Source organism: Talpa occidentalis, unplaced genomic scaffold (genome assembly GCF_014898055.3).
Source record: "Talpa occidentalis isolate TD23 unplaced genomic scaffold, MPIMG_talOcc4v2.1 talOcc4.9, whole genome shotgun sequence".
NCBI lineage: Eukaryota > Metazoa > Chordata > Mammalia > Eulipotyphla > Talpidae > Talpa > Talpa occidentalis.
In genome coordinates, this window is record NW_023605305.1 from 18,699,076 (window position 1) to 18,964,753 (window position 265,678).

General features: G+C 48.0%; 15 protein-coding genes and 2 non-coding genes across 31 annotated transcripts; 12 read left to right on the forward strand and 5 right to left on the reverse strand.

The window, feature by feature from the left end:
* Positions 1-386: 386 nt before the first annotated feature.
* Positions 387-46,557, forward strand: KPNA6 (karyopherin subunit alpha 6). 4 transcript variants are annotated; one of them, XM_037501483.2, is made up of 14 exons: positions 387-471; positions 29,013-29,146; positions 30,086-30,178; positions 30,574-30,673; positions 32,323-32,417; positions 33,082-33,213; positions 34,970-35,058; positions 35,818-35,917; positions 36,258-36,421; positions 36,603-36,681; positions 38,873-38,998; positions 39,246-39,373; positions 40,649-40,827; positions 41,461-46,557. In XM_037501483.2, the coding sequence occupies exons 1-14, from the start codon at positions 468-470 to the stop codon at positions 41,646-41,648; spliced, it is 1,611 nt and encodes a 536-aa protein (XP_037357380.1). In that variant the 5' UTR covers positions 387-467; the 3' UTR covers positions 41,649-46,557. The 4 variants fall into 4 exon arrangements, with proteins under 4 accessions (XP_037357380.1, XP_037357381.1, XP_037357378.1 ...); XM_037501484.2 differs by lacking the exon at positions 387-471 and adding an exon at positions 15,493-15,604 and having other exon boundaries at positions 41,461-42,108; XM_037501481.2 differs by lacking the exon at positions 387-471 and adding an exon at positions 18,193-18,420 and having other exon boundaries at positions 41,461-42,131.
* Positions 46,558-50,079: 3,522 nt separating this feature from the next.
* On the forward strand, positions 50,080-66,292 carry TXLNA (taxilin alpha). Of its 2 annotated transcripts, none has more exons than XM_037498683.2 (11): positions 50,080-50,195; positions 50,758-50,970; positions 51,559-51,897; positions 53,844-53,935; positions 57,200-57,370; positions 58,808-59,002; positions 60,580-60,699; positions 60,932-61,006; positions 61,502-61,594; positions 61,969-62,064; positions 62,770-66,292. In XM_037498683.2, the coding sequence occupies exons 2-11, from the start codon at positions 50,790-50,792 to the stop codon at positions 63,094-63,096; spliced, it is 1,689 nt and encodes a 562-aa protein (XP_037354580.1). In that variant the 5' UTR covers positions 50,080-50,195; positions 50,758-50,789; the 3' UTR covers positions 63,097-66,292. The 2 variants fall into 2 exon arrangements, with proteins under 2 accessions (XP_037354580.1, XP_037354581.1); XM_037498684.2 differs by lacking the exon at positions 50,080-50,195 and adding an exon at positions 50,202-50,263.
* A 2,494-nt stretch (positions 66,293-68,786) lies between these two features.
* CCDC28B (coiled-coil domain containing 28B) lies at positions 68,787-73,381 on the forward strand. 5 transcript variants are annotated; one of them, XM_037500413.2, is made up of 7 exons: positions 68,787-68,955; positions 69,539-69,628; positions 70,719-70,974; positions 71,985-72,151; positions 72,274-72,464; positions 72,676-72,698; positions 73,204-73,381. In XM_037500413.2, exons 3-7 carry the CDS (start codon positions 70,811-70,813, stop codon positions 73,256-73,258), a joined length of 600 nt encoding a protein of 199 aa, XP_037356310.1. In that variant the 5' UTR covers positions 68,787-68,955; positions 69,539-69,628; positions 70,719-70,810; the 3' UTR covers positions 73,259-73,381. The 5 variants fall into 5 exon arrangements, with proteins under 5 accessions (XP_037356310.1, XP_054547455.1, XP_037356313.1 ...); XM_054691480.1 differs by having other exon boundaries at positions 70,767-70,974; XM_037500416.2 differs by lacking the exon at positions 68,787-68,955 and adding an exon at positions 69,137-69,278 and having other exon boundaries at positions 70,767-70,974.
* Positions 73,382-73,666: 285 nt separating this feature from the next.
* IQCC (IQ motif containing C) lies at positions 73,667-76,207 on the forward strand. 2 transcript variants are annotated; one of them, XM_037498489.2, is made up of 5 exons: positions 73,667-73,714; positions 74,064-74,207; positions 74,433-74,661; positions 74,859-74,977; positions 75,302-76,206. In XM_037498489.2, the coding sequence occupies exons 1-5, from the start codon at positions 73,673-73,675 to the stop codon at positions 76,079-76,081; spliced, it is 1,314 nt and encodes a 437-aa protein (XP_037354386.1). In that variant the 5' UTR covers positions 73,667-73,672; the 3' UTR covers positions 76,082-76,206. The 2 variants fall into 2 exon arrangements, with proteins under 2 accessions (XP_037354386.1, XP_054547180.1); XM_054691205.1 differs by lacking the exon at positions 73,667-73,714 and having other exon boundaries at positions 73,728-74,207; positions 75,302-76,207.
* Positions 76,208-76,309: 102 nt separating this feature from the next.
* DCDC2B (doublecortin domain containing 2B) lies at positions 76,310-81,061 on the forward strand. Its single transcript, XM_037499762.2, has 10 exons — positions 76,310-76,847; positions 77,694-77,745; positions 78,167-78,243; positions 78,457-78,588; positions 78,872-79,018; positions 79,118-79,192; positions 79,489-79,511; positions 79,577-79,894; positions 80,287-80,387; positions 80,679-81,061. Exons 1-10 carry the CDS (start codon positions 76,582-76,584, stop codon positions 80,772-80,774), a joined length of 1,287 nt encoding a protein of 428 aa, XP_037355659.1. The 5' UTR covers positions 76,310-76,581; the 3' UTR covers positions 80,775-81,061.
* TMEM234 (transmembrane protein 234) lies at positions 81,041-86,282 on the reverse strand. The gene is made up of 5 exons (XM_037498490.2): positions 86,238-86,282; positions 85,789-85,940; positions 85,040-85,106; positions 82,051-82,143; positions 81,041-81,800 (listed from the first exon to the last, which is right to left on the reverse strand). The coding sequence occupies exons 1-5, from the start codon at positions 86,251-86,253 to the stop codon at positions 81,715-81,717; spliced, it is 414 nt and encodes a 137-aa protein (XP_037354387.1). The 5' UTR covers positions 86,254-86,282; the 3' UTR covers positions 81,041-81,714.
* Positions 86,283-86,321: 39 nt separating this feature from the next.
* On the forward strand, positions 86,322-95,864 carry EIF3I (eukaryotic translation initiation factor 3 subunit I). The gene is made up of 11 exons (XM_037498491.2): positions 86,322-86,374; positions 86,454-86,546; positions 87,976-88,063; positions 88,715-88,780; positions 89,724-89,873; positions 89,955-90,082; positions 93,443-93,553; positions 93,955-94,044; positions 94,350-94,423; positions 95,472-95,564; positions 95,695-95,864. The coding sequence occupies exons 1-11, from the start codon at positions 86,372-86,374 to the stop codon at positions 95,774-95,776; spliced, it is 978 nt and encodes a 325-aa protein (XP_037354388.1). The 5' UTR covers positions 86,322-86,371; the 3' UTR covers positions 95,777-95,864.
* Positions 95,865-97,222: 1,358 nt separating this feature from the next.
* On the reverse strand, positions 97,223-97,329 carry LOC119237406 (U6 spliceosomal RNA). The gene has a single exon (XR_005123331.1). It is a non-coding gene; the product is annotated as a U6 spliceosomal RNA (small nuclear RNA).
* A 5,094-nt stretch (positions 97,330-102,423) lies between these two features.
* FAM167B (family with sequence similarity 167 member B) lies at positions 102,424-104,882 on the forward strand. The gene is made up of 3 exons (XM_037499988.2): positions 102,424-102,463; positions 103,399-103,693; positions 104,417-104,882. Exons 2-3 carry the CDS (start codon positions 103,436-103,438, stop codon positions 104,621-104,623), a joined length of 465 nt encoding a protein of 154 aa, XP_037355885.1. The 5' UTR covers positions 102,424-102,463; positions 103,399-103,435; the 3' UTR covers positions 104,624-104,882.
* A 1,683-nt stretch (positions 104,883-106,565) lies between these two features.
* On the forward strand, positions 106,566-130,772 carry LCK (LCK proto-oncogene, Src family tyrosine kinase). Its single transcript, XM_037498421.2, has 13 exons — positions 106,566-106,674; positions 120,038-120,147; positions 120,448-120,529; positions 120,760-120,850; positions 121,048-121,146; positions 121,566-121,669; positions 121,823-121,972; positions 122,272-122,424; positions 122,563-122,742; positions 125,673-125,749; positions 125,836-125,989; positions 126,074-126,205; positions 129,857-130,772. The coding sequence occupies exons 2-13, from the start codon at positions 120,043-120,045 to the stop codon at positions 130,057-130,059; spliced, it is 1,530 nt and encodes a 509-aa protein (XP_037354318.1). The 5' UTR covers positions 106,566-106,674; positions 120,038-120,042; the 3' UTR covers positions 130,060-130,772.
* LOC119237331 (small nucleolar RNA Z195/SNORD33/SNORD32 family) lies at positions 109,282-109,365 on the forward strand. Its single transcript, XR_005123270.1, has one exon. It is a non-coding gene; the product is annotated as a small nucleolar RNA Z195/SNORD33/SNORD32 family (small nucleolar RNA).
* Positions 130,773-134,477: 3,705 nt separating the features above from the next.
* HDAC1 (histone deacetylase 1) lies at positions 134,478-164,389 on the forward strand. Its single transcript, XM_037501449.2, has 14 exons — positions 134,478-134,609; positions 141,811-141,923; positions 150,576-150,693; positions 155,972-156,046; positions 157,490-157,628; positions 158,087-158,228; positions 159,880-159,972; positions 161,388-161,496; positions 161,578-161,718; positions 162,208-162,316; positions 162,411-162,541; positions 162,780-162,932; positions 163,432-163,477; positions 163,750-164,389. The coding sequence occupies exons 1-14, from the start codon at positions 134,561-134,563 to the stop codon at positions 163,775-163,777; spliced, it is 1,446 nt and encodes a 481-aa protein (XP_037357346.1). The 5' UTR covers positions 134,478-134,560; the 3' UTR covers positions 163,778-164,389.
* Positions 164,390-164,545: 156 nt separating this feature from the next.
* MARCKSL1 (MARCKS like 1) lies at positions 164,546-166,914 on the reverse strand. Its single transcript, XM_037501450.1, has 2 exons — positions 166,630-166,914; positions 164,546-165,810 (listed from the first exon to the last, which is right to left on the reverse strand). The coding sequence occupies exons 1-2, from the start codon at positions 166,714-166,716 to the stop codon at positions 165,304-165,306; spliced, it is 594 nt and encodes a 197-aa protein (XP_037357347.1). The 5' UTR covers positions 166,717-166,914; the 3' UTR covers positions 164,546-165,303.
* Positions 166,915-183,391: 16,477 nt separating this feature from the next.
* Positions 183,392-184,366, reverse strand: FAM229A (family with sequence similarity 229 member A). Its single transcript, XM_037500946.1, has 3 exons — positions 184,048-184,366; positions 183,822-183,968; positions 183,392-183,656 (listed from the first exon to the last, which is right to left on the reverse strand). The coding sequence occupies exons 1-3, from the start codon at positions 184,182-184,184 to the stop codon at positions 183,554-183,556; spliced, it is 387 nt and encodes a 128-aa protein (XP_037356843.1). The 5' UTR covers positions 184,185-184,366; the 3' UTR covers positions 183,392-183,553.
* TSSK3 (testis specific serine kinase 3) lies at positions 184,265-186,378 on the forward strand. The gene is made up of 2 exons (XM_037500945.2): positions 184,265-184,934; positions 185,669-186,378. The coding sequence occupies exons 1-2, from the start codon at positions 184,790-184,792 to the stop codon at positions 186,328-186,330; spliced, it is 807 nt and encodes a 268-aa protein (XP_037356842.1). The 5' UTR covers positions 184,265-184,789; the 3' UTR covers positions 186,331-186,378.
* Positions 186,379-186,434: 56 nt separating this feature from the next.
* Positions 186,435-240,015, forward strand: ZBTB8B (zinc finger and BTB domain containing 8B). 6 transcript variants are annotated; one of them, XM_054691494.1, is made up of 8 exons: positions 186,435-187,531; positions 200,877-201,072; positions 208,128-208,253; positions 217,856-218,322; positions 221,482-221,546; positions 223,899-224,967; positions 234,567-234,745; positions 238,304-240,015. In XM_054691494.1, exons 6-8 carry the CDS (start codon positions 223,977-223,979, stop codon positions 238,613-238,615), a joined length of 1,482 nt encoding a protein of 493 aa, XP_054547469.1. In that variant the 5' UTR covers positions 186,435-187,531; positions 200,877-201,072; positions 208,128-208,253; positions 217,856-218,322; positions 221,482-221,546; positions 223,899-223,976; the 3' UTR covers positions 238,616-240,015. The 6 variants fall into 6 exon arrangements, with proteins under 6 accessions (XP_054547469.1, XP_054547470.1, XP_054547471.1 ...); XM_054691495.1 differs by having other exon boundaries at positions 223,937-224,967; XM_054691496.1 differs by lacking the exon at positions 221,482-221,546 and having other exon boundaries at positions 223,937-224,967.
* BSDC1 (BSD domain containing 1) lies at positions 186,915-209,182 on the reverse strand. The gene is made up of 11 exons (XM_037500944.2): positions 209,144-209,182; positions 208,797-208,857; positions 203,244-203,360; positions 200,861-201,028; positions 198,847-198,901; positions 196,887-197,002; positions 196,448-196,516; positions 196,215-196,293; positions 194,798-195,277; positions 189,836-189,939; positions 186,915-188,426 (listed from the first exon to the last, which is right to left on the reverse strand). The coding sequence occupies exons 1-11, from the start codon at positions 209,152-209,154 to the stop codon at positions 188,394-188,396; spliced, it is 1,293 nt and encodes a 430-aa protein (XP_037356841.1). The 5' UTR covers positions 209,155-209,182; the 3' UTR covers positions 186,915-188,393.
* Positions 240,016-265,678: the final 25,663 nt, after the last annotated feature.

Consider the following 265,678-nt stretch of genomic DNA (forward strand, 5'->3'; position numbering starts at 1 on the left):
CTGGCCCACTGCTCCCCTCAGCAGTGTATTTCTGTTGATCTGCCTGCTCTGTTCCCCACTGTCTCTGGTGAATCCTCTCACCCCTCCAAAAACCCTGGCCTGTACCCCAGTTCTTTTATGTACAAATAAATAAATCTTTTAAAAAATAAAAAAATAAAAATATGAAAAAGCTGAGAACTTCCACCCACACAACTTTCTTTAATAGCTATCCCCCCACTCCAGTCTCTCTCCACCCACTCCTTCCAAATTTCATCCCGATTCCCTGCCTTTAATAGCTGCGTTCTCTTTAAGCGCGATCCTCCGTGTAAACTAAGCAGAGGGGCTGAGAGCGCGTTTCTTCCCGGATTGAACGTGAGGTTGTTTGTCCGTTTGGGGCTGCCGTCCTGCAGGTCCGCCATATTGTCTGCTTAAGCTGCCGCTGAAGCTGCCGCCGCTGCCGCCGCCAAATAGGAGCGAGCGGAGCCGCGATGGGTGAGTAAGGAAACCGGGCAATCCGAGACTCGAAGTACAGCGGTGTTGGGGTTTAGGGTCTGGCGAGCGCTTGTCTCAGGTTTGCGGAGGATGCCTGAGCCCCCTCCAAATAGGTTTGGGGGGAGAAGCCAGGCCGGGAGTGCCCCCCAGGCCAGTTGGGGCCCGCCGAGGGGAGCAGTCCTCGGGGCTGATTCCGGGAGCACCGTGGCTCGCTGGAAGCCCCCACGTGGAGGCCTCGGGCCGGGGCCCACATATTCCCGGGGCCGTGAGGAGGCCGACGTTCCAGCCGGCGCCAGGACGGGCCGGGGGCCGGGCTCCCGGCCGCAGGCCCCGGCGGAGCAGAGGGGCCCTCTCCCGGCGTGTGCTTGACCCACACGCGTCTGGCTGGATGCGGCGCCTCCCCGGGGCTCAGGGAAATGCTACCCACGTCGCAGGTCGGGTCCTCGGATGAGGGGGACGCCCGGCGAGCCAGCTGCAGCCCTGTAACCAGGGGCAGCCAGGCCCGAGGCCGCCTGGGCCGCCGAAGGCCGAGAGAACTTCCTTAGCTGAGGCGGAAATGGGGCGGTTCGGTTGGGCTCAGAGTGACAGCCTTCGTGGTGGTAGCAAACCGGGGCCAAGACCTCATGGCCACACGTAGGTCGGGGCTTCACGCTTCTGGACTCGGTATCGTTAGAGAAAAGGAACGACCTGTTGCTGTTTTTGAAGGAACTCCTGCCAGCGAGGCCTGCACTCAGAGAATGTGCTAGCACAGTCGCTAGATTTACCATCAGTGGGGTGTCGTCTCTAGCAATAAGAACTGTTAAATTTGCTAAGCTGTTCCTAGGCGCAGGCATTAGTCTGCTTGCTGTACACGTCCTGTTTTACTTAATATGCGCAATTTATGTGAGATTGAGTCTGGTGTCATCCCTATTTTACAGATAAGGAAACTGAGGCTTAGAGAGGTAAAGTAACTTACCCAAGGTCACACAGTTAGTGGCTAAACCAGGGTGATCACTCCAGAGCCCCCGTTTATAGCTGCTGCTATAGCCCGGCCCTCTAGTGGTTGGGCTGGGAGAAGAGGGACGAATGCTTGTAACCCTAGGCAAACTTATAAAGGTGTTGTGTATTTTGTTTTGCTTTATTTGCTAGTGGGCCTCCTCCTTTAAAATCTTTAGTATAAATGAAACTGAAAGACTCGAAAGTGAATTACTAATCCCAGCGAGAGAGAGAGAGAGAGAAAGAGAGAGAGAGAGCGTGTGTGTGTGTTTGTGTGTGTGTGTGTGTGTGTTTGGGAGGGGCTAGGTGAGATTCAGGGAATTTTGTAAGATCCCTGATCCTGAGGAAACAAAGTCCCTTGAGCTGCAAGGCAACGACTTTGGAATCAGGCCTTTCATTTCTTAGCTCTCCTCCAAAGAAGTCACTTAAATATCAGGTGCAGTAATGCATATGAAAAATATCTAGCACAGGTCACAATAAATGTTATTTTCCTTCCTTTATGAACCTTTCCTCTAAAAGGGGAAAGGAGCAGTATTATCAAGGTACTTGAGGACTAACAGATTTCAGTATTTGGGCCTCGTAAGGGCTCTGTAAATATCCAAACACCTTCGATGATGTTAGTTCCTTCCCCTTATGCACTCTTACTTTCATTGGCCTCCAGTGAGTGATCAGATTGATAGGCCTGTCTTTGTAACTACAACTTTATGTACCAATGAAAAAATTTTAGGGACTTTCATGTTATTGACTTTGTGTTGGCTTTCAATTTCAGGAATATTGTTGCCTCAGAGGGAAAGAGCTAATATTAGGTTTACTAAGCTTAATGAAATTAATTTAGTAGCAATTTACTCAATTTTTACACATTGGAAAACTACCTCAGAGACCTGTAACACAGCTGTTGTGTTGCATAAGCACCAAAGCCAGAAATAAGATACTTGCCCACTTTGCTGCTTATAAACCTCTTTAAAAATATTATATATTTTTAAGTAAAGTTAGTCCATTTCTGGTAGACTTTGAGATGAACATGCTTTGGTGGAGCAACAAAACCTCACCAGGATCCTGAAGGGTACTTTTAGTCAAGTCAAGCACTCTCACGTTTTCTGTCCAGCTCCATTTCAGGTACCTCTGCCCTGTCCCACCTTTTCTTTGGGCTCAGAGGTTCCAGCTATTAGAGTTTGGTTTTGGTTTTTGTTTGTTAATTTTTTAAAAGGATTTATTTTTTATTTATTTATGCATACAAGAATGGAGTGCAGGCCAGAGGTGCAGGATGGGATGAGAGGATTCGCCAGAGACGGAGTGGGGAGCAGAGCAGGTGGATCTACTGAAATACACTGCTGAAGGGGAGCAGCGGGCAAGACAGGAGAGATCTGCCGCACCATGTGGGTCAGCTCCCTGGCTGGGAATTGAACTCATGCCACAGTGGCTGGCTGTCGATAGCTTGATAGCATTGAGATTTTAACCCCTGTGCCACCAGGGAGGCCCCTGTTAATTTATTTTTGCTCATCTTTATAACTTGACAAACTAGTGGAAGGGTACATTTAATTTTAACATTCGAGCCAAGTTAGTTTGGGTTATCTCCATTTACAAATGAGTAAACTGAGACTTACTCATTTGTCTAATGAGTCTAATTCTTTCCAATTTTTTTTTTAAAAATTTATTTTATTTTATTTTTTATAGAGGCATGTTTTATTTATTTGTTTGTTTGTTTGTTTTGTTTATACAAGCACTGGGTACAGTCAGAAGCGCGGGAGGGTGAGAGAATTCACCAGAGCCAGAGCGGGGAGCAGAGCAGGCAGAAGGACCGAAGTACACTGCTGAGGGGAGCAGCGGGCGGCAGGAGAGGTCTGCGCGCCATGTGGGACCCTCCTCCGGTGGCTGGGGAGCAGCTGGGGATCGAACCGGTGCCGCAGAGGCCGCGGGCAGCTTCGCAACCCAGCGCTCAACCGCTGCGCCACCGGGGAGGCCCTCTTTCCAATTTTTAAAAGCTTTGAAGGTGACTACTTCAAAACTAGGCCCTTTGGATGCTGGGGACACTAACACAGCCTGCGTTCACACCTTAAGGTGTAATTTACCTTGAGTTCTGAATATATAATAGATGACGTCTCCTGTACCAAACCTCATCAGATCTTTGGAGTGATTTTACTGCCATTAAAGTGCCCTGTTTCAGGGGGTTTAGGGGGAGATGCTTACAGTTCTGAAAGTTGCTTATTTTGACCCTCAGCAGAACTACAACCCCTCAAAACTAAGTCCTGGTAGACAGTGTTTTATCGCCATTCCTTGCTAACCAGGAATCTGAGTCATGTCTGTCCTGTCTGCCCAAAAGTTTTGATTAATGTAAACTTTAAGCCACTCTTAATTTTGTCTCTCTGAGTAGTGATTGATTTAGGCATAGGCATGTGATGCAGTTCTGGCTAATTAGATGTGAAGGGAAACCTGGGGCACTTCTGGAAAAGTCTTTTTTAAAAGGGATTTGTCAGGTTTTGTTTTGTTATTTTTTAACAGCTTATATTTTAAGCCAGGTATCACTAAAGTGTGACAGCCAACAAATATGCAAAATTTGCTTGGGCTAGGCACTCGCTTAGTACCATAATAGCAACTCATTTAATTCTCAGATTCTCAGGCTCTGTTGAGGAAACTGTAGTACAGAGCGGTTCAATAACTTTCACAAAATCATAGCTAGTAAGTAGAGGAAGTATGGTTCCAACCAAAATATGGGCCTTTGAGGATATGTTTGGCCCCTAGAAAGCAGAGAGTCCTTGTGTGGCCTCGAAATCACCATTTGCAATGTTGGGATCATGAGACAGAATTTATAAATAAGAGCAGGCGGTTCTGCGGGTGAGGGTAGAGAAGATGGAAAGAACCTGATCTCTTCGTGGATGGTCTTGAGCCACTGAATTAGCCAACTTGGAACTGTTCTCTCTCTGGACTACTGAAGGCCACTGGAGTTGGCTTTTAGATACAAGTAACAATACCTTTCTAATTTATCACTCTTCCTAGTCAGGCATTTAGCCTATCTCTTCTTTTTAGTTTCCCTCCATCCTTGCCCCGTCCACCCCACAGTGCTTTCAGAGAAAGCCCTAAACCATCAACCACCACCTGAGTGTCCCTCAAGCATCATTGCCTTATTGCCTCTTCCTGACCTGCTTCTCCTGCGTTCTGTTAACGGTGGTGTCATTGGCCCATACTCTAGGGCACGGACCCTCATTCTTCTTCGGTTCCTTGATCTTTTCTTGCCTTTCTATATTGGCAATTTTTTAAAAAAGATTTATTTATGCATACAAGAACTGGGGTACGGACCAGAGGTGCTTAGGGTGAGAGGATTCACCGGAGACAGTGGGGAGCAGAACAGGCAGATGTACTGAAATACACTGCTGAGGAGAGTGGTGGGCGACACAGGAGAAGTCTGCTGCGCCATGTGGGTCACCTCCCTGACTGGGGATTGAACTTGTGTGGGTGGCTGTGGATTGCTTCATAGTGCTGTGACTTAATCCCATGTGCCACCAGGGAGACCGTTAAAAATCTTTATGTCAAAAAATACTGTAAATTGTGTAAGTGTTACTCAGAAGCCTTCCCCATCTCTCCCCTACCAGTACCAGTTTTGCTGTAGTCAAATACCCATCTGATCTTAGTTTAGGATCTACTCCTTAGTTATCTCCTTGCTGTTCACAGGATAAAATTATAACCCTAGGGTGTGACATTCAAGGCTTTCCTATTGACTTTACTAATTTTATTCCATTAAGGTACATCCCACAGTCTACTCACATCCCATAGTCTACTCAGACTGCTTTCCTTGTACTTCAGCACTCCTGAAAGAGAAAGTGACAGAAGCAATCCTTTCCCCACCCTTCTTTTCCTAGGGAAATTTTGTGTTATTTGATTCTTTAATAGAGTTCTTCAATCAGTTACTTATACTGAGGCTCATTTTCCTCGTCTCTAAAATAGGGATGACAGTGTCTACCTCATAAGATTGTTGGGATTAATTGAGCCAATGCATGTAAAGCATTTTAGCATGGTATTTAGCACACAGTGAGTATTCAGTAAATAATAACAAATTAGTATTAGTCACTTACTGAACAAATAAAATGCTTACTGGGTATGGGCCTATGCTAAATATAAAGATTAATCAGTTGTCTTTAAGAAGGCAGAAACATATTATGAGTACTTGTCAGGAAGACTTTTAGGGGAGGCAGCAGTTCTTAATTTCAGCAAAGATTTATTGAGTGTCTATTGTGTGTTAGGGTATGGTTCTAAGTTCTTAAAGTTCAATGGTGAACCCCAATGCCGTGGGGGTCTAGTATCACCTTCTGCATAATTTTCCATCCTGATTCCACAATCCCCTTATCCCTTGAAGTTGGAAATCCAGATTTTCATGAGATGTTAATGGATTAATATTAATGGATGGATTTGTAAACATTACAGGTTAACTTTTTAAAATCTAAAAACATCAATCAAAGCCAGGATATTTGTTTTACTAGAGGTCTTGAGCATTTTGTATTAATTTTTCTAAATTCTATGTATTTTTTCAAACATTTTAAAGGGCTGAAGATAAGCATTCTTCAACATGCTTATCTTGACATGATCATGGCAGCATTATATACTTGGAATAAAGTGCACAAGAGATTGTGCATATAAAATATATTGAATTTAACATTATGTACTTGATCAGTTACTTTTACAAAAACTATTTTGATGACATGGGTGCAAATTGGAGTGCACTAAGAAATGAGAGAAGAGAGGCAAATGGAGAATGTTTGGGGTAGAGAAGAGAACAGGTTAATGGGAATCTTATAAAATCCAGGCAAGAGATCGTGAAGACCTGAATTAGGGCAATGGCAGCAGGAATGGAGAAAAACGAGGTCCAGAAATAATTAGGAAATAAAGTCAGCCATTTTTAGTGATTGGATGTGGGGGGGGAAAATACCATACGGTGTTTTTCTTTTTCTTTCTGGCTTATTTCGCTGAGCATGATCCCTTCCAGCGCCATCCATGTTGCTGCAAATTGCATGAGTTTATCTGTTTTGATTGCTGAGTAATATTCCATGGTGTATATGTACCACATCTTCTTGATCCAGTCATCTATTTTTAGGCATTTGGGTTGTTTTCAAAGCTTAGCTATTGTAAATAGTGCTGCTCTAAACATAGGGGTGCAGGTTCCCTTTGGAATTAATGTTTCTGTGTCCTTTGGGTAAATACCTAGGAGTGGAATTGCGGGATCATATGGAAGCTTTATCTTTAGTAGGTTGAGGAATCTCTACACAGCTTTCCATAGCGGTTGGACCAGTTTGCACTCCCACCAGCAGTGCGGGAGAGTTCCTTTTTCTCCACATCCTCGCCAACATTTGTTGTTGCTCGGTTTTTTAATATGTGCAAACCTTACTCTTTTTTTACTCATTTTAAAAGACAGGTTTATCAGGAAAAGGAGAAAAAGGGACGGCTTGTATTGTCATAAGTGTGCAGGAGAACTGCATCTTGCCAGTGCAGACCCTAATTTTTAAATTGAAAGTTATATTTAAAAGCTATTTGCAGGCCTCCCCGGTGGCGCAGCCGTTGAGCACTGGGTTGCAAAGCTGGCTTTACAGCGCTGGTTCGAACCCTGGCTGCCGGGCGAGGGTCCCACATGGCACACAGACCTCTCCTGCCGCCTGCTGCTCCCCTTGGCAGTGTACTTTGTCACTCTGCCTGTACTACTCTCCACTCTGGCTCTGGTAAATTCTCTCACCCTCCCGCACCTCTGACTGTACCCAGTGCTTGTATAAATAAATCTTTAAAAAAAATAAAAAAAAAAGCTATTTGAACTTAACTAAGTTTTTTTTTTTTTTTTGAAACTTTTTTTTTTTTATTTATACAAGCACTGGGTACAGTCAGAAGCGCGGGAGGGTGAGAGAATTCACCAGAGCCAGAGCGGGGAGCAGAGCAGGCAGAAGGACCGAAGTACACTGCTGAGGGGAGCAGCGGGCGGCAGGAGAGGTCTGCGCGCCATGTGGGACCCTCCTCCGGTGACCGGGGAGCAGCCGGGAGCAGCCGGGGATCGAACCGGCGCTGCAGAGGCTGCGGGCAGCTTCGCAACCCAGCGCTCAACCGCTGCGCCACCAGGGAGGCCCTGAACTTAACTAAGTTTTATAGCTATATTTGCTTTGCAACTTTTAATGTAATTCATTTACTTATGTAAATTATAATGTATTAAGTTGCATATGCAAATAAGTATTTATAAATACATATGCAATATAGTCAGAAATAATGTAAAACTTTCCCAGCAACGGTATGATAGAAAAAGTCAGTTTCTTAAAATGATTTTTAGTGAACTTTTCAACTTTTGCTTGATAGGAGAAAACAGCTAGCTGCTAGATATTCAGATATTGTTGGCGTTTTTCTTTCTTAAGCATTTGTCATAATTAATCATGACAAATTTTAATTGTAAACTTAATAAAATGTAAACTTTTTATTTAATTAACCATAGCCCATGTCACACACAAAAACACAAGGGATCAAACATAACATTCACAAGGGACAACAGGCGTGTGCCTATCACCTCTTGTCTTATGATTTAAGGTCCAACAGCTAGTCAAGAGCAAGTTCCCAGTTATAGCCATTTCTTCGCCATAGTTTTGTAGCACAAATCTAGCTTACGTTTTGTTTATTTTCCATGAAGTCAGTATCACTGTTACTCATGTGATGGTTGAGAAAACAATGAGAAAAAATAATAAGGAATAAGACTTTATAGAGAAGATTGAGCTTTGGGGGGGTCACATATAATTGTGATATCTAAGTCCCTCCTTGACCCTGTGACCAGTTTTCCCATTTTGGCGGCAGTATTGACAATGCATTGACATTGACAATGCATGCCCTGTAAGAAACCATTTATGCCAGATATGTCAGAAATGTAATAGTGTAGATTTTAGAAGGCATCATCGTACATGTAACTTGGCTTATACCTCCAGCAGCCTTGGAAAAGAGCCCTGTATAGTGAAATATTAATAATTTTTAAAAGATTTATTTATTTTTAAAGAAGATTTATTTATTTATACAAGCACTGGGTACAGTCAGAAGCGCGGGAGGGTGAGAGAATTCACTAGAGCCAGAGCGGAGAGCAGAACAGGCAGACTGACGAAATACACTGCTGAGGGGAGCAGTGGGCGAGAGAGGATAGGTCTGCTGCTCCACGTGGGTAGCTTTCTGGCAGGCCAGGGGTCGAACTCGTGCTGCAGTGGCTAGCAATAGCTTGATAGCACTGTCTTTAACCCCTGCGCCACCAGGGATGCCCCTTCCTTTTTTTTTTTAAGATTCCACATGTAAGTGAGATCATATGATATTTGTCTTTCTCTCTTTGACTTATTTCACTTAGGTTAATGCCCTCAAAATCCATCCATATTGTCACAGAAGGTAAGATTTCCTGCTTGCCATTTGTGACTGAGAACATTGCACTGTGGCACACATGCACATTTTCTTCATCCATTCATCATCCATCAACAGACACTTGGGACCTAGGTTATTTGCATGCCCTGGCTATTGTAAATAATGTTGTAATGAACATGGGATGTGTATCTTTTCAAGTCAGTGTTTCATTTTCTGGGGATAAATACCCAGAAGTGAAATTTCTGGATCATATGGTAGTTCTATTTTTAAATTTTTGAAGAAACTCCATACTGCTTTCCATGGTGACTGCACCAATTTACATCTCTGGCAGAGGTGCACAAGGGTTCCTTTTTTTCCACATCCTCACCAGTACTTGTTATTTCATTTTTATAATAGCCATTCTAGCAAGTCTGGGGTGATAGTGATGAATTTAATTTTTTTTTATTTTAAAACATTTGAAATGCTTATGGGGCATGAGTGGAAGGGAACCCTTTGGGTATTGGATATGGAGTCATGATCATTTAAATCTTCTGAAAAGATAGTAAGTAATTATCTAATGAGACATGACTGGAATTGCTCGTCTTGGGGTGAGGTAAATGGTAGGGAAAACTTTTTTAAAGTGTTGACTCATTTGTTCTTTTATTCTAGTTTGGAGTGAATACAGATGGAATAGAAGGGAAAAGATTAAGAGAAAGGTGCTCGTGTGCTAGGAGAAAGGAAAAGGAGAAACCACCTGTTAATAGAGAGCAAGAAAATATAGCTGTCTTCTTTTACCCTAACTTCCTGGAAATTACCCACAGAGGGAACTGAGGTCTTTTAGAGTATTAGCTAGGAAGCATTTAGGTCTTAAACGCTTTACCTTGTTAATCCTGCAGGGCTATAGAGTATGTTATCCTTATTTTATAAATGATGGAAGTAGAGATTCAAAGTAAGTGAATAATTTGTTCCTGGTTGGGTTTGGAACCCAGCCTACCTAACTCCCAGATCGTGCTCTTTCCCGTTACATCATCTTGGAAGGAGTTGATAGGGTTTGAGTGGCGACACTGGATGTCTTCTCTTCTGGCAGTCTGGCACTTCTCTATATCGTCCTAGTCCCATCACGCATGAGACCTCAAAAGATTGTGTCCCCAATTAGCTCCTTGTTGGATTAATATATACAGGTCAGAGAAATTCCTGTTATTAATTTGTCAGAAAGGCTGTTGGAAAAGTGCCTTCCCATATTATTGTAAGTTAAAACGAGGAGCTAGTCAGAAGAACTATGTAATACATCCTACAGAAAATGTAGAATCTTCCCTGTCCAAACAGTGGGGAATATCAGGAATAGTGCTGCAGAATCGAATCCAAGTAGCCAGCAGCTTGTTGTGGTATTTTGCTATGTGGACCTCTTTTTTTTTTTTTTTTTCTTTTTTCTTTTTTTTTCCTTTTCCTTTTTTTTCCTTTTTTTTCTATACCTGTCTAACCAGCTGGTGTTGTTCCCCAAACCAACCTTGGGCTTGCTGATCTCCTAATCTTTGCTCCTGATGAACTGTTCTCCCTCCCCAAGTCTAGTATCTTCAGAAACATAATCCATCTAGCCTTCAGAGATGGAACTTCTGTTCAGTAAGAGAGCTCTCACTCACATCCTCTGAACTTATTGTACACTTATTCATTATCTTTCATATTCTTGATGCCATGAGGTAGAAATTTTACAGAGTACCTAGCACCACATATTAAACAGTGAATAATAAACCACTAGTCTATTCGATTCAATGTGGAGATCAACATTTGAAATACAGGGGCCTCCCTGGTGGCCTAAGGGTTAAGTCTCAGCTTTATCACTGCTATGGCCTGAGTTAGATCCTTGGCCAGGGAGCTGACCCACATATGGCGCAGCGGACCTCTCCTGTCTCACTCACTGCTCCCCTTAACAGTGTATTTCAGTAAATCCACCAATTCTGCTCCCCATTCTGTCTCTGGTGAATCGTCTCATTCCCCGCACCTCTGGCCTACACCCCAATTCCTCTACACAAATAAAATGTATTAAAATTTTTTGATATATGTATGTATATATGTATGTATGTATATTCCCCCCACCCCATGATATTTGAACTGTGTGAATTCTAAGGCGATATTCTGTGAGTATTTGGGAATTGACTTAAAATAGAACTTGAGCTCTTTGGTTTCCCTACTCTAAGTGATTCATTTTAGTTCCTTGTATCTATTAGTAGTAGCACCCTAGGAAGGTGAGATTCTGCACAATCTATAATGGATAGTAGGAAATTTCCTTTTGGAAAAACTAGTCTGTAGCTATCCTAGTCCTTGCCTGTGTCTCTCACCACCCCTTCCCTAGGTGTGGGAATTGTATTTACATATAGACTCAAGGGCCAAGAGGACTAGTAAATCCTAGGAGAGAATTAGAATTAGAGAACTGGCGCTGTCAATCATCTAGCTGATTCAGTACCTCAATGTACCATACTTCATTTAGACCCTGAGTCATGTATATCAAAGAATTTTCCCTGCATGGATGTCTAGTCAAACCATCTAGCATATAGATTCAACTTGTGTTTCCTACAGTGATCTCTGTTCGGTCCAGTCCTGTGAGGATCTGCTTGAGTATGAGCAATCTTATGGCCCCATTATGGACTGACCCACTTGTTCAGTAGAGCAGTCTCTCCCATTGTCTTGGTGACTGATAGTTCTGACAGGCTTGCCAGTAACACCCTGCGAGCCTCATGCTGTCAGACCTGTTCCATACTATTTTCTTGTTTACAGTACTTCCTGGTCATGAAACTCTGAGAGGAATTTCAGAAGTTTGAAAAGCCATTACCACACCTAATCCTACCTTTCTAGGACAGCATTTTACTATTTATAAAGTACTTTCATATATATTCTCATTTGATCTTCCCTAACTTTTAGGTAAACAAGGTAAGGTTAGGAAAATTGAGATAGCAGTAAGTGATGCCATGGTTATACAATCAAGTTGCAAGACCAGAAATCAGATCATCTGACTTGGTAGCTCCTTTCACTGGCACCACACTGTTTTCACTGTGCCTGTTGGTGTTCCATCCGGCACAGCTGCCTCTCTCAGCCTAGATATTTCCTTCTAATACAAACCCGTGAAGATATTCTGTATATTCACATAATGTAGAGCTTTTAAAAAAGATTCGCAAGCCCTATACCAGACTTATATAGCATTTATTTCACCTCATCCTGTTTGCTTTCTATCATTAACACAGCTGCTACCACCACCAATTACTCCCTCCTACACACACAGACACACATATCTACATATATATGAAGTGGGGGAGGGACCTTCAAAGGCAAAAGCAAAGAATTAATTCAAATGGCTGTTTTTGTTTTTTCTTTGAAGTGGCAAATTTCTGTCAAGTGACTACCTACCTGCCTGCCAGTACCTAAAGTTTCTGTTTGCATCATATCACCTGATGTTTGTGTTATCTGTTTCTGACAAGAAGAGGGATTGAGTCAGGAAATGGTTAGGGTAGTAGAACCCAAAAAGAAACATAGACTCTGCCCCTTCCAGAAATAACAAAGGAATCCCCTTGTGGCTAGTAAATGCTGTAAAGTATATGAAATGGAAAAAACGTGGGCTTCAGGGCCTCCCTGATCACCTACGGGTTAAGTCTCAGTGCTGTCACTGCTGTGACCTGAGTTTGATCCCTGGCCAGGGAGCTAACCCACTTGGCACAGCAGACCTCTCCTATCTCACCCACTGCTCCCCTCGCAATCTATTTCACTACATCTGCCTGTTCCCCACTCTGTCTCTGGTGAATCCTCTCATACACCCGCACCACTGACCTATACCCCAAGAATTGGCATATACCCCAATTCTTCTATGCAAAAAAAAAAAAAATACAGTATTTTTGAACAACTGAACAATTGATAATATAAAATCTGTATTTCTAGTTTCTCTTGAAAATAAGATCTAGCAAGTCTAACAATAGCAACAAAAAATGTTAGGGATAGAAGAAAAATGTAAGTGAAAACAGTCTTTAAATACTTGGAAGGATATTGCTTCAGGGACTGGTGTAAATTTTCCCCGTACACGGGTATAGGTCTCATTCAGAATGTTGAAAACCTAATTCCTGGAACTGTGTGAAATGAAATAGGCAGTTTTTGGAGTAATGTTTCTTATCATTGGTAGTGTTCAGACAGATACAGGTATAGGTCAGGGGAGTGAGGAGTAATTCAGAGTATCACAGAGACTATACAGACTAATAATCTAAGTCTCTTCTGATTCAGCCTGTGGATAAAGTGTCAGGTTATTTTTTTTTTTTTAGGATTTATTTATTTATACACACAAGAGCTGGGGTGCAGGCCAGAGATGCTGTGGGTGAGAGGATCCACTAGAGACAGAGTGGGGAGCAGAACAGGCAGATGTACTGAAATACACTGCTGAGGGGAGCAGCGGGTGAGTCAGGAGAGGTCTGCTGCACCATGTGGATCACCTCCCTGGCTAGGGATTGAACTCCTGCTGCAGTTGCTGCGGATAGCTTCATAGTGCTGCGTCTCAACCCCTTGAGCCACCAAGGAGGCCCCAAGTAACAAGTTATATGGAACAAACAGAGTGGTATTCTCTTAGATTTTTATTCCTCCCTTATTGATTTTATTTTGAATGAAGATATGGGAGATATCTACTGCTGCCACCCTTTCTGGTTCTAGAATCAAAGCCTAAAGGGTGGACTCTAAAATCACAGCCATTTATTCATTCTTGAAGGTAAGTTTCAGAAATGCTTGGCTTTCCAAGTGTACTTGAGTGTTCTCTTCATAGATAAAAATGATTTAAGTACTTACATTACTTTATTTTAGCTGCCAGGTAGCTGACATTTCAAAAATGCAACTCAGTCTTAATCAAATATAATTTCTTTGGGTTCTGCTTATCTGTATTCCCCATTCCCCATTTTCTATATTCTATTCCAATTATTTTATTCCAAATTTTTGTTTTTGTATTTCTGTTTTGTTAAATTTATCATAAGCCACTTCAGATCTTTTGGAAAATTGAGTTTAAGGCCTCCCCAGTGGCGCAGCGGTTGAGCGCTGGGTTGCGAAGCTGCCCGCAGCCTCTGCAGCGCCGGTTCATTCCCCGGCTGCTCCCCGGCCACCGGAGGAGGGTCCCACATGGCGCGCAGACCTCTCCTGCCGCCCACTGCTCCCCTCAGCAGTGTACTTCGTCACTCTGCCTGCTCTGCTCCCCGCTCTGGCTCTGGTGAATCCTCTCACCCTCCCGCGTTTCTGACTGTACCCAGTGCTTGTATAAATAAATAAATAAATATTTAAAAAAAAAAAAATAAAATAAAATAAAATCTTGGATGGAAGATCTGAGAGCATATATGTGCTGTAGACACAAAGCTTGAATGAGATGTAAGATTTTGAGTTAAAACTGTTATTGGAGGTTGTCATAGGAACCAATTTGGGGTAACTGATGTCAAAGATAAAACTGGGCACTAACTGGGGCCTCCTGGTGGCATCGTGGTTAAATCTCAGCGCTATTACCACTATGCCTGAGTTCAGTTCCCAGCAAACCCACATACGGCATGGCAGACCTCTCCTGTCTCACCTGCTGCTCCCCTTTGCAGTATACTTCAGTAAATCTACCTGTTCTGCTCCCCACTCTGTTTCGGGTGAGTCCTCTCATCCCCTGCACCTCTGGCCTACACCCCAGTTCTATGCAAAACTGAGAGAAAAAAATTCACACACACAAAAAAACTAACAAAACAAAACTGGGCATTGGTTAAAGAAGTAAGGATAAACTTTTTTTTTTTTTAAAGATTTATTTATGCATACAAGAGCTGGGGTGTAGACCAGAGGTGCGGGAGGGTGAGAGGATTCACCAGAGACAGAGTGGGGAGCAGAACAGGCAGATTGATTGAAATACATTGCTGAGGGGAGCAGCGGGTGAGACAGGAGAGGTCTGCTTGCACCATGTGGGTAACTCCCTGGCTGGGGATCGAACTTATGCTGCAGTGGCTGTGGATAGCTTCATAGTGCTGAGACTTAACCCCTTGTACCACTATGGAGGCCTCAATAAGGACAGATTTTAATCAATAATATATTGTTCCAATTGGAATTTGTTGAGTGGGGGCTCAGTAGAGTCAGAGAAGGGAAAGATTATAAAATGTGTAGAGTGGAGTGGTCCATGTAATACCCCTCTGGTATTTATTGAAGTTAAGCACCCACAGAGCCTGGGAGACAGAGATCCTTTTTTCAGGTGTTGACTGGAATAAGCAGCCATGAAATTTTCTCCAGTAGACACTTTAAGAAGCTGTTAGAAACTATATTAGTGTTTTTGTTCAAGTCTTATAGGCCTAGGTTGAAAAAGAGTTCAGCGACATCGGGGTAGAGTGTGGATAAGTAGAGAATCTTTGGTACAGATGAAAATTAGTTTACCAACCTGTCGTCTTTGGGAAGTAGTTTCATGGCTGACTGTAAGAGCAAATGAATGGCAGTGGCACTAACTCTGAACTAGGAAAAATAAGAGAAGAAACTGACTTAAGGAGAAAGTAAGTGAGGTGGAGATAGCTGGTAAGCATTTCTGAATACACTTTGAGGCAAGAGTTTGTGACTGATCAGGAGGCTATTCAGGATCTCTGGCAGTGGAGAAAGCCTCTTTAAGGAAATCATTTAAACAGTTTGTTAAAAATTTCCACCTTATTTCATTTCTTTAATAGTTGATATCTGATTGTCCTTTTTATAATGCAGAGTGAGAACTTTCCATGTCTGATACATGTCCAGGTTCCATTGCCAAGAATGTGTTGTCCGAAATGCCTGTTTAGTTTTTAAAGATGGGACTACACCCTTTGCTTGGTTTTAGGTATGTATGGAATGTTATGATAGGATATAATAGTGGTCAGACAAATGGAAATGGTGGGGAGACAAAACTATACTAATGTGAAATAAACACGGCATTTTAATGAAGTTTAAAAAAATGTGATGTAAGAAGGCCCTTATTATAAGAAACATACTGAAGTTATTAGCGTGAAGTGCTGAGTCATGGCATGCAGTTCTCACATGTTCAGTTAAAGAAATGTATGTGTATATACATATACACATTGAGAGTAAAACAAATATGGTATCTTAGTAAAGAATTTATAATTGGGCCTCCCTGGTTGCGCAGGTGGTTGAGCGCAGTGCTCTGAAGCTGTCCGCAGTCTCTGCAGTGCGGGTTTGATCCCGGCTGGCCAGGGAGATACCCACATGACGTGGCAGACCTCTCCTGTCTTGCCCGCTGCTCCCCTTAGCAGTGTATTTCATCAGTCTGCCTGTTCTTTTCCCCGCTCTGTCTCTGGTGAATCTTCTCACCCTCCCACACATCTGGCCTGTACCCTGGTTCTTGTATAAATTAAAAAAAAAAAAAAATCTTTAAAAAAAAAAAAAGAGGGCCTCCCCTGGTGGCGCAGGCAGTTGAGCGCGGCTCTGTGAAACTGTCCGCAGCCTCCACAACACCGGTTCGGTCCTGGCCGGCCAGCAAGGGTCCCACATGGCGAGGCGGACTTCTCTTGTCTAGCCAGCTGCTCCCCTCAGCAGTGTATTTTGTCAGTCTGCCTGTTCTGTTCCCCGCTCTGGCTCTGGTGAATCTTCTTACCCTCCCGCACATCTCGCCCGTACCCCAGTTCTTGTAAAAATAAAAAACAAATCTTTAAAAAAATTTATATTTGCTGAGTGTAGTATTTCAAACTTGTATTGTTTGATTAATTGATAATAGAAAGAGGTGCAGAAAAAGTAGTTTGGTTGTGGGGGGAAGCAAATATTGTTTAAAAATGAACAATGATGTAAAAAATAAAAAAAATTAATATTAAAAAAAGTAGTTTGGTTATTCATGAGAACAAAGAAATGGGACAGTGGGGGATGAATGTGGGGGATGAATAGATGACAGTGACTTGTGGGGGATGAATAGAAAGATGCACTTACAACTGTCTGACTGATTCTCAGTATGAAGAATTACAAGTGGTGAGATTCCCTGGGTTGTCCCTACAGTGCTTATGTTAGCTAGCAGATTGAAAATCAGCAATACCAAAATTTTGCCATCAATTCTATATGCATTCACAGTAATTATCTAATATGTGGACCAGCAAGAAGACAGGCAAAATTTAAACTAGTCTATGTTATTTTCTTATGGTATATTTAATAAGAAATTGCGCCTAGTAAGTTTTGGAAGAGTAGTCTTCATTAGTCTCTGTATCTGTCACTTGTGTATTGTGTGCTGTCTTCCCACCTTCGAATCTCAGCATCATGGCAGACTCTGCTTTGGAAGAATTTTTATTCCAATAATTTTGATGGAATAGGTGTGCACTAGAGTTTTGTGATTTGCTTGTTGGTTTGTGGTAGAGGGAGAGAATTAACTACAAAAGAAAAACTTGTGTTCCTAAAGTCAGATATGGTGGGTGAAGGGGGGAACATATATCTTCAGTAACAGTTTTCAGATGTTCCTTGTTCATATGCACTTATTAGAGAGTTGGCTGCTAATAATAATGAAGTTAAAATCACTAACTAAATAGGTCAAGATAGAACCTGTCTAAGGGTGGGAGCAAAATTTAAATAGTATTATATATGTTGGGAGGGATGGAAAGCAGTTCTCAGAGGTTGGTTAAAAGAAAAGATCTGGGCCTCCCTGGTGGCGCAGGGGTAAAGTCTCAGTACTGTCAAGCTGTTACCAGCCACTGTGGCCTGAGTTTGATCCCCAGCCAGGGAGCTGACCCACATGGCGCAGCAGACATCTCCTGTCTCGCCCGCTGCTCCCCTCTGCAGTGCATTTCAGTCGATCTGCCTATTCTGCTCCCCACTCTGTCTCTGGTGAATCCTCTCACCGCCACGCCTCTGGCCTGCACCCCAGTTCTTCTGTGCAAAAATAAAAATGAATCTTAAAAAAAAAAAAAAAGAAAAGATCTGACTTTACTAAATTGCCATGGGGAAGCTGGTGGGCTTGGTTTCCCTCTAGCTGTCAACACCTCATCTGTGGGTACTTTCCCAAATCAGGTGAAAATTGTGGAAGTTGCTCCCCAAGATGGACTACAATGTAAAAATATCGTACCTACTACAGTGAATATCAAGCTGATGATAGACATGCTTTCCAGAGCAGGACTCCTATTTTAGAAGCCACAGCTTCGTGTCTCCCAAGTGGATTCCTCAGATGGCTGGCAACACTGAAGTCTTGAAGGGCATCCAGAAGTTTCCTGGCATCAACTACCAAGTCCTGACCCCAAATTTTCAAAGGCTTTCAGGGAACAGTTGCTGCTGAAGCCAAAGAAGTGACCGTCTTTGGAGCTGCATCAGAGTTCTTCACCGAGAACATCAACTGTTCTTTGGATGAGAGTTTGTAGTGGTTTGACAAAATATTGAAGGCAGCTCAGGCAGCCAGTATCCCTGTATGGGGTGTGTCTCCTGGGTGCAAGGATATCTCTGTGAAGGGAAGATCTTCCCAGCTAAAGTAGCTGAGGGCTCTAAGAAGATGTATTCAGGGGGCTGCTACGAAACCTCTCTGGGGACACCATCAGTGTTGGCATCCCTGGTGCCATGAAGGACCTGCTGTCTGCTGTCATGCAGGAGGTGCTGGTGACTGCCCTGTCTGTCCAATGCCATGCCGTTTATGGTCAGGACTTGGCCAACACCTTGATGGCCCTGCAGATAGGAGTAAGTGTGGTGAATGCTTCTATAGCAGAGCTTGGAGGCTGTCCATATGCACGGGGTACATTAGGAAACTTGGCCACAGGGGACCTTGTCTCCTTGGCTTGGATATTCACACAGGTGTGAAAATCCAGAAGCACCAAGAAGCTGTGACCTTTGTCAAGCACCCAACAGAAAAACTAGCCTCAAAGTGATTCAAGCCACCTGTAAACTGTGAGGCCCTGTGTGTACCCAAAGCCCTGGGAGTTGTGTGGGAGTAAGGGCAGGCATGCATGGATGGACACGTGGAAATGGGGGTGAAATGAACAGAATCAGGTATTTCACCTGCATGTACGTTTCTCCTGGCAGAAAGGGGGTGAGGGACAGCAGCTGCATGGCCTCAAGTCCTCCCTGCCAGATCTGGGTAGAAGTGAAGAGGCTTCAGAGGCTGGATTTCTTATATTATTGAAGGAAAAGATCTTAAGTTGGGAGTCAATGGTTTATTTTTTTTTTTATCTCTCTTCCCAGAGAAATAATTTGAAATGACTGACTACTCTATAGTGTTTTAGGGCTCATCTCCTTTGAAGATTGCCATTACCTTGAAAATAAGACTAATTCCCTTCTTTCTTTTTTTTTTTTAAGATTTATTTATGCATATAAGAACTGGGGTACAAGAGGTATGGGGGGATGAGAGAATTCACCAGAGACAGAGTGGGGAACAGAACAGGCAGATTGAAATACACTGCTGAGGGGAGCAGCGGGTGAGACTGGAGAGGTCTGCTGCACCATATGGGTAGCTCCCTGGCCGGGGATCGAACTTGTGCTACAGTGGCTGTGGATAGCTTCATAGGTTGCATCTTAACCCCTGTGCCACAAGGGAGACCCAAGTTCCCTTGTTTGTTAAATAGAACTCTTTTGAGTTCTTCTAAGAAGATACCTTTAAGAGATTGCTTGTTAATTTCTTCAGACATTGATCATGAACATAGACTTTGATTTGCAAAGTCCTAGAGCCACCAACACTGTCTGGGATGCTTTAAGCACTTGTAAGCTTGAAAGCTGTAATATCTCATCCATACACAGCATAGCTGGCTCTATATAGCGTAACTTTATCAGAGACAATGGCATAATTAAAAATTTTTATGAGCCTCAAAATTTTAAACATACCACTGATAAAAATATTGTAGTCTTGCTACTCACTAAGTGTATTTCCTGTGATTCAGGTGCTTCATCTATCAGTTAGATGCATTCACTTGCTATAACTGAGTCCCACAAACTGGGTGGTTTAAGCAAAAGAAATTTGTTTTCTCACAGTCCTAAAGGCGTTCAAGATCAAGGCGTTGGCAAATTTGGCTTCTTCTGAGACCTCTACTTAGTTTATAGATGGTTGTCTTCTTGTACATATGGGCCTGGTTCTTCTTTTGTGTGCCTCTGTTTCTTTTTTTTTAAAAGATTTATTTATTTATTTATGCAAGCACTGGGTACAGTCAGAAGTGCAGGAAGGTGAGAGAATTCACCAGAGCCAGAGTGGGGAGCAGAGCAGGCAGAAGGACCGAAGTACACTGCTGAGGGGAGCAGCAGGCGGCAGGAGAGGTCTGCATGCCATGTGGGACCCTCCTCCAGTGGCCGGGGAGCAGCCGGGGATTGAACCAGAGCTGCAGAGGCTGCGGGCAGCTTCGCAACCCAGCGCTCAACCACTGCGCCACCGGGGAGGCCCTGCCTCTGTTTCTTAATCTCATTAGGACACTGATCATATTGGATTAGGGCTTTACCCCAGTATCTTCTTTAATATTAGTTACCTCTTTAAAAACGCATCTTCAGAGACCTCCCTAGTGGCACAAGGGGCTAAATCTCAGCACTATGAAGCTACTACAGCTCGAGCAGCAGACCTCTCCTGCCTCTCCCACTGCTTCCCTCAGCAGTATATTTCAGTAGATCCGCTTGCTGTGCTCCCCACTCTGTCTCTGGTGAATCCTCTCACCACCCCTGCACCTCTGGCCTGCCCACCAGCCCTTATATGCATAAATAAATAAAATCTTTTTAAAAAAGACTTATCTCCAAATATATTCATATTTTGAGGTATAGAGAAAGAACTTCAAAATATGAATGGTGAGGGTACACAATTCAGGCCTTAACAGGGGCCATACCTATTTTATATTATTATTGCTAGTCCCTTGGTTCTAAAAACCAATTGTTAATTGAGCTGCAGCAACTAAGGGAATATCATGAAAAAAAGCCCTTTTGTCTACTGGTCCCTGAAGTAGAGTCCTGCCCTCCTTTGGTTGCTGATTCCAGATGTGCTTCTGTACTTATTCCTTCTCCCAATCTAACCTTCCCTGCCTGGCTTCTCCAGTGAAGTCACAAGCAAATATTTGTGATAGTTTGTTGTAACCATGGTTACTAAAGAAGCACAGCTTGATTCTCTTTCCAGCTTCACTGTCAGCTCTGCTCCAAGGAGGGAACAGTCCCTCTTGGAGAGCCTAGGCTCAATCATGAAAAACCATATGTCAGGAAATGGGGGACAGCATCCATAATGCTGCCTTTAGGAATCTGTCCCTTGTCTGTTACTCGCCATGCATGGGGGTAATCAGGGATCCCCAAAGGAAAGTCACCACAGCCCCTGGAATTTTTTTTTTTAAACAATAAATTCACTTGGATTTTACCGGGTGGTGAAGACTTGTGCATTCTAAGACCCTGCTGCCGCTGTTAGTTTTTGAGTCTACTTTCCGGAATGACAAGAGGTACCTTTTCTGAAATGTCTTTTCTTCATTATCTCTAGTTCCAGAATTCAGTTCACCAACCTTTCTTTTTCTCTTTCTTTCATAGTTTCTTAATAGACTACCCCCCCCATATTTGTATGCTTCCTTATCAGTTTTCACTCCCCCCTACCCCCTGTGCCCTAGGTGATCTTGAAGAGCCAACCCAAATCTTTTTTTTTAAGATTTATTTATTTATGCCAGGGGTTATCGGCATTTCAGGCAGACTGACTGAAATACACTACTGAAGGGAGTAGCAAGCAAGACAGGAGAGGTCTGCTGCACCATGTGGGTAGCCCCCTGGCCGGGGATGAACTCTTGCTGCAGTGGTTGCGGATAGCTTTACAGTGCTGTGCTTAAATCCCTTGTACCACCAGGGAGACCCTTAGCCCAAATCTTATCTGTGGAAGAATTCTTTTTAAACTCTTATCCCAGCATTCCAACCATTTCAAAAAGAGGGCAATGTTTGTTAATTGTCCCCTTCTGTGTGCCTATTATTTTATTTCCTTTTTGTAATAATTTTATTTATTTATTTATTTTTTTTTTTTTGAGGCATGTTTTTATTTATTTATTTATTTGTTTGTTTGTTTTGTTTATACATGCACTGGGTACAGTCAGAAGCACGGGAGGGTGAGAGAATTCACCAGAGCTAGAGCCGGAAGCAGAGCAGGCAGAAGGACCGAAGTACACTGCTGAGGGGAGCAGCGGGCGGCAGGAGAGGTCTGCGCGCCATGTGGGACCCTCCTCCGGTGGCCGGGGAGCAGCCGGGGATCGAACCGGCGCCACAGAGGCCGCGGGCAGCTTCGCAACCCAGCACTCAACCGCTGCACCACCGGGGAGGCCCAATTTTATTTATTTTATAGATCTGTTATTTATTTATTTATTTTTTGAGGACTATTTTTTTTAAAGATTTATTTTTATTTATTTATACAAGCACCGGGTACAGTGAGAAGCACGGGAGGGTGAGAGAATTCATCAGAGCCAGAGCGGGGAGCAGAACAGGCAGACCGACGAAACACACTGCTGAGGGGCGCAGCGGGCGGCAGGAGAGGTCTGTGCGCCATGTGGGACCCTCCTCCGGTGGCCCGGGAGCAGCCGGGGATCAAACCAATTATAGATTTATTTATGCATATAAGAGCTGGGGTACAGGCTAGAGATGCGGGGTGTGAGAGGATTCACCAGAGCAGTGGGGAACAGAAAAGGCAGATTGACCAAAGTGTACTGCTGAGGGGAGCAGCGCAGGAGTCAGGAGAGGTCTGCTGCGCCATGTGGGTAGTTCCCTGGCTGGCCGGGGATCGAACTCGTGCTGCTAAGGCTGCAGATTGCTTCATAGTGCTGTGCTTAACCCCTTGCGCCACCAGGGAGGCCCTGTAATAATTTTAGTTGCTGCTTCACATCAGAAATTTAGATGAGAAATGACTATAAAAACAGGGAGTTGGTCTGACTTCCTCTACTTATACTGCAACACAGTCAGCTTTGCTTTTACCAGTTTTTTTAAATACTGAGTTTTTTGGCTGTTGGGTTTTTGTTTCGTGTTTGATTATTTTAAAATGTAAATATTGAATAAGGTATGATAAAGTCACTGCAGCCACAGGAGGATACAAGAATGAGGTTTGAAAGGAAGAAGTTTATTATTTGTTACATTCACAGGTCTCAAAGAGCGAGTTAACACACACTGCTCAAGTTTAGGCTAGAGCCATTCATTCTGAGGGAAAGTCAACGCAGCAGAGTAAATAAACAGTTTAGGATTAGATAGTTTGAATAATTCCAGAGGCCTTAGGACTGTAGTTGCCTATTAACTGACCATGGAATGATTAAAGCAGAGGAATATCACCTGCTGTGGTCTACAAACCAGGTAGAGAAAATGGGGCTCTGAATCACTTAGTTCGCATATCAAAGGCATGCTCTTAGCAAGTTATCTTTAGGTGTTAGCCATTGTAGAGGCAGTTTCTCCCTATGTCTGTTAAGCCCATAAGTGCCAGAACATCTGGAACATAAAAAATAAAGTCTAGTAATATAGTGAACATAAAATATAGTCAGTATGTTAATATGTGGTGAATGAATACAAATAGATAAAAACAAAATCTAAGAAGCAGTTCAGACATAGATTCTATGCCACTTAATTGGAGGTTTACTACAATTTAAGAAAAGTTTGTGGTAAAATATAAAATTCACCTTTTTAGCCATTTTTAAGTATATGATTAAGGGCCTCCCTGGTGGCGCAAGGGGTTAAGCACCGCACTATGGAGCAGTCCAGAGCCTCTGCGGCACGAGTTCGATCCCCGGCCAGCCAAGGAGAAACCCACATGGAGAGGCAGACCCCTCCTGCCTCGCCTGCTGCTCCCCTCTGTTTCCCCTGCCTGTTCTGTTTCCCAATCTGTCTCTGGTGGGTCCTCTCACCCCCCAGCATCTCTGGCCTGTACCCCAGCTTTTGTATGCATAAATAAATAAATCTTTAAAAAAATATATGATTAAGTGGCATTGATTGCATTTACAATGTTGTGCAACCAACACCCTTACCCACTTCCAAACTTTTCATTACCCCAAATAGAAATTCTGTTCCCATTAAGCGATAATTCCCCCAATCCCTAAAAACCTCTCATTTACTCTTGACCCTTAAATAACTGGAGGATTGGTATGCCAGCCCCTTTTTCTCTTTTTCAAAATCCACAAATACCCTGACTCCCCAAAAACTTAACAAATAGCCTGCTGTTGACCATAATCCTTAAAATAATATATAGTTAGGGCCTCCCCGGTGGCGCTGGTTGAGCGCTGGGTTGCAAAGCTGCCCGCAGCCTCTGAAGCGCCGGTTTGATCCCTGGCTGCTGGGTGAGGGTCCCACATGGCGTGCAGACCTCTCCTGTCGCCCGCTGCTCCCCTCAGCAGTGTACTTTGTCAGTCTGCCTGTTCTGCTCTCTGCTCTGGCTCTGGTGAATTCTCTCACCCTTCCATACCTCTGACTGTACCCAGCGCTTATCTAAATAAATAAATAAATCTTAAACAAAAAAATGGTTGATTAACACATATTTTGTATATTATACACTGTATATTACATACAGAGTGTATTATATTGTATATTATATACTGTATTCTACAATAAACTAGAGAAAAGAAAATGATGGGGAGAAACATGAGAAAATACATTTATAGTACTGCACTGCACTGCACTTACTGAAATCCCACATATTAGTATATACATGCATTTTGTTTCATTTTGTTCAAGAGTCATCCTTACACTAAGTATGAGTATGTGGTAATTTAGTGTTTCATTTTTCCCACTACCCCACTATGTTTAATGTTTTGAGGAACTGTTTTTCAGAGGCTGCACAACTTTACATGCCCACCAGCAGTGCACTGGTTCTAGTTTGTCCACATCTTGCCAACACTTGTGGATTATTTTTTGTTTTGTTTTTATTAAGCATTCTAGTAGGTATAAAGTGGTATCTCTTGTGGTTTTGATTTGCATTTGCCAAGACTGTTGAGCAGCTTCATATGTGCATGTTTGTCATCATGTTTCTTCTTTGGAGAAATGTCTCTTCAAATTCTTTGCCTGTTTTTAAAGTTGAGTTGTTTATGGAGCTGTAAAAATTCTCTACATATTCTGGATATTAAACTCTTATCAGAAATTAATTTGGAAATAATTTCTCCCATTCTGTAAGTTGTCTTTTCACCTTCTTATTGTGCTTCTGATGTTACAGCTAAAAATCCATTATCAAATCTAAGATCATAGAAATTTACCCGTTTCTAAGAGTTTATTGGCCTTAACTTGTATATTTAAATTGTTGGATAAGTTTGAGTTAAATTTCGTATGTGGTGTAGGGTAGCTTCATTCTTTTGGACCCAGAAATCTAGTCTTCTGGCACATTTGTTGAAGAGAGTATTCTTATCCCATGAATGGACTTAAGAACCCTGTCAAAAAATCTGTTGGCTGGTCATAGATATGTGAATTTATTTCTGGACTCCCCATTCTATTCCATTGATCTATATGTTTATCCTTGTGCCAGTACCACTTGCATTGATTACTGTAGCTTTGAATCAAGTTATGAAATCAGGAAGTATGCATCCTCCAACTGTATTATTTAAGTTTTTTGTTTCCACAAATTGACAGGAATGGGATAGTAAGAAAGGAAGGCTATTTAGTAAACTATGCTAGGACAGTTGATTATTCACAGGGAATTATGGACATATAATAAAGTCCACGTAGATGAAATACTTGCATGTAAAAGGCAATCTCTAAAACTTCTAGAAGACGAGAGGTTATCTTTCTGACCTTGGGAACATGAAAGGATTTATTAAACAAAACAGTGAGGAAAAGCTAAGTATAAAAGAACAATTTAACTACATTATAATTAAGAACTTGTTAAAGAATGGGCCTCCCTGGTGGCAAAAGGGGTTAAGCACTGCACTGTGAAGCAATCCACAGCCTCTGCGGCATGAGTTCAATACCTGGCCGGCCAGGGAGCAACCCACATAGCGCAGCAGACCTCTCCTGTCTCTACTGCTGTTCCCCTCAGCAGTGTATTTCACTCAGTCTGCCTGTTCTGCTCCCCGCTCTGTCTCTGGTGAATCCTCTCACCCCCCCGCGTCTCTGGCCTATATCCCGGCTCTTGTATGCATAAATAAATAAATCTTTCTTAAAAAGAAAAAAAAAAAGAACTTGTTAAAGAGCTCCAGAAAGTGAAAATTGAACAGTATACGAAGATTCCCTTTCTCCAAATCAATAAGAAAAGGAAAAATAATTCAACTGAAAAATACTCAAACATTTTTCACAGGAGAAACATATGGATGGCTAATCAACATGAAATCTAACCTCTTTAGTAATCTGTGTAATACATCATTATCTCAATGAAATGCCTTATTTTACTTAGTAATTGACACAAATGAGAATTGCAAGCAGTAGGACTGAACATCAATAGGAACCTATCATATATTGCTAAACTAGTGTAAGTTGGCATTACGTTAGAAGACAAAATGGTGCTAAGTGTTCAAGTTTAACATTTACCTGCCTAAAACTCAGTAATTATTCTCTAGAGCGGCTCTTCTCTAAGGTATGATCTGTAGACTGTTGCAGAATCTCTGGAAAGTCAAGACTAAGCTATTACTGACTCAAAATGGAATAAAGACATAATAATAAGACCTAAAAACATGAAACTTGTAGAAGAAAGCATAGGAAAATAGACCTTGGGTCTTTGCAATGATTTTTGAGATATGACCCCCAAAATACAACATCAAAGCAAAAATAAACAAGTGGGACTACATCGAACTAGAAAATCTGAACTAGAAAACTTAAAAGCTGCACAGCAAAAGAAACAGTCAAATGAAAAGGTAACCTAATGAAATGGTTTAAAAAAAAGAAAAAAAAAGAGCCTCCCTAGTGGCACAAGGGGTTAAGCACCACACTATGAAGCAATCCGCAGCCTCTGCAGCACGAGTTCAATACCCGGCCAGCCAAGGAGCAACAAACATGGCGCAGCAGACCTCTCCTGTCTCACCTACTGCTCCCCTCAGCAGTGTATTTCAGTCAGCCTGCCTTTTCTGTTCCCCACTCTGTCTCTGGTGAATCCTCTAACCCCCCGCGTCCCTGGCCTGTACCTTAGCTCTTGTATGCATAAATAAATAAATCTTTTTTTTTTTTTTAAAAAAAGCACTTGCAAACCATATATCTGATAAAAGGTTAGTAACCAAAATATATAAAGAACTCATAAAACTCAGTAACAAAAGAAAGATAATCAAAAACAGGCAAAGGGTGGGCCTCCCCAGTGGCGCAGCGGTTGAGCGCTGGGTTGCGAAGCTGCCCGCGGCCTCTGCGGCGCCGGTTCAATCCCCGGCTGCTCCCCGGCCACCAGAGGAGGGTCCCACATGGTGCACAGACCTCTCCTTCCACCCGCTGCTCCCCTCAGCAGTGTACTTCGGTCCTTCTGCCTGCTCTGCTCCCCGCTCTGGCTCTGGTGAATTCTCTCACCCTCCTGTGCTTCTGACTGTACCCAGTGCATGTATAAACAAAACAAACAAACAAATATAATAAATAAATAAATAAAAACATGCCTCTATTAAAAAAAAAAAAAAAACAGGCAAAGGGTGTGAATCGACATTTTTAAAAATATTTATGCATATAAGAGCTGGGGTTCAGGCCAGAGGTGTGGGGGGGGTGAGAGGATTCACCAGAGACAGAGTGGGGAACAGAACAGGCAGACTGACTGAAGTAGACTGCTGAGGGGAGCAGCGGGCAAGGCCGGAGAGGTCTGCTGTGCCATGTGGGATGGTCGCTGGCTGGCGGGGGCCGGGAATCAAACTCATGCTGCAGAGGCTGCAAACAGCTTCATAGGTTTTGTCTTAACACCTTGCGCCACCAGGGAGGCCCTGAATCAACATTGTTTCCCAACGCAAACACAAATGGCCAACAGGTCCATGAAATGGTGCTCAGCATCACCAATCATCAGGGTAATGCAAATCAAACCCACGAGATAGCATCTCATACCTGTTAGAAAGACTATTATCAAAAAGACAAGACATAAGTATTGGTGAAAATTTGGAGAAAGGGAACTCTTGTATATGAAGTGTCCATCAGATGAATGGAGAAAGAAAATATGGTGTATGTTTAAACAATGGAATTATTCAGTCACACACACACAAAAGGAAGGAACTCTGCCATTTACGACCACATGAAGGAACATTAAGGACTTTATGCTAAGTGAAATATTTAGGGGTAGTGTGTGTGTATGTGTATTTATATATGTGATTAATAAAAATAGAAGCAAAGATAATGGCAACTCAGGATAGCAGTTTTTCTTTTGGTTGGTGTTGGAGTGGGCTTGGGGAGCTTGGGATGTGGGGAAGAGCCAGCAAGTAGATTCAGGCATATTGATAACATCTTAGTTCTTAGATTTGGTGGTGGGTTTTTTGTGTTGTTTTGCTTGGTAACTTAATATAGGTTTCATCTTTTTGTATATATCAAATGTTATGTAATTTTTTTAATTTAAAAAATAGATGCTGACTATATGGAGCATTAAAGAAAGATAGATGGTATTCCACTGAACTGAATATACTATAATGTATTTCACCTACCTAGATTAAATATATTTGATATATTGGAAAAAGCATACAGCAGGTATCATTTGTCATGGAAATGATCATAATTTGTGAGCGTTCACCATATGTTAAGCATAATTGTGAGTATTTCATATATATTAACCTATTTGATAATATCTCTATGAAATTGGAACTCTTGTATCTCCATTTTATTTATTTATTTTTTAAAGATTTATTTATACAAGCACTGGGTACAGTCAGAAGCGCTGGAGGATGAGAGAGTTCACCAGAGCCAGAGCAGAGAGCAGGACAGGCAGACAGACGAAATACACTGCTGAGGGGAGCAGTGGGCGGCAGGAGAGGTCTGCGCGCTGTGTGGGACCCTCACCCTGTGGCCAGGGATCGAACCAGCACCGCAGAGGCTGCGGGCAGCTTGGCAACCCAGCGCTCAACCGTTGCACCACCGGGGAGGCCCTGTGTCTCCATTTTAGAAATGAGTTCCTGAGGCACAGAAGTTAAAGTAACTTTTTGGATGTTGTATAACTAATGAATGGAAGCATTTGAAACCCACATAATCTGGTTCTGGAGTCCACATTTGACTACTATGCTTATATTAATTGCTATAAAGCACCCTTAACAAGTTTTTATGATTAATGGAGGTTGTGTGTGTTGCATTTGTTGAGATCACTTGCACTTATTGAGATTATTAGGCCTCCTTTCTGGAGGTCTGATCCCCTCCAAGTATGGGAGGATGGGTAGAGACACAGGCCCAGTGAAAAAGAAATGCTGTCTTCTTAAGAGCCTTTGCCAATGTATTTGTATTTTCCCTTCTTCTAGAGACCATGGCGAGCCCAGGGAAAGACAATTATCGAATGAAAAGCTATAAGAATAATGCCCTAAACCCTGAAGAAATGAGACGAAGAAGAGAAGAGGAGGGCATTCAGCTCCGGAAACAGAAACGGGAGCAACAAGTGGGTTAACGGGAGCAACAAGTGGAATGTTCTGAAACATATTGTTCAGGGAAACAATCCAGCTATGATGGTTGGCCTCCATCTTACACCTTCCCCTTCCCCTTCGGAAAGTAGCTTAACTTTGTGGGCCACTCATCCAGCTTTCTTTGTTGTAAAGAAATGTTGAAAACTTTGAGAGAGAACCAACCCTTTATTCCTTTTTCATTATTTAGGATAAATTAGACATCATCTTTGTCTTTAACATGGCATTTTAGATCTAGGCCCTTGTTGCTTCATCTCTTCTTCACCCTATATTCAGTGTTAAGCCTGGCTTTCAAGGCCCAATTCCAAGCCTGACCCTTTAATAAGAGTTTCATCTGCTGCCATATTTGTTTCTTGAGCCCATTCATTGTAAGTCTCCATAGGAGACTATATTAAAGTCTGAGTCTATATTAAAGTCTCTTCACCTGTGCTCTACCACACATCTAATTGGCGCCCTGCCCAGATCTAGACACAGTCACATAACCTGCTTCTGCCCACCCTCTTGCTTTACCATTATTCCTTTCCTCCAAAACCTTTTATACCCACCACCTTGCATACACAGGGGCATAGATAGCTTTAAAGACCATTTTGCTTATAAAAATGCTCTTTAAAAAAATGTAAACAATTAGAAAGTAACAAAGTAAAGCCCTTAAGTATCTTTCTATGTTAGTATATTAAACGTGGCATTTTCTCACCAATGCTGGCATTTCCTTGACAGTTACATTGGGTCATTGTTTATTTTCTTTGTTTCAGTGAGTGGTCTTAACCACTATCCTTTTTTTTTTTTTTTTTTGTGGGACCCTCGCCGGTGGCCGGGGGTCGAACTAGCGCTGCAGAGGCTGCAGGCAGCCTCGCAACCCAGCGCTCAACCGCTGCGCCACCAGGGGAGGCCCTTAACCACTATCTCTTTATTTTCAGCTTTTTAAACGGAGAAATGTGGAGTTGATTAATGAAGAAGCTGCCATGTTCGATAGTCTCCTCATGGATTCCTATGTGAGCTCTACCACTGGGGTAAGGCCCTTGCCTGTGCTTCGACTAAGCTTGGGAAGTACCACTTCTACAGAACAGAAATTAGACAGTCCATATCCTCTGGAAACTCGCTGCTGAGACTATGCAGGTTCTTTCTTCCATGGGCCCTCTTGTAGCTAGTCAGCATAAGGAATCAGCAAGGAGATACCTAAGGAAATACCTAAGGGGAAGCATTTGGTTGGTTGTCGCAGGTCAGGAATCACTTTCAGATGCCCTGTCGTGTTGTAGCCATGCATTAAACACCTTCTTCTGAGCCTGTTTGTTATCCCATCTTCTTGCCCTCCAGTCTGTAGAAAGCAGGATGTCAAGCAAGGTGATGTGCTCATACCTCACTCTGGTGTTGGTTTGCAAAGGTTTGAACCTGTTTTATGTTCTAGGAGAGTGTAATCACAAGAGAGATGGTGGAGATGCTCTTTTCTGATGATTCTGACCTGCAATTAGCAACCACACAGAAATTCCGGAAACTGCTCTCCAAAGGTACAAGGCCTAGTCCTCCCCCAGAGAGTTCCTACATGAGTTAGCCTCTTGAGTCTTCTCACTGACATCATTAACTACTCCCCTTCACTCGTTCTGCTCTAGCCCTGTTGGCCTTGATGTTCCTTGGATAAACCAGACATATTTTTTCTTTGTCTATTGGAGATCTGTTCCCTCTGCCTTGCAGATACTATGTGACAACCTCCTCACTTCTCTGATCAAGTCCTGCCTTCTCAATAAAACTTTCCCTAGCGGGGCCACCCTGGTGGCACAGGAGTTAAAGTCTCAGTGCTATAAATCTATCGACAGCCACTGTGGCATGAGTTCAGTCCCCAGCCAGGGAGCCAACCCTCATGGCGCAGCCTGCTGTTCCCCTCAGCAGTGTATTTCAGTAGACCCAATTGTTCTGCTCCTCACTCTGTCTCTGGTATACACACACACACACACACACACACACACCTGCACCTCTGGCCTACACCCCAGTTCTTATATGCATAAATAAATTTTTAAAAATAATAATAAATCTTCAGGGCCTCCCCTGTGGTGCAGCAGTTGAGCGCTGGGTTGTGAAGCTGCCCGCAGCCTCTGCAGCGCCGGTTTGTTCCCTGGCCACCGGGTGAGGGTCCCACATGGCGCACAGAACTCCCCTGCTGCCCGCTGCTCCCCTCAGCAGTGTGCTTCGGTCCTTCTGCCTGCACTGCTCCCCACTCTGGCTATGGTGAATTCTCTCACCCTCATGCGCTTGTGACTGTACCCAGTGCTTGTATAAATAAATAAAAAAAAAATGAATCTTAAAAAAAAAAAGAATACTGATCTTTAAAAAATAAGTAAATAAATAAAAATAAATCTTAAAAAAACCTCTTTAAAAAAATAATAATAATAATAAATCTTCAACGAAAAAAAATCTTACCCTAACACCTTATCTAAAATTGCAAGCCATACCCCAGCCCTCAGCATTTTTAATCTCTTTATATTGTACATTTTTAATCTCTTTACATTGTTTGTTCTTATTTTACCTATTTTGTTTTTCCCATTACACTCACTTCCTTCTGACATAATGGAATGTTTCTCACTAGGGTATAAGTTCTATAAGGGCAGAGACTTTTGGTTTTATTCACTGTTGTGTTCTCAGTTCATACAGCTGTGACACATTGTGCATGCTCTATAAATATTTGATGTATGATAGGAATAATGTCCCCTCCCCTTTTTGTCACAATAGTTAACATTTATTGAGCATTTTGAACATTACAGTGTGTCAGGCATTGTTATAAGCTCACTGGTCATTGTCTCAGAAAATACTTCTTGCCTTGGTATATTAAGCAGTCCTTCCAAGAAAAAAATTATGATCTTCGAGGGGAAATGTTTAGACTAGAGTTACTCATCCCTTGTCTCCCTTCCTTTATGACTTGCTTAGGTTCAGTGAATCAAAGGTTAGCACCCTCAAGATAGTATGGCTTTATTCTTTAGATCCTAACTATAGTGTAATGGTCAAAGATGATCAGCTGTTGTTAAAACCACCTCACCAGAAGGGAGTAGGAATGTTTATAAGCATGGTCAGGAGTATCTAGGGAAGAAGGTAGGCTGATCCCAGTGAATGAATCCGTCAAAGCCTCTCTGACTTTTCCTCTCCTTTCTCTTTTTTCCTCTCTCAGAGCCTAGTCCTCCAATTGATGAAGTCATCAACACTCCAGGAGTCGTGGATCGGTTTGTGGAGTTTCTGAAGAGGAATGAGAATTGTACATTACAGGTGAGCCTGGGGTGGACGGGTACCAGGTGAAGGACCTCCTTCCAAGAAATTGCAGTAGGATATTTCTGCAGGTACATCTCTCAGGAATAGGCAAGTAATAACAGGAAACATTTAAGGAAAGCTACCAGTTGCCTTGGAGGTCTTCGTCTCAAATAAGGGAACCAAAATCTTTTTCCTAAAGCAATCTCAAGGGAAAAATACCAGAATGTGACATATTGCTCAGTCAATTATAAATCAGAGATCTAGTCTATGTCTAATACCTGTGTGACCTGAAGTAAATCATTTAACCTTCCTGGATCTCTCTTCTCAGAAATGTGATGAGTAAATCCACTGTAATTTACTAGAAACTAAACTGAAAAGGGACTTTAGGGTGGTCCATTCAGAAATGAAGAAAGGGAAGCTCAGGACTTGCCAGAGAACTCACAGGTGCTGTGTAGTACAGGACTGGGCCTGCGGCCTTTGAAGCCCGATTCTGTCTTCCCATTGTGTTACATCACTGCTGGTTCCTCTTCCTTCCATCTTAATCAGGGAGAAGAAAAGACTTGTATTTGTTGGTTGGTTGGTTTTCAGGCAGGGGGACGAAACTTACTGTTATGAGCCAGCTGGTAGGCATGGTATTTCTGGCTAGAATCAACACTTAATCATGGTTTAATCTCACTTTCAGTTTGAAGCTGCCTGGGCACTAACAAACATTGCCTCTGGAACCTCCCAGCAGACCAAAATTGTCATTGAAGCAGGGGCTGTCCCCATTTTTATAGAGCTGCTTAACTCAGATTTTGAAGATGTACAGGAACAGGTAATGCTTCAATTTGGCTTAATTTTCTGTGGTACCATAAAGATTATTTCACCTTTGTCCCCAGTTCCTGGTAAAGATCTTGAAAACCTTGCAATTTTCTCAGTCTTTTTTTTTTTTCTTAAGAAGCCAAGTCAATAAATAAGTTTATTTTACTTATTTATTTTTGCATAGAAGAACTGGGGTGTAGGCCAGAGTGCAAGGGGTGAGAGGAGTCACCAGAGACAGAGTAAGGAGCACAACAGGTGGATTTTACTGAAATACACTGCTAAGGGGAGCAGTGGGCAGGACAGGAGAGGTCTGCTGCACCATGTGGATTAGCTCCCTGGCTGGGGGTTGAACTCAGGCCACAGCAGTGATCGTCTTGAGACTTAACCCCTAGGCCACCAGGGAGACCCTCAGTCTTTCATAATGGGCCCTTTTGAAATACACTGCAATGATATAATGAAATGATTTGCGATAGGGCCTTAGATAGCCTAAGGATGAGGGCCTGGTCATCAGAAAGACCAAACATAAGATTACAGGGTGGGAACTCTCAACCTCAACCTTCCACCTCAGCCTCCCAAAGGATATTAGGGGGCTAGAGATGATTCCAGCAGCTTCTGGGTTGGGGAATACATTGATGCGGTATGTCTGGAAAGGACATGGAAGTTCTGCACCACCCCATTCCTCACCCCATCATACCTTGCCCTATACCTCTCTTTCATTTAGCTCTTCCTGAGTTGCATCTATTATAATAAGCTGGTAAAATTGTAAGTAAATTTTCCTGATTATAATTGTTCTATTAAATTTTGGGACCTGTGGGGCTTCCCTGGTGGCGCAAGGGGTTAAGATGCAGCCAATGAAGTAGTCCGTGGCCACTGCAGCATGAGTTTGATCCCTGGCTAGGGAGCTACCCACATGGCCCTGCAGACCTCTCCTGCCTCGCCCGCTGTGCCCCTCAGCAGTGTATTTCAGCCATTTCGCCTGTTCTGTTCCCCACTCTATCTCTGGTGAATCCTCTCACCCCCCTGCACCTCTGGCCTGTACCCCAGTTTTTGTATGCATAAATAAATAAATCTTTACAAAATAATTAAAAAAAATAAATTATGGGACCTGTGGAGGGGACTGAAAGAACCTGTACTTTTATAGCCAGTTGGTGGTTCCTGGGACTTGCAGTCGGTATCTGAAGTAATCTTTCGCAGGTCTAAAGTGGGCCCTTTTTATCTTGTAAGATCTGCACTAACTCTTAGGAGTTGAGTTGAGTCAGAATTAAATAGAATTGTTGGGCACACACAATTGGTGTCAAAGAACTGGTTGTTAGTGTGAGAGATAGTATTTTTTAGTACCTACAGATCATAGAGCAAAGACATCTTCCATTTCTTCCACTGTATTTTTGTTGCTGGATAGAAGTAGAGAGGTAATGGGATTTTTTTCTCCACTACTACTTATGAGGTCAGTACTATGAAGCCACAGAATGCACTTTCTCCCTTTTTTGAGAGGTGGGAGGAGGGGAGTCTTGGTTTAGCTTCTGTGGCTACAGAATATATATGGGCTTGTCTTCCCCACTGAACCAGAAACTCAGAGGAAAGGGCCCCATAAAGCAGGTACTTTATAAGGATGCCAATAAGAAGGGTACTTGAGTGTGTTGAATGTGTCTCAGGCCTTGTTTTGGTTTTAGTCCTGGTTATTGGTGAGTGCTCACTCTGCAGTTGTGAGCAGAAACTATTCACAGAGGCTACTAGGCTCTGTGGGTAACAGTTTAATCATCCCTTTTCAGGCAGTCTGGGCACTGGGAAACATAGCTGGAGACAGCTCCGTTTGCCGAGATTACGTCTTGAATTGTTCCATCCTTAATCCTTTGTTAACGTGAGTAATTATAATCATCTGTACCAGGATCACCTGCATCTGCCTCTGTAAGATAGCCTTGTGGCAGTTCTCTTGGGGGCAGCTTACCTTAAGATGATGAGTAAATACAAAAATGCTAAACTTGCATTCTGATTCCCAAAGTAAAAGATAGATATCTTTTGACAGTAAGAAGATTGTGCCACTGGCCTGTACTGAAAGAATCTTGTGTTTCTTCTCTTCATCGTATTGTAAAATCTCATGTTGGTCATCTGTACATCATTGTTGAGCCAGAGAAGTAAGGGATAGCTTTCTGGAACCATCTAGAAAAATCCAATCTTCTCTACAGAATCCATTGATTTGCTAGGGGTTTACACATGGGCACATTAAACTCCCTTGTAAACCACAGATAAAGACTCTATGAAAGATCATCTGGAGCCTTCTCCCTGCCCGCAGATAGAACTACAGCTAGACCAAAACAGGTGGATGAACTGATCTTCATTGACCAGAATCTCATAGGCTACCACTTGGTTTCTTGCACCCTTCACAGAAAATCAATTCCTACTGCCATGGTGTTAATTAGCCACAGATTAACTTAATCTCTGGAAGTTTTCGGGTGGCCTGCTGGCCCAGAAATACTCATTCAACTTGGGTCTAGATGGGAGGGAATAATGAGGCTGCTACAATCTTTGTGGTCTGACTAGATTTCTCCTGGGGCTCTTTGGCAGCAGCCCTATACCAAGGGAGTCTCAGCTTAGGATCTGGTTTTGTTGTTTCCTTCAGACTCCTTACCAAGTCCACACGACTGACAATGACACGGAATGCAGTCTGGGCCCTGTCAAACCTCTGCCGAGGGAAGAACCCGCCCCCAGAATTTGCAAAGGTGAGAGAACTGAGTGATAAGAGAACTGAGTGTAGGCAAGTTGCTTATATGCAGGCATTTTTATATGGGGGTTTAAGTCTTTGGGAGAACCTCCGAGTCTCGGTCCATGGGAAGCTGAAAGAGGTGATTGTCACTGAAGTAGGTGAATTCATGTGCCTGGGTGGTAATGTGAAAAGGTAGGCCTAAGCATTTACTGTAGTAGAACCCACCAGGGCTTAGAATAACTTGGAGGGGTGGAGCAGCAATGTTAGAACTAGTGAGAACTAGTTAGAACTCCACTAGTGGTGGAGCTGCTGTCATCCTGTCCCCTTTTAAATCCCTCTCACTTTGCTCCCTACAGGTCTCCCCTTGTTTGCCTGTGCTGTCTCGCCTACTCTTCAGCAGCGACTCAGACCTGCTGGCAGATGCTTGCTGGGCCCTTTCTTATCTCTCCGATGGCCCCAATGAAAAGATACAGGCGGTCATAGACTCTGGAGTCTGCCGGAGATTGGTAGAGCTTCTAATGTGAGTGGTCTGGGTTAGAAAGGGCATAGATTCTGAAACTACTTAATGTTCAGAAAACTGCAGTCAGCTGCCCTATCCAAAGGTTTGGAGCCAAGGGAATGCTGCCAGCCTTGGTGGTCAGCGGGCTAATATGGTATAGGTATACTAGGCTCTCTACTGATCAGATCTACCTCCTCTGTAGGCACAATGATTACAAAGTGGCTTCTCCTGCCCTGAGAGCCGTAGGTAACATCGTCACCGGAGATGACATCCAGACCCAGGTAAGGAGGAGAAAACTCTACAGACAAAAACCCTTCCCTATCAAGGCTTTCTTCCTGCTGGCAGGCAGCATGGTGCAGGAAAGAAAACGTGGGCTTAAATCAGAAATTCCAGCTCTGCCTCTTTATAATATGATCGTAGGCAATTTGGTTTTCTTTCATTTCTTCTATAATTGGATGTAAATCATCATTCATTGGGTACTTTAGATCGTATACCTTGATTTACTCCTTGGGAGATCGTAAGATGATTGCTAATGATTTTGGGGTCTTGGTCTCTTTAAGAGCCTCATCCTAGCCTCTTAACATCTATAGGCTCCATGGACACTAGCTCCTATTAATCTCATGTTAATAACATCTCTAGTGAGGGCACAGCAAATAGGGTTCCTCTTTTCAAAGGCTGGAGATCTGGGTATTTTTTGGGTCTTGAGTAATTGGCATAATTCTGTAAGATTCTTGACAAATTTTTTACAAGTAATTTCACTCAAAACACACACACTTTCTGGGGCAGTGTGTGTGTATGCACACACGTGCAAGCGTACTCACGTGCACACACAGGTATAAACATTTATAACATAAAATTTACCGTCATAACCAATGTTTAAGTGTACAGTTGTGTGGCATCAAGTATATTCACATTCTTATTCAGCCATTACCACCTTCCAGATCCAGAACTTTCTCATCTCATATTGAAACTCTGCCCATTAAATTATAAATCCCCATTTCTCCTTCCCCTCCGCCCCCAACAGCCACATATTATTTTCTCTCTGTTTCTTAAGAATGAGTTTAACCTGGGCCTCCCCGGTGGTGCAGCAGTTGAGTGCTGGGTTGCGAAGCTGCCCACAGCCTCTGCAGCGCCGGTTCAATCCCTGGCCACTGGGCAAGGGTCCCACATGGCGTAGACCTCTCCTGCCGCCCGCTGCTCCCCTCAGTGTACTTCATCAGTCTGCCTGCTCTGCTCTCCACTCTGGCTCTGGTGAATTCTCTCACCCTCCTGCTCTTCTGACTGTACCCAGTGCTTGTATAAATAAATAAATAAATCTTTAAAAAAAAAAAAAGAATGAGTTTAACCACTTTAGGTACCTTGTATGTGGAATCATATATATTTGGCCTTTGTACCAGTTCATTTTGTTTTGCATAATATCTTCAAGTTTCATCCAAATTGTAGCGCGTGTCAGACCTTCGTTCCATTTTTATGGCTGAATAATAATCCACTATATATGTAGAACACATTGTTTATCTGTTCTTATGTTGATGGACACCATTCATGTTTTCATCTTTTGACTATTGTGAATAATGCCACAGTGAACAGTGGTCCTCCAGTATCAGGAGACCCTGCTTTCAACTCTTTGGATTATATACACAGAAGTGTGCTTACTGGATCATTACTGTTTTCCCTCCTGGTAATTTTATGTTTAGTATTTTAAGGAACCATTGTACCATTTTGCATAATGGTGTATATTCTGTTTTGTTTTTTCCTTTACAGTAGCCACCCTAAAAGTATAAAGTGTTATCTCAACATAATTTTGTATTTCCTTAATCGTTGATGTTTGACATCTTTTTGTGAACTTATTATCCAGCTGTATATCTTTCTTGGAGAAATCTACTCAAGTCCCACTTTTTATTTATTTATTTATTTATTTATTTTTAAGCACGTAGTTTTGTTTTTGTTTTTAAAGGTTTATTTATGCATACAAGAGCTGGGGTGCAGGCCAGAGATGCAGGGCCTGAGAGGATTCACCAGAGACAGAGTGGGGAGCAGAACAAGCAGATGTACTGAAATACACTACGGAGGGGAGCAGTGGGCCAAACAGGAGAGGTCTGCTCCACCATGTGGGTCACCTCTCTGGCTGGAAATCGAACTCCTGCTGCAGTGGCTGCGGATAGCTTCCAAGTGCTGCATTTTAACCTCTTGTGCCACCAGGGAGGCCCCAAGTCCCACTTTTTAAATTGGGTTGTTTAACTTCTTTAGTTGCAAAGGTTCTTTATATATTGGGTTGTTGGAAAAGTCATGATGCATTTTTTTCTATGTTTTCAAAGAAAAAATATGTCATGACTTTTCTGACAACCCAATATATTCTGGGTGTTAATTTTTGATACTTTGTTGATGTATCTTTTGATATGCAAAAGTTTTTTATTTTGATTAAGTTGTTTATCTAATTTTTTTTTTTTGTCACCTGTACTTTTGGTGTTCCAGGTCATTCTTAACTGTTCTGCCCTCCCTTGCCTCTTACATTTGCTGAGTAGCCCAAAGGAGTCAATCCGGAAGGAAGCTTGCTGGACCATTTCAAATATCACTGCTGGCAACAGGGCTCAAATACAGGTAGAACAAGGAGGTGGGGCAGTGGCAGATGGGAAGGATAGGAAAGGTTGTGGGATATTTGCTACTAGAAGAAAGAATATTTCCCTTTATAAGTTAGGGTTAGTGTGTGCTTTTTCCTATATGGGAAAAGCAAAGAAGGACTTATCGAAAGGGGAAGATGTTTAAATTTTAGCTGATTTTTGGACTGGTTTTGCTTTCTCTTCCTGAGCAACTTACTTTTTCCTTCTCCCCCAAATTCTGTTCTTAGGCTGTCATAGATGCAAACATCTTTCCTGTATTGATTGAAATTCTTCAGAAAGCAGAGTTCCGTACAAGGAAAGAGGCAGCATGGGCCATCACTAATGCCACTTCAGGAGGAACCCCTGAGCAGATCAGGTACATCCCTTTCCATCATCTTGAGTGATATGTGTACCTTCCCTCTGGGTTCATGGCTTACACCTAAACTCTAAACTACTTTTTCCTGCAGTTGGGCTGCCCTGGTCCAGGTACAATAGGGTTTAATTGGCAAACAGCTAGAGAGGCTTTAGAACCTAGAATAGTTTCCTTTGGACTATGTATCTTTATCTCTCTTGGAGAATAAAAAACCATGACACAGACATCTACTGTTTCCTGCCTTCCTGAGAATTTAAATTGATGTACTTCTTAACTATCTTTCAAGTGAGAGAGCCGCGCTATGGCTCATTCGAAGCAGGTACTCTGGGAAATCTTTTTTTTTTTTTTAAATATTAATTTTATATGCATTTTATTAAAGCTTTATTATTATTTTTTTATTTATACAATAGCTGGGGTACAGTCAGAGGCGCAGGAGGGTGAGAGAATTCCCCAGAGACAGAGCAGGGAACTGACAGGCAGATGGACCAAAAGCACTGCTGAGGGGAGCAATGAGCAGGACAGGAGAGGTCTGTCTCACCATGTGCGAATCTACCTGGCCGGCCAGGAATCAAACCTGCTCTGCACTGCAGAGGCTGCAGACAGCTTCACAGCGCAGTGCTCAACCCACTGCACCACCAGGGAGGCCCTGGGAAATCATTTTTGAGAGTGATACTTAGGAGAAGCAGATAGACAGCTAGTTTGTGTGCGTGTGCTCTTTGATTTTCATTTCCATTACCAATATGAGGAGTGGTGGGAAATAGATAAGTGCTTGCCCTCAGTTTGTAGCCTACAAAAGAGAGTATTTTCCATATATATAAAATACTAGGGAAAAGGTAAGTATAGGGTTGTAAAAGGTCTTTTGAACAGGAAAAGTACAAGAATCGGAAATCTGGAGATCTGTACGTGTTTGACTAGAATGTAGTGTTCTTGAAAGGGAATAATGAGAGGTGAAGCTAGAAAAAGAGGGTAAGAATTTAAATTGTAGCAGGTCTGTATTACCATACCTATAAAACTTGAACTGAAAATTTTTACGTGGTGATATTGCAGCAAGGAGACTGATTAGAGATAAGGAGCAATCTAATGTAGCCTTCCACGTGGAAATGAACTGGACCAAGAGTACTGGAGGGTGGGGAGATTGAGATAAAGGATGGGTTGTTCTGAAGGGAGGACTGCTGAAAGTGTTGACAAGTGTGAGGGAGACCCACAGGTTCCACAGCACCTGCCTAGCACCTCCCATGTCCTGTATTAATGTAGAACTTACTGTTCTCCGGCCTGCAGGTACCTGGTCTCACTGGGCTGCATCAAACCCCTCTGTGACTTGCTGACTGTGATGGATTCAAAGATTGTGCAAGTGGCCCTCAATGGACTGGAGAACATCCTTCGACTTGGAGAACAAGAGGGCAAGCGCAGTGGCTCAGGGGTCAATCCCTACTGTGGCCTCATTGAGGAAGCCTATGGTATGTGCCCTCTCCCCAGCCTCTTCTTGCCTTAAGTTGATAGATTTTAGATCAGAACTTACCTACGGCTGACTTCCAAAGTAGTAGTATACATATGTGAGCGTGGGGGTGGAATGTCATCATTGAATGTAAGATTATAACCCACCATTTTCTTCTCCCTCTGAGGGGAAATAGATCAGTTCTCTTTCTGATAGGCTCTACCCAGTAAGTAGGTATGGTACAGATGCAAAAATGGAGATCCAGAATTGATAACAGAATCAGGCACTAGGAGGTATGTTTTCAGCTTAGTTCCAATAAGTTCCAACAAGAAATACTACATTGACTGACTTATCACTTATCTCTAAGAGATTCAGAGATGCTAATGATTTGCCCAGGTCATCCAGATAGTTAAACACAGAATCAGAACTAGAACCTCTGGTTTATAACCGGCATTTTGGTTTCTTTCCATTGGGCTGTATAGTTTGGGAAAAGACCTTTGCTTTCCTTCTCCAGGCCAAAGAGAAGCCGATCGTATTACTTGTGTTTGTGTTTGTAAACACCAACATACCTCGGGGAAAGAAAAGTAGATACTTTAAGCCCATGGCAAAGCACTCAAACTTTACTCTTCTCCCTCCTTCCTTCTTGCCACCATAGGCTTGGATAAAATTGAGTTTCTCCAGAGCCATGAGAACCAGGAAATCTACCAGAAGGCCTTTGACCTCATTGAGCACTATTTTGGCGTAGAAGATGATGATAGCAGCCTGGCTCCCCAAGTGGATGAAACGCAACAGCAATTCATCTTCCAGCAGCCCGAGGCCCCTATGGAGGGCTTCCAGCTATAATGTCTGCCTTCGGGGAGGGGAAGGGGATGGGAAGCACCACCAACCAGCGGAAAAGCAGCCCTCTGGTGGGCGGGAAAGCAGCCCCCCACCATCAGCCGCCACACACCTCTGCTGCCCTGGAGACTGTGCTCTTGACCTGCTCCGCCCCCTTCCCTGGAGGGAGCACCCTCTGGACAGACAGAACCATCTGAGGCTCACATTTGGGTTTTGTGACAAGAAGGGGACGTGTTGGGTTTTTCTTCCTTACACTATATTTTGGCTGCACACATGTCTTTAACCCAGGAGCCCAGGGGTAGATAAAGGAGGACTGAGGTAATCAATTTTGCACCTTTTTTTATTTTTATTTTTTTCTTTAGTGGTGACTTCCTTCCCTTTTATCTTTCTTCATCCTTCCCAGTCCTCTGCCCTGATCTGTGTAACTCTTATCTTGGGTACTTGAGCAGATGGAATATTCCAGAGGTGGGGGTGGGGGGTGGGAGAGGAGGGGAGAAATCCAAAACCAAGTGTTCTTGCTCTGACAGAATATTAATCTTGTATGCTTGGATTGAGTTATTTAAGTTTTTTTCTTTTGCACATTTTTCTTGTATTAAGATTGCTCTTTCCAAGAGCCATGAGTTCCTGGTTTTAGGAATCCCAACTGCCAGCATTGTCTGGGACGAGAGGCTGAGGAGGGAGGTTACCATGAGACAAAGACCTCTTCCTCTAACCCCTTGCCCAGACCTCTCTAGTTTGGGAGAGCCCCCTCTCTCTCCTGGAGCAAGGATACCAGTGGGAGTGGAGGGGAGGAGCACAGGCCTCAGACAGGGCTTCCCATGTGTCGCTACTGATCCAATGTTTCCTACCCACCTTCCAATGGTGCGACCCAGCTTCATTTGTTTACTTGAAAATTCCCCCTCAGAGTTGAATGAATCTCTGAGGTAGCTGTATTTTCTCCTAAGCATGAGACAGGGGGTGTGGTCCTTCCTTTCTCCTGAGGAGAAAGTCCTTGCTCTGGTGACCCATAAGTTACAGAGGAGGTTGGAGTGAGAGTGTCATGTATTTGGATAGCCAGGGATCCCTGTCTTTGGCCTTTCTTCTTCCTCTTCCATAGCTGGATCATGTATATTTTACTTCCAAAGGAGAGAATGTCAAAAAGTTCTGTATTTTTTTATATTCTATATATTAGGTAGGTCAATCTTGATTGGTCTTAAGAGGAAGAACTGTCTGTAATTTCTGTGAGTAGGATACTGTGAGGAAGACCAAAAAGAGATGTGGAAGCTCCCTTGCTCAGAAGGTCTGAGCTTGGTCTTTTTCTTCTCTGCTGTATTCTGGGCTACCACCTGGGACCAACCCTTGGCTCTGGAACCTTCATATAGCAGGCCACCTTGGTCTGAAGGGAGCAAGGATGGCCCCAGGGCCTGGTGAAGTCTACCACTCTAATCCTTACTGCTGAGCATCTTGCTTACATCAGAAACCCAGAAAGCTGTCTGCCTTCTCCCCTTCAGTCTCAAAGATCCTCGTCCACTTAAATTAGCACTCACTGCTGTCTCTCCTGTTATCTCAGAAAGTTTGCAGCTTCAGTACTTTCATGAGACTTCCTGATACCTTCCCTGTTTTGGGACCCTTGCATCTGGTTTGGGTCTTGCCCCTTCTTGTGACAATTATAATCCTAATGCCTTTCCTTTCTCTTTGAGTAAAACTAGTATGGTGCCTCAGTGGCTTGCCTATGCTTCCGTGCTTTACGTATGACAGTGGAGTCCAGTGTGGGGAGGAATGAGGTGGAGAAAGTTGTCAGGTAAGCGTAGACCAACTGTGTTGCTGAAGGCACGATAGGGTCAGCTGCTGCCTCCCCGTGTGGTCCATCAGTGGTGTCCTCCCAAGCTGTACTTTTCCTTCCCCAGAAACGTGCTATGCTTGCTTCCACTCCTGTACATCCCTTCTGGCTCAGGTAAAATATATGTCTCTCTGCTTACAGATCTATAGTTCAGGTGCTCACGGTCAGCCATGGGTCTTGATTTACCCTGTCCTAGTGTTGAGCTCCACCTCTAGAGCCATTTTCTGAGGAAGGTAGTTTGGGGCTAGTGATTGTCACCGAGAAGTCACACCAATGCTGTGCCACCTCAGTGAGTCGATGCCATTATTGGGCATGGCGATGCTCTACCAGTCCCAAAGCAGGCAAGGGCCATTTTCACTTGGCCTGCTGACTCCATTACAGAATTCTTTCCCTGCACTTCAAAGAAAAGTCCCCTCACACTCTTGTTGCAGAGCATTTTAAAGGGCAGAGCATCTGCTTTGTACGTCTCAAGCAGTAGTTAAGTCCGTGACGTTGGGGCTGAATTCTTATTGTGAGACATCCTGCTTTTCCACCTGTTCCTGCAAAATCTACTTCCACTTCAGATCTGGGCCCTATACCAGATTGAAGTTTTGTGTTTGTTTTTTTATTATGTTGACATCTGGCTGCTACTTACAGTCAGTTTTCTCCAAGGACTTCAAAGGCTGAAATAGTCCAGGGCACGATCTGAGGACAGATTTCTCATCAGAAGAAAATGGAGCTTTCCTTTGCTAGTGTCTTCCCCAGACCATGTTTTCCACTATCTTCCTCTAACTCCCTTTCAGTCAATAGGTGAAATTCTTGCAGCCCATAGAGGCTGTAGCTTCAATATGTGTCTTCTCTCCTTTGGCCATCTTGGGAAGCAAAATGTTACTTTTTCCCCAAGTTTGCCAGCCAAGCAGCCCCCTACCTGGACTTCAGATCTTGGTCTTGGTGAGTTCAACGACTTCCTGGCAAATTTCTGGATGGATATTACAGGGATGGAGGGACTCCCCAGCATGCTGTAGAGAATAGTCTGATGATACATGTTTTTGGATTCTCCGGATGTTGGCACATGACTGGGTATTCATTTTAAGGTCTTTTGTTAGAGGTAGGGGTATCTAGGTTTGGATTTAGGGGCAAGGCCTTTTTCTTAAAGTGTTCAGACTATGTTGAACAGTGCCAGCTGTTCTTTATTGCCAACCCTCTGGGATTCCCACCCTCAAATAACCTTCTGTAATACTAACAGGGTCTCTGGCCTCAGAAGCCTGTCTTCAGTTCCCAGCTCTCCGGTGATTTCAACCTTTCGTTAGAACCTCATGGGTTCCACCCTCAGTTGGCCATCATGGTTACTTGGAATAGTGGGTACAAATGACCCTTCCAAGGAACAGTTGTTGATGACCTCAGCTTTCAGGGACCCTTGGTGTTTCCCCTTACCTCGAATCCTTAGATCCGCTCCTATTTTCTTTGCACTGGGATCCACCTTTCTGGACCCTTATTTTGGGTTGCTGAACCACACATTATAGCTGCTACCATACTTAGTCATATAAGAATGAAAGAAGGCTCTCAAGCACTGCTTTCTGTTTCTCTCCAGCCAGACCAATTTAAAATGAACACTCTCCAGTAGCATGAATTGGATTTCCTCTTTTTTGTTTTGTTTTGTTCCCAGTTTGTAGCAAACTAGAAGGAAAGTAGATGGAAGCAGTACTTCCCTTCTCATCCTACGTATGTTCCTCATTGAAGGCCTTGGCTCATTTGTTCTTCCCTAGACTCACTCAGCTAGGTATTGTGGCTGCTCCTCAATAGTCATCGTGTGGCCTCAGATTCTGGATTCTCAGTTTTAAGACTGAGAGCCAGATTCTCCAGGTTCCTGCAGGCACTACAGGGACCTAGTAGGGAGAAACGACCTAGTAGTGGAGGCCTCAGGAATGTGTGCCTGTTTGCCCCCACTGCAGGCTGGAGGAGGGTATAAGGCTCAGGACACTGATCATAGGAAATTCTTATAAACAGAAGCAGCATCTTCCAGTTAGAACCACCCTAGAAGTGAGTGTGAGACTGAGAAATTGCTCAGAGTAGGGTTCTTCCACAGCTGTTTCGGGATAACACATTCTAGTTCAATCTTATCCAGTATTTTTTCTGCATTTTAACTTTTAGAATATTTTATTAAGCCAGCAAGCTAAGAATATGGCCCTGCAGGGACACATGTGGTAGTCACTAGCTGCTCTTTCACCCAAAGGTCTTCATAAGTCATCAGTCATCCCACTTTTCTGTCTTCTAGCACCACCCCCAGTTGATGGCAAGGGAACAATTTGAGGTCAGTACCAACCAAGTCATTGAATTAAAGCTGTTATTTTTCCTCTAAGAGGGCATTTTCCATCAGGCCTGTGCTATGTGTAGAACCAAAACTAAGTGTGAAGAGGCAACGTTCAGTTTTGGGCCCAGAACACCCCAGGAGAAAGATTTGTATAATGTGCTTTAAAGGTCTTCAGTTGATTTGGGCCTTACCTCACTTTGGGGGTCCACATTAGCACATACCTGAACCCCTCTGCTAAACACTAGCCCTAGTTATGTCAGATTTTCACTGCCTTGCAGTGAAGAAAGGTCAAATCTCAGAGCCTGAACCTGGCTGGAAACCTGTCATTCAGAAATAATCCTGTATGCGGACCCTTAGGCCTTTGGGTATTGGCTTTTTTGGCTATCTTTTGTGGGAACTGTGTGAACAATGAAAGAAGCCAAGGGGTATGGATCCCAGCCACACAAGATAGATTGAATGTTCCTCAAGAACAGCTTGGATTCTCAGCTATAAACCCTAGGAAGGTGAATCAAACTCTTTCCTGACTGGTTTTTCTTTTCAAATTCATTTGCCTTTAGTTTTCCAAGAACTATAAACTCTGGCTCTTTTCCGTGTTCTCAGGGCCCCTGGGTAGACAGACAAAGCTTGATGATTTCAGAGCAGACATAGGCCAAGAAACCGTGGCATTGAGTGTGCTGAGTCCAGACAAATGATATTTATATACACATCCAAATTTGAAGAGAAAGTGTATTTCTTTAGGTTTTAAACACTGTAATAGATAATAAAGCAAAAATAAAAACATGTTGCAAAGTTCTAAATCGTCTTTTAAGTGACTCGACTAGATTTTTTTTTTAGAAGTGACCTAGGAGAAAGTGTTTAAACGTGTAGCCTAACAGTGGAATTAATTACAACAGGGCCTCCCTGCTGGCGCAAGGGGTTAAGATCCAACCCATGAAACAATCCGCAGCCACTGCAGCACGAGTTCGATTCCTGGCCAGCCAGGGAGCAACCCACATGGCGCAGCAGAGCCCGCCTGGCTTGCCTGCTGCTCCCCTCAGCGGTGTATTTCAGTCAGTCTGCCTTTTCTGTCCCCCACTCTGTCTCTGGTGAATCCTCTCTCTCTCTTGTACACACACACACACACCCCTACACACACACACCCCTCTGGCCTTTACCCCAGCTCTTGTATGCATAAATATTTTTTTTTTTAAAAAGCTAAAAGAATGTCCAAAACCTTTAAAAAAAAAAAAAAAAAGATGCAACCTATGAAGCTGTCCACAGCCTCTGCAGCCTCCTGGCCAGGAGCAACCCACATGGCGCAGCAGAGCTACCCTGGCTCGCCTGCTGCTCCCCTCAACAGTGTATTTCAGTAGATCTGCCTGTTCAGCTCCCCACTCTCTCTGATGAATCCTCTCACACCCACGCCTCTGGCCTGTACCCCAGCTCTTGTACACATAAATAAATCTTTAAAAATAAAAGAATTACAACAGCCTCCCCATAACCACTTTAAGGGGAAACAAAGTGCCCTTTCCAGTTCCAACAGACTGCTCCAGCTATAAGGAATTTTTAACTCCACTTTATTGAAATTTAGTTGACATACAATAAATGGCACATATTTAAAATGTACAATTTGATAAATTTCAACATACATATACCCCTGAAATATCACCACAACCAAGATAAATCTCATCTACAAGTTTCAGTGAGCCCCTTTTGAATCCCTCTTCACCACCAAACTCCAGCAACCATAGATCACTGTAGTTTATTTTGCATAAACTATGTCTATCTTTAAAGAATTTAGAGTATCTCTAAATCTCTATAAAGAATTTTGATATTTCGGGCCTCCCCTGGTGGCGCAGCGGTTGAGCGCTGGGCTGAGAGGCTGCCTGCAGCCTCTGCAGCACCAGTTTGTTCCCTGGCCGCCAGCGAGGGTCCCACAAAAAAAAAAAAAAAAAAAGCATTTTGATATTTCATCAGCACCACTCCACGGCCCTTTGAAATATAAACGGCTCAAATTTCGATCTATTAAGAGCTGCTCTACTTTACCACAATCACCACCATTCCTAATGGTTTCCCTAACTTCCTCTGACAGGTGCTAATTTCCTTTTATAGCAAAGGAGAAAGTAACATTTTCTATATAGTTTTCTTATTCTTGCTCGCCTGCCCATTACCCAGCTAACCCCTGTAGGCCACTATTGACCCTTGCCATACCACTCACCTCATGCATATCTTGTTTGTTCTTAATCTCTACCTAGAACACTCTAGGATGGAAGGTCATTAAGACCTGATTTATGTTACCTCTTAATGAGATTTCCAACATGCTTTCTGGAAATAACCAGGGCTTTGGTTTCAAGAGAGCCCCAGATTCCAAATCTTCCTCAGCTTCATCCTCATTATATTCTCATTACCTCTCAATGTTTGTTTTGTTTTTGTTTTTGTTAAAGACTTATTTATGTATACAAGAACCCGGGCACAGGCCAGAGGTGGGGGTGAGAGGATTCACCAGAGAGAGTGGGGAACAGAACAGGTAGATGGAAATACACTACTGAGGGCCTCCCTGGTGGCACAAGGGTTAAGACGCAACCTATGAAGTAGTCTGCAGCCACTGCAGCATGAGTCCGATTCCTGCCGGCAAGGGAGCTACCCACATGGCACAGCAGGCCTCTCCTGTCTTGCCCGCTGTCCCCTCAACAGAGAACTTCGGTCAATCTGCCTGTTCTGTTCCCCACTCCGTCTCTGGTGAATCCTCTCACCCCTCACACCTCTGGTCCGTACCCCAGCACTTGTATGCATAAATAAAATAAATCTTTAAGAAAAAAAAAAGAAATACACTGCTGAGGGGAGCAGAGGACTGTTGCACCATGTGGGTAGCTCCCTGGTGGGAGACTGAACTCGTGCTGCAGTGACTGGACAGCTTCATAGGTTGCATCCTAACCTCTTGTGCCACCAGGGAGGCCCCACCTCTCAATGTTACCTGGTAAATACAACTTCAGACTCTAAGCTGCTTAAAGAATGGGGGAGATTAGACAATACTACCTGGAAGTCTCTAATTAGGGGAAATAATAGTAAGGGCCCTAAAACAATGACCAATTTGAACAATTTAAAATATTCTCTGCCCCCACACTGATGCTAGGCTTTAGCACTAGAGAATTGAGCCAACAGTTCTTGCAGCGCTGACTGTTAAGAAAATAACTTTAAAACGTTGGATTGCGAATGCTGAATGAGACTCTATCCAGACCTGCTGAGCCAGGATATATTGCAGAGCACTGGGAAAACTCAGAAGTGACCTTTGGGCTGTGTTTTGCTCTTGCCAGAGGGCATTTTGGAAACTAAAATAGCATTTGCAAAAACCTGGGAAATCCTGGAAATAGTAAAAGTAAAGTTGAAGCAAAAAAAGGCAAAGGGCATGGGTAGGGTTTGGCTGGAAACAAGTCAAACCATTTAGGCATAAATGCCAGACGAACCGGTTGGATTTTTTTTTTCTATTTACATGCAATTGGATAAAAAATTGTATCTCACATTTGGGAAAAAGTTTGGCTTCTTTCCCTTTAGCCCGCGTGCAACTGTGACTTTAGAGAGGGTGTGCCAGTCAGAGAAAAAGGCTGAGATTCTGCTGATGCCAAACTCCCTGCAGGACCCCCTCCGCCCCTTCCAATGAGGGGTTAAAAGAAACCCAGTTTAACATTACCTTGGCTCATCCCTAGGGATCCCATGGTGGTTATCTCTTTTGAATAAGAGGCAAGGTAGGAAAGTCATTACGATGGGAGGCTGGTACCAGATTTCCTGGTTTGGAATTCCCTCTGACAACAGCGAGTGATCCAACCTTTGCCTCACCAACTTCAGCTATAAAATGGGGATAACAAATAGCACTTCTCTTCGTGAGTAGCTACAAGGATTGTGCTGCTAGATACCGGGAAAGCACACTGTTGGCACTAGAACAACCGCTGCTATTTAAAGCTCCAGTTTGAGGAAAGTGATGCCCTGGGGTACAGGTGTCCAGACTTCGAGCCCAGGAGTCGATCTCGCATCCGAGGAGTAGAGACAGCCATAGCTCTCATCACAGCAAGGGACGGGAGAGTGGGCGGACGCGCGCAGGGAACAACAGCCGGCCGCCAGGGTTCCTTCTGCGTGACAGAAACCGGGATGATAAGAGAGCACCTGCGCCGACCCACCGGCTCCTTCCCGACCTCCAGGGGCTCGGGCTCCTAGAACTCATCCCCTCCCAGTGCATCTCGGGAGTTGGGGGTCAGCCCCGATGCATGTAGGGACATGTAGTCCTTTCCCTCCCCCGCTTCCCAGCTGTCCCGCCTCGGAGGCCGCCTCTCATCATCTTTCCCAGCAAGCCCTGCGCGAGCGCGGCTATTGATTGGCTGAGGCGGGAGCAGGAGGCTCTGCCGGCAGCGGTTACCCAGGGTTTCCGGTGGGAGGCCAGAGCGGGCGAAGCCGTCTGCACGTCGACTGTGAGGTGCGTACCGCGGGCGGCCGGAGGGACGAAGCGCTCAGAGAGTCAGCGAGCCTGGGCGCTTTTGGCCGGTGAGAGGAATCGCACCGACTCAGCGTACGGGCTCGGGCGGAGGGGGTGGGGGCAGGGCTCTGCGCGCGCGCATGCGCGGGCGGGCGGCGCGCGGCTGGAGGGCGCGCAGGGCGTGGGTGGCTGCGCGCGCGCGTGCTGGGGGGGCCCACGTGGGCCCGCGGGGGGGGGAGGGCCCGGAGCCGAGCGTCCCGCCACGTCGGTCTCGGCCCCTCAGCCTATCGTGCGTCCGGCCTGTCGGGAAGGGACCGTGTTGTGCCGGGAAGTGACTTCGGGCAAAAGGAGGCCTCTCCTCCCCGCGCCTGAGCAGCGGCCCCGAAACCTGGGCAGCTCAGGCCCCCCTGACCGGCCAGAGACAGGGAGACCGTTGGCTCCCTCCGGGCGCAGGCCGGCCAGTTGGCTTTAAGCAGCTTTGTGCGCCCGCTGTTGGGATCTCTGATCCAGGCTGCGGAGAATTTCGAAGTCTGGAAAATAGCAAATGTGTTTGTTTCTAAAGGACCTGCTCCCAACCTAGCGTTGCACACCACAATGAAGAACCAAGACAAAAAGAATGGGGCTGCCAAGCAATCAGGCAACACTTCCAACCCAAAAAACCACCCGGGGCAATCGGAAGCAGGACCAGAGGGAGACCAGGGGCGGCCCAGCCAGGCGGCTCCTGCTGTGACAGAAGCTGAAGGCTCCTCCAGCCCGGCTCCTGGGAAGACAGAGGGTGTGTGCCAGCTCTGCTTTTCCTGCGGGCGGGGGAAGGAATTTGTGGTCTGCCAGTGGCGCTTCTGCAGCGAGAGGCCAAGGCTATCCAGGAGGGCGGAAATGTTGAATGAGAGGACAATGCTGAGTCCCGGTGATTTCCCACCCCGCCCAGTCCTGGGGAGTTGATAGGGCCTCCCCGCTCCCCAACACAGGAACTCCCTTGGGAGTATGCTCAGGATTTTAGTCAGGTGGCAGGCAGATGAGACACCCATCAAACCAGCTTAGAAACACCTGGTCGATTGGTGGTCACTGCTCTTCATATTTGAAGCATTTCTGGAACGTTTTTTAATAGCAAAAGATGACATGAAGGGAGGAAAGAGATTAGACCTTGAGCTCCTACAGGCCAGTCCTGTGTGCTGGAAGCTCTTTGATTTGTCTGTATTCACAATAAAGATGTTCAGACAGTAGTTAGAAAGTTACATCATTCTATAGGTAAATAAGCAGGCTTAAAGAAGTTAGGCAACATTTAATCCAGTGAGAGCCTGCAAAGTCCCAGCCATTGGTTAACCATCTTGTTTTCACTCTGCCCCTCATCCTCTGCGGTAAGGAGTGCAAGCCAGAACGGCTCAGGCTGGAGCCCTCCGTGATGTCTCTGAGGAGCTGAGCCGCCAGCTGGAAGACATCCTGAGTACATACTGTCTGGACAACAATCAGGGGGGCCCAGGTGAGGACGGGGCACAGGGTGAGCCTGCTGAACCTGATGATGCAGAGAAGTCCCGGACGTATGCCTCAAGGAATGGGGAGCCTGAGCCAGAGACCCCAGTAGTCAATGGTGAGAAGGAGACCTCCAAAGGGGAGCCCGGCACAGATGAGATCCGAGCAGGTGATGAGGTCGGAGACCGAGACCACCGGAGGCCACAGGAAAAGAAGAAAGCCAAGGGCCTGGGTGAGCAGACGGCAGCTGGTGAAGGGAGGAGGTTTGGGCCTGACATTCCTTGGACATTGCCAGGAATCAGAGGAATCAGAGGAAACCCTGCTTTCCAGAGCAGCAAGTGCTACTAGTTTAAGCGAGGCTGCGGCTGCTGGATCAGAGCACACAGGTGTGCAGGCTGCTCATTGCTCAAGGGCTTCTGGCCCTACAAGCTAAGGGAATTGAAATCCAACCTGTTCTCTCTTTGTGTAGGTGGAACACAGGAGGCCGGGTTGGGCTTTTTTATTTTTTCTTTTAAGATTTATTTATTTATGCATATAAGAGCTGGGGTACAGGCCAGAGATGTGGGGTGGTGAGAGGATTCACCAGAGACAGAGCGAGGAGCAGAACAGGCAGACTGACTGAAATACACTGCTGAGGGGAGCAGCGGGTGATACAGGAGAGGTCTGCTGCACTACCTGGGTTTTGCTTCCTGGCCGGCCGGGCATGGAACTCGTGCTGCAGAGGCTGCAGATTGCTTCATAGTGCAGTGCTTAACCCCTTGCGCCACCAGGGAGGCCCTTTTTATATATATTTTTTAACCAAGGTTGTAATCCACTGATGAGTTAGGATATAGTTTGTTTTTTTAAGATTTATTTATTTATGCATACAAGAACTTGGGTGTAGGCCAGAGGGGCAGGGGTGGGGGGCAGGGTGAGAGGATTCATCAGAGACAGAGTAGGGAGCAGAACAGGTCAATCTACTGAGAAACACTGCTGAGGGGAGCAGTGGGTGAGACAAGAGAGGTCTGCGCCATGTGGATTGCTCCCTGGCCTCGTGCTGCAGAGGCTGCGGATTGCTTCATAGTGTGGTGCTTAACCCCTTGTGCCACCAGGGAGACCCTGGGTGGGTCTTATTTTTGCCAGCCAGCACCATTTCTAACCTGCTGTGTGACGCTGGGCAAAACCTTATTCCTCTCTGTTTCTTTTTTTCACTTTTCCTTAGTAAGAGAATCGTACTAGACCAAGATTAAAAACTAAAGTGAGCCAAGCTTCCCAGAGGGCCCCACAGGGGTCATGAGAATGATCATTCAAAGATTGTGTCACCTGGTTCTAGCAAGTAGATAACATGTAAAACTACAGGCTAAGTAAAGCCAACATCTTTTTGTTCTTTTTAAAGGAAAGACAGAAATCTAGAATCATGTGAAATCTTTATATTTTTAACAAGTTGGCAACTGATAAAAATTCTGGGAACAGAATTTTGGAATGCATTTGGCCTGTGTACCAGCAGCTTGATTTCTCGGTCTCCCTGGACTGACAGCTCAGGAGCCTGGTACTAGGTTATGTGGGAAACAGCAGAGAGATGATTCTAGGACTGAGGCACAGGGAAGTGGGGGAAATTCATTGGTGTTTGGGTGGGAAACAAGTGTGTGTTAAACAGTCAGAATAGGGAGGTGTTGTGCCCGTGTTTTAGTTCCTAGGCCCCGACCCCCAACTAGTGTTTTTAATCTTACAATTTAATATTAGAAGTGAAATTCACTTTTAAAGTTCACTGTTTGGCTGTCTCTGTCAACAGGCGTTTAGTAGTTCTCAAGAAGCCTTACTCCCTTTTCTGCATGCTTCCTTTTCCAGTCGGGCCTTGCTTACCTTGAGACGGTAGCACTAGTGGGGCACCTTTCTTTCACCTGTTGCTAGAAAAGACAGCTTTTTCCTTCCTCCCCCAGTGCTCACCAGGAAAAGTTAGTTCACTAAATGAGTGTTTGGTCAGCATGTCCTGTGACATGCAGTAGGGACAGGACTGGAGCGACAGTGATTGGCAGAATCAAGTTGGTCCCAGACCTCATGAAGCACACAGGTTAGCACACAGCAAACAAATATAAATTATGACAAGGGAGCTTCGCCTCAGGCTGGAGAGTGTGGGCTCCGGCCCGGAGGAGGCCCTCAGAAGAGGGACTACATGCCTTTGCTCCCTATGCTTTGCAGGGAAGGAGATCACGTTGCTGATGCAGACATTGAACACGCTGAGCACCCCGGAGGAGAAGCTGGCAGCTCTGTGCAAGAAGTATGCTGAACTGGTCAGTTCTTCCCCTTCTCGTACCCTCCCTGCCTTGGAAAGGCTGCAGGCCGCTTTACCTTAGGGTGAGGGTACAGGGCAGGCAGGTGGCTTAATTCCTGGTCAGCCCCTTCTGGGTGTTTCCCCATCTGTTAAGTTGAGAGCCAAGTCCCAGCCAGCCCCTTTGGGACTGACAGTGAGAGAAGAGCTCCTAGCTACTGGTCTGAGTCTCAGATACTGCACCTTGCCCCGTTAGCTTTACTTTGCTTCTCCCCAAAGTACGGACAGTGCTGCAACCACACCAGGATTAACACTGATCACTGGATATTCTCCAGTACCCAGTCATAGTCAGATTTCCTCCTCCTTTTGCTCCAAAGCAGTCTTCATCTTTTGCCCCTCTTTTCACGTGACATTGTCTTAATACCGATCAGTTATCCTATAAGGTACCCCACTTTCTAGCTTTGTGATGCATTTAACTTGTTCCTTTACCTCCTTAGTTCCTTAGTAAAGTTAGTGCTAGAAGCTTGTTTTAAGTGTGACTTTGTTGACAGGAATTCTTCATTGGTGGGACTCGCTACCCATGTTGCATCAGAGGAGATACAGTGTGGTCATTGTACTCCTAGTGGTGGGGAATTGTTCGCTGGGGTTGTGTTGTGACAACCGGGTCCCTCCTCTGTCAGATTCCCTATCAGAATATTTTTTAAAGATTTATTTTATTTATTTATGCATACAAGAGCTGGGGTGTAGGCCAGAGGATTCACCAGAGACAGAGTGGGGAGCAGAACAGGCAGACTGACTGAAATACACTGCTGAGGGGAGCAGTGAGTGAGAAAGGAGAGGTCTGCTGTGCCATGTGGGTAGCTCCCTGGCCGGGGATCGAACTCATGTTGCAATGGCTGCCGATAGCTTCGTAGTGCTGAGACTTAACCCCTTGTGCCAGCAGGGAGGCCCAGATTCCCTATCAGAATTTGAAGACTACTGAAGGTGATTGCCCATTATTTTTTTCTTTTATTCTATTAACATTTACTGGCTGTAATTCTCCTAGAAGGAACTTTGCTCATCCCTAAAATGGGAGGAATTTATAATGTTTAAATAAAGAAAAGGACATGAAAAGGTACCGCTCTTTAAGAATGATGCAGCCAGGGAAAGAGTGAGGATGCGAGAGAGGATGTGAGTTGCTAGGGTGAAGTTCTTGAGGGGTTGGCGCTGGTGAGAGCAGCCGGGTCACTGACTGCAGGGGATGGATACAAGAGACCTGGCGGGCGGGACAGGTTGCTTCTGTCTGGTTGCTTGCCCTGGTTGCTTCTGTGTTCTCGGGGAAAGGGAGTCATGGTTGTAGTAGGGGCAGAGGAGCTTCAAAGTGGATGAAGTATCTAAAAGAGGACTGTGACTAATGTGAGAAATGTCTAGGACTGCTTTGGAGTGAAAGGAGGAGGAGGAAATCTGGCTGTGACCGGGTGCTAGACAGCATCAAGGGATTAGCATTAATGCTGGTAAGTGTGGTCACGGCACTGCGTATAGGCTGACAGGGTCTTCCTGCAAGGGCGGTGGTGAATCTGAAGCAAGCTCCTCTTTAAGTGCTGCTTCGGTGCTGGGGCAGAGCAAGCACTTGGGATTTTGCTGGAAAGGGAGATGAAGAGAGTTGAGGGTGTAAGCATCTAAGCCAGGTGAAAAACGAGTGGTCATTTAAAAGAAGGTTGAAGGGAAAGTAAAAGAATGATTGAGCCAGTTGATTGGAGTAAGATCTGGGACCACACATACTGGACGGAATGAACTGGACAGACAGGTGATGGAGGGAATCCTGGCCTGGGCTAAGATTGTGGAGATGGGTCGTGACAAAGGCTAGACCTGCGCTGTCCAGGGCAGTAGCCACCAGCCAACTGAAATGTACCTGTGCTGAATTTCCATGTGCTGAATTCAAAGTATAAGATTCAATTTCAGGGCCTCCCCGGTGGCGCAGCGGCTGAGCGCTGGGTTGCAAAGCTGCCCGCGGCCTCTGCGGCGCAGGTTCGATCCCCGGCTGCTCCCCGCCCACCGGAGGAGGGTCCCACATGGCGCGCAGACCTCCCCTGCCGCCCGCTGCTCCCCTCAGCAGTGTACTTCGGTCCTTCTGCCTGCTCTGCTCCCCGCTCTGGCTCTGGTGAATTCTCTCACCCTCCCGCGCTTCTGACTGTACCCAGTGCTTGTATAAATAAATAAATAAATCTTAAAAAAAAAAATTAAAAAAAAAAAAGATTCAATTTCAAAGACCTAAGGGAAAAGGGAGAAGGTAAAATACCTCATTTAATATGTTGATTCCAATTGTGAAATTATATTATTTGGATTTTGGATTGCATAAATAAAATTTTCATGTTAGGTTCCCCTATTCCTTTTTTTTTTTTTTTTTAAGATTTATTCATACATACAAGAACTGGGGTACAGGCCAGAGTTGTGGGGGTGAGAAGATTAACCAGAGACAGAGTGGGGAACAGAACAGGCAGACTGACTGAAATACACTGCTGAGGAGAGCAGCGGACAAGACAGGAGAGGTCTGCTGCACCATATGGGAGGCTCCCTGGCCAGGGATCGAACTAATACCGCAGTGGCTGCAGCGAGCTTCATGGTTGCATCTTAACCCCTTCCTCTACCAAGAAATAGGGCCTCCCCTATTTCTTTTATTTTTGAATTGGCCACTGGAACATTTTTTATACATAATTGAGTCATATTGTATTTATGCCGTGCTGTGCTGCATGGGCTTTGGGAGGGAAGCAGAGCTGAGAAGGGGAAGGGTCCATGGAGGAGGTTGAGGACTGTGAAACCAAGGAGTTAGGACTGTCTGTCCCTAAGGAAAAAGGCCAAGACAATAATAACATCTTGTAGAACAGAAATGGTGACGTAGTGCTGAAGTCTCTGAGCCGTGAGAGGAGGTGATGGGGTCTGTCAGTGAGTACTAGGAGAGTAGCAGGTGGTCTCATCTGAAGACATGAATATCCGGAGTGGGGGGGAACATAACAGTCTGAGAATCCTGAGAGCTTTGTCTCTGGGTTAGAGCTGGGAGAGAAGCTGGGATCTGCTGACATTAACCCCTGCACTTGTCCTGACTGTCCATTTCTGTATCTCAGTACGGGACCCGTTGGGTTATCGAGCAGCCCAAATGGAGGAATGTGAAGTCCCTCAGTGTCCCTTGCACTATCCGAGTTGTTATGGCCGGAGTTGGGGGAGTGGGCCAGGATCAGTCAGTTCAGGAGACCCTGGCTCTTCATGGGGAGAGCCCTGCGTGATTCTCGCTACCTGTCCTGATCCCCAGCTGGAGGAGCACCGGAACTCGCAGAAACAGATGAAACTCTTGCAGAAGAAGCAGAGCCAGTTGGTGCAGGAGAAGGACCACCTGCGGGGTGAGCACAGCAAGGCTGTCCTGGCGCGCAGCAAGCTGGAGAGCCTGTGCCGAGAGCTGCAGCGCCACAACCGCTCCCTCAAGGTAGCTGCCCAGTCCCCCTGCAGGATTCCCACTCTGGTTTCTTTGACTTCCCTTCACTTCCACTTACTTTTGGTGGGTTTTCCCCTTAAATAGTAGTATAGGCTTTCAGTGTGGAAATAGAGTTCCTCTGAGAGCTACTTGTAACTGTTGGACAAGTAAGGTGAGGTGGAAGTAAGTAAGGCAAAAGCTGAGGTGCTACGAGCACCCAGAATTCAAGGCTTCAGCATTTCTCAGTGGTTAGCAGGGACTGCGCTGAAAAACAGCTCCTTCTCCCAGGGCTGGTGAGTCAGGGGGAGGGTGTTAATCTGGTCAAAGCCTCAGTCACTGCTGTGGCCTCCAGATGGTTTTTGTATGCGTATTCTTTGCATCTTTATATAAAACTTGTGAATATGAGGTGTTTTGCAGTTTCTTTTGCTCACTTTGAGTTTGTCTTTATGACATTACAAATTTTATTACATACTTGATGTGAGGCATTCAGAGGTGATAGAAGTATAACAAATCAAAGATAATGTTGCGCACCCTCATGAACCCATGCCCAGCAGAAACCACTGGCCAGTAAACCTACTTACACGTAAAGTGTGTCCTTTTTCTTTCCTGTTTACAGATAACACTTACATATGGTTTTAAAGTGACACCATTATACATGTACTGTTTCCTATGCTGTTCCCTTTTCTCACATAACGCCATGCCTTATCTCCCTGGGAGAGGCTGTAAGGCGCTCTCATTCTTTTAGCAGCGTTGTTATGTCAGTATACTGGCTTTTGTTTTGCCACTATTTATTTCTTTAGGGAGGGAAGTTTGGTTTCCATTTCAAAGAGCTTTCCCAAAGAGTGGTTTTCATTACATATCAGGATGGATGAATAAACACTCTGCTAGTTTTCATGACATTTTGAATTCGGGGATATATTATATTTTATCAGTGTCCTATTTAAGGTTTATTTTGGTCACTTTCAACTTTTCACCATTGCATCTATAGAGTGTTTGAGCATTCTTGTTTTTTATATGTGTTTCTGCCTACATGGAACTTATCTGTAGGATAAACTCAGAAGTGAAATGTGTGAGCCTGATTGCCTTCCCGACAGCAGTGTTGAGCACCTTTCCAGCCCTGGGTGTTCCTGAAGTTTAAGGACTGGTTGCAGGGGTGGGGCAGGGATGGGGCAGGGATGAAAGCACATTTAAACTCGAGTACTTAATCCAAAGTATGGGAGATAGGCTTCAGGGGATGCAGATTGCTTTCTAATGATACCTCACTTGATGTCACCTGGTTTACAAAGGGATCCATTAGGAACCCCCACTGCAATAACACCTTAGAGTCCACTTATTCCTTGAGAGCAGGGAGAGCTGTTGGGAGATACCATCCCTGACTAGCTGGGGGATCCTTGTGAGGTTAGCTGGGGAACAGTGGATGATGGCACTCCGGCTGACTTCTCTGCCCAGGAAGAAGGTGTGCAGCGGGCCCGGGAGGAGGAGGAGAAACGCAAGGAGGTGACCTCGCACTTCCAGGTGACGTTGAATGACATCCAGCTGCAGATGGAGCAACACAATGAGCGCAACTCCAAGCTGCGCCAGGAGAACATGGAGCTGGCTGAGAGACTCAAGAAACTGATTGAGCAGTATGAGCTGCGGGAGGAGGTAAGGTATTGGACAGCCGTCGTGGCCAGAGAATTGTGAGGCCTAGTTGTGTGCTGGGTGCCCAACAGCCCTTTAGGACTTCCTCCCTTATCCCTTTCTCACATTCTTCCTTCTTCCTTGGGAAGGGAGTATTGTGCATCCTCACTCAGGCAAGGAACTGAGGTAGAGAGAGACTTCCCTGACCATCACACCAAGTCCACAGTACCTCCTAGACGGTAGGGCCAGGTGATTTTTGAAATTAGAACTGTCCAAGTTTTAGAATGGAGATAGATTCATATACTGTGTATTACGTAGCACCCCCAAATCAGACATGTTAATATTTGTGCAGTGCATTTTCTGAGTATTCACCTAGGTTATTAGCCTTATAACGATAAGGGTCAGATTTGCCAGCTCACAATTTTTCAGAATTTGGACATTCAGGGGAAGCAATCCATCTGTTTTCAGGTAACAACTCCAAGGACTATCTCTTCTGAGTCCTTGCTGCTCTCCTGCCCCTGCCCTCTGACAGGGTGTCTACCTTAGCTGGCATCAGCCAGACACTCACATTCCTATCTTTGGGTTTCCACACGCCTGACAGTCACTTGGCTATTCTGGGTTGTTTATTCATCATAAAAAAGGAAGCCGGCAGCCACCTTCCCAGGCTAGACCAGGCCCCTTCCTAGGCCTTGCATTTGGTGCTGGGTGGAATGAACAAGAGCCCACCCTCTTGGTTTCAGTCCTCTCCTGGCCCACTCCTTTTCCTGTACCTCATCCCTTGGAACAAGACTGTTTGTGATACATTTAGTTTTAGAGAACTTGGCTTGGTTCTTATCCTTCAGCGTGCAAGCCATAGAGGCTTCCTAAGCCACCATAGAATGAGGACCCCAAAGACCTGATACTGCTTGTGGAGGTCCAGGTCTACTAGGCCCTGTTGCCCCCTCCTTTACACTCCACCCCCAGTCAGATTCAGGCAACCCCAGCCTGACCTCTCTGAGTCACACAGGTGACTGAAATTCATCATGTCCCAAACTGGACCCATCTCTAATAAGCTACCTTCCCTTCAACATCCAAAAATTACATAAAATGCCCCACATCCCTTTTTCCAGTCGATTTTTACCTTTGAAGTAGCACGTGAATCCACCACTTGTTCTCTCTTGCCTGGTCCAGAATCCCAGTGCTCCTCCATACAGTTCTTGGGATGCATATATCTACCCTCAGCTTGTAGGCATGGCAGATCTCTGCCAACTGAGCTCAGCTGTTGGGTGGGTGGTGTCACTTCTTTGCCCTTTCTGTCCATATATAAGGGACTGAGGCTACAAATGTGAGTGTTGAGTGATCTCTCGTGAGTACATTTATTACCTAACTTCCTGAGGGCTGATTGTCTCCATAAACAAATTCCTGTTCTTACCCAAGACTGACTCAGTGAGAAAGAAATTAGGTGAGGTTAGAAAGTAGCCTTCGAGGGGCTTGGGGCCCATGTCTTATGGTGCACTTGGAAGTGCCCTGGTCTCTGCAGATGGGACATCCCTGTACTCACCAGACCCCCCTGAGAAAGGGACTCCTGACAGGTGGCCCTCTCACATCATGCTTTCCTGCAGCATATCGACAAAGTCTTCAAACACAAAGACCTGCAGCAGCAGCTGGTGGACGCCAAGCTCCAGCAGGCCCAGGAGATGCTGAAGGAGGCAGAGGAGAGGCACCAGCGGGAGAAGGATTTTGTGAGGCTTGTCTCGGGGATGGGGGCTCTGGGAGGACATAGGTTGGGTTCTGGCTTACAGTGCAGCTAGTATGGGAGAGGTTGCTGCCTGGCCAGACCAGAGCACTGCTTCCTAAGACACCAGGCTGAGAGCAGGACACCACCTTGGGTTCTGGTGCTTGTGGCTAAAAAATAAAAGCCAAATGTAGCCACTAAGGGCTTCTGATGAGTCTGAGGTCCTGTCTTGGAAATAGCTTCTCAAAGAGGCAGTGGAGTCCCAGAGGATGTGCGAGCTGATGAAGCAGCAGGAGACCCATCTGAAGCAGCAGGTAAGACGGTGTATCTTGACCCTTCGTGGCCACCTGGGCCGCATCCTGGTAGGGAAATGGGACCCTCATTCTAGGACCACCTTGACTGCAGTGTGACCTTGCTGAGCCTTTGTTCTCTCTGGCCCCTCCCCCAGCACCTGTGGTGGTGACCAGGTGGCAAGGTGAACTGGGAGGATTTCCTTCCTACTTGGAAGCGTGCTGCTTTTGAGGAGGTGGGGATAGAGTGGTGGCTTTTAATCAAATAGATTTATACTTAATTCCAGAATAAAAGTTTAAAAGCAATGAATGTAAAAGCAAAATATGTCACCCCCAAATCCTGCTTTCCAGATTTAGCATTTTGTATCCTGTTTTTCCAAGTACATAGTTTTGTTTGAAGGAGAAATGGTGTCTTAATAGGATTGTCGTGTCAGAGGGCCAAGGATAGGTCTGAAGGTGTTAATCAGAAGTGTCTGCCAGTGAAGCTCAGTCTCATTTGTGCACTTCTTTCTCACCCAGCTTGCCCTTTACACAGAGAAGTTTGAGGAGTTCCAGAACACTCTTTCCAAAAGCAGTGAGGTGTTCACCACATTCAAACAGGAGATGGAGAAGGTAACAGTGGTCCCCGCCGGGTGTGCCTATTAGGCACAAGCTCCTTGGTTCATAATTAAACTGTGGGTCTACTTTCAGGAAGTTCCCATCCTAGAGCCTCCTGGGGAGCTGTGTATAGTAACAGTGTGATTGATGCCAGGGGTGGGACTAGAAGTAGAGATCACAGCCTCTCCCCCTCTCAATGTTGTACACTCCAGTTGTCTGGGGAAGAGCTAATCTTGTCAGTTCCTGTTACTAATGGAAGGTATTTAATTTGGAGCATCATTGGTAGCACAGAGGCACTGACCATGCCTTATAATGCCTTGCCCTTGTCGAGAAATGGATGCACAGCCAGCCTTACCATCCTGACCGTGTTCTTCTGTCACATAACCCAGATGACTAAGAAAATCAAGAAGCTGGAAAAAGAAACTACCATGTACCGGTCCCGGTGGGAAAGCAGCAACAAGGCCCTGCTGGAGATGGCTGAGGAGGTCAGCTGTGCTTTCAGTGAGGCTGGGTGTGCAGTTACTGAGGGGGCCCTCTCCTGTAAGTGATGCAGCTGCAGGAGCTGGAGTTGGAGCTCACATCCATGTCTGTCCAAGGCCAAAGGCAGTGCCAACTGTCTCCCTGTGGCAGTTGGTGAGCCCAGTGATAGCTCTGCATGGAAAGCAAAGAACAAATGGAAGAAAGGCTAGGGGAACAAAAGCAGCAAGGGGTGCCAGTGATGCATGTAGTTTCTGTGCACAGTGGCAGGACAGATGACTTGAGCCTTTTCTGTGGGTTGGGGTGTAGGAGAAGAAAGTGACTGACATTGCTGGGGCAGCTACTGTGGGCCCAACCTACTGGATGTTTAAAATAGGTCAGTTCCTTGAGCCTTCTCTTGAGATCTGTGAGGTAAATGTTAGTAGTTCAGTTTAGCCAATAAGGAGATAAGACTCAAAAGCCAAGGACTTTATCAAGGTCATATGGCAAATAAATGGAGGCAGGAATACATCATCTGACCTCCAGGCCATACCCCTTTCCACACTGCCCCATATGACAGCTGAGTCTTAGGTGGACCTGGGCTGTTTACTTGAAAAGAGCCAGCATTTGACTCTGCTTTCGCTCCTGCCATTGTGAAAGTGTAAATGTTTTCTACCAAGTGACAGGAGGCGCAGGGGGCAGCATGGCACTGAAAAGACTCCATTTCTCCCTAGAAAACTCTCCGGGACAAAGAGCTGGAAGGCCTGCAAGTGAAAATCCAGCGGCTGGAGAAGCTGTGCCGGGCACTGCAGACAGAGCGCAATGACCTGAACAAGAGGGTACAGGACCTGAGTGCTGGTGGCCAGGGCTTCCTCACTGACAGCGGCCCTGACCAGCGGCCAGAGACTGCCACTGCCTCCAAAGAGCAGGGCGGGGAGGGGCCCAGGGCCCAAGCACCCAGCTCCCCACAGGCCACAGAAGCTCCTTGCTGCCTGGGAGCACCAAGCACAGAAGCATCAGGCCAAACAGGGCCCCAGGAGCTCACCTCCACTACTGCCTAGGGAACCTATTTCTGGGGGCACGCTGGGAAGGGAGCAAGCAGCCCAGCCAGGCCTGGCCCATGCAAGGCTCCCACTGCTAAGCAGTCCAGTGCTGAGGCCCAGGGTCCTGTAACCTGGCTGGCCTCTGACACTGCAGTTCTGGATTTTATGGGTCACTTTTTCATACTTATGGCATATGTGCAAGGCCTCATACATTTCTATTTGTAAGTGTAAAATGGGCTTGCACTGGAGGCGGGGTGTGTACAGATCAACTCTGGCTCTTCTGTGAGTTGAAGAGTCTCAAAGAGGAGCTGATACCTGCTGTTGTCACAGTGAGCTGGCAGGACAAATGACGTGAGCATCTTCCTGCCCTACTTGAGACTCAGACCCCTCCTTCCCTGCCCTTCAGGGCTCGTGACAAGTGACACACCAGGCCTTGACTGTGTTTCTCTTGTGAGCGGAGCTTAGGCAGCTCTCCCAGCTCCCCTAGAAGCTCCTTTGCTTCTGTTGACCTGGAAGAGGGGGTCCCCGAGCCGGAGCCCTGGCAGGGCACTCAGAACTGGTGATGAAACTGCTTTCCTGCTTAGGACAAGGGACCTGGAGAAGGTTTCTGTGTGGGATGATATGCTGGTAGGGAGCCCCTGGGGCCCGCTTCCCCTGCCCCCTGTTAGTGCCAGGACCAGGCCAATGATGCTTCTCAGTAGCCTTATCATTCACAGGTGCCTCTCTCGCCTGCACAAATGATTGACAAGAGATCATCCAAAGGATTCTTTCGGAAGGTGTTTGGTTTTCTTTTTTTATTTTGCACATGACAGTGTTTATATTGAGGATCTTCTGGGGTGAGCAGGTGCTTTGGCAGTGGTACCTGGGTGTCTGGCCTCCAGTGCCCACCACTCCTGCTGGCACCTTTGCCATGTTGGTGCTGAGGTCTCCTATTTGATGAAATCAGATTGTATTAAGAGAAAGGAAAGGACCTCTGATGGCTTTGCCACAGCTTGCCTAGGAATTTCAATCCCGGGAGGCCACCACTGATCCCATCACCACTGTCTCCATGTAGCAGTTGCTGCACCCTGACCCAGCTGCTCCCCTTGGCTTTATGAATCTCCGCTTTCTGACCACCCATCACGTGCGGTCCTTGAGGTTTGCCCAGTTTCTGCCTGAGGAGTAGGACTGAGGTATGTCCTCCTTGACATCCCACTTGTGTGGGGGAGCCATCAGCTCTTTCTGGCAGCTAAAGGATAAGAATGAGACTTAACAATTGACTGAACCCCAGAAAGCCACAAAATGACTGCAGGTATTTGTGGGTGTTCTTCCTTCACCCATCCCTGTTCACATGCTACTCTCTAAGAGTTCTGCTGGTTGAAAACTTTAAAGGGTATTAGCCACCCTCTGTACAGAGCGGTTTTCTGCAGTAACAAAATGAGGCTTGGGTCAGGAAGCAGAACTCTGGTGGGCTTGCGGTACAACTTCCAACAGCCAGGGCACAGCTTCGCTGTAGCTGAGGGAGCCGCAGTCCGAGATAGCAGAATGGCAGAGTTTATGCTTCCTCCTATATTTCCTTGAAGCTAGTTCATTGTCTGTAGGGCCTTCATCTTCCACAGCTAGCCTGCTCTCTCAGCCTTTAACTTCAATCCCTCAGATAAGTTGGTTTCTGAAGAATGTCATGTTCTCCTGAATCATGTTACTGCTCAGACCAGAGATGGCAAATGAATGGCACACAATTTCCCTGCTGCCCCTGTGGGGGATACCAATAATCTAAGTGTTTCCTGCAGATCCCTCATTTGAGGTATATCCTTGAATCTCTAAATTCCCCCAGCAGCCAGCATAAGTATTGAGATCTATTTGCCATCCCTGGCTGAGATACTCCTCTCCTGTGGAGAAGTGTTTCCTAAGATCTTCCCTTCTTTAAAATTCCAGAATGGTCCCTGGGCATGCCTTTTTCACTTCTTGTACCAGACTGAGATACACAAGTGCTGCCAACCCCATACAGGGTTTGCTGGGCTATGGAAGCGCAGGGAAGAGGTAGAAGCTTCTGCCTGGCACCTTTAAAAGAGTGGGAAGGCCAGCAGAGGTTCACATAATTTGCCTGCCTCACTTCAGCTACCTCTTAAAGCCCATGGGGAGGAGGTGGGGTGGTGGAGCCCATTGTGGTGGTACAGGAGGTCACAGCTGCATGGCAGGCCTCGGGCTTAAGTCTAGCTATTGTGGGCAAAGTGACCCCAGATGTGCTTACCAGGTCAAAAGCACATGCTCCGAGCAGGATATGGCCTTCGCTCTCAGCTCTAGCCATCTCAGTCCCAGGCCAGGCTGTAGAAGGGGATACCATTCTTCCTCTTCCTCTCCATTGACCAAATGTTATCAGTCACTACAGCTGCTCTGCTTGTTCTGCTTTCCAAAGTCAGCCCAGATACCTGGGTGCTTCCCGCACCTGCCAGGAGCCTGGGCAATATACAGGGGAGGAGGCCTTCGTGTGAATGAAGGCCAGTTCCTTCTTTACCAGGGCAGATCTCATGCACATGACCTCAGTTTTAGGACCAAGATCTGTGTTGGTTTCTTAGATTGCTAGCTTTTCCTCCAGGGACCAGACCAGGTGAGACAGAGGCCCTTGGCTCTGCTGACAGAGTTGTGTTCAGAACTGTCCAGCTGAGTGCTTCATGTACCAGATTCTGAAAGGTCTCGGCAGCACTTTTTTTTTTTTTTAACTTGTTTTCCTTGAGGTTTTTGGACCATGGGCTGAGCTCAGGCACTTTCTGTAAGAGAATGTTATGTCTGAAAATGGTTATTTTCCCTCCTCCACCCTCTTCCTGGTGGCCCTGCTTAGGGCTGATCAAGAGGCCAGTGGAGCTGCCCTGGTGTCTGGGGTGAGGCCTGCTGCGCTGATTGTACAGCTGCTACTCCAGCCCTCCCACCTTGCACAGCCAGAGGCAGTCACCCCAGGGACAGCCAGGCACCTGCCTGGGGGAGGGGTGCTGCCTTCTGTCCCTGTAACTGCTTCCCTTATGGCCCAGCCAGGCCACCCAAACTTATTTGAAGCTGTGCCGGCAGCTTTTTTTGTCTCCTTTTGGTATTCACAACTGCCAGGGACTTGATTTTGATGTATTTTAAACCACGTTAAATAAAGAGTCTGTTGCCTTACTTGTTTCTTTCCTGAACTTTGTGGTCATTTGGTACCTCTGAATCCACCTGGCGAAATCTGACTTGTCTGGGTCGGCTGTAGACTCTGTGGCTGTTCCCTCCTGCCTTGCAGCAGGCACCACAGACTCAGACCACTAGCAAATTCACTTGAGCTGCTGAGTAGAGCTTTTGGCAAAGTTGGCATGGTGCTCATCTATGGAGCGTCAGATGATTTCTTTCACTAAACCAAAGATTGCTCCTGACAATTGAGATAAACCATCCAGGTAAGTTGTTATCATTACTTCTATTTCTTTCACTCTTGTTCATCTCTGGTAAGTGGTGGACATTAATACTTGACTATACTTTTTGTCTTGTGGAAAGTTCAGTGTTCAAACCACATCAAGACCCAGCAGCAGAAAGATACCTGTACATGCTCTGACCCTGAAGAGAGGAGCATTTGCTAAAAGGGGGGCAATACCGTCCCCTTTTGAGTGACAAAAGCTTAGGAAAGCCACATTGCCAGCAAAGGTGACAGCTGTCAGTCTTTAGTCTGGGAGACCTATGATGACACATCATTAGCAATACTGTTGATGTCTGGATTCCGTGTTCTTAGCTCATGACCGTGTCAGGAAAGCTCTACCTTTTTGTCAGGGCTCTAGGCAAGTGTTTCTAACCCCATATACTATTACTCACTGACTGTAGTAAAGTTGGGATGGTTGATTTGTCTCTTCACTGATTTTCCAATGTCCTGTTCCATTTTTCCTTATTTATAGAAGTGAATGTCTATAATGACCTATTGAGCAGTCAAATGACAAAAAAACTTAGCAACAGAAATGTGCGTGGGAATTAACAAGGTGACAGATTGGCTGTGGACAGCGTGAATGCCTGGTCACACAATACGCATTACTTGGATAATTGGATTCTGATGGAAGGTCCCGTATAATTCACAGGTTCTAGGGCTGGTCAACGTTCCATGTACTAGAAGCACGGGTAATTTTTGTCCAGGTGAAGGATGTGTTGCTACACAGGCCAGAATTCTGACCTCAAAGTGCACTGAATCCTCATTTTGTGTTCCAAATAAAAAAACATGTCTTGGGGAAGAAAATGCCCTGCTCTCTGAAGGCTCTTGAGTTCGGGAGGGGGTACTGTGGAAGTATAGAAAAGAACCCGCTCCCTTTCAGCAAGGCGACAAGAGGATAGGAAGGACCTACCTCCTAAAGGGCAGGCAGAAGCCATTACTGAATGCAGTTCACCTAGGAGGGTAGGTGCACAGGAGGATGATAGAAGATGAGGCCAGTTTACCAACAGTCTTTGTGCCAGGTTAAGGAATTTGGGCTAGGTCCAGAGGGTAGGCAGGGGAACTACTGAAGGTATTTAAATAGGACATGCGTAGGTTGTAAGGAAAAGCAGAACACAGAGAGCTATGCATAGGCCATTGGAGGCCAAAATTGAGATGGGTGCACACTGTCGTCACTGCTATTCGGACAGCACCCGTGGACAAGTTACACGGGAGCTCCATTTTTCTTTGATTTTGAGTGTTTTGTGACAAAATGGGCTTGTTTCTTCCACACCCATTCACCCACCCAAGCCTGAATAACAGTTGAGGCACCTATGTGGGAGACATCCCGCTGGTAAGCCCTTCACCTGCCACCCTGTTCTGTCTGGGGCTTGGGTGGTTCTGTCACAAAGGATGGTATGTGAATGTCCAACAAATGACAGAAAACTAAAGTGCCCTTCTGTCCAGGCAGCCGCTGGCAGGTAAGTCCACACTGGCCATGAGAGGCCCCACAGAGCTGCTGCCTCTTCTTAGTCAGGGCCCTAATGATTGAAAATCTGTTGTTCTGGGGCCTCCCCGGTGGCGCAGTGGTTGAGCGCTGGGTTGCGAAGCTGCCCGCGGCCTCTGTGGCACCGGTTTGATCCCCGGCTGCTCCCCGGCCACCGGAGGAGGGTCCCACATGGCGCGCAGACCTCTCCTGCCGCCCGCTGCTCCCCTCTGCAGTGTACTTTGGTCCTTCTGCCTGCTCTGCTCCCCGCTCTGGCTCTGGTGAGTTCTCTCACCCTCCCGGGCTTCTGACTGTACCCAGTGAATGTATAAACAAAACAAACAAACAAATAAATAAAACATGCCTCAAAAAAAAAAAAAAGAAAAAGAAAATCTGTTGTTCTGGCCAACTAAAGATTCCCATGCAAGGTGGGAGGGGAGGCCATCTGACTCTTGGAACTCCCAAGCAGAGCAGCCCTGAGCATAACTTCACCCTAGAGGTGCTCGTGGACCTCAGGATGTACAGCAGCCCTGGGGACACTCTAGCAGCTCTGGCGGGGGGGGGGGGGACTTTGCAGTTGTCCTCTCTGCCTGTACAGACCTCTCCCTCTGACCCCTGGTTATTGAAAAGGTCCTAAATGAATGTCTCCTCTTCTGGAGCGGTCTCTGTTAGAAGCACCTGGAAAAGAGCCCTGTGCAGGTACCCAAGTGCCTCTCCCTAACAAGCCAGAGGCCCAGGTCTGGCCCAGGGAAGGTGCTCCCCGCAGTGGGAAGGGAAGGTGACGTGGCTATGCATTGCTGGGGAGCAGCTATTTGAGACTGTAGGGCAGCCTGGCCAAGGATAAGCCCCACTCCGGTAGCAGTGGATACTTCTCTGGAGACTAGAGCTGGGAGCCTCTGCCAGGTCTTTAAATAGCTGCCCGTTGACCTGGCCTCGGGCAGCAGTGGATCAGCCCCCATCTGGCGCTCAGGTTTCTCTCCTGGGAACTGGAATCAAGGGCCAGGTAATCATGCCGCTTCCCTCTGACCTGAGGCTCCCTGCACTCCTGGGGGTGGTGAAGGGGTAGACTTGGCCCCGTCAATTCCTCAGTGGCAGAATATAGCCCCACCACTTACCCTCCAGGCATGTCGGGTGTGGGCAGGGAGTGCTAGTGCCCTCAAAAGATTATTGTTCCGCTTTCCATAAAACAGGATGACGCTATCTTCCTTTAGGGTTGTTAAGAGAACTAAACTCACAGGAGTGCTTACGAGGGAAGCAGCACTCACTCAATAGAGGCTGCCTTCTCTTGTAATTTCCTGCTACTGCTGCTTGCAGAGCTGCCTACAGGTTTATATATATTCTCTCTCTCCCTCCTCCCCTTTCTTCAGACAAAGCCACCACCATTTTGTCAGGGATTATAGCTGCCCTCCAAGACAGGTGGGAAATTGAAAGGGTTTTTTAGATTGCCGTCACGGAACTAAATGGTCATCCGGTTCACGTAAAGTTAAGAGGGACGGCTTAGTAAGTGGGGTGCTGCTTCCACCTTGCTCCATCCTCAGCGCTAAAGAAGGTCACTTTCTCTTTAAATGCAAATTACCTCCTGCCAGGTCAGCTGCTGCCGGTTCCGTTCCCTAGGAGGAGAGTCTGCGGGGTGAAGGGAACCTGCCTAGAGCATCACTACAGACCCCAACTTCCAGGTCAGTTGCCCCGCGGTGAAGGGTGGACAGGAGCGCTGTAGGATGTGGGACTGACGCTCCATTTCAGATCCTGGCCCCCGAGTTGAGCAATTTATTTGGCACATGGCTTTACAGGCTGAGTGTGGGAAATAGATTCCAGGTCACCCCCAGCTGTTTGTGGGGAGCGGGGGCTCCTGCTCCATTTTTTAAAATCAAGTCCCTAATTGGGCCAAACTGTGTAGGGTGAGGCATGTGACGCAGTCGTCTCCACGCCACGATACCCCCTCGGTGCCAGCCAGCCATGAGCCAGTTTAAATGGTCTGCCCCCAGCACCAGCACCATCCCAAAGCATAGTCACGCCTGGTGATGGCAGCTTGGGAAAACCCTGTAAGGAAGCCCAGACCTCCATGAAGGAGCGCCTCCGGTGACCTGAGGCTTAGGGGGTGGGGCCTGAGTGGAGGCTGAACTGTACCAGCCTCAGGCACAGCCATTGTTGGAGCCAGCTGCCAGACCACCCACCCACCCGGCTGCACGCCCTGGCTGCAGAGGATGCCAGCACACTCCTTCTGACTGGGGAGGGGGAAACGGCTAGAAACTTGTCCTAGGGAACTTCTGGGGGTCCTGGGAGTGTGCAGTTCAGAGTGTGTGTTGGAGGCAGAGGGAAGAGGAGGGATGCCAGTGTCAAAATGGGGAAATCCATGCTAAGCTCTGCCCCACATTCCAGGCTTCTGTTTTGCATCCTCTGGTGGTTACTGCTTGACACTGGGGTCTTTCCAAGCACCCTCACCCATATCTTGGCCGCCTCCCATGCTGACAGTGTCTTGTCAGCTTCTGCTCAGGCAGTTGATAATCGGGTGTGCTGGACACCCCTAATCCTCAGCTTGGCTCCCCCTACATTTCCTCTGCCAGCTCCACTCCCTCTGCTCCTAGGACAGGAAACCCCAGCAGCAGCTGAACAATATCTTCTCCAGCCCTTTCAGGCAGGGCCTGGGTTTTCAGGCTAAGGACCAAGATAGGGGGGGAGGTCGGGTGGGCTGCAGAAGGTCCTTCAAAGGAACATCTACAACCCCAGGGACAGGCACTGACTTCCAGCCCTGCTCACACTCTGCAGTTATTGATAGAAAGTCCCAGGGCCTGCCCTTTGCATCTCTTCTCTCAGTGGAGTTGCCTGCCCGCAAGGACCTGAGGCCCAACCAGCACCCAATGGAGGACAAGAAGAAGAAAAGGAGCCCCAAGCCTTGCCTCACTCAGCCAGCCCAGGCCCCAGGAACACTACGCAGGGTCCCTGTGCCCACCAGCCACAGTGGTTCCTTGGCCCTGGGACTCCCTCACCTGCCGTCCCCCAAGCAGCGGGCCAAGTTCAAGAGGTGAGTACAGAAAGCAGGGCAAGAAGGGAGGGTTCCCAGCTTTGTGCCGAATTCTGCAGGAAGAAAGGCAAAGGAGCCTTAGCCTTTCGTTACTAAGCAATAATTAATGACGACCCCAGCTGATGCCTCCGACCCTGCCATGCTCAAGTGTGTGGGAAAAGGCTAGGTGGGTCACTGGGGTCACACGTATGATGATGACCTCAGAGCAGGAAGCCACAACCCTGCCTGCCAGAAAGTGGGGGGTATGCAAGAAAAAATATGCCAGCAAGGTTCTGGGAACCACAAGTGGTTTGGTGGCTCTGGAGTGAGGGGGGACAGGAAAGGATAAGGGGATATGCAGGTGTACTATTTGATTCCCTGCTTATTTATTTTTTTAAAACATTTGGGAATTTGTATTCTGCCCTAGAATGTCTTTGTTTCCCACTAGAACAAAATATGTTCTTCCTCCGGCCACTGGTTCCCCGTGCTACACTCCACCTGCCTGAGAGGCACGCTGGTGGACAGCCACAGTGGGGTGTAGCTGAAACTCCTTGTTGGGGCAGGAATAGTAGGAAGTGCAGTTGGAGAGGGAGGGGGGCCAGGCTGGGAAGGGAGTTATCCTGAGGGTAATGGAAAATCCAATTTTTAAATAGAAATGGGGCAGAAAGTTATTTTGGGGAGAGGTAAGGGGGCGCTCATGGCAGTGGGGAAGTAACTGCTCTCAGATTCACAGAGGACCAGGCAGGACAGGTGACTGGCCCAGGGTCCCAGGAGGAATGAACCCAGGGCCCCTTCAGGCATGGCTCTGCCTGTGTCATTGGCATAAAAAGGCTGCTTTTGCCCTCTTATCTCTACCCTTCCTCATGCTCTCCCTTCCCTTTTCCCGTCCTGGTGCTCATGGCCAGAAGAATAAACATTTATAGTGGAGAGTGGATAGGAAGCTAAATCAGTGGATAGATAGATGGCACAAAAGATCTGGGGGTACCTGGCCACCCCCACACATGTGACCGAGTCCTGTCCACCCCACCCAGGGTAGGCAAGGAGAAGTGTCGCCCAGTGCTGGCTGGAGGAGGGGGAGGCTCGGCAGGCACTCCCTTGCAGCACTCCTTCCTGACCGAGGTGACTGATGTGTATGAGATGGAGGGCGGACTGCTGAATCTGCTCAATGATTTCCATTCAGGCCGGCTGCAGGCTTTCGGTGAGTCCTGGGCCTGGGCTTAGAGAGTGTATGGGTAGAGGAGGCTGGAGGGCCTGGTGTTGGGAGCTAGCTGGGGCTAGGGTCCCAAGTTCGCTCCCAGCACTCAGACAGCTGCTGTCCAGGAAAAGAATGCTCCTTCGAGCAGTTGGAGCATGTGCGGGAGATGCAGGAGAAGCTGGCCCGGCTGCACTTCAGCCTGGATGTGTGTGGGGAGGAGGAGGAAGAGGAGGAAGAAGATGGGGTCGCCGAAGGGCTGCCTGAGGAACAGAAGAAGACAATGGCTGACCGAAACCTCGACCAGCTGCTTAGCAACGTGGGTCAAGACCTTGTGCTTTGGTTTCTAGGGGTACCAGGCATTGGGGGAGGTATATGCTCTAAGGCCACTCTTGGCCCTGGGCGAAAAGTGGGTGGGGGTGCATGGATCCAAGAGCTCTGGGCCCCTCAACTCCCCCCAAAAGGTGGTCCCCATCATGTCTGGGTTTTGGCTGGTGCCTATCCTGACAGAAACCTTTTTTTATTAACAGCTGGAAGATCTTAGTAATTCTATGTATCCTTTTCAAGGGATCTGTGTGTGTGTGTGTGTGTAAGCGTGCTCCCCCCTGACAAAGATGAGATCAGTTACTTCCTATCACGCTCCAGGAGTATTACATATAACAAAACATCCCCACCCCTTTTAATCCTACTGAGTCAGAACTGGTCACAGACTGCCCCCATCCAGGTAGAGGAGTGCAGAATCCTCCAAATATGAGGAGACAGGCGGTTGAGGGGAATGTTTTACCTGCTCATCAAATTCTCTGCACGCACTTTCGCTGACACCAATCCATGCCCAAGCTCCTTTGCTTTCTCCCTATTCCTTCAGCACCGGCAGTTACCAACCTAAGCCGAGTGCAGGCACCCACAGCGGGAGGGAGGAGAGGCGAGGGAGGAGTAAAGCACCGCGTAGCAGCAGCGGAGGATGCAACCTCAGGCCCCTCTGTGCAGGTGGGGAAACTGAGTCTGTGTTGGATGGGAAGCCGGGGCTGGAGATCCCTCGCAATCCTTGACTGGCACAGACAGAAGCTGCACCTGGCCGAGAACGCCGAGCCTGAGGAGCAGTCAGCCGCGTAGGTCTTGGACGAGGCCCAGACTGCCTTTATTCCTTCAAACTGTGATTTTTTACGGACTCGACGGTCATCCGCGCCCCCCAGGTGCTATGGGGAGGGGGGCGCCCTGATGGAATAAAACCAGAAACAAAGATAGTGGCTCCGTGTCTTCCCTCCCCTGACTGCGTCCTAACTTGCCGAGGGCGCCCACGCCTCCGCGAAGACACCCTGCGCGGCACTGGTGTTTAGGAGGCCGGCTCCGGGGCGCTGGTCCGCCCGCGGCCCCGAGGGCGGGAGCGGCAGGCGCGGCGCGGGCCGGCGGGGAGCGGCGGGCGCGAGACCCGAAGGTTGCTCTGGAGACGGCGGGGGCGGGGGCGGGGCCTGCGCGGCGCGGACTAGTGACGCACTGCGCAGGCGCCAGCGGGCAGTTGGCGCCCGGATGGAGCGCGAGCGCTTGGTTCGGAAGGTGTCGGCGCTGCAGGTGCGGAGCGGGTGGGGGTGTACATGACTTACCCGCCCCGCGGGTGCTCGATCTGGGGCCTTTGAGCGAGAGGGGCTGTCATGTTTAGTCACCTACCTTGTGCCCACCCCACGGCCCTGAAGCGTGCCGGGGCCCACGGACTTCCCCGCGCGCCCCCACTCCCACCAGAACAGTATCCAGCCCGGCGTGCTCCCTCGACTCCCCGGAGCCCAGGGCACAGCGGCACCCAGCCCCTTCCCCGTGGCGGGTCTTCTCTGGGATGACCGCTTCTGGAGAACCCCCCGCCCCCAAGATGCTCCCGCTTTGGGGAGTGAGAAAAGGTTTTCTTTCCCCTGGTTCTCTACACCAGGCCTGCATACGAGGCTTCTTGGTCCGACGCCAGTTCCAGAGTCTGCGAGCTGAATATGAGGCTGTTGTACAAGAGATCGAGGGTGATCTGGGCACACTCCAGTGGACTGAGGGTTGGATTCCCAGGCCCGGATTTCCCTCGCAGGTAGTACACACCCCAAGGGGAGGAGGGCGAGGAAGGACCTGGGCAGGTGACTCGTGGAAACAGTAAAACCCATCCTTCTGCTGGCAAATTTTTCCTCACTGGAAGTGTCACAAGATTCATCTCACACCCCAATCCTTAACCCTCACCAATTTGCTAAATTATGTTGTCCACATACTTGGGAGGTTTTAGTCCTAGGCCTCTCATACACGTCTCATTTCTCAAAAGGCAACATCCCATTCAACCTGGCAAGCTGGAGAGAGGGTGCCAAATCCAGAGCAGAAACAATGGAGTCACCTCCTGTGTGAAAATCCTGAGAAAGAGACTGTCTTAGAGAAGGTGAAGAAGTCAGGAGAGGGTTCAGCAAACTCAGAAAGTCTCTGCAGAGATGACAACCCCTGGCTTCAAGATGAGCAGAGCAGAAAATTCCAGAATCCCTCAAGGATGGACAACCCAGGTAACTCTCTGCCTAGATCAGGGCAAGCCTCTGACCCTCAGCTTTCCCATCTGAGTGTGAAAGTTTGTGCTAGATAAACTATCTTTTTTCTTCTGCCTGGTTGGGGGCAGGGGGAGGTGCCAGTGTCTAATGCTAGGCCAGTGCCCTCTTGTCTACCCCTCAAAGCTTTTCTCCCTTCTTTTCTCCCTCCTTCACAGAAGCTGCAGGGCCAAGGCTGCCCCATAACCAGACTCAGCTCCAGGAGCTCCAGTATCACTGCAGTCACTTGGCCATGGAACTGCTGTGGCTACAACAGGCCATCAATAGCCGTAAGGAGGTAGGCACTAGCCAGAGACAGTGTGGGGAGCAGAACAGGCGGATTGACTGAAATACACTGCTGAGGAGAGCAGCACACAAGACAGAAGAGGTCTTCTGTGCCATGTGGGTATCTCCCTGGCCGGCCACAGATCAAACTCGTACTGCAGTGGCTGCCGATAGATAGCTTTATAGTGCTGTATCTTAACCCCTTGTGCCACCAGGGAGGCCCTAGTTTGGAGTGCTTTCTGCACTTTGAGGGCCAAAAAGGAGGGGTTAAAGAAAAGCTTTCTGCCATAGTCAAGCCAGCCTTCTGGGTACAGTGTTTCTTCTCTTCCCCCAACAGTACTTACTTCTCAAAGAAACACTGGGATCCCCAGAAGCAGGCCAGGCCTATGAGAGAGCGAGGTCACAACCAAGTCTATCCCTGGAAGACCACTTCTTCAGAGACAGCACCACTGGAAAGCCAGACTATGCCAGTGACTCTTGCTGGAGACTCAACTCACAACCCCATGAAACCCCAGAAAGACTTGCTACTACAGGCAAAACCACTGCTGGGACCAAATACAAGGACCTGTGCCACAAGAGTTCTGGACCACGGCAGCCCACACTATCAGAAAATCCAGCCACAGAGAACAAGCTCACAAAAGAGCCAGATGGTGGCAAACTGCTCTTGGGAGGGAGTTGTTTGCAACTGACAGAACTCCTGGAGGACCAGTCCTCCAAAGACTTCTGTCCTGGAAAAGGCAGGACAAAGCCACCTGTACTCTGTGAGGACCCAGATGTTAAGGACAAATCTGAAGGGTCAAACTACAAAGAGCCTGATTGCCAAAGAGCTAGGCCACGGGAGTTGGGCTTCTCAAAGGACCATTGGGATGGGACTTTGGCAGGGCCAGAGCATGGTGATCTGGGTTGCTGGAGGACTAAACCACCCAAGGGCCAGGCCCCTAGTGATAAAAGTTCCAAAGATAGAAGCTCCAGTGGCCCTAGCCATGAAGTGTGGGAACAACAGAGGATTAGACCATGGATCTCAAGGTCACCTGAGAAACCATCTTCACCAGGGTCAGACCACACAGGCGAGGACCACTGGAGGGGCAGGCTGTGGAAAACAGGACCGCCGGGCTAGACCCTGAGAGCCAGAGGAAGACCAGGTGCCAAAGGGAGATGCTATGAAAGGGCAATGAGTGGAGAGCCTGGGGGAGAATAAAGGTTTTCTTGGACTCTGAGCCTGATTGCATTCATTTCCACCTCTGGTCAGGACAGACTCTGGGCCTTCCTCTTGACTGGGAGCCACACAAAAGGAGACTAGCCATTCTCCTTGGGAACATCCCCTGAAGCTAATCCTCCTTTGAACTCAGCCTTTGGGCTACAGAGTGGCAGGAGACCGAGAGCCCCTCCCTCTAGTACTGGAACACCCGTGTTTCAGTGTGATCTCTGTCGCTGCCTCTCCCGCGCCCCAGGATCACACCTGCCCTACTCTCATGAGGTCCTTGAGGACCTTGGCTCTTGCCAGAGGCTCTCCCTGCCTTCCTCAGTAAGAGGACAGAATGGACCTCGGATTGGCACTGTTCCCGGCCCTGCCTTAGTTGCTTGGCAACAGCTCTGCGTCTCTAGAGAGGACACAGTATGGCAGGTGGCAGTCCAGTGGCTAAGAGGGTGGTGGTTTACCGGAATGGGGACCCTTTCTCCCCCGGCCGCCAGCTGGTGGTGACTCAACGCCGCTTCCCCACCCTGGAGACCTTCCTCTGTGAGGTGACAGCAGCAGTGCAGGCCCCGCTGGCTGTGCGTGCCCTCTACACGCCCCGTCATGGCCACCGTGTCACTGACCTGGCAGACCTGCAGAACGGGGGACAGTATGTGGCTGCTGGCTTCGAACCGTTCCGCAAGCTCTAGTAAGTGGATGGGGGTTGGTAGCAGGACCTAGAGAGGAAGGTGGGGAGGCAGAGAACCCTCTGGTGGCAACAGCGCCGGCGCAGTGCTGACTGTCCACATACAGGCAGGTTACACTTTGCTCATGGGAGACGGCGGCCCCGTGAAGGGGGTGATCTTTCCTGTGTCTTTAGAGGAAACTAGACAGTGAAGTAACCTGCGAAGAATACACAAGTAGACACGGTGGCGCCGCAGTGAAAGTCCAAGCCTGACACTGATGCTTAAGCCCCTATGAGCCAGGACCAGCCTATGTGAACCGGTTAAGCCCCTTCATCCAAACACTCTGCTTGAGCCCTACCACCAGGCACTCTAACGCCACCCTCCACCTCCTCCAGCTGCGCGGAGGCATTCTGTTCCCCTCTGAGGACTGGGCTGTGGTGGGAGGCGAAGCTGAACTTTCAGCTCAGCTGGCTTCTAAGTCCTGCTCAGCTCAAGGCTGAGGTTACTCATCTCACTTAAGGAGCAAGGGGTCAGGAGCTAGAGAGGCTTCAAATCTGGGCTCTGTCACTTCTGTGTTACCTTAGATGAGTCATGCAAAAGAAGATAAAACCACCTACCTCCTGAATGAGGAAATTCCTGGGACACAGTAGAGTGCTTAGTGAACTGATTTCTTTTAATTTGTGTGGTTTGTATCCGTGGGACCAGTCTGAATGTTCAGCCTGACCCAGGCCCTAAGGGAGGTTCAATGCCTCTTCTGTTTCTGGGCTGAGATACCTGAGAATGTTCCAACGGGAAGGGGGTCCTGGCTGATACTGGGCTGTTGAGGCCCAGGCTCCCCAAGATGACCTGTAGCCTGTCTGTCCTTTCAGCTACTTGCCCCCTGGAGGGAAGGACCCCGGAGGAGAGCGCAGCAGACCGCCAGTGAGTCCTGGTGCAGGCTGGCCCCCAGCCTTGTCTCCCCACCCCCCTGGGATTGCCCTGATTTGGTCTGGGAAGTTTGGCCCTGAGACAGCAGGATCTGCCAGTTCCACAGGGTTCCTCCACACCCGCTCCTTGCTGGGGTGCAGGATTTCAAGACACTGTCCCTTGCTCCTTTCCCAGCTTTTAATTTTATCTCCAGGATAAGGTGGCTGTCAAAGGAAAGATGCTGCAAACACACAAGGGGGCAGGGGATGGGTTAGAATGTGACTTAGGGGAGGCAGAGAACCCTCTGGTGGAGGGTGTGACTAGCCCATACCTCCTGCTCCCTCTCCTGTGACACTGGTTCTTTCCCTCCCCACCTGGGACTGACAACCCAAATCAGGCCTCAACTCCTGATTTGGGGCCCTGACTTGGATTTTAGGGTCCTCCTGTGACTCACCACCAGTGTGATGGGGACCTTGGATGGCAGCTACCTGCAGGTTCTCCCTGCCATATCCAGTGAGTGCTGATGTTGGGGAGGAGGGGCAGAAATATTTGATTCAGTGAGACCAAGAAAATGGGGGTGGTTTTTTTCCAGGACCCTCTAGTCAGTGGTGGGGGCAGAGAAGTCCAAGATGCTTGGTGGGCAAGAATGGGCCCCCTGTGCCAGCCTGTTCCTCTCACACACAGTCCTAGGGACCATCCACCTTACCAGGCTGCTCTTTGTCCCAGTGTGTTCAGGAATGGGGACCTATCAAGTCCCCCATTTAGCCTGAAGTTGTCCCAGGTTGCCAGTAAAGACTGGGAAACGGTGTTGAAGCTCCTGACAGAGAAGGCCAAGTTGAAGAGCGGGGCTGTGTGCAAGTGAGTATGGTGACTGGGAGGCCCAAAGTCCCCCAGCGTACCCCTCACTAGTTTAAGCTGTTCCAGAGGATTAAAAGGCAAAAGGAAAGCATGTTTCCCCGCATGGGACTTCCTGCCATGCCACAGGAGAGGCCTCCAAGCCCAACCCTCGCAGGTAGGGCGGAGCCTGGGTGATTGACCCTGGGACCAGGAGGACACCTTGGAATAGCTGTGCCCGCCCCTTATAGTCCACTGAATATGAGCAGGCATCTTGCCCACTGGTCCTTATTTCCTCCTCTCTCAGGCTCTGCACCATGGAAGGGCTCCCACTGTCAGCAGGGGAGGCACTGGTGAGCGGCCAGTACTATGTGGCTGTTGGAGAGGACGAGTTCAAGGCCCTCCCCTACCTGGAGCTGCTGGTGCCCAGCCCCTCACCGCCCGGGGGGTGCTGGTACGTGCGTGCGAGGTGGAGAAATAGCAGGTCAGCGGAGGAAGCCGCCCTAAGCCCTGTCCTCCTGCCTGCTGCAAGCCTTTTCTTTTTTCATGGCAGGTATCCCCCAGATCTGAAGTCTAGGCCCTATAAGCAGGGGGTAAGTGAGGAGGAGGCCCTTGGGGTGGGAGGAGGGTGATCAGCTGACTCCGCCTGCAGCATAGGCTCTGACTTTATCTCACTCTAGCCTCTCAATAAGCTTGTGAAGCAGAAATTATTATTCCATTTTCCAGAGGAGAGACTGAAGGTCAAAGGAGTGAAGTAATCTGTTCAGGGTGACACACCTGTTGAATGGCAGGGCCCAGACCAGAGCCTGGCCTGAAGGCTGGCTCATCCACGCTCTATGCCAGGTTGGATGCTGGGAGAGAGACATGGCATATTCTGGCATAGCAGAGCCTAAAGGAGCTCATCAGCGCCCCTTTTAACCCCAGATCTGAGCCCTCTCAAGAAATGAGCCAGTGAGCATTGGTGGGGGGTTAGGGGACACTGCCTGATTACACTGGGCCCCTTGAGTGCCAGGCATCAGTTGCTTAGTCCATGGCCACGGCAGCCTGATGGAAACAGGGCAGGGAGGGGGGATGCAGGTTATGAAGATGGACGGCACCCCTCCTGGTCTCCCACAGGCACCAGGGGCACTCAAGCCTGGTCTGGGAGTAGAGAAGATCAGAATAATCAACACCCACAGCCCAATCCCTCTACAAGCCCACAAGCCCAAGCCAAAGGCAAGCCAGCCCTCCCTGAAGGAACCAAGACCAACCGAGTCATCTGCTTTCTATGCCAGACCCCAGAAGGCCAGTCAGCCAAAAAGCCAGCTTCCCACTCTCTCATTTTCATCAGGTGAGGCGTCCTGGGGACCCAGGCTCTTCTCAGCTACCCTCTGACAGCAACACAAGATGGGCCCTGCTGTTCTGGGGGAGGCCCAGCGGGTAGAATGCCCAAGAGCAGCTGGCTCTGACCTCAGCACGTCTGCCTCCTACTCCCCTACGTGCAGAGCCAGTCCCAAATCTCTTCACAGGGACTTGATGTTATGAGAAGCAGCACTTGGAGACGCAAAGCAATGAGTCTTCAGGGGTGGGATTTGGAAGGGACGGGTTGGGAGTGAAAGGCCTGGCTTGAGGTAGTGAGCAGCGTGAAGCAAGCTTCAGGGGCTGGAGGGGGAGGGTCAAGGTAGAGAATGCTAAGGGTGCCTGAGCCTGGGCATCAGCCAGCACTGCCTTCCTCATCCGCAGTCAGGGGAGTATACGGTGCACCCCACCCAAGGAGGGAGACGGCAGGGGCACCAGAAGTAGCAGAAGATGAAGACACTAGGACAGAGGAGCCCTTGGATCAGGTGGGCTGTGGCGGAAGCAGTATGCTGGGACTGGTCCTGAGCTGGAAACTGGAGCTCTGGGCACCAGAAACAGTTCTGCCCCTTGACACTGAGACCGTCTCTCCTCAGACACCAACTTCCCACATTTGGTGGCTGTGTGTGTTTCTGTCTTACTCCTTTTGACTTCCTACCCTTTATATGAGAGGGCAGGTCCTAGTTGCTAAAGTCTCTTCTATCCTGGGTGGGGACCACGAGGCTGTGGGCTGGAGCCTGGACATGGGATGCTAAATAAAGGCTCCATTCTGCCTCCAGAGGGCAGCACAGACAGTGGAAGAGGCCCTGGTGCCAGAAAACCAGCCTGAGGCTGGGGCAGCTCTCTCAGCTGCAGCCCCAACCCCATCCTCTTGAAAGCCAGCAGCTCCAGCCAAGACCTGGGGACAGCCACCCTGCAGCTTCCAGAAGCCTGTTTGGGATGAACCAGCACCTCCCTGGGTTCATAGTGTACACTGCAGCCTGCTCAGCCCTTCCCCACTCTGCTCTTAAACCCACAGCCCAGTCTTTTCCTCTCTGAGCAGAGTAGCCCTCCTGCAGAGGCCATTTCCTATGGGGCTCCCTGGCCAGAGAAAGGATCAGCCAGCTTGGGCAGGAGAGCACAAGTTGGGAGCGGGTCTATCACAATAAAAGAAAACTTACCAACCTCCATCTGTTTGCTGCCGATTTATTACAGGCTTTCACTCGCCAGGCGTTGCACCATGTGCTAGAGTCAGACAGTGCGGTGGCTCACAAGTATCTCTTCTCTGTTTGAGGGGCGGGCCATTGGGGAATGTCCACCGGCCTCATGGGTAGAACAAGCAAAGCTATGGACAGCTTAGCTCCCTGTCTCTGCCGTTCCCCCAGGTCCACCAGCATCTCTCCCCAACCCACCCCCAGCCAGCCAAGGCTCTCTGACGGAGTCCTGCAGGCCTCCTGTTTACATTTCTGGCTCAGAGGCTGCAGCCGGCTGGAGTTCAGCAGTTCATCCCCCTGTTGCTGTGATGGTCCAGATCACAGTAAACAGTGGCTATGCTGGGCGCCTGATATGGCGGCAGGAAGAGAGCTGCTGGGGCAGAAGGGTTGCTAAGGGTGAGTGCAAAGTCTTGTCTGTTGTGCTAAATCCTGGCTGTCGAACAGCACTTGAAAGTTATAAAACCCTTTTACTCTTGTTCTCTTATTTCCATCCATGAGGTAGCCAGTATCCCCATCAGGGATGAAGCTGAGGCTTACAGGGGAGAAGTGCTAGGTCATCTGCCTGCACCTCGTGGCCCAGGGACTCCTGGAGACAGCAGAGTGGAGGGTGGCGCCGTCCCATTCAAAGGTGCCCCTGGGTCTTGCTCGCTGAGCTTATGATGCAGAGTGTAATTCCAGTCACGGTGAGCACCATGCCTGCAAATGCTCCTGGGAGAATGGGTAGAAATTGAGGGGCTATGCACTCAGCCATGCCAGGGAAGCTGGCGGAGGGCTGAGGAAAAGCCTCAAATGGGATTGGTCAGTCCAGAGGAAGGAAACTCAGATGGCCGCAAGGAAGTGGAAGAGCTGCAGGGGAAAGGGGCCGCGCCTCACCCGCCCACGGGAAATGGCTTTGGGTGAGAACCAGGTGTGTCAAAGCCCAAGAAGCTGCTTCCCCGACAGCAATGGCCTGACTTACGTTTTCCACCAATATCTTCTCCAAGGACCTTCCCCACGATCAGAGTAAAGACGATGGCCAGAGAGTTACTGATGGGCACAGCCAGCGTCAGATCTGAGTGATCAGAGTGAAGAGAATCTCTGAGATGTAAAAAAATGCGTTTAAGGCACTTTCATTTTGTCATCCGAAAATCCCTTTTAAAAAGATATCACGTGGGCCTCCCCAGTGGCGCAGCGGTTGAGCGCTGGGTTGCAAAGCTGCCCGCAGCCTCTGCAGCGCCGGTTCGATCCCCGGCTGCTCCCTGGCCACCAGAGGAGGGTCCCACATGGCGCGCAGACCTCTCCTGCCACCCGCTGTTCCCCTCAGCAGTGTACTTCGGTCCTTCTGCCTGCTCTGCTCCCTGCTCTGGCTCTGGTGAATTCTCTCACCCTCCTGCGCTTCTGACTGTACCCAGTGCTTGTATATATAAATAAATAAATAAAATAAATCTTAAAAAAAAAAAAAATATCATGTGGTCCCATTTTCCAAATGAAGTCACAGTCATGTTCAGGATTCAAACCTAGGTCTCCCAACTCCAAATTCCGTGTTGCCAGAGTGCAGAACAAAGATCTAAAATACAAAGTCTGGGACCACCTTGGATTGCTGATAAGGATTTGGTATCCGCACTGCAAGAGAGCTCCCGAGATTCCAACAAGACCTTGACAGACAGGCGCCCCAAGCCCAAAGGATGCAGTAGAATGAGCGCATGAACACGTCATTAAGCACACACTATGTGCTCGATGCTTTCTGTACATCTCATTTTATCTTCACTGCATGGGGAGCATTATCATCATCTTGCACAGATAAAGGAAACAAAGCCTCAAAGAAGTCACATAAATTGAAGCAAATTGAGGAGGGCAGCCTGACTCCAAAACCTGTGCCTTTACTGAACTAAGTGGATATGGACAAACCAAAACAGCAGGTAAAGTACATTTTGTTTTTGTTTCAGTTCAGACTCCAGGCTTCGGGAGATAAAGGAGAAAAGGGGGAATATGGGAATTGGGAGGCCAGGTGCCCATTAGGGACAGGGCCCCTGGGGCTGGCATTAAGTAGAAGTTATTGTAGTCCAGCATCTGTTCCTTAGCTTTGAAACACCCAGGACTGACACCCAATAAACGGGGAAAAAGGACTAATGAAGTTAACAATACTGTTAACTTAAAATTTATTACACTTAAACTTAGGACACTTAAAATTTGCTAAGAGGATAGATCTCATGTAAGCTTGCTACACACATGCAAAAAAAATAACACTACTAATGGATAAATGAGAAGTTGAGTTACTTGCTTACAAGACTCCTACTGCCAGGCAGACCAGGATGTTCATATTGACTCCTCACCACATTCTTAGCACTCCCAGGCCTTATCTGCTTCAGGAGAGGAGAGAACGTCTTGCTCCTTATCCCCTGTGAGGGTCCACCATGGCTGGTGCCACCTATCTGAGAAACTTATTCAGTAAGCTTCCTTAAGCTTTCCATAGTAGGTGCATAGTAGGAAGCAGCATGGTGTAACAGCAAGGGCACGGGATAAAGCAGATTCCCTACGTGATTCTGGCTAGGTGGCTGAGACTCAGCCTGTGCTCATGGGTAAAACAGTAACAGCAAGATAACACAATTTCAGGGTCGCTGTAAGATAAACTATGACAAAGCATGATAGTTCCCGGCTGAAGCAGATGCTGAATGAACAGTGACTACTGTTCTGATTATTATAATGGCCGGGTGGTAAGTGACAGAGGCAGAGTGGGTGATAACAGGATTTATCTCAGTTTGTTCAAAGTGGGTAACTGTGGTCAGCTGGGCAGAGGGCTCAGCAACTTGGGCAACAAGAAGTGCAGAGGCTTGCAAACTTTCTCTTAAACGGAGTCTTAAGAGAAGCCCAACATGGAAAACAGATGGAAATGGACTCAAGTGGACACCAAGGCAGCAGGTCTGGAGGTCGGCTTATCCCTTTGCCTCCCTATAACCTCTGAGGGGCTCCCCAGAGTAATTTGGGGTCCAAACTCCCCTCAAGTCCCTTGGGGGCTTCAAGTAAGACCCAGAAGAGTGAAATCACAGCAGGGAGGTTAGAGCATAAACTCAGGAATAAAGGCTTCAAATCCTTCTGCACTGGGGCCTCCCTGATGGTGTAGGGGTTAAAGTCTCAGCGCTATCAAGCTATACCAGCCACTGCAGCATGAGTTTGATTCCCAGTCAGCCAGGGTGCTAACCCCACATGGAGCACCAGATCTCTCCTGTCTCACCAGCTGCTCCCCTCAGCAGTGTATTTCAGTAGATCAGCCTGTTTTGCTCCCCACTCTGGTGAATCCTCTTACTCCTCACACCTCTGGCCTACACCCCAGCTCTTGTGTGCAGAAATAAATAAAAATAAATCTTTAAAAATAAAAACCAAATCCTTCTACACTGACATGGAGTTGGACTTAAGTGACACAAGTTGCCCAAAATTCTGTCACCTCACCTCCTAAGTGGGGATATCACATCTGCTTCACAGGGTCATGAGAGGAATGGAATACATTTTGTAAAGCTAGCACGGTATCTGCTACTGGAGAGGGCAGTCAGCAAACATGGAGGAAAGGAAGTTTATATTTGCTGAACAACTACAGAGCACGCCAGGTCATCAGCTAGATGCTTCTCATACACTTAATTTAATCCTCACAATGCTGTGAACCCCATTATCTCCAACCAAGACTCAAGTAAGGAACTTCTTCAAGGTCAGGTGGGTAGCACGTAGTGAAAAGGATTGTCCAAGCCAGTCCCTTGGCGCAGCACAAAGAACTTTCTTCCTTCTGCTGCTGCACAAGACAGCCTGCCTTCAGGCCAGCCCTGGCAGCTCCTACCAACCAGCAAAGAGGGAACCAGAGAAAATGGACTGTCCCTCATAGGAACTCATAGGACAAGGTGTTTCAGGCTCTCTCGCCAAAAAGACTCTTCCAGGAGGCCTCCATCCCCAACCATGGCAGTTTCAAGCCAGAGACCCACCTGTTGATGCCAAGGTGAGGTAGTAAAGAAGGGAGCCACACTGGTTGAGGAAAAAGGGCATCAGGTACTGGAAACAAAAGAAATCTGCAGTCAGTGTGATTGCCTGACTGCGCAGCGCTGCCTTCTCCAAGCTTCTAGATATGCCTCTCCTTGTAGGGAAGAGCAGCTCTGAGGGCCAGGGGATACCAAGCTTTCTGGAAAGAACCTTTCCAGAGCAGAGGGAAAACTGAACTCCATGCTTTGCCCTGAATGTCTCTCCCTCAACCCTGCTAGTTTCTATCTTACTTACCCCCACCCCAGACCCCTAAGTGCAGCACTTTAGCTCTGCTTCTTTTGTAGCCCTTAGGCCTGAGGGATGGTTATGACTTGTCTTGTTTTTCCCACCAGACTGGTAGCGTTGGGATCAGAGATAATTCTCTATATCCTTCTTAATCCTCCCTCCCCAGGGCCAGTTTGAATCCCAAGTTTCCCTCTGGGAAGGTCTGTTGGGAGGAACATGATAACCATAGCAGTCATCGAGCACTAATGGTGCAGTAGGCCCAGTGATAAGTGCTTTATGTGCTTCACCTCACTGTATCCTCGAAGTGGCTCCAATGCCCTAAAAATGGTTACTGTTATTCCCATTTTACAGATGATGAAACTGAGGCTCCAGAAGGACAAGTGGCTGGTCTAAGTTTCTAGGGAGTAAGTGGCGGGGCCCAGATTCTGACCCAGATCTACTTGACTCCAGGGGCCATTCACGGACGCACCTCAGTATTCAAGAAGAGGGTCTTCATCTCCTGCAGCAGCTGCCGGGCCCAGGTCCGCTCATGAACCTGCTGCAGGCCTGAGGAGGCGCGCTTCAGCAGCGGCTGTGTGCCACCCCACAAAGCCGCCACCAGCACCAGAGCCAGCACCTGCCCTGGATGGAGATGCGAGTGACCCTTCCCCACCCCACAAACGGCCACCCGCGGGCCCAGCCTTCTCCCCTCCCGGCTGCTTCCTCCCCAGGACTCCCATCCTCAGCTAGCCGCCCTCCCCACCCGCCTCCGCTCTCGACGCCCCTGTGTGACTAGTGGGTCGCGCACACCGCGGGAGGCGGGGAGATGAAGCCGGGTTTGGGGTTGGCCCAGCGGCCGCTCCAGGTGGTGTAGGTGGAGAGGGAATGAAATGCGGCCGGGGGTCGGGAAGCCCGTCAGGGGCGGGGCCGCCTACCCACCGAGGGACGCCGCCATGGCAACGCCGCTTCCTTCTACTTCCGGGAGCGACGAGGGGGCGGGATCCATAATCCGGAAGTGGTTCCAAGCCTCTTCCGGTCCCGTCACGTTGCCGCCTCCTTGCTTCTCCGCCGGGATGGTGAGTTCCCCGTAGTTGGGGGTCCTGGGTGGGGCGCGGGCCGCTTCTGGGCTCTGACACGCTGGTCTTGTCCCCGCAGAAGCCGATCCTGCTGCAGGGCCACGAGCGGTCCATAACGCAGATTAAGTACAACCGCGAGGGCGACCTCCTCTTCACCGTGGCCAAGGACCCTGTGAGCCTCGGCGGGGGCTGGGGGGCTGGCGGGGGCGGGGGGCTGGCTGGTGGGCCGGCGGGCGGGGCCCGGGTGAAGGGCGACTTCGTTTTGCCAGGGCAGTGAGTGGGTGGACAAGCCAGTTTTGCCCTCAGAGGGGAGCCAAGAGAAGTAGAGAGAGGCCTTCCTCGGGGTAGGTGGGCGAGAACCTTCTGCCAGAAAAGGTGGGTAAGGACCCAGCTGGTAGGAGAGAGTAGCCAGAAAGAAAAGCATTGTGGAAGGGTGGCGGGGACAAGGGTCGGCTCGTCCAAGGGACGGGAGACCATTCCTGGGAAGACTTTTTATACCACGACAGGGGGACAGAACATCTTTAGGAGGGAAAGCAGATCCATGAGCAGCATGGAACACAGAGGACTTCATGAAGGTGTCCCTGGTCTCATTTCAGTCTGTGCTTCTGGGCCCCACCTGCCACTCAGTGACAGCCCCTCTTCCATAAGGAGGAAATTAACTTCAGTGGTTAAAAGCAGGAGCTCTGAAACCAAACAAACCTGATTTAAATTCTGACTCCTGCATCTACTGGCAGCGTGACTTGAGCATATCAATTCACCTTTCTAACTTGTATTTTTATAAAATATGACTGCTAATAGTACTTCCCTCATGGGTTTGTCTTTATGGTTAAACAGGATCATCCATATAAGGTGTTTAGTACAGCACCTGGGCCACAGAAATGCCTCATTAATGTTACTCACTTATATTTTAAATTCTTTACATATCATCTTATTGGAGCTCACAGCTACCCCTTGAAGACGGCATTATTGTCACGGCTGTTTTACAGTTGGGAAAACTGCAGTTCAGAGAGGAGAAGCAGTGTCTTTGAGATAATACAGTGAGATGGTACAGAGCAGGGACTGGAACCAGGCTTCCCTTCTACCACTGCCTCCACTGTACTAAAGCTGCTGTTTTTTTACACAGGCACGTTTTGATATTTTATTCTTTTTTTAAAAAAAGATTTATACATACAAGAACTGGGGTACAGGCCAGAGATGTGGGGGTGAGCGGATTCACCAGAGACAGAGTGGGGAGCAGAACAGGTGGATTGACTGAAATGCACTGCTGAAGGGAGTAGTGGGGGAGACAGGAGAGGTCTGCTGCGCCACCTGGGTCACCTCCCTGGCCAGGTTTTGAACTTGTGCCATCAGGAAAGCCCTGATATTTTATTCTTTTTAGGGATGGCACAGAGGCAAATGGAAACACTTTAACAAGTGCTCTGTTACTTTCCTGCAGGGAGGAGGAAAAACTAGGATTTGGTCTTCTCACTAACCTGCTGTTTCCTGAGATGGGCAGGAGAGGGCAGAATCTGGCTTGGCTAAAGCCTACTGAGGGTAAATTAGGCAGCCACTGCTCTGCTGGGATGTGTGCCATTCTGTCACGTTTTCATTAACTCTTCTAGATCGTCAATGTGTGGTACTCTGTGAATGGCGAGAGGCTGGGCACCTACATGGGCCATACTGGAGCTGTGTGGTGTGTAGACGCCGACTGTATCCTTGTTTTTCCTCATAGTCTCAGCTGTTGGGATCTGCCAGCATTGGAGAGGCTGCTGAGTTGGAGGTTGGGAATTTGAAGTGTTTGTGGGTCTTGAGAATATACTTAATTGCTCCCCAACCCATTCACTGGTAGGGGAATCTTCAGGACAAGTTCCTGTATGAAGGGGTTAGGAAGTTCTGGGGCAAGAGAGGAAGAAAGGTTTCTTGGAGCTGACCAGGGCGGTGGTTCCATTGGGCTCCCAAGAAGACAAGGGCTCAGGTGAACTCAGTCATGTTTCTTTCTTTTTTTTAATAGCAAAATTTCATCTTTTCTTATAGTTGAATGGTAGTCTACTATTTATATATGCCTTTTTTTTTTTAAAGATTTATTTGTTTATGATTACAATAACTGGGGTACAGGCCAGAGGTGTAGGAGGTGAGAGGACTCACTGGAGACAAAGTGGGAAACGGAACAGGCAGACTGACTGAAATACACTGGTGAGGGGAGCAGCGGGTGAGTTAGGAGAGGTCTGCTGTGCCATGTGAGTAGCTCCCCTGCCAGGGATCGAACTTGCACTGCAGAGGCTGCGGAAAGCTTCACAGCGCTGTGCTCAACCCCTTGCGCCACCAGGGAGGCCCTTGGTCATGTTTCTTAACACTCTTCAGGGGACACCAAACATGTCCTTACCGGCTCAGCTGACAACAGCTGTCGTCTGTGGGACTGTGAAACAGGTAAGCCTGAGTATTCACTTTTTCCAGCAAACACTGAGGGCCTATAGTATACTGTTGAAGTGAACAGATTTTACGGAGTTAGATAAATCCAAAGATGTTTCCTGGTGCAAGAAACAAGAGACAGAAGAAAATAGGAAAGAAATCAGAAAAGAGGCATGACAGTAAGCCGTAAAGCATGTTACAGAAAGCATAGAATACCATGGAAGGCCAGGAAGGGGGGGCATCTAGTTTTCTGGAGTGGAGACAGCAGCCCAGGAAGATTTCCCAAGATAAATGTCATATGAGCTGGGGGTTAAAGGATGAGAAAGAGGTCACTGCTTTGGCCCATTCAGGAATGAAAGCACAACAAGTGTCACGTCCAAGTCATCTGATCTGGAGGGAGTTCCTGCTTCGTGGAGAATGAAACAGACAGTGGAGAAGATGAGGCAGGCTAGGACCAGAACAGGCTTTGAGTGCCAAAACCAGAGGCCTAGTTTTGTTCTGAAGGACTCAGCGTGCTGTGGGGTTGGTCTGCTGCAGAGGGCCGTGAGGCTGGCAGAGTGATGGTCTGTGTTTAGTGTTTAGAGTTTTGTGTTAGCAATCTCAGGTAGCAGTGGGGACCCTTAACGGTGCTGCAGCTGAAGACAGGGGGTCTGTTAAGCTGTTCTCTTCAGTAAATATTTGCTGGGCACTGGGGACACAGAAATTCTTGCAGTCTTTGCTGTGAAGGGCGCATTCTGAGGGGAAGACAGATTGCTGTCTACTGGAACCATGCCTTGTTAGTGGGATATCTGAGGAGGGGCTATGGGGAAGATGTTACAAGACATGACCCAAAGCACAGAGGAAGAGGATGGTGGTGGGTAGAGGTTATTAGTAGGAGAATAGAACTGATGCCTGGCAGGTACGAAGTGTTCCTCCCCCAACTGACGATGGCAGGGGTAACCCAGACTCCGCCTCATCCTAGGGAAGCAGTTGGCCCTACTGAAGACCAATTCAGCTGTCCGGACCTGTGGCTTTGACTTTGGGGGCAACATCATCATGTTCTCCACCGACAAGCAGATGGGCTACCAGTGCTTTGTGAGCTTCTTTGACCTTCGCGATCCAAGCCAGATTGGTGAGGGCTGGGGCTTGGGTGAAGGTTCAGGGGAAGGGAGTGGCTGCAGAGCCCAGGGCCTGACACCTGCTGTGCATACAGACAACAACGAGCCCTACATGAAGATCCCTTGCAATGACTCCAAGATCACCAGTGCTGTTTGGGGGCCCCTGGGAGAGTGCATCATTGCAGGCCACGAGAGCGGAGAGCTCAACCAGTACAGCGCCAAGGTAAGGGGTGGGTCGGGCCTGAGACCACTAGAGTGATTCCCTACACAGGGCGGGAGAGTACTGCCCTCAGGTGCAGAAAGGCAGGTTTCACCACTTACCACCTGTGTGATCTTGGGCAAGTTATATAACTTCAGGGAGCCTGTCAAATGACATCAGAAGTTGGAAAAATTGTCACAGAGAACTCAGAATACATTACTAATGATCACAGTGAAGCATTTTCCTGCTTCCACTGACTGCCAGGCCCTGGGCTGGGCTCTGAGGACAAAATGAATGGGACATGTGTCTGGTCCCAGGGGAGACACTCTCAAACAGCCAGCCTAAGTCAGCTTGTGCGTTGTGCCACCATAGAGACCTCAGCCAAGTGCGCAAAGTGCCCTCTGTCACAGAGGAGATGGGGCTTCCAGCAGGAAGGACAGTATTAGGAGGGAAGGCACAGTTAAGGGAGTACATTTTTCAAAAATTAGAAACTGGTATCCTTGGTACATGGTGTTAGTGGACAGGGATTAGATTTTTTTGTGTGTTGGGAGGTAAGGAGTTTTGATTTTTCCCTTAGACTGTAGGGAGTCTTTAAATAGTTATCAATTATCACATTTTCTTTTTAGAAATCTTGCAGGCTATAGTTTGTAGAACAGACCTGAAGTAGGTAATAGCCACTGTCAGAATCTGACAATGACAGAGTCGAGACTTATAGGATAGAGAGGGTGAGGAAAGGGTAAAGTCCAGTCTCAGATTTGTGGTGTGGGTGCCTGTGTTTCTGGGGAATGCTGGAATGCAGTGCCAGAAAAGCTGGCCAGTCACTCAGTAAGCACTGATTGCCCAAAGGCACCATGCCACCTGCAGAAAGGAAACAGGAAGCAAGGTCAAGGCTTAGAGAATGCTTGATGCTAGCACACAGCATTGCTGATCTGTGTTCCCAGATCAGCCAGACTACGGAGCTGATGCTGGTTTCCTGAAATGTGGGGGTCAGATACGTCCCTACCACATGTCTCCGCTGGTAAGGAGACTAGAAAACATTCTTTCTACTGAATAGGTAAAGCAAAGAAAGTTCCTGAGAGTCTGTTGTGGGTGAGACACAGCTCAGATCTTTTAGTCATCCAGAAAGAGTGTTTACAGGGGCCTCCTTGGTGATGCAGGGGGTTAAGTCTCAGCACTATGAAGCTATCCACAGCCACTGCAGCCCGAGTTCAATTCCTGGCCAGGGAGCTACCCACATGGCGCAGCAGACCTCTCCTGTCTCCCTGCTGCTCCCCTCAGCAGTGTATTTCAGTAGATCCTCCTGTTCGGCTCCTCACTCTGCCCTGGTGAGTCCTCTCACTCCCCACATCTCTGGCCTATACCCCAGCTCTTATATGCATAAAGAAATAAAATCTTTACAAAAAAGTGCTCATAGAGCACAGGCCAGGTGCCCATCACAACAGAGTCTAAGACATAGTCCCTGTCCTGTGACCCCAGGCAGAGGGCTTTTTGGAATCTTGTTTGCTAGATAGAGGGGCCAAGAAGTTCTTTTCTTTTTCTTCTTTTCTTTTTTTTAAGATTTATTTATGCAGGGCCTCCCCGGTGGCGCAGCAGTTGAGCGCTGGGATGCGAAGCTGCCCGTGGCCTCTGCGGCGCCGGTTCGATCCCTGGCTGCTCCCCGGCCACCGGAGGAGGGTCCCACATGGTGAGCAGACCTCTCCTGCCGCCCGCTGCTCCCCTCAGCAGTGTACTTTGATCCTTCTGCTTGCTCTGCTCCCCGCTCTGGCTCTGGTGAATTCTCTCACCCTCTTGCCCTTCTGACTGTACCCAGTGCATGTATAAACAAAACAAACAAACAAATAAATAAAACATGCCTCTAAAAAAAAAAAAAGATTTATTTATGCATATAAGAGCTAGGGTACAGACCAGAGGTGAGAGGAGTCACCAGAGATGGTGGGGAACAGAACAGGCAGATTGACAGAAGTACACTGCTGAGGGGAGTAGCGGGCAAGACAGGAGAGGTCTGCTGCACCATGTGGGTTGCTCCCTGGCCGGCCGGAGGATTGAACTCGTGCTGCAGAGGCTGTGGAAGCTTCATAAGTTACGTCTTTTTTTTTTTTTTTTTTTTTTAAATTTCTTTTTTTTTTAATATATATAGAGAGAGGCATGTTTTATTTATTTGTTTGTTTGTTTTGTTTGTACATGCACTGGGTACAGTCAGAAGTGCGGGAGGGTGAGAGAATTCACCAGAGCCAGAGCAGGGAGCAGAGCAGGCAAAAGGACCGAAGTACACTGCTGAGGGGAGCAGCGGGCGGCAGGAGAGGTCTGTGTGCCATGTGGGACCCTCCTCTGGTGGCCGGGGAGCAGCCGGGGATCGAACCGGCGCCGCAGAGGCCGCGGGCAGCTTCGCAACCCAGCGCTCAACTGCTGCGCCACCGGGGAGGCCCCATAGGTTACATCTTAACCCCTTGCTCCACCAGGGAGGCCCAAGAAGTTCTTTTTTTTTTAAAGATTTATTTATGCGTACAAGAACTAGGGTACAGACCAGAGGTGTCGGGGGGGTTACAGGATTCACCAGAGACAGAGTGGGGAACAGAACAGGCAGATTGAAATACACTGCTGAGGGGAGCAGTGGGCAAGACAGGAGAGGTCTGCTGCACCATGTGGGTGAGCTGTCTGGCCAGGGATCAAACTCGTGCTGCAGTGGCTGTGGATAGCTTTGTAGGTTGTGTCTTAACCCCTTGTGCCGCCTTGGAGCCCCCAAGAAGTTCTTTAAAGGGTAGCATTTGAAACTCTGCTCCTTCTACTACAGTCTATCAGGTGGTTTAGCGGGAAGGGAAATCAGGAGATGAAGTGGCCCTTAAAGAGGCCAAACAAAGATGGACATACTATCCTCGTGGACTTAATGGAGACGCTGGAGGGAAGAGCTCAGACTCTCTGCCTCTTGGGTATGCGCCCAGCCAGTCACATCACCTTTCTGAACTTTAATAGTGTCTTTTAAATTTTTCCATTGAAATACCCACTTTATAGGATTATTGTGGAGATTAAATGAAGCCATTGTCAAGTGCTTAGTACCATGCTTGGCAAATAATAGCTCTTCAACGAGTATTTGTTGAAAGGAGGAACGAACTCAGACATCTCTGCCACCGTAAAATGGTGAATTCCTAGGTCCACAGGTTTGTCATCAGAGGCATGTGTTTTTCTAAATGTTTAGGAAATTTGTACACCTGGGCCAAGTTAAGACAGAAACTTGGGCTTGGGAGAGGAGTAAATGATAATTCAGGGGACACCCGGGCAGTACAGCCCAGAACCCTCCCCTCGATGGGATAAGACACAGTAGGGAGCTTGACTGAGCTGTGGGTTAGTGCGGTTCGGTCTTGTCAGATCTTCGCTCTTCCTTCCCAGTCCGGAGAGGTACTGGTGAATGTCAAGGAGCACTCCCGGCAGATCAACGACATCCAGTTATCCAGGGACATGACCATGTTTGTCACTGCTTCCAAGGACAACACAGCCAAGGTGAGCCCGGGCAAGGGTCTGACTCCCCCTCTGTATGGCTCTCAACTTGCCTGACTCCCTAAAGCAGGCACCCTTCACAGATTTTTTTTTTTAAAGATTTTTTTTATTTATTTATTTATACAAGCACTGGGTATAGTCAGAAGCGCAGGAGGGTGAGAGAATTCACCAGAGCCAGAGTGGGGAGCAGAGCAGGCAGAAGGACCGAAGTACACTGCTGAGGGGAGCAGCGGGCGGCAGGAGAGGTCTGCGCGCCATGTGGGACCCTCCTCCGGTGGCCGGGGAGCAGCCGGGGATCGAACCGGCGCTGCAGAGGCTGCGGGCAGCCTCACAACCCAGCGCTCAACCGCTGTACCACCGGGGAGGCCCGCCTTTCACAGATTTTTCCCATCTTCTCTCTTCAGCTCTTTGACTCCACAACCCTTGAACACCAGAAGACCTTCCGGACAGAACGCCCCGTCAACTCAGCTGCCCTCTCTCCCAACTATGACCATGTAAGGGATCCTTACCTCCGCTTTCTGTTCAAGTATCTGGTTGCTTCCAGGGTCTAGGTGTTTGTCTAGCAGTTAAGCTGCAAACCCTGGTTGGGGAAGGGTGTCAGCTGGTGAGCAGAGTCCCTGACCAGCCACCAAGCTGAATGATGGGGAAGCCCGAGGGAACAGGGCAGCAGGAAGCAAAGTAGCTCTTCATGTCCTATCCTTAGTGTCCTTCCAGCCTGATGGGGAAGCTTATGTGGGGAGGGGCAGAAAATGGACTTGCCTGCCTGTTGGGCCTGTCCAGAGTATCTTCTTTCCTTCAGGTGGTGCTGGGCGGTGGTCAGGAGGCCATGGATGTAACCACAACCTCCACCAGGATTGGCAAGTTTGAGGCCAGGTAAAGGGGGAGGAGGCTCTTCCAAACTGAAACCTCATGGAATGTCTTTCGTGCTGGACACGAACCAGGACACAGACTTCCCTTATATCATTGGCAACAGATTTATGGCCTTCCAGTGAGACCACACGTGAGAGCAGTTAGAGCAGGAGAGGTTGGCTCCCTTGGAGGCCCTAGACACATTGTGTTTCTCTGTGCCCACCTATTGGCAACTGTGTACTGGGGACCATGGTAATGTGCTTGCCTCATAAAATTGTTTTTTTTTTTTTTTTTTTTTTAAGATTTATTTATTTATGCATACAAGAACTGGAGTACAGGCCAGAGGTGTGGGGGGTGAGAGGATTCACCATAGACAGAGTGGGAAACAGAACAGGCAGACTGACTGAAATACACTGCTGAGGGGGGCAGTGAGTGAGACAGGTGAGGTCTGTCGTGCCATGTGGGAATCTCCCCGGGCTAGGTGGGAATCAAACCGGTGCCGTGGAGGCTACGGACAGCTTGACAGCTTCACAGTGCTGTGCTCAACCAGCTGTGCCACCAGGGAGGCCCTGTTTTTTTTTTTTTCCCCACAGATTTATTTATTTATGCATACAAGATCTGGGGTGTAGGCCAGAGGTGTGTGGGGGGGTGAGAGGATTCACCAGACACAGAGTAGGGAGCAGAACAGGCAGATGTACTGAAATACACTGCTGAGGGGAGCAGCTGGTGAGCCAAGAGAGGTCTGGTGCACCATGTGGATTTCTCCCTGGCCGGCCAGGGATTGAACTCATGCTGCAGAGGCTGCGGATTGCTTCATAGTGCTGTGCCCAACCCCTTGTGCCACAAGGGAGGCCCCCTCATAAAGTTGTTGATAGCTGTGGAGCCCTTAGAGCAGCGAGCACATGCAAGGAAGTGTTAACTGTGTGTTCAGACTGGTGTTGGGGTCCAGTCTTTCCCCAACTTCAACTTCATACTCATTTCCCCTTATCCTAGTTTCCTTGCACTTGGGGAGTGGTATCTCTGAAGTGTTTTGGAAGGAGATGGAGAGTGAATTAACTGTCCCTTCTTACAGGTTCTTCCACTTGGCCTTTGAAGAAGAGTTTGGGAGAGTCAAGGGTCACTTTGGGCCCATCAACAGTGTCGCCTTCCATCCTGATGGCAAGAGGTAGGCCCCGTGAAGGACTGAGCTCAGCCTGGGTCCAGTCTCTGCCCCACAGCCCACCCTCTACCCCCTGCCCTCAGGCCTGCCTTTCCCAGAGCAGGCATCTGACGGGCCCCTGGTTCTGTCCTTCCAGCTACAGCAGCGGTGGAGAAGATGGTTATGTCCGCATCCACTACTTCGACCCACAGTACTTTGAATTTGAGTTTGAGGCTTAAGAAATTGGATCTCCCGTCAGGACCAGGAATCACAGAAAGTTTTGGATTCAAGAAATAAATTAATTTGGAAATAATTGATTTCTGGCCAGTATTTTGTGGGGTTTTATTTCATCATGTTCCCTTTTTTTGTTGGTTTTAAAGATTTATTTATTTATGCATACAAGAGCTGGGGTGCAGGCCAGAGGTGTGGGGAGGTGAGAGGATTCACCAGAGACAGAGTGGGGAGCAAAACAGGCGGATCGACTGAAATACACTGCTGAGGGGAGCAGCGGGTGAGACAGGAGAGGTCTGCTGAGCATGTGTGTCACCTCCCTGGCTGATGCTTAACCTCTTGCGCCACCAGGGAGGCCCTAATTTTCCCTTTTCAGTGGCACCCCAGCAAGCTGATGCTAACCATGGATACCTTTATTGTCTGGACTTTTCTTCCTACACTTTGGACACTGCAAACCTGGAGCTTCAGTATTCGGGGCTAGGTCGGCTTGCAGGTACCTTTGTCAAGGTCCAGGGGTGCTGGGAGGCCTGAAGACGTTCAGAACACCTCAGCCACTATCCAAGGGGCTGGCACTTAGAGTTGAAGCTGAGACCTGGAGGCTGTTGGCTGAGAGTCTTCTGTCTTCTTGTTTTCTGTCACTGTCACAACTTCTCCCATGCTCCTCTCAGGGTTCAGTCAGGCAGATCTAATGCAGAAACAGACCTGAGGTAGAGGAAGATAGGTAAGGAGGCTGAACAGAGCGTTGGCTCTCTAGGAGAGAAAGTGGGGTGGAGAGTTACAGTCTCGAGGCCTGGCGCCAAGGGATTGAGAACATAGAGTGGCTTCTGGAGTTTGTGCTGCTGTTCTGGCTGGTTGAGCACAGACCACAAGGAGTGTGTTCTCCCTTCGCACAGGCATCTGTTGAGAGAGTATTGGCTGTGCCCTCTGTGGTAGGATGCCGGAGTCCTAGCTCCGACAGGGGCCAGGTTTCCGCAAGGTTGCCGCATAGGCGGCATAGGCGAAGTGGAGGGGTGAGGGGAGGGGGGATGAGGTAGATGAGGTAGTGAGGAGACACTGACACTTGATAGGGTGCAAGTATCTCCTGCTGAGGGTCTCAGTGGTCTTTTTTATTTTTTTATTTTATTTTATTATTTTTTTTTTAAACATTTTTTTTTAAAAGATTTATTTATTTATGTTTATTTATTTATTTATACAAGCACTGGGTACAGTCAGAAGCACGGGAGGGTGAGAGAATTCACCAGAGCCAGAGCGGGGAGCAGAGCAGGCAGAAGGACCGAAGCACACTGCTGAGGGGAGCAGCGGGCGGCAGGAGAGGTCTGCGCGCCATGTGGGACCCTCCTCCGGTGGCCGGGGAGCAGCCAGGGATCGAACTGGCACTGCAGAGGCTGCGGGCAGCTTTGCAACCCAGCGCTCAACCGCTGCGCCACCGGGGAGGCCCTATTTTATTATTTTTTTTAAATATGGAATGCTTCACGAATTTGCGTGTCATCCTTATGCAGGGGCCATGCTAATCTTCTCTGTATCGTTCCAATTTTAGTATATGTGCTGCCGAAGCGAGCACTCTCAGTGGTCTTTTATTTATACATCAGAAATTCTTTATGTGATCATTTCTGTTTACAATAGCTAAGCTTTGGAAACAGCCCAAATGCCAAAAATAGATGACTGGATCAAGAAGATGTGGTACATATACACCATGGAATATTACTCAGCAATCAAAAAAGATAAACACATGCAATTTGCAGCAACATGGATGGCGCTGGAAGGGATCGTGCTGAGCTAAATAAGCCAGAAAGAAAAAGAAAAATACCGGATGGTCTCACTCATAGCAGGAACCTAGAAAACTTAAATAAGGGACCAGGAAAAAGAATAACTATAAGAAAGTGAAAATCAAAATCAACAAAAAACTATGAACCTGAGACACTCTATGGGGGGTGAGGGGCGGGGAAGGGAGGGATTGGGGTCAAAATAAGGGGGTTGCAATTGTATGGAGAATATAAAAATAAAAATTATTAAACAAAATTCTTTATGTGATCATTACATCATGCAATCATGTGATTTCACTTTTACATTGTTTTAGAAATTATTAACAGTACACAGTCCTTTTTCTAATTTTCCTAGTCTATGATTAACTTGGTTGCTTGGTTACATTAACATGGCTACCTATTTTCCTAGGTGATGTATGTTATTCAGAAAATAGAAACAGGTGCTACACATATTGTGATTCAAGCGGTCAAGCTAGGTAACTAAAACAAGGCTAAACAGGCATAGTAAAATTGAGGGCAGCCTTCTATTTCCTATCTAGAACCAGGTGGTCCCGGTGCCATGGGAACAGCATGTGGTGTGTTTTTTTCTCGGACCACTTTGCCTCCCGGGGCATCTCAGGGGCTTTCTCTTGTGGGGACTTTTACCGGGCTCAGTTCCATCAGTTCTACCAAGCGTGGTTTGTTGGAGAACTCAGTGTTACTTATGGTAACTGCATCACAAATTGGAGGACATGGAGAATTATTGGAAACCGTTTCATTATCAGTCATGTTGGAAGGTACATTTTTTTAAACTACTGAGGTGTGCGTTACCGAAACTGGCATTGACGCCAACACTCATTGTGTTAGTCTAAAACTTAAAATTTCCATGGTTTCGATAACTGCCACAAACAAATGAAAGGAAGCAGCAGTAGCCAGCTATCGAGTTTTCTGACTTTTCAGAAATCTTCCCCATGCCCGGACCTTTGTCAGATGGCATGAGTAGCATGGCCTACACCAGTAGGGTTCCCTGGTTGGTGAGGTGACAGCCATCCTGGGGCAGTGATAACACTTTCTCCTGTAAAAGCTACTGTCAGAGCCTACACCATGCAGAGGCATGAAGCAGGAGGGAGACAAAGTCCTAGTTCTCAAGGGGTCAGCTTCGCTTTGCCTGGAAGGCCCTGGGCAGGCCAGTTGAAGTTCTGGCAGTGAAGTTCACCAGGTGTGCAGAGCATGGATACGCTCTGGAGAGAGACCAGCTTGAGCAAAAGTGAGAAAAACCCAGTATGGGTATGGACAGGTCTGGATTGATAAGTGCAAACACAGCTGCTGAAAGTGGAGGTAGAGCTGTGAGGAAGCTGTTCGTATGGTCCACATGGAAAGGAAAAAGCTGATTAGCTACTAGAAGTCTTTGGCTAGAGAGGACTAAGCCAAGAAGCCTCCGGGAGAAAGGCTAAATAGGAAGGAAGGGCTGGAGAGGGAGGTAAACATTGTCAAGGGTTTCTAACCTGGATGGCCCATGAGTTGGTGAAAATGGCAGGGCTAAGGTGGAATTGGGTCTGGGCAACAAAAGATGAGGCCCCTTCCCCATCTCAGTCTGAGGAGAAAATGGGAGCTTATGCAACAAGCCAATTGGAAAAAAAAAAAAAACGACCTCTGTGTGCCCACGACGTGTCAGGCCTGGTGCCTTTCCATGTGAAATTTCACTCCGTTAGTCCCGACCCCCCTGTATGGATTGTCCACGATGAAACCCGGGGCCCCAGGCCTCCCCCCAGCCAGCACCGCTTGTAGCAACTCCTCACTCTCCGGGCAGCAGGGGAGAGCTGCAGCGGAGCAGCACCTGCGGACCGGGACTCGGTTCCTCCCGCTGTTCTCACCCAGGCCCAGGGATAGGGTCCGACACTGCAGCCCGGCCGGAGCCAGCCGGAGCGCAGGGGCCTGCAGCACGCAACTCGCAAGGGCTGTCCCTCGGTCTTGGGGTGGGCTGTGGGCGCAGCGGGCGGAGAGCAAACGACTGGAAAGTGGGTGGGTCCTGCTTCCGGAGATCACCCGTGGGCGGGACTTCGAGAGCCGCGAGAGGGTGTGCGTCACGGGGGAGAAGGCGGGATTGAATGGGCGCGGGGCCGGGATTGGGCCGGGGCCGGCGGGCACATAAGCGGAGACAGGGCAGAGACGCGTTTGACCCCGGGGGCGGGGCCCGGCGGGGGCGGGGCCCGGCGGGGGCGGGGCCCGGCGGGGGCGGGGCCCGGCGGGGGCGGGGCCCGGCGGGGGCGGGGCCCGGCGGGGGCGGGCCCGGCGGGGCCCGGCGGGGCCCCGGGAGCCTGGTAGCATCAGGGCGCAGGAGGCGGCCTGCCGGGTCCAGCGGGCGCCAGCGGGCGCAGGGGCGGGAGGCAAGCTCGCCGCGCCTCGCCAAGTGTTCCAGGCCACGCCGCATCGCCTTGCCATTCGCAGTGCTGAGCTCCCCGGCACAGAAGCCTGTTTACTCCCCTCGATACTGTCCAGGGGTAGCTTAGGGACTTCGGGTACACTCAACAGAGGTGGCGATGTCCAGCGTCGCTTCCATGCCCTGTGTCCAGGTGCAGTACCCGCAGGTCCTTACAGCGCCGCGTGATGGTGCCAGAGCCACCCGCGGCCCTGGGATGGCCTGGCTGCCACTTAGTGTCCCCCTCCCGCCTCCAGGGGGCGAGAAACAAGTTCTCCAGGATTGGGCATTACTCTGAGGGGCAAGAGTTCCAGCTGCGCTTGCCCTTTGCCCTCTCCCCGCAGAACCTCACGTGCCCCAACTCCGGGGATGCCCCGCCACGTCTCACCTCTTCTGGGTGGGGCTGACTCTAGGCTGCAGCTGCAGCCACAGGTCCGGGACGATGACGGCAGCAGCAGGTGGTGGCCGGTGAAGCACAGCATGACGCCCAGGAGGGCGCCTCCAGGCCCCCAGGAGCTCATTGACCCGTATGGATCAGTTCCGAGAACTCCCTTCCCGTGGTGGGGTGCTGAGGCCCAGCAGCACAGACTCAGGCCAGGGGACGGGGGTGGGGTGTGGGGTGGCTGTCAGCCTGGGCCAGCGCCAGCCTCCCAAAGGGGCAGGAACTCCCTGGGTTGTGGGCAACTGCTGTCAAGGAGGCCGCTTGGAGGAAAGTTCGCAGTTTCGCAAGAACTCCCCTCTCCTACTGCCAGCACCTTTTGGTGGCCACCGCAGCAGAACCTGTTAAGGAAATCTCAATTTCCTCATCTGTGAAATGGGGTGAATAATCTTGCTTAAAGCTCTTAAGCTCATGCCTGAGTCACAGGACTGACACACACACACACACACACACACACACACACACACACACACACTGGGGTGCTGGCACTCCTAATGACTTAAAAAAGAGAATAACAATCTCTTCCACTGTGTGGGTGTGAAACTGGAAACTGCGTCCTTCCCTATCTGTGAGGCTGCATATGGGGGGGTAAGGCGGGTAGGGGGAAATCCCTTGGTCTACCTTAAATACAGGCAGTGGTGTGCCTCACACCAGCCCCCCCTCCCGCACTGCTGGAAGTTCCTGATATAAGGGGTCCTCTACAGGTTCGATCCCCGGCTGCTCCCCGGCCACCAGAGGAGGGTCCCACATGGCGCGCAGACCTCCCCTGCCACCCGCTGCTCCCCTCAGCAGTGTACTTCGGTCCCTCTGCCTGCTCTGCTCCCCGCTCTGGCTCTGGTGAATTCTCTCACCCTCCCGCGCTTCTGACTGTACCCAGTGCATGTATATACAAAAAAACAAACAAATAAATAAATAAATAAATAAATAAAACATGCCTCTATTAAAAAAAAAAAAAACAACTGGTAAATTACAGGAGAGGAAACATTTAGTGGAGGATTCACTCATCACATTCATCCATCCAACTATTCTTTGAATTCTTGAACATTGATCCCCTTGCTGTGCTTAGCACTGAATACTAAGAATCTACTCTGCCTTCAAAGAGCCTTCTGGCCCACTAAGTTCCAGGCTTTTTTGGTGTGTGTGTGTGTGTGTGCGCGCAAAACCCTTCTCTCAAATTAAAAAAAAATAACATAGATGGGCCATATATTATTTAAATATAAAAATGTATTATATAAAATAGAAACTTGGAAGTGCCCTATAACAGGAACCAGACATAAAAGAGTACAAATTACAGAATTCCAAATCAGCCACAGCTGGGATGGCAATTCACTAGAAAAGTGAATAATCAGGATCCCATCTCAGGCTGGGGGTGGGGTGGGAGCTGTGAGAGCAACCTGTTTTAATACCCTTCCCAGGTGATTTCTATGCTAAAGTTTGAGACCACTGGAAAGTATATGGAGGCAAACTAATCTCTGCTGTCAGAAATGAGGGTAGTAGGGGCCTCCCTAGTGGCACAGGGCTTAGTCTCAGCTCTACCAAGCTATTGCCAGCCACTGTGGCATGAGTTTGATCCCCGGCCAGGGAGCTACCCACATGGTGCAGCAGACCTCTCCTGTCTCGCCCGCTGCTCCCCTCAACAGTATATTTCAGTTAATCTGCCTATTCTGTTCCCCATTCTGTCTCTGGTGAATCCTCTCACCCCCCCCCAACACCTCTGGCCTGTCACCCCAGTTCTTGTATGCATAAATAAATCTTAAGAAAAAAAAATGAGGGTAGTTGTAGGGTGAAAGATTGTCAGGTTTTTCTGCCCTCCCTCCGGTCCTGAATGCATGCCTGATGGCAGGCACCTGGAGTAGGGCATGGGTATATGTAGGTGGGTTCACCTGGGCTGAGAAGGGGCGGTGTGAGCAGAACCAGCAGGAGAGAACCAGCAGGAGGGAAGCACCAGAAGTGAATGAGAGAGAAAGAGAAGCAGAAGAGAGAGAAGGAGACCACGAGAGAATGCAGAAGAGCCCAGAAAGAGTGAAGATTCGCTGGGAGCTAGGAGGCCTGCCAACCTCCTGGCCCCCTGGCATCCCTGCCTCCCGGTTACTTGGTAAAATCCCAATAAAAACCTGAAAAGCCATGGAGGGCTCTAGGGCTCTCCTCCTTTACCTGTCTGCATAGGATCATAGAGACCCTGCTCTGTGCCTTCCTGCCCTGCTGCTACAGTATTCCCCTTAGGAGAGTAAAGACACACCAGCACAAAGGAAGCTTCCTGAATGCAGGTAGTATTCTGTTGCCTAATCTGGCTGCTGGTTATATAAGTGGTACAACTATAGGTGGGTGCGTGTTATATTTTATACAAAGTTTAAAAAGGGGAACTGCTCTGTTTGAGGCCCTGAGAGAGGTAGGGAGAGAGAGGTCTAGGAGCCAATTTATAGCTGACAAGACAAGCAGTTTTTAAGGGTTTCCCAAGGGAATCTGGAGTCCCTGTTAATGTAGCTTGAAAGCATCCATCAGTCCCAACAGTCCGTGACTTGTCCAAGGTCTCAGAACCAGCACCAGAATCTAGGGCTCCTGACTCCCAGGTCAGGGCTCTGGATTCTATTCCCTTACCGAAGGGCCAGTGTCATGAGTGAGCACAGGGCAGCTCATCAGCCTCCTATCCCCTCCTCGCTCCCTTAACATGGGTCGTGGGGAGAGGGCCAAGTCTGGTGGAGACAATGCTTTCCTTATCCTGGAGGAACTTCCTTTCTGGAAACTGGGTGTCTCCTTCTGGGCAAAGACAATAAAATTCACTCAAGGGGCCACAGGAGCAGGGTTCCTCCTGCCCCCACCCGGATGGGCATCACGTGGCTCCCAGATTAGCAGTCAGGAAAATTCCAGCCCTTGCACACTCAGCCTCCCACACCCATCTACTCACCCAGCCTCCCTGACTCAGCCTCCCTGACCCACCTTTAGCATTCATTGCACACTCCTGGACACACTTCTACCCTTGGATCCTGCCACCGCTCCTGGGCAATATTGCCAACCTTTTCCTAATTTCAGAGCTGCAGCCCTGCCTATCACTCACCCCAAACCCACCATGTCCTTGGGGTCACTGAAATTTCAGGCAGTGGGTGAAGAAGATGAGGACGAGACAGAAGAGAGCCTGGACTGTGTGAAGGCTCTGACGGCTAAGCTGCAACTGCAGACACGGCGGCCCTCATATCTGGAGTGGACAGCCCGGGTCCAGAGCCAGTCCTGGTGCAGGGTCCAAGCCAAACCTGGGCCAGATGGACTTGGGGCCATTTGTGGCTTCAACTCAATGGATTCTGCCCTGGAGTGGCTCCGACAGGAGCTGGTAAGTGTGGTGGGGTGGGCATTTTGCAGAGGGCCTTGGGATCAGTCCTCTTCAGGGTATGGGGAGGGGATGAGAATGGACCCCCCCGCCCCCAGCACTTCCCACTCCTGTGGCTGTGTGCTGGAGTTGAGGGCCAGGAATGAATTTCTGTGTATTATTTGGGGGAGCCTTGAAGCTGAAGAAGGATCCCCTCCAAACTACTGACCTTGTTTGTTCTCTTGTGGTTCAAGGCACAGAGCTTCTGTCCTTGGAGGTCACCAATTACAGGGAGGAAGACATGGCCTCCCCTACTCTAGGAATTGCTGTACCCCAAAATACAGTGAAGTAGGAAAAGATGCACTGGCCAAGTCTAAAAATTTGAGGGGCGAGTATTGACTAGATGACATGTGCCAATATAAAGGTGTCCAGGCTTCATATATGCAGCTTCCACTGAATTGATCTGGAACCCTCCCAACCCTCCCCCCACCCCCACCCCCCCCCCCCCCCCCCCCCCCCCCAGACATCCGTATTTGCTTAACAATGGTCCTTAGTTTGGTTTTAGGAACACCAGTTTGAGAGATAGGGAGGGATCTGGTTGCTGTGAGATGGGGTGGGGAGAACACAGTGTGTCGTCCGGCCCCCATGCTCCCCCATTCCAAAAAGACCAGGGAGTTGACCAAACTGCAAGAATGGCCCCAGCGACTCGGGCTGGGCCTGCAGGCTTACGCCCCCTCTCGGCTGCAGCGGGAGATGCAGGCTCAGGACCAGCAGCTGGCGGGACAGCTGCTGAGGCTGCGGGCCCAGCTGCACCGGCTGAAGGTGGACCAAGCCTGTCACTTGCACCAGGAGCTGCTGGACGAGGCGGAAATGGAACTGGAACTGGCCCCGCCACTGCGGCATCTCGGCCTCACCCGCATGAACATCAGCGCCCGGCGCTTCACTCTTTGTTAAGTGGCACCTGCCTGTCTCCTGGGACATTCAGTCATTCACCAACTCTTCCCCAGCCCAGCTGGGAAGGAGGAAGAGAGGGGTACCCCAGAGGTGCCAGCACCTGGGCGGGAGGAAAGGTTGGTGGGTGGAGCCATCCCTGCTCTCTGGGGTTATAAAGCCCCAGCATCCTGTCCCTACACTGCCGCCCCAGCTGGGGGGGTGGTTTGGCAAAGGGGAGCGTGAGAAGAAGGGGAGGAGCACAAAGTCCCAGACTCCTCAATAAATGACCTCTCTGCTTCCCATCGAGGCCTCTGCAGTCAGTTCTTCAGGCTCAATCTTGCTGCATGTCACCTGCTTGATGCCCCCCATGGAAGGCGACTTAGGTAAATGGGCTGATGACAAATGCAGGATCTTCAAAACCATCTCTACCATTAATTTCTATTCATCCTTGAGGAGGTCTCTTAACCCTGAATCTTTCTTTATGGAAATGCTAATTCTCCACAAGTATTTGGATATGTCCTTTTTTTTTTTTTTAGATTTATTTATTTATAAAAGAACTGGGGTACAGGCCAGGCCCTGGATATGTCTTAAGTGAGATAATGCACAGTAAATACCCAGTTAGTGTGAACTAGTGCTTATCATTGCTGTCACCTGTGGTATTTGCTGAGGCCCAGAGACCAGAGAGTGGAGTGCTCAGGATCACACCAAGGAGCTGGGCCCTGCCTCCTGCCTGGAGTCTGTGGCATTCTGTAGATTTTTTTTTTCACTTTGTGTCTCTCAGTCTTTGTTTCTATATTACCCTTTGAATTTCCAACTCTGGCTTCCTCTCCCCCCCCCATTTCCTGTCTCCCCCTTCCCTCCACGGCTGAGGTGCATCAGCTTCCACCTCACAAACCCCAACAATGCTCTGTGGGTTCCCCTCCCCCAACCTGCTCACTCATTTTAGGCTCCGCTGGGTGCTGGTGGTGGTGACGCATTTATACTTTCCTCTGGGTGGGGTCAACGTCCAGCTCTTGGGCCCAACACAGGCCACCTGGATTTCCTCATAACACTAGTGGCCTGACCCTCAGCCTGTGAGGGTCCCACCCTCAGTCTGGCTCCAGGGGGAGGGGAGAGTCTTGACCTGCTTGCTGCTCTTCACAAGGTTCCTGCCTCCTGCTTACAAGACAAATCCCACCAGTCGGCTGCCTGCACCTGGGTGCTTGGGCAGAAGTGTTTATTCTGTCTTGTACCTGTTGCAGGAGATAGTGCCAGGCCTACACCTCTCACAGGCCTTCAGCTTGTTTCCACCTGAATTAAAAGTGTTGCCTGCTCTCCAGAATTAGTAGGTGATGTTCTGCCCTCTAGCCCACAGCCGAGGCCTCTTGACAACACGGGGTTGTCCTGCCTGATTCCTTAGCAGCCTGTTGTCCAGCCTTCTGTCAATGGAGGGTTGTTAGCCTACCCTCTAGCCAGAATACATCTCTGGTCCTGTGCCCTGAGAGGACAAGGCTATGGTTCAGCTGCCGTCTGGGGAAGGGTGTTAGCCTGACTTCTGACTGTAACAAGGGTGTTCTCAAGTCTTGCTATTTCATGGGGATAGTGTCCTCTTCTCGGACCTTTGCCCCCAGACTGTAATGAAAGGGTCACTCAGCTCTCAGACCGTGACAACAGTGCGATTTGCAATTCACTGTAAGCTGCTTGTCCCCTGTTCATGGGGGTTTAAAGGTTGCCCTCGTCCAGGTGCATCCTGGGGGCGGTGGGGAAGTTCCACCAAATATCTTCCCTTCACCTCCAAAGGCCATTCTCAGGCTGAGTAGGAACCTGGCCTGGGCATGTGTAAGACCCTCAGGGGCTGATGGGCAGGGGGCTATGGCGGCAGGAAGCTCAGGGTGTTGGAGGCTTGTGGTTGGGCCTCTGGGGCCCGGTTGGCTGCGGAGCCCGAAGGAGGAGGGAGGAAGTCAGGGTGGGACGTGGGCGCGGGGACACAGGCGGTGGCTGCAACGGCGTGGGGAGCTGCAACTGTGTCTGGGCAGCCAGGCCAGGCCAGAAGGACCATGTGAATGGGGCCAGAGGGCTCCTGGGCTGGGCAGGTAAGGAGCACTGGGAGCGGGAGTCAGTGCGGGGGCGGAGGGGGGTAGTCCTGAGAGGGGTGATGTTCACAGCAGTGGGCTGCAGCTGGGTGTGAGACCAGGCTCCCAGGTATTCTTCTGGAAGACAGAAGAAACTTGCGGGGGGATCAGGTAGGAGGGATGCAGAGCAATCCCGTCCGGCTTTCTTCTTGGATGTTGGTTCCTGGCTCTGCCTTGCTGCCATCATCAGCTCCCACCTCACTGGGAGCATTTTTCTTGGAGAAACATTATGAAAAGGTATTAAAAAGGCCTTTAGAGATGCCTAAGCCCAGTGCCTCATCCCATAATGGATCAGCCTCTTGAGGCCAGCGAGGACAGGACACTGCCCTCCGAGGCCGCTGAACAAGGCAGTGTCAGGACCAGGCCCTGGACGACGAGGGTGACGACCTAGGCTGTGGTTCCCCCGCCCCCGGGGAGCAGGCGATGGGCAGGCTTGACTCGGGAGACCCAGCACCCCTCCGGCTGCTGGGCAGGCTCTAGTAGTAAGAATCTGCTGAGAGAGCTTGAGGGGAGTCACCCAGAGCATCCGGATGGACACGTGAGAAGAGATTTTAGCCTCAGTGACCAGCAGTGCTCACGAGGAGGTGGAGTCCCCCTGGGACATGTGAGAGGGTATTCGTGACTGGGATGGGGTCTCCCGGGCGGAAGTACCTGACCGGATGCTGGGAAGTCGAAGGAGAGAGAGAATGATGGGAAAGGACTATTTTTACCCCAAACGGGTGCAGTTGACCCTGGGCAAGGAATGTCTGAACTTCCGTATGCAAAGGAGCCATTCCTGGCCCTGCCAAGCGGCACAGGATGTCCGCCCACCCCCACTCCAGCCCCACACCCATCGCCTCTGTGTGGCAAGAGCCAGTTGGTCCTGCCAATTCCTGCCTCAAACCGAGGAAGGTGGAGGCTCAGGAAGGCACTCTGCAGCCACCTGCCCACCCCCTCACCTAACTCTCAGTCCTCAGTTTCTGGGGGGAGTCCCCACCTGAACCAGACTTTCCAGGTTCCCCTGCTTCACCCTCCGCCATTGGAGTTTTTCTTGACACACAGTTTCCATCCGGTCAGCATGTCCCAGCTTTGTTCCCGTCCCCAGCTCCAAGGTCTGCAGCCTCTTGTCAGAACTGGGAGAACATGCGCCCTGAACCTGAGGGGGGCTCCTCTTCTCTCTGGACAGGCATAAACTGCCCCCCTCCAGGCTGGTGCTGGTACTCAGCCTGGGTCCCTTGCCCTTGGGGCTCAGGAACAGCAGCAGGACAATGGGGCAGGACAATGATGGGGCAGGACAATGGCTGAGGAGACCAGCCTCGGGTGATCTGGAAGGCTTCCTGGAAGGCCATTGGAAAGAAGCACAAAGATCCATTCTGGAGGGTACCCAGGACATGAAGCCCGGGTCACTCTCCTTGGGGTCTTTCTGATCCTTAGGGACCACGAGAGTAGAGAGCTTTGAGCAAGACCAGAGGCAAGAGGGCCAATGGGTGTGGTATAGAGCAAAGAACAGGTTTTAGCGTCAGAGCCAGGAACGATTCTGGTTCCGCCATTTCCTTGAACTTCACCTCTCTGAACTCACTGTAAAGGGCCAATAATAAATTCTTCCCTCACAGAGTGCTTGTGGGGGATCAAAGTGAAAATAAAGCACCGGGCTAGTACCTGACACACAGAAGATGCTTAATAGGAATTGGGCACATCCTTCTCCTGGGAATGATGAACTAAAGGGGAGGGCCCTCCACACCTGGGATGACTCTTGCTTAGCATGTTGGCTGGCTGGTCACCCACCCAGTCCCTCACACTTGTGCTGTGGCTTTGCAAATTAACTTATTTCCTGTGTATAATGAGTGTGAGAATTCGAGGCTGAGTCAAAGTCTGCTGTAGAGGAGGGTCCCATGCACAGTGTCTCTCTCTCTCATACACACACACACTCCCTATCCCTAATACCACTGGTAAATATACATGTACAAGTATGTTCAGAAGCAGAGGCAGGGACTAAACAGAAAACATAGTCTGGATCCCACAAATTTGTATGCACTCCCATAGGTTGATGGCCAAGGCCAAGCTCAGTTCAGTGAAAGCAATTCTGAGGGAAACTGAGTGAGGGTGGGTTGGGGGGCAGGTGGAACCAGGTTATCATTCAGGGATGTAGCCTCTTAACAACCAGCTTCATGTAGAGTATCTGGAGCTGCATTCCCAACACTACTTCTAAAGAGCAGTGGTCCTGCGAGGTACTTGGAAATAACAGGATTCCAGGGCCTCGGCTACAAACTGTCCTGTATTAACTTTGCCGTCAGCAATAGCCTGCTGAAGCTCTGCAGATCCCCCGAAGGAAGAGCCTGATTAACTCTGTCTGGCCCAGTGTTGCCCCAGCTTCCTTGGTCACAGAGCCACTGTCCTCTCTCCACTCCCACACCTACCCTGCCTGAGACAAGCCTGGGGCCTGCTGTGCATCTGATCCTTCTCAATTGATTGTGTTTCTTGGCAGAGTTTTTTCGTCTTCGTGGTGGTTTTGTTGTTTTGACGTTTCAAATGTAAAACGAACACATGGCTGTTTTAAAAACTTCAAACAGTTCAGAAATGCGAGAAGTGTAGGTCAGTGATGAGAAGCTATCACCACCTTTTGTTCCAGTCTCATGACCATGAGATCAACCGCATGCACTACTCTGAGACCAAAAATAAAAAGTGCAGCTTTCTCCAATCTCACTTCTGGGATGTGTTCACCGTGAGCCATTTGGTGCAGGCCTTCTAGATTTTCCTATGTATGACTGCTGAAAAAAGCGTAGTTGTTAGCATTGTAGTCTCTGGAGGCAACCAGACCAAAGTTCCACTACTCATTTGTTTGTTATGAGGCCTGAGACACATCACTTTACAGCCTCAACAGCACTTCTGGGCCTCAGTTTTTGCATCTGTAAAGTGGGGTAATAATAGCACTTACTTCATAGGATTATTATGAGAATGACATGAAGTCATGCAAATGAAGTCTTTAAAAAATCCCATATGTATACAAATGCAAATAGGCTTCTATGCTACATTTTGTTCCTACAGCATGCTTGCCATGTTATACCTGGGATACCTTTCCACGTCAATACATGGAGATTTTTTAAAAAGATTTATTTATTTTTGCATACAAAAACTGGAGTACAGGCCAGAGGTATGGGGGGTGAGAGGATTCACCAGAGAGAGTGGGAAACAGAACAGGTGGACTAACTGAAATACACTGCTGAGGGGAGCAGCAGGCACGGCAGGAGAGGACTGCTGCGCCATATGGGTAGCTCTTTGGCAGGCCAGGGGATTGAACTCATGCTGCAGAGGCTGCGGATAGCTTCACAGTGCTGTGCTTAACCCCTTGCGCCACCAGAGAGGCCTAATACATGGAGATTTTTTTTTAAGATTTATTTATTTATGCACACAAGAACTGGAGTGTAAGCCACATGTGCAGGGGGTGAGAGGATTCACTAGAGAGAATGGGGAGCGGAATAGGCAGATCTACTGAAATGTGGTGCTGGGGGAGTAGCAGGTGAGGCAGGAGAGGTCTGCTGCACCATGTGGGAGGCTCCTTGGCCGGCCAGGGATCAAACTCATGCTGTAGTGGCTGGCAATAGCTTGATAGCGCTGTCTTTAACCCCTTTGCCACCAGGGAGGCCCCGATAAATGGAGATCGATCTTACCTTTTGAATGATTTTAGCTAAACATTAGGGCAGAAATGGGGGCAGAATGAGTAATGGTGGGGATGTTGAGTAGCTATTTCCTGGCAAGTACTGTTGTTTTGTGTTGTCAATGTTGGGAGCCACAGACATAACAGATCAGCAAACTGAAGACAGGACTTATGGCCTCCTGTGAAGATGGAGTGGCCCACGAGAGGGGCACCCACTGCTGTCACAGGGGGCAGGGCTAAGTGGACTGTCTGCTCATGTCTGTGCCCCCAGCACCAGATCAGAGCCTGGCACATAAGAGGTACCCATTACATCTTTGTTCATACATTGACCAATTAAGAAAATTGTGTCTCCTCTCACTTCTGACAGAAGCCTAAGTCCAGGGGCCTCCCTGGTGGCACAAGGGGTTAAGACACATCAGTGTGAGGCTATCTGCGGCCTCTGCAGCATGAGTTTGATCCCCGGCCAGGGAGGTGACCCACATGGAGCAGCAGACCTCTCCTGCCTTGCCCGCTGCGCCCCTCAGCAGTGTATTTCAGTCAGTCTACCTGTTCTGTTCCCCGCTCTGTCTCTGGTGAATCCTCTCACCCCCCACACCTCTGGCCTGTACCCCAGTTCTTGTGTGCATAAATAAATAAATATTAAGAAAATCGTAAAAAAAAAAAAAAGAAGCCTAAGTTCACAGTTCCCTCTCAGAGTGCAGCATTTTCCAGAAGATGACCTGTGGGTGATGTAGGTGAGTGATTGCCACAAGTAATGAATGGACGTTCACAAATGTGGATCGATGTACCACATTATGAGTCTACGTTAATGTATACTGATTTCTATTTATGGCTGGTGATTCTGGCTGGTGATACTGGCTTTCCATATATGGCACTGCAGTTTTCATTTTAGGTAAATAGTATATTCAAGGTGAAAATATGGCCCTTGGAAGTGCCAAAAATCATGAAGAAAATTGAAAATGATTGATAATTTTAATTATCTGGAAAATACCTAAGTCTGGTGTAATGAAATACCCATGTGGCCTCAAATAACAATTGTTCTGATTTATTCAGCCCCGGCTATGTACCAAGCACCATGTTAAGCACTTTATTATAGGGGATCATCTACATATCACATAGAAGGCTCATAAAACTTTAACTTCAGGTCCTACTTTTTTTTTTAAGATTTATTTATTTATGCATACAAGAACTGGGGTGTAGGCCAGAGGTACAGGGAGTGAGAGGATTCACCAGAGACAGAGTGGGGAGCAGAACAGGCGGATCTACTGATATAACACAGCTGAGGGGAGCAGCGGGCAAGGCAAGAGAGGTCTGCTGTGCCATGTGGGTTGGTCCCTGGCCAGCGGGGGATAGAACTCTTCTGCGGTGGCTGGTAAGAGCTTTACGAGTGCTGTCTTTAGCCCCTGTGCCACCAGGGAGGCCCTGCAGGCCCTACTTTTACTCCCATTTTGCAGCTGAAAGAACTAAGAAAGGTTCAGAGAGGTTTAATAACCTGCCCAAAGGCCCTCTGGGAGATCTTGGGGTTGAACTTAAGTCATTGTGACTTGGACATGGTAAGCTGAACATCTTCAACCTGAGACTCCCAGAAACTTTAATGAAGCAGCGTGGATTGCCAAGTTGTAAGGAAGTCTCCGCCCTGATAAAACCTCTATGAAGCAGAATGCACACAGAGGGGCAGAGGGCGGGCTCATTAAGAGCAGCTACTCGGTCCATAGTTACTGGCTGGAGGGCCTCTGCCAAAATAGCTTAGAATAACATTGCTCTATGGCCGTTATTTATAGCAATAATTAACTAAGAGTCAGCTCTGGGTTCAAACCTCTCTCAGTGTGGGAGAATAAATCATCTTGTTTGCTTTTAAGAAAAGTCTTTAAAAAAAAAAAAAGATTGTTTATACATACAAGAACTGGGGTGTAGGCCAGAGGTACGGGAAGTGAGAGGATTCACCAGAGACAGAGTGGGGAGCAGAACAGGCAGATCTACTGAGATACACTGCTGAGGGGAGCAGAGGGCGAGACAGGAGGGTCTGCTGTATCATGTGGGTAGCTCCCTGTCTGGGGATGGAACTCATGTTGTTGTGGCTGCTGGTATCTTCATAGTGCTGAGACTTAATCCCTTGTGCCACCAGGGTGGCCTGAAAAGTCTATCTTTTGTTCTCTGTGAATTCTGTAAACTTACAGAGTTTGTTCAAAAGGGGTATCATATCAAAAAGAAACACGCAAAAAAAAAAAAAAGAGAGAAGTCAGGATACACCCTTGCTTTATCCAGTAGAGACTGCTGATCAGCAGCTACCCCAGACCCTTGAACATGAACACAATGATGAGTGCTGTGTGGTCGCTCATGGCTAAGACTCCTCATTGAACTGTGTGACTTTATCAATAAGCTAGTCTTGGCCAAAGAAAAAAGCCAAGAAAATGTTTCAAAGGATTCCTGACAGATTTTGCCCTAACATTGCCAGGAGCCCAATGGTCTGCAGGGGACTAGCCCACCTGCTCTTGATCAAAAGCGTTAGTTCAAGAAACCCAAGCAAGAAGAGGAGTTTATGGTTTAGGGAACAAAAAGAACTACTTTTTTTTTTTTACACTTGATCTTAGCCAAAAGGCTGAGAAGAGATACTTTATTTATTTTTTAATAAAGGGACAAGATACATTTCAGGCCCAGCCAGGTGAGATAATGTCTATGGAATTGATGAAAGCGATTAATTGGCAGGAATCAGAACTCATCATGATATAATTCCTAAATTACAGTGGGATTGAAAAATCTAGTCTGGGAGCTTTTTGATCTATTCTCCACAGTGAGCAGGTTCATTCTGAAGTTTGATTTTGATGTTTTTGCCTACTAAACGATTTCATTTAGGTACTAGGTGTCTTGTTTTCTATTTCAGTTTCTAATCAGAGACTTATCTAAGTATGCATTATAAAAGGGCAAAAAGGGTTGGGCCTGAAATCAAGCCCCACTGTGCTCTCCAGGTTTAAAACCTTAGGAAAGGGGCCCTCTGCATTTGGCACAAAGTGCCCTGGGGCCTGCTGACAGCCTTGAGTTTGATCAATAACATTACAGGGCCTCCCCAGTGGCGCAGTGGTTGAACGCTAGGTTGCGAAGCTGCCCGCAGCCTCTGCAGCGCAGCACCAGCGCCTGTTCGATCCCCGGCCACCAGGCAAGGGTCCCACATGGCGCACAGACCTCTCCTACCGCCCGCTGCTCCCCTCAGCAGTGTACTTCCTTGTTCTGTTACTGGCTCTGGTGAAATCTCTCACCCTCCCGCGCTTCTGACTGTACCCAGTGCATGTATAAATAAATAAATGAATAAATAAATAAATCTTTAAAAAAAAAATTACAGATCCTAGTCAGAGGAGACCTACACTTCACAAAATTCCTGCACTTGACCTTGAATTCCTAAGTTTGGAGAAGAGAACGTTCTGTTTTATTTATGCCAAATCTGCCCTTTGTGGTGGGTTCTGAGAGTCCTGGGGATTCCTTAGCTTGGTTCTCTCTTTCTTTCTCTCTTTCCCCTCCTCTCTGGCCTCCCTTTCTGTCAATGAGAAATTTATATTAAGCTTTAATTTTGATTTTCTTTTTACTGACCTCATTTATTAACCTTGTTAGACTATTTTGGCTACCGGCAATCTTTGTCAAACTAAGATCGGAAGGATAGGACCCACATTTTGTAAAAATAGATGTATGCACAAATGACCTCACAATTACATGGGGACACTAACCACACACAGTCCGGTCTTGTTATATAGCCATCTGCACACGCGGACTCTGACACACCATCACAGGCTTCCCCCTGAGTGGACTTGAATTCATCACCCTGGTAAATGTATGGAGGTCCTTGGATGATGCTGATTCATTCAACATCATTTCATTATAATGTTTTTTTTTAAGATTTATTTATTTATGCATACAAGAGCTGGGGTACAGGCCAGAGGTGTGGGGGATGAGAAGATTCACCAGAGACAGAGTGGGGAGCAGAACAGGCAGATCTACTGAAATACACTGCTGAGGGGAGCAGTGGGCAAGACAGGAGAGGTCTGCTGCGTCATGTGGGTCAGCTCCCTGGCCTGGGGACTGAACTCATGCTGCGGTGGCTGCCCATAGCTTCATAGTGCTGCGTCTCAACCCCTTGCGCCACTAGGGAGGCCCCGTTTCATTATAATGTTGACGAGAAAAAAACCGAAACCCTTACAGGGCCACTGTTGATGTGGACTTGGCACGTTCTGTCCATGTCAGGGTGAATTTTCTCTGAGTGCTCCAGTTTCCTTCTGGATCCCAGAGCTGTGCACGTGAAGTTAATTGGTGAGTCTAAATTGCCCTAGCCTGACTGAGTGTGATGTGTGGGGGTCCGCGATGCCATGGAAGCCAAGGGCTGGTTCCCACCTTGCTGCCCTGATGCTGGTAGAGGCTTTGGCCGCCCTTGACCTGAACTGGAATAAAGCGGGGTGGAAAATGAAGGAATAGAAATGATTGTTTGATATTAGACGTGTTTTGGGGTTTTAGAAGAGCAATGATTTTTTGTGTGTAACCAGAAAAACACTTTAGAAATTTAAGTCTCATTTATATCAATTAGCCTATGGTAATGTTGGTTTCCTTTTGCTTAAGGTCACAGTTTCCAAAAACCTGTTAACATTGACAAGTTAAGTGAGGATTTGCTATACATGTGGAAACCTGTATTCTAGGTGGAGGGAGACTAGCTGTGGAGAGAAAGGTCTTTGTAAACAGCACAATGATCCGAATTTTTTTTCAAGATTGATTTATTTATGCATAGAAGAGCTCGGGTGCAGGCCAGAGGTGCCGGGAGGTGAGAGAATTCACCAGAGACAGAGTGGGGAGCAGAACAGGCGATCTACTGAAATACACAGCTGAGGGGAGCAGGGGACGAGACAGGATAGGTCCGCTGTGCCATGTGGGTCACCTCCCTTTCCGGCCAGGGAAGCAAACTCGTGTTACAGTGGCTGGCGATAACTTATAATACTGTCTTTATTTTTTTTTAAAGATTTATTTATTTATGCATACAAGAACTGGGTACAGACCAGAGGTATGAAGGGTGAGAGGATTCACCAGACAGAGTGGGGAACAGAACAGGCAGATGTACTGAAATACGTTGCTGAGGGGAGCAGCGGGCGAGTCAGGAGGGTTGCTCCCTGGCCAGCAGGGGATGGAACTTGTACTGCAGAAGCTGTGGAGAGCCTCACAGTTTGTGTCTTAACCCCTTGCTCCACCAGGGAGGCCCTCTAATGCTTTATTTAACCCCTGTGCCACCAGGGAGGCCCAGCTTCTCCATTTTTAAGGAGAGGCTGGTGAGGAATACCAGTGCTGAAAATCTTCCTTCCTGAGGTCCTTAGCCTTTTTCGTATTGTACCTTCCCCCTTCCTCCCTGTGGATGTCATGATTTTGAAGTTTTTGCCTACTAAACTATTTTATTTAGGTACTAAATATTTAGGTACTACTTTACTTTTTTTTTCCTTTTATAAGGTTTATTTTATTTATACAAGCACTGGGTACAGTCAGAAGCGCGGGAGGGTGAGAGAATTCACCAGAGCCAGAGCGGGGAACAGAATAGGCAGACTGACAAAATACACTGCTGAGGGGAGCAGCGGGCGTGTCAAGAGAGGTCTGCACGCCATGTGGGACCCTTGCTGACAGTCGGGGATCGAACCGGCGCTGCAGAGGCTGTGGGCAGCTTTGCAGCCCAGCGCTCAACCGCTGCGCCACTAGGGGAGGCCCCTAATTTACTTTTTAATCAGAGACTCAATTAAGCGTGCATCGATAAAGAAATAATACAATTTGTCAAACTAAGAAATCATAGTACCTATTCTTTTCAGATTTGTGAAAAATTGAAATAATCTGCAGGCCTTCAACATACATTATCCTGGGGCCTCCTGCATGGGCTCCCAATGGCTGTAGGTTGGGAGCCACTCACCCAAGTATTGGGTGACATTGCTATATCCTGGGTCTTATTTTATTATTATTATTAAATTAATGACTTTATTGAGGTAACATTACTTCACAACACTGCTTAAGTCCAAGTGTACACTTCTTAGCTCAGCACCCTTATATACCACTCCCCAGTCACCACCCATAGCCAGTCACCATCCACTACAAATAGCATCCCCTTATACCTGCACTCCATGGCCCCATGCTTCTCTGGTACCTACTGCCCTGTTGTCAAAGTGTATATGTTATTTTTGCTCTGTTGCTCATTTAAAAAAATATTAATTTTATTTATTTATGCATACAAGAGCTGGGGTGTAGGTCAGAGGTGCCAGGGGTAAGAGGATTCACCAGAGACTGAGTAGGGAACAGAACAGGCGGATCTATGGAAATACACTGCTGAGGGGAGCAGCGGGGGAGACAGGAGAGGTCTACTGCACCATGTGGATTAGCTCCCTGGCCTGGGATCGAACTCAGGCTATAGTAGCTGATGATACCTTGATAGTGCTGAGACTTTACCCCCTGTAACACCAGGGAGGTCCTGTTGTTCATTTAAAAAAAATTTATATTCCACAAATGAATGAAATCAATATGGTATTTGTCTTTTTCCTTGTTCATTCTTACTTATTTTTGTTTAGCATAATCCCTTCTATGTCCATCTAATAGCAAGATTTCATCTTTTTTATGGCTGAGTAATATTCCATCCCATAAACTTTCTTTATCCATTCATCTACTGGGTTGTTTCCACCCTGAGGTCTCCTGATTGCTACTAGGACCTACACTTCCAAGTTCACATTTTTGTGGAAGGCAGGATCTGCAACCTGTAGCAAGAGAGCTCCTGGAACACAAAACAAGACACAGAGTGAAATACAAGGGGGTCACATCCCCAGCAGAATTCATTCATTATTTAACATATCCTGACTTTTCCTTTCTCGTGGCCCCAGTCTTTATGGACCTCAGGTGCTCTCAGGCCCTGAATCAGAACAGGCTGTAAGTTACCTGTATGCGCTCTTGGACCCTAGTCCTTTTCCCTCTCTAGCCTGGCAAGCTTCCAGTGCTATGACCTTCAGTTTAGATTCTTTGCCCCTTTTGCTGGCCTCTTTTCATCGTTGCATCCCAGTTCACCCCCTTTTTCAACCCCAAACTTTTCTCATCTTTCTCATGCCCTTTTCTGAAGTCTCTAAGAATGTCAAGCCTGAAAGGGATCTCACTGATCAACGTCGCCAATCCATTTGAAGGTGGTGCTCTTTCTACAGCATAATCAACCTGTGGTCGTCCAAAGCCTGTTTGAATATCACAAGCAACAGGATGCTCATGACCTTTTAGATAGCTCGGCTTATTTTAGGCTGGTTTCAAGTTGCTGTTAGTACTTTTCTGGAGGCTTTTGCTGCTGATCAGTTCCTGGCTATAGCAAAATTTGTAGTCCAAGAGTAATTTTCAACCCTAGAGGGGCAGACTGGTAAGCAAGATCTATCAAATATTCCCCCCCATCCCTTTCTGGACTATCAGTGGGGAGAAGAGTGAATGTGTACCCTTTTCCTTGAAAGTCTCTTGATGTGATCTAAAACTCCATGCACATTTTGCAGTTTCCTCCATCACAAATCTATGTTTGTTTAACTATATGAATATGATCTTGTAACATTCATGCTCTGGGAAGAGGCACACCCGTGACTTCCGGTACCAGTGAGAGGTTGAATATCTAAGTTGAAAAAAACATGAGCCTAAAGCATAGAGGATTATTTATCAGTCTCATTCTCCCACTCTCCAGAGAAGGTTGGTAGGACACAAGTAGAAGTCTTTCTAAACGCTGAACTAAGTAAACACTTATCAAGGCTATCAGAAAGGAATGATGGTTCCCATTTGGAAGAAAATGAAAAATGAGGCTTAGAAAGAATGATTTCAGCAAAGGCTCACAAAGTCAATTGTTACAACAGGGACTTGAATTTAGATCTTTCTGCCTCCAGGGCCTATCCTTGAGTCCTGATAATCAAAAACATTCTGACTTCCCACTTATACTTGGTCCAGCCTAGACTGGCAACTCTAGCTTTGTTCTTCTCCAGGCCGTTTTCCCTTTGTTCATCTAAAATTAGAAGTTAGGGTCTCTCTGGTTGCGCAAGGAGTTGAGCGCAGTACTATGACGCAATCTGCAGCCTCTGCGACATGAGTTCGATTCCCCGGCCGGGCAGGGAGCAGCCCACATGGAGCAGCAGACCTCTCCTGTCTCACCCGCTGCTCCCCTCAGCAGTGTACTTCGGTCAATCTGCCTATTCTGTTTCCCGCTCTGTCTCTGACGGATCCTTTCACCCTCCGCACCTCTGGCCTGTACCCCAGTTCTCATATGCATAAATAAATACATAAATAAATCTTTAAAAAAAACCCCTAAAATTAGAAGTTAGACACGTTGGTTTCTAAGACCATTGCAGATGGGAAAATCTGTGCTCTAACCTTGCACATACCAATCAACACATATTAATGACAACTAGCTCTGGGCATTTAGGCAAATATAGCACAGCTTGTGATCTTGACAAACCCCATTTCATCAAGGAGGTGGGATAGTCAATGGGACCAACATATACATAGCCTCATCGTAACACTTAGTGCCTAAGTTGTGACTGTGGTCTGAGTAGAATGTTCTAGGAGGTTGAGGTGAGAGGGGTACAAAGAACACTGGGAAGGCTTCACAGAGTAGGTGATATTTGAGCTGAGTCTTGAAGGTTGAGTAGCAGTTCAGTAGGTGGACAAAAGAGAACATCCCAAGGACGGGAAATCACATGTGTAAAGGCGTGGGGTAAGAAAATGTGTGGTATTTGGGAAATGGAAGAGTAGCTCAGAACACAGGTTGTATGTGTGTGGGTGGAGTTATGTGTGTGTGTGTGTGTGTGTGTGTGTGTGTGAGAGAGAGAGAGAGAGAGAGAGAGAGAGAGAGAGAGAGAGAGAGAGAGAGAGAATAGACCAAGAAGGTGGATTTGACCTTAAATGCATGGTACACTAACTTATCTGAGGACTAGTGCTTTCCAAGTGGTTCTGAGGAGCAGCCTGGGGAAGGAGGTCCCTCAGGGACTCCTGGGGGTTTCAGCAGAACAACACTATTACCTGCATTATCTATGAGTTCTACTTGATTTCATCTGACAGAAAGTTTCCACTGCTAAGTCAGCAAGCAAACAAAAAAGTTATGGCCAATAGGGCTGCTGAAGAGCTTTCTGGAGAAGCAGAAAGCCATCTTTAAAAGAGACTGTGCATGTGCAAGGATGGAGGGCAGAAGTCTGGTGGTTGGCTTTTGGAACAGGAGTCTCTTATTCAGCTTCCTTGACTGGAGAGGGGAACTGTAATTAAGAGGTGGGGTGCACCTATCTCTCTGATAGGGGAGCATCAAAACTTAGGTCTCCCTCAGGGCTTGAGAAGTGTGTGTGATCTCTAGGAGGTAGTCCCCCTACCAGGGGGATGGGCAGGGGAGAGGCAGGAAGTGGGCAACTAGACTGACAAAGGTGCCTGTGGCGGTTTGCCCATCCCAGGTGGGAGGGCGGGGCCTAGGGCTCTGTCTGGGCCTCCAGTGACTTGACTTAGAACCTATGGGCTCAGAGAGAATACTAGTTAGGGGCTAAGATCCCATTTCAGCTTTTCTGTGCTTTGTAGATGGGGGGCCGTGGGGGCTGACAGTTTCAGGTAGTTTTGGAAATTCCCAGGGCAGTGCCCTAGGATGTCTGATTTGGGGGAGTAAATCTTGGGGGAGCCCCTTCTACCCCCTCTTTATTCCTCCAGGGACCATGGGCTGTAGCTGCAGCTCAAACCCTGAAGATGACTGGATGGAAAACATCGATGTATGTGAGAACTGCCATTACCCTATAGCCCCACTGGACGGCAAGGCCACGGTAAGAGGCAAGGCAGGAGGCTTGGCCAGGGAGTTGGTGGAGTCCAAGGGCAGAGAAAGAAATGGACCTCCTACAGGACCTATCTTTCAAATAGCACAGCCACCCTTCCCCCCCCCCCCCAATACTGAAAGGAAAAGAGGCCTGGGGCCTGGAGAGGGGAAGGGACTCTTTTAAAGTCACCCAGCAAGTAGTTCAGGATTTCCTGGATAAAACCCCACAAACAGCAAGCAGAGTAATGATGGAGGGGAGGGAGCTGGCCTAGTCTCCTCTCTGACTCCATTCTCACCTCTCACCCCACAGCTGCCCATGCGGAATGGCTCTGAGGTCCGGGATCCTCTGGTCGCCTATGAGGGCTTCAACCCTCCGGCCTCCCCATTGCAAGGTGACCTCAACCAGTAGGGCCTGGATGATAAGGCCTATGGATCCTGGCTATCCCCTCTATCTCCTCCCCACTAACCCTCTACCCTGTCCTGCCTCTTAGCCCCCCAACACCCCCACATCCCCACCTCTCCCCTCACCCCGCCTCCTCTTACCCTGTAGCCTCCTCTTACCCTGTAGCCCCTGAACTCCACATCCTAGCCAGTGGTTCACCCTGACTCTCTGTCATCACAGACAACCTGGTCGTCGCCCTGCACTGCTACACACCCGCTCACGATGGAGACCTGGGCTTTGAGAAGGGTGAACAGCTTCGTATCTTGGAGCAGTGAGTACCCCACCCCACCTTGCCTTGCAGGAGTTTGTGAACAGGGGCTCCTCGAACCTCAGCCCTCCTGTGCTCCCTGGTTTGCGTGGACACCCTTGAGACAAAACGGGAGGCTCCCAAGCGCAGAGCTGGAGGGCAGGGTGGTGTGGCTTCCCTGGGGGCTCTGAGCAGAGAACGCTGACGGCCACTTTGCGCAGGAACGGCGAGTGGTGGAAGGCACAGTCCCTGACCACGGGCCTGGAAGGTTTCATCCCATACAACTTTGTGGCCAAAGCGAACAGCCTGGAGCCCGAACCGTGAGTGGGGGCTCGTTGTGAGCATGGGTGGGAGCAGCCCTGGGGACCCGGGAAGACAGGAGGACTTCCGGTGGCGCAGCGGTTGAGCGCTGGGTTGTGAAGCTGCCCGCAGCCTCTGCAGCGCAGGTTCGATCCCCGGCCGCCAGGCGGGGATCCCACATGGCGTGCAGACCTCTCCTGCCGCCCGCTGCTCCCCTCAGCAGTGTACTTCGGTCCTTCCGCCTGCTCTGCTCCCCGCTCTGGCTCTGGTGAGTTCTCTCACCCTCCTGCGCTTCTGACTGTACCCAGTGCTTGTATAAATAAATAAATAAATCTTTAAAAAAAAAAAACAAAGACAGGAGGACTGCTGGGGGCTGTGTGCATGCTTGAGGGTGATGGCGGGAGAATGGATCAACAACCTTTGCTGCTGCCTTGCGCAGCTGGTTCTTCAAGCACCTGAGCCGCAAGGACGCAGAGAGGCAGCTCCTGGCGCCCGGGAACACGCACGGATCCTACCTGATCCGCGAGAGCGAGAGCACAGCCGGTGAGCGCCGCGGGCCTCGGGCAGGGGCTGGGGGGCCCGGCCCGGGGGCCTCGGTGCGCGGGGTTCGCCCCAGCGGGGAGGCGGCGTGACGAAGGGGGCCCCCAAGAAGTCTCACCGCCCTCTCTTGCATCGTTCACCCATTCATTCACTCAGGATCGTTTTCCCTGTCGGTCCGGGACTTCGACCAGACCCAGGGAGAAGTGGTGAAACATTACAAGATCCGTAACCTGGACAACGGCGGCTTCTACATCTCCCCCCGCATCACCTTCACGAGCCTGCACGAGCTGGTCCGCCATTACACCAGTGAGCCCGGCAGGACCCCTCAGACGCGCGCCCGGGGCTCCCTCTCCAGCGCCCCAGCAGTCTGCGTCCCGCGGGGGCCGCTCGGGGTTCCCTCCACCCGTCCCTCAGGACGCCCCTTTATTCCCCGAGGGCGCGAGGGGCTGTGTCCTCTAGCCCCAGGAGTCGGGCGACAGCCCCCCACCTCCCTGCCCAGTCCGCTTCCCCTGGACCGGGGGGCCTGGCCAGAGGGACTAGGTGGGGTCCCCGAACCGGCTCCCCGCCCCCTTTGACAGTCCTGCTTCTCCCCCTTTTCTTGCCAGATAACCCGGACGGGCTGTGCACGCGCTTGAGCCGCCCCTGCCAGACCCAGAAGCCCCAGAAGCCGTGGTGGGAGGACGAGTGGGAGGTGCCCAGGGAGACGCTGAAGCTGGTGGAGCGGCTGGGGGCCGGCCAGTTCGGGGAGGTCTGGATGGGTGAGTGCGCCCCCAGGGCCGGCGGGAGCGGGCGCGGGGGACCCGAGGTCGCGGGAGCCCCGCCGCGAAGCCGGCCTCGGGGCAGCTGCCCGGCTGGGGGCCCCGCGGCGGGTGACGCCCCTCCCCGCCTCGCCGCAGGGTTCTACAACGGGCACACGAAGGTGGCGGTGAAGAGTCTGAAGCAGGGCAGCATGTCCCCCGACGCCTTCCTGGCCGAGGCCAACCTCATGAAGAAGCTGCAGCACCAGCGGCTGGTGCGGCTCTACGCGGTGGTCACGCAGGAGCCCATCTACATCATCACCGAGTACATGGAGAACGGTGGGCGCTGCGCGGGCGCCGCCGCTGGGGGGCGCTGCTGCGCCCCGACCCCGACGGAGGGTGGAGGAGAGGCGCCTGTTCGTTTTAGCGGGCGGTTTCTAGAGCAGTTTTCCTGGGCCCCTGAAGACACCTCCGGGGCCAGAAGTGTGTCACCTGGACCACCTGGGAGCCCGGACTCTGGAAGAGCATTCGTTTCCTGTTAACCCTGACCCGCAGTCCCCTTTGCCTTGTTCACAGTCCTTCCTTGCTCCCTGATGGGTGGTTCCTCCTCCCATTTCTCCCCCTTCTGCCTCTGAGCCCTGGGAGGGGACATCTGCCCCCAAAGCTCCCTTTTTCAGTCCTGAGTGAGCCCATCTCTATCCCTTGGTCTGCTCTGGGACAGGGCGAGGGCCCCAAGAAGGTAGATAGGTGTTTCCAGGCTCAGCTTAGTCACCAACTTGCTGTGTGGCACAGGCTGCATCCCTAGTCCACCTCTGGGGCTCATGTATTCCCCATGTATTCCAGCAGAAATCTAAATGGATTTACTCAGAAATAATTAAGAGTAGTCATTAATATAGGCCATCAGTCAGGGTTAGAGTTGGCTGGGTTAGAATCTGGCTTCACAATGGTGTGGTCTCGGGTTCATCATTTCACTTCTGTTGGCCTTGGTTTTCTCCCCTGTCTAATGGTGAAAATAATGCACTAGTAACTTTATCATAAAGTCTTTGTGAGGATGAAAGAGTTAACGAGCAATTAGAACAATGCCTGCCCTGTGTTAACCAATGTTTGTGATTGTTAGCTGGCTCTGAATCTTTGGGAGTGTGAAATCTCTCCCTCTTTCAGGAATGGGAAAAAGTTGTTCATTGGCTATTTGGTCTGGAAGTGGCAAATAGTTTTTATCATGTGGGCCAACTTCAGCTGGTAGTTGCCTAGAGCTTTGTGTTGAGAAGGGTTCTGAGGCACTCTGAAAATGAGCGCTGGGATTGATCTGTCATGGACACACAGAAGAGTGGCAATACACCTCATATTTATTGGGTGATACCCTTATCTCTGATGACTAACTCAGCACTCATAGTGGGGGCACTCAAGTTGTTATCATCTTTACATAGTTTTAATCTCTTTTTAAAATATTTATTTATGCATACAAGAACTGGGGTACAGGCCAGAGGTGCAGGGGTTGGTAGTGAGAGGATCTATCAGAGAGAGAGAGAGTGGGGACAGAACAGGCTGATTGAAATACACTGCTGAGGGGAGCAGTGGGCGAGACATGAGAGGTCTGCTGTGTCACGTGGGTAGCTTCCTGGTCGGGTATCAAACTCGTGCTGCAATGGCTGCGAATAGCTTCCTAGTGCTGAGACTTAATACCTTGCGCCACCAGGGAGGCCCAGTTTTAATCTCTTGAGAAGGGCCAGCCATCACTAGCTCTGTTCCAGCAACTCCCATCCTTGGTCTTCTCCTAGTTACCCTCCACCACCTGAGTTCCTCAGGTCCCCAAACACCTCTTTCCATACTCCATTTAATACATTCAGCACACATTTACTGCTGCTTGCTTTGAGTTAGGCACTGGCTATGTGGATAGACCAAACAAGCTTCCTGCTATCAAGGAAATCTGATTTTAGTTATGAGCACTAGGAAACCAGGGTCTGTGCCATAGAAAAGTTCCAGCATGCCACAGGAATGTGGATGATGATGCAATTTATTATGCCTGGTAGGATCTAAAGAGGCTTCCTAGAGGAAAATTATATCTGGGTTATGAATGGAAAGTAGAATTTTTAGCAGCAAACTAAAGACTTTGGGGTAAGAACCCAGTGGTCTATGTGAAAAAAATCCCAAAATTGTCTAGGGTGGTTGGAATGAAAAAGGCAGGAGTCAGGGGAAGAGAAGAAGCTACAATTGTGGACCATGTAGGGCTTTGGAGTTTGGACCATGCAGCGAATGCCCGGCTGAGGAGTTTGAGTTCTACCCCATTGTTGGCAAGAAGCTTACAGACCTCTCAAAATGTGTCCCATCCTAATACTCCCCCCAAAGCCCCTCCCCCCCAAAAAAAAGACTTTCATATACCTCAGACATCCTCTCCCTGAACACACTGCTTTCAGACCTCCAGTTAGGGGAGAAGAGTCTTGGAACTCCCCCCTTCCCCCACCCAGGCAACTTGGGTCTTTCTTCCTCCCTCCCTCCCTCCCTCCCTCCCTCCCTCCCTCCCTCCTTCCTTCCCCCCCTTCCTTCCTTCCTTCCTTCCTTCCTTCCTTCCTTCCTTCCTCCTTCCTTCCTTCCTTCCTTCCTTCCTTCCTTCCTTCCTTTCTTTCTTTCTTTCTTTCTTTCTTTCTTTCTTTCTTTCTTTCTTTCTTTCTTTCTTTCTTTCTTTCTTTCTTCCTCAGATTTATTTATTTATGCATATAAGAGCTGGGGTACAGGCCAGAAGTGCAAGGGGTGAGAGGATTCACCAGAGACAGAGTGGGGAACAGAACAGGCAGACTGACTGAAATACACTGCTGAGGGGAGCAGGGGGAGAGACAGGACAGGTCTGCTGCACCATGTGGGTAGCTCCCTGGCAGGCCGGGGATCTAACTTAGGCCACAGTGACTGATGATAGCTTGATAGCGCTCTGTCTTTTTCTTTAATATTTATTTTTTTATGCATACAAGAGCTGGGTTGCAGACCAGAGATGCGGTGGGTGAGAGAATTCACCAGAGACAGAGTGGGGAACAGAACAGGCAGACCGACTGAAATACACTCCTGAGGGGAGCAGCGGGAGAGACAGGAGAGGTCTGCTGTGCCATGCGGGTATCTCTCTGGCTGGCCGGAGATGGAACTCGTGCTACAGTGGCTGTGGCTTGCTTCATAGTGCTGTGCTCAACCCCCTGCACCACAAGGGAGGCCCAATAACACTGTGTCTTTAACCCCTGTGCCATCAGGGAGGTCCCATCAGCAATTCTTGCTTCTGCCCACAGGGAGCCTGGTGGATTTTCTCAAGACCTCCACAGGCATCAAGCTGACCATCAACAAACTCTTAGACATGGCAGCCCAAGTAAGGAGACTGGGAAGGGTGGGCATGGACACCAGTCAGTGGGGTAAATCCTGACCCAGGACCACTGACCTGTACCTGGCCTGCAGATTGCAGAGGGCATGGCTTTCATTGAAGAGAAAAATTATATCCACCGTGACCTGAGGGCTGCCAACATCCTGGTGTCTGATACCCTGAGCTGCAAAATTGCAGACTTTGGCTTAGCACGCCTCATTGAGGACAACGAATACACAGCCAGGGAGGGTAGGTATGGGATATAAGGGAGGTCTGGGGCCTCCCAGAGTCTGGCCAAGCAGACCCATGTCACCTCACTCTGCCTACTACCAGGAGCCAAGTTTCCCATTAAGTGGACAGCACCAGAAGCCATTAACTATGGGACATTCACCATCAAGTCTGATGTGTGGTCTTTTGGGATCCTGCTGACAGAAATTGTCACCCATGGTCGCATCCCTTACCCAGGTCAGTGCCAAGGATGGGAACTGAAAGGGGGCTAGGGGAGGGCAACAAATCCATGCCTTTCCATTCACTTCTTCCAAGGCACAGTAGCTGAACTTTTTTTTTTTTTTAATAGAGGCATGTTTTATTTATTTGTTTGTTTGTTTTGTTTATACATGCACTGGGTACAGTCAGAAGCGCGGGAGGGTGAGAGAATTCACCAGAGCCAGAGCGGGGAGCAGAGTAGGCAGAAAGACCGAAGTACACTGCTGAGGGGAGCAGCGGGCGGCAGGAGAGGTCTGCTCGCCATGTGGGACCCTCCTCCGGTGGCCGGGGAGCAGCCGGGGATTGAACCGGCGCCGCAGAGGTCGCGGGCAGCTTCGCAACCCAGAGCTCAACCACTGCGCCACCGGGGAGGCCCCAGTAGCTGAACTTTTTAAAAAGATTTATTTCTTTATTTATGCATACAAGAACTGGGGTTCAGGCCAGAGGTACGGGGGTGGGGGTGGGGTGAGAAGATTCACCAGAGACAGAGTGGGGGGCAGAACAGGCAGATCCACCAAAATACACTGCTGAGGCTGAGAGAACAGTGGGTGAGACAGGGGAGGTCTGCTGTGCCATGTGGGTCAGCTCCCTGGCCAGGGATCGAACTTGTGCTGCAGAGGCTGCCGATAGCCTCATAGTGCTGAGACTTAATCCTTTGCGCCACCAGGGAGGCCTTATCTAAACTTTTTAAACTGATCCTTCTCTGCCCTCCCGGGGATGGGACTCCAACATCCCTAAACAGAGGTCACATCTCCGTGGGCTGGCTGCCATCTATGACTCAGAATCTCTCCTTTTTAGTGATCCAAGCTCTTTTCTTTAGTTTTGAGACAGGCAGCCTAGGATCGTAGAAGAGGATCTGGCCTGGGAGATCTGGCCTCCCTTTTATTACCAGATCCGCCATGATACTAACTTTCTGCATATTCTCGATCAGATCATTTATTCTTTCCCCACCTGCAAAATGTGAGGTTAGAATAGCGTCTCTCAAAAGTGTCAGGTTTTCTTATTAATCATCACTTTGGGCAAGTGGCTTTAGGCAGGTGATTTACCTCTCTGAGCCTCAGATGTAAAAACAAGAGGTGATTTGTGAGAGTCTGACTCATAGTAGACACTAAACATTCACTCCCCCCCTTCTGAAGTTGCTTTCTAAAGAATGAGAGAGAGATGTAAACAATGTATTCTCACCCTCTCTCAACTCCCTCTCTCTCCTTCACCCTATCAATTTTCCCTTTTGAAAGGAACTTGCTAGGAAAGTCTGGAAAAGAGATATGGATCCAAAGGTGGGTAGGGAGGCCCTGGAGCACAGAGGGTGGATTTACAGAAACTTCACGTCCCCAGAGCAGTGTGCACAGAACTTTGCTTCTAGGTAGGTAAAGGCACCTTGGCATCAAGGGGGAGCCTGGAGGACTTCCTTGCCCCATGGCAGAGTCCAAGGGCTGTGCTGGGCCTAGAACCACACTCTAATTGTTCTGCACTCTAAGTGCCCTTCCTGCTCCTCTGCTGTGCTACAGTAGCAAACCCATAGAGAATTTCTCTATTAGAAGAAAAAAGGCAGTGAAAGCAAGTTGATAAATGGCAACTAACACATCACTGCTGGGTCAGGGAGACAATGGGGAATAAAAAAGGGCCTGGTTGAACTTGCATCTACTGCAGCAGATGGTTACCATCAAGACATGGGGACTGGGCCTTCCTGGTGGTGCAAGGGGTTAAGACGCAGCCTATGAGGCTGTCCACAGCCATTGCAGCACAAGTTCAATCCCCGGCCTACCAGGGAACAACCCACACGGTGCAGCAGACCTCTCCTGACTCGCCCTCTGCTCCCCTCAGCAGTGTATTTCAGTCAATCTGCCTGCTCTGTTCCCCACTGTCTCTGGTAAATCCTTACCCCCCACACCTCTGGCCTGTACCCCAGCTCTTTTATGCAAATATAAATAAAAAAATCTTTAAAAAAAAAAGACATGGGGATCCCCAAACCAGTTCTTTAGTCTTTTTGGTTGTTGTTGTTGTTAAGGATTTATTTATGCATACAAGAACTGGGCACAGGCCAGAGATGAGGGGGTGAGACAGAGTGGGAAACAGAACAGGCAGACTGATGAAATACACTGCTGAGGGGAGCAGCAGGCGAGACAGGAGAGGTCTGCTGAGCCATGTGGGTAGCTCCCTGGCTGGCCACAATCTAACTCGTGCTGCAGAGGCTGCAGACAGCTTCACAGTGCTGTGCTTAACCCCTTGCGCCACCAGCAAGGCCTTTAGTCTTTTCAAGAGAAGCCAGAAATTGGAGTTTCAGGAAAGTTTGCCCATTTCCAAATGTGCCCATTCCCTATCAATTTATGATTGATAGGGACCAAACCAAAGCAGGTCAGCGGCTCTCTTTGGACTGGCTTTAGCTTATGGGCTTTGTACCACACCATGGGTGTTTAGTTCTCTTGCTTGTGTCCTCCAGTGTCCTGACTTTGAAATGTACCCATAGCCGGAGGCCTCTGGGATGAGGCCCAGGGAAGAGGGCTATCTCTTTTGATGAGTCCCAAGCTTCCCAGGAGCAAAACTGCTATTTTTCCAGGACCCTATAAGGGTTTAGTCTTTGGAGACTGCCTGTCAACAGGAGACTGAAGGAGGAACCAGAGGCCACATGGGTAATTTAGAAACAAGAAACTGATTCTGCCATGACCATGTGGGTCTGCGGAGCAGCCCTTTTTGGGGCCCACATGTTAGGAGCCTACCTGGGAGGTAGGACCAGCTCAAAGGGAAGAAGCTTATGCACAGATAATTTCACCTGAGTCGTGAAGGGGCTTGTGGACCTTCTCTACCCCAGCAAAGTCTGCTTTGCTGAGACCCAGTGTCCAGCTGGCTTCCTGATGCTTCTCATGTGCCTGGTCTCTCACAAAGCTGGAGAAACCTTATCTCTGTCCTGGTAGGGGCCTCCCATCCTGGCCTGGGCTGCGACCACCCCAATTGATCACAATGGCAGGTCCTCTTCTCAAAGTCTCTGCTTTCTATGCACTGGGGGCTTATATACACCATCTCATTCGATTCTCATAACAACTATGAGGTAGGAGCTATGGTTGTTTCCACTTTCCAGATTTGAGGCTCACAGAGGTTAGGGGGCTCACCCATGCATGCTCTCACAGCCAACATGTGTGCTTTACTGAGTGTCTAAGCTTCAGCAGACATGCAAGTGGCACAGCTGACATTGAGCATGTACCGCTAGTGTGCCTGTACCATCAAGGAAGGCCCAGTTTTTTTCAGACGGGCGTTCACACCAGTCCAGTTGCAAAATATTCTGAATGTCACCCCTGCCCATGGGCTTTCAAAGCCAGTGCTTTTTTTTTTTTTTTAAGATTTATTTATTTATGCATACAAGAACTGGGGTGTAGGCCAGAGGTATGGGGGAGTGAGAAGATTCACCAGAGAGACAGTGGGGAGCAGAACAGGCAGATCTACTGAAATACATTGCTGAGGGGAGCAGCGGGTGAGGTAGGAGAGGCCTGCTGTCCCATGTGTGTTGCTCCCTGGCTGGGGATCAAACTTGTGCTACGGTGGCTTGCGATAGCTTGATAGCGTTGTGTTTAACCCTGCACCAACAGGGAGACCCAAAGCCAGTGCCTTGACATCATTTCTCCCATAACCTTCCAGGGATGACCAATCCCGAGGTAATTCAGAACCTGGAGCGAGGCTACCGAATGGTACGACCCGAAAACTGTCCAGAGGAGCTGTACGATCTCATGAACCTGTGCTGGAAGGAACGCCCGGAGGACCGGCCCACCTTTGACTACCTGCGCAGCGTGCTGGATGACTTCTTCACAGCCACAGAGGGCCAGTACCAGCCCCAGCCCTGAGAGGTCCAGCTGGCAGGGTCTTGGTGCCCTCCCCCCATCTTTCCGAACTTGTTGGGGGATATGAAGTTCTTGTGCCACCCCCACGTGGCCTATGCACATATGGACTCTGCACATGAATCCTGCCCACATGTAACACACACTTCTTATGTCTCCCACATGGATTCTGCAGCTGCGTGGGCTCTCCACATGTGTCTTGCATATGTGGGCCTGTGCATGTATGTCTTGGACATCTGTCCAAGGTGTCCCCTCTGGGTCCTTCCATTTCCACCAGAGAGAGGAGAAAGGCCTGTGATGGACACCAGCTTCTGCCCACTCCCTTTCCTTTTCCCAGGTCATGGACAAACTCCTTCAGGGCCTGGACCTTATGTAATACCTCTGTGTGCTCCTCCTCAGTGCCTGCCACACATCAGGAGCCCAATAAATGTCTGTTTGTTGATGACAGTTCTACATTTCTCTGCCTACCACGCCTATCTCTCTTTTTTGGGAGGGGGCAATGAGGGTTCTGAGTCACCCTGAATTGGGGTAAAATATGGGAGGAAGGGATGTCTGAACTCTTTTCAGCACTAGTGATGCTGAGGATCAAGAGGCAGTCCCTACACTTTGCTGTATGAGCTCTATGAACTGCTTCAAATGGGACAATTTTTCTCACCCCATTCTAGAGGATTCCTGGAGATCCCTAACCCTCCCTACTACATATAGGTAAAGAGCATTAAAGAAATATACCTACTGATTCATATTCAATATGTTTTGATTTACCTTCAGTGTTTGTTTTTTTTTAAGATTTTTAAAAATTTGTTTATGCATACAAGAACTGGGTGGTAGGCCAGAGTTGCGGGGGGATGGGGAGTAAGAGGATTCACCAGAGACAGAGTGGGGAGCAGAACAGGCAGATCTTCTGAAATACACAGCTGAGGGGACCAATAGGCAAGAGAGGAGAGGTCTACTTGTCATGTGGGTTAACTTCCTGGCAGGGGATCTAACTCAACCCATAGTGTCTGGAAATAGCTCGATAGAGCTGAGACTTTACCCCCTTCAGTATGTTTTTAAGCACTGAATTAATTCACTTTTTTTTTTTAAAGATTTGTTTATTTATGCATACAAAAGCTGGAGTGCAGGCCAGAAGTGCAGGGGGTAAGAGGATTCACCAGAGACAGAGTGGGGAACAGAACAGGCAGATTAACTGAAATACGCTGCTGAGGGGAGCAGCAGGCGAGATAGGAGAGGTCTACTGCGCCATGTGGGTCACCTCCCTGGCCGGGATCTAACTCATGCTGCAGTGGCTGCAGATCGCTTTACAGTGCTGAGACTTAACCCCTTGTACCACCAGGGAATTCACTGTTTTAACAGTTCTAGACACATAGGATAAACAGTGAAAAAACAAACAAAAATCTCTGGCCTATGATGCTGACATTCTAATAAGGAAAGACAGGCAGTAGTCATTGCAAAGAAGTAAATGATATGGCATAAAATAAAGGATATGGTATGCTATGAGGTGCTAAGTACTAATGGGAAAATAGAGAAAGGTGTGGGGAATTAGTGTTTGGGGGAAGGTTTGCATTTGGGTGATCAGGGAGGCCTCATTGAGAGGGTGACTTTTGAACAAAGATTTGAAAGTGAGGGCCTCCCCGGTGGCGCAGCATTTGAGCGCTGGGTTGCGAAGTGCGAAGCTGCCCGCAGCCTGCATCTTCTGCAGCTCTGGTTCCATCCCCGGCTGCTGAGTGAGGGTCCCACATGGCGCGCAGACCTCTCCTGCCGCCCGCTGCTCCCCTCAGCAGTGTACTTCGGTCCTTCTGCCTGTTCTGCTCCCTCCTCTGGCTCTGGTGAATTCTCTCACCCTCCCGCACTTCTGACTGTACCTAGTGCTTGTATAAATAAATCTTTAAAAAGGAAAAAAAAAAAAAAAAAAAAGAAAGTGAGGGAGTGAGCCAACTTGTATTAAGGAGGAGGGTCAGTTAGAAGGAATAGCCTGAGGCAGAAGATGCCTAACAAGGGTGGCCTGGGAGAATAGGAACAGATCCTAGGAGTCCTGGGGCCTTGTGGTCTTTGCAGGAGCCGTTTTAAGGAGACTACAAGGATTTGTTCAGAGCCATGACATGGTCTGACTTACCTTTTTTTGAAGACTTATTTATGCATACAAGAGCTGGGGTGTAGGCTAGAGGTGCAGGAGGGCGAGAAGATTCACCAGAGAGAGAGTGGGGAGCAGAACAGGTGGATCCACTGAAACACACTGCTGAGGGGAGCAGCGGTGGAGACAGGAGAGGTCTGATGCACCTTGTAGATAGCTTCACAGTGCTGAGACTTAACCCTTTGTGCCACAAGGGAGGCCCTGACTTACCTTTTAAAAGGGTAGTCTTTATTGCTATCTTAAAACTAGATTGAGTCAGCGGCCAATTTCTAAAATGGGAGATTTTTCGAGTGACTCTATATTTCTGCCTTCTCTTGAAAAATTCGATTTGATCCCATTGTTTGGGTTTATCTGTCCTCATGGAGCTGAGTAGTGGCCACTTCTACAGATGGGCATGAGCTCTCCCTCTGCCAAAGTCTCCAATATGCCCTTTATTTCTGCTAAGAAGTGAGAAAATTAGATACCTGAAGATGGCACTGTTTTAAAGAAAGATGGGGCTAGGCATTTTTTTTGGTGAAAGTGAAAAAGAATCCGGTTTATTTTTATTTTTATTTACATTTTAAAAGGACAGACTTATTAGGAAAAGGAGGAAGGAAAGAAGAGAAACACCTGCATAGTCACAGTTGGGCAGGGAGGAGAGCTGAAAAAAAATCCAATTTTAAAAATATACAAAGCACCTGAATCAAACTAATATAAAAATAGAAATAGAAGCCTACTCATTTACATCACCTGCCTGACCTCATAGGCATCTGAGTTTGTGATTCCTGTTCTGCATTTTATAAAATGCTGCCACACCCATGACCTCATCTGATCTCCACTTTCCTCCTCCTTTGGACACTGTGGAGCCATAGAGTTAGTGAATTTGAACATTGTATTCTCATCCTCTGCATTTTACAAAGAGGGAATGGAGTCTTGGAAAGGTTAAGTAAAACCACGCAAACAGGCTAGGAAGCAGCAACACAGAACAGAAGAGAGGTTTTTCTGTACTTTGGCCCTTTGCTGTTTCTATAATAGAATTGCTTGGTCTCAGGTCTTCTGTTACCATTATACTTAATGATCCAAACACACTTCCCAAATGAGGCGCGCAATGCCTGTAAACAGGCATAAAGATGTATCTTATTGACTGTAGGCTCATGAGTGAATAAATTACAGGGCACATCGTAAGCACTCACTAAATAATATTGTTGTAGTTATTGTAATAGTCCATCACAGGGCTTTTCAGCTTTCAGTAATGGCTAGTTGATGACTGATCTGTTTAGTGCAGGGGTTCTCAAGGGGAGGCTGCTGGTCAGTTTTACACTCTTCCTATTTATCCATTGCCTACTCTGGGGACATTTTTGCAATGTCTGAAGACAATGTCTGTGGTCACAACTGGCAGGGGAAGATTCTACTTGAATCCCAGGAATAGAGGTCTAGACGCTGCTAAATGGCCTACAATGCACAGGACAGCCCGTACAATAAAGAATTATCCAGCCCCAAAAGTCAATAGCTTCAAGGTTGAGGAGCCCTGCTCTAGCAGGAGTGGACAGATTTCTCCTTTCTGAAGGCACTCGGCGCGCCTGGGCGAGTGCATCAGGCACACAGGCTTTGGTGTAGGAAAGGCTGGCTCCTGCCCCTTGGTTACAGTGCATCTGGTCACACAGCGGGTATTTTAAAAAGCCTTGCAGCTGGAAATTGAATTTAATTACTGGTTGTGTGACTACGAGCAAGTTACAAAAGTCTGAACTTCATCATGTTTATCTAGAAACGGGGACAAAAAGCCCAGCTCCAAAGCTCTCGTGAGGACTCATGTAACCGAGACGACAAGCGGGTAAAGCAATGGCACGGTGCTGGGCCCCAGCAGGCCCCGGCAGGCTCTCTCCTCTGTCAGTTCCTTCTCCCTCTCCAAACCCTCGCTCCTGAATCCAGATTCCACCCTTTCCCGAGCCGAGTGACCTTGAGCAAGTCACTTCCCTCCCCACCCCCGTGGGCTTCAGTGGACTCTCTAAAATTTCAAAGTTGGCCTCAGCCCTCCAAGCAGGCTTCCAACGACGAAGTGGGACTGTGAGGCTCACAGACCTGCTTTCTTCCCCCGGGACTAATGGTACAGTCCCGGGGCAGCTCCCCCACCCCCCGCCGTCGTGGACCTTGGTACAGGCCCGGGGGGCCCCCGGTCGCCTCTCAGGGCAGCCCTTGCCCCCTGCCGAGTTCCGGGCCGTCCCTGCGCACGCTGATTGGCTGGAGCGTTGCCCGGGCTGCGCGGCTATAGGTGAGCCGGGGAGGGAATGGGCGGGGCGGGCAGGAGGCCCGCCCCTCCCCCCTGGGTCGGACGCTGAGCTGAACCGCGGGCGGGAGGATCGACGGACGGACTGACGGGACGGGCGGCGGGCGAGCAAGATGGCGCAGACTCAGGGCACCAAGAGGAAAGTCTGTTACTACTACGACGGTGAGCCCCGTCCTCGCGGCGGCGGCGGCGGCGGCGGGGCCGGGGCCGATCCGGGAGCCGGAGGCTGGGGGGGCTGAGCGTTGGGGGGGGCTGGGAGGAGGCTGAGGGGAAGGGAGGTCGCGCCTGAGGGAGGAGGCTGGGAGGAAGAGGTCGAGGCTGCGAGAGGAGGCTGAGGCCGCGCCGGGGTCGCCTGGGGCAGGCTGAGGTGATCTTCGCGGGGGAATTCTGAGGAAGTCTGAGGAGAGTTTGGGGCACCCAGAGGAGGGGCGGAATCTGATGGGGCAGGTTTCAGGGATGCAGCTTCCCGCGGGGAACACCGAAGTGTTTCTCGGTCCCGTCCTTCCTCGCCCCTTTTGGTGAGCAGTCGGCGGGCGCGCCCAGCGAGCGGTCACCAGCTTCCCTCCCCGGCGTCCGAGCGGGACCTGCAGTAGCTGCTGGGAAACGAGAGCCCTGGGGTCGGAAGGAGAAGGCTGCGACCTGTTAAAACAGACTTTTATTTTTAAAAAATCCGTTGAGCGGCTGACTCTGCACTGGGTCTGCTTAGGTGCTGGGGCCATGGGGGTCATCAGGTCCCTCTCTGCCTCCAGCCAGTCTGGAGGGGAGATGGACAGTGATGAAGACTTGCTCTCCGCAGGGCCGGGATAAGGAAATGCCCGGAGTGCTGTGGGTGCACAGGGAAGAGGTACCCAGCCCTGCGCGAGGAGTCGGGGAGAGAGGTGCCATTTCAGTTAGGACCTGAAGAACAGGAGTTAGGAAGGCGGGCACGGGGAGTGCAGAGCTTCCAGAAGTTCAGAGGCAGGACAGGAAAGCACCTTGGGAAAACAACAGGTTTGTGTACAGCGTGGGTGAGGCATGGATTTGAAGACAGGGTGTGGAAAGTAAGGATCAGGGATGAGGGGAAAGTTGCAAATGAGGCTAGAGAAGTGAGGATGAGGAAGAGCATGAAGGGCTGGGCATCCCATCTGCAGGAAAGTGGACTTATTCCGAGAGCTTTTGGGAATCACATGCAGGCTAGTGACAGCACCTGATGATACCTTAAAACTATCTCTCTGGGGCAGGAATGAAATTCATGAATTTAGGTGTAGAAAGAGGGCAAGAACCCCAAGTTTCTGGTTTGGGCAGGTTGATGTTGAGTGTTTGGAGGAGGCCATGTCAGTTGGTAACTTTGGTTGGTTTTTGGTTTTGTTTTTAAAGAAATACTTGTTTGAAAAAAAGAGAACCAAAAAACAAAAGAAATATTTGTGGAGCTGTCTGGAGGATAGCCAAGTAGAGGTGTCCAGTGAGCAGTTGACCAGTCAGGTCTGCAGTTGAGAAGATGCATGTGAGAAGAGAGATTTTTAATAGTTATTAGCGTACAGATGATAATTTTAGCAAGAGAAGAGGTTGTACTCATCCAAGAAGTTGTTAACAGAGTGAAGAGAGAAAAGGATCCAGGTTGGAATTACAAGAAAAGGGCAACTGAGGAAAAAGTATAGTGCCCATTATGTGCTAATCTCCTTTGTCACAGCATTTGTAACTGTGTATGAGAATTGCCACTTACTTGTTGATACTGCTTACAGTGAGCGCGCCTACCTGCATATGCTCAGTCCCCCAAACACTGCCTAACTCATTGTAGGATGGCAGTAAATGTTGGTTGGTTAAATGAATGAAGATAAAAAGGGAATGGCCAGAGGTGAACCAAAAAATATTGGGTTACAGTAGCCAAAAGAGGGAGGGAGTGGCTAATTGCTGGCAAGAACTGTTTCCTGTTTAGGGGTTGGAAGGTGGATTGCAGCAAAATGAGAATGAATGGATGGGTGAGGGTGAAGAAAAGACATCAAGTTGAATCCTTTTTATTATTCTTTTAAAGTTATCTTTTTAAAAAAAAGATTTATTTATTTTTTTAATTAATAATAAATTTTATTGTTATATTCCCCATACAATTTCAACCCCCCCATTCTGACCCCAGTCCCTCCCCTCCTGCCCCCCACCCCCCAAAAAGTGTCTCTGGTTCATAGTTTTTTGTTGATTTTGATTTTCACTTTCTTACAGTTATTCATTTTCCTGGTCCCTTATTTAAGTTTTCTAGAAGATTTATTTTTATTTACACAAGAACCCCCGGGTACAGGCCAGATGTGTAGGAGGGTGAGAGGATTCACCAGAGACAGAGTGGGGAACAGAACAGGCAGACTAACTGAAATACACTGCTGAGGGGAGCAGCGGGTGAGACAGGAGAGGTCTGCTGCGCCATGTGGGTTTCTCCCTGGTCAGCTGGGATCGAACCAGAGCTGCAGAGGCCGTGGACAGCTTCACAGTGAGGCAGGCGCTCAACCACCTGTGCTACCAGGGAGGCCCTAAAGTTATCTATTGAGATAACATTGATTTACCACACTGTGTATGTTCTAGGTGTAGATTGAAACCCTTTATTTTATTTTATTTTTTTAAAGATTGATTTATTTATACAAGAACTGGGGTATAGGTCAGAGGCGCGGGAGGGTGAGAGCATTCACCAGAGAGAGCGGGGAGCAGAACAGGCAGACGGACCAAAGACGCTGCTGAGGGAAGCAGCTGGCGAGGCTCCCTGGCCAGCTGGGAATTGAACCCATGCTGCAGACGCTGCGGACAGCTTCACAGCGCAGCGTTCAACCCGCTACACCACCAGGAGCCCCTTTATTTTATGTTTTAAAAAGATTAATTTATTTGTGCATACAAGAACTCGAGTACAAGCCAGAGGTATAGGGGGTGAGAGGATTAACCAGAGACAGAGTGGGGTGCAGATCAGGCAGACTGAAATACACTGCTATGGGGAGCAGCGTGTGAGACAGGAAAGGTCTGCTGCTCCATGTTGCACCCTGGCCAGGCCCAGGATCGAACTCTTGCTGCAGAGGCTGCGGATACTTCACAGTGCTGTCCTTAACCCCTTGCGCCACCAGGGAGGCCCTGAAACCCTTTAAAAATAAGATTGTTGGGGCAGAGAGAGAGAATTACTGCAAAATGCTGAGAAATGAGAATATTTAAATAGCTACAAAAATAGAGAAGGGGGAGGTTGAAGCAGGAGAGAAGGGCTAGTAATAAGGAAAATAGACCTGATGAAATGGAAAGCTAAGCATAGCTTGGGATACCAGCCTTCTAGAGGAAGCTCCTCTGTGAGGAGAGGGTGAGTGTCAAGGAAACGTTCAAATGTGGTTAAGTAGTATAGGAATCTTGGAGAAGGTATTTAAGTTGCTGTTGTGAAAGAGGGAGCTGTGAAAAGACCTCAGTCTTGGAGAAGGGAACACATTGCTTGTGAGTTTTGCGGTGAGGTCACTAGTTTGAGACTCAGACTTGGCTCTACTACTCAAAGCTTTGCAGTATTGGGCAAGTTACTTTACCTTTCCAAGCCTCAGGAGACTCTCATAAAACAAATAATAGCAGTTCCCACTATGAGAACAGTGCTGGGAAAGCTCTTTAAAAATTTAAAATTAGTATCTAAATAAAAAGGATCATTTCTTTTAAAGTCTCTCAGCAACCTGATTAAAAACTGTTAAGATGAGTCCCACCCTCAGGTACTCCCTTAGCCTTCTAGATAAGGTATCTTAGTTCCCCAAGTCTAAGCCTTGGCTGACTCTAGCTTGATAGTCTTTTTTTTTTTTTAAGATTTATTTATTTATACAAGCACTGGGGTACAGGCCAGAGGCGCGGGAGGGTGAGAGAATTCACCAGAGACAGAGCAGGGAGCAGAACAGGCAGAAGGACCGAAATACACTCTGAGAGGAGCAGCGGGCGAGACAGGAGAGGTCTGCTTTGCCATGTGGGAATCTCCGTGGCCGATCGGGAATGGAACCAGCGCTGCAGAGGCTGTGGACAGCTTCACAGCCCTGCGCTCAACCCACTGCGCCACTGGAGAGGCCCTGGCTTGATAGTCTTGCTTGGCAGCAGTGCCCATGCCAGAGACAGGGGTAAGCAGGAATCCTATTGTATAACATAGTAGTAACATGTTACTACTGCCCACAAGTTGGATATGCATAGGGATGTCTCAGCCACTGCCTTAAGAACATATTCTACCCATCCCCATGACTGGTAAGTTGAGGATTCCCTGGAAATAAACTTTCTACCTGCCTTCCATACTACTGCATCTCAAAGTTTGTGTTTGTATGGAACAAGGATCCATATTGAATGTCACTACATGTTGACTTGGAAAGCACAGTCCCTGTTCTTACTAAGGCCTCACTAAGATTAAGGGAAGAGGATGAAAGACATAAGGTAAAAACTAAGACAATGTGAATGAAGTATGGACTTTCAGTTAATGCTAATGTGTGCTATAGAGTGATCAAATTGTAACAAATACATATATATATATATAATATATATAAAAGATTTATTTATTTATGCATACAAGAACTGAGGTACAGGCCAGAGGTGTGGGGGGTGAGAGGATTCACCAGAGACAGAGTGGGGAGCAGAACAGGCAGATTGAGTGAAATACACTGCTGAGGGGAGTAGTGGGCGAGACAGGAGAGGTCTGCTGTGCCATGTGGGTCACCTCCCTGGCTGGGGATAGAACTCATGCTGCAGTGGGTGCAGATTGCTTCATAGTGCTGTGTCTTAACCCCTTGCGCCACCAGGGAGGGCCCACAAATATATATTTTTTAAGATTTATTTTTATTTATGCATATAAGAACTGGGGCATAGGCCAGAGGTACGGGGGTGGGGTGAGAGGATTCACCAGAGGCAGAGTGGGAAGCAGAACAGGCAGATCTACTGAAACACATTGCTGAGGGGAGCAGTGGGTGAGGCAGGAGAAGTTTGCTGTGCCATGTGGGTCAGTTCCCTGGCCTGGGATCGAACTCAGGTACTCGGGTCATAGCAGTGATAGCTATGAGACTTAACCCCTAGGCCACCAGGGAGGGCCAAATTGTAACAAATATTTTACTAGTGTAAAATAAAAGGGGGATCTGGGTATGGGGTATCTGAGAATTCTCTGTACTATCTTTATAATTTTTCTGTAAATCTAAAAAATCATTCTAAAGAATGAAGTCACGAGAGAGAAGAGAATGAAAGTGTAAACATTCTACTATTTAGAAGTTTCCCGTTATCCCAGGCCACGTCTGTGTCTATGACAGAGAGAATTGGAGTGTGACTTGGATACTATTGGTAGAGTTCCCTACAGTGCATTGTTCCCTGGAATGAAGCCTGTTTCTGGGCCACCAAACCCCAAAGTATAAGAGCACCTTTTTTTCACTGGTACTGAAAGATCTGTCTAATCCTGAAGGATTTCTAAAGAGAGATCTTTGGATATGCAGTTTACTTGATTTTAGAATACTACTGAAGGAACTTTTTACCAATTAGACTCACAGAGCCCTTTAGATTAGGTGCAGCTAAAGTAGGTCCCTGTAAACCCATTGTAACTTTTAGCATATTGGATTCGGAGTCAGGAGAGTTGACTCCTGGATCACTCATTAGTTAAGTGATTTTTTAAAATTAATTTTTTTGAAGTAGCATTGCTGTATAACACTATATAAACTGCAGGTCTGCATCATTAAAAATCAGCATCTGTGTATATAACTACATTAAGTTCATTGCTAAAAGTTGCATGATCTTGAACAGTCTCAGTTCATTTCCTTGAGTCTTTATTGAGCCTCTGTGATGTATAGGCCATATTCATCCTTGTCTTCAAAGAGCACCCAGTTTTTGTGAATATAAATAAATTGTAAATAATTTAGATACAAACAAAATAAGTGTTGCATATAAATTGCATGCAGAGGAAAAGACCGTTTTGATGAGCAGCATGTATGAGGCTTGAGCTGCCTTTGTAGTTGGAGGATTATCAGAGAAGGAAGGACATTCCAAGTCAAAGGAGCAGTCTGAATAAAGGATACTTTGGGATGAAGGTGAATGCCATGTTCAGGGAGCTGGTAAACTTTCTGTAATGGGTCAGATAGTAATATTTTAAACTCTTTGCTCCCTATAGGTGAGTCTCTGTGGCAACTGTTTAGTTGCTCAGGCCATTATAATTGTGAAAGCAGCCATGGACAACATATAAGCATCACTGTGTAAAAAGGCGAGCAGTTGTATTTGACCCAAGCACCACGGCTTGCTCTTTGGAGCCTAGAGCAGAGAGAGAGAGAGAGAGAGTGAGAGTGTGTGTGTGTGTGTGTGTGCGCGTGTGTGTTTGGCAAATAATTTGTGAAGGAAGAGGGACCAATTGGAAGACTGTTGCTGTAGATGAAGCAAGAGATAATGAATTTAGTTTCCTTATCTATAAAATGGTAATAATGATCCCTGTGCTCACTATTTTACAGGGTTATTGTGAGAATCCAGTAAGAAAATGAATGCAAATATGCTTTGATACCATAGAGTGTCATAATGTGTAAAAGGTGAAATGTGGCTTATAATAATTCTGACTAATTGGTGGCTATTTTTCTGTTGTGGGATGAATTCTTTGAAGATACAGTGAGGTGTTCCCCAGTAGCGTTGAAATGAAGCTCTCACTATATAATGCTTGTGGATTCCAGGTTAGAAACTGGGCTAAACGATCCCTAAGTGCTGACCTCACAAGGATGCCCTACTTTTGTCTTGCCTTTTCTTTTTTTTTTTAAGATTGATTTATTTATGCATATAAGAGCTGGGGTACAGGCCAGAGATGCGGGGGAAGAGAGGATTCACCAGAGACAGAGCGGGGAGCAGAACAGGCAGATTGAGTGAAATACACTGCTGAGGGGAGTAGCGGGCGAGACAGGAGAGGTCTGCTGTGCCATGTGGGTTGCTCCCTGGCCGGCCAGGTATTGAACTCGAGCTGCAGAGGCTGTGGATTGCTTCATAGTGAAGTGCTTAGCCCCTTGCGCCACCAGGGAGGCCCTGTCTTTTCTTTGCCCTTTTTCAAGGAGGGTAAGAATCCCATAGACTAGGTCCTCCCTGGTGGCACAAGGGGTTAAATCTCAGCGCTATGAAGCTATCCACAGCCACTGCAGCACAAGTTTGATCCCTGGTGAGGATACTGACCCACATGGCACAGCAGACCTCTCCTGTTTTGTCCACTGCTCCCTCTCACCCCCACACCTCTGGCCTACACCCCAACTCTTATATGCATATATAAATAAATAAAACAAGCATTAAAAAAAAAAAAACAACTTACAGACTAGACTGAACCGGAAAGACAGTTTGCTTAGGAGTTTGTTGTAAAAGTTCCAGGGATCTCCTGGGAGTGTCTGTGTCACTGAAACTATCATTCTTTCTTCTTCAGGTGATGTTGGAAATTACTATTATGGACAAGGCCACCCAATGAAACCTCACCGAATCCGTATGACTCACAATTTGCTACTTAACTATGGTCTCTACAGAAAAATGGAAATCTATGTGAGTTACTGGGAACACTACCCCTCCCTAACCTCATCATCTCTGGTTCCTCATATGTCATCCATCATCTCTTTTTTCTTTTTCAGCTATTCATTCATCAAACATGTGTTGAGTGACTGTTGTGTAGCAAGCACTATAAATGATATTCTTTAAGTTCAGTTTAGTGCTGGAGACTGATAGGTAAACAGATAAATTGTAATACAGTGTGTTTGTATGGCAGTTTAAACTGAACAAGATGCAGAAGTAATGAGGAGTGAAAGAGGAAGGGAGATTTGGAATGCTTCCTAGAGATGATATCTGAGGAGGGTTTAAAAGATTGAATAGAATTTAGCCTGGATTTCAGGAGGGACTGACATTCTAGGGGGACCATATATAAAATACAAGGAGGTAAAAACAATGGGGTATGCTTGGGGAAAATATAAGTAGCTCTTTGTGCAGTTATTGTTGTAGCGTAAGTATACATGTGTGACTGAGGAGGGTAGAACTGTGACGTCAGCACAGATTGATGTGCTATACCAGGCAACACTGAGGGGCCAGGCTCAAAATATCCAGTGCCTAAAAAAGGATGATCAGGATTGTGTTTAAGTACATGCCAAGTATCTATTACCTCTTGATTCAACTGCTCTTGATTTTTGCCCCACCTACCAGTTTTCATAGAGAAACTAGATGTTCAAATTATTATGTAAAATCTCCCAGATTTTGTTGACTCAATTTATGGTTCTTCTTTTTTTTTTTTTTTTTTAAGTGTACATACAAACAAAACACATCAGTACATTTGTAGGCCGGATTTGGTCTAGGTTCTCAGTTTGAAACTCTTGTGTAAGCTGTGAGGAACAAGTGACGTGTTTTAAGCGAAAGAGAGACAGGAACAGGTGTGCATTTTAGAAGCAAGATCGATAATTAAGAGACTGTGGTAAGGGTTTAAGTTAGAAAATACAGGATTGGAGAGCCATGTTTTCTTATGGTTATAGCATAAGAGTCTATTGTTAAAGTCTTGCCCACAGCTTAAGTAACCTAGCAACAGCAGTATCCTTCCTTACCATTCCAGAGACTGTAAGTAGATGAGTCTCCTGTCCCAGATGGCCATGTCATGCCTCTAGAGGCAAAAGAGGCAGCTAGGGAAGGAAGGCAGGAAGGTAGACAGAGGAGCAGATGGACCTTGGGGCCAGAGAGCTTGTTCAGATGTAAAGGACGCCCAGCAATGGAAAAATAGATAGCAGAGGTGTCCAGGGCTTCTAAGGAGCATTTAGATAAAGAGATGATACTTGAATGTGGAGTAGTAAGCACCAAGACCTCCAGGAACTGCCTTTCGCACCTGTACACCATGCTGATCTGGCTGCAGCTTGCTTCCTTTCCTGCCACTTCCCCCTTAGCATCCTCCACGTCAGCCAGATGAGGTTCTACCTCTTTCTACTCCATCTTGACTGGGAATATTATTTATCCTACCCAGTCTTAACGCACTGATCTTCAAGAATCACCTCAAGTCTTCTTTCTTTCATTCAGTAGATTTTGGTTGAATACTTGTTATACTCCAGAGACTGGCTATATTAACTTCCCTGAGATACTGAGATAAATGAATCCTATGTTCAAATGAGAGGAAAAATAAATTAATATTTTTTGAAGAGTGCTAGGTGCCAGGCCAGGGCTATCTGTTATTTCATGTAAGCTTTATAACAACCCTAATTTATAGATGAGAAAACAAGTTCAGAGGATAGCTAACATGCCCAAAGTCACATAGCTATTAATAGATGGTTAAGACTAGATCTCCAGTTCCAGGATCTGTATCTGTTCATTTGTCTTCTTTTTCCTTTGTAAACATTTTAACAAGAAGTCTAGAGGTTAAGAGTCTCAGGATTTCTTGCTTGTAACATCAGGGACCCAGGTTTATTTTGCTTAGCCATCTTAGCTTATGTGATTTTGTCTTCATGTTTTTTTGCCTTCGTACAACAGAACCCAAAGAGGAGGGGAACAAGGTCAAAATGATCACTCTTTACTGTCTCTATCCCACACTCCCCTTTTTATTAAAGAGGAAAACCCTTTCCAGAAGCTTCCCAACAAATTTCTCTTTCTACCTGTTAGACCATTTGCCTTCCTCTCAGGCCATTCCCCAGTAGTTGGCTTAGACTAATCACGTTTGATCCCTGGGACTGGGTACATTAATACCCAACCAAATCAAGATCTTTTACCAAGAAAGAAGGGAGAGAGTGACTGTTTGGGAAGCAACCAACAGTGGCTGTCAAAGGTGATAATAATACCTTACTGGAAATGACTGTATCTATGTGATAATCTTACTGTAAACTTCTGAAGCAAAACCTCAGTACACTCGCCTCCACTTGTCTTTGATTCAGTTACCAGTGGTCAACCTAAGTCCAAAAATATCATCTGTGATAAGATATTTTGAGGGAGAGAGAGCCCACATTCACGTAATTTTAATTACAGTATACTGTTAGAATTATTCTATGATTAGTTTATCTCTTACTGTGCCTAATTTATAGATAAGACTTTATCATAGGTATGTACATATAGGAAAAACATTAAACATTTATCTCAGTATCTCTAGACAAATGTTAGTTTTACTAGGTTATATACTAGAGTAGAATTGCGGGATCAGGATGAATTCATATATATGGTTTGGTATTCTTGGGCATCCTCTGGGGGTCTTGGAACGTATCCTCCACAGATAAGGGGTGACAAATGTATAACCTCCTTTTGAAAACTCTAGACTGTTTTCTTTAATATGACCTTTTTCCTTCTCTCTCTCTACCTCTACACTGAGTGTAAATCTTTGACGTTGTTGCCCCAACAGTGTTTCTCTGCATTCTTCCCTTCTATCTTCTCCTTTCTCTGGGGTATGATTCCAACAACCTCTTTCCAAAGCTCAGATAGCCATTTACTGTCTATCCTGAAATTGATGGTTGCTGACAGTTCTGAAAAAAAGCTACTTAGACTTCTTACAGAAATAGCTGTATTACTGGTATTTCAATAACTAAAGGAGACACATTGAAGTCTTTTTCACACAATTTCACCCTCTTTGGTTCCTCCCCCAATTCTCTCTCCACACTTCTAATTAGTATCTCTCGGAATCTACATCCTCACTCTTCATTCAGGCACCTTTCTATATACATCATCAAGAAACATGCTCTCCTTCTTGCTTTGGTTGCTAATTTTGTATATTTCCAGACTTCTTATTCATTGCCTTCTGTTCTTTTGTTCTTTAAATACTTCTATAAAATATTGAGTATATATGAAAGAATTTTTATAAAGTATATGTAAGGTATAAAGAATCTCTTTTCAGTTATTACCACTACTTTAAGTAAACAAGCACTGCTATGAATGCTGAAGGCCCTGCATCTTTTCCCCGATATTCTTTTTTTTTTTTTATAGAGGCATGTTTTATTTATTTATTTGTTTGTTTGTTTGTTTTGTTTATACATGCACTGGGTACAGTCAGAAGCGCGAGAGGGTCAGAGAATTCACCAGAGCCAGAGCGGGGAGCAGAGCAGGCAGAAGGACCGAAGTACACTGCTGAGGGGAGCAGCGGGCGGCAGGAGAGGTCTGCGCGCCATGCGGGACCCTCCTCCAGTGGCTGGGGAGCAGCCGGGGATCGAACCAGCGCCGCGGGCAGCTTCGCAACCCAGTGCTCAACCGCTGCGCCACAGGGGAGGCCCTCCCCGATATTCTTTTTTCCCTAGAGTTAACCTCTGTCTTGAATTTGGGGTTTATTATTTCTTTTATAATTTTATGTCATTGTTGCATCAGCAATACCACAGTGATAAAAAAAGAAGCGGGAGTCGTGGAGCAAGCTGTAGGATACAGGATGTCACTCAGCAAGATCCTGGCCTTTTTATTGACAGAGAAGGATGTATCGAATTGAACACTGGATTTGGGGCTTTAAGGAGGGTGGGTCCAATGATATACACCCTCCTCCCACCCATGGCTCCAGTGTTATTAACAAGTTGTTCCACTGATCCGTCCCTGGGGCGCAAAGCACTTCGGTCAACACCCCCCCCCCCCCCACACTCCCATTCCCGGTCATACCTTGGGATGTATGCCTATTGCCCCAGGGAGAACTAGTGACCTGCTATTGTCTGACTTGAAAGGAGCCTTGTACGCTATACCCACATGTCATAAAGTTTAATTTTCTTTATAATTTTACCAGTATATGTTTATGTATTAAGTAATACATGTTTTAGTTTTGCATGTTTGAGTACAGAGCCTTACAATATTTATTATATAACTTGCCTTTTTGCTCAGCATGTTCCTGAGCATCATACATGTTGATGCACTGGCTGTATTTATTTTCATTGTATTTCATGGAAAGAATAGGCTACAATTTGTATCTAGTTTTTGGTTATTACAAACACTGCTGCTGTGAACATACTTGAAAGTGTTCTTGGTACGCAAATGCTAATTTCACTAGGGCATATACTAGAGTTGAATTGCTGGATCAGGATATATTCACATTGACCCTTATTAGAGAATGCCAAAATGATTTGCCAGCAATGTAGAAAATCAGTGTTCCAAGTCCTTGTCAACACTTACTTTTGTCATATTTAAAATTTTTTTGCTAATTTAGGTAGGGATGAAATGATATTTTGTTATTGTTTTTTTTTAAAGATTTGTTTATTTATGCATACAAGAACTGGGATATAGGCCAGAGGTGGGGTGGGGGGTGAGAGGATTCACCAGAGGCAGAGTGGGGAACAGAATTGGTGGATTGACTGAAATACACTGCTGAAGGGAGCAGCGGGTGAGACAGGAGAGGTCTGTTGCGCCATGTGGGTTATCTCCCCGGCCAGGGATCAAACTTGTGCTGCAGTGGCTGCAGATAGCTTCATAGGTTGCGTCTTAACCTCTTGCGCCACCAGGAAGACCCCTATTGTTTTAGTTTGTATTTCCCTGGTTCTTAGTGAGGTTTAATATCTTTTTGTATGTTTATTGGCCGTTGAGATTTCCCTATTAAAGTTCTTAGGTAAGACCTGTACCCGTTTTTCTATTTGGTTGCCTTGTTTTTTTGTTGTACTTTTAATTAGACCTCAGATACACAGAATAGGGTTAATTATCTTTGATTCTGAAGTGTCACTGATCCATACTTTGTCCTTCAGAGATTTAGATAGAAATGAATTTCAAATAGCGGAAAGAACATCATCACAGAAACTGTGGTAGGGAAGCTCTACAACTTTTGTTGAAGAAGACATGTTTGTCTGGAATATAATATTTATGAGAGAGGGCAGGGGGGATTTAGATTGGAAAAGGAACCTTGCAAATTTCCTTGATTGCCCTGTTAGAATTTAGAATCTTTTCTTTTTTAATTAGGAAGGCATTAAATGTTTTAGAGCAGGGCATTGACTTCAAGATTTTTGTGATACCAATATGGATGAGGATAAGGCTGTATAAAAATGGAACCAATTAGGAGGCCAAAAATAATCCAAATGGGTGTCGGGTTTTTTTTTAAAGATTTATTTCATTTATTTATACATACAAGAGCTGGGGTACAGGCCAAAGGTGCCGGGGCTTGGGGACGGAGGGTGGGGGATGTTGAAAAGATTTACCAGAGACAGAGTGGGGAGCAGAACAGATGGATTGACTGAAATATACTGCAGAGGGGAGCAGTGGGCGGGACAGGAGAGGTCTGCAGGGCCATATGGGCCAGCTCCCTTGCTTCATAGTGCTGAGACTTCACCCCTTGTGCCACCAGGGAGGCCCCAGAGAATCAGTTTTTTTAGGGCAATAAATGTTTATTCAACTCTTGCTCAATAGGGTAGGGCCAGATATCATGCTAATTCTTAGAATATAGACCTACTCCTGGCCTCCCAAGCAATCATGCAGTTTTTAAACAGTTTGAATATGATGATAAGGCAAGTACAGGTTCTCAAGGGAGCACTTCAGAGACTTACATAACTGAGATCTGGGAGTTAAGGACAACTTTTGGGGGAATTCACTTTTCACTTGTAACCTAAAGGTTGAGTAGAGGATGGCCTAGTGTTCTAGGCCATAGCATCTGCAAAGGTCTAAAGAGAATTCCCTTAGAGAATTGTAAGTAAAATTGTGTTTCGCAGATTGGTACAAAACAACCCCTCAAACAATTTGTTTAGCCCACAAAGTATTTTTAAGAACTTTATATTTATGAGTGGCCATTTTTTTTTGAAAAATAAAAGTTAACCCAAAGGCTGGTGCTTGGGCTCAAATGCATGGTAGTAATCAGCTAGAGCAGTGTAAATGCTGGCATTCTGTTAACTAGTTTTGTTTTGTTTAAGCACTAAATTAGCTAATGCCTGGCCGTTGTAAGTGCTTTGTATTTGGCATTCCCTGGGCTACCAGATAAAATATTTAGAGGGATGCTAGAAAGCTGAGCAGGAACCAGATTATTCTGGTTTTTCAAACCAGGTTAAAAAGTTCAAGATTGGGTAATTGAGTTTGAGTAATAAATTCTCTGAAGGGTTTTTAGAGAGGATGGCATGTTTTGGTTTGAATTTTAGACAGATTGTTCTGCCTGTAGGATTGAGAATTCACAACGGTTGCTGTTGAGCCCATGTTGAGTAACTGAGTACTGTTAGGAGATTATTGCCACAATTTAAAAATATGTGGTGGCCTGGGGATGAGAAGTGGAAAAGATTTGACAGATACATTAGTATTTTCAATAGAAATTGAATGTAGAAGCTGAGGAAAGAGAGAAATCAAGGGTGATACTTGATTTCTCTCTTGAGCAAAGGGTTGAAGGTGATAAGAATAGTAAACTTGGGAAAGAGGACATAAGAAAAATAAAGTGGTGAATGCAGTCAAGATTATGGAGGTATAATGAAAGGGACTGGCAGTATATTAGAATGGAAGGCAAGACAGAGCTTAGGTTTTCAACTGTGTGGGTTTGTATCATTAACAAATAACAACAGAGTTTTAATACCTCTAGCCTCTCAACAAGTCGTTAGGTCCAGTTTGAAATGTCGCTAGGATCTGTGGATGGGGCTGGCTGGGAAACTTTGGAATTATGAATCTGGAGCACAGAGCAGTGATCAAGATGGAGTGAGAGTTTGGGTAGTCATCTATCTAGAAAAGATAGTGAAAGTGCAGCGTTGGCCTCACTGCCAAGAAGGTAAAGGAATTGGGATAATAAAAACATAGTATTTGGAGCCAAGTCTTTTTTTCCCCTACTCTATGAGTTGTTTTTTTTTTTTTTTTTTTTGATTTATTTTATTTGTACATATAAGAACTGGGGTGTAGGCCAGTGGTGCAGGGATGTGAGAGGATTCACAAGAGACAGAGTGGGGAGCAGAACAGGCGGATAGACTGAAATACAATGCTGAGAGGAGCAGCAGGTGAGACAGGGGAGGTCTGCTGTGCCATGTGGGTCGGATAGTGCTATGACTTAACCCCTTGTGCCACCAAGGAGGCCCTGTTTTGTGTTGTGTTTTGTTTGATAAAATGGTATCTGTCTTCTTATATTCCTCATTGTATTGAATGTGGGTCAGATAAAACCTGGAACCAGACTTCAGTTCTTATTCTGTCTTACTGGCTCTGTAACCTTGTGAAAATTATTTAACCTCTCTTGGCAATAGCTTCCTTACTGCAAAATGAGAATAATAATAGAACTTTAGGGCATCTCTGGTGGTGCAAAGGGTTAAGCACCGCACTATAAAGCAATCCACAGCCTCTGCAGCATGAGTTTGATCCCCAGCTGGCCCGGGAGCAACCCACATGGTGCAGGAGACCTCTCTTGACTCTCCCGCTGCTCCCCTCAGCGGTGTATTTCAGTCCATCTGCCTGTTCTGTTCCCTACTCTGTTTCTCTGGTGAATCCTCTCACCCCCTTGCATCTCTGGCCTGTACCCCAGATCTTGTATGCATAAATAAATCTTTAAAAAAAATAATAGAACTTTAAAAAGCTGTTGTAAGGATCATGAGATCTGATACAAAATCTTGTAACAGTAATTGGCAGTGTAAGCATTCAGTGTTAGATATGTATTGAAAGTCTTTTATAAACTATAAAAGTGTTGGTGATTAGAAATGAAGATGGTCATCTCTGAAGAAGACCTACCTTTGAAGGATGAAAGGAAGAGATTTTTTTAAAAAGGGAAGAAGGAATCTGAATGACAGGCTAACCAGGAAATTATCAAGGATAATTAGTGGGGAGGATGTGATCAATATAATGATTTATAGAGGATTTTCCATCTATTTCAGTTATCATTAGTCACCCCTTTTTCTTGAACTCTTGAAACCATTTCGCCCATAGTTACATGTTGTTACAAAATTGTTGTAAAATTAAAAATGGGTAATAAATTGTGAAGCACTTCACAGTTTACATAGAGGTTAAACAATCCCGCCCAGTTTTCACAACTTATCTGAGGTAGATGCTGTTATCCTTATTCAATAAATGAGGAAGAAATTGAAGCTCAAAAGGTAGACTTGACTAGGGAGCAAAGTTTGAGTTGTATAATCTAGGTCTTCTGATGCCAAATCTCCTTTGATAATTTATTAGATTGTAAATTTAGATTAGATAAATTAGGTTATAAGTTTCTTGAGGCCTAAGCAGTGATTTATTTTTATCCTTTACAACACCTAGCTTGATGCTGGGCAGAAAATGAATGTTCAAACTAGACTGAGTGAAGATTGGCATTAAATCAAGAATAACATGCCCATTCTCCCCTCTGTCCTCCAGCGCCCTCACAAAGCCAACGCTGAGGAGATGACAAAGTACCACAGTGATGACTACATTAAATTCTTGCGTTCCATCCGCCCAGATAACATGTCTGAGTACAGCAAGCAGATGCAAAGATGTAAGTCCTTTCTGTTGCCTCGCTGCTCTCAGCCCCCAGTTGGAGTTCCCTTTCAGTCAGAGAGACCACCCTGCCTTCCCTTGTACCTCTCATTCAGCTGACATCTGATTTCTTTTGCTTCCCCAGGGTGCCAAAGTACTTCTTTTATCTTAAGTCTGGTATTTCACATGGTAATACAGAATAGAGATTGAGCTTTGTCCAGTTAGGTTCATAACACTGTGCCAAGAAGACTATAAATATTGTAATGGAAAAAGCACTGACTTGGGAAGGGGAAAAAGATACAGGTTCTGGTTCTGACTCTTGACTGAACACCTAACTTCTTAGGCAAGATTCTAGGTGATGTAATCTTTGAATTGAGGTGATAGGACCCCTGTGACCTGGGACATGAAAATCAGAGAGGGTCCCAAATCAGAAGCCATGCTCAGTTTGTAAGAATTTTGGAGGGTATTTTAGCTATGCAGGAGTGGTATGTTTCAAATTTGGGAAGAAGCCATCATACCTGACTTCTCCCTGATTTTAGAAACTATCTCTAAGCAACTAAGATCTCATATAATAAAACAATGTAACAGGATTGTCCAGAAGAAATTTTGACTACCTGATGATTGGCTTACTTTGAAAAAATCAGGACAGCTGAAACCCTTGTTATTACAACTGGCCACAAATTAGTCTGATTCTAAAGGCAGAGAGTTATTTATTCATTATAATTGTGTAGTAGTAAAGATTGTAAAACCACAGAGATCTTCTTTGAAACATTAAACTTAGTTGCCACCCTCAACTCTAGGAGCTGCTGGCCCACTAAGTGAGATATTTGCTCTCTGAATTGGCAGGGTCTTAGTCCCTTCTGAGGTGAGACAAATTCACTTCTTTGCTCTAGATGACTTTAGGGGTTTCCATAACCTTTCTAGCTCAATAATCAAGCTCTTCTTTCAGCAGAGGGGACTCTCAGAGGAACAGCTTGGTATTGAAGCAAGAAGCAAGAAAATGGACTTTGATGTCTTGTTTTGAATCCTTTAGCTCTGCCACTTAGCTATGTGTTCTTGAATAATTCTCCTAGCCTCTCTGAGTTTTGTTTTTTCCTTCTGTAAAAGGAAGGTAATAGTGTCTATTTCATGGTGGAGGTTGGAGGCATAGTGAGATAATGTATTCAAAGCACAAACTGTCAGTGAATAGTAGCTTTTCTGTTATAACTTATCATTTCTATTATTTTCAAATCTGTCAAGGCAGACAAAATATTAGGCCCTTGTGGTACACGGGTTTGGCGTTGGCTCTCAGTTTGCTCAGTTTTCCTGAAGCCAGCATTCTAAAGTTGTGCATTTATGAGGTCTGGGTTTTTCTCTCATTGGAGATGGGGTAGGAAGGATGAGGCTGTCCAAGGACTTCCAGGCAATTTATGACTTGATTCATGGTCTAGTGTGAATATAAGAACTGAGCTCTTTTTAAAAATTTACCAACACTTAGGAAGTAATACCTATAATAAGACCAAGTAAATCAGATTTCCTTGCTGTTGGCTAGAAATAAATAAATTATTGCTATGGTCAATTTGAGATTTTGAGATTTTTTTTTTTTTTTAAAGATTTATTTATTTATTTATACAAGCACTGGGTAGAGTCAGAAGCACGGGAGGGTGAGAGAATTCACCAGAGCCAGAGCAGGGAGCAGAGCAGGCAGAAGGACCGAACTACACTGCTGAGGGGAGCAGCGGGCGGCAAGAGAGGTCTGCGCGCCATGTGGGACCCTCCTCCAGTGGCCGGGGAGCAGCCGGGGATCGAACCGGCGCTGCAGAGGCTGCGGGCAGCTTCGCAACCCAGTGCTCAAACGCTGCGCCACCGGGGAGGCCCTTGAGAATTTTTTTTAAAGATTTTTAATTTATTTATGCATATAAAAACTGGGGGGTAGGCCAGAGGTGCAGGGGGTGAGAAGATTCACCAGAGACAGAGTGGAGAGCAGAACAGGCCGATTGACTGAAATATACTGCTGAAGGGACCAACAGGCGAGACAGGAGAGGTCTGCTGCGCAGTGTGGGTTAGCTCCCTGGCCAGGGGATCGAACTCATGCTGCAGTGGCAGCAGCTTGATAATGCTGAGACTTTAACCTCAGCGCCACCAAGGAGACCCGAGATTTTGAGACTTTTGATCAGAAGCTCTGAACTAATGTTTAATGAAAATGAGAATATGCATATATGCTGGGTTTTTTTGTTTTTTTTTTTTAAGATTCATTTATTTATACAAGAACCGGGTTACAGGCCAGATGCGTGGGAGGGTGAGAGGATTCACCAGACACAGAGCCGGGAACAGAACAGGCAGACCGACAAAACACACTGCTGAGGGGAGCAGCAGGCGAGACAGGAGAGGTCTGCCGCACCATGTGGGACCCTCGCCGGCCGGCCGGGACCAAACCAGTGCTGCAGAGGCTGTGGACAGCCTCATAGTGCGGCGCTCAACCGCCTGCGCCACCAGGGGAGGCCCCATATGTGCTGTTTTTTTGGCAAGATAATCCATCATGGTGAAAACATGATAGAAGGGATCTGTGGTGGCAAAATACAAAGATTTTCTCATCCATTTTACAGGTGTATAAACTGAGGCCTGAGGATATGAAATGACTTTTCAGGTCACACAGCAAGATAGTGGTAGAATGGAGACTAGAATTCCAGTCTCCTGATTTTGAAGTACTTTTAAATATGTTGCATGGGCCTCCCCAGTGGCGCAGCGCGTTGAGCGCCACGCTGTAAAGCTGTCCGCAGCCTCTGCAATGAGGGTTTGATCCCGGCCCGCCGGCAAGTATCCCACATGGTGTGGCAGACCTCTCCTGCTTCTCCTGCTGCTCCCTTCAGCAGTGTATTTCTGTCGTCTGCCTGTTCTGCTCCCTGCTCTGCCTCTGGTGAATCCTTTTACCCTCCCGTGCCTCTGGCCTGTACCCCAGCTCTTGTATAAAAATAAATAAATCTTTAAAAAAAAACGGGCCTCCCCGGTGGCGCAGCGGTTGAGCGCTGGGTTGCGAAGCTGCCCGCAGCCTCTGCGGCACTGGTTCAATCCCCAGCTGCTCCCCAGCCACCGGAGGAGGGTCCTACATGGCGCGCAGACCTCTCCTGCCGCCCGCTGCTCCCCTCAGCAGTGTACTTCGGTCCTTCTGCCTGCTCTGCTCCCCGCTCTGGCTCTGGTGAATTCTCTCACCCTCCGGCGCTTCTGACTATACCCAATGCTTGTATAAATAAATAAATAAATCTTTTAAAAAAAAGTTTATAAATAAATAAACAAATAAATAAATAAAGATGTTGCATATAAAATATTTCAGAGACACAAAAACAGTATGAAGATAATATAATGAACATCCATGTACCCATTATCAAGCCTAAGAAAGAAAACATTACCAGTATAAATGAAGCCTCCTGAACACCTCTTTGCTTGATCTCATACCCTCTCCTAGTTCTCCCAGTTACTGCCACTGCCAAGATATAAGTGTTCAGTCCCATACATCTCTTCCTGCAATGTGCTTTTTACTGCCTTCCCCGTCTTCCTCTCTTCCCCCATCTCTCACTCAGTGTTGTCCCCCTTCGTCTAAAGCTGGCTGAAGAATGAGAAGTGCTTATTGTGGAAAGAAGGCAAACCCATAGAAGCGTCCTCCCTGATCTCACAGATAAACCAAGCAAGGCTCTGCTCTCCCATGTCCCTCTATCTCTAGGCACACAGCTTGTTGAGCTGGGAATAAATGTGCTGACCATTTGAACCACATGTTGTTCAGGACCTTGAAGGAAAATATTTTTTTTCTTTTGTCTAAAATACGCTTTTCCTCCCAGGGAGGTTCCACAGTCCACATGGGAATATAAGCAAAACTGGAAATCCGGGCAGACCAAAGCCACTGAAGAAGGAAACAGCAAGAGGGGGAAGTCAATGTCAGTGGATAAATAGCCTGGCCCCAGTGACCAACGTTCATACTGACATTACGTGGAAGGGGGAAGAGAGTCCCTCGTTGCTCACCCCCTTATGCAGGCCCCATGTCCTTGGGCACTTATCTTGGTGGAGCACCAGGTCAGGGCACCCTCCTTTAAATGTGGGCAGTTCCAGAGTTAGTACTCCCGTGGTTATGGCAAACCTTGAGCTTCAGCTCTGTCGCCGAGGTTACCATAATGCAAACTGGACTCTCTGGCTTCCCATCCTCGGGCTTCTCTTCCTGGCTGTGTGTTGGGAACTCCTGTTGATAATAGTAGGTGTAGCGGGATGGCTGGGGCAAGAGAATAAGGTTCTGGCCCTCCCTGCCCCTGCCTCTAACTTCCTGTGTATCATTGATGTCTCAGCAGTGTCCTTTCTGTGAGAGGAGACTTGGCCATCAGGTTCCTCTCTAACTCTGTGAGTCTACAACTTCAGGTGTGCTTCCCTTCCTGTCTTTTTTGTTTCGTTGGCATTATTATTTGCATGTGTTTCCTTATTACGTGTTAGTATGTACTTTTACCCCTTTAGACCTGAAGTAACTTTACTCCAGTTGTCACTTGTGGGTGTAGTAGAAGGAGCACTAGATTGTGGGAATCAAGACACCTGGACTCTGGTTCTGGTTCTGCCACCACCTGGTAACACCATCCTGGGCAAGTCACTTAGCTTCTTCGTATCTCTTGCTCTGCACAGTGGTGTTGATAACTGTTTTGTCCCGCTTATGGAGTTGTCACAAGGATCAAACAAGACCGTGTGTATATATTTTCACGGCCTTATAGGACAGTCAGACCAGTACTTGATGACTGCCTCTGCTGTTTACTAGCAGTTTACCTTTCTGAGAATCAGATCAAATTCTACCTCAGAAGATGTGTGAAGAAAAAATAACATTAGGTGTTTAAAGCATTTAGCACAGTATCTGGTGCATTGTTAAGCATTCAGTGAATGGCATAGATCTCTGTTCTTCACTTTCTTGTTGGTCAGCTGAAGTGAGAGGTCCAGCAACAAACCTTACAAAATTTAGCTAGAATAAAAGGCTAAGTAAAATTTTCTGTCCATAAGGAACAAAGCAGCATTTTCCAAGTACTTATTTATTAATAATTCTTTCTCCATATAAAATTTCTATTAATCTTAACAGTCTAGTGAGGTAGATAACATTATCACTTATTATAGATCTTGAGCCAAAGCTCAGAGAAGTTAAATGACTTGACCCAATCACACAGCAAGTAAGTAGTAGACCCTGGACTAGAACCAAGCCTTCTGAATCCAAATTCTGTGCTTTTTCCATCAGTTCATAAATATGTGAGCAAAAATTAAAGGAAATTGTGAAAATTAATCTTTTGCTTATGTCTTTCAAGTCAACGTTGGTGAGGACTGTCCAGTATTTGATGGCCTGTTTGAGTTCTGTCAGTTATCTACTGGTGGCTCTGTGGGTAAGGAATATACTTCCCCTCCTCAAGGGTTGTGTGGGCTATGCTGGTGAGGTCTGCTTTTTAGGTTGCTATTCCACCTAGCTCCTGACCTGTGACCAAGTAAAACAGTTCTGTGACTGGATGTTTTAAAATGTCCTTTTGGTTCAGTCTCAGCCCAGGTTTAATCTCGGGCATGCTACTGACAGGTGTCCTTGACTGTCCTCTCCTACAAAGAGATCTTATATATAGGAATTCCCTGCAGACCTCATGGGCTTGTTGAGATGCTGTACATAAAAGCAATTTGTGAACTGTAGAGTGCTATAAAAATGGGAGGTGTCATCACCTATGTCTTATAAAAAGAGCATGCTAATTGCCTTTAAAGGTTAGAAATACTGCACATATTTCCCACTTTCATTAGTAATTTCTGGATTACTTCTAGGATTACTCTAAACTTTTTCTTTTTAAGATTTTATTTATGTATTTTTATTTTTTAAAGGTTCATTTATTTATTTGTTTATTTATATTTATACAATTGCTGGGGTACAGGCCAGAGGCATAGGAGGGTGAGAGGATTCACCAGAGATAGAGCGGGGAACAGAACAGGCAGACAGACCAAAAGCACTGCTGAGGGGAGCAGCGGGCGAGACAGGAGAGGTCCACTGAGCCATGTGGAAATCTCCCTGGCCAGCCGGGAATTGAACCCGCACGACAGAGGCTGCGGACAGCTCCACAGCACTGCGCTCAACCCTCTATGCCACCGGGGAGGCCCAGTATTTATTTATTTTTAAAGATTTTTATTTATTTTTGTATAGATCAACTGGGGTCTAAGCCAGAGGTGTGGGGGGAGAGGGATGAGAGGATTCACCAGAGACAGAGTGGGGAGCAGAACAGGCAGATCGACTGAAATACACTGCTGAGGGGAACAGCAGGTGAGACAGGAGAGGTCTGCGCCATGTGGGTAGCTCCTTGGCCTGGGATCCAACTTGTGCTGCAGTAGCTGCCAATAGCTTCATAGTGCTGTGACTTAACCCCTTGCGCCACCAGGGAGGCCCAGAAATATATTTACACATGCAATTCAGGGTGTTTACTCATTCTCTCTGGCTCTGAAGCCAAAGTTTCACAGAAAAGCAGTTACTTTATGGGTATTCTGATATTTTTCTTCTATTTCATTTAAATATAATTTTTGTATGTGTATATATATTAATCATGGCACACTAAACCAGTCTTAAAACCTAATAATAGGTTACCACCCATAGTTTAGAAAACAGTTTTTTTTTTAAGAGTAGCCAATATCCTGTGTATTCCCTGTTAGAATAGGGTGGAAGGCAGAGGACTGGCTTGTGAATTGTACGATACAGTTGTTGAATAAGCAGGTCCTGCCTTCTTAGTGGGTTCCCTAGACTTCTTGGGGGAAGGGGGAGTGTGGCTTGGTAACAGGTTTACGTTCTCTTTTCCCACGCCCAGCAAGTGCTGTGAAACTTAATAAGCAACAGACGGACATCGCCGTGAATTGGGCTGGGGGCCTGCACCATGCAAAGAAGTCCGAGGCATCTGGCTTCTGTTACGTCAATGATATCGTCTTGGCCATCCTGGAACTGCTAAAGTATGCCTACCTGGCCTTGTCTCTTGGAGGAGCACCTTAGGCCAGGTTCCCACTTCCCTCTCCCCTGGGCTTGCTTCCCTAGTTTGCTTTTCCTAGCAGTGTGCTGGCTAGGATGTGTTCGGTGAGTGTCTCTGGCCATCCTCTCCTTGACGGGGTCTTGGTTTGATCTGAGCCCACGGCAAGATCAGGGGCAGGTGCTGCTCAGATCCTGCCTCCAGAGTGTCCCTGTGTGGCTGGAGTTGACCCTGGCTGTAGAGTAGGAAGATCGGACTTGGTCGGCTTGGTCAGGCCTCTGGAGACACCCTGCCGCTCTTCCACCTTCCTTCAGCCAGTTTCCACGTCTCTGGTGCTTAGAGATACCTGAGGGAGGCAGCCAGCCCGGTAAGCTGGGACCTGGCGCCCTTGGCGCGTCCCATTCCCAAAGAACCCCCAGACCCCTGACCCCCTTCTGATCCTAGGTATCACCAGAGGGTGCTGTATATTGACATTGATATTCACCATGGTGATGGCGTGGAAGAGGCCTTCTATACCACAGACCGCGTTATGACTGTGTCCTTCCATAAATACGGAGAGTACTTCCCAGGAACTGGGGACCTACGGGTAAGAACTCCCTTCAGTGGCCAACCAGCTGCCCCTCTGCTGTCAGGTCTAACTTCCTATCTTACGTCACCAAAAACCACTTCCTGCCTCTTCTGCTATTCAGAACACCATAACCCAGCCTGCGACACCTGCCACAGTCTCCTTGGCTCCTTTATTCCCTTCCTCATTCCGGAGATGGAGAATGAGGGTCAGGAGGGATGGGAGTCTTGACTTACTGCACTTGTCTCCTGGCCAAGCTGGTTGCATTACACTATTCACATGTCTCGAGTTTTAGGTTAGAAATGTCAGAATCTCTAGGAGTTAGACCTTTATGGACCATCTCAAGGGTTCTTTTTTTTATATAGATTTATTTATTCATGTATACAAGAGCTGGGGCACAGGCCAGAGATGTGGGGGGTGAGAGGACCCACCACAGACAGTGGGGAGCAGAACAGGCAGACCGACTGAAACACGCTGCCAAGGGGAGCAGCGGGCGAGACAGGAGAGGTCTCCTTCACCATGTGGGTTGCTCCCTGGCCAGCCGGGGATCGAACTCATGCCAGGGATTGTGCTGCAGAGGCTGCAATTGCTTCATAGTGCGGTGTTTAACCCCTTGCGCCACCAGGGAGGCCCCATCTCAAGGGTTCTTAACACTTTTAGGTCACCTTTCTCTTTAACTTTTCTAATTGAAAAGTAGAGTCTGGCCTCTCCCTCCAGAAAAGTACATGAAACTTTGCATCTGATATCGAGTAGTTAATGGATATCTCTATGCATTTCTGGATAACAATCCTTAAAGTGATTGAACCGTTCTCTCTGCTTCTGTGAGCATGAATACAGCGAAACTAGCCACTTTATCTTGCCTCTAGCCATTGGGTGAAAAAGTGGTACTAATTCAGACCACAGCAAGTATGGAATAACTATGCATTTGCAAATTTTTTTTTTAAATGTTATTTCTTTTTTTTTTATAGAGGCATGTTTTTACTTATTTGTTTGTTTTGTTTATACATGCACTGGGTACAGTCAGAAGCGCGGGAGGGTGAGAGAATTCACCAGAGCCAGAGCGGGGAGCAGAACAGGCAGAAGGACTGAAGTACACTGCTGAGGGGAGCAGCGGGCGGCAGGAGAGGTCTGCGCGCCATGCAGGACCCTCCTCTGGTGGCCGGGGAGCAGCCGGGGATCGAACCGGTGGCGCAGAGGCCGCGGGCAGCTTCGCAACGCAGCGCTCAACCACTCCGCCACCAGGGAGGCCCTGCATTTGCAAATTTGAAGAGCTTTTCTTCCCTTTTTGCTTCCCATTCACACCTCTCTAGAGAGGAGAATGGGGAGTAGAAAAATGAGCAGTAAAAGCTCTGTGGAAAGAAAAGTTGTTGGGGATGGGTGTTACATGACCTAGCCACCAGTCTGCTTTAACCTACCCAAAGGTAGAGCTCTTGTGCTGTGGGGTGTACTGTTCAATTTCTGGTCCCATAAAAAATTTTCAGAGAACAGGCTCTGGAGAGGCCAGTGAAGGGAATAGTACAAACCAAGGTACTGCTGTTATGTCCCTGTCTCAGCTCATGGGCCCAGCTTGTCTCTTAGAACCACTCCCTCCTTCCTTAGTTTTCCAGTGCCCATATTTAAACTTCCTTCTAACTTCATCTTTCATTTTCACTTTAACGTTCCTCTTGATTAGGATATTGGGGCTGGCAAAGGCAAGTATTATGCTGTTAACTACCCGCTCCGAGATGGGATTGATGATGAGTCATATGAGGCCATTTTCAAGCCGGTGAGTGTCTTATCTACCACATGGGCTACAAATGGAATTAATCTAAGGGAGGGTGAGTTAAATAACAAAGTACCACCTGGGAATCTCTCCCTGCTGAAAGGCTGGTGGAGATGTTTCAGCTTTGGATTGTTTGTTGTGTAGCCAGTTAGAGAAACAAAATTCATCCAGATATTTGTTGATGCCTTGTGTGGGATACAGGAATATCTAAGACATGACCTATGACCTTTTAGACTTCAGAGACTGTGATGGGCATATACCCATAGTGTATGAATGAACAGAGGGGTGAGAGACACTGTGCCTTATGTAGGGGGGTGAGGGGAGTAAGTCAAAAATAATGCCACAGAGATGGTTACATTTGAGCTGGACTTTGAAAAATGAGTTATCCATGTGTAGGACCTGGAGGGAAAGGGTGGCATTCAGGGAACAGTACCAGCAGAGATGCCAATGGGTAGCTGTGTGTAGGCCAATGTGACATGCAGGAGGGATGTTGAAGGATGTGGTAGGGAAAGTATTTTGGGGTCAGTATTTCAAAGGGAGGTTTGAATGCCATGCTGAATCGTTAAATCTTCAACTGTAAGCAGCAAGGAGTCATTGATAGAAGAGTTTAAGCCTGATATGGCCAGGTCATTCTGCAGATGCCAAGTGTCTGCTATGTGCCTGTACAGATGCTGACAGGACAAGATACCCAAAAATGAAGTGCTTTCTCTCAACACAAGGATCAAATCTCTAATCTACCAAATGAGTAGAATGGAGAGATGCAGGTTTCATAAAGGAAGTGGCACTGGAGTTTGGGTGAAGGGAGGGAGATTTAGGGAGTTAAGGAAGGCCATTCTAGGTTGAACGTTATTAGAGCTTGAAGACTCTTGGACATCCTTTCCAATTAGCAAGTGAAGTGCAAAGTGGAGAAATGGTGTATCTACTGTGAGGACATGTTAGTAGGTATATATGAATAAATTGAATTTTTCCAATTTATTTTTTTAAGGTTTATTTTTTATTTATGCATACAAGAACTGGGTGTAGGCCAGAGGTAGGTGAGAGGGTGAGAAGATTCACCAGAGACAGAGTGGGGAGCAGAACAGGTGGATCTACTGAGAGACAGGAGAGGCGTCTTCTGAGAGACATGTGGGTCAGCTCCCTGGCTGGGGATTGAACTCATGCTGTAGTGGCTGGAGGTAGCTGAGATTTTAACCCCTGCGCTAGCAGGGGGGCCCTGAATGTTTAATTTTTATGGAAAAAGAACTAAAGTGGGAAAATGAGAACCCCAGACTGATCCTCCCTTTTCTCCACCACCCAGCATGAGGGAGATGGAAAAGTAGGACTGGGCGATAAAATGAAAGTATCTCACTGTCCTTTCCAGCCCTGAACCATGAATAGCTTTTCTTGAGGCTAGTGGTGACCAGGATATGTCCTTCTAGGTCATGTCCAAAGTAATGGAGATGTTCCAGCCTAGTGCGGTCGTCTTACAGTGTGGCTCTGACTCCCTCTCTGGGGATCGGTTAGGTTGCTTCAATCTGACCATTAAAGGTGAGACCAGGTAGCAAAGGGATGGGTGGGAAGAGTCCTGCTGGGTGCTCCTGTAACTTAGCACCCTTTCTTCCACCAAAGGGCATGCCAAGTGTGTGGAATTTGTGAAGAGCTTCAACTTGCCTATGCTAATGCTGGGAGGAGGTGGCTACACCATCCGTAATGTTGCCCGGTGCTGGACATACGAAACAGCCGTGGCCCTGGACACAGAGATCCCTAATGGTAACAGTCCAGGACCAGGTTGGGCTGCACAGAACTCACAACCCCTTTCCCATGACAGACGGTGGCCATCAGTTTTCTTGAGCTCTTTTTGACTCTGTCCCTTCTTCCTGCTGCTCTGAACAAAATTATCAGTGGTTATTTATAGCTTTGGAAGTTTTCATTCAAAAGGGTAACTGGGAGAGTGAGTGAAGGAAGTGTCCCAACCAATGAACACTGTCTAAATTTTTCTAAACCAGGGACTTGGGCCTCCTCACAGTGAGAAACACACACACACACACACACACACACACACACACACTCTGCAGACTAGTGTGAACATTGCAGAATAGCTTTAAAAAGATTGAAATCCTATAGGCACCCTAGTCTCACCCTATCTGGGAGTTTTTCTTCTGTTTGATGAAAGAACAGGTGCAGATAAACCTATAGTGTTTTTCTCTGGGACCCATGATGGCCTGGTCTCTTGACTCTTTTGTCCCCTGCCCCAATTAGAGCTTCCATACAACGACTACTTTGAATACTTTGGACCAGATTTCAAACTTCACATCAGTCCTTCCAATATGACTAACCAGAACACTAATGAGTACCTGGAGAAGATCAAGTGAGTACCACCCTTGGCACCCCTTGGTTGAGCTCTTCAGACCCTGGTGCATCCCTAACTAGAGCCCAGTCACTCTCTCTACCATTGACCATAGGCAGCGACTGTTTGAGAACCTGAGAATGCTGCCCCATGCTCCTGGGGTCCAAATGCAGGCGATTCCTGAGGACGCCATCCCAGAGGAGAGCGGAGATGAGGATGAAGAAGACCCTGACAAGCGCATCTCAAGTAAGACTCCGGATCGGGCTTGTACTACCCACTCTGACTTCCCCCAAATGTTCCTGGTTCCACCTTCCCAAACTACCCACCCATTGAGAAACCCAAGTTCTCGTGCCTGTAGAACAATTTAGAGTCTGAGCTCCAACCCCCACTGCCTCAGTGTCTCTTGGAGAACATGCAGGGAAGCACTGCGCACAGAACCTGAGAGGAAGAACCTTCTCTCACCCGTATTTCCATTGCTTCCCAGTCTGTTCCTCTGACAAACGAATTGCCTGTGAGGAAGAGTTCTCAGATTCTGATGAGGAGGGAGAGGGTGGCCGCAAGAACTCTTCCAACTTCAAAAAAGCCAAGAGAGTCAAAACAGAAGATGAGAAAGAAAAAGACCCAGAAGAGAAGAAAGGTGGGTTTGGGTTGTGCCAGGACATGGGTCACAAGCCTTGGGCCCTGGAGGAGCATGAGTCTATGCAGGGTGCAGGGAGGAGGTTGCTGATTCAGGCCCTGCCAGCTCCGAGGAACTTTCAGTGCCTCCCAAAAGTAGCTCCATTCGTCATCTCCACTGAGGCCTGCCTGGTACCAGAGCCCAGGACATGCCTGGGCTCCCCGTGGTCAGGAGCCTTGGCTCTCCCATACCACCCAAGCACTTTTCCCAACACTTCACCCCAGTTTCCCAGGGTGCTGCCTCCGCCCACCTGCCTCAGGCTCTAGCAGGCTGGAAAACCGGTCTAACCTGTTTGTTTTCAGCAGGGCTCACTGGGAGGACATGGGATGGGCTTTCTCTCTTTTGTACGTCCACTGGGCTCTAGTGTAAGGGAAGGGGTTTTCAGGGTAAGTGGAGATCCCATGGGTCTTCCACACGGCTGCCCTCTTGATTCCTGAGTTCCTGCATTCTTATCTTCTAGAAGTCACAGAAGAGGAGAAGACTGAGGAGAAGCAAGAAGCCAAAGGGTGAGGAAGCAGTCTGTCAGCTATCTCTCTGGCATTGAACTACCAGCCCCTTTGTCCCACCAGGCTGAGAGGGAAGGCACAGGGACAGCTGGTCCTGTTTACAAAGGCTTCTTTCAGGCATCAGTCTGTCTCCCCAGTTCTAGGCAGAGCTAGGAAGCCCCAACCTTCAGCAGTCACCTGGGCGTGGGTCCTGTGGAAGTCATTGTACCCACACTCTTGCTTCAGGGCTGCTAGGGCCGGTTATCTTATGCCAGTCTCTGCTCTCTCCACAGGGTCAAGGAGGAGGTCAAGTTGGCCTGAGCAGACCTCTCCAGTTCTGGCATCTTGCCAGCTCCCCCACCCCCCCACCTTTCTCCCCAAGCCCCTCAGATTCCTCAGATTTTATATTTTCTATCTCTCTGCATATTTATGTAAAAATATATTAAATATAAATATTCCCAGGGACTAGAACCAGAACCCTGAACCCAGGCACACATGCTGGGTCTCCTAGCAGCTGCCTTGCTTCCCCAATTCTTAATCTTAAACCTTAAAGGGTGCATCTGGGTGAAAGGGATACTCTTAAAGCAGCCATAGCACAAAATCCTGAAAGCCTAAGTGCCTGCTTTTAGAATCTATGAAGAGGCACCCTAACTGAACATTCTAGAAGGGATGGCTGGATCTTCAGGGGCCCCCTGTTCTTTGTAGGCTCCTTAAGGCAACAGCAGCCACTATTAGGTTAGTTTTATTCTGATACCTTTCTACTTGCCCCAAGTGAGCCAAGAAACTCAAGCTACCTGCCCTCTGTCCTCCCTCAGTTCTGCTCATCAGTTTCTTTTTTGAGATTTTTTGCATTTTTATGAGAACCTTTGTAATAAAATGGTACATTTCTATGCCCTCCTGAGCTTGTCTCCTGGCAGTATTCTCTGGGTTGACTTCAGCTTCACTTCCTTGACCTTCTGGGGTCTCTCAGGATCTGGGCAATCCCCTCAACAGCAAAAGAAGCCCACACACTTACCTGTCTTAGCCTCAGGTTTGAGGTTAACCAGTCTTCTCACCCTGCCCCCCACACCACTCATTAAAAAGCAGCACTAAAGGGACAACATTTATTCCTTTTCCAAATGTTACAGTAAAACCAGGTGGAAGAGAATGGTTTTAGCAGTTAGAAAAAAAAAAGTACAAATCTGGAGTTTGGCCATTAAAAGTTATTTACAACAATGGGAGGGGGGAAAAAGACAAGTTGTTTCACATTACAGACCTCCCCCCCACCCCAAAGCCTAATACTTGCTTACCAAGTCAAAAAAGAGACAACAGTTGATTCACAAGCTGGAGGTTTGAACTTGAGTAAGACATTTATAAAAACCTAGACAAGGGCAGTGTCCTCCCCAGCCCAGGTGCCACTAGGCACAGCACAAGAGACTAAAAACTCAACAGGGAAAGCTGGACGCTCAGGGTTTGGGAGTGTAGGCACCCCACATCTGGCTCAGGGATTTGGGGAGTAAACAAAACCTACTTGGAAAAGAACTGGAGAAGAAAACCAGCAATTCGCCTTCTGCAAGGGATGGGAACAGGGAAGGCAGTAGGGCCAGGGCAAGGAGCATTTCACATCACTAACCTAACTTGGGAAACTGCAAGGGACCACCTTCAACTGGCCTTAGGAGGAAGACCAGATGGATGATGGGAGAATCCACAAGAGGGAGAAGAGGAGAAGGGAATGTGGCTGGGAGGGGGCAACAGCCCCTTCCTTTCTGGGCACAGGAAGGCAGCCAGGGCACCAGGTCCAGGCAGTGACCTCACAAGGACAGCACAGTTTTTGCAGCTTTAGAGATCACCCACCTGCCCCCACCTAGCTACTCATTCTGCTCGCTGGCCGGTGTAGGGCCACTCTCAGGCCCCGAGGACGGCTCTGCGGCCTGAGGCCCTGCCTCCTCTTCTGTATCTCCTCCCTTGGAGGCAGCACTAGCCTCGGACCCCTTGGCCTGGGGCTCCTGGCTCTCAGGGGTAGCAACAGCCTTCCCTTCCTGGGCAATGCCTTCCTCGCTGCTGGCACCGATCTCCCCCTGCTCCTGCTCTTCCTCCGTGGGTGAGGAGGCAGAGGAATCGCCCCCACCCTCCTTCCGATTTCTCTTGAAGGACAGGCCACTCAATTTGAAAGGCTTCTTGAAAGAGAATTTCTTCTTCTTCTTAGGGGTCTCCTTGGGGGCGGCGTCCCCCTTGGCCTCAGCACCCTGGCTAGGCGGTGCTGGCTCGATGGCATCGCCAGTGGCCCCGGCTGCCTCCTCTGTTCCATTCACGGGGGCCGACTCCCCTTCACCCTTGGGGGATAAGTCTCCATTGCTTTTCACGTGGCCATTCTCCTGCAGGGCAGAGGAGACAGCAGTGAGGGCTGGTCTCTGTACCCCTCCCCCAGCCCGCTTCTGACCGCTTCCAGGCAAGGGGGTTCGGACTCTTTCTACCGGTTGCAGCCTCACCCCCACACCCGGGATCCCGTCAAACGTCTCCCTCCTGCCCCACCGGGCGCGCTGGGACCGAGCACACAGAGGCCGCAGCCGGCAGGAGGCGCTGGGGTCCCGTGGCCCCCCACCCACCTCCCCCGGGGCGCGCTCTCTAATCCGCGCTGAACCGCCCGGGGCCGCGGATCCCCGGCAGGCGGGCGAGCCCTGCCAGCCGATATTGGGCGGGAAGCCGCCCCGAGGCGCTGTTCTCTGCACCTGGACGGCCTATTTCCCCAGCCGCCCGCTTTGTGTGAACGGCCCCCCACCCGCCCCAGCCTTCCCGCATCTCCACGTCCCACTGAAAAAAGACCGTGGGCCACCGAGGTCGGGTCTGCGGGTGGAGCGCCCTCCCCTCCGGGCACCCGCCCCGCGGCCCCCGAGCGCCCCCTTGACGCGGCCCAGCAGCGCCTTTGTTCCCCGCGCGGCACTCGGGGCGGTCGGGGGGCAGCGCCGGGGGCCGGGGCCGCGAACAAAGAAGGCGGCGGGGCCCGGCCGGCGCCCCCTCCCCGCCCCTCCCCTCGCTTCGCCCGCGGGGGCTGCGGCGCCGAGAACAAAGGGACCGGGCGGGGGAGGGGGCGCCGCGTGTCCCGGGCCGGACAAAGCGCGCGGCCCCGGCCCAGGGCCCTAGAGGGGCGAGGCGCGAGAGGAGGGGCCGGGCCGGGCCGGGCCGAGCGCACCCACCTGTCCGTTGGCCTTAGTGGGGGAAGCGCCTGCTGCGTCCTCCGCGGTCACGTCGCCCCGGGGAGCCTTGGAGCTCTGGCTGCCCATGGTGGGGTCTGCGGGAGGGCCCCGGAGCCGCCCCGGGCTCGCGCCGCAGGGGAGAGTTCGGCCGGGTCGGCCTGGCTGGCGGAGGGGTGGGGCTCGCGCCTGGGGGGGAGGGGTGTCGGGGGGAACCGAGCTGCACCCCCACTCCGCGCCCGACCCGCTAGCTGCGCCCGCCGCCGCTCAGCTCCGCGCCAGAATGCCGCCCGCCGCCCGCCGCCGCCCCTATATATGCGCCCGGGGTGGGCGGGGCCGGACATTTAAATGAGCGCCCAATCGAGGGGCGGGGGCGGGGTCAGACGGTGCGCCCCTCCGGCTCGGCGGCGACGCTGGAGGCCTGGTCCCCCAACCCACCGACTACCCGGGTCAGAGGGGGCTGGTGTGGGAAGGAGGGGGTGGGTCCTTCAGCGAGCTGGGCGGGGGGGTGGCGGGGGGGGTTCGCAGGGAAAAGAGGAGAAAGCAGCCCTTCCCTTCTCTCTCCGCCCGCCGCCCGGAGTCGGCGCCCCGAGCCTGGAGTGGCCCCCATCGCATTCGTCCTGCGCGAGGAGTCCCCGTGAACTCTTGGAAGGGCTCACAGGATCACACTCGTCAGACGGAGGATCCTGAGAACGTGGTCGTAGAAGTCACAGGACCCGGTGGGGAGGCTGGGGTGCGCCCCCCAGGGCCTGGAGACCCGTCGGAGTCCCACCCACAGCCCTGCCCGGCCGCCCGCGCCCGCCGAGGGTCTGGCCTGTCACACTCCTGGCCAGACTGGTGTGCTTCGTCCCTCAGCCTCCGCGGCCCGTCGGTGGAGCCCCCAGGGAAAAACTCACCCTCTGCCTGGACCCATTATAATGTCGCATCTGGGGTGGCCCTGTGACCTTGAGGGATGTCTCCATCCCCACTTGCATGCTGAGGAGTCTGAGACTCGGAGACAATCTGTTAGGCGCTCCCCGCCCCCATCTACTCTTGTGTCTGGGTTCCCTAAGCGGGCAGAGGAACCCCAAGAGGGGATTCAACAAACCTCAAAACACCCCAGTTCCTGAAGAGTAGGAGTGGGAACATCAGCAAGGCTGCCTGCGCCCCTGGGTGGCCCCTGAGGACGTTGCTCTGCCTGGGGGGGTGGGCAGCGAGGAATGGGAGCCGCGGGTTGGTGACTCCAGCTCTGGTCCCCTGCCACTTCCTGTTCCCCTTGCCTGGAGAGGCGGGTGGGAACTCCAGAGCCCTGGCTGGCCTGGTGTGTGTCTGCCGGCTGCCCTCAGTCCCCAGGAGGAAGGGGCTGAGGGCTGGCGGAAGCAAAGTATGGCAAAAGCAAGGCTGTGTCCTAGACGCCCCGCAAGTCCCTCTCCCTCCCCTCCCCCTTCCCCTTCCCTCCTCTCCCGCTGGGAAGGCCTCCCGGGAGGCCAGAGTCTGTGAGGTGTGGTGACAACGCAGAGCCTGAGAAATCAGGAACTCCCCATAGATCTGACCACAGAGGGGTGAAAAGGGCTGAGGTGGTTTCTACATTCAGCATCTACTGCTGTCTCCTCCGTCCCCACTCCCACCCCAAGTACAGAAAACTCTCAGCTTCATTATCAACCCCCCTTTCGTGGTCTGTGACACTGAGGTTCAGAAAGGGAAAGCGTCCGGCCCCAGGGCTCACAGCAGATCCCAGGAACTGAGGTCTGAAAGACATCAGACAGAACTGCTAAAATGGGCTGGGGGTGGTGAGAAACCCCTAGAAGACTTCTCCCTTGAGGTTTGGGGCTGCCTGTTCAGAGTAAGAGGCAAGAGGAGACAGGGAGGGCTCCGAGGGGCACCACGCCCCACTGCAGCTCACTGACCCAACAGTGACTTCTCGGCCCTCTGCCATCATGGCATGGACATGGTGACCTGCATCTCTGTCTTGGCCACAATAGCGAACCCACAGTGCTGCCAGGTGCTGCCTGGCACTGGCCGGGGCTCAGATGAATATGTGTGTGAGTCCTGGAGGGGTGGGGTCAGAGGCTGAAAGTTGATGCCAAAGCTCCTGATTTCCAGGAGCTGCCCTGTGGGAAAGAGAGGCAAATCGCCCCAGAGGAGCCCAGGAGGAGGGTGGATCCTCAAGATGAAAGGACCCTGAGTCCCCAGAGCCCCAGAGGGAGTCTACAGGTCCACGGGGGAGCTGCTCTACCCCCCACCAGACATCCCAGAGCCTGGGAGGGGACGTTTGGAAGCCCAATCCCTCAGCAAACCTAGGTCCCGAGCAGAAGAGCAGAATCTGGCTTCAGGAGGATGAGAAAGGCTTAGGATACTGTGGGGGGTGGGGGGACGTGTCAAGGGTGGAAGGGGGGGCACAGCAGCCCCCACAGCCTCTTCCATCCACACTGCTCTCTTTCCTTCCCAGCTGCTGCCAGTCCAGACAATACGCCCATTGTTCTGCGTCTCCAGGGGCCTGTGTGCAACTGTGTGTGTCTGTTTCTCTCTGTGTGTGACTGTGTATTGCTCTGAATCTGTCTGTGTGTGAGACTTTGTGATTCTGTGTGTGTGTGCATGTGTGACCAGGTGTGTACATTCCTGGTAGTGTGAGTCTCCATCTATGGCTGTGTGCATTTAGGGTGAAAGAGAGAGGCTTGGTGACTCCTGGTGACTCTGAGACTTTCTGGGTGTGTGTCTGTCTGAGATGGTGTGTTGCTGACTGTCTGTGATTGAGTGTGGCTGTGCGTGTGGCTGTGTGAGAGAATATGAGTGTGTGGAAAAAACAGTGGCTACTTTGTGTTTGTGTGAACATCCCACTGGGTGGCTATGCATGCTTCAGTGGGCTGCTGAGGATGTGGTGGCCAGAACTTTTGAGGTGTGAGCTTTTGCCAGGACAGTGTGGCAGGGAAAGGATGGGTTGAGTCTGGGATAGATGGGGGGAGGGAAACTGCAGACACACCCCCTCCTGGCATGGGCCTGGCCTGGGATGGTCCAAGCTCCCATGGACAGAAGGGAATGAATTTCCTTGTCAGGAGCCTGGGACCTCAGGGAAGATACAGCTGGGCTGAAGGTGGAGGAGGGGCACCCGAGGACATTGCTCCACAAAGGAGGTAGGGGGGTGGGTTTTGAGGGGCACCCTGGGTGGGGATCAGATTAGACCCCAGGTGCGGTGTGAGCAGGCAGTATCTGACCAGAGATGGAGGGAGGCTTCCTAGCTGAGGGATTAGCAAAGGCCTTGAGGAGGAAGAGATAGCATCAGAGAATGGCTAAGTCCCAATGCAGGCCTCTAGAATATGAATTGGTACAGCCCAGTTCCCAGCCCCAGGGTCCCCATTTTGGGGAGCATCAACTGTACCCAGAGACCTTCATTCTAGGTCGGCCTCTACCTGCCCCGCCAACCATGAGCCAGCCCTCTCGGTTTCGGGTCTCAGGGTGCTCTTCTGTCCAGTTGCAGCCTGGGCTCTGTGATTCACACTCCTGCTCACAGAAGGTGAGCAGTGAGTCAGGCTGGGCCCCTGCCCTCGGGGGTTTCCCATCCAGAGGAAGAGATAGGTGGTGCCTGAGGAGAAGAAACAGCCAGACCAGGGTCAGATGAGAGCACTGTGAGCTTCCTAGAGGAGGCCAGCCAGGGCCTGGAGGAAGAGCTAAGAGCAGGACAAAATGGGAAGAGCAAATGGCTTGTGCGAGGGTGGGATGAGGGAGAGATCTGGTGTGGAGCAAGGTTTAGGAGTCCTGATCAGTGACTGGCTGGGCACAGGGGTGGGGTGCTGAGAAGGGGGTGATGGTATTGTTGGTCGTATTTCTACTTGGGGTGACAGCTGGCAAAGTGGATCCATTGACTGAGACCAGGCATGTGTGGAAAGAACTTGGGAGGTGCCCAGGAAACATGCAGGGGACCATACAGGAGGCTGTGCTTTAGCACAAAAACATGCAATCAAGTTTCCAGGACCCAAAGTCTGCTTAGAGGGACAGCAGACAGCAGGTTTTAAGTCAGAACTGGCCTCAGAAACCTGGACCTCTGGTCGCTGCTAGTAAGAAGGCGCCTGGAGCCAGGCCGTTCATGAGGTCACCTGGGAAGTCCCGGGCAGTGGGGAGAGGGCACCAGAAAGGAGCCCGGGAGGGAGGCAGCAGAGAGGGGGAGGAAAATCCCCAGAGGAGAGAATTATGGGGATACTTGACCACAGGGGAGAGTTTCCAAATGGCAGGCATGGCCACTAGTAATAATCATAAATGCTGGCCTCCATGACATGCCTAGTGTATGCCAACCCTGGGCCAACTGCTTTCCCTACGTTATCTCATGTCCAGAGGTATGTGTCCCATCTCTGCTCCCGTTTACAGAGGAGGAGGGTGCAGTGGAGGGTCTGTGCCAATGGAAGAGAAGTCAGCACTAGCAGGAAGCGGGTTTTAGGTGCTCTGAGGAACATGGCAGGACCTGGTACAGCCGGAGGAGCCACAGAGGGTTCTGATACTTTGAGTCAGGAGAAGTTAGGGATGACAGGAAGTTAGGGATGACTCCTCAGAACCCTGGGTATGCTGGGGCCTGGCTTGGTTGCCAACCTGAGCCTGGATACTAGGATACCTTAGAGGCCTGGGCTGGAACCTACCATCCAGCTACCAAATCACAAGGACAGATTCTGAAAGTTCCCCTTCAGAATTTAAGGCGACCCAGAACTTTTACTTCCCCTTTCCCCTCCCTCTTCCCCTGGGCTCTGTTTGTGACTGTTCATGTGCATACGTGCGCGCACACGTGACTGTTCATGTGCATATGTGCGCGCACGCGTGTCTGTGTGTGGTGGGAGTAGCTGCATAAACCAGTTTACGGGTCCAGACACTATTGAATAGAGCATCTCTCTGGGACTCGATTGCCCCGAAAGCAAAGAGGTGTACAATCCAGCCCTCTGGCCTAGCTCCCCCAGGCTTCATCAGGTCACCAGAAATTCAACCCAGTTATTCTAGGCCACCCTCGGCCTCTCCCTCCCCCTTCCTCCTCATCTTCCCAACTTCCAGTTTCTTTTCAGATCCTGGGGGAGATGTGGCCAACCCAGTGGAATGTAGATCACTTACAACTTTCCAATCCAAATCCCCCACTCAGGGGAAGTCCCTTTAAAAGGGAAACTGAAACTTTCCCCTAGTCCAGTTCCCAATCTTACTCCTTCCTCTATACACTGCTCAGACCTCACCCCATCATCTCTCCCATTCAGCCTCACACCCCAAATGATCTGGACATGAACCACTGCTACCTTCCAGCTTTGCGACCCCGGACAGGTCCCTGCCCTGCACTCTGTCTCTCTCTGTCCACTCTGTAAAAGGACAATGGGAGTCACTCTGGTCCGAGCTGCGTGGCTGAGCCTGAGCCTGAGGATGGGAGAAGCACAAGATGGGTCCAAGGGTCTGGCTTGGGCAAATGGGTAGAAGGAGGTGCCAGGTGGCATGTAGGAAGCCTGGAGGAGGACAGGGGTGCACAGAGATGGGGAGGTCGGTTTTGGACAGGCTGAGTTGAGGTACGTTTAGGATGTCATTAGCATCGTATGACGTCTAAGGGTCTGGAGAGAAATCTGTGTTAGGGAAAAAAAAGAGATAGGCCCCTCTCTCTGTTCCTTTCTGCTCTCATTCTCCAGAACCCCAGCAGCCCTTGAGGATCACCCCAGATGTCCCACAAGGGCCCACAAGACACAGAAATATATGTCTGAGTGAACACAGACTAAAGGGGACAGAGTTGGAGGCCAGAAAAGCAGGAAAGAGACCATTGGGCTGGCTCAGATAAAGGTGATGGTGGCTTGAACTAGGAGAGACCAGAGGATAGAGGAAGCCGAGTCCAGAGATGCCCATTGGGGGTAGGGTATCACAGATGGTGACTGGAGTCTGTATGGCGGGAGAGAGACTGGAGGTAGGAGATGGCTTGAGGGGTCCACTGGGGTGGGGCTGCCCTGAGATCCCTGTTTATGTGACTGAGACCTCCCACAAAATGGCAGGGGATGGGTCTTAAATGGGTCTTCTGGGCTGGGGTCCAGGGGCTGCCATTGACCACAGAGTGATGAGTCAGGGTAGCGACCTGAAGACTCTTCTTAGCTGCCAATGAAGACCTTGACTGGGAGGTCTGGGCAGGATCCAATCTCAGACTCAGTCCCAAATAGAACTTGGAAGAGTGTATGCGGGGAGAACAGGGACAGGTTCTCTGAGGCCTTGGACTTAGTTGAGGGCCAGAGTGGATACTCCTTGCCCACCAGAGTGGATTCTGAGACCCCAGGAGGGCCTGGAGATGCCATGATGGAAACATGTTTTTCCCCTGCCTTTAAACCTGTCCACAGATCCCTGCTTCTTCCTGGAGAATGTCCAACCCTTCGTTCTGGCTTTCAAAACCTTGGAGGCCCAGCTAGCTTCATCTTAGGCAAAGTGCTCTGGCTACCATTCTCAAAGCTCCCTTGAGGAGAGGACCATCTCATCCTGCAAAATGCCAGACCTTTCTCCACACTGACCCTCTGCCTGGAGTGCTACTCTGAGTATGTGCAGCTCCACAGGCCCCTCCTGGAGACTTCTGGTGCATCAGAGGACCCGCTGTGGCCTGGACAAACTTACATCCCCTTTCTATTCACTTCACTGAGCTGGGCCATGTCTCTGCCTTGCTTTTGCTATGGCACTATGAGAATCTGGAGCCAGGAGCCTGGTCTATTCATCCATCTACCCCACTGGGGGCTGGGCAAGGGAAGATGCCATGGGAGGACCAGGGAATGATAGCAGATGCCCTCCAGTCCTGTGAACTCAGTCTTAGTGTGTGAGTGGGGAGAACAGAGATCTCTACTCCATAAAGTGGACAGAGTCAGAGAGACAAAAGCTGCTTTATTTGGGCAGTGAAGGGCAGCAGCCAGCAGACCCCAGGAGAGAGGGCAAAGTTGTAACAGGGTGGTCCGCAGGAAAGGGAGAGGTTCCAGGTTCCCTGCCCCACCCACAAGGAGGGTGGAGCTGATCAGGGAGGAGAAGAAGCTGCAGAGGAGACTGAGGAAGGAAGGAAGCAGGATGGAGCCAGAAGGAGACCTGGAGGAGGCACATGGAGCAGAGAAACATGTGAAGAAGCTGCACTTGCCTTTTGGTCGTGGATGGGGTGACACAGGATGTAGGTGAGACTCGTTGGGGGGTGACAATGGCGGTTTTTGTCTTGATTTTGATTTTGCTCTTTTCCTCCCAGACTTGTCTGGTTGTTTCTGACCCTTTTCTGTGGGTCCCCACTGGAAGATGATTTAGACTTATGGCAGGCTTTGGGGCCTTGCTCTGGGCCAATCCTGCTTGGGTGGACTTTTTATCCACGAGGGGATGGGTAACTTTGGGTGCTTGATTTAGAAACGATATTCTTTGCCTTTCCTGTATTGTTTCCTAATTGTATTAAATTCCCTTTTCATTAAAGTCTCATATGTTTTGTGTTGATGCAGCAGATGGCAGAACCTATTTAGAGCAGGCAGGTTTGGGGGGTCTGGGCTGCCCCTCTCCCTGTCCTGTAACAAAGGTGCACAATCTTCACCCCCACCTTGCAGAGAGGGAGCAGACACTGAACTGTGCAGAGTTCCCAGGCCATATCCTGCTCATCCTGGCTCCGCTTTCGTTGGCCTTAGGGCCATCATGTGATGAACCTGAAGCGTCCGAGTCCCTGGGAACAGACATCTGTGATACTTCTAGAACCTGAGGCACAGGGTGTGTGGCTGGGTGTGCCCAACTGCCTTAGCTCACATGCACCTGGGCTGTGAATGAGCTGGGTGTCCTTGGGGAAGTCATTTAATGCCTCTGAGCCTCACTCTCCTCCTCTGAGAATAGTAGGAGTAGGATGGTACCCACTAGCAATGAGGCTTTCAAAAAGAAAATGCATGCTAAGTTTTACCTCTCTGGCAGAGAGTGAGTGTGCAGTAAATATTTGTTGTTAAGATTATTACTCTTTTATCAAGAGACTTGGGTTCTAGTGTCAGTCTGTCATGTTTTACTCTCTGGGATTATTTGAGTTTCTGTCTGTAAATTGGGCTGTTGAAGGACTAAATGAAATAATGCATGTGACAGAAACTTCTAAGATGAATGGTGATCTCTGCCCCTCTGAGGCTCACCCTCTGGGGCTACAGGTCTTACTGGGTTGTTTGTCTAGTACCTGCAGCTGCAGGGCTAGCTCATCCTTCCCTCTGCCCACTATGCAGAATGAGAGGAAAGGGGTGGGTACTCAGCAGGGACTGTGGTTAGACAGGACGAAGGACTTCCTTCCAGGCAGCAGGATGCTACCCTGGGAAGTTGCCAGAGACCGTGGGACTGAGGCCCCTGGAGGGAGGGGTTGCTTCCAGGGGAATGGCTAGTCCAGGCTGGTCAGACCATAGTTCTCCAGTGGGGTAAATCAGCTTGGCAGTGACCTCACTTCCAGAGCCCCTGGAGCGGCCCTGTTTAAACCTGCCCCTTGGCTCTGAAGATCTCTAAGGACAGGAATAGACAGAGAAATGGGGATAATGCAGGAGAGACAGCCACAAGCAAGAGGCCACTCTCAACCCAAAATACTCTTCCCAGGGTGTGGAGTAACTGAACCCTTAGTTTTTTTGTTTTTTTTTTTTTAAGATTATTTATACATACAAGAACCAGGGTACAGGCCAGAGTTTTTGGGGGGTGAGAGGATTCACCAGAGACAGAGTGGGGAGCAGAACAGGCAGACTGACTGACACACACTGCTGAGGGGAGCAGCGGGCAAGTCAGGAGAGGTCTGCTGCGCCATGTGGGCCGCTCCCTGGCTAGGATCGAACTTGTGCTGTAGTGGTTGCGGACAGCTTCATAGGTTGCGTCTTAACCCCTTGCACCACCAGGAAGGCCCTTAAAAAATGTTTATGAGGGCCTCCCTGGTGGCTCAGATGGTTGAGCACTGTGAAGCTGTCTGCAGCCTCTGCAGCGCCAGTTCGATCCCAGTTGGCTGTGGAGAAACCCACATGGCGTGGCAGACCTCTCCTGTCTTGCCCGCTGCTCCCTTCAGCAGTGTGTGTCAGTCAGTCTGCCTGTTCTGTTCCCCACTCTGTCTCTGGTGAATCCTCTCACCCTCCCACACATCTGGACTGTACCCTGGTTGTTGTATAAATAAGTAAATTTAAAAAAATGTTTATGGTGGCCCGAGGTCAGGGAGGAATAGACCAAAGGAAACCACGCCAAGCCTGTGCAGCCCTCCCCATTGCAGCTCAACCCCTAGGCTTTTAAGACTGGAAGGCAGGGCATCCCTGGTGGCGATGACAGCGCTATCTCATGGCGCAGCAGACCTCTCCTGTCTCACCTGCTGCTCCCCTCAGCAGTGTATCTCAGTGGATCTGCCTGTTCTGCTCCCCACTCTGTCTCTGGTGGGTCCTCTCACCCTCCCGCACCTCTGGCCTGTGCCCGGGTTTTTGCATGCAGAGATACTGGAAGCCAGTGGCTGGGCGGGCAGCTGGGTCTCTAGGCCTCTCCCTCCCCGCCCCTCAGCCCCGCCCCGCCTGCAGCCACGCCCATCAGAAGCCGCGCCTTCTTCTGACCCCGCCCCTCACCTGTTCTCACGGCTCAGGGGACATAGGGGTCTCGTCCTCCTGCCCAGGAATTGTTAGTTAATAGCCTGCCACGGGTGCTTCCACCTGGAAGTAGGGAAAATGAGGCTGGGAGTATGGGGGCAAGGGCCCCCCTCCCACCGGGTCCACGCGTACTCCACCTAGCCCCGCCCTACCTTCCGCTCCCAGTCGCCTTTCCCACCCAGGTGCGCCCCCTCCTCGCGCTCCCGGGCCAGCGAGTCCAGCCATCCAAGCCCTGGCCGGCCCCCGGCTCCAGGCCCCGCCCCTTGGCAAGGCCCCGCCCCCTGCAGCAGGCCCCGCCCCGCCCCGGGACCGCCCCCTCGCCCCGCGCGCTCACGTGAGGCGCGGGCGCGCGCCGTCGCAGCTGGGCCCGCGCGCCGCGGGCGCGTCCGCCTGGGCCCTGGTCCCGCTGGGGCGGCGAGTCGCCAGGCGGCGCCGGGTGGGCGACGGCGCCGCGGGCTCAGCCAGCCGTCGCCCAGGCTGCGGCGGACGGCGGGCGCCGGCAGGGTCGGGCCCCGGCCACCCCAGAAACACGACTCCGGGTCCCGGCGGCGCGGGGGCGGGGCGCGGGGCCGCGGGCGGGGCGCACAGGTGAGCCGTCCCCACAGGAGCCCCACAGGCTGAGGAGGCGGCCGCCTCGGCTCCGGCGCCGCGGGGCCCTCCCGGTCCGTTGGGAGGGCCGGGGAGGGCGAGACCCCGTCGGGGCCCCCCGAGACCTGGGCGCCTTCCCCGCCCTGCCCGACCGCTGCCAGGCCAGGCCCCTTCATCCCGCCGGCTCCTCCCCGCCTTACCGGGACGGGAGGAAATGCACACGACGCGGGCCGTCTCGGTGAGCAGCGCGGTGTCCCGCCGGCGCCCGCACGGCAGCCTCCTAACGCCCGCCCGGGCGAGGAGGGGCGGGCGCGAAAGCCCGGAGGCCCCGGGGTGCTGCTGCTCCTAGCCGAGGCGGCGGCTGGCAGCGGGGGTGGGCGCAGTCCGGCCCTTCCGTCCCTCCAGCGGGGTCCAGTCCCAGGCTGGCCTTCATGAGCCGCTTCCGTGGAGGGGGAGGGTCACCGGATCGCGAGGATCCACCGGACACTTTCCTCCCGGGACCAAGGGCCGGACAGGCAGAGGCAGGAGGGTCAGGGGCAATCAGTGATTGGATAAACCCTTTCCCACCCCGGGACCTTGAGGCTCTCCTCACAGACCCTTGACGGTGTGCTTAGGAGGAACCACACCCCCAGAAGCCTCCCTCCCCGCCCCCCTTGATCCCCCAAAGAGCCTATGCCCTTGCCTCAGGGCTCTCTTAAAGAAGGTTCCTCTAGTTCAGGAGTTCTTATCTGGAGGCCAGGAATCAGTTTCAGTGTTTTAAGGTCCCCTGTCCTGTCTGCAAAGATCCAAACATACATGTATTTCTGGAAAAATCTAGAAAGGGTCCCTAACACCACCCCTCAACCGAAAAAAAAAAAAAAAAAAAAAAAAAGAAGAAGCTAAAAGACCTTGGTCTGGTCTAACTCACTCTTTGCAGAAAGGGAAACTGAGGCTCAGGGAGAGACAGGGAAAAGGAAGAAGGTAAAACCCAGGCTTTCTACTACTCTCAACGAAGGGTGAGAAAACCCTTCAGTGCCCACTTGTCCTGCTCAGAACATGAGGTTCAGGGCTCAGAGCCCAGGCTGGGCCCTGCTCCTCGATCCCCTGGGGTCCCGAGGAACATAATGGCCCAGTTCCCTTTCCCACACTGCCAGTTTGGGTTATTTCCCCCTGAGTGACTCACACTGGCTTCTAGGAAGAGTGGGCAGCTGTTCCAAGCCCCCAGAGCCCAGGACAGGCCCTGACTTGCCCCCCAATTGTGCAGCCATATTTGGGGATTTAATCTTTTTTCCCTCCTTGGGGGATTTCCCTCCTCTTGTCTTTCTTTTTTCCCTATCTCCAGCCTCTCTCCCTGATGGCTCCTTCCCAGCAGCAAACAAACAGACTCTAGTCTTCCCTATCTTTGAAAAAGAAGAAAGCCCTCCTTCAGCCCCATGTCCTTCTCCAGCTCCCCCTTCACAGCCAACATTCTTGAAAGAGTTGTGCACACGCTGTTTCCACTTCCTCGCTCAGCCCCTGCAATCTGGCTGCCTCCCCCACCATTCCACAGGAACAGCTCCTCAAGGTCACCACCGACCTCCTTGTTCCCAAATCCAAGGGATGCATGTGAGTCCTTATCGGACCTACCCCCTTAGCAGTGGCCGACGCCGACACAGGCCCATATCCCCTCCTGTTTGTTTTCTGGACACTGTTTTCTGGACACTGTGCAGTCTTGACTTTCTTGATCTCTTACTGGTTGCCACCACGTGGCAAATATCTCATCCTTTTTGCTCACTGCCTAATCATGGGTATTCTTGGGCCCTGTACAGTCTGTCCCAGGAGAAGCTGTTGGCTTCCCGTGCTTTTGGTGTCCACCCTGAGTCAGTCTTCTTCAGCCTTCACTATTCTTCCCTGCCTGGCACCTGTGTCCTGGGTGCCTACCCTGGGTATTCCACCTCACAGGAAATGTGTCCCACACCTCACGCCTGCTCTTTCTGCCATGTTCCACAGCTTGGCCATTTTCTCTGTTGCCTGAATTGGAAATCTGAGCTTGGTTCTAGGCTCTTCTGTCACATTTCCTTCCTTTTAGTGTTTAAGTAGCTAAGCAAGCCTGTCCTCTCTAGGACATACGGAAAGTCCACTGGCTTTTCTCCATGTCCACTGTTAACACTGGTCCAAGGTCCCTGTGCCTTTTCCTGGAGCCTGCAGCAACCTGCTGACTTATCTCCCTGCTGCCACTCCTGATCCCTATGAAGTCTGTTCCCACATGGCCAGCAGGGTTTTCTCTGTACCACCCTCTGCACAAGTCTTTAGAACCAAGTTCACCCACGGCACGTCCCAACTCCAGTGCCAGGGACATTTCCCACCCTGTGTCTTTACCTGGGTAACTGCTTCTCATCTTTCAGTTCCAATGTCAGTTCCTTAGGAAAGCCTTTCTGGGTCCTCCAGCTGCTGTTCCTTCTCTCAGCAATGGGGCCTCTCCTCTGTGGACTTATCAAACATTCACTAGCTAGTCTAACCGTCTCATTTGCCGACATTCTGCAACCCCCTGAACCCTCCCATTCTAGGCTCTGGGGGTGTCTGTATGCAGCCCCTGTCCTGAGTGATCCACAGCGTAATGGGCACTAAATGGGGATCAGGGCCTAAGCACACAGTAGGACAACAGGTGCTACGGCTGGGAAGGAGAGATGGCCAGGAGAGCCTTCTTTGAGAAGTGACAATTGTTGGAGATCTAGAAGGGCAAGTGGGATTGGAAGGGAGGCCATGTCAGGCAGAGGGGGGAATGTTTTGTGAAGGGCTGAGGGTGTCCAGCATGGCTGGACGAGTAAGAAGTAAAGAAGCCATGTTTAGATTTAGATCACAAAGCCTAGCTTTGTGATCTTTGTAAAGCAATTCTGGGCTGCAGGAATCCAAAAAAGAAAGGAAGATCGGAAGCAGGAAGACCAGAGAGGAGGCTGCTGGAGTAACCAAGGTGAGTGGTGAAGGCGTGATTCAGGGTAGTGGCAGTGGGACTGCGGCGGAATGTGGTCACTGAGGCTGGGGGCCGGAGGTGAGGAATAGGGTGATTCCGGTGCCCTTCCCCCGAGGGCAGGTGAGTGGGAGCTCACACACCCAGGACCTGATCTATTCGGTGCCAGGTCGCTGATGTCTTCAGTGGACTCTCATCTACCCTTGCTCCCAGAGGTGCAGCAGGAGAACCAAAAGGTTGGAGGCGGCTAAGGAGGCCTGGAAGGAGGCAGAGGGGAGGAAAAAGGGGAAGTTGGATCAGAATCCAGATGTTTCAGGAAAAGTGGCATCTGAGGTTTCCTCAGAGTCTGGAAATTTTGTCTCTGATTCCACCCGGGAACCCCCAAATTCAAGCTTGGGGGCTCAAATCCTTGGAAGTACTGGGGCCTCTCTGGGGGCTATGAGTTTTTGTCTGAAGGCCACCATTGCTTGACAGGTCCCCAGAACTCTTGCCAGTCCTTAACGTTTGGTACCTCCTTCCTGTGCGCTAGTCTGGTGCCCGGTATTCCCTGCACTGTCCTGGCAATCCTCACAGTAACCCCCAGAGGCACATAGCTTATTTCCCCCATTGTACACTTGGGACTTCCAGGGGTTAAGGAACTTGTTCAAATTCACACAGCAAAAGCGAGCAGAATGAGGACTTGAACCACAGTTTGACTGACATCAGAGTTTATGCTTTTAACTCCTATGCTATATTAAGCTTGTCGACACCCCCCCTCCTTGATTGGCTCAGTGAGGGGAGGAGACTTTGTGGGGGATTTGCTTCTGGTTGGGGTGGCGGCCCCCCTCTCATATCAAGTGATGGGAAAGGGTAGCACTGACGTCAATTGTTGCCATGGTGATACAGCAACCCTTTCCCTGCCATCTCCATGGTAACCTGGGGGGGGTCCATCTGTACTTCGCCCCCTCCTTCTAAAAGGGGGTCCCTTAGGGAGGGGCTGGCTAATAAGGTATCTGAGAGGGAAGACAGTGTTTGTGCCTCCCCATTTTCTTTGGGCCCCTCCACATTCCTCAGGCCCAGACTGGGATCTGGGGGTCCAGCCTTGGAGTCTGGGGACAACTTTACCCTCTAGGGTGAGGCAGGCAAGTCTGCCTTTCCCACCTGGGGATTCTCCTAGCTATGCCCCCCCTGCCACCCCACTGTCAAGTTCCTAGGTTCCTGAGCAAAACTGCAAGGAATTCGGCAGAGGGAGGCAAAAAGTATTCCCCAACCCCTTTCCGAGGCTGACTATCACCCAGTCCCCAGGGACATGGCCGCCTGGCTCTCTGCTGCTCCTTGAAGTCAATAGCAGGAGGAGCGGCAGCCTCTCGCTCATCTAGTGCCTGGCGTGCCAGATTCCTGCCTGTTGCTTTACACACATGAATCCTGAAATTGTCCGGCAGGTATCATGAAGCCCATTCTACAGATCTGACATAAAGATTCAGAGAGTCTAAGTAACTAGCCCAAGGTTGCACAGCTAGTAAATGGCAGAGTTAGGATTATAACCCAGAGTTTAGGCCAGTGATTTTTTCAGGTGAAAAGAGAAAGAAAGAGAACAGGATGAAAAAGGAGAGTGAAGTGACTCAGGTTGGAGCCGATCATGCTAAAGAACACAGTTCAAATTCCAGGCCTTCTTGATCCTGCTTCTTTTCTCTTTACTCATCGGAATTCTGAGCTCTGCAAGACAAGTGATCTATCAGATTCAGGCCTGGGTTCTTAGCACCTGGTGTGGCCCAGATAAGTGTTGGTGAAATTGAATTCCTTGGACTTGTGCACCTCCTGTTTCTAGGCCTCTGCCCTGTTTCTAGGGCCTCTGCCCTCTCCACCCGGGTTGTCCCTGCCCCTTGCCTGTGGATGTGGTAGAGCTAATCTGCCCCAGGGGCTAGCCCACTGGCAAGATGTGTCTGGGATCTTTGTCTCCCTCTCTAAGTATCCGGATGGTGGCAAGTAATTTTTTTTTCAAGATTTATTTATTTACACATACAAGAGCTGAGGTGTAGGCCAGAAGTATGGGGGTGAGAGTATCCACCAGAGACAGAGTGGGGAGCAGAACAGGTGGATCTACTGAGATTGAGGGGAGCAGTGGGCGAGACAGGAGAGGTCTGCTGTGCCACCCTTCCTGGGAGTTCTAAGCTGCTGTCGCCATGTTCCCTGCCCTGAGGAGATAACCAGGGATGAGAGATGAATAGAGGAGTGATTCTGGTAGGGTTGAATCCTTGGTTGCAGCCCAGTGGATACCCTGGGTCCTATAATTTTTACTTAATTTATATTCTTCCCAGCTACTAGAAACAATCTTTTTTTTTTTTTTTAATGTTTTGGCTAACTTCAGGTGCTTACAATGGAGAGATCTTCTCAATACAGAGGTCAACAATACTTTTCTTTCCAAAATTACAGTGGTCTCCTAAGGTCAGTATTCCTTAGGAGGAAGGAGACCCTTTTTTGGCAGAGAACTAGCATGGGTTAGGCTGAGGGGGGCCTACATGGAGTTTGGTTGGGATGGAAACAGCTGGATTATCTACTTAGTAGAACTGTGCATCCCTTGGGGGTTCTCCAGGAGGTGAGGGTAGAGAGTGCAGTGTTATGGCCAGAAACTGGGGATTATTCTGGTGAAGGGCAAAGTGGCATGGAGGGGCTTTCAAGAACTAGGGTGTTTATAAACAGGGCCCTGAATGGTCAAGTCTAAAGTCCTCACTTTGTAGTAGACCCTTTTGGACAAACATCCTCTCCTCTTTCAGTAAGCTTCCTCCATTTGGGACAGTCTGGGGGGGATTTTGTTGGGCAGACAAGGAGAGTGTCCCTTTCTGGTGACTGTGGGATTCTGAAATCCTGGAGGGAAGGCTTGGAGGTCAAGCCTGTGTAGACTCGGGTAACAGTGTTAAGTCAACTTTGCTTAGATCTCAGGAGATAGGAAACTGAAACTGACTTTTGGATTACATATATATTTTCCAATATTAAAATAATACAGGTCATGAAAGCAAAATTGCGAAGTGGAAAATATTTATTCAGCTTAAATATTACACTCCCAGGCGTCTCCCTTTCTTGGGTCTCCCTGTGGATGGATTTCAGGGCATGAATCTGAGGATGCTGAGGAGTGTGTTAGTATCACCTGTCACCTGAGTGGCCACGGGCGAGTCTCTTAAGGCTCAGTTCCATCACCTGTAGTAGGAACGAGACTTAAACGTTTTTCAACCCATTTCTTTCCCAGTCTTTTACTGGGTCCATTCGTTCTAGGAGAAACCGAGGCTCAAAATGAATGGGGTAGCCATTAGCCCCTCCAAAAAAGTCACTGGTGCCCAGGGTCACAGAAAAACAGGTAGCAAAAGCTTATTAATTCCACCTCAGGAGAATTAAATGGGTCCCTTGTGGCGGCCCGTCCTAAGTTGTCTGTGCACCTTCCTCCAGTTCCGACCTTCCGCGGGGGTCCAAGAGCCGAGCTCAGTGAAGTGACTGTCCCTAACACACAGGGGATGTGGGAAGGATGAAGGCAGGGCCCAAGGGGCAAGACTGCCCCGAGGGACTCACAACTGGTAAGGAATGGAGGCGCTGGCACCCCGCGAGCAGTGAGCGGAAGGGTGAGCCCCCAGGCCCGGGTCCAAGGGCGGAGGCGGGAGAGCTGAAGGGGCCATTGCAAGGCGCGGGACTGTCGCGGGAGTGTCGACCCGACGGGATAGACATACACGCCAGGCCGAAGTGGAAAGAACAGTTTATGCTGTGCTTTATTAAAATGTGCATCATTCTTTTATTTTAAAATGTGCATCATTGTCTCGTGCTCGGCGCGCGCGACCTCAAGGTGGTGGCCCGCGCGGGGCCTCGTCCCGCCCAGCTCCCGCGGAGCCGCCGTGCGCAGGCGCACTCAGGTGGCGCGGGCCCGGGGGCTCCCGCCCATGGCCAGGTAGACGTCGATGGGCACGTGCAGCAGCGTCAGGCAGTGGCAGCCGGGGCAGCGGCGAAGCGGCCTGGAAAGCAGGGGGCGCTGAGGCGCGGCCCGGCCAGTCCCGCGGGGGACGCCCCGGTGGACGCGGGCAGCTGAGGCGGGGCGGCCAGGGGGACGGGGGCGGGTCCTGCCGGCGCCCCTCGAGGTGGGTGGGGCCGGCCGGGAGGGGTCGCGCCGCCGGCCTCACCTGACCGGGCTGCGCTCCGTCGCTACCGGCTCCGGGCTGTCCTGGGGCTCGGGGGCGGCGGCAAGGCCAGGGGAGTCTCCGGCCTCAATGGGGAATCTCCGAGCCTGCGGCGGCTCCTGGGCACTCATGTCCCGGCCCCGGGGCGCTCTGCGCGGGGAGTGGCAGTCAGGCCGCTCGTCGGCCTCCGGGCGCCCAGCCCCGCGCCCGCCCCCGGGGCTTTGCTTACCTGCCGGAGGCCGCGGCCGGTGCCAGGCTGGAAGCAGCTGCCCGAGCCCTGGCCGCCGGAGGACGCTCCGGTCCAGGCGGAGCCGGGCAGGTGTCTGCGGCGCGTCCGAGCCCGGGCGTCGAGGGGGAGGGCTGCATTGTGACCCGGGCCGCGGCGCGCTGACCTCACAGTGCCCGTTCCTCCCGCCGGGGAACCCCAGCCGCTCCGGACCACCCGACACTCAGCGCGGCCGCGAACAGGGAGCGGGGGGCTCTTGCCATGGCTCCTTGAGACCCAGGCCGCAGACCTCCGGCCGCCGGATGGGGGCGCAGGAGGCGCGGGCAACCCGTCGCGCCGCGGCGTCTACAAAGCGGGTCGGGTGCCCTGGGCGGGGCGCACACACCCCGGCGCGCCCCCCCTGGCGGGGCAGCGACTCACTGGCTAGCGAGGGGCGGGGGGCGGTGGCACCCGGGGCGGGGGTTCGTGGCAGTGGTGGCGAGGGCAGGTAGGGGCATTGCCCATTTTGGCCAAGGGTCACACAGCATTTACATCACAATTGGGCCGGAGTTTAAAAATGTCTAGCTCTTTCTCTCCTCACCACCCGCGGCTGCAGTGTGCAGGGGGAGAATGTTCTAGCGCTGGGGGCAGCTGCGGATGAAGTCCTTGAGGGGAAAAGGAGCGGGCCAAGGGCGATGGTGGAGTAGAGCTGCCTCACGGAGGCAGCATGAGCTGAGAGGGTGATAGGAAGGAGGCACTAGACAGCATGGAGGACTTTCTGCTCTCCAGTGGGTACCAGCTGGGCAAGACCATTGGGGAAGGGACCTACTCAAAAGTCAAAGAAGCATTTTCCAAAAAACACCAAAGAAAAGTGGCAATTAAAATTATAGACAAGATGGGAGGGCCAGAAGGTGAGCTGGGGTCCCTTTGAGGGAAGGGAGGGCTGGTTCAGGGGGGGTGTGTGTGTGTCCTTCCCTTTAACATGGAACCAAGGAAAGGAGAGAGAGAGAGAGAGAGAGAGAGAGAGAGATTAATTGGTTCTGCCAGTGGGGTAGGTTGTAGGGAACAGAAGGACCCTGGGAGTCCAGAAATATCACACCCTCCAAAACCCAAGATTAGAAGAGGTAGAACCTGAGCACCACCAGGCCTTTCCCATTCCAAGAGGGGAACAGATTGGCAGGCAGGTCATGGCAAGGGCTAGCAGAAGGCAGGAGCTGGTGCCAGGACTGGTAAAAACAGGGAGAAGACTCCGCTTATTGAAAGAATTGTGGGTAAGGAAGAGGATGAGGGAGTAGGTTCACCGCCATGCGGGCAAATCTACCTTCCTGAGGTTCCATGGTGTGGTGTGGTGTGGTCTAACTGTCCCCAAAGCACTTTGATCTCCAGGCTCTCACAGACTGCCTGCAACAGTCCCCAAAGGTGGCGGGGAGTAGTTCCTTTGGGTAACACATTAGCTACAAAACCAATAGAGGTGAACATTCTTTGCGATGTCCGAGTGGCTGAATTTAAGACCGTTAAAGGGAATCAAGGAACAAGAGCCTGACCTAATAAAAATAGGGAGGTGGAAGTTAGTAGGGAGGTGACAGAGTGAAAAGCTAGGCACTTCTGGATGTGCCGCCCCATCTCCTTTCCTCTTTCCCCTCAGAGTTTATCCAGAGATTCCTGCCTCGGGAGCTCCAGATTGTCCGTACCCTGGACCACAAGAACATCATCCAGGTGTATGAGATGCTGGAGTCTGCTGATGGGAAAATCTACCTGGTGATGGAGCTGGCTGAAGGAGGGGATGTCTTTGACTGCGTGCTGAATGGGGGGCCACTGCCTGAGAGCCGGGCCAAGGCCCTCTTCCGTCAGATGGTCGAGGCCATCCGCTACTGCCATGGCTGTGGCGTGGCCCACAGGGACCTCAAGTGTGAGAACGCCTTGTTGCAGGGCTTCAACCTGAAGCTGACCGACTTTGGCTTCGCCAAGGTGTTGCCCAAGTCACGCCGGGAGCTGAGCCAGACCTTCTGCGGCAGCACAGCCTATGCAGCCCCCGAAGTGCTGCAGGGTATTCCCCATGATAGCAAGAAGGGCGACATCTGGAGCATGGGTGTGGTCCTGTACGTCATGCTCTGTGCCAGCCTACCTTTTGACGACACAGACATCCCCAAGATGCTGTGGCAGCAGCAGAAGGGAGTGTCCTTCCCCACTCATCTGGGCATCTCGGCCGAATGCCAGGATCTGCTCAAGCAGCTCCTGGAACCAGATATGATCCTCCGGCCTTCAATTGAAGAAGTTAGTTGGCATCCATGGCTAGCAAGCACTTGATAAAAGCAATGGCAAGTCCTCCCCAATAAAGCAGGGGGAGAAAGCAAATTCAAAAACCCGCTTCTAAAATGGTGATATATATTTTACACTTTAAGTTTACTTATCCTAAAACTTACCTACACCCTCCCAAGCCTTACTCTCTTTCCTTTAAAGATCTTCATGGAACCAGAGGGTCTCATTCAGACTTCCCTTTTATTACGGCTGACAAGTGATTTTCATACAGGTGTTTAAAGTTAATTAAACAGACCCCAGAATTATACATATACAGGGGGAGGAGAGGAGAAAAATGACCAAGAGCAACTGGAACAACTGTTGTTGCAACTTCCTTTCCGAATAAAAGCAGAAGCGTTGGGAATGCAGAAACGGCCTCTTGACTCCTTGTCTTGGTGAGAGGCCTGCTGGGGACCCTGTCCCTTCCTCATCCCAAAAGCCAAGCTGAGTCTGGGATGAGAACAAGGGACTTCCTCGGGACTCAGACTGTCCTCCCACCCCTCAATGGGAAGCCCCTCCTGCACTCGGTGTGTGCCCTGCCCTGGCTCAGGGTGGCTGCTGTGGGGGACAAGAACAGACCCCTAGACACCTTCCAGCTTCTGTTCAATTTCTTTAATGCTGTTAAATGGCAAATCTGGAAAAGGTTCGGCAAATCTGGAAAAGGTTCAGGACAAAGTTCTTTTTTCTTTTTTAATTACAAAACTAACAGCTGTTAGAATCTTTTTTTTTTTCCCCCTTTTGTCTTTTCCCGGCTACAAAATACTCTGGGGAGATGCATTATAATTTAAAATATATAATATTGCACAAACAACCAAAAGGTTAATTAAACTAAAGAAATCATTACAAAGAGAAAAATCCCAGCAAAAAGATTCAGCATTTTCTCCATCCCACCCCTTACTGAAGTCTGCAGTGGAGTGACCGCCACTCAGAGTCCTGACCACTACCCCTTTAAATCATGGGCGAACACACCAGATTATGTACAAGAATCACCACAGCAGCATCGTGAAGCACCAGGGTCTTCAGGGATTCCTGCAGCCCCTCACTGCCCCAAGAGAGGTGCAGCGTTACCAGAGTGGAGGGTGAGAGAGAGCCACAAAGACTAGTGTGTCTTCAGGAAGAAGAGCTTTTGCAGGAGCCTGATGAGTCTCCAGTTCACCCCTAGCACATCCCTTCAAGAAGGGCGGAGGCCGAAGTCGGGCTTACAAGAGCTGTAAGTACTCAGCTTTGATCACTGCTCTGTACCGCCGGTAGCTGGCTTATGTCCTTGCGCTACAGGGGAGTCGAGGTGGGTAGCTGCTGCTTGGACAAGGTATCCCACCAGGCAACTCAGAAGGGCCTGTAGTGGTCCCCTCCCTTTTGGGGGAGGGGAAATAATGCAAGAGCAGACTCCTGCAGGTGGCACAGCCAGGCTAAGGACTTGGGTGCGTCTGACATCAAGCAGCCCTGGGAAAGGCGCTGGGAACACACAGTCTGGACTAGATGAAAGGAGGTGGCAATGCAGGGTTTGGTCTCTAGATTCTGAACCACAAGGAACCTTTCCAGGAGTGGAAAATACCTGGGAGGGGGATTCCCAAGAGAAGCAAATTCCCAGAGACGAAGGCTTCTCACCCACCGGGATAGGAACCAAAACGTGACACCCTCCCTGTCTAGCCAAGGACAGGCGCTGCCCTCCTGCCTGCTTATGGGAGGACCAGGGCATTGTCTCAGTGTCCTCCATGAGACTGTGTAGCTTCTGTCTAGAGCTGCCCCTTGGGACTTCCCACAAGAGTCCCCAGGAACAGTGGGTGTTCAGCAGACAAATGTAGGTTCTTCCAGTGAGGGGGGCAGGTTTCTTCTCCATTAAGTCATCCTATGGTTGGCACAAGTCAGAATTCCTGGCTTGGATTTAGTGAGCCCCTTCCCAGATGTGAGCAGAGGGCCAGCAAGGAGCAAATCAGAATCTGTGCTCAGAACTCTGGTCGACAGAGGCCATTTGGGGGACATTCTCAGTCAGTGTCTTCCAGGGCCGGGCTGAGACGAGTGTGAGAGGTGGGAGGTGGTGTGGGTGGGGGAGCTGCTTGCCCTGGCTCCCCTCATTCCCAGTCCTCCCACTCCACATCTTCCAGCTGCAAACAGGAAGGGATAATGGAGAGCACAAACACTTACTTACTCCTCTGAGTCAAGCCTAGACCCACCCTCCCCTTGCTGCCCCAGTTCCGGATGGCCCTCTGTCAAACCTCTGTGCCCACCTGGGTCACACCTGCCCCCTATGACATGAACCACCTGGGAGCAGACCTGCTCTTTGCCTAAGGGTTGGATTCTCTGACTGCTCCAGAACAAAGGCTGTGCTTCTGCCAGCCAACACTGGCCACCACAAGGGAACGCCCTGCCAAGTCAGTCAATCCCTTAAGGATCACTTGTCCCCTGCTGAACAGATACGGATCTGGCTCTTAAGAGACAGAGAACTTGAAGCATGATCAGAAGCAAGGGTGGCACTAGACTACAGGTGCCCACAGGTCTTCACTAGGAGGTTCCAGCACCCTAATCCCCAGCTGAGGGCTCCCCAGACTACGTTCTCTTGGCCTTCTGGTATGACAGGTAATAAAATGACTGCTCAGGTGTATTGTATGTCAGGTTTTAAAGAGGGCCACAAAGATAAAAGCCATAAACCCTCATGAAAGGGCACCATGGACTTTTCTCTGTCCATGTATTGTGAGGTCATAGTGCAAAATGCTGTGTGTAGGTCACTATTTCCCCTAAGTCTTCAGTTTCCCAGTAAGAAAAATGAGGCCCTTTTGTGTGTCTAACCTGTTCACCTCTTTATTATATGAACAACGTGGTGAGGGAATCATGTGGCTCTTGTGTGACAGTGGAAGTTACGCTGACATGAATCAGGTGCCTGGACTGGAGCCTCAGTCCCACTGCTTCCTAGCAACGAGAGCTCTGTACCTAGCCTCTTACTCAGAATGAACCTATTGACTGAGAGGCAGTGAAGAGTTAGAGTAATAAGGGCTCTGAGTTTCTAAGTGGTCTGAGTTTTGTGGTGGTTTCAGCAACATCTTGCTCCCATGTCCCAGCACTGGGCCTAACATGTCTACATGTATTACATCTCACAGCTTATAGGCTTATTATGACCAATTTCGTGTTTTAGATGGGGAAACAGAGGCTCAGTATAAATGACTTGCCCTCGATCACACTGTTGTTTGTCTCTAAGGCCAGGAATCTCTTCAGGCCACATGCTGGGAACCACAGTCAGAAGACCTGGGGCAGGGCTTGGCATCTTATTTTTTCAGTAGTTTCTTGGGTGATTTTGAACAGAGCTTGTGTCAAGAACTCTCCCATCTACCCACCCTGAGCTGAGGGGAAGCAGAGCTGCTGAGGGCCCATGTGGGAAACCCCAGCTCCCTTCCTGGCAGCCCGCCACTGCAGAGAGGAGCAGGGATCCAGTCCAAGGACACTGCGGGCTTGAGGCACGTCCTCAGACCCTGGCACAACACAACTGTGTTGTGTCCCTGTGGCCAGCAGGCCCACTCACCTCCCCGGAGGCATCCACTTTGGAAAGTGCCATCTGCACTTCTTCTTCGGTCATGTCCAAGTCAAAGTCCTTCTCCCAGTCCTCACTGATGTCTGTGCTTGAGCCTGGAACCATGATCCACAATGTGAAAGGTGGGAAGGGGCAGATGAAGAGGCTGTGGCTGGGGGTACTGGCACTCTTTAAAAGTGTCTAACAAATAGAAACCCAAGGTCTTTACCTTCTGCCTTCACTCTGGCTTAGTGAGCCCACTTTTAGGAATCTATTCTTAGGAAATAATCCTGGACTGAATCACAATAGCCAGAAGAGTATGTACTATAGTGCTGTTATAGTGATGAAAACATAAAAAAGCTAACAATCCACTGATAGGAGTCATAAAAATAAATAAACTGTGTAGGCACATTAGGGAACATGAGGAGGCTTTTAAAGGCTAGGCTGTAAAACAGTTGTATACATGGCAACACAGTTTTCAACTACTGAGAAAAGCAAGTTACTGAGTAAGTGGCCCAGGAGCTCCCTGGAAGCCACAGAAATTGTCCAGAATAAATAAACAACAGACCTTTTCCTCCTCACTCCATTCTACTACACTGATATATCACTCCTGAAACCCACCAGGCCCACTCTCACAGTAGGGTTGCTCCCTGTACTTGGACTCCCCTCCACAGCGAGCCACAGGCTACTTCCTCGCCATCTTTATGCCTCTGCTCAAGTCCCTCCATCTACATGTAGCCTTCCTGATTGTCCTATTTTAAACCACCACCAATCTCCTTCACCCTGCTCTGTTGTTCCTTTACCACTGTATGCATCTCGTATAAGACATAATCAGATTCGATAAGCTTACTGTCTAATAAGGGAGTTAGGACGTGAGCTCCCCCAAGGCAGGGATCTTTGCTTTTTGTTTTCTTATATACTCCAAGTGCTAGAACACATAGTTTGTACTCAGTAAACAGTTCGTAATCCATTTTTCTAAACCAGAGGTTGGCAAACTATGGCTGATGGACCACAGCCAGTCTACTGCCTGTTTTGGGAAATAAAATTTTGGAACACAGCCATAGCCACTTGCTTCCATATTGTTTATGGTTGCCTTCAGGCTACAATAGCACAGCTGGGTAATTTTCATAGGTACTGTATACCCCCCAAAGCCGAAAATCTTTGTTGATCTGGCCCTATCCAGAAAAAGTTCATCAATCCTTTCCTAGGTGATTCTGATACCTGCTAAAGTTCCACAATCACTGCTTCAAATATTCATATTTGAGTATGACTTTTTTTTTCTCCATAGAAGAACTGGGGTGTAGGCCAGAGGTGTGGGGGTGGGTGAGAGGATTCACCAGAGACAGGGTGGGGAGCAGAACAGGTGGATCTACTGAAATATACTGCTAAGGGGAGCAGTAGGTGAGACAGGAGAGGTCTGCTGAGCCCTATGTGGGTCAGCAGCCTGGCCGGGGATCGAACGCAGGCCTTAGTAGTGATAGCGCTGAGACTTAATACCTAGGCCACCAGGGAGGAACCTGAGGTACAACTTCTCATAGGCAATATTAAAAACTGCACATGTGAAAGCTATTACAAAGAAAACCACAAAACAGTTCCCTTTAAAAAAAAAAAAAAATCTACAGAAAAAAAGTCCTTGTACTATGATTCCATTTTAAAAAGGTAATCATGGATGCAGGTACACACACAGAGAAGACGAGCAAGATACCCTTGAAGACACTGTTAGACCGCGGTATTGAGATATAGAGTTATTTTTCTTGTATCTTTTTTTTTTTTTTTTCTAAAATGAGCATGTATTACTTTGTGATAGCTATTTTTTTAGCTTTAAAAAGAGTAGGCCCCTGATCTCCCAATGGCACCACTGCCAACACTACCTTGTTCCCTCTTACTTAGCCTGCAGCTTGCCAGGTGCCCAGTTCTGAAACTTCCCTCTGATCCCACCCATGTTCCTTCTAAGGGGATCAGTTCTTTCTTCCCCGTCACCTGCTGTCCACGGGAGTTGGTAAGAGCTGAGTCTCTGGAGCCAAGCAGATCTGTGAGGACTCCCTATTGTTGTCTACTGTGTAGTCTTGGGCAACTTATTCTGGGCTTCAGTCTATTTATAAGGATAAAAACGCCCTCCTTGCAAAGAGCCATCCAAAGAGTTTCTTAGAATGTTGATTCTTGCCTCTCTACCCCCTCATGTAGACTCAGTAGGTCTAGGTGGTAGCCCAGAATTCTGTATTACAAACAGGTACCTGGATGAGTCTGTGTCAACCTGGGCTTGCAGTCTGATGTACTGCAGGGTTACAATGAGAAGTATCGATAGAAAGTGCCTGTAACATACATGAGCATATTTCTTCGAAAGGTTTTGTCCCAGAAAGGATTTGGCACATGGTCCCACAGCAAATCACAGCCAAGTGTGTAACCAAGACCCAGTTCTTCTGACAGCTTGAGTCATCAGACATGCTGGTGGTAGTCAGGACAGGCTTCCTGTCATTAGCAGTTGGACTCTTGGCCCATGAGCCTCATTTCAACACTGTGGCTGTGGCCGTGGCATCCTCCTCTAACCTCAGTTTGCTCTCTAGGGATCTGAAACTCTCTTCTTCTTTTAAAAGATTTACTTATGCATACAAGAACTGGTGTACAGGCCAGAGGGGTGTGTGTGTGTGGTGGGGGGCAGGGGTGAGAGGATTCACCAGAGACAAAGTGGGGAACAGAACAGGCAGACTTAACTGAAATACACTGCTGAGGGGAGCAGCGGGCGAGACAGGAGAGGTCTGCTGCACCATGTGGGCAGCTCCCTGGCTAGGGATCAAACTCGTGCTGCAGTAGCTGCAGATAGCTTCACAGGTTGCATCTAACCTCTTGCGCCACCAGGGAGGCCCTGAAATTCTCTTCCTTAAGCTGAAACACTAGGGAAACCCTTCCAGGGATAGAAAACAGAGTCTTAACTAACATTCATGGAGGATGTCACCTCCACGTTCTAGGGTGGATATAAACTCCCAATTTACAGATGAGGAAACAAAGACTTTGAGTGGCAGAGTGAAGAATCTGGGCTTTTCTGTTATCTGTCTCCTCCTACCATCCTGTCCCATCATGCAAGGGGGGTAATAAGATCTCCATCACACTGCATGTGGCAGAGAACTCATCTATGCAACAGTGATGTAAGGCCTATGATGGAGCATTACGGTATTATCCTCACAAAGCTGGCATTCAGCTCATTTTACTGTTTAATTGGATCTCTGCATCCCCAGAGAAGAGATGGAGACAAAAGCAACTGCCGGTCACAGCCAGTGGTGTAAGGGGCCCCTCAGCCCAGGGCTCCTAATCCTCCCCTGCCCTCCTGTCTCTTCTGGTGAAGTCCAGTCTCAGATCAAACAGATCTTGGGACAGCAGGCCTGCGCTGACAGAGATTGCCCTGGGGCTCTGGCTGCAGGCACTCAGGGAACAGCACCTCTTTGCCACCATTCCCCAAAGCAAGGCTCTCCTCTGACTTCTTCCTTGGTAAAGGGCTACTGTGAAATGACTTTCAATCTACAGGGTAACTGTTCTGAATGGCTTATGAAGGAAGGGATTTGAACTCAGAACTGAGCCCTTAGTCACCACGCCTGGCTGCTTTATGGCACCATGTCCAATCTTCTGAATCCAGTTCAAGATTTTAAGTTCCTAAGAAGGAAAAGCGGGCTTTGGTCACCACCCACTAAATGTGCCCCACTGCCCTCTGCTACCTGGACCTTGTAGGCTCCCTCAGTCTGGACTACATTCCCCTGCAGCTGCCCCACACTCTCCAAGTCTCCTAGACAGCACTTAGCTCCTCAGAACACTCCCGGGTGCCCGGGGGTTCCTTCTTTCTCTGAACTCCGGGACCAAGCCTCTCCCATACTGCCTTGTGTTTCATCATAGACTGCTGCATTTGCCCCTCCCTCCTCAGTGTCTCATAAAGAGCAGGAAGGAACTCAATGGATGACCTCACTGAAGCAGAGTCAGAAGGAAAGTGCTGTGTCGGAAACCGAAAACCGCGCAGTTTCCACCTGGGAGCTGGGTAGGGGCGGGGGCCACTCCCCACCCCCACAGCAAACCAGTTCCTGACTGTCCTGCATGCCAGGGTTCACCTGCTAGGCAAGCTTTGTGGCTGACTGGCAGTGTTGTACGGACAGGGTGTGTATAGAGAACTTGAGGGGAGGCCTTGCTGAAGATCAGTTATCTCTGGAAAGGTATTTTCAATGTGGCAAAAGAGCTGCCATCAGTGCTAGGACTCCTTAAATTCCAGGAGTTAGAGAGGTTCTCCTTTGACATAAAGTCAGAGCCTCCAGTCTTGAATTCCATGAGAAGATAAGAAACCACAGTTCTATTACTTAAGCTGGGTCAGAGCAAGTTCAAGAGTGTTTACTTTTTTATCCTTTAAACTGTAAAGTTTTGTTTATAGATTTCATAATAATAAGGAAGGCTTAGGGAAACTGGATGACTTTCCTGAGCTCACTCAGGGGAGAAGACCCTTGACATCAATCAATGTCCTAGGGATTCCCAGCCCAGGAGAAGGCTAACTTGTTAAAACAACAGACACTGGCACAGCGTGCTAGTTAAGGCATGGGCTGTGAATCAGACAGACCTGAGTCTTGCCACTTCCCAGCCAAGTCAATTTGAGCAAGTTACTGAACATGTCTGCGCCTAGCTTAACTTGATCCATAAAATGAGGACAGTAATACTGACCCCAGTGGGTGATAAGATGCGAGAAATTAAGTGCAATATTAACAAAACCACAGGATCTGGCATAAACCTTTTTTTGTTGACTCTAAGCTCCCCACGACTGCAAGATGCAGCCCTGTTTCAGCGAATATGAAATGTGGTAGTAAACATTCACTATATAGCAGGCGTCATTGCTGGAGTCTCCAGTGAAGGACCCCTGCTCCTAGGCCCTCACCTGGGGCAGGAGAAAAGGATGCCTTTGGCTTGCCCTGCCCCCAACATGCTCCCTGGGCTTTGGCCTCATCTTACCTTTCTTTCCATTGTTGGAGGGTGTAGACTTTCCACTGTCTGAGTTCAGCTCAAACACTCGTAAGTCTGTGAGCACCTCCTCCCTCAGAGTCTCTACTCTGGCTGGAGGCCTGGGCTCTGGGCCACCGGAGCGGCCAGCAGGAGCGTGGGGTTTGGATTGAGCTGGGGGTGGGGGTCCAGTCTCGCCCACATCCTCAGCCAGACCCTGTTCTTCCAAAGATGCCTCTAGAAGCTTTTGGGACAGGTCCTTGGGCAGCACTGGTGCCTCAGGTGCAGTGGCAGGTTTGGCGATCTGTGTGACGAGGGAGATGCTCTCGCTGCTCTCTGATGGAGTCACTTCTGCTGGAGGCTCAGCTTGGGCCACTAGGTTTCCTTCACAGGAGCTCTGGGGGTCAGGTCCTCCTTCAAGGAATGTGGAAGCTTTGGTGATTGGAACCTCTGCCTCTTTAGGAGATGTGGGTGAAACGCCCACGGGGTCCTCTGTAGAGAAAAAGAGAGGAGAAAGAGGGTAGTGCATGCTGGTCAGCCCCAGGACAACCCTGGAGTTCTCTGAAGACCAATTTCAGAGTACTGCCAAAGTTTACTCTGATCAAGACTAAAGGGTGCCAGCTCCTCAGCCCCTCCTCATGGGGGCAGCATCTCCTTCTTGGTCAAAGTTTCTCTTACCTGTAGGGCCAGACACATCTAGCGGGCACTTGGCTTCCAGCAACACGGTCCAAGATTGTATTATGGATTAGAAAGTAAAACTATCTGAAAGTCAGTCAGTTTTGGGCCCAGGCTGGGCCTGCTACATCCCAGGTATATGATCTTGGGCAAGGCACTGAACTTTTCTTTAACTTACCTGTCTCACTCATAAAAGAGGGTATTGGGGTTGTGGTAAGGACCTGAAAAGCTCTTAGTACAGGTTGGGCATATAAGCACTTAAAAACGTGTTAATATTATCTCATGCAGGTAGCATCTACACAGTTCTAAGCTGAGCTAGAACAGCAGATTCAGGTAGAGGAGGCTCAGCTTCCTCCCTAACCCACTGCTTCCCAACTCTGGCTGGGCATTACCATAACCCGAGGAATTTGTTAAATTTACAAATTTGGCCACATGCCCACAGAGTCTTATTTATTCGGAAGGTGGGGAAGGGAATCTGGAATTTAATAAGCATCCCTGGAGAGTCTGATGTAGCTGGCCCTGGGCTGCCAGAGGACCCCTGCTGCAACTGACACCTGTGATTCTGTGCTTACACCTGGGATCCCACCAGCTCTGGGAAGCATCTCCTTGTTAGCTTGGCCTGTCCTTTGCGTGCACATTGTACTCATTCCCGACTTCCCCTGGAGTGCCGAGTCTCCCTGGGCTGCTGAGAATGGCTCACAGTTCCCCACAGGCAGGCCCTATTACTTGCCCTCCACTTCTCAAAACCTCTTACCTTCTTCCTCCTCCCAGTCTGGCTCTTCAGAGATGCTTTGTTCTGCCCGCTGCTTCAGGGCATCCCTCCGGGCCTGCTCCTAAGTGTGGGGAACAGATGGCCAAGAGCAGTCAGGGTGCCCCTTCCCAGTCCTGACCCAGAATTCTTGGTACACTATACCCCTACTACCCTCAAAAAAATCCAGCTGCTTTCCCAGGGCTGAGCGGAGCAGCTCCTGGGCTGGGCTGGCATACCTGCTCAAGTTGATGGACTTTATAGAAATACCGATGCCAGAATTCTGAATGGGATACAGCTGCTGGGACCTGGAGGGAGGAGACAAGAGATGAGACCTGTGAAAGTGGTGTGTGGAGTCTGCACACCCAGCTTATCATCCTGTTTCTAGCCGCTCTGGGTTTCAGATGGCTAAGTGGCTAAACAGTGATTCCACCCTTACCCCCGCCGCAGGCCCACTTTCCTGGCCCCATTAGGCTGTGCTGGCCCATCCATGTCTTACCACCACCCAGAAACCTGTAATTAGCTTCCCCCACACAGATTCTTAGCTCAGCACTTGGCCGGTCTGGCTCTCCAGGGTGACTCTCTGAGCCAGATGACTCCACAACTCTGGCCATGTTGTTCCCTCTTCCCCACACCTCAAGCCTGGAGTTGCTGAGTTTCTGTCAGCTGGGCCCTCACCATCTTGGTGTAGAGGGCCCGGATGGAGGGGCTGCCTACGAGGAGATCTGAGATCTCTCCCTTCTTCTCCTCCAAGCAGAACTGGGAAAGCCAGGAGTCAAACAATTCCGGGGGCCCTGCAGAGGGACAGACACTGACAGTCAGTTCTCTGGGTTTAGGAAAAGAACACTGGGCCTGAAGAAAACACATCTATGCCTAGACATAGACAATGAGAAAAAGACATTTCTTTCAAAGCCATTTTGTCCAAGGGGGTGCAGGGTAGGCCGGATGAAGACATGGGTGGGTCTCAGTGTACCAGGGCATGGCCCCTAAGGATCTCCATCCAGGACTGCAGTCTTGTTTCTCGTATGCCCCCTGGCTTTTTAGTCCACTGCACCTGTCTCCAGAATCCCCTCCTTTCTGTAACAGCTGTTCTCAGGTTACTGGGGAGTCCAAGGTGCCTCCTCATGTGACTATCCCATTGCTGACCCTGGCAACCACTGCCTGCCTTTGGAAGCTCCCTCTGCTCCCCCACTTCTCCAGTTCTTTCTGAGTCTTCAATGGACTCCTCTATTGCTCTCTCCCTCTATTGCTCTCTACTCTTCTATCTCTTCTTTTCGTTTTCTCCCTTAAGAGAACTTCTACTAAACCACAGTTTCCCCCTCTACTTCCTATTGACAATTCCTGTCTCTCTGCAGCCCCAGCTACTTGGGTGTCCCCTGGACACACCCCCCACAGGTGCAGAAGCCCAATATACACTTTTTTCCCCTCCCCAACCCGTCCTACCAAGTTACCCACCAGAAATCTGGGGGCCACCCTAGACTCCTGCCTCATCCAGTTTAACTGGAACCCACTTCTAGTGTTTCTCAATATGCACACATTTCTCTTCACTACCTGTCACGTCCAAGCTCCCGGCCTTCTCTCTGGCATGGGGTTTGCCACCCAGCTCCTAATCATTCTGCCTGTTTCCTTTGTCTATTTCATCCTTCATAAAATATGCAAAATCTGATCATATCAGGTTCCAAAACCCTTTAATTGTTCTCTAAAGGAGGACTTTTTAAACTAAGGTCCAAAAAGGGCCGGCACAGGGTCAAAAAATTCCCATAATAGCATATAATTTCTGTGGAGAGAAGGTTTGACATTTTCAACCCATTTTTTTTTTAAGGCTTTTGTGATGAAAAGAAAGGTTAAGAACCACTATCCTAGCCTTTTAGGACAAAACACAAACCATGAAACCTGGCACCCAAAGCCCTTCCAATCTGACCCCCACAGGCAGCCCTCACCAGGCCCATTCCTTCACACGTGCTCTTTAACCCCGTCTCCCAAATGGCTGGGGGCTCCCTATTCTTTTGGGAGCTTCAGATGGTCTGTTGCCTTTGCTTCAACTCCTTCCCTGCTTCTAAAAGTAAAATCAGTTTAATTCTAATTCATCCTTAAGAACCTCACTCAGGGCCTCCCCTGGTGGCGCAGTGGTTGAGTGCTGTGTTGCGAGGCTGTCTGTAGCGCCAGTTCAATCCCCGGCCACCGGCAAGGGTCCCACCAAAAAAAAAAAAAAAAAAGAACCTCACTCAAGTGTCACATCCCCGGGTGCCAGCCATCTGAGCACGCACTCTCTGAGCAGTCACTCCATTTTCGCCTGCCTCTTTCTTACTAGCGTTTCCTGTTTCTCTCCTAAGAGCAGGTTCATGGAGGTCTAGACAGGGTTGTGGTTAGCAAACAGGTATAGAAGGGAATGTAGGCAGGGCAGCAGGGCTGGGGTGAGGTGGAGCTGAGGAGGAGGGGCCAGAGGAGCAAAGCCTCTGCAAACCAGAAGGAAGACAGCCGAGGCCACGGAGGGGAGGTGTAAAGTATATGCTGGCTCCACTGTGGTCCCTCTACACAGGGGCTGCCTGTCCACTGGGACAAACAGGGTATCAGTTCAGATCTCCTACTGCACCTGTCTCGCTAGCCTTCCCCACCTCCCTACTGTGCTACTCCTCACCATCTGGTTCATTGCAGTAGGTTGCGGGGTCAGACTGCAGGCAATAAAGGCGGGCCTGTAAGAGAAGAGAGAACAGAAATTCTGAGGTACTAGACAGAAAACACCCCCTCTCTGCAGGAATATGCAGCTTCTTCCCTATCACAACCTCTGGGCACTTGTCATTTAACACTGTGGCTAGGGACTGGAGCACTGGCCTAGGAGTTGAGAACTGGTGCTTCAAGAAAAAAGGTCTTTCACCCAGTACTCCGCCCTTGGGAACTAAGAAAACACAGTGTAAGCAGGCTACAAAATTACACCTATAAAATGCTTTTGAACTATGTGATATCTGAAAAATACTAGTGCAAACTTACTAGTAAAATCCAGATTTACAGGCAAATTTTGAAATAATGCAACTCCCTCTTAAAACTATTCATCAAGAATTTCTTAATTTCACTGCCAGTCTGGGAAGTGAACCATAAGCTGTGTTCCCACTAGGGCCGCAGGGACGGCAAACTTTAGCTGGTAAACAGAAGGCCCCACCTGCCTTCCTCAATATGAAGCGTGGGCTGGTGTCTGCATCAGAATTCTCATCAGTGGGTCTGGTGATTCACTGTCGTTAAACTTTTAAATCCTATAATTTAAAAAATTATAAAATTCCACTAAAATGTTCACTAAATGGTGGTGCCAATGAAAAATCAGTACATTTGGAATGGAAATTCGATGTGGTAGAACGCTATGTAGAAGGCCTAACTGTTATGACACCACACTGAATTTTGGAGAAAACACTCCAGACTATGAGAAGCAACAATGAGAAAATAAAATGAGGCAATAATATATCTCCATGGCTGTTCATTTAAGTGCTTTAAAGATACCCTCTTCCTGTATATTTATTTCTATTGGAAATTAGAGTAAAATAATCCAAATGTGGAGATCATGCCTATACAATGCTGGTAGATGCTGTAGCATCCATTGTTCTGGTTGAAAGAGGAATGAAATCCAAATGTACACCACCAGGGAAATGACTAATTACATTATGCTATATTCACTTCCAAGAATTTCAAGACATTAAAAATGATGACAATTAGGGAAAATGATAATAGTTTATTATAAATTTTTTTAAAGCAGGTTACAAAATGCACATATAAAGTACCTTTTTTTGGTTAAAAAGAAAAAAAACTATCATTAGTAGTTGCATACAAAAAGGAACTAAAGATTATATGCCCAAAAAAAAATCTTGTGGTTTTCTCTGGCTGGTGGGATTATGGGTTTAGAAACAATGATTTCTTTCTTATTCATGTTCCCCAGTTTAGTTATCTACAGTAGTGCCCCTTATCCAAGGTCTCACTTACCATGCTTTCAGGTACTCGTGGTCAACTGTGAAATATGCTGTACAATTAGATATTTTGAGAGCGAAAGAGGCCACATCTGCCTAACTTTTACTACAGCATATTGTTACTCTATTTTATTATTATGATTGTTTTTTTTTTTTTTTTTTTTTTTTTTTAAAGATTTATTTATACAAGCACTGGGTACAGTCAGAAGTACGGGAGGGTGAGAGAATTCACCAGAGCCAGAGCAGGGAACAGAACAGGCAGACTGACGAAGTACACTGCTGAGGGGAGCAGCGGGTGAGACAGGAGAGGTCTGCGCGCCATGTGGGACCCTCGCTGGTGGGGGCGGTGGGGGATCGAACCGGTGCTGCAGAAGCTGTGGCAGCTTTGCAGCCCAGCACTCAACCGCTGTGCCACCGGGGGAGGCCCTATTATGATTGTTAATCTCTGTGTGTAATTTGTATATTAAATTAAATTGTATATAGGGAGGTATATTAGGGAAAAACATAGAATACATAGGGTTTGGTACTATCTGCTGCTTTCAGGCATCTACTGGGGGTCTTGCAAGGTAGCCCTTGCAAATATGGGGAGATTACTGTGTTTTTGAGCCTGAACACACATAGCTTTTGTGAGCACAGGTTGGAAGCTAAAGCCAGTTTGGGGCAAGGGGGGGGTGGGGTGGATGGAGAGTTACTAATGAATACCTTGGTACCATCGTAGGGCTCTGCTGTGCCAGAGGGTGTGCCCATCAGGGTGATAACGTCACAGTCGATGGTTTTGTCTGGCGAGGGAGCAAAGGTGTCAGAGATCACCCCTAGGAAGTCAGACAACCCCTTCTTCATTTTCTCCGTCGCCCCCGAGGAGCCTTCAGTCTGCAGAGAGAAGCCAGCAGAAGAAGCAAGTGGCCCAGGAGCAGGTTGCAATCTGGGGTATGGGGTAGGAAGGGGTAAAGCATCAGGGGCAATAGGGTACTGTGTATGTGGCTCCATGGAAGTGCTTATAATCTTCCAGCCTATCTCTGGGGCTGGAGAAGGAGAGCGGTGCAGGGAGGAGTGTGGAGCAGGGTCACAGTAGGCCTGTGCCAGTGAGAACAGAGTTCTTTGACTAGCAGTTTCATTGAAATTTCAAGGCCAGTCAGGCTCATCAAAAATTGGCAGCAAGGATCTATGCCACAGACATTCAGTGGGGAAAAAGGACTGTAGGTAGAGTGGTGGGAAAGGTAAACTAGCTTTAGAGTCAAATTTGGATTTGAATCCCAGCTCTACCACTTGTTGGTTGTAAGACCTATACTCGCTCTGATTTTCAGTTTCCTAACTGTAAATATAGCTACACATTATTCTTTCACAGGGTTACTGTGAATATGAAAAGAGACAGGGCATAGTGCCTGGCGCAGAGCAAACATTTAATAAGTAGCAGTAGTGTAAAATTACAATTTCATCATTATTGTGCAGGAAGTAGACTATTTTATAGAAAAACTGGCAAAATATGGGCAAGATAAGAACAAGTAGTTTTGCCTAGAGGCAAACCTAGCAACAGAGAGCCAAGTGGGACACCAAGCTTGAGTCACGCTGGTCAGAATATTGTTGAGCAAGTAGGGGTAGGATGCTGAGATAAGGCCAAGCTTGAAACCTTGTGGAAAAGTAGTATTTATTGCTGACTAGGCTGCCCAGGCATTTTATTTTATGTTTTATTATGTTTTTTTTTTTAATATTTAAAGGGCAGGTTTATTAGGTAAAAGTAAAGTACACTTGCATAGACACAAGCGGGCAGGAAGAGCTGCCCCAGAAGGAACAGGGTTGCTAAGAGAGTCCTGCATGGTTGCAGGTGGGTGGCCTTGACGGGTCATGGGGAGGTAGGAAGGCTGCTTCCCTGCAGAAGGAGAGAGTTGGTGAAAAAAGGCACCTGCATAGTCACAGGTGGGCAGTGGGATTGCTGTTGCCCAGGCATTTTAAACCTAGAACCTACGTTAGTGCCTGGCACACGCTGGCACAGGTAGTCATGTTGTTGAGTGGGGGGAAAAAAAAGGAATAAATGCAAGAAACAAGTGGTGTCTTGCTAGTGGCTGGACTTATAGCAATTCAGCAGCATTACTACTTGTCATCTATGCTCATCAGCAGCTGTGGTTCACAGGCAGACAGTCTTTTCTAAGAAAAATCAACAGTAAAAAACGACAAAACATGGTTTTCAAAACATGCTTCTAATCACAAGACAGTTGATTCAGCTGATGATCAAATGATGAAACCGCAATCTGTTCCAATGCTAAAGGAGAAACTAGGAACACAAACGAGTATATTGTACTTCATCAGAGACTGGAGATTTGCAGGGATGTCTTTGACCATACAGAATTTTCTCTTTTCACAGAGACTTTAGAATCTAATTTCCATCTCACAAGAGAATTTCACATACATCTCTGATAAATAAAAACAGGGCCAGTAAGAATAAAGTTGGCACAACCTTTCTGGAGGGTAGTTTTACAACAGATATTTAAAGGCCTAAAATAGTACTCAACCTATACTCCCTTCTAATATTTTATTATATAGAAAATGTTAAGGGCAGATAAGACTTATTAATCAGTTCACAATAGTTTTGTTTACAGTACTAGAAAAAACTGAAATAGGAAACTAGGAGCTGGTTAAATCCACATAATAGAAATATCATGCCATTTATGATGCTGTAGAACAAGGTTTACAAGGTTGCTAAGCCAAAAAGTAGGTTACAACAATGGTATTCAGTTGATTCCAATTCTGAGAAAGGAAGTTTACCTAAGGGACCTATTCCCCAGATATCAGCAGTAGTTATCTCTGGGAGATGGAATTATGGGTGTTTCGGTGTCTGTCTTTCTTTTCCTTTTACCTGCCCGTGCTTTCTAAATAATAATGAATTACTTTGCTAACAGAAAAATTATCTACTAAAATAAAAAAGTGGGAAAGTTTATTATTATTAATATATGTGTCTGGTTTGCTTGACAGACAATTCTTTCAAAATAGAGCCTGTGGGGAAAAACAATTACCTAAAGGTAGACAGGGGAGAAGCCCCTACCAGGGTCCCAGGGCGAGGGACAGTCCCTTGGAGGGTGCAGGTACTCACAGCCAGCTTCTCCTTGACCACACTGGCCGTGGCTGCGATGGTGCAGGCCGTGTCATGTTGCACCACCTGGGTGAACTCTGTCAGGTCCCGCTTCATGAACTCCAGGGCTTCGGAGGACTAGGGAAGACAGAGGGGCGACATCTGGTCTCACCATCCTTTGTTTCTATTCCCTGGACTTTAGTACCAGACAGATACATGGAAAACTTGCAATGGGGAGCTTGAGCTCAGAAACAATGCTCACTTGTCCCAATTCCATGACCAGGGATTGGCTGACAGCACAGAACACAGAGCACCTTCCTGGTGCTGAGCACCGGGACAGAGTCTCAGCCCAGACACTCACAAGCTATGTAGCCATGAGTAACTCATGTCCTCAGCGTGCACCTATGAAATGAGGGGGGTGGATTAGATCAGTGGTCCTCAAGAAGAGACTAGAGAAGGGAGCACAAAATGTCTGAAAACAAAACAGATTTTGCTTGGATATGCTTTAAGTCATGGTATTTGTTTCAACTTTCAAATAACATAAAGGTGTGTGATTGTTTTAATAAAGTAAAGTGCTTCTAATTTTACTTTTTGTTATAGGGAAAGTCAGTTGAGGGAGTATGTGAAGGTCTCTGTCTGAAAGGTTTAACAATGTTGGATTAGTAACTGATAATTTAGAAAGCTTTTACAAATAATTCTTGAATTATTCATGGTAAAAAGGTATGTGACTTTCCCATTCAACAAAGGGAGTGTTAAGAGAAATAGTGGATCAGATTCTCACTAAGGCCTTCTTGGATCCACCATTCCAGGGTCCATTCATCCACAGAACTCCTCCGGGCAGAACTGATGCTTGCTTCTCTTAGACAATCTGCATCTCATCCTGCACTCAGACCCAGCTTGAAAGAAGATCCTGAACTCTCTTCTAAATCCTGTCCTGTCTTGTTTCAACCTTACCCGCTCCAGGACACTTCCTGACTCTGTGCTCACCCCTGCAAGGCCTCTCACTTTACACAGGGACAATCACTTGCACTTTTTTAAAGCATGTTTTTGAACGTTCCAGTGTTTTTTTTCCTTTGGGGAAGGGACTGCCTAATTGTCATCACCCTGGGAAGTCTCTGAGTGGACTGTGACTGTCAGCCACAGGGTTGTCTGGAGCAGAAATCACGCGAGGGGTCATTTATTAACTTACTCTGTCCATCCACCACCTTAGTCCAGGCCAACCTGTTCTTTCACTTGCACTCCTACCAACTGCATCAGATACCTGCCTACATTCTCATGACACCAGTGGGAGCTTTGTCAGAACAGACCATGTTGCCTCTGCTTTTCATTCTGTGGTTTCACAGTATCTAACAAGCCAGTACAAAGTCTTTACCTTCACTTAAAAGGCCAATATAATTTTTTTTTTAAGATTTATTTATTTATACAAGCACTGGGTACAGTCAGAAGCGCGGGAGGGTGAGAGAATTCACCAGAGCCAGAGGGGAGAGCAGAGCAGGCAGACTGACAAAATACACTGTTGAGGGGTGTAGCGGGCGGCAGGGGAGGTCTGCGCGCCATGTGGGAACCTCGCCCGGCGGCCGGGGATTGAACCGGCATTGCAGAGGCTGTGGGCAGCTTCGCAACCCAGTGCTCAACCGCTGCACCACTGGGGAAGCCCAAGGCCAATAAAATTTTGCCTCTGGCAGACTCTAATCTCCATCACTGTACTCCTCACTGAGATCAGCTGGTCTTCCTCAAGTTTCTCAAATGTCCTGCCTCAGTTATCTGAACACAGTACTCCTGCTCTCTGACCTACAGTTCTAACACTTCAAAACAAACAACTAAGCAAACATAATGAATGAACCTTATTGCCTAGTTACCTTGTTTATCCTTGGGATCTACACTTAAATGCCACCTTAGATTAGCCTGGCTCTCCCGCTGCTCCACTTTATCAGGACACTTGCATGTCCTCTTCTTCTTTTGTTTTTTAAAAAGATTTTATTTATTTTTGCGTAGAAGATCTGGGGTGTAGGTCAGAGGATGAGAGTGAGAGGATTCACCAGAGACAGAGTGGGGAGCAGAACAGGCAGATCTACTGAAATACACTGCTGAGGGGAGCAGCAGGCAAGACAGGAGAGGTCTGCTGTACCATATGCGGGTTAGCTCCCTGGCCTGGGATTGAACTCAGGCCATACCAGAGGGCTGTTGCAGTGACAGTGCTGAGACTTAACCCTTAGGCCTCCAGGTAGGCCTCTTTGTTTAAGTTTTATCATACTTTAGACTTGTGGCTGATTACCTGTTCAATGTTTATCTTCTTAGATAACTGAGTTTCCTGAACATGGCTCTCATGTTTTTTTGCTCACTGACACCTCTCCCAGTGTCTCCACAGAGCTGAGCATAGTTAGACACCACATCAGCTTGCGAAAAGGGGTTTGTTTGTTAAATTTACATGCACCAGGGTAATTCTAATTATATAACCATTTACATGATTATTTGATGAGAGGACAAATATGAACAGGCATGTACTGCTACAAGATCAGTCTACTGGGGGAAATGCTCATTAACAGTTGATATGCCAGGGCAGAGCAGTGATCAGTGTCTTATGGGGAGGTTAGGAAGACTTGGTGAAGGAAGTCTTGGTGAGGCCTAACGAATAAGCAGGAGTTAGCTATGGAAACCTGGGTGATGGGGCATCGGGTTTACTGAGGCCTACAAGTATGCTGTCCTAAGGAACATAAAAGGTGAAGCAGAAGTGTGAGGAATAAGCTAAAGTGGTTGCCAAAAGCAACTATGAAGGGCCTGGTCAGCCTGGTGGGTGATAGGCAGCCATGATTTAAAGGAGGTGGGCTATGATGTGATCAGCATTTCTAATAGGTCACTCCAGTGACTGGCCTGGAAGAGAGGTCCAAGAGTGACCAGATTTGAAGAGAGGGAGACAAGTCAAAAGGCTACTGCAATAACCTAGGGAAAACAATAGAAGACTATGAATAAGGTCAGTGCTGGTATGGATAAGAGGATGGAACTGGTTCAAGAAATATTTGGCAAAAGAGGTGGATTTGATGATTAAATAGATGTGTTGCCATTGCTAACTGCAAGAGTCAAGGGAAATCTACTGGCTGCTAAAGTAGGTGACTGGATAGACAAAGGTGCCAAGCTAAGAGAGAAAACCGAAGGGGGAGCCAAGTTTAGAGAAAAGAAGGTGACAATGACTTTGGTCATACAGACTCTGCAGTGATTGTGTAATATCTGGGATAGTTGGGCAGCAGGAGCTATTCTCAAACACTGGAGCTCAGAATAAAGGAGTAGAGTCACCCTAATATGAAAATGAAAGTCACCCAGAAAGTCTGTAGAGGGCCTCCCTGGTGGCACAGGGGGTTAAGCACCGTACTACGAAGCAATCCGCAGCCTCTGCAGCACGAGTTCGATCCCCGGCCAGCTGGGAAGCAACCCACATGGCGCAGCAGACCTCTCCTGACTCGCCTCCTGACTCGCCCGCTGCTCCCCTCAGCAGTGTACTTCGGTCAATCTGCCTGTTCTGTTCCCCACTCTGTCTCTGGTGAATCCTCTCACCACCACCCAGCCCCCTGCATCTCTGGCCTGTACCCCAGCTCTTGTATGCATAAATAAATAAATCTTTAAAAGAAAAAAGAAAAAGTCTGTAGACTGAACAGAGCAGTGGGCTGAGGAAAAGGCTCCTTAGACACCACCTTTATGGGCAGGCAGAGGAAGAAGAACACATGAAATAGGCAGGAGAGCAGAGCCTGGAGAAGTTTGAGGATTATAGAGCATTGAGAGAGAATCCTAGCATAAAAATGAAGTGAGTAGAGTTTCAAGAAAGAGGGAGTGATCACCAGTGTCAAATGCAGCAGAAAGGTCTGAGAAGATAAGGGCTAAGGGCTGAAAACCCACCCACTGGATTTGGCAAGTAGCAGGTATAGCTGAGTGTGAATATAGATAACGCTGGGGCGGGGGTGGGGGGTGGGTTATAGATACCATGTTGTTGACTTCAAATTTTAAAAACAGGAGGTAAGGTTGACTCCTGGAAGTAAAAGAGGAAGTGGCTGAACAGGGGACCCAAGGGAAGAATTAGGTGTGGGAAAAGTTTCTAAAAGGAAGGCAAGAAAAGCAAATCAGTGTTTGAAAAATCTTGGGGTGGCGGGGAGAGGGATGCTGAGACCCAGATGAGGTTATGTAATCTGTGGTGGGGCCAAAAAACAATGTGACTTTCTCTATCAGTGTGTGGCCAAATGTGTGCATTCATTCTCTCTCTCTGAGATAAGGAACAGAGGAAGGAGGAATATAATATCTCGGAATTACAGTCTTTGAGGCTAAGGGGTACAAGAGAATTGAAAGTGCTGGGAACTGAATGGCCCAGATGGAGCCAGGATAGGAAGAGAAGGAAGCAAGGCAGCAAAGCCTGGAAAACACCAAAAGACCAAGAAAAAAAAAAGGAAGGATAAAAGGACTCATGGTATTTAAGAGATTCTCCATCACTCTCAGCACTGAATAAAAATAGCTAACTCTTCTATAGCACTTATTATGTGCTAGGTATTGTTCTTAGTGCTTTACATATCTCATTTAATCCTTACAACCTTATCAGGTAGGTATTACTAGTATTCCCATTTCATAGTTGAGGAACTAAAGACCAGAAAGGTGAAGAAACTCTCCCGGGCTTATTCTGAAGAGGGAATCATCAAAGGCAGAAATAACACTCACACCACCCCTCTGCTTCAGAGTCCCCAAAGAACAAAGATGAAGGTTAATCAACTATTTTTCATGAATTATGGCAAAACCAACCCTAATGAAAACACACAGGAGGCCCTCAAACATGTACTAAATGAATGTCATACACTCTTTCCAGTAGACTGCTCATGAGGGAGAGGGCTACTTTGGGGTCTACTTAACCTCTGTGAAATTCTCTTCCAGTTCTCAACAACATCAACAGCTCAGCGCATTCTGAACTGAGAGGCTATCCTGGAGTACACGGGTGAATAATTTAACTGAGGCCTTCTAAAGTCTCCCCTGAAGCAGAACTCACCCCAGTTGATTGAGGTAAATAGTAATTAACTTTTTCAGAACTAAGTTGAACTGGTTTTGACAAACTGGCATGGGATGAAACAGGAACACACAATGACACTGATCATGGTCAGAAGTCTCATTCACCCCACAAGAATTGCTGTTTCCCAACTGGACTATGAGCTTTGTGGGGCCTAAGACTCATCTAGCTAATGTGTATCCTCAGAACCTGTCAAAGAGCACTGGCTGTGATACACTCTAATATTTAAATGACTACAGAAATAAGTTTCTATTGCTAGAATTCTTTTTCTCCAAAGCCTAGCTCAAACATTCTCTCTCCCTCAAACTGGAATAAACAGCTCTTTCCTATGGGTTCCTATGAAAGAGTCGCTCCAGCCTTTAAAACGATCTTTATTTGACCGTAGATAGCTCATACCGACCTGAGTCCGGGTCTGTCCTTCCGTAGACCAACAGGGACTAAAAGTCCGCCGCACCCCTAAGGCCCAGCGCCCAAGCGGATCGGGCGGGGTCCCTAGGTTGCAAGGAGGCGGCACGAAGGAAAGCATCAGCCCGGCTTACCTTCTCCTTGACTGCCTGGTAGCTCTGCTGCAGCCAGCTCCGCCACCATCCCACGTCCTCCCTGGGGAAGACAGACACATCTGGCAGCCCCGCGGTGCGAGCCCCGCGGTGCGACCCCCGCCCGCCCAAAGATCCGGCCCATCAGATCTGTTTTCCCCTCAGATGTGGCCCGCGCGCCGAGGTGTAGCAGATCACTTCCCCACCACCTCCCATTGCGACTCCACTTCCCCTTTTCAACTCCGTCCACGCCCACGCCGGCCTCCCATTCCCCACGGAGACCCTGGCCAAGCACCCCAACCCTGGGGGAATTCAGGCCTCAACGCCCGAGAGCTGGAAGACTGGCTCACCCTTCCGCCATCTTGCCTGCATGACATCACCACTATTTACTGACCTTTGACTTCCGACACGGCCCCGCCCCCTAAGGCCCCGCCCCTAGGGCTCAGCCCAATCCTCGTGCTGGCCCCGCCCCCAGGTCAGTTTCTGCTCCGCCCCATCATTAGGCCCCGCCTTCCTGAGTCGGGCGGGTCCCGGTCCCGAGCTCGTCTTTAAACTCCGCCCGAGCGCTCAGGCTCGCCCTCCTTCGTTCCGCTTCGGGCCCGCCCCCAGCGTTAGTCCCACCTCCACCGGTCTGGAATCCCGAGCGGTGTCAGCCCACCTCCGGTACGGTGGCTGCTCTGGGCCACTATTGGCGCCCCCGACTGGGCCGCGGAGAATTGGGAATGCTCGGAAGCCCCCGCTGGCGGGGGTGGCCGCAGCTGGAACGTCTGGATCCCCGAGCGCACCGCTAGGACCGCCCCCCTTTATGAAACCAGCCGCGTAGCAGCTGCTTCGGCTCTCTTCGGGCTGGTTCACGAGCGCTAGCTGCGGGACTCCGGGCCAGGGTTTGGAGGTGTGTGGAGAAAAATTCAGAGGTGGCTTAAATGATGTCTCTGGAGGGGCTGTCAGGATATTGGGGAGTCGGGCGCGCATTCAACTGTTTCACCTGTTAGCGGGCTAGCTAACTAGGCGAGGTGATGGTTAGGAGGAGCCCGGAGACCGCCTGGAGGAAGGGACTGAGGATGTGTGTGTGCATGGTGGTCCTCCTTGAAGGAGGGCGTTGAGGGGTGTGTGTGTGCGCGTGTGTGTGTGTGTGTGTGTGTGTGTGTGTGTGTGTGTGAGAGAGAGAGAGAGAGAGAGACAGAGACAGAGACAGAGAGAGTCTGCGACTTTCCTGAGGAGCACACTTCCTACTCTTTAATGTCTCATCTGCTGCCCACCTGCATCTGCGCCCACATTCTCTGCACGCCATCCCATGCCTATCGTCTATTTAAGGGAGTAGCTTCAGTAATTCTCTTCCTCAATTCCTTTTTCCCCCTTTGCAGGATTATTTCTGTCATCATACATGCTGTTATTTCTTCCTTCTTAAAAGCAAGCAAGCAAACAAGCAAGCAAGTAAATAATGGTCCTACATTATTTCCCTACTTCTCTTTACAGCAAACTCCTGAAAAGTTGCCTATATTTACTGTCTCCAGCTCCCCTCTCCTCCATTCTCTCTAGGACTCATTGCAGTCAGGTTTTTACCTCCCCACAATCCTTTGAGATAACTCCTGTTAACATGCCAAGAGCAAGGGCCAAATTTCAATCCTCACCTTATTTGAACCATCAGCATCTTTAACACAATTCATCACCTTCCGACTCCTTTCGGACACTTCCCTTGATTTCTAGGACACCTTTGCCCTCCTGGCTTTCCTCCTACTTTGCTGGCATTTCCTTCTCAGTGTTCTTTGCTGCTTCTCTTCTTGTTGACCTCCTGTTGCTGGAATGTTCCTGGACTCAGTCTTTGGCCCCCTTCTTTTCGAATGTCTATACTCCTTCCCCTGTTGATCTCATCCAATCATGTGATTTTTAACACCATTTATACACCAGCAGCTTTTCTCTCCAACCCACACACATCTTCTCTGATTTGGATTATCTCTATTTGGGTCACTAGCTCTTTTTGGATGTATAATAGGTATATGAAACATCACATGTCCCAAACCCCTGATGTATCTACTTCAATTTCCAGCCAGTTTTTAAAAGATGTAAATGGCAATCTCATTCTTTAAGTTACTTAAGCCAAAAACCTGGCAGACATCTTTGATTCCTCACTTTCTTCAAAAAGAATTCCCCAGCAAATTTAGTTGCTGTTCTCTCTCTCTCTCTCTATTTATTTATGCATACAAGATTTATTTATTTATGCATACAAGAGCTGGGGTACAGGCCAGAGATGCGGGGGTGAGAGGATTCACCAGAGACAGAGCGGAGAACAGAACAGGCAGACTGAGTGAAGTACACTGCTGAGGGGAGCAGCGGGCAAGTCAGGAGAGGTCTCCTGCGCCATGTGCGTAGCTCCCTGGCCTGCTGGGGATTGAACTCATGCTGCAGAGGCTTTGGATTGCTTCATAGTGTGGTGCTTAACCCCTTGCGCCACCAGGGAGGCCCCCTCTCTTTCTTCTTGAATTAGAGGTGCTGGAGGTGAAAGGATTCACCAGAGACAGAGTGGGAAGCAGAACAGGCAGATCCTCTGAAATACATTGCTGAGGGGAGCAGCGGGTGAGACAGGAGAGGTCTGCTGCGCCATATATGGGTTAGCTCCCTGGCCAGGGATTGAACTCAGGCTATGGTGGTGATAGCGCTGAGACTTAACAACTAGGCCATCAGGGAGGCCTGGTTATATCTTTAAAACCAGAATTCTGTCACTTTCATTGCCTCCACTGCTACTGTATAGGTCCAAGTCACCATCATCTCTCACCTGGATAAATGCAGGAGCCTCTGAATTGGTATCTCTGCATCCACTTCTGCCTTTCAGAGTCTAGTCTTAATTCACCCTGAAAGTACTCTTTCAGAAAGTGTAAGAAGGTAAAATGGTGTATCTGCTATGAAAAACAGTATGACAGTATCTTAAAAATTTAAACAGAATTACCATATGATACAGTAATTCCACCCTAGGTACATACCTCAAAGAATTGAAAACAGGTACTCAAACAGATTATTTGTACATCCCTATTCATAACCACATTATTTACAATATTTACAAGAGGTGGAAGTGACCAAGTGTCTGTTGACAGATGAATGGATAAACAAAGTATGATACAAATAATGGAACATTATTTGGAAAAAAGAAGAAAATTGCAACACATGCTACAACATGGATGAACCATAAAGATATTATGTCAAGTAAAATAAGTTAGTCACAAAGGAGTAGTTTTGTGTGACTGTAATTTAAGGTTCTGAGAATAGTCAAATTTATGGAGACAGAGTGGAATGGAGAGATGGTAAGTAAAATGGTGGTATCAGGAGCTGAGGGAAGGAGGAGTGGGTGCAGCATTAGTTTGGGGAGTTGAAACAGTGCCTGGAACATAACAGATGCTCAATATTTGTTGAACAAATGAAAAAATAAATGTAAGGACAGCTAGGAAAAAGATAGGGCAAATTTGAAGCAATCTGGAGAGGCGAAAACGAAACGGTGGAGGTGAAGGTGAAGGTCATTAACACTTAGATTCTTAAGAGTCTTGGGTGCAAGATTAAAGACTCAGACTTGATCCATGGAGAGAGGGGAGTCACCAAAGGTGCTGTGAAGGCAGCATGACAGGTTACCACATCTTACTGGCACTGGTCTAATGGTGCCACTTATTAAACAGGAAAGCATTTTACTTCACATATTATGTGTGATCTTCCCTGTAGCTTTATGCAGTAGGAACTATTTTTAATCTCCATTTTATAGATGAAGCTGAAATTCAAGGAGATGGGGTGACTTTCCAAGGGTCATCTAGCTGGGAAATGGCAGAAGTCTCATGTGAACACAAGGCTGTGTAATAAAAATCAAGTTTCTGCACATCTCACATGTACAGACATGTTACGTCTTACCTTCTCCCAGCCTTATGTCTTGCCACACCCCCTTCCCCCAGATAAGCTGCAGATAGGCAAGGTATCCTTTGCCATACTTACTTTATCTCATTCCCCCACCCCCAGGCCTAGCACCGCACTTGTTTGTGAGGTCCTCGGTGTGTGTGGACTGAGTGAGACCCTCTGCTTGGATCTCTTTGGTCTTTCCCATTTGTTCATCCTCACACCTTGACCTTGGCTCCCTTCGCTGGTATGATCATCTGGATACAAATACCATCACAGCCACTTCCCAGCAATATCGCCTTGAGCAAATTATTGTCCTTGGCTTTAGTGTTTCCATTGTTAAAATGGGGGTACTACTCCTGGTTGTTGTGAAGATTAAGATAAATAAAACACCTAACACATCATCTAGCACCAAATACTTTTTTTTTTAAAGATTTATTCATTTTATGCACAGAAGAGCTGGGGTACAGGCCAGAGGTGGGGAGGGTGAGAGGATTCACCAGAGACAGAGTGGGGAACAGAACAGGCAGATTGACTGAAGTACACTGCTGAGGGGAGCAGCAGGGGAGACGGGAGAGGTCTGCTGCACCATGTGTGTTGCTCCCTGGCCGGCCAGGAATCGAAGTCGTGCTGCAGTGGCTGCAGTTAGCTTCACAGGTTGTGTCTTAACCCATGCGCCACCAGTGAGGCCCTAGCACCAAATACTTAATATGATAGTTATCATTGTTTGAGCCTCCTACCCCTGGGTGAAGAGTCTAGCACAATGCTGGGCCTGACAGAGAGTTCATAAACCTATGTTATGCTGAGCAAAATGTTGAAAACAGACTGGGAGTCAGCAGAAGTTAATTTTAATCCTTGGTTTCAGCATTTGTTGCTTTTTCTGTCTGGAACAGTTTATTTACTTCGGGGTCTCTTGCTTGAAGTAGGAATGCAGTAGTTCACCCTATCACTGACCCTCAGACCCTCCCTTGACCCATGGTCCCCCTGGGGCAATGCTGGTCACCTCTTGGATGGTGATTCTTCTATTGATAGATCCTCTGGCCTTGACTCTCAGAGAGGCTTGACATTCATATGCCACCAGATGGCGCTGTGGACTCATTTCAATGAAGCTGGCTCCCTTTGGCTGGGTTCTCTGGAGGTGGAGATAGCCTGTGGCCTCCTCCAGAGAGGCTGGGCTTCCTTAGTGGAAGCCAGCCAGGCCGAGGATGATTCCAGAGGTGGACTTTCTAAATTTCAAGCCCATGCTGGTTCTGCTGTGAATATTCCAGCAGAGTTGGCAGCAGGACCAGCTACACAATTTGTGGGAACCAATGCAAAATGAAAATGCCTCAGTTGCTTGTTGAGGAAGTCCAGGGCATGTCTAAAAGCCAGTAGGATGATGGGGAACCCAATTCAGCTTTCTAGAGCTGATAGCTAAAATTTCAGGAATTTTATGAGCTGGTTATTGAATACAAGCATAATTAAAATGAAAGTATATAAACGTATGAATACATTATATAAAAACAAAAGTTATAAATATACCAAAGCCATCAGATGCAATTAATTTTATGCATTTCATTATCATCTGTGCTTTTGAAATGAGTTACACTGACTGTGTCTATATGGTGGAAATACTATGTAATATTGTACCTTTCTTCCCTACTCCACATTCAATGATGTTATGTTGGTGGTTTTAATTGACATAGATGGGATGTTTATATCACTAATATCTACAGACACTACAAGTCATGCCCCTTCCACCATCTTCCACCAACCAGTTGTTAAACTTTGGCCAATACAAACCACCTGGTGGTACCCTCCTGTGCCGCGCTGTGTGATCCTGAGCAAAGCCCTATTCCTTCCAACTTCCCGTATGTTTATGAATCACTTTATAATGGACAAAAGGAGGCACTCTGTGTGTGCAGGCCACCGATCTCTCATGTAACTCATACAGTTACCCAGGAAGTAGATTATTGCGGTCCAAAGGGCAAAGGACATGGCCACTTAAGAGCCGAAGAGCCGATGTCCTTGGTTCCTGGAGTGACAAGGCTTCCATTAGGGGGCGCTGTGGGCTGATTGAAGGAGCTAGTCACATAATCTTTGTTTCTTTCTCTCCTTGGTAAAATAATAATAATAATAATAATAGTCTTTCTAGTCACTTCCAGCATTGTTTGGGGAGTCATACATTACAAGCTCGCATTCTGTACCTGTGAGTGGGCAGAGGAAAGATCTAGACCCTTCTGTAGAAGCACATGGGGGGGTGTGACAACTGGTGTTTCCTTCCTGCTGTGACAACAGTGAGAGTTTTTCTCAAAAGGGATTTTGGGATTGGATGATTTAGTTCATGAAATGCCAGCCTAAAATATGACGCTTTGGTATATTGATTATTTTGAGCTGAAAGCACTTGAAAAACTGCAAATTCAGAGATAGATTTTCTCAGAACTCCCCTTATCTGCTTACTGACAGATCCTCCAGAAGGAACTCAGTTGTCATAAATCACCTCCCCTGGAGTTTCATCAACCAGGGGAGATTGACTTATCACAGTCCACAAGGTGGCCTAGGGGTTAAGGCTCAGCACTACTACCTCAATGGCCTGAGTTCAATCCCGGGCCAGGTAGCTAACCCACATGGCAAAGCAGACCTCTCCTGTCTCTCCTGCTGCTCCCCTCAGTGGTGTAGTCCAGTGAATCCACCTGTTCTGCTGTCTCTGGTGAATCCTCTCACCACCACCCTCTGCATCACTGGCCTACACCCCAGTTCTTGTACACATAAATAAATAAAAATAATTTAAAAAAAAAATATAGTCACCATGCTGCACATTATATCCCCACACTTACTCATTTGATAACTGAACGTTTGAACCTCTGACCACCTTCACTGAACTCACCTACCCCCCAAGGTCCAGACTGTTGTGATCAAACTGGGTTGTTGCTTCATGCAACACCACACTGACAAAGACACGGGAGTTGTGGAGCAGGTTGCACAAGGCAGGATGCTGCTGAGAGCAAGATCCTGGCTGTTTTTATTGATAGAATAATCATAGAGCATCAGCTACGTGCGTTAGGAGGACAAGGAGAAAAGAATGGGTGAAACTCAGGAATGTCATCTAGGGCTTGGAGGACACATGACTTGATAACCAAGTGTTGTAATAGAAACTAGACCCCAGGCCCCCAGCCACAGTCCTAATCTTATCAACAAGGCATTCCACTGATCATCTTCTGGGGTCCCTTGTCATGCATTGGTCCTTGGCATCCCCCCCACTGGGTGTTCCGGGTCATATGTAATGATGTATGAGTCGGGAGTAAGTTTATGCATCCGTCCTCAGCCCCCCGGGCATTCCCGGTCATACCTCTTGATGCATACCCTTCCCAGAGTGATGAAGCTTTCTGCTCTTGAGTGATATGAAAGGCACCTTGTAAGGTTTGGCTCATATGACTGTGACTGGACAGTTCTGACCTTTGTATAGGAATGCAGAACTGCAGGTAACCATAATGGTGGCTGAACAGGCCGCTTAAGTCTAGCAGGCCCACACAGGCCGCTTAAGTCTAGCAGACCCACCCACACTGGGTGTCAGTAATGGTGTTGCGAGGGTGTCCTTGGTGAGGGATGTTCCCGCTCTTGAGCCCAAGCACAGTCTCCACCCCTGTCGTTATGGTCCTTTGGCTGTGAACCTTCTGGACAAGGACTGGGCTGACTGGGGGGAAAGGCTACCTAGTTCATATCCCCAGAACATATTTGCTGATTGAAAGTTTCCCATATAGGGCCTCACCGGTGGCGCAGTGGTTGAGCACTGGGTTGTGGAGCTGCCTGCAGCCTCTGCAGCGCCGGTTCGATCCCCCACCACCGGGCAAGGGCCCCACATGGTGCGCAGACCTCTCCTGCCGCCCGCTGCTCCCCTCAGCAGTGTACTTCGGTCCTTCTGCCTGCTCTGCTCCCCGCTCTGGCTCTGGTGAATTCTCTCACCCTCCCGCGCTTCTGACTGTACCCAGTGCTTGTATAAATAAATAAATAAATCTAAAAAAACATTAAAATAAAATAAAATATTTTAAAAAAAGGAAAGTTTCCCATAAAGCATTGAATGAGGAAGTTAGGAAATAGGTATAGGTAGTTAGCTAGAATTGGGGGCCCAAGTTCAGGTGTCCTAAACCCATTTATCAAATTGAATAATGAACAATTAGTTGGAGTCAGGGTGATCCCAACCCAGTAAAAATGGAATGTTCAGAACACCCATACAATAACACAATGCTAAAGCAACAGACCAAAGCAGAGAAATTAAACCAAGGAAAGCAGAGCATTAAACCAAGCATGGGACCTTTCTGAGTGCAGGGCCCTGTGTCACAGTAGAGGTGGCTCCTGAAGCTGGTTGGCCTGTCATCCACCCCCTCAGCCCTGCGGCCATCCTCCCTTTCTTAGACATGAACCAGTTTGTTTTAGAGCCTTTAATACTAATACTCCTCTTCTGCATGAAATGCTCTTCTGTTTAATCTTAACCTGGCTCACAACGCCTTACTAGGATCTCTCAGCTGGAAGGTCACCAGCTGAGAAAGGCCATCTCTGACCTGAATTCAACCTAGTGTAGCCACCCAATCACCCTGTTGCATCAACACCCTGTTGTGATTTTTTGGTAGGCACTTTATAGATTTCTTTTTTTCTTTAGTTTATTTATTGGCCACCTTGCTGTGTTACAGGTGGAATTGTAACACCTCCCCACCTTCCTATGTTGAAGTCCTAACCCCAGAATATGACCTTATTTGGAAATAGAGTTATTATAGATGCAACCAGTTACGATGAGTGAACCCTAACTCAGTAGGACTGGTGTCCTTACAAAAAGGGGAAGCACAAGGAGAATGCGACATGAACATGAAGATGGTCATCTGCATGTCCAGCAGGAGGACAGGAGCAGAACCCTCCTCATAGCTTTCCTCTGCTGACACTTTGATTTCAGTTTTCTGGCCTCCCGAACTGTGAGAAGATAGATTTTAGTTGGTTACGCCAGTTTGTGGTGCTTTGTTACGTAAGTCCTAGCAAACTAATATACCCCCTCCCCTCCTTTTGGACGAAGCTCCCTAAGAACAGTTACCTGGTTTGTCTTGTTCACAGTCATCCCAGAACCATTCACTTCTAATTGTGCACCTGAAAGCCTTTCAAAGGAACTGCTGTGGGTGTTCAATAAAAACCTGTTGAGTAGATTAAACCGTTTCACTCATTTCCAGAAATTTTGCAGAGTGACAGCACACAGAATGCTCGTGGGCAGATATGCCATAGCTCCTGTATGCACCACACGCTTCAGCTCTCCGGACAAAGGGATGAACACTTCCCAGGTCCCTCAAGTGGGACTCCAAAGACCCAACCGAGCTCCAGCCTTTCACCAGCTCTGCTTCTTGCCCCTTCTGGCATCTTGGTACTTGTAGTTTTGTCCACTCTATCTTTGCCCGAAAAACCAACGTTGAGACCACAACTCCCATCACCCCGCGAGCACTGCAGCCTCCAGAGCGCATCCTCTGGAGGGGGTCCCGGCGCCATTGACTAACCTGCTGACCGAAGGGCCCGCCTTCCTGGCCCAAAGGCCCCCGTGATTGGCCAGCTGCCCTGCCTCGCAGCGGAGGGGCGACAGGTGAATGAAAGGGGGGCGTGCCGGTGCGCGTAGCTCGGCGACGGCGCGGCTGGAAACCGCTGGAAGGTGAGAACGAGAAGCGGGTTTACGCTGCTGTTTTCATTGGCTTGGGGAGGATTCGGGGCACCCCCAGAAGGTCAGCCCACTGGGGAGGGGGGCAGCGGCAGGGATGTCCCGTGTTGGTCTGTCTTCCTCGGACCCCCGGGCCTTGGCGACTCTCGGGACCCCAGCCGACCAGCCCCCCCCCTTTCCCCTTCAGTGTGGGGAGGGGCGGCGTGGCGGCGGGTTGCCCCCGAGCCCCGAGCCCCGGCTTGGGGCTGTGCTGTGTCGTCCAGCTGGGTGGTCGGGGCGCTGGCGCCTTCGGACTGTGTCGGGGCGCTAGGCTCGGCCAGGCTGCTCAGTGTCCACCCCAGCGATGGTCACTGTGTCCGCGGGAGATCACCCGAGGGGCAAGGCCTCGCTTTCTCTCCTTCGGGGAGCCAAGACCGTGTCCAGGAATTGGTTCTGGTGATCTCTGCAGGGTCGTCTGACTCTGGACGGGAGGATCCCCTTGTCTTGGAAGCAGTTTAGCAGTTGAAGCAAAGATGCAATCGACCCCGAAATTCTTGCTGTAGAAAAGGAAACTCTCCGGGTCTGCCCCTCCACTCCATGTGTGGGAGAAAGGAGAGACTTCCCCAACCCTTGTCACTGTGTTTGGCGGGTCAGGTTGGCATAGTGGTTAAGGACAGTCTGCTCTGGCAGCAAACCCTTCCAGTTCTAGCCTGGAGGTGTAATCTGTAAATTTCAACCTCAATTTCCTTCTCTGAAATAGAGGCTGTAATAATCAGATCCCCTGCAGTGGGTTGTAAGGTTAAAATGAACTATTGTAAAAGAGCTTGGTGCTGTGCACCATGAGGAGCGCTCAGTAAATGTTCACAATTCATGACTAGGTTTTCTTTATTCTCAGGTTGGTGAGACTGGAGGAGTCTTGTCAGAAAGAGTCAGTGGGTGGAATTGAAGACAGCTTTTGGCATTGCAATGAGGACAGACTGTGATCTGGCTAGGGTTCCCTCAGGGAGAGTGGGAGTTTGGAGGACATGCACTATACTTGCCTCATTTTCCTATGCCTGGCATCTTCCTAGTGTCAGGCATTGTATGGAGCTAGTAACTGTTGAATTGATTTGGAACTGTGGAAGGCTGGGAAGATTCCTGCTAGTATGGGTCAATGTGCTTCTGAGAGCTGTATTCCCTAAGAGCTTCTTTTCTGGGTGAAGTGGTGAGGCTCAGCATGTCCCAGGGACACAGGGCACTGTCAAGAAGTGGGATTGAGGGCCCCCCTGGTGATGCAAGGGGTTAAACACTGCACTATGAAGCAATCCGCATCCTCTGCAGTAAGAGTTCAATCTCCCAACCCACCAGGGAGCAACCCACATGGCGCAGCAGACCTCTCCTGAGTTGCCCGCTGCTCCCCTCAGCAGTGTATTTCAGTAGATCTGTCTGTTCTGCTCCCCACTCTGTCTCTGGTGAATCCTCTCACCCTTTGCACATCTGGTCTGTACCCCAGTTCTTGTATGCATAAATAAATAAATCTTTAAAAAAAAGAAGTGGGTTGATATGAACAATTATTACACATTATATGTCAAATGCAGGAATGGGGAGAGTCTTGGAGAAAGTATGTGAATAGACTTTTGCAGAGTCGAGAAGTGTTTACATGATCCCATAGAATCTAGAGTATTTGCAGGGAGAAAGCCAAAGGAAATGGGTTTTGGATATTATTGTTGGAAAGAAGCAATGAAAGATGAAAATGCTCTGGAAGGAGGACCTGCAGACGAAACCATTCTGTGAGTGGGTTAAGTGTTATGCCTACTTAGCTATTTTTCTCCCTCTCTGCTCCTCCTCCTCCTCCTTTTTTTTAGTTAAAAAAAGATAAAACTCAAGGTCATCTGCTGATATAACGTCTCCAAAAAAAGGTTCATGCCTGTACCAGCAAAAGCATATCTGCAGATGGGATCATACTCTACAGTTTTTTTGCTTCTTGCACAATACGTTGACCTTTAAATACTAGCTCATTAGGGCCTCCGTGGTGGTACAGCGGTTGAGCGCTGGGCTGCGAAGCTGCCCGCAGCCTCTGCAGCACCAGTTGGATCCCCGGCCGCCGGGTGAGGGTCCCACATGGCGTGACAGACCTCTCCTGTCTCACCCACTGCTCCCCTCAGCAGTGTGTTTCCTCAGTCTGCCTGTTCTGCTCCCTGCTCTGTCTCTGGTGAATTCTCTCGCCCTCCCGCACTTCTGACTGTACCCAATGCTTGTATAAATAAATAAATAAATCTTTGGGGGGAAAAAAAAAGCTAGCTCATTAAAAACATGGCTGCATAATATTCCACTGTGCTTGTACTTCATTGATTTCACTTGTTCATTATGGGTAGACTTTTTAGATTATTCCTATTTTTTCAGTAGCCCAAAAACCTAGAGCAGTGGATAGCTCTAAATTTAAAAATTGATGTATTTTGGGAAACATATCCCAAATAGTAAATTTTTAGCAGTGGAATTTCTGGAGCAAAAGATGTATTCCTATTTTTTTTTTATAGGACTTTGGTTTTTATTGTAGAAAATATTGAACAATCGGCACATGGTTGCCTGTATGGTTTTCTTCTGCACCCAATATCTGTTGGTTTTCAAGGAGCTCCGCCATCTGGGCATGACCCATGGTTTCCATCTCTGACTTCAATGCTCTGCTCAGCTTCAGTCAAGGATGTGTGCATTTTAAGTTTTATTTAATTATTTTTTAAAAATTTATTTATGCATATATGAGCTGGGGTGTAGACCAGAGGTGTGTGTTGGGGGAGGGGGAGTGAGAGGATTCACCAGAGACAGAGTGGGGAACAGAACAGGCAGACTGACCGAAACACACTGTTGAGGAGAGCAGCTGGCAAGACAGGAGAGGTCTGCTGCTCCACGTGGGTCAGCTGCCTGGCCGGGGATGGAAGTCCTGCTGCAGTGACTGATGATAGCTTCATAATGCTGAGACTTAACCTCTTGCGCCACCAGAGAAGCCCCATTTTCAGTTTTAATATTGCCAATTTCCCCCTCTAAAATGGCGTTCCAAATTACAATACCACTGACAGTGGGTATTATCCCATTAAAAAATATGATTTTACTAATCTGATAGGTTTTCTTTTAGTTCTGAGAAAGAACAGAATGTAATGTTAAATGTCATCTTTTCCTATATCTCATTTTTCCCCTCAGCATCTGGATTGTCACAGACCATAACACAAACTGCTGGGAAGGCTTGCTTGGAACAGTTGGAAGAGGTGAAAATGACATGAAGTCTTAATTCTGTGAAAACTTTCAGGGTTGATTTATTTGGAAATAGCAGAATTTCTCCTGTATTTAATAGTTTTTTTTATGTTCTGTACCAAAATGTTAATCTTAACTGCTTTGGGTGAAAAAATTACTGAAATTATGACCTAACTTTTCTGAGTTTAAAGTGAATATGAAAAGATAAGAGTCATCTTGATGGCCCATCCAGTTAGAGCCCTGGGCTATAATTTAGAGATATCCTCAGGCCATTTTGAATATGTAGGAACATTTATGGTGTTAGCTAAATGGCCTCAGGCTGATATTTTGAAAAAATTCCCAAGGTCTTTTTCTTTTTCAGTTCTCTTTACCTTTCTTAGCAGTCAGTTTTCACTTTTAAATTTGTCAGTTTACTAGCTCTTAGAGGCTCCTCTCCATGTCCCTCCTTAATTGGTCCTCTAGTTTCTAAACTTAATGTGTCACTTGATATAAACATGTATAAAGTAGATACAAATTGCTATTGAATTAAGTTGTTGTGGACTTTTTATGAGTCAAGTATGTGCAGTTAGTGCATAGGCCTGGGAGGTCTATTTTGCCAGTGGAGGGACTCTCTTTGTGGGGAGGTAGTGCCTGATTTCTGGTGGAGTGGGCATTGTGCTCCATCTTGAGCAGCTGAAGCGTCTTAGCTGTGGTTAGTAGATCCAGCTATGCCTTTGGTGATTCCAGTATTGGGAGATCGTATACATGGTTGTAGAAAGTTCTTTGAGCTCAGTGGGCCAGCAAGTAAAACGGGTTGTTGATGTAGTTTGTGTGGTGGAAAGAGATGGAGGGAGGGCTTGGGGGAGGGTCAGTGTTTGTTTTTCTCACTAGCAGAAGGATTTTAAACTTGGTGTATACTTGTTCTACTAAGCACTTAAGTATTCCTTTGACTTAGCAAACCTACTTTTCCAAGCACTGTGCAGGTGCAGTGAGGGATAGCCAATGAGTTGAGACATGGCTTATGCTTCAGAGGACTTGGGTCCCACTAACAGAGTAGGGCCAGGAAATAAAAACAGGAAGGTAAGTGAAGCAAGTTGCAAGCAGTCAGAAACCCCACACAGATGAGCTAAAGCAAAAAGGGACTTAATTGACTTGTGGCACAGCATGAGTTGGGGCTCAGATGGTGCTCCAGGCTCCATCTGTTGCCCCTGCCTGAGCTGGGCTGTCATCTTTGCTAGGCTGGTTCCCCTGGTGATGTGGCAGCAGCAGCCTCACATCCACATGCCCACAGAACAGAGTGCTCTCCTCAGAGCCCTCAGCAAACACTTCATTGCTTTGCTTTGTGTCTGACCACGCGGCACGGCATCTTTGAGCCAATCACTGTGGTCCCAGGGTGGGATAGGTTGTTAGGTTTCAGTCTCTGTCACATCACACACCCCTGGCGCCTGCCTGGGTGGAACCAGCCTGACACAAAGCTCATTGGCCAAGAATGAAGGAGTACTTTCACCAAAGCCAAGAAGGGCACTGAAACCATAAAAATGGGGAACACCTACTGGTTAACCCAAGAATCCACCAAATGATTCCACAAAGGGATGGTTTTAGGTGTGAGCTGAGGTCGTACCTGTCAGTCTCTAAGTTCTGTACCAGGAAACTGGAGACTGGACTGTAATTCTTAGATTTGGGTGTTGTCTCTCTTTTGTCTTGAAGAAAATGTAGTGTTCAGGAGGTAAATACACCTGGTTTGAATCCTGGCTCTGTTATAACTGGACCTTTCCTATCGTCTCTGAATCTCGATTTCCTTTTCAGAAAAAGTGCAATATTAGTAAATATTAGAAGTACAGTATTAGTACTTAGTGTTAGAAAAGAGAGGAGGCCAAGAGTATCAGGCAAAAGCGGGCTTTATTGGCAGTCTGGGTGGGATGACTCTGCAGGCCAAGAGCTGCACCCCAAAATGGGAGTGTGGGTCTTTATGGGGTTAGGCTACTGCTGGAATTTTTGGTGTATGTGTGGGGATCTCTTCTGCCAGAGGGGGTCTGCTGGGGGTGGGATTGGGGGACAGATCTTCTGGAGTTGTTTACTGTTATTAGCTTTATCTCTAATTCTGCTTATCTCAGGTCCCCTGGTGCCTGGTTGGTTATGCAGGTTTTACAAGGGGCCCCACTGGTTCTCTCTTTACTTAGGGTTTTGTAGAAATTCATTGAAAGAATTCATAAAACACTAAGTATCGGGTCCACATTCAGTTAACTATAGTTATTTTTGATAAATGTACCCAGTTGGACAGCCTCTGATTTTGTTGGGTCCAAGACAGCCCGTATCATAAAGACTATTGAACTAGTGTTTTTGGAAAAATTAAAAAAAAATTTTTTAATTAACATTTTCTTTGTAAGGTCGGGATTTGTGAATTAACCTAAAAAAATCTTGGCAGAGATACAGGCTCCTCCTGAGTGGCAGCAGCTGGTGGAGAAATGGAGATGCAATCCTATTATGCCAAACTCTTGGGGGAGCTGAATGAACAGCGGAAGAGGGACTTTTTCTGTGACTGCAGCATCATTGTGGAAGGGCGGATCTTCAAGGCCCACAGGAACATCTTGTTTGCCAACAGCGGCTACTTCCGAGCCCTGCTCATTCACTATATCCAGGACAGCGGGCGCCACAGCACAGCCTCCCTGGACATCGTCACCTCCGATGCCTTCTCCATCATCTTGGATTTCCTCTACTCTGGGAAGCTGGATTTGTGTGGGGAGAACGTGATTGAGGTTATGTCAGCTGCCAGCTACCTGCAGATGAATGATGTGGTGAACTTCTGCAAGACCTACATCAGATCATCCCTTGATATCTGCAGAAAGATGGAGAAGGAGGCAGCCATGGCCGCAGCAGTGGCAGCAGCAGCCGCAGCAGCGGCAGCAGCAGCGGCAGCAGCAGCTCATCAAGTTGACAGTGGAAGTCCCAGTTCAGGCAGGGAAGGGACCTCCTGTGACACCAAGAGCGTGGTCTCTTCTTCAGCCGAGGGAGAGGAGAGTGTAGACTGTCCAAGAGAGTCCCCTTGTGGTGACTGCAGAGGCTGCCACCCCCTGGAACTGATGGTGAAGGACAACCAGGGCAGTGGCTTGGCGGACGGTGATCTCTGTCCTCCCCCCAAACAGATAAAGCCCCAGGTGGAGTCAGATGCAGAGGAAGTAGAGGTGGAGGTTGGGGAGCAGCTGCAGCAGTACGCTGCCCCGCTGAGCCTGACCCACGTGGAGGAGGGCTTGCCCAGTGGCCAGACTGTGGACTTGGCTTATAGTAACTTCCACGTGAAGCAATTCCTGGAGGCGCTCCTGCGCAGCAGTGCCGTCCAGAGCAAAGACGAGGTGGACCATCCCTTCTCCCGGAGCCTGGAGGGAAGGCCGGATGTTGCAGGGGTAGCCATGAGCTCTGTGCCAGATGTCCAGCCTGACTGGTATGGAGAGGACTCAGGTGAGCGCCAATGGCGTCCATCATTCTTCTGGTCACACAGCACTCATATCTGTGCCTGGCAGTCCCCCATCATCATCGGCACCGTTGTCACTACGATCCTCACCATCATCTCTGCCGCCACCATTACCCCGTGTTATCACTCCCACCACTACCCATAGATAGTCACTGAGTAGCCACTGCTATCCAGGCCTTGTCTCTTCCTCCTGTTTGATTTTTACCTCTACAACTCTGTTAAAATTGAGTGGTCCTATTTGGTCCAATTTGATAGGTTATTTTTGGACTATGGAAATGTTCAAAAATGGTCCATATCAATTAATGGTAGGGGCCTCCCCGGTGGCGCAGCGGTTGAGCGCTGGGTTGCAAAGCTGCCCGCAGCCTCTGCAGCACCGGTTTGATCCCCGGCTGCTCCCCGGCCACCGGAGGAGGGTCCCACATGGCGCAGACCTCTCCTGCCGCCCGCTGCTCCCCTCAGCAGTGTACTTCGGTCCTTCTGCCTGCTCTGCTCCCCGCTCTGGCTCTGGTGAATTCTCTTATCCTCCCATGCTTCTGACTGTACCCAGTGCTTGTATAAATAAATAAATAGATCTTTTAAAAAAATAAAATAAAATAAATTAATGGTAATTGTCTTCCCAGGCCTAAAATATAACCTGCCAAATCATACCAAATGGGACTATCCAACTTTCAGACAGCGGGGAAAACTTTATATGCATGTCGAGAGCAGTTTCTAGACATAGAAAAGATCCCACTATCTTCCATCAGCCAGTGTGGGACTTTGGGTCAAAAATTAGATCTCTTGGGACCTCTTTTGTTCAGGAAATTACTTTCCCCACCTGCCATTCTCTCAGGGTTGAGGAGCAAATGAAAAGGTTTTCAGAATTTTTTCTCACATATGATAGATAACATGTTCCATACAGGTAGGGAATTCATACTTCTTTGTGTCAGCCATGATGCTGGCACATAGTAGATGCTCAGTTAGCATGTCTTGGTCAATGATGCTTCTACTTGAGAATGTTGGAGTTGGCATGTGGCTTCATGTGAATAAATTTCTTACACCCTTTGGTATGCATGGTGTTTTAAGAGAATTTACTTGGTTGTTTCCCTGAGAGATAAATTGACATGGTTGTCAATTTACGACTGTGTCGTAAAGTGCCTTGGAGGAGATAGAAATAAAGTTGGCTGACTCCTTACTGGTAAACTTCTAGAGCCTCAAACCAAGAAATTAATATTACATTTCTAATTCACCCTTCAATATTCAGCAGCGAAAAGCTGAAATAAGGGCAATCAGCTGCTTTTATTCATGCTCTCTTGAAACCTTTAAAATTTCTTTTTTTAAAGCAATAACACTCTATATGTCTGATTAAACCTGGACTTGGAAAACTTAAAAATGCTGTGTCTGGTAGCAGACAGCTGCTGTGTGCATGAAAACACTCTGGAACTTACTGGCCTCTCAGTTCCATGTGCATAGTAGCCCTTCACAGGGCGGGACTACCCCTTCACATCCAAGAGACCCTCTTCATGCCCCATTTTAACAGAGGAAGTGTGGAGAAACTGAGCCCACAAGTGTTTAGTGAATTTCCTAAGGATGTAGACCGGGTAAGTGGACTAGATAAAACTAAAGCCCTGGGCCGGCTTCATTTCACTTATCCCACAAACTATAAAGTTATCGAAGTAGGTAGAGGGTTTCAGAGCAATGATTTTATCTTCAAGCCTTTCTGCCTGAAACCACTAGTCTCAAGAAATAATAATGCAGTGTAACACCACCTTCATTCCTGTCAGCCTGTAAAGTGAGGTTTCCACTTCATGGTGTGTGGCAAGGGCAGTCCTGGCCTTCACTGTGCCTGCTGTCTGCCAGGTTTGATTCCATTTACCCAGCTCCAGGGTAGATTTACCCCAAGTGCCAAGGCACAAAGTCAGATGAATTGGTCATTTATTATTTGCTCAAATATTTGATTACCTTCCTGGTAGAGATGTAAAGATAAGTTAGACATGGGGCCAACCCTCAATGAACTGCTCTCCTGTGCCAGAGAGGAGATCAGGCAGGTGTGCAAATGACATCACAGGCTAGAAAGGTACTAAGGCTAGAAGACAGATGGGGTGTGTTTCACCATAGTTCAGTTACACTGAAATGTGTAACTGGCTTCCTGCAGGGAGGTTGGGGAAGCTTTAGGAAAGTGGCAGCTAAGGGTAGGAAGAGGAGACTTAGGGACATTTTGATTGGAGTCAGACATGGAAGAAATTAGATGCTAGAGGTGTGGGTACTGGAGAATTTGGGGTAATTTCTGAGCTCGGGAGTGGACTGGATCTGTGCTTTAGGGTAACTGATTTGTCCTCAGCATAGGATGGTGTGGAGATGGGAGGCCAGGACGGGGAGACCCCCAGGAGACGGCTATGACCACTCCATATCCCTTTGCTCATCTGTGGCATTAGCTGGCACTGTCACAGCTTAAGGTCCTCCTGTCATTTCTCCCCTGCAGACCTCCCAACCCTCGCTCTAACACTTCTGTTGCTTACTGGAGTGTTCACCTACATTGGTGGCCTCTTAACTTCCCACTGTTTTCTCAGCCTGGTCAGGCTTTCACCCCTCCCCACCCCCACCTCCAACACACACACCACTGAAACCACTGTCAAGAGGCCAGCTCGATATTTCTAGAGCCTGTCCAATGAGTGGTTTTTAGGTGTTGCCTTACTTGACCTTTCTCAGTAGTCGACTTTGTTCTTTCTTTCCTTCTTGAAATTCTTTGTTACTCTGGCTGCTGATGCCACGAATACCCACTGCTCCTACCTTTGCCCATTCCTTTCCAGCCTCCTCATGGGGTCGTTCAGTGTCAGCATATCCAGCTTTCCATCACTGACTTGCTTCTTCAACATCCTGTCATTCCTGTTTGTTCCTTCCTTCCTTTAACAGATATTTATGGAGCATTTGCTGTATGTCAGGTATAGGCCAGGCGCTGTTCCTCACAGTGAACAAATGGAAGACCTTGTCCTCATGGGGTTGACATTCTAGCTTGAGGAGTCAGACAGTAAACAAACAAGTTACTATGTAGTGTGATGAACTAAAGCAGGGGAGAGGCTGGTAGAGAGTAAAGGGGACACTATTTTATTTAGTGTTGACAAGGAATGCCTTTCTAATAAGTTCCCTTTAGTAGAAACCTCAAGGCAGTAAAGAGAACCTGCTGTGCAGATATGAGGGAGAACATTCCAGATAGAGGAAAGAGCAAGGTGCAGAGGCCCAGGTGCAGGATCACATGTGACCTGTGGACAAAGGAGCAGCAAGGTGCTGTGTGACTGGAGTAAGTAAGCAAGCCAGAGAATGTTGGGGGATGAGGTCAGAGAGGTTGGGTGGAGCTGACCTTGAGGCAAGGCCGTGAGAGGGCCTTGGATATAACCGAAGAGGGAAACCTCTAGAGGGTCTAAGCAGAGAATGCCTTGAAGTGACATATATGAAAAGGATCCCTCTGGGATCTATGTGCAGTAACCTCCCAAGCATCCACCCTTGTTTGCCTGTAAACTATAGGGGAGCAGAGACTGTAGCGGAGCAAGGGTGGCAGCAGGAGGCGCACTTATGAGGTTACTGCAATAACCCAGGTGAGAGGTGTGCTCCTTGGTCAGCAAGTGGGCCCTAGAGAAGTGAGGTGTGGTTGGGTTAGTCCTAGATCATCTCTTGCAAGGGCAGGGCTGGCCAGATTTGCTGATCTCTTCTGTGAGTGCCCTGAGAAGACAAGGAGGTAGGAAGTCCCTAGGACGTACATTTGAGCAATTGATTTAAACATGATGTGTGTGACGCCTTTTGGGTTAGCCAGTGGAGATGCTAAACTATTGCATCTGTAGGTTTGGAGTTCTGGGGAGAAATCAGAGCTGAGATATATATTTGGGAGTCATTGATGAGTCCCACAGAATGTAAAATACCTGCATTCTATGAACTTCATAGATGTAGAGGAAGATGAGAGATCTAAGGGCTGAGCCCTGCAGGACACTGACATTTAGAGGCTAGGAGAACAGGGAGAAGCCTGAAAAGGAGACAGAAGGGACAGCCCACGAGGTGGGAGGACAATTGGGAAAGAGTGACGGATGCAAGAGGGGAGAGTGATTCAAGGAAAAGGGGAATCAACTGTGTCCAGTGCTGCGTATGGTCAGGTTGAGGACTGAGCTCTGGGTGGAGCAGCTGAGAGGTCGTCAGTGAGCTTGACAGGAGCAACACCGGTGATGTGGTGGTGACCAGAGTGAACAGCGTGGGTTTAAGAGAGAACGACAGAAACAGACATGAAGACCGCGAGCATAGAGGCTTCTTTCAAGGAGTTTTGCTCTGACAGCCACAGAGAAAGCTCTGCTGACTGAAGGAAGATAGGAGGTTGAGGTGTTTGTTAAGGTGGAGGATCCAAAAGCGTGTCTTCAGCCATCCCCAGTCCACTTTCTGCAGTTTCAGTTCCCCAGTTTCACTTTCCCTGGTTGCAGTTACCGATGGTCAACCACCCGCTGAAAATATGCACGTGAGATATTTTGAATGAGAGAGAGAGAGAGAGAGAGAGTATATGCACACAGTTTTTATTTCAGTAGAATGTAATTGTTTTGTTTCATTATTATTGTTGTCAATCTCTCACTGTGCCTAATTTGTAAATGAGCCTTTATCATAGGTATCTATAAAGAGAAAAAACGGTCTATATAGGTTATAAGAAAAATCTATATTTAGAGTTTGGAACTCTCTGTGGTTTCAGGATCCACTGGAACATGGATAAAGGGGGGAGTCCTGTATTTACTGATGGCAATGACCAAGAAGGAGGGGGTGAATTGGTGATGGAAAAGAGAGGGTAATTGAGAAAATGAGGGGTGGTGGTGTATGGAGAGGTTGGGGTATGGATGGAAAGAGGGACAATTTTTTTTTTAACATTTTTTCTTTTTTTAAGATTTATTTATTTATACACACACTGGGTACAGTCAGAAGTGCGGGAGGGTGAGAGGATTCACCAGAGCCAGAGCGGGGAGCAGAGCAGGCAGAAGGACCTAAGTACACTGCTGAGGGGAGCAGCGGGCGGCAGGAGAGGTCTGCGCGCCATGTGGGACCCTCCTCTGGTGGCCGGGGAGCAGCCGGGGATCAAACCGGCGCTGCAGAGGCTGCGGGCAGCTTCACAACTCAGCGCTCAACTGCTGCGCCACCGGGGAGGCCCCAAGAAGGACAATTTTTTCGTAGTAACAGGAGTCAATGTAGAGAACATGTGTTCCTGTGGGGGGCGGGGTGACTGGAACATACAGAGGTTCTCTTCTGGCTCCTCCTCAATGAAATAAGAAGCAAGGACAGCAGCTTCCTGAAAGCGAGGAGCGCCTTGGAGATTTGAGCAGAGGGAAGGTATAAAATAGTCGTGGAGAAGAGAGGGAGAGTGAATGAGCCAGGGAAGTATTTGGGGTGCCTGAGCAGCACCTAGCTTTTTTGATATTAGTGGTCAGATGGTGACTATAGACAGCTTCAGGTGAGACAAGAATACACGGGTGTGTGTGTTTCTCCGCGATGTTAACTTGCCATGTTTCAGCAGAGAGTTATGTTTAGTTGGAGCCTACATTTAGCCAGCTGGCTACAGATAGAGGGAACGAAGACCAAGGCAGGTGAGGATGTGCACGAAGAAATGACTTCGGGGATGGACTGTGGGCACTAAACTGGAAGAGGATGGCCAGTAAACTGGCTGGATAGCTTGTAGCTTGGAAGTCCCAGCAGAGGACACTTGAGGTCTTTTCTTTGGGAAGTGTACACAGTGCTTGAAACGTGGGTTATTGGGAAAATACAGTTATTGGCAATATCTAGGCAATATCAATCCTTATCCCTGACTGTACATTAGAATGGGAAGGGTGATTTGGAAATATGATGCCTGGGCCCTGCTTCACCCATTAGCTTAAGATGGGGATTAGACATCAGCATTTATTATAAATTTGGAGTTTTCCAGGTGATTCTGGGCTTGGTCCTTTCTATACATTTACCTGATATACAAGGCATGCTGAGTACTGTTGGTCTAGAATCAGGTGACTGAGGTTGACTAGAGTACAAGTTCTTTGGAGGAAAGAAGGTCAAGGAACAGAGAGGCCAGGTCAATGGAAGGGCCATTTTTGATATTCACAGCAAGAATTATGCCAAGAGTTGTGTTTTTTTTTTAAACATTATTTTTTTTTATAGAGGCATGTTTTTATTTCTTTCTTTATTTTATTTGTTTGTTTACACATGCACTGGGTACAGTCAGAAGCGCGGGAGGGTGAGAGAATTCACCAGAGCCAGAGCGGGGAGCAGAGCAGGCAGAAGGGCCGAAGTACACTGCTGAGGGGAGCAGCGGGCGGCAGGAGAGGTCTGCGCGCCATGTGGGACCCTCCTCCGGTGGCCGGGGAGCAACCGGGGATGGAACCGGCGCCGCAGAGGCCGCGGGCTGCTTTGCAACCCAGCGCTCAACCGCTGCGCCACTGGGGAGGCCCCAAGAGTTGTGTTTGAAAGCTGTGATCATCTCTCCAAGGAGGGATCGGACGACCAAGGATGACTGTAACAGGATGAGCAGCAATGGTTCATCTGATGGTCCGAGCTTCTAAAGATCTTAAGGTTTTTAAGGAAGACAGGAAACAGTGGCCTTGAGATGACAATGAAACACATGACGAACCCTGTCCTTCTCTGACCGAGGGGCTTCAGGGAATGGGATAAAGGAAGAGGGTGCGTGGCAGAGAGCCAGGTTTCTGGTAAAGCAACCATTCCTATCTTCTGAGAACTCTCCAATCTTCCCTTCTTTCTTTGAGCTCAACCTTTGTCTCTCTAACCCTGATATTCCCCATGGGTGCGCTAGGCCTGCCTTCAAGCCAGTGAAATCTGACTTGAACTCTTCATTCTTTCTGTACCTGCTTTTCCTCCTGTGTTCCTTGCCTCAGGTTTTTTGGTTTTTTTTTTTTAGGTTTTTTTTTTAGATTTCATTTATTTATGCATACAAGAGCTGGGGTACAGGCCAGAGGTGTGGGAGGCGAGAGGATTCACCAGAGACAGAGCAGGGAGCAGAACAGGCAGACTGACTGAAATACACTGTTGAGGGTAGCAGTGGGCGAGACAGGAGAGGTCTGCTGTGCCATGTGGGTTGCTCCCTGCCCAGGCATCGAACTCATGCTACAGAGGCTGTGGACAGCTTCATAGGTTGTGTCTTAACCCCTTGTGCCACCAGGGAGGCGCTCCTTGCCTCAGTTTATTCATCATTATCCACAAGTCAGGTAATCCAGAATTTGTGTCATTTAGAATCTTCTCTTTGCCTTCTCTTCCCTCCCCCATGTGGTTGATGTGGTTTTTGGAGTGCTGGATTTGGAGTGTGGGGTCCTTGGGTTCACTCGGGGAAAGTTTTCACCAGAGCTCCCCTTTCAGCGACACGCTGTGAGTTTCCCAGGTGAGTTTCTCCATGAGACAGAGACGTTAGTTATATTTAAAGAGCAGGTTTATAGGGAAAGGGACAGAAGAGTAAAAGATACTTGCATAGACACAAGTGGGCAGGAAAGGCTGCCCTAGAAGGGACAGGTTTGCTAAGAGAGGCCTGCATGGTTGCAGGTGAGTGGCCCTGAGAAGAGCTGCCTCCACTGAGGGTGGTCAGTGAAGAGAAGTCCCTGCTTGGTACAAGTCGTGGGCAGCCAGAAAGCTGCTGCCTGCAGAAGGAGAGGGTTGGTAAACAGAGGCACCTGCATAGTCACAGGTAGGCAGTGGGAGTGCTGCCCTGAGCCTGTGCAGAGACTGTAATGATATAGTCCTCTTCTGCTTGGCAGGGGTCACTCCTTGTGAGCCTTCGGTTAGTTGCTGATTTTGGGTAACCATGAAGAATCCAAAAGGGACGGGAGATTCCAGGATGGGCCCAATCTCTATATCTTTACCCTCAGGCCTGTGCTCCACTCTCTATTGCAGTCTGATCCTGCTTAGGTCTCATGCCTTGTGATAAGGCACTGGTGCCCAAGAGTCACAATCTCTACAGCTGGGTTAATGGTCATGTTATTCCCCTCAACCCCCACCTCCTTGTGAGTCAGGTTCTGGTCTTGGGGCACCTCCTTTCCAGTCTTTCTATTCTTTTTTTTTTAAAGATTTATTTATTTATGCATACAAGAGCTGGGGTACAGGCCAGAGATGCGGGGGGTGAGAGGATTCACCTGAGACAGAGCGGGGAACAGAACAGGCAGACTGACCGAAACACAATGCTAACGGGAGCAGCGGGTGAGACAGGAGAGGTCTGCCTCGCCATGAGGGTTGCTCCCTGGCCGGCCGGGGGATCGAACTCGTGCTGCCGAGGCTGCGGATTGCTTCATAGTGTGGTGCTTAACCCTTTGCGCCACCAGGGAGGCCCAGTCTTTCTATTCTTGTCCTCCCTCATGGTCATCAAGTAATACTAATTTTACATCTCCTCTCCCACCTCCCTGATCATTTCAGTTTGTGTCGTCATCTCTCATCTCCTCGCCCTGGACTTCCTGCCTTTAATCTTCTTTAATCTTGCCTCTCTTAAGTCCTTCCTGTATTGTCCCGAGAGGGTCTTTTAAATGTCATATCTGACCACATACTCTTCCTCCCCCCACGCCCCGCTGCCGTTCCCCCCCCCACACACACTGCTTAAAATCTTAGCTGTTTGCAGAATCGTTTCCAAGTTCCTGTAAGATTTAATGTTGAGGAAGGTACAGTTGTCTTGGTAAAGACAGACCTTGTCACAGTGCCTGGTGTAGCTTATGTGGTCTAGTAAACTGTGGTATTGGGGGAGTTAGGTCACAGGATTGACATGGCCCAGAGCTGATGAGAGGCTGATTTTTGCCTCCTGATATCCACAGCAAGGAGCTGCTAGGAATCAGCTGGGGCGGAATTGATTGTTAGCCTGTAAGAGGGAGCAAAGCACCTGAGCTCTCACCTTTTCTAGGAGCTGCTGTGGAAAGCATCTGCCCAGTTGGCCTTTGCTGCCCCTCCCCCACCAGGTAAGGGGGAGCTTTGGCCTCAGCAGCCACACTCCTCTGCTGCACCCAACCAGTTCCTGTAGCTGCAACTCCTCCTTGAACCATCAGTCAGCAACCGGACCTCCTTGCAGCCTCTCTACCCTGCTAGTTGTCTAGAATAAATTGTTTTCTTTTTCTTTTTCTGCACCAAAGAAAGAACTTCATGTTTGCATGCGTGGCACCAGGTGGCCAGACCTAGAGTTGGTGAGAGTGTTCTGACTTGGTGACAATTTCTGGGTCCTTTGCAATAGGGCCTAGATGAAAACAGAAGGAAAGTGTTGTGATAACTCATACTTTGCTGATGGAGAACTAGTTAGCAGTTGGTTTTTCCAAGGACTAATTTTATTTAACTAATTTACTTAACTCCAAGGGCCCATTTTCCTTAATGGTTTTGTAGATAATCAGAAAGTTTAGGTGCCTTAAAGTATTCTTGCAACCTTATATCAGAAGCCCGCTTTGCTGATTGGGCACAGACAGAGTTGAAATTTGTAGACAATATCTTGCTGATGGCTGTTGATAGAACTGTGCCCCCCCTCTCTACCTGTGCCAGTGGAACCCCCAACTTCCGGATCTCACCTATTGGATGGTGGCCAGTGCGGTTGCTACTTATGGTACCTAAATCAATCCATTTGGTTCCCCAGGTGATGTGCTGGTGGTCCCCATTAAGCTCCACAAGTGTCCTTTCTGCCCTTACACTGCCAAACAGAAGGGCATCCTTAAGCGGCACATCCGCTCACACACGGGCGAGCGGCCCTACCCCTGTGAGACCTGTGGCAAGAGGTTCACTCGACAGGAGCACCTGCGGAGCCACGCCCTGAGCGTAAGTGTGTGCTGGCACGTCTCGCACAGCTTGGGGTGGGGGTTGAAGCTGGGGGCGGGGGTTGGCTGTGACATTTGTCTACTGTAAGGTAAAGTCAGCTGCACCCAGCCAGAGTGGGAAAAAATATTTTCAAATCATTTATCTGCCATGGGCCTAGCACCCAGAATATATAAAGGACTCTGGCAATTCAACAATAAAACGACAAATAACCCAATTAAACAGTGGAGTAGACATTCCTCCAAAGAAAATACACAATTCAGCAAACACATGAAAGAATGCTCACCCACAGCAGTCATTCCGAAAATGCAACTCAAAGCCCCGTGAAATGCCACCTTACACACGCTGCGGTGGCCTCCACCAAGTAATGAATCATAATAGTGTTGGTGAGGATGTGGAGCAACCGGAACCTTCGTACATTGCTGGTGCAGCCACTGTGACCAGCAGTTTTGCGGTTCCTCAAAAAGGTAAGCCTGAAGCTACAATGGACCCAGCAGTTCTACTTTGAGGTATACAACCAAAGGAACTGAATGTAGAGAGGCCTGCCACAGCTGGCCCACAGGCGTTCACGCCAGCATAATTCATGGTGACCAAAAAGTGGAAGCAACCCAAATGTCCATCTGCTGATAAACAAAGAAAATATGGGGGGCCTCCCTGGTAGTGTAGGGGTTAAGTCTCAACCCTATCATGCTATTGCTGCTATGGCATGAGTTCAATCCCCGGCCAGGGAGCTACCCACATGGTGCAGCAGACCTGTCCTGCCTCGCCCGCTGCTCCCCTCAGCAGTGTATTTCAGTAGATCTGCCTGTTCTGCTCCCCATTCTATCTCTGGTGAATCCTCTCACCCCCCTCACACATCTGGCCTATACCCCAGCTCTTGTATGCATACATAAATAATCTTTTAAAAAATAACAAAAACAAAGAAAATATGGTTTATACATGGAATGGGGAACAACATGGAGGAAACTTGAGAACATTACTCTAAGTGAAGAAAGGAGTCACAAAAACCTACATAGTATACGATTCCACTTATATGAAATGTAAAAATGGGCAGACCCATGGAGATAGAGTACATTAGTGGTTCCAGGGGCTGGAGGTAGTGGGGCTGGGAGAAGGAGGACTATTAATAGGTACAGGTGAGACAGCCTATGTAAAAAAATTACAAGCCAGTAAGATAAGAATTGCCCAGTGTCCTGTTTGACTAGGGGAATTAAATCGCAGACTGAGTTACCCAATGTCCTGTTTGAACAGGTGATCTAAGTCACTGACTGGTGGTCCCTACCCTAATATCCTATACAGACTATATTAGGGTAGACCAGGTGGACCAAAGATGCCATCTGGACAAAAGATGTTAGGTCCTGACTAGTAACTGCCTTACAATTTCCTGGAGGGGAAGGCAGAGAGCCCCACCAGTTTGCGTATACCCTGGCATAACCCCCCCCTAGAACAATGACACTGCTCCCCTCTGCTCTGCCTAACTTTTGGGGAGCTATAGCTGGAATTTTCTCTTCTGCTCTTGTTTTCCTTATACTCATGTGTCAGCAAGTTGCGTGGTTTAGCTGAAACTCTAGTGAATTCCTCCTCTTAGAAGGCCTAGAGGGCCTCTGGACCCACACATTTTGGGGGGTTGTAACACAGGGTTTCTTTATGGGGGGATGAAAATGTGTTGGAAGGTAGTCATTGATGAACAACCTTGTGAATATACTAAAACCCACTGAATTGTACACCTTAAAAGGGTGAATTTTATGATATGTGAATTATGGTTTTGAAAGAATCCAGATTAAGTACAAGGTTACTGACTGCCTGTGTCAGTGCTGGCCCCAGCACACTTATCTGAGAACGACCTCACCCCATGGTCTAACTTTTTGTTTATATTCCTTTTTTTTTAAATTACAAATGATAACTGCACTCTGCCTTGGCAGCCATATGTTCCTGGGTGCCCATAAGATGTTTCATTGGATGGAATTCTCATTTCCTCTATCTGTCCATGATATTCAAGGCTCAGTTTTCTGCAGCTTGTAGAGATTGTATTCAAAGGCCCTTGCAGGGTCAAGGGTCATTGATTTATGTGTTGGGGGTTTAGCATTGGAAGCTCAGGAAACCTCATGGAAAGCAGGAACATTGGCCAGGATGTAACTCCAGCAACTGGGAATGTCTCCTGCAGCAGCTTCTTTCATCTCTGCCTCTTGTGTGCATCCTGTATCCAGAGCTCTGTAAAAGAGAGGCTCTGATTGGTTCAGACACATTAGAAAGCATTCCTTCTACAGAGGGTACCCTGGGGCTGCTGCCCTTCAGGAGAAGCTATTTGGAGGTAGGAGATCAGATTCTCTCTTTAGTATACAGACCTCTTCTCATAAGTAAGGAATGCATTCATCATCAAATAATTTTAGGGTGAAGCAGCTGCAGGACACCTGAGGAATATCTTGCAAATCTGCCTTGCTAAGAACTAACCTGTCCCAAGGTATATAAAAGCCATGCCCAAATCCTATTCAGTTCACTGAGTGCCTGGATATGCCGGGCACTAGGGATATAAGCAAGAAATGCAGCAAAGGACAGAGAATGTGAATGAGGACAGTGCCTGTCCTCTTAGAGCTTACATTCTAGTGAATTTTACCAATGATTTGCTAGCTACAACAAAGGAAGAAGTATAAGTAAGAATATATAACTGGGCAGAAACACCAGAGAAGACTTGCTCGAAAGGCTCATTAGTGGGGCCTCCCTGGTGGCGCAAGGGTTAAGATGCAACCTATGGGGCCTCCCCGGTGGCGCAGCGGTTGAGCGCTGGGTTGCGAAGCAGCCCGCGGCCTCTGCGGCACCGGTTCGATCCCCAGCTGCTCCCCGGCCACCAGAGGAGGGTCCCACATGGCACGCAGACCTCTCCTGCCGCCCGCTGCTCCCCTCAGCAGAGTGCTTTGGTCCTTCTGCCTGCTCTGCTCCCCGCTCTGGCTCTGGTGAATTCTCTCACCCTCCCGCGCTTCTGACTGTACCCAGTGCATGTACAAACAAACGAACAAACAAACAAACAAACAAACAAACAAATAAATAAATAAAACATGCCTCTATTAAAAAAAAAATTAAAAAAAAAAATAAGATGCAACCTTTGAAGCTCTCCGCAGCCACTGCAGCACGAGTTCGATTCCCGGCCAGCCAGGGAGCAACCCACATGCAGCAGACCTCTCCTGACTCACCCGCTGCTCCCCTCAGCAGTGTATTTCAGTCAATCTGCCTGTTCTGTTCCCCACTCTGTCTCTGGTGAATCTTCTCACCCCCCCCCACTCCTCTGGCCTGTACCCCAACTCTTGTATGCATAAATAAATAAATCTTTTTTTTAAAATAGAAAGGCTCATTAGTAAGTGGGGGGAAGCTCATTAGTCACACACCCAGTGGCTGACCTGGAGGGGAAAGGACTTGGCCAGGTTGAGACTGTGGCAGAGAGAGCAGTGGGGAGAGTGGGGAGAAATGAGGCTGGAGGGTCCACAAGGGCCCTGATCCCCTGGGGCCTTGCGGGCCAGGATTCACCCCCTTTTCTGTGATATTTACGGTGTCTGCTTGTGATTTTAGGTCCACAGATCTAATCGGCCCATCATCTGCAAGGGCTGCAGAAGAACCTTCACCAGTCACCTGTCCCAGGGGCTGCGGCGCTTCGGGCTGTGTGACAGCTGCACCTGCGTGACAGACACACAGGATGATGATGACGACTTGATGCCCATCAACCTCAGCCTGGGGGAGGCTTCATCGGAAAGCCAAGAGAAGAGTGACATGGACAATGACTGGCCAATCTATGTGGAGTCTGGTGAGGAAAACGACCCCGCTGGAGAGGACTCTGATGACAGGCCACAAATTCGGCCCAGCTTATCAGAAACTCTTACGTAGCAGTACATCGGTGGGGAAGAGGTCTTAGAATCTGCTGCTGCTCTTTCTGTGGTTGAAAGCTACCATTGTCCACTTCTGTCGAACCCTGACAGGGACATTTTTTTCACTGTTGATATATTTTCGTTTTTGTAAGTCCTCCAGTTGCGGAAACTGCCACTTTAAGTGAAACCACTTACAGCAAAAGCAGGACCTGGAATAATACGGATTTCTTCAGCTTTGGCTGGTGATGGTTTTTTCTTGGCTATGTCATGTAATGGATCAATGTTGAACAAAACTATGTTATCCCAGGACCTGCTCTATGTGGTAGAGGTTGGATTTTGTGAATCAAAGAACTAATGACTTTTTGGTGCCATGCCCTTGATTTCTGAGGGCTCTGCTGACCCTCCTTAATTCTGAGTGAATCAAGGCTGCCCTAAGGGCTTCCTGTTTTTCTGTTTTGCATCCAAACTCTAGTTAGGAGAAAGATTTCATATCGTCTCAGTCCTGTGCTTTCCTCTATCATCATTACCTTTCTCTGAAAAGGTAGACATGAATATATTAAGTTTTGAGATCCATCCTTTGCCAAGCCTCTCCTAATGAATCCCATATTTTAATTCTCTGGTGAAATGTTAAAGAGAAAGCGTCATTGACATAAGGCAGGCAGGACTGTCTGACCACATCATTGGAAAAGGTGCTTTCTAGATCTAAGACCACAGTTCTAAAGACTGGGGGTACTGATATTCGACAAGCATGAAAATGAGCTGAAGGAAGGCTCCTTATGGTCCTTTGACTTGCCCTGTTGAATTAAATTTCAAGGTAGGCCTGGGAAGGGAACCTGTAAGCCCAGCTCTGGGTGACTTCCCTGTCTGGTTTGGTATGTGACCATTCTGTTTTGTGATCATAAAACAACTCATTTGGGCAGAACTCAAAATTTTCCCTCCTTTTTCTATCTGATTCCAACCATCACTGCTATATAACCTGGAAATGTAGCTGTCACTGACATTCTTTTCCTTAGGTTATGAATAGAACTTTAATTAGAGGGAAAGCATAAGCCCATAAAAAGAAATTATACTTCTAAATTGTTTACGTTTATCTTAAAAAGATCCTCTGCAGGGAAAGAACTTCGTAGAACAGATTTTTAAAACTAATTTGCTTTTTCCCTGTTTAGGAGCCAGCAATTATTATGTTTTTATTATTTTTTATTTTTTGTGGGACCCTTGCCTGCGGCTGGGAACGAACCAGCGCTGCAGAGGCTGCGGGCAGCCTCTCAGTCCAGCGCTCAACCGCTGCACCACCAGGGGAGGCCCGCCAGCAATTATTCTAACAAAACAGGCTGCATTTCTTTAAAGAGCTAAAGGGCAGGAAATAATAGGGTTTAAAGATATTTAAGGCACTTCCATAATTTTGTCTTAAAGTATCCAAAATGGATTTTAAAAGAAATTCCTTTTTCTTTAATTTGGGTATAGTTGTGCTTCAAAGGGTGGTAAAATCACCTTTCTGCTGCTTCAACAAAAGAGAAAATAAAAAAATTATAAATTGCCTTGTCAATGCTAGTCGTTGAAGAGGTCAGCAGATGTTTAAACTGTTTTTCTCAATAGTAGTTAGAAAGTATAATAGTGCTCTTCAAACTGTGGCGCAGGTGTGAATTCATGTGTGAATTCTTTGGTACCGCTTCACACAGTAGGGCCACGTAGCCACCTGCAGTAGGAAATGTAAAGGTTGGTCTGTTAACTGCAGACGGTGTGAAAATTATTGTTCTAGATCAAGACTTACAAATTGGGAATGATCAAGGACCAGAACCTTTTCTTACCCAAAATGAAAATATTAGATATTGTCTTAAAAGAGAGATCTTAGTAAAAGGGAAACTTAAATGATATACTTTGCAAGGAGTTATGTTTGATATTCTTGCTCTAAGTTATTTTTGATATTTTAGTATGACCTTTCTACCTCGTAGTTCAATGTCTCCACCTACTTTCTCTGGAGCAGTGCTTGTCTTCAGTGGCCCATGACCTATTCATGTCACTGGGTGCAAAGAAAAATCATTTATGTTAGAGATTTTACTGTAAGATAGTGATTCTCAACTGGGGGTGATTTTGCCTGAAGACATTTGGCAATGTCTAGAGTCATTCTCAGTTGTTACAAGGTGGGGCAGGGTGCTGCAGGCAGCCGGTGGAGAGAGGCAAAAGATGCCATTTTAGCGTCCCTACAATGCATAGGGGGGCACCTTAATGCATGAGGGTCCCCTTCAATGCATAGGGGAGCCCCTTACGCCTAGGTATCATCTAATCTAAAATAGCACAAGTACCCAGGTAGAAAAACCCTGCTGTAAGATAAAGTAGGATTTAAAAAATGATCTTTAATTTTTTAAACTTAATTTTGTGTTATATTCTAGGCTGCCTTTTACCTTCATAATAATAGTCTTTTACGCTTCCACAAGTTTTCAAAAATAGTGAACTAGTAAAATGGGGAGTTAAGGCCAAATTGTTTGCAAGTTGCCCCATATCTGATTAGATCTATGATGTGATAACTTGGAAATTCTGACTCAGATTCATACCCTCAGAAGCATTACTAGGGTCTGATTATTTTATTAAATTGTAAGGTAGCAGAATCATTGGGAGGAAATGGAATGTGAAACAATACTTAAATGACCCCTTTCCTTCCATGGTGTCTCAGACTGTTGCATCCCTGCTTGGCTAGAGTTTGTGTTTTGGCATTCCGATGGCTGAATTCCATTACTTTAAAAGAAGCACTTCCTTTGTCTGGACTATTAGACCATAAACTGTCCTTTGTTTTAAATTTATGTTCACATTTGGTGGTCATTGTCTTTGAGGTTTAATTTGTGGAGTTGGTGATATTTTTATAATAGGTAAGTTCACAGACCATTAATGATTTAGTTTATAATCTGGCATCTTCCTGGCACATTCGGTCCAAGTTCACAAAAGGGATACTTTTGTCTTATATTAGATATATTGCATGGATGGGAACAGGATTCCTACTTATAACGGAATTTAAAAATGGCATCCTTGTTTATCTTGGGGCTTGGGTTAGGAAGGAATGTAAATAAGGTCTGTAATTGTAATAAGTTAGGAAATGACATAGAGCATCATGACTTCTAGTCATTTGACAGAAAGATGCCATTCTGTTGTAAATATTTTGGTGGTCACTAGATTTTGAATATTCCTTAAGAAAGCTACTGACCTAGTGGTCTGCAACATGTTGTGGAATTGCGTATTCTGGAGGTTCAGAAATCTGTGATGGCTTTTTGTTGGTGTTGTCATTAATTGATGTTGTGATTAACCCCCTCAGAGAGAAGGTCACAGGTAGGGCTGCATGTGCTGGCTCTGAGGACAGGGGGTGAAGACTAGAGCAGCCGTCGGTCTACTGAACTCAGACTGTTTCATTTGGCCTTCTAGGTTTTTCTTGTGTATCCCTTGTGCATCGACAACAGAGTTATTTTGTGACTCTAGTGTAACGGGGTGGGGAGGGACATAAATTTAGGGTTTAGGGTGGGTGAGAAGTTCCTTTTACACTGTTTTGAGTATCACCACTATTTTGCTGTCAGTTGTTGCTGGTCTCTTATAGCTTGCCTGGTGCTTTCACATGTTCACACTCTCTCTTAACCCCAAAACGGGGACACTTGACTCAGTTGCTTATGGGGTTCGGTGTTTGCATTGATTTTTTGCTCCATATTTCCATCAAATATTGTTGTGTTCCTCAAGCCCTTCATGACTCTGAACATTTGGATTCTTTTCTTCAACTAATGTTTTTGTAAAGATAAATGAGAAGTTTTCTGTTTGGCAGGTTTGGTTTGGTTGCTTTCCAACATGTCCTGGTTTTAATAGGTGACACTCACACCATAGTGATCAGATGATAGGGAATCCTCAAAACTTCTGGAGAGCTTTCAGCATCTCCTTAGCCCTCCAGATAAATCGTTTTCCTACTGCCAGTTCTTCATTGACAACTGTGGTTTGGGGGAGCAGTTTTTATTTGATTTGATTTTTGCATCATTTGATTTTTGCATCTTCATCAGTAATGTACTAAAAATCAGTGGACTTAGGGAGGGGATTATAAAGAAGTTGTGGCAATAACAAGCTTGCAGATTTTAAGGGAAGGTTTTCATTTGAGATATGTGTCTTGGTGATGTGTTATGAGCAGACAGTGAAGGGCTTGATCAGGGTTGTTTTGGAAGCAGAAGAGCATGCCAGACAGCTTTCTGTCTTTCTACTGGGGAGCATCTCGGACCAGGAGCAGATAGTATTGCAGCACTGTCCAGCGGTCTACTTAGGCACAGCTGAGTGTTCAAAGACATGCAGACTCATGAACTCCCACACTTGGCATCAGATTCACTTAGAAGGACCTAGAATGGGAAGTACAGCTTGGCAGATCCTGCTCTTCCATCAAAGTCTCCGTAGCTAGCTGCCCATGGGGCATGGTTCGGGTGCAAGTAGATATGGAACCTGTCTGTTGCCCTACAGGAAATGTTATGGTAGAATTCCATTAGGGAACCAGGTATCAGAGAGGAGGAGGGAAGGTCTTTATTTGCGCTGGTGGGCCCAGAGGAGATCTTTCTCCAAAGTCTGAGTCCAAAGGAGGTAGGTAACCGTATTTATTGCCTTAGTAGGGGTACATTTGCACCTTAAAGCAAGCAGGGAGTACAGAAGCAGGAGATTCCTAAGCAGTTATCTGTGGTGCTCAAGTCAGGCCTGTCGGCCTTCAGAACGTTTATCAGTTATTCCCCGGTACTTTCATTCTACATTCAGGCTTTGTCTCAACAGAACTTCAGTTAATTAAATAGGCCAGTCCGTCATTGTCTTGTACAGAACAAGTGTCATGACGACACCATAGGTGTAGCTCCTAGGGTTCCTGAAAGAGACATGTATGTTCCAACAGTCACTGTACTCAGGGAAACCCAGCTTTTCGGCTTCCTATCAGGTATTTATAGTTTTCCAAGTCCAGATGCAGTTTACCAATTAGGGGTCATGTCTACCATATATAATGTTGCCTAGCAACATAGTTGACATTATTACTCTTTATTAGGTTGTCAAGGGAACCGAGCTAGAAAGTTAACCAAAGGTCAAAATCTCACACAAAGGGGGAAAGGTTCCATTAGTCCTTTATCAAACAGCATGCTGAGCAGTTGCACAATGGAGATTTCACCCACTCCTATAAAATATTGCCAGAGGAATTTCCAATTAAAATAAAACTAACACCAGGCCTCCCTGGTGGTGCAGGGGTTAAAGTCTCAGTGCTGTCAAGCAATCACCAGCCACTGTGGCATGAGTTCGATCCCCACCAGGGAGCTGACCCACATGGTGCAGCAGACCTCTCCTGTTTCACCTGCTGCTCTCCTCAGATTTCAGTAGATCCACCTGTTCTGCTCCCCACTCTGTCTCTGATGAATCCTCTCACCAACATCCCCCACCCCTGCACCTGTAGCCTATACCCTAATTCTTTTTTTTTAAGATTTATTTATTTATACAACAACTGGGGTATAGGCCAGAAGTGTGGGAGGGTGACAGGATTCACCAGAGACAGAGCGGGTAGCAGAACAGGCAGACGGACCGAAAACACTGCTGAGGGGAGCAGCGGGCGAGACAGGAGAGGTGTGCCACACCTCTGCCACAGGAGAGGTCTGGGTATCTCCCTGGCCAGCTGGGGATCGAACCGCTGCTGCAGGTTGCGGACAGCTTCACAGCACCGCACTCAACCCGCTGTGCCACCGGGGAGGCCCTATACCCTAATTCTTGTATGCATGAAATAAATTTTGAAAAAAGAGTAGATTAAAAAATAAAAATAATAAAATAGAACCAACACCAACTCACTTTTCCTCTTTTGAAGAGTATCTATTCTTTGTGCTTACTTGAATATGATTAATATACTGTATAAGAGCTGAATATTCAAACTGGTCCCATTAAAACGTCATGTATCCTTTGGTGCTACTTATAGTAGGCATGTATAATATGACACAGGCTAGGGACAACGTTGAGTGGAAATCTCTGGGGATTTCATCAATTGTATTTTGATGGGATCTATTCCACCTGGCAACCACCAAACACTCGACTTTTGGTTAAGATGCCTCTTACTGCTGTGTTATGGTGTGCTACTCTTGCTATCTCTGTTGCTTCTGTCTGGCAGACCACTGAGTGAAGATAGCTGGTTATTTGTTCAACTGTTATCCAACAATTATTTATGAAGTCTTTTCTATATGCCAGAAACCAGGAGTACATCATTTAACAAGCACAATCTCTGCCCTCAAGGAACTTGCAGTGTGTAATCAGGGAGATTAGTAATTAGGCAGTTACAACACAGTTTTGGGGTGGCAGTACCATCAAGGACAGATAGTAAGAGTGATTAAGCAGAGCACCTAGCCCCATCTAAGAGCCTCAGAGACTATCTTGTCCAAGTTATTGTTACTGTGTTTCTTACCACCCGGTAAACTTCCAGCTTTGGGGTGCATTTATAAGTTTCTGACGTTTCCTGCCTTTTCCAAACATGGTGACTTTGGACATGAACAGGGTTTTAATTACCTGTTTTATTCAGGTATGTAAAAATATTTCACAGTATCCTAGTTTTTAGAAAATATGCACCAGGGAGGATTAAAAAAGCAAAATATGTATCAAATATTTTGGATTTCTTATTAAAAAGGCAGGCAAACCATAGAAAAAACCAGCCTCCCCATTATCTTGGCCTGGTTGTAATAAGAAAGAACAAGGTGTTGGTAAAGATTACAGGTAGACAGATGAGTAGGAGCCCCACTGCATCTGGATTGGGATGACCATATAAACTAGTTAATATCCAGAAACCAGAATAGATATTGGACAGAACCAGTAATCAAAGTACTTGAGAAATACAAGGAACTTCAGAGATAGTTCAGGTCAACTCCATTTTACAGAGAAATGAAATGAATAGTTCCTAATTCCCACTCAGCTAGTTGGGATCAGAAACCAGGTCTTGTGAGGCCAATGCTGATAACAAGCAAACATGTTTGGGCAGGCAGCAAAGACCATCTGTAGACAGCATTTGTTTCGTTGGGTACCCATTAGACTGAAACCACAGAAGAGGAAAATGCTATTTTAGCTGAGTGTGGCTTTGTGTGATCATGGCCTGCATTCTTGTGATGCCTGCACAGGGAGGGGGTAGAATCACAATTTGAGCATAGGAGAGTTCATTTAATTTTTTTATCAATCATACTCACACATATCTAAAACATGAACCACCATCAATACACACACACGCACACACACACTTTAAATTCTTTCTTGTCTACTTTTTAATATGTATCATGTTTTTTGTTTTAATGTATTCATTTTGTTTGTAAAAACTTTCAAAATTAAAAAATATAATTATCTTGAAATTATTTTCTGGCAATATCTTTAACTGTTTTTTGAGACAAATTGGACATGGTATAGGGAAGTCATCAAGGACAATCTTACTTGAAACAAAAGCCCACATGTTTTTAAATTGGTAGCTCATAATAATATTATGGTATTGAGTGAAAATGTAGTTTAAGTGTTTCTTGATTTGGTGGATTTTAAGTAAATCTGCAAAAGCTAATTTTATGTAAAGGTTTACAACAATATAACAGTTATTAGTAAGCCAGATTAGTCACTTGATCTAAAAATACCTAGAAGCAGTGATTCTGGTTGTTAATGAAATATTTATCAAGTTTGGGATTAAAATTAATGCAAATTATCTTTAATTTGGTTAAATACACCTGGAATAAACAGGAAATAGTCTAAAACGCAATTTTTGTTTTGATATCTGTAAAGTCAGATGGAGACACCCTGGTGACAAATTTAGAACAGTTATGTTACATTTGTTTCGGAAGACAAAATGAGCAATAATGGAACAAAAGTCTTTTTCTTGAACATATTCATTTTGTCTTCTGAAACAAATGTCATATAATTATTTTTTGTTCTTTCCAGAATTTAAAATTGGCCTAAATTAGATAGTTGTAAATTTTAGAATGGCTAAGGTCAAAATGGTTAAAATGGTTTATTTAGAATGAATGAAATGAATTGAGGATTAACCCTTTCACATGAATGAGTTAATAACCTTTGTAATTTAAATTTAGTTAACTTTTTCTCAGGACAGTTATTTTACATGAAATTTATGAATAAGATATTGGTGAAAGAGAACAAAAAACACAAAGAGAACAGTTAAATAGAACTCTAAACAGAAACAGCTTCCTCCAAACATCTTTCAGATCTCCCTGGTGGCGCAAGGGGTTAAGTCTCAGCACTATGAAGCGACCCGCAGCCTCTGCAGCATGAGTTCGAACTCCGGCTCGCCAGGGAGCTGACCCGCATGGCTCAGCAGACCTCTCCTATCTCTCCCGCTGCTCCCCTCAGCAGTGTAGTTCGGTTAGTCTGCCTGTTCTGCTCCCCACTCTATCTCTGGTGAATCCTCTCACAACCCTTCCCCGCCTCGCATCTCTGGCCTGTACCCCAGCTCTTGTATGCATAAATAAATAAATCTTAAAAAAAAAAATCTTTCCCCCTTTCCTTCTGTCCACAGTGTTTGAGCCATATTTCCCCATATTAGACAGTTTCTGGGCAGAGTATCCCAAGCCAGCATGTTTTAAATTCTGTGAAAGAAAACTCACCACTGCTTGATAAAAGGGTAAAGTCAGATGCAATATAAGCAAAAAGCAATGACAGACAACACAAAAATCTACACAAAACCATTCTGAGGTCTGAGCTCATACACTTTCCAACAACTCTTAGAAGAATAGAAGCTGATTTTATCTTTGGCTGCCAAGTTTCCAAGTGGATTAGTTGCTCTTACAAAGGCACTTCAAAAAAAGAAGGCAAAGTTGGAAATGATCCTGACCATTAAAACAATAGCAACTGGTGCCTTTTTTAAGGAGTGGGGAACATACCCCTTTTTGAAACTGAGTTGGGCCTTATATAAAAGTGGCTATGTACCAGATCTGTTTATAGGGTTCAATGTTGTCCAAGTTTTGTGTTGTTTTGCTATTTTTACTTTTTTATATATAAAGAAGACAATAAATATGAAAGTAGTGGCTATAATCTATATAATCTAGATCTGGCTTCTTATTTCTGTTTTGACATTCCAATTTTAATATAGATTTTAAAGACATATGTGTGCATTTTTGTTTTAAAAATTATTGCTGCTTAACAGTTTCAAATATTTATCTTTTGAAGGCAGGAAGTTGGTTTGGTTTTAGCAATGTATTGATATAATTTTACATTTTAAAAAAACCTTAAGGCTGGGTTTATTTAAGATTGGCTGGGCTCACTGCCACCTCCTGAGAAATTTAGAGCCTATGGATTTTTAAGAGATTTCTCATAACAATATAGAACTGCTAACACAAATACACTTTCCATCTGTTTGAAGACTCATTAACTTCATTTTGAATAGAAAAAAAAGTTACAGTCTAGAACAGAGGTTGAGCCAAATCCTGCTTGCTGCCTGCTTTTTTGCAAAAAAAGTTTTATTGGGACACAAACACATTCATTACTTTCCATAGTGTACATGCAAACTTGGGTGCTACAGTGGCAAAGTTGAGTGGTTGCAATCGACACATTTCATCTGCAGAGCTCCAAATGTTTCCTATCTGGGGCTTTATGGAGAATACCACTACCCATGATCTAGAAAGTTGGTCCTTGTGTGTTGGAGGTGGAAATGGTCTACCAATCCATGAGCATCATCAGGATTTCAGGCATTTGGTCTATGGACCAGTCTGTGAATATTACTAAGATTTAAACAGGTCTGGTATGTATGGTGGGGAGGGGAGTGTCAGCAGAGGGGCACAGATGATCTGTATGAAGTTTGTTGAGGGAAAATTGCTGGAAGGATCTTATCAGGAAAAACGATGGTCACTTTCCCAGCTCTAGAAGTGGCCTGAATCTTCAGTGTGAGAGCTACAGGTGGAAATTAAAGGAGCATGATCCAAAATCTTGGTGAGATGTGGGGGCTCAAACTGCACTGCTTTGAACACCTGATGCCAAAACTTGAGCAGATTGGGAGGGCAGTGACACTGCTCTGTACCTTCATGTCCTACATGGACTCCCATCACAGCTGTGGATCTAGCAAGAGAGGTGAAATCCAGCAGTTAGGATTTCAGCTTTTCCAGGCATCTGGAATTCGGCGGACATACAAATGTGTGTCTTGATTAGGGCATTTTGGCTTCATGGAACAGACACTCAAGCAAGCTTAAGGCAACAGTTCTGAAAGTGTGGTCCCAGGACCAACAGCATCCCCTACCCCACCCTAGTCTCCCAGGCAATTCCAATGCAAACTGGAGTTTAAGAGGATTTGTTCCAAGGGTAAATGAAAGTATTAACAATTTTATGAGCATCCTATGAGAGGAAATCAGCAGTTCATCAGGATTAGAAAGCAAGGGCTGAAGCTGCCCTGCTCTGTTATGCCCTCTGCAGCCCTCTTGTCTGTTCCTGGTGAGGTCCTGGGTCACTCAGAAGACTGACTTTCTTCTTTTGTCCATTTCTCAGATCACATGACTGCACCAGCCCACACCTGACCCCTGCTCTGTCCTTCAGTTAAAATCCTCCAAAGGATATTACCTCAGGTTCTGCCAGAAAGAATGGGTTCTTTTGGGTTATATGGTATGTGGGGGTCATGGGAGAGCTCCGGGTGTGTCTGGAGGGGGAAAGGGTGTGTGATACTTAGAGGCCGGTGAGAGGACAGGTTTCCTGAGAAGGGGCTCTGGCAAGGGCAGGAATATTGACCTGCATGTCACCTCTATCCAGAAGATAAAGGCAGACAGGAAATTTTCCTGGAGCATGCTTGATGCACCCCCAGGAGTCCCCAGAGTCAATAGGGGAAAGTGCAAGTGTAACAGGGTGGTCCCCAGGAAAGGGGGAGGTTCCCTGCCCCACCCAAGGGAGGGTGGAGCTGAGCAGGAAGAGGAGAAGCAGAAGAAGAGACTGAAGGAGGAAGGAGCAGGATGGAGCCAGAAGGAGACCTGGAGGAGGCTCATGGAGCCTAGAGACACGTGAAGAAACTGCGCTTGTCTTTTGGTCGTGGACTGGGTGACACAGATGTGGGTGAGACCCGTGGGGAGGTGACAATGGCAGCTTTTATCTTGATGTTGATTTTGCTCTTTTCCTTCCGGGCTTGTCCGGTTGTTTGTGACCCTTTTCTGTGGGTCCCCACTGGAAGATGCTTTAGACTTGTAGCAGGCTTTGGGGCCTTGTTCTGGGCCGATCCCATATGGATGGAGTTTTACCCACGAGGGGACGGGTAACTTTGGGTGCTTCACTTAGAAACTAGACTCTTTGCCTTACCTGTATTGTTTCCTAGTTTTATTAAAGTTCCTTCCCATTAAAGTCTCCTATGTTTTGTGTTGATGCGGCAGATGGCAGAACCCATTTAGAATAGGCAGGTTTGCGGGGTTTGGGCTGCCCCTCTCCCTGTCCTATAACACAAGTATTTGCAGTTTTCCACTAGGAAAGCAAGTCTCTTTAGCTCCCCAAAAGAACGGAATCTGAACAGAGGTGTTCAAACACAAACTTGTCCTCAAGCATCATGGCAGCTCTAGTCACAGTAGCCAAAAGGTGGACTTGCCCAAATGTCCATCAAGTGATGCCTGAATAAGCCAAACCCAGTGGATACCGAGACTGGAGTATTACTCACCCGGTGAAAGGATGAAGCTGTGATACAAGCTACGGCACAGACCAACCTTGAAAACATTGTTCGAGGTGAGAGAAGCCAGACACAGCATATCGTATAATTCCGTTTATATAAAACATGCGCAGCAGACCAATCCATAGAGACAAAAATTAGTAAGTAAGGTGGTTGCCAGGGGCTGGGGCTGGGGCTGGGTGCTGAGTCCAGAGGCTCAGGTCTCCCTTCAAGGTGATCTTGTTATGTGTATTTTACACAGTGGCGTTTTCCTCAAGTCTATTTACATAAAGTGTCTGGAACCCCCTAGACTTTCGAAAAAGAGGGAGGGGTGTCTGGGCTGCCCGGGAGGGGCCCGCCAGCCTGGCGACGGGCGGAGGGGCGGGCGGAGGCGCCCCCAGACGTCCCAAGCCCAGGCGGAGGCGCCCCCAAATGTCCCCGGCCCGGGCGCAGCGCCCCCAGACGTCCCCGGCCCGGGCGGAGGCGCCCCCAGACGTCCCAAGCCCAGGCGGAGGCGCCCCCAGACGCCCCCGGCCCGGGCGAGCGCGGGAGGCGCAGCGGCGAGCGGGCGCCATTTGCAGCCGCGGGCGCAGCGGCGGCGGCGCGGGCTCCGAGGGGCTGGAGGCGGCCACAAAGGCGGCGCGGGCCGCGGGCGGCGGCCCCGGCGGGCGCGGGGCGCGGGGGCGGCGGGCGGCGCCGGGGCGCACCGGCTCCTGGAGCCCGCGCCGCCCCTCCCCGCGCCCGCGCCCGCCGCCCGCGGGGCCGGCCCCTCCGGCGCGCCCGGGAGGGGCTGCGGGACAATGGCCGCGCCGTCGCCGCCCGCGCCCGCCGAGCCCCGCGCCCGCCCGGCCGCCCGCCCTCCCGCCCCGGCTCGGCTCGGCCCGGCCCGGCCCGGCGCGGGGAAGGCGGGAAGGCGCGGAGCCTCCTGGCGGCGGCGGGAAGCCCGCGCGGGGCCGGGGCCGGGCGTGTCTGGAGCCGTCGGGCGCCGGCTCTCCCGAGGGGCGGCCAATGGGGCGGCCCCGCTAATTTGTGGGCTCGCTTCGCGTGGTTTCGCGTGTCTCATCTCGACCGGATCCAGGTGATGCTTTTCAGGCGGGTTGTCAGAGCCGCGATGCTGGGATCTCCCGGCGCAGCACATCCAGGGCTCACAATTTCTGCCTGCCGGGGTCTCATGGCTGGTGATGCGCACTTTGATCTTTGGTGAAGATGTCAGTCAAGCTGCCACTTTGTTCTTTTGTAATTAAAAAGTATTACAAAGGCGAGGGTACTTTGAAACGATGTAAAGCACCCATTTGTCATGCAACCTTTAAAATTGCATTTATTTATTGTGGGTTCATGCCTTCCTATTTTATGCACTGGACTGTAATCTCTTGCTATCATTGATTTTAATGCTCACACTGTCCCTGATTTGGCCTGTGGGAGTGCATTCCAGCCAGCTTTTGTGGCCATTTGACATAGCTCTGTCGTTATGTGAACATACATTTCTTTTTTTTTTTTTTAAGATTTATTTTTATGTATTTATGCATATAAGAACTGGGGTGTAGGCCGAGGGTGAGAGGATCCACCAGAGACAGAGTGGGGAGCAGAACAGACAGATTGACTGAAAAACATTGCTGAGGGGAGCAGCGGGCAAGACAGGTGAGGACTGCTGCACCATATGGGCCACCTCCCTGGCCAGGAATTGAACTCAGGCCTCAGTGGCTGCAGACAGCTTGATAGCACTGAGACTTAACCCCTTGCGCCATTAGGGAGGCCCTGAAAATGGCCTTTCTTACACAAGATGTCATCCCCAGCTTCTCTTTTCCTTTCCCTCTTCCCCAACCCCACAATCAGATTATTCTGCAGGGAGCCTTGGTTCTGTTCAGTGCAGGGCTGATATTTAGAAACCAAGGTCTGTCTTGGCCTCCCCGGTGGCGCAGCGGTTGAGCGCTGGGTTGCAAAGCTGCCCGCAGCCTCTGCAGTGCCGGTTCGATCCCCAGCTGCTGGGCGAGGATCCCACATGGCGCGCAGACCTCTCCTGCCGCCCCCTGCTCCCCTTACCAGTGTACTTAGGTCCTTCTGCCTGCTCTGCTCCCCGCTCTGGCTCTGGTGAATTCTCTCACCCTCCTGCGCTTCTGACTGTACCCAGTGCTTGTATAAATAAAAAAATAAATCTTTAAAAAAAAAAAAGACTTAAAAAAAAAAAAAGAAAAGAAAAAGAAACCACATTCTGTCTGTACCCGAGATATATGCATGGCTTTTGAAGTGCTGCTGCTTTCAGGCGCTCTGAGTGGACAAACAAAGGGAGAGTGATGGAATGCTACCTAGAGGCTGATGTCTGGATAGATTGCAGTCCAGCAGCACAGGTTTCATTTTTACTTTCTTCCTCTTTATGATTTTTGGCCTATGTGTTGCTAAAGTGAACACTACCAACTTATTCTTTCAAATTTTTTATTTCCATCATTAAAACAAAATACTCCTGGGCCTCCCTGGTGGTGCAAGGGGTTAAGACACAACCTATGAAGCTTTCCGCAGCCTCTACAGCACGAGTTCGATCCCCAGCCAAGGAGCTACCCACATGGCATAGCAGACCCCTTCTGGCTCGCCTGCTGCTCCCCTCAGCAGTGTACTTCAGTCAAACTGCCTGTTCTGTTCCCCACTCTGTCTTTGGTGAATCCTCTCACCCCCGGCACCTCTGGCCTATACCGCAGTTCTTGTAAGTGTAAATAAATAAATCTTTAAAAAAATATATTCCTACTAATGAAATTTGAAACTACCAAAAGTAAAGATAGCAAAGTCTTATTTCAGCATAAAAATACAATCACATTTTGTTCATTTACTTCCAGCCTTTATGCGTAGATTTCCTTTCTTGAAGTACAGTTTTTATCATACCGTAAATACAATTTTGTATCTTGATTGTTTTCAATTTTGCAGGAATAAGCAAATTACTGCCGATGGCCTGTGTTTGTCCATGAACTAAAGTTGTTTTTTAAATTTTAAGTGGCTGAAATAAGATCAGTTTAGGAGTACTATTTTGCAATATGTGAAAAATATGTGAAGTTCAAATTTGTGTCCATAAATTAAGTTTCATTGAAACACAGCTATACACATTCATTTATATTCTGTCTGTGGTTGCTATTCACCACAACAGCAGATTTAAATAGTTTTATTAAAGAGACTATATTGTCCACAAAGCATAAAATACTATTTGGTCCTTTAAAGAAAAAAAAAATCCCTGAAATATTGTATCTTAACCATGTTACTAAATTGCTTTGAAACATGATGGGAGTGGCAACAATAATACGAAGCACACTTTAGGTGCTTAATAAAGGAATTTCTTCCAAATAACTTAGGAAGGGAAGGGTGTCAGAGGAAGAAGTAAAAGAGGGATAATGGATTTTAGACATGTCTGTTTTCAGGCATCTGCTGAACTTATTATTTCAACCAATAGAAAAGATGTCTTCTCACTACTCATTAGAAAGAATGATGTCTTTCATCAATCTTTCATGGCTAGAATAATAGCTTCTTAAATGTCCTTTTAAAAAGTTATTTGGGGGCCTCCCCTGGTGGCGCAGCGGTTGAGCGCTGGGCTGCGAGGCTGCCCGCGGCCTCTGCAGCGCCGGTTCGATCCCCGGCCACCCGGCGAGGGTCCCACATGGCGCGCAGACCTCTCCTGCCGCCCGCTGCTCCCCTCAGCAGTGTACTTTGTCACTCTGCCTGTTCTGCTCTCCGCTCTGGCTCTGGTGAATTCTCTCACCCTCCTGCGCTTCTGACTGTACCCAGAATAAAATAAAAATAAATAAATAATAAATAAATAAATAAATCTTTAAAAATAAATAAATAAATAAATAAAAAGTTATTTGGGACCAAAATACTTCTGTTGCTACCAAAGTGATAGTCCATCTAATTTTAGCTATCTCTCTTAGATTTTTCAGAAACTTTGGTGAATTTGAAAAATCGCTCCCCAACAAATGTGGAAAGATGGCAGGGAGCTAAGAACTCTCCTACCTTTGTCTCTCCCCAGCTCCCAGACCTGTGACGTAACCAGGAAATATGGTGAGACATCATTTTTTAAAAAAATTTATTTATTTATGCATACAAGAACTGGGATACAGGCAGAGTGCAGGGAGTGAGAGGATTCACCAGAGACAGAATGGGGAGCAGAACAGGCAGACTGACTGAAATACACTGCTGAGAGGAGCGGTGGGCGAGACAGGAGAGGTCTGCTGTGCCATGTGGGTAGCTCCCTGGCCCACTGGGATCAAACTCATGCTGCAGTGCCTTCGGATAGCTTCACAGTGCTGTGCTTAACTCCTTGCACCACTGGGGAGGCCCGACATCATCTATTTAGCTATATTTGTCTAGAGAACAGTCATGAATTTATTATTTTTATTATTTATGTCTACTTTTTGAAAGTGGCAATAAATGATTTTACTATTTCTCCCATTGTGAGGTGGGCATCCCTGTCCTCTCCCATTGAAGCTAGGTAGGCTTGTGACAGCTACCCCCTGTAGAGCCTAGCAAAGGGATGCTGTTGCTTCTGAGACCACGGGCCTTCCACCTGGCTCCTGGATTGCTGGCTCTTGGGGCACACTCTCTGGGCTTGCTCTTCCATAGAACTCAGCGACCCTGTGGTGGAAAATGCAAGTGTCTTGGAGAAGCCAGGAATAGGTACTCTGCTCAACAGCGCCTACTGAGCCAGTCGGTGACCTTTCCAGCCAGGGCTCAAGTAGATGACTAAAAAAGCCACCTCAGAGTGACTCCCACAGCTCCAGCCATTCTGGCTCCCTGCTGGTAGTCCCCAGCTGAGACTCAGGACAGGGTAAAGATGGGAAGAGCCATGCCTTACTGAGCCTTTGGGAATTTGACCCATGGAGCTTGCAAGCTTGATCAAATGGTTGTTCTTATTCCATGAAGATGGAGAGGGATGTTGTACAATCGTAGTGGGAACTATACACTCTCAATAAAGGCTCTTATATATGACTGTCAAATAAATATAAACAATAAAATCCATGGAGAGCAGAGGGATAATTAAAGGAAGATAGCATAAGTGAATATTAAATAGCATTCTAAGGTTTCTACCAGCCAAAGATATAAGCAGAAAGATTGCTAAATGTAGTCATTCTCACTGTGTAATAGCAGGAAAGATGGCTGTTTGTCAGGAGATAGGAAGTTTTTCTAGCAGTAAACTCTAAAATGAATTTATTAAATGGTTCTCTCTATAAGGATATTAGAAAATATTATGGGCATATTCTTTACCAGCAGTTTTTATGAGTTCACAAGGGCTGTTTCTAATATGGACTGTCAATACAATCCAAGTACACAATACTAAACCATAAACTCCTATTGTCTTGAGTATGTCACTTGATTGAGAGAAAAAACTTTTAACATCAAGAACAACAAAAATAACCCTGTGAACTATCATGTCAACCAGATTTTTGGCTAAGACTTGTCAGCAGCTAGTTCATTAAAACATAAATATTCTGGGCCTCCCTGGTGGCGCAGGGGTTAAAGGCACAACACTATCAAGCTATCAGCAGCCACTGCAGCAAGACCTCTCCATGGAGCAGCAAGACCTCTTCTGTCTCTCTCCAGCTCCTCCCCTCAGCAGTGTATTTCAGTACATCTGCCTCTTTGTTCCCCACTCTGTCTCTGGTGAATCCTCTCACCTCCCTGCACCTCTGGCCTGCACCAGAGCTCTTGTGTGTATTAATAAATAAATCTTTAAAAAAATTTTTTAAAAATCACAAAAAAAGGTGGCAACATTTACGACATCTGGACATAGAGTGGGGGCTCTAGACTGGAGGCAAGACCAAAGCTTTCTTTAAAAGCCATCTTGAGGGCCTCCCCTGGTGGCGCAGTGGTTGAGAGCTGGCCTGCGAGGCTGTCCGCAGCCTCTGCAGCACCGGTTTATTCCCTGGCCACCGGCAAGGGTCCCACAAAAAAAAAAAAAAAAAAAATCTTGAAACTCATCAGAATTCATTTTTTAAAATTTTTTGTTTATTTGTTTATGCATACAAGAACTGGGGTGTAGGCCAGAGGCACAAGACAGGAGAGGTCTGCTGTGTCACCGCCCTGGCCACTTGGAGAATCGAACTCCTGCTGCAGTGGCTGGCAATAGCTTGATGGTGCTGTCTTTGACCCTTGTGCCACTAGGGAGGCCCCTATTGTGAAGATTTTAAATCTTTCACAATAGCATTAGTCACTAGGAAAATGCAAGTTAAAACCACAACGCAGGGGCCTCCCCGATGGCACAGTGGGTTTAACACAGTGCTGTGAAGCTGACAGCAGCCTCTGCAGTGCAGGTGCAATTCCTGGCCGGCCAGGAAGATTCCCACATGGTGAGGCAGACCTCTCCTGTCTCGCCTGCTGCTCCCCTCAGCAGTGCTTTCAGTCTATTTGCCTGTTCTGCGCCCCACTCTGTCTCTGGTGAATCCTCTCTCCCTCCCCTGCCTCTGGCCTATACCCCAGCTCTTGTATAAAAATAAATAAATAAATCTTAAAAAAAACAAAAAAACAATGCAAAGTAAAAGCACTACACACCTACTAGCAACGCTAAAAACCAAACCAAACCAAACCAAACCTGACATTACCAAGCACTGGCAGGGACACTGAGCACTGGAACTCTCATGTGTTGCTGGTGGGAATATAAAATGGTACAGCTACTTTGGAAAACAATGTGTCAGTTTTTAAAATAAAATTAAATTCACACCTAGCATATGACCCAGAAATCCTAAATATTTACCCCTAAGTAAAACCTTAGTATTTACTCAAGAGGAAAGAAAACTTCTGTTCACATGGGTATCCACATATGAACGTTTATCACAGCTTTTTTCATAATTGCCTCAAATTGGTGAAGGTGGCCAGAAGGCAAAAGCTTAAGATTTATAAGGTAAATAAGTTGTGGGGATTTAAAAAAAAGTTGTGGGGCCTCCCCGGTGGCACAGCGGTTGAGCGCTGGGTTGCGAAGCTGCCCGCGGCCTCTGCGGCGACGGTTCGATCCCCGGCTGCTCCCCAGCCACCGGAGGAGGATCCCACATGGTGCGCAGACCTCTCCTGCCGCCCGCTGCTCCCCTCAGCAGTGTACTTCAGTCCTTCTGCCTGCTCTGCTCCCCACTCTGGCTCTGGTGAATTCTCTCACCCTCCCGCGCTTCTGACTGTACCCAGTGCATGTATAAACAAAACAAACAAACAAATATAATAAATAAATAAAAACATGCCTCTATAAAAAAAAAAAAAAAAAAGAACGTTAAAAAAAAAATAAATAAAAAAATAAAAAAAAGTTGTGGGGATATAGGATACAGCCTGGTGATTATCATTAATACCATATTGTGTATTTGAAAGTTGCTAAGAGAATAGATCTTGAAAGTTCTCATCACAAGGAAAAAATTATAACTATGTGAGGTGACTGATATCAACTAAACTGTATTGTGGGGCCTCCCCGGTGGCGCAGCGGTTGAGCGCTGGGTTGCGAAGCTGCCCGCGGCCTCTGCGGCGCAGGTTCGATCCCCGGCTGCTCCCCGGCCACCAGAGGAGGGTCCCACATGGTGCGCAGACCTCTCCTGCCGCCCGCTGCTACCCTCAGCAGTGTACTTCGGTCCTTCTGCCTGCTCTGTTCCCCGCTCTGGCTCTGGTGAATTCTCTCACCCTCCCGCGCTTCTGACTGTACCCAGTGCATGTATAAACAAAAAAACAAACAAACAAATAAATAAATAAAAACATGCCTCTATTTAAAAAAAAAAAAAAAATAAAAAATAAACTGTATTGTGATGATCATTTTGTAATATACATGTATATCAAATTAATAGGGGCTTTGTCTGCCTTTGCCATGTCTTCAAACTTTCCTTTCTCTTTAGTAGATATGGTTTCCACTCGCTGAGCGCTGCTCAGAAAACTGAGTTGACTGAAGCATGTGGGTGCTTATTCTTGTGCTCCTCATGGGAAGTTTGCACTTCAAATGCACAGGAGACATTGTGCCATTGGGCTTCTTAGGCTCTCCTTTGCCCATGTTTCATTGCTTTTCCTCAGAGAGCCCCAGAGTCTTCTAGCGCCTGACCAGGCCCTGCCTCTGTGGAGCTCTGTGTTCAGCCCTGGCTGTGAGCGCCAGATGCAGGCCCTTCCTGCTCCCCACTATGTAACATTCAGGAATTTTATTTTTTTGAAAGATTTATTTATTTATGCATACAAGAACTGGGCTACAGGCCAGAGGTGTGGGGGGTAAGAGGATTAACCAGAGACAGGATGGGAACAGAACAGGCAGACGGACCGAATACACTGCTGAGGGGAGCAGCGGGCAAATCAGGAGAGGTCTGCTTGGGTGTCTCCCTCATGCTGCAGTGGCTGTGGACAGCTTCATAATGCTGCGTCTTAACCCCTTGCACCACCAGGGAGGCCCACATTCAGGAATTTTAGAAGCAACATAGAGCACATTTGGGGCCCATTCTGATGCACTTACTGAGTAACCCAAAGAACTGTCAACTTTGAGCAGGGCCAGAGAAATGAAAATATTTTTAGCAGTTCAGACTGCAGGGCAAAGAGCAAAGCCTCAGGCTGCCAGTGCTGATAGACTAATATGAGGGTGGTACCAAGTCCTCTGGGAAATCAGAGAATGGGTGGGCTGACTACGGCATCTGAGCATTCTCTATGCCAGCTTCTCCTCCAAATGTCCAAGGCTAAGGAATCACAGGCTAAGGGACCACCTCATTCTGATGCTGCTGACCTGAAGAGTTGAAAGGAAAAGCTCAGAAGGGCTGCCCGTCCAGTGACAGCAAATCAGAACGATCTGGAATATTTATGTGGTGCCTGGCACTCCCTTCTCTGGGGCTACTCCCTTCTCTCTCCTTAAACTCATCTTGATGATATTAGTCATTTTTGCTGAGGTAACAACTAACTTTAAAATCTCTGTAGCTTACAATAGAGTCTGGCAAACTTTCTCTGTGAATGTTTGGATTTTGGGGACATATGGTCTCTGTTGCAGCTACTCAGCTCTGCCCTTGCCCTTGCAGCATGAAAGTAGCCATAGATGACATGGGAAATGAATGAGTGTGGTTGTGTTCTTTATGTGGTAAAATGTTCTGGTAAAGGGCCTCTCTGGTGGCGCAGGCTGTTGGGTGCAGCGCTGTGAAGCTGTCCGCAGCCTCTGCAGCGTGGGTTCGATCATGGCCGGCTGGCAAGAATCCTACATGGGGAGCAGACCCCTCCTGTCTCTCCCGCTGCTCCCCTCAGCAGTGTATTTCAGTTAGTCTGCCTGTTCTGAATCCTCTCACCCTCCTGCGCATCTGGTCTATACCCTGGTTCTTGTGTAAATAAATAAATAAATCTTTAAAAAGAAAATAAAGATACTTCACACACATGCACAAACACACAAATGTTCTGGTAAAAACATTTGAATTTCATATAGTTTTCATGTGTCACAAATTCTTCTTCTTTTAACTATTTTTCAACCTTTCAAAAATGAAATTTTTACTGATGGGTCTTACCAAAAACAGTAGCTAATACTTGGCCCATGGACTATAGTTTGCCAACCCTGGTTTACAACAACTGACATGTTGTTAAAAAAAAAATTATTTATTTATGCATACAAGAAATGGGGTGAAGGCCAGAGATACAGGGGGTGAGAGGATTCACCAGAGATAGAATGGGGAACAGAACAGGCAGACTGACTGAAATACACTGCTGAGGGGAGCAGTGGGCAAGACAGGAGAGGTCTGCTGCACCATGTGGGTCACCACCCTGGTGGGGCATTAAACTCATTCCACAGTGGCTGGCAAGAGCTTGATAGTGTTGAGACTTTAACCGCTGTGCCATCAGGGAGGCCCAGCAATGGGGGTTTTATGACAATTGCCATGTGCCCTGGTTGGGAGTTTCTCCTGGCTGCTGTTGTCTTGAAGTCTCAGCATCTAAACAAAATTCCCTAGCCCACCTAGAGACTCATAAAATGCCTAATATTTTTAAATAAAGCTCTTTCTATTTAAACTGGTAGATTTTAACCTCTACAAATAACAATATTGACTATAGAAGATTGTTAGCTATCTGTCAGTATCTTTTCTTCCTTTCACAGGAATAGAATATTTAGCTCTACAAAGGACTACTCCATGCAAAGATTGTACTTCCTGGATTCCCTGGAAGCTAGATCTGACTATGTGGCTGAGTTCTGACCTGATGTGGCAGATTCCAGCAACTTTCCCTAAGAGATAGCAAGTGTACAGCCTTTACCTCTTTTTTCCCTTTCCACTATCCTTCTCTGGAATGTGGGTTTGGAGGCTGGTTTGAGAATAAAAACATGAGGACCACACTGTAGTCATGGTAGACCATAAAGGGGGACTGCCAGGTTCTCTGAGAGTTTCATAGAGTAAACTCCTGTGCTAGTGCTGGATCTCCTACCTCCAGATTTTCACATGAGAGAAAAATAAAGTTCCATCTGATTTAAACCATTGTTACTTTGGGTTTTGTCACTCTCAGCTAAATCTAATGCAAATGAGTAGATGACCATCAAATGACCAATAAACCATTCCCCAAACTCAGAAAATACACACCCCATCTCTCTGTCCATTACTCTCCTACTCATATTTCAAGGACTGGCTTTAAATTCCATACCATTCAGTCTCTGGCTACTCCAACCCCATCTTATAATAAAAGTATAGTGTCTTAAGTAGAGTTTCTTGAGTATAGTCCTCCTTATCTGAAGACCTGTGAACTAAAGAGAAAAGGTATCTGTCTCAAACACACCTGACAGGCAATGACGGAACACATTAGACACATGCTGTAATCACTATAGACATTTCTATCCAAAAAGGCAGAAATGTAGGCACAAATGAGTCATTGGCCCATAGTAATTCTGAAATCCATCTGGGCAAATGTTGGCAATTCCTTGATTAGGACTCAAGCCTGGGGGATAATCATTCATGGCTTTGGTTCTGTCCTCAGACTCGTTCTTCCTTTTCCATGAAAAATAGCCCATATTTGCAGTGTGTAGTTTTCACATCTTACCACTTGAATTTTGAAGGTTAGAAGATATCTTTTCATTTTGTGTTGCCTCTGCTCCTTTTAGTCCAAGAGGGCAATGTTTCTCTGAACACACTTTTAAAAAGCTGTGGGTCACTTGTGAATTTTCTCAGAGTTTACTCCATTAGACAAAAGCCACCCCTAAACAATTCTAAGATAAGGCCTTCTCTCTATTGTGCTTTGGCTGAGGGACAATACATACCCTTTTTAGAACCATATTGTTTGAGAGGCAACATGAGTCATATCCTTAAAATCTTTTTTCAAAAAGATTTATTTATTTATGCATACAGGAGCTGGGGTACAGGCCAGAGATGCGGGGGTGAGAGGATTTACCAGAGACAGAGTGGGGAACAGAACAGGCAGAATGACTGAAATACACCACTGAGTGGAGCAGCGGGCAAGTCAGGAGAGGTCTGCTGTGCCTTGTGGGTTGCTCCCTGGCCGACTGGGGATTGAACTCGTGCTGCAGAGGCTGCAGATTGCTTCATAGTGCGGTGCTTAACCCCTTGAGCCACCCAGGAGGCCCCCTTAAAATCTTAAGAGAACTTTTTATGTGGCTGAACAGGATTCTGGAATACCACCTTAGAGCGTTCTTAGATGTTAACAAAGGATTTTACAGACATTCCGTTGACATCTTTAGACTGCTTTCCTGGCATTACTCTGGATTTAATCTTTGCCCAGAGTCATTCTTTATATTTCATTTTTTAAATTTTTATTCTAGAAATCATGTCTTAATCTTAGCATAATATGCCACCTGGGGAGGCTGTGAATTTTCAACATCAGTCAGTCTGGCTTCCTTTTGTTTAATAGCCTTTCTTGTAGCTTCTTGCTCTCTCTTCTCACAGTTAACTACAAGTGGCAAAAAGAGATCAGGTGCCCCCCCCCATCACTCCACTTGGAAACCTCCTTACCTAGATCAACCAACTTATTAGGTACATTTTCTATTTTTCACCTCACTACAGGCAATAGTGCTGCTAATACATAACAAGGGTCCTCTTTCCTCCAATTTCCAATAGGATTTTAATGCTGTTCCTTTAAGTCCACACTTGCAGCTTCCTCAAAGGCCATAAGGATTCCATTATTTTTTTGGAAGGCTCAAGCATTCGCTAACACTCACCTCAAAGTCCTTCCAGCTTCCATCCACTGCCCAGTTCTAAAGCCACATTTGTACAGTTTTTGTAATGGTAGCACTTTTAGGTAGCATGACCTGTATAAATTATCTATTGCTGCATAACAAATTACCTGCAGAACTTAATGGCTTAACATAACAAACACTGATTACTTCACAAGGATTCTGAGTGTCAGGAATCTGGGAGCAGCTTAGTTGGTTGGTTCTGGCTTAAGATCTCTCATGAGGTTTCAGGCAAGCTGTTAGCTGGGGCTACAGTCAGCTGAAAGCTTGTCTGGGGCTGGAGGATCCATTCCAAGATGGCTCACTCTTATGCCTGTTGGCAGGAAGCCTCTGCTCATCACCACATGGTGCTGACTTCTCACAAAGCAACTGATCCAGGACAGAGAAAGAACAAGTGGAAATCTGCTGCCTTTTATCACCAAGACTCTGAAACCATGCACTATCATTCCTGCTTTATTCTATTCTTTAGAAGCAAGTCACAAAAATCCAGCACACACTCATGTGGAGGAGAATTAGGATTTTTAAGAAAAGATTTATTTATTTATTTATTTATTCATTCATTCATTCATTCATTCATCAATCAAAGAATATGCAGGTATTTTTTTAAATTTATTTTTAAAAGATTTTATTTAGGGCCTCCCCGGTGGCGCAGCAGGTTGAGTGCTGCGCTGTGAAGCTGTCCACAGCCTCTGCAGCACGGGTTCGATTCCTGGCTGGCCAGGGAGAAACCCACATGGTGCAGCAGACCTCTCCTGCCTCCCCCGTTGCTCCCCTCAGCAGTGTCTTCAGTCGTCTGCCTGTTCTGCTCCCTCTCTGTCTCTGGTGAATTCTCTTACTCTCCTGCACCTCTGACCTGTATCCCAGTTCTTGTATAAGTAAAAATAAATTAAAAAAAAAAGAAAAAGATTTTATTTATTTTTGCATAGAAGAACTGGGGTGTAGGCCAGAGGTACAGGGAGGCAGGGAGAGAGGATTCACCAGAGACAGAGTGGGGAGCAGAACAGGTGGATCTACTGAAACTCACTGCTGAGGGGAGCAGCAGGCAAGACAGGAGAGGTCTGCTGTACCATGTGGATCAGCTCCCTGGCCGGGATCGAAAGGATATTTTGGTGTGCTAAACAAAACCGTCAGCGGTAACTTAGCAGCATGACTAACTTAGCCATTGCTGTCAGTTACTGTAAGACAAGTATCAGTACTATTACAGGGCAGGGAGAGGGATACCCCAGAACCCTCAAACTTGCCTGCTCTAAATAGGTTCTGCCATCTGCTACATCAACACAAAACATTTAAGATCTTTAATGGAAAGGAACTTCAATAAAATTAGTGTGGAATACAGAAAAGGCAAAGATTATAGTTTCCAAATCAAGTACTCAAAATTATCCATCCCCTTATGGGTAAATGTCAAGCCAAACAGGGTTGGCCCAAAGCAAGGCCCGAAAGCCTGCCAAAGTCTGAAGTACCTTCCAGTGGGGACCCATTGAAAAAAAAGGGTCAGAAACAGATAGACACATCTGGAAGGAAAAGAGCAAAATCAAAATTGAAATAAATGCTGCCTCCACACGGGTATGTCACCCACATTGGTTTCAACCAGCCCAGGACCAAGAAGCAAGCACAGTTTTTTCACATTTCCCTCTGCTCCATGTGCCTCCTCTGGGTCTCCCTCTTGCTGGCCATCCTGCTTCCTCCTTTTTGGACTCTTCAGCTTCTTCTCCTCCCTGCTCAGCTTAACACTCCCTTGGGTTCTGGGTTCCCTGGAACCTGGAACCTCCCCTTTTCCTGGGGACCACCCTGTTACAATATCTTCACAGTATTTTTTTTTAAGATTTATTTATTTATGCATATAAGAACGGGGGTACAGGCCAGAGCGAGGATCCACCAGAGACAGAATGGGGAACAGAACAGATGGATCCACTGAAATACACTGCTGAGGGGAGCAGTGGGCAAGTCAGGAGAGGTGTGCTGCACCACGGGGGGTGCTCCCTGGCCGGGGATCGAACTTGTGCTGCAGTGGCTGTGGTTAGCTTCATAGGTTGCGTCTTAACCCCTTGCACCACCAGGGAGGCCCCACCTTCATAGTATTTTTTATATTTTCTAAATTTTTAGGTTTTGTATTTCAACGCTTTGTATGTTTAAAAAAATGAAAAAGCCGTACAGATGTTTTAGTGCATATTGCATAGAAAGCACAATCCTTTTTCACTTTCACAGATTTTACTCAAAAAATATTCTCTAAAGTCAATGAGCCCCATGTTGTTAATGTAATAGACATTTTCTCTTAGACTGCAAAGAGAAATTTTTAATACTATTGTCCAATTCTTCCTTCCTGAATTCTCTTCTAGTTTCTATGACACTGCACTATCCCAGGTCTCTACTTCTCTAGTTACTTCTCTGTCTCATTTGCAATTTCACCTTTTTCTAATCAACCACCAGATGATGAAGTTGCTCAAGGCTTGATCCTAAGCCTTCTCTTCTTATTTTATATGCATTTCTCTATCTATTCATAGCTTTAATTCCCATCTAAATGACTCTGAATGTGTCAAGAGAAAGGATATTTTTGATGTGCTAAACAAAACCCTTGGAGGTAAGTTGGCAGCATAACTTATTTAGCCATTCTGTCAGTTACCTTCTGATAAGTATCAGTCCCTTCCCAGGGATTGTTATTGGGCGTTATTATAGCAAAGGGTTTTATTTTAGCCTTGATTAAATTAAAATATGCAAAAGGGTTTTATATACTTCTTATTTAAGAGAACACATCAGATCAGATATACTTTTTTATCAGTTCTTTTTCTATTTATTTTTAAAAGATTTATTTATACAAGAACTGGGGTATAGGCCAGAGGTGCAGGGGGTGAGAAGATTCACCAGAGACAGAGTGGGGAGCAGAACAGGCAGAGGGACCAAAGACACTGCTGAGGGGAGCAGCGGGTGAGCCTGGAGAGGTCTGCCGCGTCATGTGGGTTGCTCCCTGGCTGGCCGGGAATTGAACCTATGCTGCAGAGGCTGTGGACAGCTTCACAGCGCTGCCCTCAATCCGCTGCACCACTGGGGAGGTCCAGTTTTGTTTTGTTTTTTTAAAAGATTTATTTTATTTATTTATGCATACAAGAGCTGGAGTATGGGCCAGAGAGGATTCACCAGAGACAGAGTGGGGAGCAGAACAGGCGGGATCTACTGAAATACACTGCTGAGGGGAGCAGCAGGTGAGACATGCACCATGTGGGTCATCTCCCTGGCTGGGGATGGAACTCATGCTGCACTGGCTGCAGATAGCTTCACAGTGCTGTGCTTAACCCTTTGTGCCACCAGGGAGGCCCCTACTTTTTGTTGCAAGAAGTAGTCATAGGAGTTTGGTTTTTTACCCTCAC

Excerpts from the sequence above, each read along its gene's own strand:
- HDAC1 (XM_037501449.2), top strand. The coding sequence starts at position 134,561 with ATGGCGCAGACTCAGGGCACCAAGAGGAAAGTCTGTTACTACTACGAC. Across the intron at positions 134,610-141,810 it reads AGTCTGTTACTACTACGACG|GTGATGTTGGAAATTACTAT; the intron begins GTGAGCCCCGTC and ends TTTCTTCTTCAG. Across the intron at positions 150,694-155,971 it reads CAGCAAGCAGATGCAAAGAT|TCAACGTTGGTGAGGACTGT; the intron begins GTAAGTCCTTTC and ends ATGTCTTTCAAG.
- LCK (XM_037498421.2), top strand. The coding sequence starts at position 120,043 with ATGGGCTGTAGCTGCAGCTCAAACCCTGAAGATGACTGGATGGAAAAC. Across the intron at positions 122,425-122,562 it reads GTTCGGGGAGGTCTGGATGG|GGTTCTACAACGGGCACACG; the intron begins GTGAGTGCGCCC and ends GCCTCGCCGCAG. Across the intron at positions 125,990-126,073 it reads CGAATACACAGCCAGGGAGG|GAGCCAAGTTTCCCATTAAG; the intron begins GTAGGTATGGGA and ends GCCTACTACCAG.
- TXLNA (XM_037498683.2), top strand. The coding sequence starts at position 50,790 with ATGAAGAACCAAGACAAAAAGAATGGGGCTGCCAAGCAATCAGGCAAC. Across the intron at positions 57,371-58,807 it reads GCCACAACCGCTCCCTCAAG|GAAGAAGGTGTGCAGCGGGC; the intron begins GTAGCTGCCCAG and ends TTCTCTGCCCAG. Across the intron at positions 59,003-60,579 it reads AGTATGAGCTGCGGGAGGAG|CATATCGACAAAGTCTTCAA; the intron begins GTAAGGTATTGG and ends GCTTTCCTGCAG.
- CCDC28B (XM_037500413.2), top strand. The coding sequence starts at position 70,811 with ATGGAGGACAAGAAGAAGAAAAGGAGCCCCAAGCCTTGCCTCACTCAG. Across the intron at positions 72,152-72,273 it reads AGGCCGGCTGCAGGCTTTCG|GAAAAGAATGCTCCTTCGAG; the intron begins GTGAGTCCTGGG and ends GCTGCTGTCCAG. Across the intron at positions 72,465-72,675 it reads TCGACCAGCTGCTTAGCAAC|CTGGAAGATCTTAGTAATTC; the intron begins GTGGGTCAAGAC and ends TTTTATTAACAG.
- EIF3I (XM_037498491.2), top strand. Across the intron at positions 93,554-93,954 it reads CCAAGGACAACACAGCCAAG|CTCTTTGACTCCACAACCCT; the intron begins GTGAGCCCGGGC and ends TTCTCTCTTCAG. Across the intron at positions 94,424-95,471 it reads ATTGGCAAGTTTGAGGCCAG|GTTCTTCCACTTGGCCTTTG; the intron begins GTAAAGGGGGAG and ends CCCTTCTTACAG.
- FAM167B (XM_037499988.2), top strand. The coding sequence starts at position 103,436 with ATGTCCTTGGGGTCACTGAAATTTCAGGCAGTGGGTGAAGAAGATGAG. Across the intron at positions 103,694-104,416 it reads AGTGGCTCCGACAGGAGCTG|CGGGAGATGCAGGCTCAGGA; the intron begins GTAAGTGTGGTG and ends TCTCGGCTGCAG.
- IQCC (XM_054691205.1), top strand. The coding sequence starts at position 73,974 with ATGACCGCTTCTGGAGAACCCCCCGCCCCCAAGATGCTCCCGCTTTGG. Across the intron at positions 74,208-74,432 it reads GGCCCGGATTTCCCTCGCAG|GCAACATCCCATTCAACCTG; the intron begins GTAGTACACACC and ends ATTTCTCAAAAG. Across the intron at positions 74,978-75,301 it reads CCATCAATAGCCGTAAGGAG|TACTTACTTCTCAAAGAAAC; the intron begins GTAGGCACTAGC and ends TTCCCCCAACAG.
- FAM229A (XM_037500946.1), bottom strand. The coding sequence starts at position 184,184 with ATGCAGCCCTCCCCCTCGACGCCCGGGCTCGGACGCGCCGCAGACACC. Across the intron at positions 183,969-184,047 it reads CCGGCCGCGGCCTCCGGCAG|AGCGCCCCGGGGCCGGGACA; the intron begins GTAAGCAAAGCC and ends CTCCCCGCGCAG. Across the intron at positions 183,657-183,821 it reads ACGGAGCGCAGCCCGGTCAG|GCCGCTTCGCCGCTGCCCCG; the intron begins GTGAGGCCGGCG and ends CCTGCTTTCCAG.
- DCDC2B (XM_037499762.2), top strand. The coding sequence starts at position 76,582 with ATGGCAGGTGGCAGTCCAGTGGCTAAGAGGGTGGTGGTTTACCGGAAT. Across the intron at positions 76,848-77,693 it reads GAACCGTTCCGCAAGCTCTA|CTACTTGCCCCCTGGAGGGA; the intron begins GTAAGTGGATGG and ends CTGTCCTTTCAG. Across the intron at positions 79,895-80,286 it reads CACTCTCTCATTTTCATCAG|TCAGGGGAGTATACGGTGCA; the intron begins GTGAGGCGTCCT and ends CCTCATCCGCAG.
- MARCKSL1 (XM_037501450.1), bottom strand. The coding sequence starts at position 166,716 with ATGGGCAGCCAGAGCTCCAAGGCTCCCCGGGGCGACGTGACCGCGGAG. Across the intron at positions 165,811-166,629 it reads CCACTAAGGCCAACGGACAG|GAGAATGGCCACGTGAAAAG; the intron begins GTGGGTGCGCTC and ends TCTGCCCTGCAG.
- TSSK3 (XM_037500945.2), top strand. The coding sequence starts at position 184,790 with ATGGAGGACTTTCTGCTCTCCAGTGGGTACCAGCTGGGCAAGACCATT. Across the intron at positions 184,935-185,668 it reads CAAGATGGGAGGGCCAGAAG|AGTTTATCCAGAGATTCCTG; the intron begins GTGAGCTGGGGT and ends CTTTCCCCTCAG.
- ZBTB8B (XM_054691494.1), top strand. The coding sequence starts at position 223,977 with ATGGAGATGCAATCCTATTATGCCAAACTCTTGGGGGAGCTGAATGAA. Across the intron at positions 224,968-234,566 it reads CTGGTATGGAGAGGACTCAG|GTGATGTGCTGGTGGTCCCC; the intron begins GTGAGCGCCAAT and ends TTGGTTCCCCAG. Across the intron at positions 234,746-238,303 it reads TGCGGAGCCACGCCCTGAGC|GTCCACAGATCTAATCGGCC; the intron begins GTAAGTGTGTGC and ends TTGTGATTTTAG.
- TMEM234 (XM_037498490.2), bottom strand. Across the intron at positions 85,107-85,788 it reads CCCTCTTCTTGAATACTGAG|TACCTGATGCCCTTTTTCCT; the intron begins GTGCGTCCGTGA and ends TTTTGTTTCCAG. Across the intron at positions 82,144-85,039 it reads CCTCACCTTGGCATCAACAG|ATCTGACGCTGGCTGTGCCC; the intron begins GTGGGTCTCTGG and ends CTGATCACTCAG.
- KPNA6 (XM_037501481.2), top strand. The coding sequence starts at position 18,363 with ATGCCATGCCGTTTATGGTCAGGACTTGGCCAACACCTTGATGGCCCT. Across the intron at positions 29,147-30,085 it reads AACAGAAACGGGAGCAACAA|CTTTTTAAACGGAGAAATGT; the intron begins GTGGGTTAACGG and ends CTTTATTTTCAG. Across the intron at positions 33,214-34,969 it reads TTGAAGATGTACAGGAACAG|GCAGTCTGGGCACTGGGAAA; the intron begins GTAATGCTTCAA and ends ATCCCTTTTCAG.
- BSDC1 (XM_037500944.2), bottom strand. Across the intron at positions 198,902-200,860 it reads AGCCCTACGATGGTACCAAG|GCCCGCCTTTATTGCCTGCA; the intron begins GTATTCATTAGT and ends CTTCTCTTACAG. Across the intron at positions 196,294-196,447 it reads AAGTCCATCAACTTGAGCAG|GAGCAGGCCCGGAGGGATGC; the intron begins GTATGCCAGCCC and ends CCCCACACTTAG.